The 221303-nt window shown below is 40.7% G+C and overlaps 2 protein-coding genes and 1 long non-coding RNA gene across 6 annotated transcripts; 2 read left to right on the top strand and 1 right to left on the bottom strand.

The window, feature by feature from the left end:
- The first annotated feature begins 14531 nt into the window (after positions 1–14531).
- Positions 14532–66685, top strand: TENT4B (terminal nucleotidyltransferase 4B). Of its 2 annotated transcripts, XM_030582269.1 has the most exons (13): positions 15090–15136; positions 23137–23235; positions 38660–38783; positions 43036–43082; positions 46923–47043; positions 49280–49387; positions 57139–57267; positions 59840–60053; positions 60768–60894; positions 60987–61090; positions 61836–62023; positions 62612–62776; positions 64041–66685. In XM_030582269.1, exons 2-13 carry the CDS (start codon positions 23204–23206, stop codon positions 64218–64220), a joined length of 1539 nt encoding a protein of 512 aa, XP_030438129.1. In that variant the 5' UTR covers positions 15090–15136; positions 23137–23203; the 3' UTR covers positions 64221–66685. The 2 variants fall into 2 exon arrangements, with proteins under 2 accessions (XP_030438128.1, XP_030438129.1); XM_030582268.1 differs by lacking the exon at positions 23137–23235 and having other exon boundaries at positions 14532–15136.
- On the bottom strand, positions 64303–97570 carry LOC115660649. 3 transcript variants are annotated; one of them, XR_004002870.1, is made up of 6 exons: positions 97342–97570; positions 85290–85374; positions 79484–79687; positions 68527–68624; positions 68046–68140; positions 64303–64385 (listed from the first exon to the last, which is right to left on the bottom strand). It is a non-coding gene; the product is annotated as an uncharacterized LOC115660649 (long non-coding RNA). The 3 variants fall into 3 exon arrangements; XR_004002869.1 differs by lacking the exon at positions 79484–79687; XR_004002871.1 differs by lacking the exons at positions 68046–68140; positions 79484–79687 and having other exon boundaries at positions 64307–64385.
- An 86-nt stretch (positions 97571–97656) lies between these two features.
- ADCY7 (adenylate cyclase 7) lies at positions 97657–217134 on the top strand. Its single transcript, XM_030582267.1, is given in 29 exon segments — positions 97657–97739; positions 155058–155608; positions 156793–157002; positions 159050–159214; positions 167712–167861; positions 172348–172496; positions 175888–175999; positions 180771–180898; positions 182631–182789; positions 189105–189237; positions 193732–193917; positions 195165–195208; positions 196451–196504; positions 197690–197770; positions 198854–198926; positions 200392–200489; positions 202119–202203; positions 204274–204411; positions 205399–205461; positions 206297–206359; positions 208915–209087; positions 210543–210624; positions 212460–212615; positions 213384–213530; positions 214059–214166; positions 215557–215671; positions 216372–216496; positions 216590–216693; positions 216695–217134. Coding segments are annotated over 28 exon segments (3309 nt in total). The 5' UTR covers positions 97657–97739; positions 155058–155437; the 3' UTR covers positions 216732–217134.
- Positions 217135–221303: the final 4169 nt, after the last annotated feature.

Here is a 221303-nt window from a genome sequence, read left to right as displayed (position 1 = left end):
CAAACAAAATCAACATAGCTTTTTTTTTTTTATACAAGTCGTTAATAAAAAGCCATACATGCCATCTTAAAATACAAATCTTCCAAGCTATAACTAAATCCACAAAGAGAACAAAACTGTGGCAATGAGCTACACTGGTGGACTGTGCATTGTGTGAAGAAGTACTTCCTTAAATTTGTTGTAAACCTGCTGCCTATTAATTACATTGGAAGACTCCCTAGTTTTTGTGTTGTGTGAAGAAGTAAGTAACATTTCCCTATTCACTTTCTCCATACCATCCATGGCTTTATAGATATGTCATGTCCTCCGTTAGTTGTCTCTTTTCTAAGCAGAACATTTCCTGTCTTTAATCTTTCCTCATATGGAAGCTGTTCTATGCCCCTAATCAGTTTTGTTGCCTTTCTCTACACGTTTTTCTAATTCTAATATATCTCTTTTGAGATGGGGTGACGAGAACTGCATACGATATTCAAGGTGTGGGCATACCATGGATTTCTATAGTGGCATGATATTTTCTGTTTTATTATTTATCCCTTTTCTAATGGTTCCTAACATTCTTTTAGGGGGTGTTGTTTTTTTTTTACTGCTGCTACATGTTGAGTAGATGTTTTCAGAGAACTATCCGTGATGGCTCCAAGATCTTTTTCTTGCATGGTAACAGCTAATTTAGACCTCATCATATTGTATGTATAGTGGGGATTATTTTTTCCATTGTTCATTACTTTGCATTTATCAACATTGAATTTCATCTGCCGTTTTGTTCCCCAGTAAGTCAGTTTAATTAGAACCCTTAGTAAATCAACTTCGGATTTAATTGTCTTAAGTAATTTTGTATCATCTGCAAATATTGCCACTTCACTGTTCACCCCTTTTTCCAGATCATTAATGATTATGTTGAACAGCACAGGTCCCAGTAAAGATCTTTCGGGGACCCTGCTATTTACCTCTTTCCTTTGTGAAAACTGACCATTTATTCCTGCTTTTTGTGTCCCGTCTTGTCACCAGTTATTGATCCATGAGAGGATCTTCCCTCTTATCCCATGACAGCTTAGTTTGCTTAAGAGCCTTTGGTGATGGACCTTGTCAAAAGCTTTCTGAAAATCTAAGTGCACTGTATCAGCTGGATCACCCTTGTCGACATGCTTGTTGACCCCCTCAGATAATTCAAATAGATCAGTGAGGCATGGTTTCTCTTTACAAAATCTGTGTTGAACCTTCTCTAACTTATTGTGTTTATCTAAGTGTCTGATAACTTTGTTCTTTACTATAATCTCAACCAACTTGGGTAGTACTGAAGTCAGGTTTACTAGCCTATAGTTGCCAGGATTGCCTCTGGAGCCTTTAAAAAAAATCGGTGTTGTATTAGCTACCCTCCAGTCATCTGGAACAGAGGCTGATTTAAGCTATAGGCTACATACTACAGATAGTAGTTCTGCAATTTCATGTCTGAGTTCCTTCAGAACTCTTGGGTGAATGCCATCTGGTCCTGATGACTTATTACTGTTGAATTTATCTAGCTTCTTCATTTTTGTATCGGTCCCATTTTAGAAATTAAATGATACTTTGGTGTATTTCTTTGATATTCTCCCCCCCCCACCCTGATGTTAAATTTAATTACATTGTGGTCGCTATAACCAAGCATTTCAGCTATATTCAGCTCTTGGATCAGATCCTGTGTTTTACTTAAGAGTAAATCAAGAATTGCCTCTCCCCTTGTGAATTCCAGGACTAGCTGATCCAAGAATCAGTGATTTATAATGTCTAAAAACTATCTCTGCGTTTGATCCTGAGGTGATTTGTACCCTATCAATATGAGAGTAGTTGAAATTTCCCATTATTACTGAGTTTTTCTATTTTTTTTTTCCAAAGCCTTCTGCGTTCTACAAATACAATCACAATTTTGTAACCAGGTCATGATACACTCATTTGACCTAGTTACAACAAAATTGTGTCCACACAGCAGCTTTTATCATAATACAACCAAGTGTCAACTGGACTGAGTTTTCCACATCTCCCATGTTACTGAGCACTATTTGTATTAGTGCACTGGGGACAGGGCCGGCTCCAGGCACCAGCGCAGCAAGCAGGTGCTTGGGGCGGCCAACGGAAAGGGGCGGTACGTCCGGCTCTTTGGCGACAATTTGTCAGTGCATCCCTCAACAGGAGTGGTAGAAGTGCCAATCTCCACCTTTTTTTTTTTTTTTTTTCCCCACTGCTTGGGGCAGCAAAAATGCTGGAGCCAGCCCTGACTGGGGAAAACTTGGAGAACTATCCCATTGTGCCTCAGCTGCTGCTGCCATCAGAGAAGATTATAGGTGTTCATTCCATGATGTTTTCTCTCGCCCCCACTTCCCCTATTCAGATTCTGGGACTGATTATATAATCCCCATAATCCTCCCTTCTCACGGATACTGGGTTTACACTTCAGGTTGCTGAGTCTTTCCACTTTGGGAGTTTCCTACTTAAAAACAAAGCAGGTCAGAAATGCTTATAGAGGACAGAGAAATCAGTTTCAGGGGAACTGCACTTCAAGAGGTTTTTGTCCAATTATACTACAGAAGCAAACCACAGAAAAGTCAGTTTCTGGGCTGAACAGACCCAGCTTTACCCAGTAGTAGCCAAGAAACCTGAGAATGACAAAGTTCACTGTTAACTCTGGCAACATTTAGAGCATCAAACCACTCCTGTGAAATACTATCCCTGCTACTATGAGTTGCATTAATAGCTGAGAAGCTGCACAGCAGCACTGACTAGGGCTTTCTGGCGGAGCTGTTAGGTGTGAGGAATGTGATGCTCTCTTCATAGAATCCAGAACTGTATGCCAGTGTGTTAGCCCTCTGCCTCAGCAAGACTGTAGTCTGCTCAATTCGCCAGCAAACTCAAGACTCTACCATGTAAAGTGTGTTCTTTGTCTTGCAAGTAACAGTACATGAACCCCAGTTCCTGAGTTCCCCCGGGCATGTCTACACTACGGAATTATTCTGATTTTACAGAAACCGGTTTTTTAAAACAGATTGTATAAAGTCGAGTGCACGCGGCCACATTAAGCACATTAATTCGGCAGTGTGTGTCCATGTACTGAGGCTAGCATCAATTTCCGGAGCATTGCACTGTGGGTAGCTATCCCACAGTTCCCCCAGTCTCCCACTCCCATTGGAATTCTGGGTTGAGATCCAAATGCATGATGGGGCCATAACAGTGTTGCGGGTGATTCTGGGTAAATGTCGTCACTCAATCCTTCCTCTGTGAAAGCAACGGCAGACAATCATTTCGCACCCTTTTTCCCTGGATTGCCCTGGCAGATGCCATAGCACGGCAACCATGGAGCCTGTTTAGCCTTTTGTCACTGTCACCGTATGTATACTAGATGCTGTTGACAGAGGCAGTACTGCAGTGCTACACAGCAGCATTCATTTGCCTTTGCAAGGTAGCAGAGACGGTTACCAGTCCTATATCACCGTCTGTAATTGGAAATTGGCGATGACGGTTATCAATCCTTTTGTACCGTCTGCTGCTGTCATGGGTGCTCCTGGCTGGCCTCGCTGAGGTTGGCCGGGGGCACATGGACAAAAATGGGAATGACTCCCCCCGGTCATTCTCTTCTTTATGTTTTGTCTAAAAATAGTCAGTCCTGCCTAGAATATGGGGCAAGTGTACCGGAGAACCAGAGAGCACAGCCGCTCCGGGTCAGAGCCCCAGATATCCCACAGAAATGATAAGCTGCATGCCATTCTAGGGAGTGCCCCTGCAACAACCCCACCCGTTGCTTCCCTCCTCCTACACCCCTCCTGGGCTACCGTGGCAGTGTACCCCCATTTGTGTGATGAAGTAATAAAGAATGCAGGAATAAGACTCACTAACTTTTTAGTGAGATAAAATGAGGGGAAGGCAGCCTCCCACTGTTGTTATAGTCCAGGTAGTACAGAATCTTCATTAGACATGAAAGCAGGGGTGGTGAGGAGCCCAGCCCCCAGTTGCTATGATGAGGACGATTTTCAATCCTTTTGCACCGTCTGCCGGGAATGACCAGGAGTCATTCCCATTTTTGCCCAGGTGCCCCGGCTGACCTCACCGAGGCCAACCAGGAGCACTCACCGGATGATGAGGACGGTTTTCAAGCCTTTTGTACCGTCTGCCATCAGGAAAGGAAGGGGAGGTGATGCTGCTGTTCAGCGCCACAGCGCCACGTCTACCAGCAGCATGCAGTAGACATATGGTGACACTAAAAAAAGGCAAGAAACGATTTGTTTCCCTTTTCTTTCACGGGGGGGGGGAGGGGAGTAAATTGATGACATATACCCTGAACCACCCGGGACAATGCTTTTTGACCCTTCAGACATTGGGAGCTCAGCCAAGAATGCAAATGCTTTTTGAAGACTGGGGGATAGCTGGAGTCCTCAGTCCCCCCTCCCTCCCTCCGTGAGTGTCCATTTGATTCTTTGGCTTTCCGTTACACTTGTCATGCAGCACTGTGTTGAGTCCGTGCTGTGGCCTCTGGAGATTTTTTCAAATGCTTTTCGACTTCTTGAATGGAGCTCTGATAGAACAGATTTGTCTCCCCATAAAGCGATCAGATCCAGTATCTCCCATACAGTCCATGCTTATCAGCGCTCTACGCTGGGCAAACAGGAAATGAAATTCAAAAGTTCGTGGGGCTTTTCCTATCTACTTGGCCAGTGCATCTGACTCCAGATTGCTGTCCAGAGCTGTCACAATGGTGCACTGTGGGATAACTCCTGGAGGCCAATACCATCCAATTGCGGTCACACTAACCCTAATCCGAAATAGCAATACTGATTTGAGCGCTACTCCCCTCATCGGGGAGGAGTACGGATATCGATATTAGGAGCCCTTTATATCGAAATAAAGGGCTTTGCTGTGTGGACAGGTGCAGGGTTAATTCGGTTTAACGCTGCTAAATTTGGTATAAACGCGTAGTGTAGACCAGGCCCCAGAGATGTCGATCTCTAGTGTCCAGTCCCTCTCACTGGCCACTCACAGAATTTAAGTTTGCAGCCTCTAAAGACGCAGAGCACACATACCTCCTATTAGTTTAGCGACGGATTCACACTTATTTATATATATAACAGTACTGAGATGGTTTACAGTAGAAACTAATCACAAATTTATTAATAAAAAAGAGATTTAAGTGATACTAAGCAAGAGAAAAACGGACAGGTATGATTACAAACAAAACGAGATGCACTTTTTAATGACTAAAACTTAATTTTAGCATGTTAAAATCTTTATTTAAGCAGATTTCAGAGTAGCCGCCATGTTAGTCTGTATCTGCAGAAAGAACAGGAGTACTTGTGGCACCTTAGAAACTAACAAATTTATTTCAGCGTAAAAATATGGAATGCTTCATGCAAATTTGTGAAGCATTCCATATTTTTATGCTGAAATAAATTTAATCTCTAAGGTGCCACAAGTACTCCTGTTCTTTTATTTCAGCAGTTTTCTTGCATCAAATTGCCAGCAGCTCTAGCCCTTCAAAATCCAACTTTCACAGTTCCCGTTCACTAAGTGAGGGACAATTAGAATGCCTTTTGGTTCCCCTTATGTTTCCCAAGTCCATTGTCTCTGCCTCAAAGGCCAGGAAGACTTTCTGGGGGTGCAGACTCTGTCCCCCAGTGTTTTCACTAAACTGTCCTCCATCGCTTGTTTGTTTGATTGCTTTGTTTATGTTATACATAATTGTACTTTCATTGTCATCTGCCTGCAATCAAGCTGGCCAGACAGGTAAATTCACATTCTTTTGTCTAGGGCAGAGTTAATTTATGCACTACTTCCAAAACACATTCTATAAATATATTTCCAGCATACATACAGAATTATTTACAAATAATCCATACATACATCACCCAAAGATATTCCTGACCAGCATGTCACCAGATGCATATGATACCTTAAAAGATATGTTTTGGATACATATTGTGACAACAGTGTGTTGCAGATAGTGGTTGTGTTAGGCCTGATATAAGTTCCAGTATAATGGGCCCTCTGCCAGTGGGCATTGAGGGGCTCTTAGGGTCTTATGGAAGCTCATAGTGAGTGCAATAGAGTTAAATGAAAAAAGCCATTTTTGATTCGCATGAGTTCATCATGAACTCAGGATGAAATTGGAGGGATACCTGCTGAAACCTACCCATTCCAAACAGTAGTACCCAGCACCTTCCTTTACCTGAGAGGGGGTGGGGTCCTGGACTGTAATCCATTCTGATTTATATAGGACTTAGCAAAATCTGCCTTCCTGAAATTCATTGTGTCTATTCTGCTGTACTCCCTTCTACCCTTCCTTAGAATTGCAAACTCTATGATTTCATGATCACTTTCACCCAAGCTTCCTTCTACTTTCAAATTCTCAACAAGTTCCTCCCTATTTGTTGAAATCAAGTCTAGAACAGCTTCCCCCTAGTAGCTTTTACAACTTTCTGAAATAAAAAGTTGTCTGCAATGCAGTCCAGGAACTTATTGGAGAGTCTGTTCCCCGCAGTGTTATTTTCCCAACATATATCTGGATAGTTGAAGTCCCCCATCACCACCAAATCTTGGGCTTTGGATGATTTTGTTAGTTGTTTGAAAAAAGCCTCATCCACCTCTTCCACCTGATTAGGTGGCCTGTAGTAGACTCCCAGCACGACATCACCCGTGTTTTTTACCCCTTTTAGCCTAACCCAGAGACTCTCAACACTTCCGTCCCCTATGTCCATCTCCACCTCAGTCCAAGTGTGTACATTTTTAATATATAAGGCAACACCTCCTCCCTTTTTCCCCTGTCTATCCTTCCTGAGCAAACTATACCCATCCACACCAACATTCCAGTCGTGTGTATTATCCCACCAAGTTTCAGTAATGCCAACAATGTCATAGTTATATTTATTTATTAGCACTTCCAGTTCTTCCTGCTTATTGCCCATACTTCTTGCATTTGTATATAGGCATCTAAGATACTGGTTTGATCTTGCCTCCCAGGTTTGCCCTGACCCTCCTTCCTCACTGCCATTATAGCCCGTGCTCCCTCCTGTTTCCAACCCATCTCCCAGGTCTTGTTCCCCACTTACCTGTGGGGTTTGCTCACCTGTCCCCGTCGAACCTAGATCTCATAGAAGAGAGAGGTCATGGGGGAGAATGTGGTAGTGGCTGTGTAATTTAATTTGGGGAGTGTATTCCATGCATACAGGTCAGGATGGAAGACAATGTACACTTTTACACATCAAGGAAGAGGCTGTTCATTGCTAATGGAGTGACCTAGTGAGATAAGAGACTGGAAAAGTAAGGAGGAGCTAATTTGTAAAGGATCTTCAAGGTAAGGATTAGGAATTGGTTTAAAAGAGGGAATGGCACAACTGAATTGATGAGTTAGGAAGATAATATTTGAAAGCAGCCTTTTAAATTGATTTAAAGTGGGGGTAAGGTTACAAAAGTCCAGGCGGGAGATGAAGAGGATGCAGCTAAGAATTTTGGTAATCTGGATACAGACAAAGCCAGATCTTAGAGATGTTTTGAAGGAAAAAGTGGAATGATTTGGATATGGCCTGCAGTGAGGATCCAGAGAGAGGGCAGAGAATATTGTGGTCTAACATCTTATATCAATTCATACAGTCACACAGATTAGATATATTTCAGATGCCTACTCTGATACCATATTCATTTGCTTGTCATTTTATGCCTGTCGCCAACCCCCGTCTGTCTTTTAGATTGTAAACCCTGCAGCCGGGGGATTGTCTTTTTATCTGTATTTGTACAACACTCAGCATAATGCAACTTTGATCCCACCTGAGACCTTTGGGTGCTCCCACAATATATGTTCTTGATGACTTTTTCACACAACACATGGTCCATCTGTGTAGCTCATTACCATGGAATAGTGTGAAGGCCAAGGTATAACTTGCTTCAAAAAATAATTAGATAAGTTTTTGAAAGATAGGTTCATCCATGGTTATTAGCCAAGATGGTCAGGGATGCAACCCCATGCTCTGAGTGTTCCTAAACTTCTGACTTCCAATAGCTGGGCCTGGATGACAGAGGAGGAGCGATCACCCAATACCTTTCCTTGTTCTGTTCATTCCCTCTGAAGCATCTGACATTGGCCACTGTCGGAAGACAGGATACTGGGCTAGATGGACCACTGGTCTGACCCAGTATGGCCATATGTGTTTAATAATCAGGGATCCTATAAATCTGTTTAGCATGGAAAAACATGGATTTTGGATTTTTACAGAGAATCTTTAGTTTTTGCAACTGGGGAAAAATAAACATATATACAGTGGAACCCCAATTATCTGATTTAATTGGGACCGGGGTCAGATCAGATAATCAAACATTTGGATAATCCAGGAGAAATGGTGGGGATCGGGCTGTCAGTTTAAAAATTGTAAATATATCAATAAAGTATTGTGTTTAACTAATACCTGTACATATTGTGGCTAGGGGAACTAAAGTTCGCTGTTTCATTTTAATCAAGGAAAATGTAGATTTTTGGTATTTTTTTTGTAGGAGAATTTTGTTTTTGTTTTTTATCATGGAAAATTAGGTCCCAGTTAATAATAAATAGGCCCACTGCCCAAAGGAAAGGAATTCATGGAAGTGAACCTCCTGCTTCACTCCCTGCTCAGTAGCAGTAGGGTAGGCAGTACTTGCTGCTTCTCTGCCTTTTCCTCGATATGCGAATTGATGCATTCCAGGTTGCACAAATAAGGAATAATTGTGCCTATTGGCTTGCTTTCACAAACAGTAAAAACAAACACCAATCAGAAACATTAAAAAAGTTTGTTAAAATACAGTTGACTTGTCATGCTTTTACAAATTCAGAAAATGACTCACTTATGTACGTTAAAGTTAAGGCTTTAACTGGTTTAACTGTCCATTGTTCCAAAAGATCTAACTTTTAAGCAGTATTGGTTTGTTTGTTCGTAGCATGTAATGTTCTCTCACTTAAGATACAAAAGTGACAGCAAATTAAAGATGGGATGTGAAATGAGAGAACACAGTATTGTTATAAAAACTATTACATTAAAACCAGAATTTGTTTTCAGCAGTTCACTGTTATAATTATAAATGAAGTGCACACCTTGTGGAACATTGGTATGTTGCATAACAAAAAAACGTGCTTGAAAATTCAGTTTCTCTCAATAACTGATTTTCAGGACAGATAGTCTCAGGGGATTTATAAGGAATATAGAGCCTTGTACCTGTTGCAAATTCAAATCCAGTTCAGGGTAGTACGGAGTTATCTGGTGGCTCTTTTCTGGCATATATGAAATGAGCAGGTGTTCTCAGTCCACATAATAAAAACCATGCCACTTGACTGGAAACCCTTGTGGCAGTCTCAACGGAGGCCAAGGATTGAGAACCGTTGTGCTCTCTCACTCTTAGAGGACTACTGCAGCAGAATCAGAGCTGAGGCACATTGACGAGGCTGTGTGGGAAAGCTTTTACTGTCTGTATTTGTTCTCTGAATGAAACCCTAGGGCTGTCAAGCCAGCTCCTTTCGGAAGTCTTAAAATTCATCCCAAACACCTGAATTCTGCACCAATCAAGAACTGATTTCTGAAAACTAATTACACTTGAATTTCATTTTGCTTCTATATCTTTCCTCTAATTAATTTTGTCCTGTAATAAATGAGACAAGCAACCAATTACTTTCTGGGAAGGTAGTATGAAACGTCATATGTTTAAGGCCCTACTTAGTTCATGATATTATGGAAATTGCAGTGTGACACTATACCCCATATTCTTTCCAGTGATGATGATATGATGTAATTAAGGCATAATTATGGTGTGTTTTGTACAAGACAGGTTGCGTGAGGTGTCATTGTAAAAGTTATGACTTGCTGAATATGATTATCCTGTTTGTATGCGTGTATCATTTTTGTATCTGAAGTTATGAATATAGACTAGGGATCTGTATTTCAAATGGGCTTACTCCGAAAAACACCTACAGCCTACCTTTCAGGTACAGCAATGAAGAAGCCAGATGGGGCTGATGGCCCATCAGCAAAGACAATGGACCCTGGAAGAACTTAACCTTCCTGTGAATTTTCCAGACAGCCTGTAAATAATGGCTGCTATAACTCAGCAAGTTATGCATGGTAATGTGATCAGATCACATGTCTCTGGATTCCATCTTGGGATGTCAATATTTTTCCATAAACTGGTCTGGGAACCATATTTTAAAACAAAGGGGTCCTACCATATCCTGAAGCTATGTAAGGCAGGGAGTGACATCATTGATTGTTCTTCACTCCCCGCACAAGAGAACTCCTGGAAATACCTGAGGGACAAACACTGAACTGGGGAAAATGTTGGATCCAGACTAAAGGGATTTCTAGCCTGTGTGTGAAGACATGAGAAACCCAGGCTGTAGAGCTAATGCACCTTGTGCTTTAAGAATCTACAAGTCTGCTTGTACCATCAGTTAGGGTGAGAATCTGTTAATTCATATCCAACCTATCTACCATATTAAGCTTAGTTAGCATTTTTGTTTAGTTGCTAGGTAATCTGCTTTGATCTGTCTGTCACTTAAAATCTATCTTTTGTAATCAATAAATTTATTTTATGTTTTAATCTAAACCAGTGAGTTTGGTGTGAAGTGTGTGGAAATGTTAGCTCAGTTGCATATTCCTCTCCACACTGAGGGGGGAGGAACTCTATGAGCTTGCATTATACAGTTCCATGTGAAGAACAAGACAGTACAATTTTGGATTTATGCTCTAGAGGGGGAGCATGCTTGGGGAGCTGAGAGTTACCTTGGCTTTAGCCTTTCTACTTTTGGTTCATGCAATGGCTAGGCAGAGAGCCTGCATGTAACTGCAGCTGGGTTTGTCCCTACCTGTGTATATGCTGGTTGAAGTGTAAAACCGGGAGCAGGTCTGCCGCTTGTCACAGCAGCACAGTGTGAGAGGAAGCCCAGGCTGGTGCGTCACAGGGCTCAGTGGTACGCCAGTGCCAGGTGGCACCTCAGGAGGAACCCATCCCATGCAGATCGCGCAATATTAGACTTCAACTGCAGTTTTGACAGCGGGAGCCCTGCCATGTGTGGGGCTGACAGTGGGAGCAAGGGGGATAAGCTAACAGCAGGAGCCCCTGCTCTCAGCCCTGGGTGGCCCACAGTGGAAAATTGCAGAAAACTAATAATGGACCTTCTTACTGCAAATAATAAGGTCCATTATTATTTTTCCATGATTTTCCATGGCTTTTCCGCAACTCAGATGCAATTTTTGGACAATCATCCCACGATTCAAGTAGGGCCTTGAATATGTTTAATTTGTATGCTGTTAAATAGTTTCCTAATAGACTGTTATTTTTACATCTTGTTGAAGTTATGTTGATAACTAAAATATATATGTAATCAAGAAAGAAAAATATTTATTATAGGAATTTTCACATACAGATCTCTTTGAAAGTTTGGCCTGCATTCCTTTGCCTGTAATATTAAAGAAAGTTTGACATTGTTAATAGTATTTCAGTGACTTGGGTTGTATATAATCTAAGAGCACTGAGTCAGAGATCCTTCTAATTTGTATGAGAAGCATCTTCTGTATAAGCTAAGCAAATCTGAGCTGTTCGTTATGATTTACATCAAGGAAAGGAGCTATCAGTAGCCTGGAGCAGGAGCGAATGTGGAGCTGTGGGAAGGAAGTTCACTACTTGAGAAACAGTAGGAGAGAAGAAGAGTGGCATCTTGCTTTAGAAAAGTAGCAGGAAAATGATACAACCCAGTAGCCCCATTCCAGCTACACTCTGTCACTGCTGTATTATTTATCACATACAGTGCACCACATTTTATTTAAACTGGACTTCAGGAGCTCCTTGCATTGTGGGATATAAGTACTGAGATGCCCCAGAATAAATCTCCATCACATTTAAACACCATTTTGAATATTCTATATATACTGTTATAACTTTTGTAATTGCTAAAAGGATTTTGCCACCTCAGAGGGGCATTTGTGAAGATAAATCCACTAATGTTTGTGAGGCACTCAATTACAGTGGTAATGGGGGGTGGGGTATGAGTGCTTAGATAGATTTAAATGGATTGACGGGAGTTTCATTGGTGGGTGGTTCCATTTTCGTGCCACTAACTTGCTGAAAATTCTCCTCTGGGACTAAAACTTTCCATTCTTTGTCTTATCCCTGAGATGATTTTTTTTCTTAACTTTTAAAGAAAATTATACTAGCAATTTTTCAGTTATTGGAGTGTGAAAGATACTTTCAGCATTTTTGTTTGTTTTGTTTTTTGCTCTTGTTGCCGACACAGCAGTGCCAGAGGCAAGCAACAGCGGTTCGTTGCCCAGAGTGCTTAACACCAATAAACACACCAGGGTGGAGAAGCAAACAACCAAATTTATTTGAGCTCAAATAAGGTGCAAGGGAGAAAAGCTCAAATCCTGCACCCCTAAAACAAGCAGTTTCTTCCTTTTATATCCCAGTTGTTTACTACCAAACTTTTTCGTGCTGACTAGCTAATCTCTTACTCCCCCCTCCTTTCCCATCCAGCTGCAGTATCTTTTCTTATTCAATCTTTTGTCTTCTCCCTTCCTCCCCCCTCTCCGCTGCTGAGACATGTATACAGTATCTTAAAACGGTCTTGAGCGTGCTTTAGCCTAGCTTTAATGTATTACAGCAGAGAATTGGCTGTTACAACCGAAAACTAACTGCTAACACTACATTTTTGCAGCTATTAGTACATTAGGTTACACAAAGTGTTTAACATGGAGGAACATTGGTTCATTGAGGCCTACAACAGGAGGGCTTCATTGACACTTGTGGTCTACCACCCTCCCCAGTTACCTAGATTTATGCCTAGTGACACCAACACTCTGATTAACTTTAAAATGGCTGATCCAAAAACAAATTGTGTGCCATTTTTGCAAGTAAATAATCTTTATTGACAGGTTGGCCCTTTACTAGGTGGGGGGGGGGAATAAAAATTGTGATTGAAAAGTCACTTCTGAGTATGCTCAGTTGTTTTTTGTATGGGATTTTTTTGGACAGCCTAACAACGTCTGCTCCCTTCGTGGCATCACATTTTTCAGACATCCTGGCCTCACTTTGCCAGGCATAAGGGGGCACAAAAACAGAGCCACCCAAAAGCACTAGTAATTTCTGAAAATATAGGCCCAACTCAATGAGCCCCTGGAAGACACCTGAGCTCAACAGCTGGCTGCTCAATGAAAGTGCACTTTGGCCTTTGAAGAGGTGTACATGGTTTGGACCATGAAGTAATACTTACAAGGCTTAAGTGAGGAGTAAACTTCAATAACAACATGCCTATGCAATCTGCTGGCCTGCAATTTAGCAGTGTAATATTCTGCATCGCTAATAAACTGGTTAATTTGTATGTGTTCTTCTGCAATGACTCAGAAGTTTATAGTTCACATGCCATGAAAGGGCCAGATAATTTAATTTCTACCCTCATTGCTGCTGTGTAGTCCCATTTGGCCCTGGGTTCAGATTTGTTACAGTATTTTAGGAAGTAGAAACATAGTGCTTTCAAAAACCCACCAATCTGCATGTTTTATGGAATTAATTATAACAAAGGAAAAACATACTGAAATAACTATCAAAGCACATCTTCCTGTATTACCAAGCATAACATGGTTATAACTCAGTAATGAGACTGGACACTAGGAAAGTAAAAAATATTTTAAAAACTATTTTAAACATTTAAAACCACAAAATACCTTTCTCCTGTTACTAATAAGGTAATCAATTTTTCTTTGTACTATTTATGCAGTTTGTTTACTTTTTATATTTAATTCCACTTTGTTTTTAGTCGGATTCACTCTCTCATTTTCAGACACTATTGCACATAGGGCGGGGCGATATTTAAATCCAAATAAAGATCTTGATTCTGAGACTGGGCCCACGTGGCCCCATCTGTTCAAGTTGTCTCATGGTGCAAAGAACCATTTGGGCGAATTCCGCTGCAAGATTAGACACAATAACTGTTTTCGCTGCAATGAAACGTTTCCTGGAGTGCTTTCTGTTCACGAAATCTGATTTGGCACCTGAACGCCCTAACAATTTCGCTGTCTCGCGTCAGGTTAGAGGATCGTGTAATTAATTTATGACTGAATATCGAGTGGCTCAAACACACGACAGTGAGGGAGAGCGGGGTCCCGGGGAGAGGCGCGAGGGGGTAGCGATTGCCCTGTGAGAAGAATGGAGTGGGGGAGGTGAGGGAATGGGGGGATAAATGGGGTGGAGGGGACGGGGGTAGGCGCATGAAGATGGGCAAAGCGAAGGGCACTAGAGGGGAGTTTGGGAGTGAGGGCTGGCCGGTCACAGGGGCGCCAGGCGGGGGACATAGTCCGGCTTGTCGGAAGCCAGGGGTGTTAATGTGCTAGAGGGGCCGCGAATAACGCGGCTCAGGAGCGCCCCTCCCCGAGCAGCCACCGCCGCCTCCTCCCCTTTATTACGCGCGGCCCGTCGGCCGGGGGCCCGGGCGGGCCCCGCCTCGCTCGCCCGCCCGCCGTGAGGGGCGGGGCTGTGTGGAGCGCAGGCAGGCAGGCGCAGAACTGCCTTTCCATAGGAGCCGCCATTAGCGCTGGGACCCGGTGACAGGGTCTTGGCGACGGCGGCCGGCGCGGAGCGGGAGCGAGGCAGCCGGGGTTGGTCCCCGTTTGATGGATCCCCGGATCGCCTGGTTCCAGCCAGAGCAGCTCGGCCCCTCGAACCGCCTGTGGATGCAGATCTGGGAGACCACGCAGGGGGTCCGCAACCTGTACTTCCCGCAGCAGCGGCAGCAGAGCCCTTCCGCCGGGGTGGGCCCGGCCTCCCCGCCCGGCATGTACCGCGTCCCCCGGATCGAGCCCCAGCCCGACTTCCTGCCGCTCGAGAACGCCAACAACCAGCACAACCACAGCCGCCACCAGGCCCCGCCGCCCCCGGGGCCCACCGCCTGGGCCCGGCCTGCACGGGGGGCGCCGCCCGCCGCCTCTGCCTCGGCCGCCGGCAACAAGAGGAAACGTGACAACAAGGCCAGCACCTTCGGGTTCAACTACACCATCCTCCTGGGGCCCCCCGAGCAGAGCGGGGCCCCCGCCCCCGGGGACGGGCCGGCCGCCAGTGACCAGGCCCAGCCGCTCACCCCTTGGAAGGGGAGGAACTACAGCCCGGGAGTCGTGGGGTAAGCGCCCCGGCATGGCCGGGAGCGGGGCGGGCGGGCGTTGGTGGAGCAGGGAGAGGCCTAGGGCATCGAGAGGAGGCGGGCGGGGGAAAACACAGCCCATGCGAGGAGAAGCGACCCGTATGGGGCGGGACTGGCCGGCTCTTGAGGGGAATCTGCCCCCCTGGTTCCGCCTCTTCTTGCCCTGACGGGACGCACATGGGGTGGGAGGGCGAGCAGAGCATGCTCCGACCCGCTGCCCCTGCACAGACACGCAGATGTGGGGATGGGGTGGGATGGGGTGGGGTGGGGCCTGATGCACCCTCTCCTGCTGTCATTGCACAGACACCCATGTTTATTGGAGGGGGGCACTGTTCGATAACCACCTTCTGCTGTCACACGTCAGGAGCATCTTTCACAGGCATCGCGCCCTGCTGCTGTGTTACAGATGTGCACTCACATGGGAGAGGGAGGGGAGGCATGTTACCTATTCTGGCATCTTCTCTTGCTGTCATTGCCCGGAGGCAGGCTCACATTTGGGGGAAGGGCGAGTTATTTCAAAGGCAACTCTTTTTCATCTGTTTTCTCTTACGTGCCAGGGCAATAGGCTTGTTAGAAATACCTGAGAGAATTATACAGGGAAAAGTGGAGGAGTATATTGCACAGCCAACATGTTATACACCAATGAGCAGGAGTCATCACTTTTTCTGCTTTTACCTTTTAGACATATATGCATCACCTTTTAGACATATATGGAGGATAGGACTGCTCGGAGGCATATTGTTCATGTGAGGTAAACAACCATAGTGGATGTAAACCTCCTAATTTGATTGTGGGCATTCGCAGGGGTTAGTATTTAATTTCAGAGTACGTAAAGAAAATCTGTTACAACAAAATGTGCGCAGTTTTGGAAATGCCCAGGGAGGTGTCTGTATGAATACTAATATTGCAGACACGCCTATATGCAGGAGGGAGGAATTGCCTTGCAGATGACTCCTGTTGTCACTGCATGCACTCATGTTGTGGGTTTCACGCTTGGTTTAATTAATGAATGTCTGCAAAGCACTTTATAGATGGTGAGGCAGGGAAAGCTTTAGTATATATATGTTTATTTGTAGAAGCCCTTCCTAATGTCAGTGTGAATGCACATACACATGGGAGGGGTGAGGCATTTTTCTCAGACATCACCTGTCATGTGTATCGTGCATGGTGGTGGGGAAACACTGTGAAAACAACCTGCTGTTGCATGTATGTACACTTGCAGACCTTTTCTTCTGACACTGAGTACATTTCCCTAGAGAGTATATTTTCTGAGGTCTGATGGTACAGATATGAGTGCTATTTCTGCAATGCTCTCCAGCTGACGCTGTTTCCCTGAGAGGCAGAAACACACAATCTAGGGGAATATCCGTGTGAGGTTAGTTGTGGTTTGCATAGACCTCTTCTAAATCTGTGTATATGTGCATGTGGATGTCTTGCATAAATTGCCTTCTGTGCTGTATATATATTTGGTACTATGTCTAACACAGCCCGCACCGTCTGGTGATTGGTGAACGTATGGAGGGGAAGGGTAGATGAACAAACATCACCTGCTGACATATTCCCATTTTCTATGTGAAGGTGACACTATTTTCATAGATCCACCTAATGTTATATGTGTGGGCTTACAGTGAGAGATCTGGGGAGAACCACTTGGATGCTTTTTACTTCATGCACACATTCACATACTCTCTGGATGGAGATTGTATGATGATGGATGGCTCTTTTTTTTTTAAGCTTGTGTGTTGCAAAATATAATATCTAACTTTGGATAGTTGTCTTTGTAGTTGCAAGACAAGAGCATGTCAGTTGGGGAGTGTCTTTGGCTAGTTCAGCGATATCCTTACTTCAGTTCTTTGCACAAAGTGAGGTTTGGTTGCATGGTTCATGTGCTAGATGTAATGTGAATGGCCTTTCTTAAGGCCAAGGTGCACTTTAATTGAGCAGCCAGCTGTTGAGCTCAAGGTCTTCCATTCCAGGGGCTCATTGAGTTGGGCCTATATTTTCAGAAATTGCTAGTGCTTTTGGATGGCTCTGTTTTTGTGTGCCCATCTTGAAATGTCTCAGAGGGTCCTGATTTTCAGAAAGTGGTGAGCGTTTGCTTTTTCAAAATAAGGCTATTTCAGGATGTCTCAAGTTAGGCACCTAATATTGCTGGTCACTTCAGAAAATATTAACTGTGTAACCACAGGCTTTCTACTGTGTCAATTCTTGTATTGCCCTCTGCTTTTAATCTTAGGCTACTTAGTTAAAATGTTACACTGTAAGTGATGGGATCCTGTTTAAAGTTCTGCAGTCCTTACAGAATGAAACCTTCCATAACCTTTGTGAAGAGTTTTAAGTGCTGAATAGTTTTAATTGGGGATGGACAGTTTTTTTTGTTTTGTTTTGTTTTTAATATTAAATTACTTGGTCAGAACATGTCCAACACAATTTTGGAAAAAAAACTCAAAGAAAGCTAATCTTCTGTTCTGTCATATATTTACTTTGAGATGGGAGGATTTTTTTTTTTAAAATATTTTTCTCCTTATAAATCCAATGTAATTTTTCCCGCTATTGATGATCCAGAAAACAATGGATGGGCTTCAGTGAGATATAAGGAAATTATTACTTTGGTCTCATGGGTGACATCAATCATGAGAGCTGAGTTCCGGTTGGATACTCAGTGTCACCAGAACCCCCAGATGGAAGTGATGTAACTTGAACTCAGTGCAAATTATATTTTTTGTTATATGAATTAGGAGAGTTAGTTGGTTTACAATTTAAATGCTAATTAGATCAAAGGTGTTTTAGTTGCTGTCAGGGATTTAAGAAGATGCTGTCAGAGGTATACAGGGTCCATGCTGAAGCTGTCCTAAAAATAACTTTGTACAAAAGGGTTCCAAGATAGAAAAAATCACAGCTTCTTATCTTAGCAAAGATAACTCTGATCAAAGCCAGGCCATTGGAATTGCTCGTGATTACGGTACACAGATTATTGACATGAGATTAGAAAAGCTCTGACATTGGTGTTATAAAAAAGTATGTCAGTTGAAGGTTTCTGTTTTTTCACTTTTGTGTTAGTTTCTTTGGTATGAAGTTATGGAATAGATAATCTTAATTTTCAGAAAGATTTGATCTGAGTGATTTCCAGAACTCCTTTACTTACACAGTTACCACAGTTGTAATGTGATATTTACATTCCTCATGGGGTGACACCAATTGCATGTATAACTGCATAAGCAAAATGGGTGTACAGGTGCGAATACAAACATGTATGCATCTAGGGTTTCAACATTCTGAAAATCAGGTTAGTAGTTCTTACCTTCAAGGACAATATGGGTAGACACATAACATTGATCACTGAAGTTTAGAAGGCTACATTAAATTAAATTAAACGTGCATGTTGAAATATTGGCAGTACTTTGGTATACATATTTATCTCTTAGACAGTCATCATGTTCCATCAGGTATATCTGAGTTTCTGTTTTGATGTTGGATTTGGGTTGGGAAACATATTTCTGTTAAAATGTTTTACATATGTAATGAGTTTAAATGAATATTAAAATGATACACTTGTGATTTGTAATAAGATTCAGAAATTATTATGGTGTCTTCAGTGTACTGTTCCTTCATACAATTTTTTGCATTATCAAGCTTAAATATTAAGCATTCAAAAGTCAGTCAATTCTAAAAGTTAATGCTGCTCCTGCCAAGTTAAATGAGCTGTCGTGTACATTCTGTGTTATATGGTATATGTTGCTAACAAACAATAATATATTATCAGAGATAAAGGGAATAGAAAATATCACATGGTCACATTCTTTATTCCCATTTTCCATGCTCTGGAATCCTTAGTTTGGCAATTTCTTAACTGATCTCGTACATTTCTTGACATTAAAGTGACCTGTGAAATTTATAAGTTGATTTGCACCAGAGATTTAGCTTGCATGTCTTACCTGCTTTTCAGACTTTGCCAATGGTGATGTTAAAAAGAATAAAACCAAAAACCTGATCTGAAAAGTTGTAATCCATATATGTGTGAGATTAGTGGCATATATTTGATACTGGCAAAAGCTACTTAAATGAATTTGCTTTGCCACAGTACCCTTAGCAGAATAGTATGTTGTTTTGAGCTATAGTGGCAAAATAGCAGTAAAGTAGTCTTAATGATGTATTTTTTTAAAAGATATGAAGAAAATCAGAGAGATTTTTGTAGATTTCAGTGAGTTCTAGTCAAGGCAAGCTAAATCTGGAGTTTCTGGTTTATACAGTTAAGTGCGTTTAAAAAAAAATTAAATTGAAACATATGAGAAGTGTATTTTCCTGTTAGTGTAACTGAAATGTCTGAGCCAGCATTTCAGATGCAAAAGAATGGGTGTAGGGAATTGGACTAATCATGGAATTCATTCTGAACTTCAGAGGCTGCTATCACAACTGGAGTTCAATGGAGCTGGTAAAATGTTTACAAAAATGAATCTTCTCATCCTTCTAATTCAGTATCTGATGTTATAATACAATGGCATCAGAACGAAGGCAGAGAAAGTAAATGTTGGAGTTGGTCAGAACTGTTGGAGCATATTTTTCCTGTGCTGTACTCTAGACTGACTGAAAATACACTTCTGGATGAAATACAAGTAGCTGGTCTCTGTGTATGGGCTAGACTTAAAAAGATAGATAGTGCTCTGTTACAAACACTACTCAGTAATGTTTCTCAAGACTGAAGGTTGTGAGCTGAAATTTGGACTTCCTCATTAGCTGTCCTGCTCCTTCAGAAATCACTTGTATTCAAAATACATAAAACCCCAACAGTGGCCGCATTTGAGAATGTCTTGCGAGACACATCTTTGTCCAGGTTTTCCACTATCAGTTCTGAAGTTTTGGACACTTAGCTGGCTTTTTCCTTTTATGCTGCAGAGATTTGTGGTGTATTGCAGTGTTGTTGGCCTAGCCCCACCTATGACTCTTCAGTTAGGTCTCAGCTGATGCTATGAGGGTAGGGACCAGGTATTATCATGAAAATCACCTAGTCCTCATGAAAACCAGCAAGTAACTAAATTGAGGTGGTGAATCGCAGGGTGTAGGAAGGCTCCTGCAGGTGTCCCAGGATCAAAGAATCCAGTTTATGATTCTCAGGTGGATGGCCTAAAGAGCGTAATCCTACAGAGAGCAGGCTAGGAAGGAGAATGGAGTAGAGAAGCTCATATTTACCCCCAAGCAGACAACATGCATTGTATAATCCTGTTGGGAGGAGATCCATGAGGAGATCCTGGATCAAGGGGAAAAACATGTTTGATATGCTGAATATATTGTTTGTTTTGAGCAAGTAAAATTGAAGCCGGGAAGAGAAGAGAAGTGACATTTTGTTGCTGGAGAATATTCTTAGGTGCACAGGCCAGTGAGTTAACTCACTTGCTTATATGGTGTATTTGTTCTTTGTTTGGAAATGTTATAGATTTCAATTTAAATGATAAATGCAGTCAGGTAAAATGGAGAGTGATGTGTAAATGTGAACCATAGTAACACTATCGAAAGGGAATAGCTCTAAACCATAGAAGAAGTCATGATTAGAATTCAGACCGTCCTGATTTCTTTCATAAGTAGATAATCCCATCACTGTTGTACTAAAAGATGTACCCCAAAATCCACATAGATGAAGGAATTTTGGACATCTGGTTACATAACTCGTGATCCATGATTTCAGAAGATTACTTTGGAAGTTCATTATTGTTTATTTTTGTAGGTGTGCATTGTTTCTTTAGGAAAGGTGACCGGAAGGCTTACAAATGGTCTAGTGGAGAGGTGGCTATCATGGCATCATTGATCGTAAACAGTTCCATATCTTGTGCAACTAACTTTTTTTAACCAGACGACTTAAAAAGTTGTTGGTGATTAAACATGGTTTGATGTTGGATTAGCTTTGCATATTAGGGGTTTGGAAGTCCTTCATTTTTAGTAATAAACAAAAATTGTAATAACTTAAAAACCTGCACATTTTTAGAGGCAACTAAATTTGAGAAAAACATTTATAGCAGTTGCATTGTTTTGCTGAATAGGTGGAGAAATTGATTTCAGAATATGAAAGTTGCAGTTGAATGTACTGTATATGTTTTAATGTATAAGAATAAATTGTTTGAAAATATCCACAAACAATAATTTATGAGCTTTGTAGGAAGGCCTCATCCAGTTTTTGGTAACCTGATGTGTACTAAAAAATGAAAGATAGTGAGGAAAAAGAGCAAGAATATGTCTGGGTCACAAATCCTTTTCCTTTATACATCTGACAAGATCCACCATCGCTTTTGATTTTGTCACTTCGCTGCTATTGGAATTAAAGTGAATTATAGCTTGTTTTGACAGTGTAGACTTCTCAGGGTTTGTCTACACAGACAGCAGCACAGCTTCACCAGTACAGCTGTGCTGCTGTAGCACTTCACTAAAGATACTACTGTGCTGACAGGAGAGCGTCTCCTGTTGGCCTGGTTAATCCACCTTAACGACCTAACACTGGGGGTTAGCTTGGTATAACTACGTCATTCGGGGATGTGGATTTTTCACACCCCAGTGATGTTATGCAGATGTAAGTTTTTTTTTATAGTGTAGACCTGGCCTCGATCTATTAACTGCATTTTGTGGACGTCAGAATCGGAGCTTTGCCCATAACCTCAAGAGGCATGTGGTGGTGGTTCCGCTGTTTCAAAAAGTGAGTTAAAGGAAATATGCTTTGGGGCATAATTCAAAATGTAATGCAAAAGGCAGTTTTGAGAGACCTTTTTGAAGTATACTGTAAATATTATGTAACCATTTTTTAGGACATGAAAAATCTTGGAGTGCGGCCAAAATGTTCAACATGTTTATGTAGATGATTAAAGGGGACTCTGAGAGGCCTGCAGGTTTCTACACATGCAAAGAAACCATGGGTTATTTTTGTTCTTGTGAAAAAGTACGTACTTTTTAATTCTGTTTTCGTGACTTTGGCATTTTGTCCCCTGGAGGTGTCTTAGTTTAAAAGAACAATGAAACAACTGGCATTACATTATTTATTCAAATCCAGCTGTTACATATTAAGCAGTGTTTTACGGTCACCGCTCTTGTGGACTTCGGTGATTTCTCAGACTTGTAAGTGTGCACTCTTTCCATAGCAATGTCTGGTTCAGAATGGGGTTGTAGGACTTTCATTCCTCAAATCCCTTCACCTTGAATCCTCTATTACTGTCATATTAGGGCTGTATCTTTGTCCTAGTTTTCATATAGTTTTTGTCACATTAAGACAAAGTCCAGCTCAAACTGTGGCATATAATTTCAAGCCCAGGAAGCTAAATTAAAATGTACAAATAGCCATGCTAATTGCTAAAAATTAAAATGACCTGCTCCTTTTTAAAGAAACCACTGAAAGAATTTAACCCATCATCATGTAATATTTAACTCCTATTTGGTTTAGAAATAATAAGGTAAAAGTCAAACCAGAGAGTCCTAACTCTGAAGCCTTTTTTTTAAAGGTGTCTAGCTTAATTTTAGGAAGATGTACATGTGATTTTTTTTTTTTTTTACTGCCAAAACATGCAGTTTTGTAATATTTTATACTTGTTTTAAAACACTTCTTATCCTCCTAATTAACAGAACCAGAATAAATCTTGACTTTTCAACATTGGATAGTTAAGTGTGTTCAAAATTAGTGTGCCAAAAAGCTGTAGAGTTGGCTTTAACGTTTTAGCTTTTTGTTTACATATGCGCGTGATGTAGAACTCTTAGCTGTAAGAAAACAAAATGAAGACCCTCTATTATATTTATAACAACACTGATTTCTTGTTCTTAATGTGAAAGTTGTCAGAGAGCATATTTTAAATGCATGATAGCTTCTTAAATTAGATAAAATCTTGTAATCTTAGATGACATGTCTCATGTAAAAGAGACAAGGTGGTGAGGTAATATCTTTTGGACTAACTTCTGTTGGTGAGAGAGACAAGTTTTCGAGCTTACACAGAGCTCTTCATCTGATCTAGGAAACATACTCAGAGTGTCACAGCTAAATACAAGATGGAACAGTCTCTCTAATATCCTGAGACCGACATGGCTGCAACAGCACTGCATACACGTCTAATGTAAGTTGGCTTCAGGGAAGGGGAATTTTGTCCTCCCTGAAAATGGCTTTCTTCTGATTTATCTGCATGTTGCTCGGATTTATTGATTTATCTGCATAGTTTAATGTCTCTCTCCTTGGGAGGGTGGGGGGATATCCTGATGACCAGGAGTGCTGCTTTGGCATCCTTTCTCAAGTTAAATAATTTTACAGGTGAGGCAACTTGACCTTTAAATCATCTTGAAACTTGAATCTACAGTAGGAATCTTTCCCAAGAATACCGTGACTTTTCTCACCTTAGAACAGGACAGATATCTAGACTGAGGCAGAGAAACTCCTACTTTTAAGGTAGCACTGAAAGCAATTTAGGAAGCATTCCTCTGGTTCAGTACAGGAATACTGGCATTTATTCCATCTGTAGTTACAGTAAAATGTTGTATATTACTTGGCTGTGTCATGCAGAAGCCTTTACCCCCAAAAGGTACTTTTTGATGACCTAGATGTTAATCCTGTTGTTAGTAAATATATAGCCTGAGGGTGGATCTTTAATCATAGTTTACTAATCATTCTAACCACCCAAGACATTGCCCTTGGAGCAGCCAAGTGAGCCCTAATGCCTTTGGTACAGGAAAGCTCTTATTTTGGCAAGGTCTCTTTTTTTTTTTTTTTTTAAAAACTGGTCACTAATTTTCTAATCCTTTGTGGAGGCTTTAGAAGCAGCCCGTGCTTTCTTGGCTGTTCCAAACAAAACAGACAGTCTATCTTTCTGAACTCTGTAGGTGTGTGTGCAACAAGTTATTGTATATGTGTATCAGGACAACAATTTTGTTTTCTTTCTAAGGTTTTGGTCTAAAATTGATACATAAATTGTCTCTGAAAACTCTTTAGTTTAGTTTTTACTTGAACTTGGACCATCATGGTAGAATGATTTTATCCTTGTTGAGTCAGATATTTTTGGTAAACTGAAAATGCATGAAGCTTACTAAAGTATTGAGCTCAACCTAATGCAGTGAGGAAAACTGTCTCTAAGATGAATAATGATGGTGACTGCAAAGGCTCAAATAGAGCATTGGGTCAATATTTGAGCCAGGCTTAAAATCACTGGATATACAGCTGGATTTTTCTCTAATTGTTTCCCAGGTTTTTGACTTGGACTGTTGAATTAATGTATTTCAAGATGTCCATGCAGAAAACCTCTTATTGACTTGGCTTGATGTTTACTTGGATTGTGGTTTGGACTTCAATATCTGTTCTTCAAGTGATTGCACACGCACGTTCCACTCTTGGTGTCAGTGCACACTGTACAGAACCATCGGAAACTTTCTCCCTTGGTATACCTGTTGTGCAGCTTGGAGACCTGCTGCTGCTGAATGCCACTGCATGCAGTTATCAAGGGCAGAGCCATCCTCAGCCTCACTCTGTTCCTTCTTTCTGCCTGTGATTTTTGTTGGAACTCTCGTCTATATGAGAACAGTTACTTCTCTCAATCTTTGTGAACTGTGTGTAGTTAGTTAGTTAGTGTGGTCTTTAGTGTTCAGATAGTAAGTTTTAGCTGTATAAAAATAATTTAAATTAATTTTATTTTTTTGATTTGATTTCCTCGTTTGGAGTTTTCTATTCAAGGTATACCCTGGTCACTGGGTTTCAAGCCTTCTTGCTTCAGGTCTGTGCCAGTGAGTGACCTGCATAATAACTGCCTGAAGTGCTTGGGGGAAGCACATATGAAGGGGCAGTACCAGATTTGCAGGGCTTTCAGGACTTGGACGAAGAAGGGTAGAGAGGATAGGTTGAAATTCCAGCTGGTGGAGGTGATGCTCCAGCCACTCTTGGAGCCATCCTGGTCTGACTCTATGCCAAGTACTGTGGCATTAGTGAGAAGTGATCTCCAACTTTAGTGGAATCGCAGTACTGTTTTTTCCCTTGCCTGAAGAGAGGAAGAAATACAAAGCTTCCAGAGAGGCACTGGCCAGGGGAAGGTCTCCATCCTCTAAGTCTGATAAGAGGGTTGAGGGAGTTGAGTAGAGTGCACCTGAAACCTAAGCACTCCTCCAAATTGGTGCCAAAGCCCAGTTGGCTCAAGTTATGCAAGGGGCACTGGCTCAAGTCCGGTGCTGGAGGCAGCACTGTCAACTTTTTTGGCGCCACAGCAAGAGACCAACTTGATGCCAGTTGTCCCGGATGTATTTATGGCAAAAAGAAACCTGCTCTCCCTCTTGGTGCAGGTATATCCTTCCTTACAGGAATCTGGTCCCTCAGGACTGCTGCCACTTGTGCCTGCAATTCAGCCTCCTGTACCACAGGACGAGGAAGCTCCTCAGTACTATCAAAGGGAAACCTGATCACTCCCACCACCCAAGACATTACCCTTGGTCCCTTTCTGGTGGCATTGCTCCACTGACTGGATCAGCCCTGCCATGGTCAGAGGAAGGGGAATCCTCGTTGTTGGACTCAGACATGGGATCTTACGTATCACAACTCCAAAGCGGGACCCACTGGTCTCTGCACAGATTCTCTCTTCCCACTGTGATCCTTCAAGAGACTTGCCATAGGAATGTGGCCAGAACAGTGGTGCCCTGCCCCATATCAGTGTTCATTTTGGAGCTCTTAAGGTTTTCCCCCAGCTTCCAGACCTTTCCCACAGCATGCATACTCAGTGTCCTTGTCTAGAAAGGCTTAGTCTATACACTGAGTAGCTCTGTCCCCACAGTTTACCACACACAATTGCTACTAGCAGCACATAGACATTATCACTGCTGTTGAAGTTGCACTTGCTCAGTCCAAGTGTAAATTGTTACATCTGCCACTACTGTGCCAACTTGTTGATGTAATTGCTGGTTAAACTGCTTCAACAGTACACTTGCCCCATCCATTGCAGTCTGTCAGTGCTCTTGCTCACCCTTCAGTTACAGATTTGGAGGCTTAGAATACAGGTTCTGTCCCATGTCAAGATGACTGCATGTAGGCCCATGAGCAACTGAGGTGGTATTTGGCTGATCTCTCTTCTGCTCAGCCATCTCCACTAGCTCCTGAACCCCAAGAGCAGCAGAGAAGGACATGGATGGAATAAAAATAACTTTTTAGTCTCATGGCATATCAGCTGGAGGGGAAAAAAGGTCAAAACCCAAAGGTTGGTTGGTTAGTTAGATATGTATGAGTTTCCCAAAGTGTGCATATTGCCACAGCTTTCCACTCACTACCTCAGTAGCATGTAAGACCTGAAAAAGAGAGTAGAAATAGATCACTAACTACAGTGAGTAACAAAGCTTGCACTCATCTACCGTCTTACTCATCCCCAAGAAGAAATACATCTCCCCATGTCCCACCTGCCTTAAGAGGAAAGGGAAGAGCAACCTTTAGTTCAACCATAAAACTAGAATGGAGAAAAAATAATTGTTGAATAAATGAGTGAAATTGAAAAGCTTATCTTCTCAAAGCACTGGTGCCTTTGTATTGGCAGTGGTCATCAGGCCTTCAGGTCCAGATGTGGTCCTGCAGTTTGAACAGAGGTGTGTGACTTGTTCCTTGTGCACCAGCAAGTGTGAGAGTGTAGGAGAGCATATCCTGTGCCTTTCAGTGCACGTTTCTTCCCTTCCAGGATAGAAGTCTTGAAGCACCTGTTGGAATAAATAAAAAATGTGAACAGGTGCAAATATGTTTTAGTTTATCGCATTGTCTGCTTTACTGAGGCTATTGTGGGAAAATACACAGATCTTGCCTACAGGTCCCAGGGTTGCTGAATGTAGATATGATGTGCATATCTATGATGTGGAAATACTGCACTGGTGCAAGGTGCAAAAATACAGTTCTCTATCTGTTGTTATATGTGTTTTCTAATGTGGCTATCATAGTAGCTCTGAAGTGTTGTCAGATAATTAAGAAGAGGAAAATAACCTTTGCTTTGAGATTGGATTTTAGAGAGGATAGGCTGACTTCACCTCTTGTTAACATTGTAAACTGTCTCTAGATAGAGCACTGGATGTAAATAATATATGTATGATTAAGGGTTCTAGTGTAAAAAAACCAGTTCCAGTGGGGCTTGTTGGTATCAGAACTTTTGCTTGTAACTTAAATTGCATATGGTACCTTGTTAGATTTGAAACTTGTAAAATCATCTGAGATAGCTTTACACCATTTTATAAAAATTGTTGACTGAACATTTTAATATAGCGAATCCAGTTAGTGATTTATAGGGACTCTTTTGTAGATCACTTCAATATTTCAAGATGTAATGCAGAAAACATTTCATAAAGCTTTGACCATTGCCTTGGTTTTCTAAGTAGCAAAACAGCACATCTGATTTTATCTGAAACATTTTCATTGGCTATCTGTACAAATAGTGGCTGTTAAAAAGACATCAACATACTGAAAATATTTTTTCCTGCAAATTAAACATGAATTACTTGTAATTTTGCCCTACATTTACTGAAGTTTAAAAGGATCAAAATTGCTGTGACAGTCTTAGTGCAAAGGCTGAGTCTAGTTTAACTTGCTCTGTGAAGTAAATGCCATCTGATGTTTTGTTTTTTTGTTGTGTAATCACTAATGAATACTGTTTTGAGTTATGAAGTTGAGACTTGCAGCCATCTTCAAACTTTTGGTCCTTATATAGCTGTAAAGCAGATCTACTACACAAGCATACATGATGCTGTTTGTTAGTATGAGACAGTACGTTCTGAGGTACGACACACTTTAGTTTGTGGTAGTAACTATCAAAGCGATAGCATTTTAATAGCTTTGGGAAACCAGCGTTGGCATTTTAATTATGAACAGCCTAACCCCAAGACTGTAATCACTTATTCATTTCCAATATCCCAGCAGACTAGCGCATTTTTGAACAATTTTACTACAGACTCCTGTCAGCAGAGATTTCACTGGTGCCACATTTGAGATCCCTTTCCTTGAGGATAAATGGACCTTTCCAGCTAAACCAGTCTTTTGTTCTTGTTTAGATGTGATGTAATATGTGCCAGACAGGCTTTGCAGACTCACTTGTGCCTTCATGTACACTCTTACTATCAGTAATGAAAACAGATCTATCCAGAATCTTTTTATCACTAAGTTTTGATAAATGGTTTTAACCCCCCCCCCTGTAAATGTGGAAATGGCCACTAGAATTTACTGGCAGAGCTAGGTCATGGGAAATGGTTTGAAAGGCATTTGTTTTCAGGCATAACTGTTGCAGCATACACTGAAGTAAATGACAAAATGATCAACACATTGGGTGCCTTCCTCTTGAGCCTCCAGAGCTGATGTCTGTAGCTTAGTAAGGGTTATTGTTGGTTTTTTTTCTTGAAATGTGATGGTGATTTAAAATAATGTCTTTAAAGGACGCTGTCAGAAGTAATCCCACCTCATCCTCAATCTTGATCTTTTAAAAAATGTGTATAACTCCTGATGTTCCATCCCACCATCTAAAATAGGAGCAACAAAAATAACTTCCTGAGTGATAGTTTTAATGTTACAATAGCAGTTCCTCACTTTGGTATCCCATCCTCAATAGTACAAGATATAATGGACCTGCTGTGGACAAAACCTCCATAGCCTCAAGGCGTGATAGTGAGTCCTCTCTGGGCTTGTATAAGCACAAGTGCTGCTTTATCTGTACTGGTATAGTTTGAAGTATAAAGATTTGTCTACTGATATATCTTTATACCAATATAGCTATTTTTATACTGGAAGGGAAATAAGCAATATGGGCATAAGGCACCTCCATACCAGTACAGCTGTGTCTGCACTCTGGATTCTAATGATATAACTATTTTGGTTAAAAAAAAAATCTCAATCCTAACTGACAGTTTTTATACTTGTACGGAAACTGGTGTGTAGACCAGTCTCTCGCATAGTACTGCAAAACCACCAGCTAGTCTTCAGCTAGGACTTTTAACTATTTCAGCTCTAGATTTGGAGAGTTGATGCTTTTCAGTATCAAGGTAGATTTTTTTTTTTAAAAGGATATTGTCAACTTAATTTTTTTTATCAGTTTCTGATAACAGCACCCTTTACGTAGTAAGTCTTGGTTTAAAAAAAAAGTTTCTGTTCCCTTGTTGTTTATGAATACCTATTTCAGCAAGGGAGAAATTGGCACACTTCAGCAGAAACAGTGAAAATTATACAAAATGTGGAGGAAAAGAAGTATCTTTTACTTCTTTCTGTTAGTAATCCTAACTGCTACCTATAGACTCATAGACTTTAAGGTCAGAAGGGACCATTATGATCATCTAGTGTGACTGCCTGCACAATGCAGGCCACAGAATCTCACCCACTCCTGTAACAAACCCCTAATCTATATCTGAGTTATTGAAGTCCTCCAATTGTGATTTGAAGTATGCACAAAATTTAGATAGAAATGTTTGGGTTTTTTAAATTGACTTTGTTCCTCTAAAGTGAAACTTAGATGCTTTTAAAATGTTTGGCTTGTCAACCTTGCTCTAGTTGCTTTTTGAAGCTAATTTGAACACCAATCCTTTCCACAAATTGATCTGAAAAATTTTGTAAGCTAGCAACTTTCACTTATCCTCCCTAAAGAAGATGGAACAGGTTATTCAGAGAAGATAAAAACAATTGCCCATAATTTAAACTAATATTACAGATGTTCTAGAGCAATTATGTAGTTGATGTATTTAAATACATTGTATTTAAACGTACTGTACCTTTCACTGTTTCAGAACAGAGCAAACACAAATTTTGGCCTTCTATGGTGTCTGTACTGAAGGCATGTAAGCTGGCTTGAAAGTTTCTATGCAGCATATAGAGCCTATTCTTGCTACCTCTGACGTTAGTTGCAAAATTCCCATTGCCTTCAAAGGGAGCAGGTTTAAATTTGTGACTGAGGCCCTGATTCAGCAAGGTACTAAAGCTGGTGCTTAACTAACTTTAAGCATGTGACTACAGTAGTCCCATTGGCTTTAGTTTTTAAGTTAGTTTGGCATATGCGGGCAGTTAAAGGCTCTCTTTTATCTAATGTTTAAATTGCAGCCCAACTCTTCAATGGGGAGTATAGTTTACACAACATCTCTGGCTGTAGTAGCTGTGGGAAGCCAGAAGTGTGTCTTTAAGACTTAACCAAAGGCTTTTTTCCTATGACCCTGTTCCCTTCTAAATTTTTTAGCAGTGAGAAATGTCAAAATCAAAACTGTGTAATGTTAGCCTTTTAAAAAAAAGCTGTCTTAATTGTGATTATGATTGTGTATCAGTAATGCAACGATTTCCAGTGATTAAAGCCCCCCTTTCCGTAGCCTATAACATTTGAGTCTCCCACAACACCATAGCCACATGATCTGCTTTCTCACATTCCTATAATTTGTTTTTCTCTTCTCTTGTCTCACTTTTCTAGTCACTGTCTTTTGTCAGGTTAACTTACATTTTATGCTTTTGTTTCCCTTCCTCTCTCTGACCAGATCCCCCCCTGCCCTTGCTCCTGTATCTGTTAGGAGTGTTTCCCATCGTATGTCTCCTTTTCTGTCTACAAATTATTCCCTGCTTTGTTGTTTCTCTGTTGGAGCTGTTCCTTTACCCCACTCCTGTTTATGGGCTGTTCCTTTTTATATTCCTATTCTCCTTGTTTTGGGAGAAAGCTGTTGTATATTCTCTCACTCTTTTTTTTATTTCCCCCTAACCACATCTGCTATACAGTGCTATTCCTTGCCTGGGAGAATGCAGGGCAAAAACCTGTGTAGCCCCACCTTAGTGGAGGAGGGAGAACAGAAACTGAAGACTGTAAGCACAGTTTCCAGGAGACTGTAGAGAAGCAGGTACACCTATATGTTTAGGTGTGTATCTCAGATTGGGAATCAAAATGCTGTGGAGTTTTCTTGTTGGCTTTGGAGAGTTAAATAGACTCATAGACTTTTAAGGTCAGAAGGGACCATTATGATCATCTAGTCTGACCTCTTGCACAGTGCAGGCCACAGAATCTCACCTACCCACTCCTGTAACAAAACCCTAACCTATGTCTGAGTTATTGAAGTCCTCAAATTGTGGTTTGAAGACCTCAAGCTGCAGAGAATCCTCCAGCAAGTGACCCGTGCCCCATGCTGCAGAGGAAGGCGAAAAACCTAAATGTGAAAGAAGGAAGAAAACAAAGGACCAAAAAACACCTAATTATGGACTCAGCAGTGGAATGTTTCCACTGCTGTATTGAAAGCTGTAAAGATGACTGAAGTTGCATGATATCTACTAAAGAATGTTAGCAGAAGTGATATTGTTTAGATTAAATTATTTTTAGATTTGCAGATCTGTTTTGTTTGAAACATCAGACTACAGAATAAGTTTTAAATTTGACTATTAACTGTTGTATAATTGTTTTGTGTGACCGGACTAGTTTTTATACCCATCAGATCTATGATTAAGGCTGTTTTAGTCACAGGTATTTTTAGTAAAAGTCATGGATAGGTCAGGGGCAATAAACAAAAATTCACAGCCCGTGACCTGTCCATGACTTCTACTATATACCCCTGACTAAATCTTGGGTGCTCTGGGGCTGGGGCTGCTACGGGTGCTGGGGAAGGTCTTGGTGGGGCTGGCAGGCTCCCTACCTGGCTCCACGCAGCTCTCCGGGAGTGACGACATGTCCCTCCATGGGCTGCCCCTGCCCCGAGTGACAGTTCTGTAGCCCCCATTGGCTGGGAACTGTGGCCAATGGGAGCTGTGGGGGCGGTGCCTGTGGGCGGAGGCAGTACATACAGCTGTCTGGCCATGCCTCTGCATAGGATGGAGCTGAGGGCATGTCACTCCTTACAGGGAGCCCCCCGAGGTAAGCACTGCCTGAGCCGTCACCCCCTCCTGTGCCCCTACCCCAGCCCTGAGCCCGCTCCCATACCCAAACTCCTGCTGCTGGAGGGAGGGAGGGAGGGGTGTGGTGGCCTGAGACTGCCTCAGCAGCAGCCAGTGTGGCTGGCCCAGAGGCTGTCCTAGTTGCTCAGGCAGCCCCTGGGCCAGTCACACCAGCAACTGCAGAAGTGACGGATGTCCCAGAAAGTCACGGAATCTGTGACCTCCGTGACAGTCTTGCAGCGTTATCTGTGATTATTCAATATTTAATAGAGATTTCCTCTTTTCAAAAAGAAAGCAAGAAAGTAAGTTGTGACTTAACAAGTTTTTAAACTAAACTCGGAAATTATTTCTGAACTCTTTCTAGAAGAGAAAGCAGACATCTTCGAGAATAATTTTATTCTTATCTCGTCAGTGAAAGACGAGGCTTCTTATTCACTGAAAAAGTTTGCCTGCGTTCTTGAATTAAAACAATCCTGAATCTACTAAATGAACACAACTTTCATCCTGATTGAGGCAAAGCTTATTCTAAAATAATCTGAACAGTATTTCATATCTTTTTTCAAAATAAAATAGGAATAAAAATTGTCCTACAGCTCATGTTTTCTCATGAATCTTCATTAAAACTCTGAGAATGAGACTTTAGATCAGAAATTAATCCTCTCTTTGACACTTGCCAAATGCATAGCAGTCAAGCAGAATTATTGCTTATTTTGTTTTTCTACCACTTAATTAGTTGATTTGAAAATTTCTAAAAAAATTGTGAATAATTGGTTCATTTTTATGGTGTTTTGAGGTCATACTACTTGTATACTGGCTGTCATATGAATATTAGTGAACATGAAAACGTACCTGGTACAAATTTGTGAATGTCATGTCCCCCACCCCCTTCTGTAGTTAAGATAGAAATGTTCAGTAGAAAGCAGAAAACATACTGAATAACCAATCACAGACCATGAATAGTAAATAGTTCATCAGCTGTTCACTGACTATCTGGAATAACTTTCAAAAGGCTCCTAAATCAGTTAGGTACTCCCAAAAATTCTACTTGGTTTGAAAACTTAATCATCTTAACTATTAATCAAATAACATTTTGAGCTGTAAGGATTGTGAATCTCTTCTCCCCCTCCCCCCCACCCCCCCCGCCATACCATATTGTAGCCTCTAGCTTTCCTATGAAAAATGGGGTTCCTTTTTTGGGGCATCTGGTTTTTCACCCATGTAAATCCATAGTAAAGCCTCCTTTGATTTCAGTGAATACAGAGTTGAGCCTTTTGTAAAAGCATTCTTAAAGGTAAAGCTAGTTTAAAAATTATTTTTAAAAAAATCCTCGCTTACAAATAAGTGTCCCCAGAAGGGATTTTAACAAAACTTAAAAACGTAAATGATGTCTTTAATTGAAGATAGGGTTGACATTCAGTAACAATGTACTTCTGCTCATGAGAATGTGACATCGCCCTCTGGTTGGTTGGTTGGTTTTATTTATTTATTTTCCTTCCTATTCTGCACCCAGAGACTTTCAACTGGTCTGCCTCTGATTGAAGTCCAGAATGAGATAAGTAAATCTGAATCCAGTTACCAGATTTGCATGACTACTTGAAGATGAAAACTGATAAGGATATGGCTACTTTCCAAAGTCAACTTAATCTCTGAACAGGCTGGGTTGAACTTTTGCTCAGCCCCAGGATTCTGGTGAATAAAACATACTCCATCTATAATCAGTATCTTCAGTTGTTTTTCATGAAAACAGTATAGCCCTTAATGTTTCTGCTAACTTTCACTGATCCCAGTGCTGGATTTACAGTACTGCAAGTGCATTATGTTACTTAAAATTGTCTTGATCAATTGGAGTAATAGGTTTATTTCTAATATATGTGAATGTAAATCCAATTAAAAATACAGTAAACTGTACTGTGAAGAGTGTTTTATTGTTGCTATATAGCAGTTTCTTTGAAGGTTACTAGGTGCACCACTCCTTCTCTACCCCCTGCTGGAAGCCCTGGCACCTGAAGAAAGAGGGGCAATGAGTTGAGACCACTGAACAGACTATTTTTTTGTTGTGCAGTTTAAAAAGACCAGGCATCTATTTTTGAGTTGAATTTGAGTTTTACAATTAATTGTTACTGCATTAGTAAGGGACTTGCTGCACAAGACTCCTTGCTTCGATGAGTTTTGACAGTGTAACAATTACTATTGCAGTGTAACAATTTCTTTAAAGAAAAAAAAAGGCTTTGTTTTATATCCAAAGTAACTTAATAAATGCAGTGCCATTAAAAAGTAAGAAAATACTGTCATATTGCTAGAGCTAATTTGTGGATACTTTTCGTCTTCATAGATTTAGAATTCCTAGAATTTATATTTGAGACACTTGCAAACACATTCAGTATTCTCTTTAATAGTCTACTTAGGGTACATCTACACTGCAAACCATTGGCAGTGGTGTGTGATGTATGCATAGCTACATGCATCTGTGAACAGCAAGCTGTGTCTATACCATAGAGTGTAGCTACACAAATCAGTGAAAGGCTTTGGTGCTGCCTTCCACCTGCTCAGAGCCTTTCAAAGCAGGAGTAGGCTCTGGTAGTGGAGAGGCAACAGGACACTACACAGCTAAAAATAGCAGTGTAGACAGGGAACGCACTGCTTGGACATGTAGAGAACTGTGTAGGGTACATACCCACAGGGTTCAGGCATGGCTTTACTTCCAAAAGCAGTGCTTCACCATCTGCTATTTATACTTTTGCTGGGGGACGGTGGTGTAGCATATGTACTCTACATACCACCTTAAGGAGCGTGCAGTGTAGATGTATTAAATGGTCTTTTATTTATGCATTTACAGTAGCTCAAATATTTTCTAATGTCATTCTTCTAGAAATATCAGTTAATTAGCATATCTGGTACAGTAACTCCTCACTTAAAGGCGCCCCGTTAATATTGTTTCGTTGTTACATTGCTGATCAGTTAGGGAACATGCTCATTTACAGTTGTGCAGTGCTCCCTTCTAAGGTCATTTGGTAGCTGCCTGCTTTGTGCACTGCTTGCAGGAAGAGCAGCCTGTTGCAGCCAGCTGGTTGGGGATTGGAACCAGGTTGGACTGGCAGTCCTGTCAGCTCCACGCTCTCCTAAGTTCCCTGTGCAGCAGCTACCAGCAGGCTATCAGTTGCAGCTATCCCTCCCCCCACTGCCATGTTGCCCTTTGCCTTGAAGCTGCTCCCCAGTCTCCTGCTTGCTGTGCAGGGAGGAGGGGGGGGGCTAATGTCAGGGTGTACCCCTCCCCCAACACCCCGCTTACCCCTTCTTCTCCATATAGAGCATGGTGTGGACACGGAGGGAGAGACAGAGAGAGCCTGGGGTAGCAGCTACTGGTCTCAACTTCCTGATCCACTTAAAAAGACAATGCACTTAAGAGTGGGTCAGCTTACTTAAAGAGGCAGTGTGTATTTCTCTCTCTCTCTTCTCCCCCCCCACCCCCCCCCAAGCTGTGTGTCTGTCTCTGTCTGCTATGCTCTCTCCCCTCCCTCCTATTTGTGCTGCCTTGTGTGAGAGGCTGCATAAGAAGATGTTAACCCTTGAGGGCTCAGCCAAGTGCTAGTTCATCACTTAGCACAGGGGTTCTCAATGGGGGTCGGGACCCCTCAGGGAGTCATGAGATTATTACATGGGGGGTCTTGAGCTGTCAGCCTCCACCCCAAACCCTGCTTTGCCTCCATCATTTATAATGGTGGTAAATATATAAAAAAGTATTGTAACTTATATTGGGGTGGGGGGTCACACTCAGAGGCTTGCTATGTGAAAGGGGTCATCACCAGTACAAAAGTTTGAGAACTACTGATTTAGCAGCAAGGCATTCCCTGGAAAATATTCCACCCTCTAACTTCACCACCTCAACCAAGCTTTACAATCATAGCTGTGAACAATATTAAATTGGTTGTTTAAAACATATAGTGTGTGTGGGGAAATTGGATTTGCTTAACATCATTTCACTTAAAAGTTGCTTTTTTCAGGAACATAACTACAACATTAAGTGAAGTGTTACTGTATCTATTTTGGAAAATGAAGCTTTAACTAACTTTCTCAGAAGTCTAGTGCACTTATGACTTAATGGCTGTATATCCTTGTGTGTTTCTTAATTGCCTGTCTCTTGGCGTTGTAGCTTGCTCCATTAGCAGTTAGCAAAATCAGACATGCTAAGTAAAGTATTGGGAACAGGAATGTTAACATTTTAAAGGAAAATGAGATTTTTTTTTCATAATTTTGTTGGATAAATGACAATGTCAAACAAATACAACGACTTATAGAGGGTCTCTGATCAAGGTCAGGTGATGCATCAAACAATTGTATATGGATCAGTTGGTATTCTGCATCTTATTCTGTTTAATATATAGGCGTTTTTACAGAACTGTTGCAACTTGAGTTAACAGGAATGTAATGTCCATTAAGAACCATAAGAGACAAATTTGTAACAGGGTAATCTTATTTTAAAGCAGAGAATTAACCTTCAGTAAACTGAGTGACAATCAAGTAACTGTGTTAATGGACAGCTCTCTGCTTTTTCCTATAACCTCTGGAAACATTCAATTTCTATTTTTTTCTTTTTTAAATTACAAACCGGAAGAACTAAGTTATCACTGTTTTTTTTTTTTTTTATGTTCGTTTTTGGTTTGAATTGTGGTAAACTGACTGTTTAACTAGCATCCTCTTCCTTTGTCACTGCAGGCTGTACTTAACCATAAATCTGTACATTAATCTCTGTACTCCTGGCCGTTAGCTTGGAATCTCAATAGTAAGTGGTAATGGGACCCAATGACTGAAAAATCAAGCCTCTCTGTTACATAAAAAGCTCTGTTGTTCCATGGAGTGTTCAGACTAGAGTTCCCCCAGCATGTGCTTCTCACATAAACTTAATTATCATGACAGGTTGTAGTGATAGAACTTGTAAAATATTACCAACAGACTGAATTGCATCAGGATTGTTAAGAGGAAATATTAAGTGATGGACTGGGAGACCTTTTGAGAAACCAAATGATTAGGTTAGCAAATACCTCTAAGTAGCAGATCACAAACAGTATATTGAGGGATATGTGTTTTGGTCTCATGTTGAAGATTTTTGAGTGACGAATACAAGTGGGGAGAGGAGGAAGGCAGTAGGAAGCCAAGTTTTATAGTAACAACCAAGTAAACACTGAAAGAACAGCCATTCAGTTTTGCAGATTTGCTGTTAGAAACACTCTCTGTAGCAATACCCGAGGAATAGAAAGTTATGCATAAGCCTGACCTAGTGATGCTAGTGTAAGAGACTAAGAAATTAAAGTAGTTATACAAAGAGTATAGATAAATACTAAGTAAAAAATAAAGAAAATATTTGATCCTCTAATCTCTTGTCAGTTTTAGTAATCTACAATATTACTTGTAACAGGAGAATATTAAAATGTTTCAGACGGATGAAATTTAAGTTGCGTATCTCTTTAGTCATAATACTTACTGTCATGTCCCTTTCAGATGTCATGACATCTGTGGTATAGCTTCCATTATGTGTGTGTTTGGGGGGAGACAGGGACAGTGAGGGGGAGGCTAGGAATACTTTTTTCATCTCCAATCTGAGGACCTCAACTTTGTAAATCATTCTTCTTGGCAGTCCATCAGAGCTTCCAGGCAAGATGCATTTGTTTTGACAATTAACTTTTTAAAAAAAAACAACTCTCTTTAAAACATCTAGCTGCTACTATAATGGCCACTGTAGGAAACAAGTGAAATAAACTCATCAATCCTATGTATTTATTTAATCTTGCAGGAATTCAATGACTGTTTTTAAATTTGGTGGTGGTGACGGAGAAAACCTGGTGGAAAAATGGGCTTTAGTCTTCTGGTTAGTCAGGAGGATGTTGCTATGTGCTAGTGCAAATGAATACACGGATTTCCTGAACTTGTGGATCGAGACTTGTGTTAAAACAGCTACACTAAGCATAATTTATTAAAACCCCACCCAAAATATGGGGGGACTTATTTTTAAAACAATGCAGCTGATCAGCTGACTGCAGACTTCATTCTACCCTGCGTTCCATTGATGTGTGCACACAACTCCTTTTTAAGACTAATAGGAGAATACAGTGCTTAGTGTGAATGTTTCTGCTTAGGAGTGGGCAAATAGGTACATATAACCTGAGATGACTCTAACTACGGACAACTGTTTATGTTAGTTCACATTTGTTTAAATGTCTCAGAATTGATTTTGTGTGGATTAACAAATCACTTGTGCTGACACAGGCGATGACTCAGTTGATGACAAGGGACTAACTGAAAAGGTTAGCTAAAAGGCTTTTGTTTAAATATTTGGATACTGTGCATACCCTGAACTCATCATTAGAGACTTCTTTGAAGATTTAAAGCTTTCTATATCATGCTGATGTTAACATATTTAGTGGTGCTATTTCTTTCACTTTTAGTGTGACCAAAACCAGCTTTGATTAACTTCCACATTCTTCATGAACATGATATAAGAATATCCTGTTTTGCAGATTGTGTTGAAATTAAACTTCCATAAATCTGAATTTACTTTTGTTGAAGGCAGATAATAGTTTTGTTGAAAGTTAATGTTCAGTGTCCTTGAAATATTTCTAAACCATTTGAGATAATAGCAGCCATTTTAATTTTTCTTTTACCTACTTTTCTCTCTTCAGTCTTCATGAAGAAATCATTGATTTCTACAAGTACATGTCTCCCAGACCGGAAGAAGAAAGAATGCGAATGGAAGTGGTGAACAGAATAGAAAACGTTATTAAGGAGCTCTGGCCGAATGCAGATGTGAGTAGGACTTGGCATGATCTAACGAAAAAGCTTTGTTTCTGCTTGTGTCTTTGTAAACAGATTTTTTTGTTACACTACCACTTTTCCCCATTATGTCATATAGAACTATATGCTCAAATTGTGATATAGAAGATAGTCACTACTTCTATGGCATCATAGTTGAGCTTGATACTTTAGACATGTACAGTAACTCCTCACTTAATGTTGTCCTGGTTAATGTTGTTTCGTCATGTTGCTGATCTATTGGGGAACAAGCTTGTTCAAAGTTGTGCAATGCTCCTTTATAACTTTGTTTAGCAGCTGCCTGTTTTGTCCACTGCTTGCAGCATTCTCTGGAAGAGCAGCCCCTTCTTGCGGGGATTAGAATCAGGGGTGGCCAGCAGCCCCCTCCCCCATCAGTTCCCCTGATGTGCTGCTCCTGACCTGCCCTCTGCCTTGGAGGTGCTCTCAGGAGCTTGCTGGGGGAGAGAGGGGTGCTAATATCAGGCTGTCCCCCTGCTTCTCCCTCCTTTCCTGCTCTGTACCCCCTCTCCACAAAGCTGAGGTGAGGGTCAGAGAGGAGGGAGCTGACTGGAAGCTGTTGCTTCCTGTCTGAACTGGCTGATCTGCTTAAAAGGGCAACGTACTTGAAGTAGTGTCAGTGTATTTAAAGGGGCAATGCACGTCTCTCTCTCTCTCTCACTCATGTATCCACCCCCAGCACTTTGGAAAGTTAGCACCTGCGCAGCCATGTGTTTGCTGTCTGGAGGAGGGAGTGGTGTGCTCCAGCTGGATAGTGTGGGCTCATCATCATGTTTGGTTTTTGCAGGGAAGTGTTTGCAGCTACTGCCCTGCATCGGTTGTGTTTTCTTCCTCCTGTCTCAGTCCATGCTGCCTTGCAGAGTGTGAGGCTACATTAGCAACAGCCTATTAATCCTTGAGGGCTCAGCTGAGTGCTGGTTCATCATTTAGCAGCAAGGCATTCCCTGGAAAATATTCCACCCTCTTACTCCACCACCTCAACCAAGCTTCACAATCATTCATTGCTGTATACAATATTAAACTGTTTGTTTAAAATTGTTTAAAACTTATACTGTATATAATGTCTTTTGTCTGGCAAAAAAAAATTCCCTGGGACCTAGCTCTCCCATTTACATTAATTCTTATGGGTAAATTGGATTCACTTAACATTGTTTTGCATAAAGTTGCATTTTTCAGGAACATAATTACAACGTCAAGTGAAGAGTTATTGTATATGAACACATGCCCTGGTCAGGGAAGCTAAATTAGATATACTACCAACAAAGGAAGGGTATGAGATCTAACCAGAATTATATTTGGGTGTTTGTTACCATGCATCTCATTAGTTATTAACTTTTTTTTAATGTTACCTAAGAGTGTGAGGTAAGGCACAAGTGTAGAAGAACATGACTGGTTGGGGAGGCCTACCTGATTGCATTGAGATGGCTTGTCCTGCTGGAAAAGAGAAGCTGATGTGCATACAGGTGTAAGGGAGGGTGTAGGAAGGAACCATGAGTTAGATCAGGGTTTCTCAAGACAATTTTTTTGGTGGCCTCAGAGTGCAGCCACCAACTCTTGCTGGTGGCTGCGCTCACGCTTTTCCCTAAAATACTTATTAGCTTTAGGAAAAACAAATAAATATGCACATATTCATGTCCAAAATCATTGTAATTTATTTATTGCTAGCTTGTAAGTCCTGTTGTTAAAAATATTAACAAACATACAAATATCACTTTTCACAGCATACTCACTCAGCCCCAGTAAACCTGGGGACAAATTAAGCCTTGGATGCAGAGGTCAGGGGAGACAGCAGGAGCCAGGGGTGATTTGGGTGGGGGGTTGGGAGAGACAGTTGGGGGCCAGAGCCTGATGCCCCGTAGCCAAAGCCCAAAGTCCCGTGGCTGGGGGATGGAGCCTGAAACTGCATGGCCACAGCCTCGGGCCTGTCATTGCACAGTCAGAGGTGTAGATAGAACAGGAGTACTTGTGGCACCTTAGAGACTAACAGATTTATTTCAGCATAAGCTTTCGTGGGCTACAGCTCACTTCTTCAGATGCACAGAATGGAACACACAGACAGGAGATATTAGCTCATGACTCAAATTATTGTTATAGTTATCTTGTAAAATCTTTGCATGTGCTTTCAAATTTAAACTGTTGACTCTGTTGTTTAATTTTAAATAAAGCATTACTACAATAAATTAACTCTATAGAATGTAATTTAGAAATACGATATCATTTCACTTGCCCCAAGGATATTAGTTGCTTGGTGTTTTACTGGGGGAAGCTTGAGTGGTGCCTGGTCTCTGTCTATGGCTCTAGCCAGTGCTATTCACATTAACTTCACATGCAAGTTTTTGTTTGTTTTTTTTAAAATCCTGTAAGTCTCAGATGTGACAAATCTAGATACAGTGTAACTTGAATTTGAAATTAACTAAGATTAAGTGTTCTTGTATACTTTACATCTTATTGGTTGTGTGTTTTGGTGTCAAACACTATGAACAAGCAGGTTGAAACCATTTATGAGCACAGACAATAAAATAACGTGTCACCATGAATGAAACTTTAAAACAAGATATGGCACATACATTGTATGCGTCCCCCACAGCATTTAAGAAAGGGATAAAAAGTTGATTGGGTAAAACTGTATATCTTAACCTGTAACTTGATTTATAGACTTCAGCAATTGCATTTGCTCTCTTAATTGAGGGGGATGTGCTTAGAAGGAAACATTCCTAATAAGTGAGAATTGTTCTTGGCATCAGCTGGGGTTCCACCATAAGAGAGGCTTTAATTACACTGAAACTGAACAATATTTAGTGATTTTTTTTTAAATGTGAAGGCATTTAAGATAAAATAAAAGAATTTGACGAAGTGAACATTAAATCTTGCTAGTATTGTATAAACAAAAGTTGTCATACAATGAAATTCAGAGGAAAGCTTGTCACATTATCGTTAACTGTACTTAGATATTACACAGTCCTCCACGTTGTCAGAGAACAGTTGATGTTGCATACCTTGTGCAGTTATGACAATACCATAGTTGGACACAAGATGGGCATTAGTGAGCTTAAGTCTATTTAAATTGGCAAACATAAAATTCACTGTTTTAAACATTGTGGTGGGAGGGGAGAGGAATATAAACTGGCTTGCAAAGAGTTCCTATTTTTCATTAATTGTGGATGTTGTCAGGATTTGTTAGAATGAATACCTCTGGGTACATTGCATGGTAAGGTTCTCTTAGAAACATTAGCATTGTGTTAATGTCTGCAAAATTCAAGAAAGAAGGAAGATGTCAGTAAGGCTTGGTCTATGCTAGCAACTTATGTAAAACTGTGCTGTTCAGGGAGGTGGAAAGTCTATACCCCCTGAACAGTGCAGTTAGACCAACCTAACTTCCAGTGTAGACAGTGCTATGTTGATGGAAGGGCTTTGCCCGTCAACATACCTATCACCTCTCAGGGAGGTGGAGTATCTATGCCGCTGACTGGAGAGGCCTTCTTAGCAGTGTAGGTAGTGTCTTCGCTGAAGTGTTACAATGGCGCAGCTGCATCAGTTCATCTGTGCCACTGTAGGATTTTAAGTGTAGACATGCACTAAGATTGTAAAGATGTTAGCAAAAATGTAAATAGTTTACATGCAAGCGAAAAAATGCACCTGCACCAACACAATAAGAATGCTGAAGTATAGTATTAATAGCACTCCTAGCACACTCCAAAAAGTTAGTGCTTGCAACACTTCTGTGAAGTAGATGGTAATATATATTTGTGGTAATACAAAGGTATAAATGGCTTGAGAGTTAGAACACAAACTCTTTTACCTGGATGTTGTATGAAACTCTTTGATGCTTTTCTCTAGTATTATTTTTAAAAATAGTTTCTTACACACTTAAGTACTTTTTTTAAATGAGGGATTTGTAATGGAAAAGCTGATGGAGGTAGAACTCTATTGTCACGAGTAGCACTTTAATTAGAAATAATATTTATTCTGATAGTCTTCTATCTGTACAGCTGCTTACTGTCATGAATATTTTTAGGCCTATTGCTCTATTTCTAATCTTCTTTTAAAGTTAAAGATGTAAATACTTGAGTTTGCCAGACTCCTCTGTTTTATGGTCATGTTAAATATTTCAGTAATACCTAAAACTACCAGTGGAGGGTAGCAATAGTCAAACTTTTCTAGTGACTTAATTAGATAATTGTTCAGAAATTTAAAAGGTGCATTCTAATGCCCTATTTTTCTGTTGCAGGTGCAGATATTTGGAAGTTTTAAAACTGGTTTATATCTACCAACTAGGTTAGTACCTTTTCAGTAACTTCTTATACATTGTTTAGGCATATTGTGAAGTCTCTTCCTCTGCTGTTTACCTTTATCCCCCATTGCTGTATATTGAATTTGTGTGCACTGAGATAGAATAATGTTCTTGGGGTGGAATATGCACTTATCTTACTGTTTTCCTAACTACTGACTTACCTCGTGTGTTTTGTATCAATATATGTATATTCAAAGGTGACTTTTATATACGGGCATTTTTATAGAGTACCTATTTCAGTGATGTTTAAGATATTGTCTTTTTTAAAAGATTGCCTCATGCTCTAAAATGTCTGACTATCCCTGAAAACTGCTCAAGCCTGAAAGTAAATATTATTATACTTTTATTCAGCCCTCCCAATAAATACATTGTAAAATATAAAGAATAATTGATGGGTTATATGAAATAGGACACATCCGCCTGTTTAGATCCTGCTTGCATTAATTTAAAATGTGACCCCTTTGATCATATTGTCAAGTATAAACTTAGTTTTGTAATTCAGCCTAATTACAAGATTAAATAAAGTAAAATTTTAGGTTTCTCTCACTTCACTGATTTTTCCAGCATGTGATATCCTTTAAACCTGACATTTGAGGTCAAGTATTAAGCTATTTATCATATTAAAAGAAGCTGAATCCAATTTCTAGAAGAAGAAATTCAAACATTAGCATATTGCATAGACAGTTTGGTTGACATAAATGATTGTAGATGTCTTTGTCCACAAAGATAGGAGAATAAAGCCTGTTTAAGAATCCACGTAAACCAAAAGAATTCTTAAAGCTATCAACATATACACTAATCAGATGCTGAAGATGACGTGTGTCTTATTTAGTCCCGCTCAAGCGTCTATCACTGAGAAATCTAAAATAGCTAACTGCGGACTTAGCTAAATCCATTACTAATTTCCATCAAAACAAAGTTCATCGCAAGATCGCATTAAGATCTTGTATGTAGGAATTTGAAATAATTTTGCCAATTACTTATATTTTCCTTTTTAATCTTCAAACCCTAATGGTTACAGGATAAAGTCCTATAAGCAATTCAAAGGCTATAGTTTATGCTTTAAAGACCTTTTAAAAACATTTTTTGCCAGGGAACATTTCAGAATGAGTAATTAGTTGATTCCCAAACCTGACTACAATATTAGTCTCTGTTCACATTTATTGTTTCTCATCTCTTCTTCGGAGGAAAATGCTTCTTAAAATTAGGAACTAAATTAAAGAAACTTCTTCATATAATTGGCTTTGACTTATGAAGCAACAAGAAAGAAATCAAACTGAATTGCTAAATTTCTGATAAGTAAGCCTCTCAGAAGCGCAGATTTCAACCCCGTCCCCTCCTCCCCAAGAAAACATTTTGCCTACTTAAATTTGGCCTTGTTCTTCTTCAGACTATTCGGATTAATCAAAAATAGATTAGTGCTGATAGTGCAAGAAATGTATGCATCATTATTCACATGTCCAATAGACTTTAATCCCCTTGCTGCTCCAGTCTTGATGCTTGGCATTTGTTCTGAGCCCTTCAGTGGTTCAGATTTTGATTACAATTTGTAAAATTAGTTTTTATTCACTACCAGAACTCAGTTGTGAGAATTTAATTGAAATCTTTCAGAACTCTTGGTGCAGTGGTCAGAGGCACTTCTGTCTTGCCTGCCTTTCTTTCCTGTTTGTTGTTGTTGCTCTGGAGCTTGCCTACTTTGCTATTCAGAAGAATTCCAATGCTTGGAGTATTTGATTTTAATAAAACAGAATTTAGGACAGCGTGGTATACTGTGCCTCTTCAGTCTACTTTGTTGTTAATCTCTAACATGAACACAATTTTCTAGTGTTTCTTTAACTAGTTACACAGTTAGTCTAGATCTGAGGTTTTCCCGTTAAAACACCGTTTGCTGGCCTTTTTTGATTCTGTTCTAAAATAGAATCCCTTGACTATCCAATTACTTCAGTGCTGAGGACTGATTAGATAATGATTGTTCATCTGATGGGGATCAAGTAGTGTTGTCCTTCAGGTAATATGTAGTCTCAGGGTGTTAATGTATATGCTCTCTCTGGCCTGGTGCACACTAGAAACATTCTTTGCTGCTTCCAAAACTGTGTGAGCAATGAGCTGAGCCTGATTTAGCTGCGTAGATCAGAACAAAATAGTGTTCAGCACCATTTCAGAAGAGAAGGTTTTAACCACAGTTGTCTGAAATGTGCTGAAGGGTGCTTGTTCCTGGTCAGCTAAACAGCATATAGTGGCACTGATGTTAAATCTGTCTGTTGCTAACACTGATTAGAATTTGCACACAGGCAGACAAAGTTCCTAATGTGGTTTTTGTAAAAGTACAAAATTCTAAAATCTGCATGAAAATAACTTCTGAAATAAGGTAGATTCCCTAGTATTTCTCTCTTCTCTCTCTTCCCCCACCTCCGCCCCCGTTTACTTTGGCAAGCCAATTTATTGGTGAAGAATAGTCTCTCTAGGCCTAAATCCCTCCCTCTTTACCCAAGTCAGGTTGGTCTAGTGCCTGACTGGAAAGCAGACCTTAAACTACAAACCAAAAAAGAAGTTTGGAAAAATATATAGCTCAGCTTCTTCAAAGCCTCCAAAAAAGTTTTCACTGTTTTTTAAATTTTAAAGACTTTACTGGACCCTAATAAAATTGTAGTGTCAACTAGGCATCTTTAAAATTACTATTAGAATGCTCATCAAGGCTGTAATTACCATTAGATGGATGCTATCCTTATTGATTTCTGAAATCTGTTCTGTCTGAAGACACTGCTAGTTCATGCACATAAAGAAATAATTGTTTTTTCTTGAAACTTGTAGTGTAATACTGGATAGTTAATTAGTTCTATCAGTTTGATCCACTCCTTTCATGCACACATCAGAGGAAAAAAATCCTCTGCAAATCTCCTCTACAGCCCAAACTGGGCTCCTATGGATCTCTCTCTCCTGCAGCTAAAGATACTCTGTTTAATTCTAATTAGGACTTGCTATTTTCATATTCAAAGGAAAACTACTGAGACTTAGTTAAAACAACTTAAATAACTAAATGCCTACTTAACCTTTTTCAAAACTCTGCTTCAGTATTTATTTAGTGAACAGGTGTGTAATCTCTCTTGGTGAAGGGTTCCATCTTTGATATTTCTCAGTTCATTGGTGGGGGAAGAAAGGGAGCCAGTTTGCACAGTAGGCTGGAAAGTAGTTAAAACCCAAGGGTTTCAAGGTTGTTCTATATACTTAGAAATTGCTCTGATTAATGTAGTCATTACATCAACTGTTTTCATACATAACAGCTCATAGTTCTTCTGAACACTATTTCCATTGTTTTTTTTTAATGGAAAGGTGGATTCATTTATCCCACTTCACATTATCAAATTGTCAGGATGGTAGCTTGCTGTCTGATTTAGTACATTTACAGTGTGGTAACTGTTGGTCCTAGGCTTTGGGAGCTGCAAGGGTGGCTGAGGTAATATCTTTTGTTGAACCAGCTTCTCTTGGTGAAAGAGAACTTTTGAGTTCCATCTGAAGGCTAAGATGACCTGAAGAAGAGCTCTGTGGAGCTCAAAAGCTTGTTTCTTTCACCAACAGAAATTGGTCTAGTAAAAGATGTTACCACCTTGTCTCCCTTAGTATATTTTAGACATTTAAAACATGATTAATCTGATGTTATTGTATTTTAATTTTTATCTTCCTCCTGCTTAAGAGAATTCAGTGAGCTGTTTTCCTTATTTTACTTTTTATTGAGGTTTTTCCAATCATATACTTTTAAACGCCCACCAAACCAAGTGTCAGTACATATTTTAACTTTCTGTTTTTATGTTCTCTTGCAATTACAGTGATATTGACTTAGTTGTGTTTGGAAAATGGGAGACTTTGCCTCTGTGGACCCTGGAAGAGGCTCTTAGAAAGCACAATGTAGCAGATGAAGGTTCAGTAAAGGTTCTAGACAAAGCAACTGTAAGTCTTTTTCCGGTTTAATATCTTCAAGTATACTTCTGCTTTGTAAAATAGTATAGTTTTACTCAGATTTTGCTTTGTGATGTTCAGAATCAAATCTGCTTATTTAGTGACAATTTTATTACTCATAATGTATCTTGTAATTTGTTTAATCTATGGACAGATTTGCTGTGATATTTGTGGATTTGTCTAAACTGCACTGCAAACCTGGGTTTGTGGACCCAACCTTGAGGAGTTGGTGTTTGAGCCTGGTCTTAAACTTCCATGCTGAATTGTAAACCTGGGCTTACAGTTACTAGACTTGGGTCTCGCATCCATACTTCACTATACAGACCTTCTGACTCTGTCTGTGACTTGAGCTGCATCCACACTGCAGAACGACAGAGCTTGGACCCCAAACCACAGCAAAACTTGGGCTCTGACCCATCCCTTTAGCAGGGTCCTAGAACCTGGCTTCTGAGTGCTTGCTGGCCCAACTCAGACTGATTTCTATGTGGATGTAAAGGGGGCTTGGGCTCAAACCTGAGTGGGAGCCCAGAATTAGTGTGCAGTGTAAACCTACACAGTGTGTCTCTTTCCTCTTCTCAGGGCTGGTCTACACTAGCGGAGGGGATTGATCTAAGATGCACAACTTCAGCTATGTGAATAACGTAGCTGAAGTTGAAGTATCTTAGATCGAATTACCTGCCTTCCTCACGGCGCGGGATCGACGTCCACAGCTCCCCCTGTCGACTCCGCTACCGCCACTCGCTCCGGTGGAGTTCCGGAGTCGACAGGAGCACGCTCGGGGATCGATATATCGCGTCTAGATGAAATTTGATATAGCGATCCCCGAGAAATCGATTGCTACCCGCCGATACGGCGGGTAGTGAAGACGTAGCCTCATGAAGAATGTTTGCTTGAAATTGGAGATCCTTAATTGTTGTGCATTTGTTGCCCTCTTCTCACAAAAAATTTATACTGTTTTGACTTCAAACTACTGTATATACTTGTTCATAAGTCGACATTTTTAGTGTAAAAGGGAAGCCCCAGAGAAGAGGGTCGGCTTTTGAACGGGTATAGAGAGGGAGAAGTGGGACCCAACCCTCCCCACAACAGAGCCAGCAAAGCCAGAAGGGAAGAGGCAGGGCCAGAGTCTCTCCGCTTCTGGCCATGCTGCTCTTCCCCCAGCCTCCAAAGCAGCTGCAGCTCCTGGGCTGGCAGGCTGCAGCCATGCCGCTCTGCCCTCTCTTTCCCCCCAGCCCCCCACCAGGCTGAGCAGAGAGAGCAAGGAGAGGCAGCAGAGCCAGAAGGGAAGAGGCGGGGCAAGTGTGTGTCTCTGCTTCTGGCCACGCTTCTCTTCCCCCCCAGCCTCCAAAGCAGCTGCAGCTTTGGGGCTGGCAGGCTGTAACCATGCTGCTCGTACTTCCCCCTCCCCCCAGAGCAGGCTGTGGCTGTGCCACCTGGCCCACCAGAGTACGCTGCCAGAGCAACTCCAGCTAGGCCACAGACATCCTCCCCTGGCCCTCTCCAGATAAGGTGGGAAGGGATGGAATGGGTAAGGTGTGGGGGTCCCAGGCTAGAGGTGGGGTCATGGGGGGTGCATCATAGGGGGTTACTCCCCTGACTACTGGCTTCTCCCCCCAAAAAGATTTCCCCACCAGTTGCTATCCCTGCCCGTCAGGGTAAGCAGCAGGCACACCAGGACACTTTGCTTACTTAGGTTTACCTCTGTGCCTGCAGATGCTCGAGGTAAACAAACCATCTTGGCCTGCCAGCAGCTTATCCTGATGGCCCAGGAGCCAAAGTTTGCCAACCTCTGAATTATAGGGTAGGCTTATGAACGGGTCATAATAAATTTTCCCTTTTTACTTATCCATCTTGGGAGGGTCGGCTTATAAACAAACCGGCTTATGATTTGAGTATATACGGTACTCACTTTTCAGCATTTTAAAATGTTTAAGAACAGTGTTATGCATAACAGATTTTACATTGAAAATAGTTTCAATATGAGTTAAAAATCATTCCCAATTCAATTAAATGTATAAAAAAGGGGTAGATCTATAAATTCACAGCGCTCCTGCAATCTTTCTCTCCTCTTTCTCTCTCCCTTCCTGCCTTCACAAATCTATAAAACAGTTCAAATTTGCTAGTGTAGGTATTTGCACATCATCTTTTAGTAATGAAGCTAAATATATCTTGGAAACTTTTCCCTTTCAAATAGTTAAATATTAACTTTTTCTTGCTCTTTTGTCAGGTACCTATTATTAAACTGACAGATTCCTTCACTGAAGTAAAAGTCGATATCAGCTTTAATGTACAGAATGGGGTTAAAGCAGCCCAACTCATCAGAGATTTTATCAAGGTTAGATAATGCTTTATGCTAGCATTATGGAGTTGTAATTGATAGTTCACTTTATAATAATGGGGTAAAGTAAAATTCAGAATCAAATATTCAAACACTCTGCTACTTTATCCTTTGTCAGTCTGAAACCAAACTATTGCCACTCTTAAGGCTCAAAAAAAGTGATGAACATGTTGCTATCTAAACAATCTGAAATTAAATATTCATGGAAAGTATACGGAGAAATTCTAATTATATGTTTGCAAGAGAAGGTGCATTAGCATCAGTATTAAATGTTGTCTTACTGAGTTCAGTTTCTTTATTGCTCGTACAGCAGATAACCAGACTTTATTAATCAAAGATAGATCAGCATAATATAGAGAAGTTTATACATTACCAATTGCAGCAGTTACATCTTCACTCTGTTCTAAATTATGAGCTTAACTGTGCTCATATTTTTTTCCCTTTGTTTACAACAGATTGGAGACACCTTTTTCTTTTTCTAGGTTTGTACGTATTTCAGATATTGGTAGACAGTGGAGTACAAGTAGCCTTAGACCACTGAGACATTGACAGTAACTCTACCCAGTACACTGTTCATGCTCAACAAAATTTATCAGAGCACATTTCTTGCTTCTGATGGATTCTGCATGTACAAAGAAAAAAGTTTACAACAATTTGACTGGTAGTGAATTTCCACAGTAAAGCTTAGCATGAGTACAAGGCATTCTGGTAATATAGTTCATAATTATATAGCTTCACCTACATAAAAAGTATTCTGGAAATTATGATATTGGCTAACTATCTTTACTACTTTAGTTATTCGTGCCTGCAATGATTAGTACCAGAGGTTGGTGCAGAAAGCCAAAATAATTGTCAGGCTTGTATAGTATTTAATTGAAAAATGACATATTAAGTCATGAAAATGATGAGAACAAATCTATTGCAGTTATTTTTGTTTTTTGACTTAGTCTACAGAGTCTAACTGTCTGGTAGGTTTAATAGCTTTGTGTATTAAAACCTTGTGCAGAATCTTTGAACTTACTTCCTTTCCCCTTTCTCTTGTTCAGACCTTTAGACATACATGGTAAGCCTCTTTTGGTAAAGCCAAAAATATATATACTATGTCTGTTCTATGTAGATACACAGAGAGATACATTTCAGTCTCATTTAGTGTTGGCTGTTCCTTCTGTAACGGTAACTGCTTTATTATATTTTCTTTATTTTATCAAAACTTGTTAACCATGGTCAACAGTTGAAATGGATACTTCTACAGAGACTGACTTGTATGCAGTGTTGTAGCCATGCTGGTCCCAAGGTATTAGGGAGACAAGGTGGGCGAGGTAATATCTTTTATTGAACCTACTACTGTTGGTGAGAAAGATAAGCTTTTGAACTTATTCCTGTGTAAGCTTCAAAGACTCTCTCTGTCACCAACAGAAGTTGGTCCAATAATAGATATTACCTCACCCACCTAGTCTCTTAACTATTTGAATAGTTATAACCTCAGAGCAAAATTCTTAGACCTTTTGACTCAGTAAAGCTTTTTACATGAGTAAGGCAAGCAGGATTTAACCCTTAATGTTAAAAATTGATAATATAGTTCTGCTGTAGTAACATCAGGTTGTGAGCCAAATTTTCAGACGTCAGGGGTTTCAATAGCAGATGAGAATGTTAGCATTATTTTTCGCTTGCGAAGGCTCCAATTTTGCGCTTAACTCTGAGGCATGTGAGTAGCCCCATTGGCTTCCACGAGACTATTCCACTTACTGAAGTTGTGCATATGTGTTACAAGATAGGGTCCTTGTCTTTAAATACATTTCTGTGCTCTTCCTCTAGTTTAAATACCTGTTCCAAAACTGTTCATGATCTTCCACCAGAAGAATTATTTTTTGAGTACAGTATTTGTCCACATGGATCACACTCTTAAGGATGCATGTGCCCCAGGAGAACAAGATTGGATTATTTTGGCCAGCTGTGTCAACTGGGGTTGTACCTGTCTCCTACACATCCTCATACTCCACTCCACTCAAGGGCCTAGCTGCCTCTCAGGTTCTTCTTAATTCCTGTGACAGAATGATGGATCTTAGCTGTGTCCATTTAGAACCCTGTAGCTCTCCTCCATTAGAGTTAGGATTATTTAGCCTGTTGGCAAAAAATATTAAATAATAATTAGAAAATATGAGCATCCTCTGTACTGAGGCATCGACTTCATGGATGAAGCAAAATCTGGGCTTTAAGTCCTGCCCTTCCTGTGAGTTGGCTATGTCCAAATGAGTGGGCATCCTAAATACCTCTTTTTGCCTTAGAGAAGACCACGATCCTGACAAGTGTTCCATCTATAGATCTTTCTTCAAATTAGAATCCTGAGATGCTCACCTGAAATTATTTCTACAGAGCAATCAATGAAGGCATTTCTGACGCAGAGAATCATGAGTCAGATTGTGGTTCTGCTGCTCATAAACAGCATTTGACCTGTTCTCCAGGAAGCCAGGGTGACATCTCAGGTAACTGGGTCTCCACAGCTACCAGAAGACCTCCTGCCTTGTCTCTAGGGACCAAACAATCAGTATAGGCCTCAAGGAGTCAGTCAGATTCTCCCGCTGATCATGGCAGAAAGGGGCATAGTTCTAAGGCCACAGCACAGAACACTTTCCCTGGTACTGTCAAAGAGGAAACGAGAGAGTTGGCATACTTGTCACTCTGCCACTGCTCTTCCTTCAAAGCCTGATCCACACTGCAGATCAGATTTACTGCCTGGTGTATGCTCTTTTGCATGCGACTCATCAGTGTGAATCTTCACAGTATCACTTTCCTCCATACGTGCAGTCTCGGTACAGTGTACATTTATAGTTTCTAGAGACTTAGCTGTTAGGGTGTAACTACAATTTTCTGTTCTCAACCTGACTCAGATAACATCTATAAGGCCTGTATCTGGGCTGTAAGTTGAAGGTTATGGAACATCAGCCTCTTTTGGTACAGATAACCATATCTCATGAAAGATCATCCCAGGCTCTTCAAAATCCTACTCTTCAGAGGTTAGCCCCTCTATTCATCTGCTTCCTCTTCATCAGGATATATCAGGAGCTCTTTTCCCGGGGTTAAGATTCTCTTTCCTGGGTTAGTTCATGAGTGGGAGCTAGAGGAGGAGATTTCAGGACACGCTTCTACCCACTGTAAGAAACATGAATGAAGAAGGGTTCAGTTCCCTAAATCTCTCCAACTTGGTCTCACATGCTATACTACTGTGGTGTGCAGATCTGGCCCTATTAGCCACCATAGAATTATCAGACTGTTATTGGGACCCTGATCATCAAGACCCCTTTCACCTAGAAATATACTGCCTCATTCTGCTGGGCCTCCTAGAATAACACCAGTACTTCAATGGGGTCAAGTTCACAAGCTGGAGCAAGACATTCGGAGTAGTGGTGATCATCAAGAGGAATAGGCAGACCCTTCTGTACCTGTGTTGATTTATTCATCCTTACTGGATGAAGCAGTTGATCCCTTTGTCCCATCCACTGTTGATGATTTTAAGGCCTAATGTAGTGTGTTGCAGACACCTTGTTGTCAGAAGTTGTCCAAGAAAGTTCACAAACTGTTTGGTATCTTGCACTCTGTGGCTCCAAGTAGACTAGTGATGCCCATGAATGAGGGCATCCTTGAAATGGCCAAGGAACTGTGGTAGGCCTCAGCCACTTCTAAAAGACAAATGGTCTTTATCAAGTCCCTTCAAAGGGATTCAAGTATTTTTACACCCATCCAATTCCAGGATCCTTTGGTAATGGCTGCAGAAAAACAAAACGTGGCTGTCCTAATTTATTTGAGTAATGAAGATCCAAGAAACTGGACCTGGTTGGAAGAAAGATGTACTTTTTTGCTAGCCTCCAAGTTAGAAAGCAATTGGGTCAGATCTTCCGGTTCCTGGACAGACTTCCACAGGATTCCGTATACATGGACTTCATTTTTTGAGGGTCAGCTGATTGCCAAGTTTGTGTTGCAAACAGCATTAGATGTTTTAGATGCAGCTGCAAGGACCGTGACTCTTTCTATCACCATGCACAGGTCGCTATGACTGCAATCATTGGGCATACCAAATGAAGTTGAGCCTTCACAATTGAGGACCTGCCATCGGAAGATCATGGCTTTTTTTAATGTCAAGACAGAGGAAGCACTCCACTCATTCAAAGACTTTAGAACAACACTTCAGTCCCTGCGTCTCTAGATTCCAGCTCAGAGAAGGAGACAAGGTAGACATCAAACCTTACCTATGCAAACACCAGCCTCCTTGTACTATTACCAGGAACAATCCTTAGACTCTCCTAAGAAAAGACCATGCTACTGACCTCCTCTACTATTACAGGTCACACAGTATCTAGCCAGAAGCTGCAAGTTTGACACTATAGTCAAGAGTTTTGGACTGATCTATGTGAGGTATACTTCTCTGTCCTCCATTTGGCAACCATCTTTCTTTATTTTTGGAGGCTTGGGATGAAATCACTACAGACTGCTGGATCCTGGAACTCATCAAAAGCTATTGGTTCCAGTCTCAGTCCTTAACATCTTTTCACCTTCTAGCCCTGTCCCTCCTCGGGGACCCCTCTCATGAGATACTGCTGAAAGAAAAGGTGGACTACTTTCTACAGATTGGTGCAATGGAGAAGGTACCTCCTTATGCTGACAAGGGAAGGAGAATGATGTCTCACTTAGACTTCAGGTGGATGACTGTATTCATCTGTTTGGTTGAAGATGATCATTCTAGCTTCTGTAATACATACCAGTCTGGAGGATCTAGACAGGGTGAGATTTGACCTGCAAGATGCCTACTTCCATGTGTCTATTCAGCCCACAGAAAGTACCTCTAATTCATGGTTGGAAATGGGCACTACAGGTACAGAATACTATCATTTGGACTTTCCACAGCACCGACAATCGTTACCAAATGCCTCTAGCTAGTGGCAGCCTATTTATGAAGACAGAGCCTCCACATTTATCCAGAACTTGATAATTGGCTGATTTGGGCCAGTAGATCACCAGAGAGTACAAATTCTCTACCTCTTCTCATTAGTCCTCAAGATCAATTAGTGTGTTCTCATGCCCACTCAAACAATGACATTCATAGGAGCAGTTTTTTACTCCACATCAGTGAGAGCTTATCTCCTGCTGGGGAGATTTTGCACCATAGTGTATTTCATTTCAAATTTGTACAGTCAGCTGAGAACTATAGAGAAGGACTCTTGGGTTGTTGAACCACATGGCGTCCTCACACTTGTGATACTGTATTCCAGATTTTGCCCTCTGTCTCTTCAATGGTAGTTATAATCAACCTGGCACTTACAGCATGAATGTTCAGGTTGTAGGTCCCTTAGAAGTCCTGTCTTCTCTGCACTGGTGGAAAGACCTGCAAAAATCCTAGGAAGACATGATATCCATGTTCCCACCTCCCACCAAAATTCTGTTAACAGATGGTTCTAAACAAGACTGGAGGAACTCCTTGACAGACTTCAGACACAAGGTTGGTGATCTCCAACAAACTCATCTATACATGGACTGGAATTCGATATCTTTAGCATGCAGATCTTTCCTGCTACCATTCAAGTCCTGATGGACTACAGTGACACAGTATGTCAACAGAAAGGGTAGAGTGACATCATCTGTTCTCTAAGAACAGGCAGTTTCATCTACAGGACTGGTGCATACAACACTACATCAGTCGCAAAGCTCTACACTGCAAGGTATTCAGAGCAATCTGGCGGACTGTTTTACAAGTCATGAGTAGACTTTCAAAGACCTGGTCTTCAATCAAGTTTTCCTCAAATGAGGTTTCCAACCACAGACCTGTTTGCCACCAACTTGAATAAGAAATGCTTCGCATTTTTTCTCCCAAGGACGCATGAACCCAGGATCCCTTTTGGATGCATTCCTGATCCAGTGGAACGGACACTTGATGTATGCCTTCCTGCTAATCCCATTAGTCTCCAGAAGAGTAAGATGGGACAATAGCTGGCTAATACTGATAGTACCAGCATAAGTACATCAGTTCTGGTACTCCGATCATACACATGGACCCCTGTGTATGATCTGACAGAACGGAGCCACTCCATAGAGGTACAAGATATTTTGATTCAAAGCATAAAGGCTTCTACAAGACAAATGTATAGTTCCAAATGGAAACTCTTTTCACTCTGGGATGTTCAGCATGATCTTCAATCCGCATCTATTCCTGTTATTGACTAGTTACCCTTGAAACATTTGGGACATTCAGTCAGTTTGGTTAGGATTCATATCTGCTTGTCACTCTCCAGTATATTCTGATATCCATCTATGTCTAAGTTCTTAAAAAGATGTGATCCACACATTTCCCCCAGTAATGGCTTTTCCCCTTCCTGGGACCTAAATATTGTATTCCTGGACCTAATTAATTGCCCCCTGACCCCTTTGAACCTTTAGCTTCATACTCTTTATGCCACCCTTCTATGAAGACAGCATTTTTAGTAGCTGTTGCCTCTGCTCAAAGGGTGAGTGAGATTCAGGTGTTAATGGTAGAACCTCCTTATACTATATTTCACAAAGACAAGGTAACTCTCAGACCTCACCAAATGTGGTCTCAGACTTACACTTGAATCAATATATGAACCTTCCAGTGTGTCTCCCCTCCCAGCTAAAAAACAAAAACTCATTAAACTCATGAAGGTGCAAAACTTGATGTGCTCTGTCTTGAGGGCCCTCTCCAACTACCTCTGTAGAACAAAGCCTTTCTGCAAGTCACCTAGACTATTTGTAGCACCGGGAGACAAGACTGGAGGGTGGACTGTTATGACACAGAGACTTTCATGAAATAGGTATTGGATGGCATTAACATCTCCTATGAACTAAATTAATTAGCTCCATCCTCTCATATTAAAGTAAACTCTACTAGGACCCATATTATCTCCTTGGCATGCTTGAGGAATGTCCTTATATAAAAAATTTTCAGGGCAGCAATTTGGAACTTTAGTACATACTTCTGTCCAGCACTACTCACTAGTTGCAGGTACTAGATTTGATGCCTGCTGTGCTGGGGGGAGCCCTGCAGTCTATTTAGATAAGACCCTTGAAACCCAGATCTGTAGAGAGAGAACTGGTAGCCAGAAACCAGAGTGGGATCCCTGCAGAAGAACACATTCTAAGAACCAATCACTGTAAGGTAAGTCACTGTACTTTCTGAAATAGTTTGTAGATTTAATGACTTTGTATTTAATAGGTACTTCAGTCGCTACTCCAAAGGTGTTAAGTTATAAGTGTCTGCAGGATCGAGGCTTCAGTTTGTTTTGGATATCACTGAGAAGTGGGGAGCTGTGTTACCTGTTAAGTGTCCTGCTACACGTCGGACAGACTTTCCCTTAGTTCTCAGTGCAAATTTGTCTAATCTTGTAAGAAAAGTAGTATGGCTGTTTGTTTGATTCAAACAAAACCAGCTCATTTCCTCTTTACTGCTGTATTTATTGAAATAGATATTAGTAATGGAAGACCACTGCCCCTCATTAATTTAAATGCAAAAACTGTTTTGTCCATAAACCAAACTACGTTAAGTCCACCTCTTCTCTGTTATATGTCCAAAAAATGCCAGTAGATGTCTTTTGGCCGTCACTTGACCATTTTATATAGTGAGTCACTGTTTATATGTTTATCTTGGTCTCAATGTTTATGAACAGCCAATTTCAGTGTAGTTTTCACAGCAAATGTGTACATATGTATAATATTAGCCTAACATCTGTGTTACTCTTTTCCAGAAATATCCTGTATTACCATATCTAGTTTTAGTATTAAAACAGTTCCTGTTACAGAGGGACCTTAATGAAGTATTCACAGGTGGAATTGGTTCTTATAGTCTTTTTTTAATGGCTGTCAGCTTCCTCCAGGTAAGTTAAATGGAAAACTATTGGTGCTATTAGGGCAAAAAGCTTTGTTTGTTGTTAAGTTACTTAAGCATTTTAACTTAAAATTAATTTTTGTTTTACATTTTCCCTCAAATTTATAGTATGGTTCTACTCTGAAAAATGACTATAAAAATGGCATCATGCATTGCAGATCTGCCACTCAGTGACTTGCAGATTAAATTTGCTCAGTTTAGAAGTAGGGAGCTGCCAGAGCCTCTCTCTGCTGCCGCCGGAGTCTTTAGCTGCAAGCAGGGGAAGACTCTGACAGATCCACCCTGCTGGAGTCTGTCCCTGCTGCAGGGAGCTGACAGATCCTTTCCCCGCTCCTGGAGTCTTTCCTTGTGATGGAGAAAGACTCTAGCAGTGGGGAGACAGTGGGACAATATGATGCTAAAAATAGCAGTGTGGCCATAGGAGTTGCTGTGTGGGCATATAGAGAATCATATGGGCTATAAACCCTACGGTTCTGGTGTGTGTATATGCTTCTGACTTAAGCAGTGCCTCACAGTCTCCCCTGCTGTTTATACCCATGCTAGGGGGGCATGCAGTGTATGTACTCTACACACCTCTGTAAGGAGTGTGCAGCATAGACATACCCTGAGACAGTAGCTTAAGTGTTGACCATTTCATTTCTCTCTTGAGACTCAAAAGGGAGACAGTTCAGATGGTGGGTTTTTTTGGCATGGAATTCAACCATAAATTTCATTAACATCCATCAAAGGCTAACCATATATCTCACTACAACCCAAAACAAATGACATGGAGAGGGGAAAAATTGTCTTCAGTGGTTTAACAGCCTTGATAACTATGAACCTGAATCAGTCTGTGGTTCATGCAGATTTATGCTTTAAATTAGATGAAAACTCCTAAGGAATAAAGACTACTGTGCCCACCAACAATGCACACTAAATCTGTATTCCATTAAGAGGTTTTGACCATATGACAGCCATGAGTAAAGCACAAGTGGTTTGTCCATGTTAAAACCCCCAAGATCCAATAAAAGTATTAATTGTAAATACTTTAAGTATTTGCAGGATTTATTCTCTTGTCCCCTTCTCTTCCTTTCCTCTATCTTGTCTTCTCTGTACAAGACTTGTGCATGTGTCAGCTGTACATAAAATATGCAGTTATCTAGGATAATCTTGTACTAATGCTTGCATAATGTTATCAAGAGGTTTCAGGTGGCATTTTAATGCTTTGAGTAGAGGAATATTATAATGTCCCAGAATCCCAAAATGGCAATATAGTATTGCTTTTCTAAGTTGCTTCTATATTCCTTTTATTAAAAATAATAATCTCCCCCTTCTGTTATGATTTAATTTCCTATTCATTCCTCCCATTTTTCAATCCTGGGAAGATGTGTTCTTATATTGCAGTGATGATGATGTATCTTCAATTTCCTATAGCCCAAATACTTTTAATCAGATTGAAACTAAAGAATAACATCTTCAAGACTTTAACATTTGATTTCACACCCACAGATAGAAGCACTTTGGTATAGCCATATCGGATATATCATTTATGGTAAACTAGGCTTACCTCCATAAGTGTTATCAATTTTTTTATTTAATTAGAACAGGGTACATAATCAGGTTAACATTTAGCTACAGATATCTTTATAATACCTGTTCATTTTGGGTTATACTTACTCATTATAGAAAATATACAGCATGACACACATGGTTTTGTTTCCGTTGTCTTTGGTTAGTTATCCCAAACACAATTACATGGGATCACCTGTGAGACTAATTTCTAGAGGATTCAGCTAATTGTAATAAAATATTTTTGCACTAATTATATAATGCATAAATATCTGTATAGCAATATTATGGTACTTCTGAGAAATAGTGCAGAAATTTGGAACAGTTAATACAGTATATCACAGTCTTGCTTTCTCATATATCTTTTAACTTTTAACAAATAATATGCTTTAATAGTAAATATATTTTCATATATTCATAGTAGTAGAATAGCTTGATGATCAAGCATTTTCCCAGCAGCTGTGAAATAGTGGTCAACTAAAAGAATATTCTGGATATTAAGCAAATGAGCCGAGCAAGCATATATCGTTTTAAGAACATTTAGTTACTCTCAACCCAGATCTCTCTCTTTTGGTGACTAATGGAATTTTTCTGATCAGTAAAATGCATTGATATCCACTTACGTTTTTACATATTCTAAAAGGCAGCTTCAGCCAGTTACTCGTACTTCAGAATCTGTATACAGTAGTGCATGGCCCATGTTTAGACAGCTGGCCAGGCTAAATTATGCCTGTGTTCCAAGCACAGGTCTGGGAATTGAACTCCAGAGTTGTAATCCATGCTCTGACACACACTTTTCTGGTTGCCTTGGAAATTCACATAGTTTCTGCATTTGTAAAGTTTGGGGAATGCTTGCTTGCCTCACAAGGATGCTGTAAAATGCTTTGATACTGTCAACTATTAAATACTTTAGTCAAGGGACATGATTGTATATAGATAGGAATATGAAAAACATTTGAAGTCTGGAATCATTAAGACAAGAGAAAACAAATTTATTTTTCCTTGTTTAATAGCTACATCCCAGGGAAGATGCCTGCATCCGCAGTGCCAACTATGGTGTTCTTTTAATAGAATTTTTTGAATTATATGGACGTCACTTCAATTACCTGAAGACTGGAATCCGAATAAAGGATGGTGGTTCATATGTGGCTAAAGATGAAGTGCAAAAGAGTATGCTGGATGGCTATAGACCATCGATGCTATATATTGAAGATCCACTACAGCCAGGTATCATAGCTTAATATGCAAAATGTCAAATATGGCATACTGACTAGTGTCAAAAATTTAACCCAAAGGAGTCAAACAGGAAAAGTAATTTCTTTAACTATTTTTTTAAAAAATCCTCATTCAGTTTTTGAAGACTGTGTTTATGAATTCCAAGAGAAAATGCTAATTTTATTTACAAAGTATTCCAGAAATAGGGGTTAGCCTGTCATCTCTATAGAACCAACAGAACGCTATGCATGAGTTAAAGTGACCCAAATACCTAGTGATTTCACTGGGTATTGTTACCACACTGATTTTCCATTAATAGAGTTCAGTTTCTGGTATAATTGACAGTGACTAAAGGGTGCTCATTGCTATTACAAAGGCTTATTTATCTGAAACCTCATGTGGAAGATGACATAAAAATAGGTGTATGTATGCTTTATATAGTATATGCTTTCTTTTTCACGTGTGTGGATTTTCCAATTTTGACATCTATTTGTATCATAGATTCCAGTTACTTCTGGGCTTTTAGATTCTTTTGTGTATTTTTCTCAGTTCATTAATGTTTGAATTTTATCCCCCACAAGATACGATTTAAGGTGGGTCAGTATTTCAAAGAAAGCAAATCCTTTTTTCTAAAAGCTCATTTTTCTGTGAGCTCTTTACTCCAGTATTTCAAAGTCAGTAAGCATTGCATAGAATTAATGGATTATCTATGTATTTATTTTTAAGGTAATGATGTTGGGAGGAGTTCATATGGTGCCATGCAAGTGAAACAGGCCTTTGATTATGCATATGTTGTTTTGAGCCATGCTGTATCACCAATAGCTAAATATTATCCCAACAATGAAACTGAAAGGTAAAAGTTTAAATGTCAAGTCAAACTATTAGTTTTAAATACACAGGAATATATGTAACTAATCTGTGCTTTGTTTTTGTTTTGTTTCATAGTATATTAGGTAGAATAATTAGAGTAACGCAAGAAGTGGCCTCATACAGAGAGTGGATATCTAAGCATTGGGGAATGCAGAGTAGGACTGAGTCTTCATGCAATGGTAAGATTTGGCTACCCAGTGTGATGCTTGCTTTGCAAGCTTTTTGCATGGTCGGCAATCTAAACATTTTTTTGCTGCCTTTGACCCAGATCAGTTAAAGGGCATAGGTCTGAATATGACTAAAGAAGTGGCTTCTGTCTATACGTAAGAAACAGGAACAGTTTAGTTTTATACCACAGTGACAATTGCCTTAACACAATCTACCCTGTTTTGACATGACTGATTCTCCCTCTACTCTTGCTCCTTATTTTACCACTTTTCACAAAAACACCCAGGGCAAGATTTTCAGAAGAGCTCTCCACCCAATAATTCCCATTAGGAACCCAAATAAAGAAGCCAGAATTTTTTGGACTGTTGAGTACTCAAGGGATCCCACTGGGGGAAAATGGGAGCTAATGGGTGATGAGCACTTTATAAAACAGGTCATTTTATTTAGACTCATAGATAGCTGAGCACTCTTGAAAATCTATCCCAAAACAATCCTATCCAAGACAAGGAGAGGTAATTGATAGACCACAGAAATGTGTTTTTCCCTTTTGAACTTTCATGTAGTTGGGCTATGCATAGTTGGTGTCAGTTTTTCATCACATCACATTTTGAGTATGGGTCCAGTCCTGAAGCTCTTACTCATATGTGCAGTTAATTGACTTCAGTGGGACTCCTGAGGAAATGCTGTGCTGTTTTTACAAAATGCAGCGCTTAATAGAAATTAATACTCTTTCTTCCATTTACTCTTTTATTCCAGGTAATGGAGTAACATTGATAGTAGATACTCAGCAGCTGGACAAGTGTAACAATAATCTCTCTGAAGTGAATGAAGCACTGGGAAAATCTAGAAGTAAAACTTCAGAAACACTCAGTAAACATTCTTCAAATTCTTCATCAGGTCCATTGTCTTCCTCATCTTCTACATTGTCCAGCTCTAGTGATGTAGTAAGTATTACAAGTTTTTGTTTGAAAGTTGATTCGATTTTTTTCTCGTTTTGTATATATACAGAGTGTAGCAATATAGGCATAACCAATCATTTATTACATATCTCAGGTTTGTGAACGGGGAAGCTCTTCATAGAATTCCTATTTATTCTAATGAATTGTTTTGCCAGAAAACACACAACTGGCATAATGTACCTCTATATTTGTATGAAAAGTGCTCTCCCTTATAGGAGTACAATCACATTCCTTTGCCTCCTTTTCATGTGTAAAATACCTGTGTTTCAAAAGAGATAGGTAGAAATAAATATGATGTAAGAAAAATTTCAAAAATGCCTGAAACTCTTGTTTGAATAGACACTCTTCATTTTTATTTTTTAAATCTGATTTGATTATACTAATGTAAAGATCTCATGGAATCAGCCATGCATCAATGTATTTGCAAGCCAGCGCCCATTTGTTGGTTGTTTTTAGAGTCCTGGATTAAGAGAATTAATATTTAGTAGGACCAGCATGTTTATCTCCTCAATTTTGTCCACTTTAGTTTTATTTTAAATATATAAATTTACTAACACCTATATTTGCATGAAGGATTCTGACGGAACACCATGCAAAACCTCTAAACAGTTGAGTTGCCATCAATCTACTACAAACAGAGTGGGGTCACAAGAAATAGCATTGGAATCCTCCCAGTCCAGTGGGAAAAGGCAAGGCAGCCAAACAGCTAATTCATCCAACAGCACAAACAAATCTCAGGTTTGTGAAATGTTTAAAAGAAATCTTGAACGTTTTAATTACTTTAATGGTATCTGTTCTCCTGCAAGTATAAAGGCCTTATGGAAAGGACAGCTTGTGGTGAAAATGTGGAGCCTTTCTTTTTTATTTTTTTTCCTGCTGATGTTCATTTCTACTTTTAAACCACAATAGGGTAAGGGGGCTGTTTTCCTTGTGAGGTATTGCACAAATACAGTTGTGTGATTACCCCCAGAGAAAATGAGCCTGACATGTTAGCTATCACCTGCTTTTAGCTGTACTATAAGGATTTATATTCAAATTTAAGACGTGGCTCCCAAATTAAGAGTTTCAGTTTTTATTGGAGAAATGCATATTTAATTAATTTAGCATAAAGATCAAACTCCTCTCACCCCTGCCTTCCCCAAAAAATTATGATAAAAAATAATTTGACTGACAGTCTCAAACACCAAAAGTCTAATAAGTCCCTCTTGTTAAACAGTAGTCCTGTGACAATACAGAAGTCTGGAAAGTCATGATTTCAAAGCAGTGTTCGATTTGCACAACTTCAGTTTATGGTGACATGTCATTTTTTACGGGAATATTGTTAGAACAGATTAAATATTAAAAATAGTCTGGAACTTCATTCCTGAATGGTGGAGTTTCAGAACTATTTTTCTACTTATTTAGATATAAATATTTTTACAGACATCTGTTAAAGATTTCCAGCGAATAGTAAATTAGACACTTTGCAAACTAGGCCCTGTGTATCTCAAAGGGTGCACCATAAAGCACTTTCTGTGCATTGTGATGTGGGTGAATGTTGCCCTCTCCTTGTGCAAGAAATACCATTGGGTGTTCCTCATCTCTCCCTTTTTCTTGACTCTGAATCTGTTTTAATAAGGTTTAGTGCAACTGGTACCATTCTGGCTTGCATGTAGCACACAAGTAAAACCAGTCTTATCCTTTTTAAAACACAGGACTAACACTTTACTTTGTACCTTGAATTAAGTTATGTAATCCTGCCTCTCCTTTAATTGTATTATTTAAGGGTGGAGCCCAGCATCTTGTTTGTGTCTCTTCTGAGGTTGCTGATGTGAAAGAGAACTACTTGTGCTGTGGGCTAAGCACAGACATGCTTCTTCCTTTCATGTTGAGTTATTTTCAAATGCACTGCCTCTTGAAGTTGTAGTGTTTTCGTTTTTTTTTTAACCAGTAATACAAGTGTTGTAACAGCCATATTCTATTTACTCTAATGTTGATTTACCATGTCCTTTTTCTTTTACAGCATGGATCAGCAAGGTTATTTCGCTCTTCTTCCAGCAAAGGCTTCTCGGGTCCAACAAACTCAAACCACGGTACCTCTGTGACAAACAAACAGCATCAAGGCAGCAAATCACATCAGTGTTTCACTGTCAAAAAGAGGAAACACAAGAGAGACGTGCCCCTTTCTGACCTTTGTAGATAGTTGCCTATTTTATGACTGTTCTTCTGTGTGCAATGATCTCATGCTACAGGATAGTTTGACAGTGACTCCTTGGATCTCTTGTGGAGCTTCAGACTGTTCAGACATTGATTAGCAAATGCATTTTTTTTCCCAGCTCACCACGGAATGGATCATGAAGATTGATCACTGCAAAAAGAGGAAAAAAAGCTGATCATTTGATGTCATATGCTACAACAGGGTCATTTAGCATATAAAATCTTGAATGTAAAATAAATTTATCTCCCATCAGCTCATGCTGAACTGTAGAGGTAGTATTCAGTGTGTTTGGCAGATTACAAACAAAACACAAAAAAAGGAAAAAAAAGGTGAAAAATTGTATTTTGAGGGAAATCCAGCCTTTAAAGATGAAAAAGTAATTTGTGCATGATTTTTTATTATTTTTGCATATACCATTTTATTGTGTGTGTATATATAGATGACCATATAGGAAAACTGACATTTGTAATAGTGGATTTGTTAATACTTTTTACATAACATTACTGTTTAAATTGTAAACAGAATTTTTCTCAGGATTAGTTTGGAAAATAATCTGAATTGTCATCTTAACATCTATATAAAGACACTACTAGTTATATTGCTCAGAATTGCTTTTCCTTCACACTGAAATGATTTAATAGAACATTTATGATCTTCAGAAGTTATTCCTCTAGAAAGAAAAAGGTTTATGGTGGCAAATGAAGTCTCATTTGTATAAAGTGTACATGTCCTTTTGTGTAAACACTGACCTACTGGTCAACTCTGACAAATAACCTTCACCTTATTTTCTAGAGTTCCATCGTCTTAGGCAGTGGGGGGTTTTCAGTTTGTCTGTCATCCTCTTCCCACCACCCCACCAGCAGTCTCCCATTTTTAAAGAAGAAAAGCCACTTCAGGATTTTTGTCCTTTTTGTTGCAGTAAAAGTCAACTCCATTTGTTACAAATGTTTGCATTCTTGGGCTGCTCCAATCCCACGCCTTTTTGTTTGTGCCTTTTTTCCCCTCAAAGTCACTTTTTCTTGTTGGTTTTTTTTAAATACATTTTTGCTAAACTCATGGGGGAGAGAATAACTGTTAAAGCTCTAAGTAAATTTTCCTATTAAAATATTTTTCTCATTCCCCTTTTATGCATTTTTATATTGACACTAATAAAAATTAGTCTTCAAATAATAGAAATATAGTTTGTATTGCCTTAAAGACCCAAACCTTTCATAGCCTCCTAGTGCTACTTCATTGAATTTGTTACCTTTAATCAAAAGTTTTAACACTGTCTAGTTCAGTTACACTTTAAATTTTGGTCGCAATAAATGTAATGCCATGAAAGCAAATTAAATGTATGATTACATTCACATGTATACTTTGGAAAATAAGTTGGGGGCACTTTAATGATAGAATGTTAAGTGGCATTTACTTTAACATTTTTTTTCTTTAAAGAGGAAAAAGTTTGTGTTCAGCATACCTGCATGCATTTAATGCAGCTGTCTTGGACATGATGTTTTTATAAAAAGTACTGTTGGCTTTTAGAACTACTTTTTTTATATACGTATACAAAACATTGCAGACCAACCTGACCTTTGATGGGCAGTGATCAGTGCAATGACTTTTTAAATAAAATAATGCGAAAACAAGACCCAAACTAATGTCATCACTGAAATAAACATTTTCAACAACCTATTGGTGTTTTACTTCAACAGGAAAATATATATTCCAAAAGATGGAAATTCATAACATTTACTCGTACAAACATTAAGAGCTTAAAAAGTGATGTTAATCTGACAGTTTTAAATTTTAGATTCACATTTTTATTCTGATCAGATAATTTTTTATTAAAAAGATGTTGCGCTTTTGTTCATAGAAACTAGTACACATTGTACCACATTATGCATAATCACAGTATTTATTTTGTTTTAGATTATTGTGAATGTGTAGATTTATGTTCACCGCTTAGGGAACAATTATTTATAAATTATATTAATCCAGTATTGTTAGCTGCTATTAGCAAAACTGTTCCAAACACTTAATACTTGCAAAGATCTGTATTGCATTTACCACACTGAAGTGTTTTTAAAAAGAATCACCCTCATTGTTGAAAGCAGATGAACTCTTAGGGTTCAGATATTAGTGTTCCAATAAGCATGTGATAATTTTAAGGTGGTGGTAGCGGGAAGATAATCTTGATTCCGTTGGGAATTTTAGGATTGCCTCAATTTATGGTTTTCATAAATTTAATGGAAAATAGCTTTTCCAGGACTGCAAGTTTCTTTTTGGTAAACAGTATCTTTCTAAAAGAGAAAAGAAGCATGAAGGAAAAATTGAGGTGTATTTTACATTGCCTCAAATGACCAGCATTGTATTCATAAAATACTGTATATCTTGCAAATCTTTATTTAAACAGAACAGTTGAACTGTTCATTTTTCAATCTGAAGTAAAATACTTTCAAGACCTTTTAGTTTGCCTGCTCATTTGTCTTGTATATTTCATCTCTGTATTTGATTCAAGTCTAGTTCCTTTTTGAGTTCCAGTACTTTTGTGAAGATTTTTGTGACTATATGAAAAAATAAATGTTTAATCTAAATACTCTAGTTTATCAGCATTCTTGACATTCACACATTTTTTTTCTTCTGCAATATTGTAGCTAGAACAGGATATTTAAAAGCTCCTGTTCATAGTATGATTTTTTTTCCTCCATTTTTCCTGATGTACTACTACTTTGTATGACTGCTTCTTCTTTGAGTGATTGTATATGTCCATTCCACTTCAGGAGTGTGTATGCCCAGTGCACTAGCATCGGAGACTTTTCTGTCTGCAGTACCTGACTGTGGCACACGCAACCTCTGCTGCCTCATGCTTGTGTGTGATTGTTTAAAGGGCAGAGCCAACCCCCTTTAGTTCATGTTTACTGCCCAGGACTACTGTTGGAGCATTCTACCTTACTGCTGCAATTTTTACCTTGTTCTTAGTGTTGTTAGTTGATAGTTGAGTATGAAGATATTTTTAATATTAGGTTTTCTTTTACTAGTACATGCATCTGACGAAGTGGGTATTTACCCACGAAAGCTCATGCTCCAATACGTCTGTTAGTCTGTAAGGTGCCACAGGACTCTCTGCTGCTTTTACTGGAGTACTTTGTATACTCTTCAGTTCCCGCTCTTTGGGTATTGGTGCCAGGGCATGCCTCAGACTCCAGACTTCAAGCCTCACAATGGAGGCAAGGAGCCAGTGCTGGTTAATGACAGACTCTGAGTGCATAGGAGAAACTCAGATCTGGGATTGGTGCTAAATCTACAGGAACTTTAAACCGAGAATTAAAAAGGACAAGGAGATCATGCTGAAACACTTTCTGATGGAGGCAACCCTATGCCATCCTCAGATTCTCCTTGTCTGGGGCATGCACTGAGCATGTTTGCTTTGAGTAGGAGCACTCCTCCGGTCTTGGCAGAGGCTCGACCTCAATCTTTTCCAGTACTGAAGAGGCGGCACCGGAAGACGGCATCAAAGAACACAGTATCCAGAACACTGGGATCCCCAGCACTGAAGTCCAGCAAACATGCTGGAAAGGAGGGTAGAGTGCATTTGACACTGACAGATAGCACCTCAGACAGGGTAGCTGACTCTGGCCCTTGTATCTGCCTTGTTGAAATCAACCTCTAAGGTGAAACCATTTGGCTCAGCCGTGCTGTTTTCATTAGCTCAGCAACAGCAAGAGACTGTCCCAATGCATTCAACACCTGAGGCCATATGCCATGGCACGCAATCTGCCAAGTTTCAATACCAGCATTGCTGGTGAATCAAGAATTGTTTTAACTTACTTTGGATGGTCATTCATGAGGATTTGCAGACTACTGACGTTCAGCACCTGGTACCATGGGCATCTCTGGGCACTCTAGTACCTTGTACAGTGTTGCTGAAAGACAAGCCAGCAGTGATTTCACCAATGACATCCTCTCTGGACCCCGGCACCAACAGGAGCTGCACTTCCTTGGTCAGATGAATCTGGTTCATCAGAGTTGGAAGTTGGCACTTGTGCCACACTCCATCACATTAGCCATGTATTTCATTAGCAGCAAGAGGCCCTATTCAGGATTGGAGCTCTCTGTGCTATGTGTTGTAGAAAGATACAGTACAAATCCAGAGATGGTCCTTGTATCGGAGTTTAATTTTGATTGGGACCAGGGCAACTGAACTTCAGACTTTTTTTTCCTGGAACAGATCAATGTACTGTACCAATGCATGATCCTACAATTTTAAATACAAAAAGAGGGGAAAACCAGCCACTAGGTAGATACATACTTTTTGAAGATACTTCAATGCCTTTTCTTTTATGAACCTTTCAAAATCCAGAATAACAAAGCTCTTTGTTTTCTTGCTGCTTCAGCTACCAAGAACATCTAAAGTATTTAGAAGAAAAAATAAAACATTTAAAAAATATTCTTTCATAGGATGTCAGACTATTGTTCCTTTAAGTTTTACCTTCCATACTGATCATTTTTAAAAAAGTTTGAGTATTTTTACAAGGCTAGAACTTATGTAAACTGTTTGTTCTCATACTCCATACCATTCTTGTAGTTTATAGAGAAAAGCCTGATTCTTTTTCCATGGAGAGTTTTTACCTTATAATGAAACAAGTTAACCAGCCAGTAAACAAACTAACTTTGAGTGATGGTCCCTGTTGTGTTCCACTGATGGTTTTACAATTGTGCACGATGCATCCTGACCTGGAGAATTTGAAAGTAGCACCCAATGATCTGCTGAGGTGATAAGGATGGGGTGGACTGCCTGCGTCTCCAGTTCCGTCTCACCACCGCATGGTTCGGATCAGAACTTTCAGTGTCCTAGTTTGTGACGCACCTTTTAAAAATTATTGTACCTAGTTTTAGAATTTTGCAATTTTTATAGTGTGTGAAGCTTTTTTTATAGTAGTTTTACTGAGTAAGGTAGATAGTGGTTTTTTGTTTTGTTTTTTTTTCCCCCCAGTACCCCGCACACACCCATGCAGACTATGTTGAAGACCCCAGGCTTTAAAATCTGTGCCTGCTGCCCATGTTCCTTCTCTGTTAGCGATGAACATCAATGCTGCATCTATTGCTTGGGAGAAGCCCACATTGCATCCAGGTGCTGTATCTGCCAGTCATTCCCCAGCTGTACCTGAGAAGGCCAGGCTCTCCACCTCTGGAACTGTGGTGCAAGATCTGTGTCTTCCTGAACTTCACATTCTATGCAGGCACCTGAGGATTTACAAGGCTTGCTTCTTATTTTAATGATTTTTTTTCTAACACCTCTTTTTGCTAAACCTTGTGGGAGGTAATTTGTAGGAAAAAAAAATGACTTTAGAAAATATCTCTGTTTCAAGTTCTTTGCTACATCTGATATTTTAAAAATGGACTCCCCCCATGTGTATGTGGGGCATTCCTTATGACCCTGAAACAGATCACACAACTATGTGATCAGAAGTTACTCAGCCACATTCCAGTGATAAACTGAAAATAAAAAACACCCAGTAATTTAAGATGATTGACGTTACATAAATACAGTGTTTTGACTCCAGCTGGAGTCTCAATAAATTGACTCTTCTGCATAAAAGTGAATAACTAACTCTAGAGCCAAAGGTCTAACTGATAATTCTGCATTACCCTTCCACTTTGCTCTGTGCTATCTGTACAGTACTATGTAAAATCTTTGGTTGACATTCTTTGCTGTACTTTGTTTTTCCATAGACTGTTGTATTTTCTGCTTTTCCATTTTAGTCACATCATCTCTTATTAGTGCATCACTTGCCACTCCTACAGCTTACTCATGTCTGCCAGCCCCACTGTGGTTACTATGTATCTAGTCAGATTGAGAGGCAGAAGCATGCCAACCCTTTTAGTCTTGGGTCATGTCAGATCCTTCTGCTTCCCTCAGCAGCGAGTAGGCAGTTCTAAATATCTTCTGTATTTCAAAGTCCAAGTATTGTAATTTATTCTTGAGAGAGGCGGATGGCATTAAGTTTCTAAATGATCTTTTGGTATGGGATCTGGAGGTTGCATTTCTGAGAAACCTCTGTGGATATGTTAGGCGGCTAAGAGACACAATTAGGTGAAGAGACCTAAGCAGCACCTCAGGAAGAGTTCAGCCTGCAGAATCCCCTCTGTGTAGCTACTGCTTTAAATCACAAAGTAGGAATGTCTGCCAGGCATACGCTAGAGAGAGATTTGCATTACTTAATGATTTTTTTCTAATGTGCAGCGTTGGCCCACGTGCATATTTTCTGTTCAACTTGCATTGCTGATGGAATAGCTGGATAGATCTTCAAATGCTCTGCTCTGTGAAATCATAAACACCAACATTTATTTATTTAGCATTACAGCTCTGGGTGAATTCAAGAAAAGATCTAAAGAAGCATGGCTGAGCCCCAAATTTGTCTCATTGTGCTCCCCAAACTACGTGGAGGGGAGATTGGATACATCTGTTGCATCTCGGGTGGAGCTGAAGACTTGGAGAAAATTATCAGGTAAGGCACAAGTTTTGTTTTTCAATCCTGCTGTCAAAGCTTTTAAACACTGCATATTGGACGGAAAGTCTTGTGTGTCACAACCTAAAGAAGCTACGTTACGTGGCATAGGCCTGCACTTTGGCAGCCAAAGGTTATGAATGCTATTCTCAGTGCTACATATGTGGTTTATGTTACAGGATGCCTGAGAAGGTGTACATTATGCAGCACTGGCTCATTAAAGATTACTCTGGGCAACTTCCAGCATAAGTTGAGAATACAGGCCAATGATGAGGTCTACACCCCACTCAGGCTCTGAATAGGTTAATGTGGACCTGTGAGGCCAGTTGTGTTACCTGGCTGCACCTGAAGGGAGAGCCATACTTACCTGGGGCATGAAACCCATCTGGGTAGGAGCAGGCCAGTTTTATTGTAAGGAGTAAGTTCGTAGCAGAAAGGAGCTGCAGGGAGAGTGTCTGCAGTCACTTTTTGGCAACAGAGATGTGGGGAGGATGAAGTCCAAGGGAAGGAGAGAACAAGTAAGTTCAGGGATTCTAACCCTGAAAGACGCGTCAACCTAGGGAAACTGCAGGGAAGAGAGCCTGAGAAAGTCTGGGTAGGAAGGAGCCCAGGGAGACTGGAGTGGGGAGTGGGACTGCACCAACGTTGGTTGCTGGTTACAAGGTCCCTGGGGTGGAACCCACGGCAGTTGGAGGGCCTGGGTTTTCCTACTTGCCACTGGCAAGGTGGCATAAGTCTGGAAAAAGGGACAAGGACACTAGAAAGCCCCGAGGCAAGGGTCTGAGGAACAGAGGCCTAGAGTGAGGATATTGGACTGTTTCTGTGTGGGCGTTCTGTTCCCATAGAAGAGGTTAGCTAAACTGTGACCTGGCTGGTGACCCAAATTACTGAAGAGACACCATCGCAGTGAAGGCATGACTGTCACCAGGGGGAACCTGAGTGGAAGACAGCTTCTATGTTACACCTGGCCATGAGGAGATGCTCCTGCAGTGAATGAATTCCTTTACAAGGCTATTTAGGATTATGGCAAGTGATCAGAGATCTTCCGACAATGGTGAATAGCACATGAAGAGCTCTTATAGAAGCCCCTCTCCTAAGCCCATGGCATGCTGTCTAAATTTTCCCTCTTCATCTTTGTGTCAATTTTTTTAAATACCGGTGTGTGTTATACTGCAGCTCCCTTTCCTCATCTGTTAGATCCAATTGCAGATTATCATATTTTCATGTATTTACCTTTATTTTATTAGTGTTGATTCTCAGTCTATCAAGTGCAGAATCCTTTGAAATAGACAGGTCTGAAATATCTTGAAAAACTCCTGTTTCATTGTAACTACAGAGACATTAAGCAATAAGGAAAGCAGACTTCTTAATTAAGAATGAGACACGATTTCTTGAAGCCACATCACTGGGCACTAATAGTGCACAGACCTTTTGTTTGGTCTGTAAGCCTCTTTTTGTAGCCAAATAGTGCTTCCACAGAATTGTAAATAGTGTATCTCAAGAATATTTTCCAGTTATCAATGACATAAACATTGGAGTTTTTTACTGTGTTTTTATGCAAGTCATTTTTCAATGGTTCCGATTCATAGTTTAGTCTATAAGTTTAAAGTTCTGGTGCTTTGATGGTTTTTAAATATAGACCTAGGCAAACACTGAGAGTGAATTGGCTAGGATTTAAAATCCAAATCGCCGCCTTTACTCTAAAAGCAGCAAAGAATCCTGTGGCAGCTTATAGACTAACAGACGTTTTGGAGCATCAGACTAACACGGCTACCCCTCTGATACTTCTTTACTCTGTATCCCATTTTACCTAAGCAGCTCAGCCCAATGTTTGTGGATCCAAGAGGCTCAAAATTGGAACATCAGCAAAAAGGGGCTTTGAGCTGATAACTGTGCTGGTTAGCATTTCAGCATTATATTTAAACCAAATCCATTTTAATTTGAACTGATGTCTGTGGTAGCGTACATTAACTAGTAGAGCACGATCAGCAGAAAGACCCTCAGCCTAGAAGCCAGTCTTCTTCACCATTGGCAACTTTTCTTTATCAACTGCCATCAAAGCTGTTCAAACTAGCAGGGGCACTCTATACCTAGGCAAATTGGCTTGCCAAAGAACCACATACTGAGGGACTCTGAGCAATTAATCTGCTCACTTCCCAAATTCTGCAACAGATTCAAGGAGCTGGATACTCCTGCCATAAATACCTTCTCTATAGGATTGGCAAAGAGCCTGAAATCATGAGTCCTTTTAAAAGATTTTTCTTTATAAACTCAGGCAGTCAAAGTACTCATTGCCTCAGCATGACTTCTGTGGTCTTTGGTGAAACAGCCTCCAGCACTGCATCAAGTCACTTCCCAAAGCCTGGGATGGGGTGAGGGAGAGTTTGATTGTGCTCTGATAGAAAATCTCCCTCCGCTAAACTCCAATCACCTCCATCTTAGAATTTTTCAGGCAGATTTTGAATTTTGGGTTGTAAATGGACATGCTCAAGGGACAAACGTCTGCTCTTGAGGTAATATCTCTCAGGACCATGGTTAGCTACTCCATCAGAACCTCAGATCCCTTCACCTGACAAGCTGGAAGCTCTATGGCTAAATCCTGGAGAGCTGGTTTGCTCAGAGCAGGTTCATCAGGTCCTGTTAGGGAGCAGGAAGCTCTCCATCAGGGCTACTTGCCTCTCAAAGTGGAAGCAGTTCTCTCTCTCTCTCAGCTTCCCAGTGCGAAGTCTTCTTGCTGCAGGACATCCTCGAGTACTTACTACATTGAAACAGCAAGGTATAGCTGTCTCCTCGATCAAGCTTCACCTTGCAGCAATATTGGCTTTCCACCCTTAGCTGGACAACCAGTCAGGTTTTTTCATGAAGTGTCTATCCGTTTCCTCAAGGGCCTAGAAAGATTATACTTCCAAGTGTAAGAGCCTGTCCTTCCCAGGCACCTAAACCTGGTCTTATTGAAACTTATGGGTCCCCCCATTTGAGCCACTGGCAATGTGCCCCTTTATACTTTCATGGAAGGTGGCTTTCTTAGTGTCCATTACTTCAGCTAGAAGGGTCTCGGAAATCCATGCCCTCATGTCAGAACCTTCATAGTCTTCCTTACGGATAAGGTGCAGATACGTCCTCACCGTAGCTTCCTTCAGAAGGTGGTTTCCCGCTTTCATAGCAATCAGGCAATCTTTTTCCACTTGTTTTCTACCTGAAACCACATGCAAATAGGGAAAAACAGCAGCTTTATTCATTGGACATGCTCTAACGTCCTATATAGAAAGGACCAAACCATTCCGTAAATCCATCCAATTGTTCATAGCGGTAGCTGACAGGATAAAAGGTCTCCCCATCTCGGCTCAGAGAATTTAGTCTTGGATCACATTGTGCATTCGCACATGTTACAAGTAGGTGGGTGTTCCACCACCAGCCATCCTGACTGCCCATCGAGAGAGAGAGGGAAATCACCCCCATCTCTCTATTACTTGGGACTTCTAAGATATAAAATGTAAAACCAGTTATAGGGGTGTTTAATTTCCTGTTGTTTCTGTGAAGGGACACCTTCCGTGTCAGAGTAAACCAACAGAGTATTTATTGTAGTGAATATACTAGAAAAAGATAGAGATGAATTCTCTATTTCATATTAAGAGTGTTTAAAAGTAAAGAAAGGGCAGGAGTAGAGTCTGTTGGAGTTGCCAGTAGTCTGGCTTTAGAAAACTTTGCCAGGAAATATATTCAGGAACATGGAGGAGGTTTAGAACAGCTGAGAAATAATGAAATGATTTCTGAGCAGAGAAACCTATGGGGTTTTGTGAGCAATGTATTTGAGGAAGAAACGGAGCAGAAAAAGACGAGCTAAAGTAGTGAAGGGAATAGCTGTTGAATACCTGCTTGTGGCTTGTAGTTCATTGGGAAGGAAATTGGATAAAAAGATGGAGTTACTCAGGGAAGTTCAGCAAATGCTGGTGGCCTATAGAGTAGACCGTGATCAGATGTTGGAAAAGATTAAAGAACTAGAAAGGGGAGAAAATATAGTAGAGGAGGATAAAGAATTGTTTCCCATCCCTATTGGTATGGTGGAACCGACTGAGGTAGAAAAATCTACTGGGCCAATAACTAGAAGTAAAACGAAAGAATTAGGTCAGGCTGACACAGCACCTTTAGAAGCAGAGTTGGAGATTAAATCTGAAGAGCCACGAGACGAGTAAGAAGAGGAACTTAACAGTACAGAAGTTACTAACAATCTGCAGAAAAAAAGAGGAAGTCCTGAGGTGGCACCCCTGGAGGTGGAGACAAGTGTCATAGAAAAGGCGGTTAGTGACACAAACGAGGAAATAAGTGAAGCAAAGGGGGAGGAAAAATCCTCTTCTTTGTTAATGCCAGCTTCTGATAGTGAAGAAGCAGTGCCTTTTAGAATTGGTCATTGTTCAGGGATTGGAAGATACATATCACAGGTAACACACGTTGCTAGTGCATGTGATGTAGTAATCTCTAAGTTACAACAGAGAGAGCTACAACAACCAGGGAATAGAATTCCTGCTCCTCCACCCAATACTACCTTAGCACCATATAGAGTAGAAGATCCAGTCCCTTTGGGTGGACATTCTAAACTTGACACACAATACCAAGAATTTCGTGGGTCCCCTACACCCCTGTGGTATATGCTGGTATCACCTGGTGTACCGGTAGAACGCCCTACTACACCAGACTTTTAGCGGACTAAGGGATGTCCTGCGTCAATGTGGAGATGCTCTGAATGTAAGACACATACATTTTATGGAAAATTATCCTACATATCCAGGATTATCTCCAGTGGAAAGTTTTGATGGTTCAGATCAGGAAAATGTGAATCTAGGTAGAAAGAGTCAAGAAATAGAAACTGTAGATTCAAGCTCAGATGAAAGCCTAGATCCTGATCCAGAAGAAGGAGCTTCAGGTTCTAATTCTGATTGTCCTGTAGCAGTTGTTCCAGATATTAAGACCTTAGACCTAGTAGCTAAGCAAGTAGGAATGATGGAGGATTCTTCAGTTGCAATGCATGCACAAGGTGTGCAAGAGAGAGCAAAACTGTTTGGCTTACCAAGGGAAGATTGGGTTAAAATCTTACAACTCACAGTGAATCGAGCATTGTGGAGTACTTTGCCACTTGAGTATAGGATAGGAGAGAGAACTTTTAATGAAACAGTAGCCCTATTGGAACATAACCAGCACCCAGGGCAAGCTGGAATAGCAAGTCTGTCTAACTTAAAGCAGAAAACTAATGAAACTCAACAGCAGATGAAACTGATGTGAAGTGCAGCCTGGCAGAGTCACATAAGAGGAAACAGATGAACTGCCATACATCAGTTTTTTGGTTAATAACTCTCTTCCCCAATTAAGGGAAATGGTTGATATGCATATAACTGATGAGATTTCTTTAAAGAGAGAATTAGCCTTATTGGCTAAGGCATATGCACAGGGAGGCTATAAATTAGGTTGGCGTGGAGCCCCTGTTGCAATACTTCGGGAACCACAAACTAATCCCACGGTGAGGATTGAGGGACCTCGACCTCAACCAGGGTTAGGACGAGGAGCTCCAAAATTCCCTAGGTATCAACATTGGCAAAATGACCCTAACCCACGTAATAACCCTGGACCTTCGAGTGGCCAGGCCCCTTGACAGGGTTATGCATTTGGATCCTATGTAGGGGCCCGGGACCATGTTTCTTTCTTTTCAGATGCTGCACAGAACAATTCACGTCTGCAGAGACCTAAATCACCACCTCTGCATAAAACTGAGGACTCAGTTGTAAGAATGTTTAGGACAGTGCATCAGATGCTTGAAGCTCAGCGACGGGATATCCGAGAACTCCATGCCTGTGTGAATGAGCTGATGATGGAAGGCCAAGGCCCAGCAACCTTGAACTGTCCAGTGGCCTCCGTTGATCCATCCCCTTTTCCCCAGTGGACAGCCACTCCTCCAGAATTGGCTGCCTCTGAGGAGATAGAGGAAGAACCCCTAGACTATTTTTCTGCATATGCTGCATGACTACAAACAACCCCAAGTGTAGTCATAACCCCTTTAGGCAGGGATACAAGTGGGAGACCCACAATATCTGCAGTGATAGAGGGCCTCAACAGGAATCTTCTTATAGATACTGGAGCAGCAATTCGTATTCTCCATGTTAAGGATCCTAGATCCTCTCCTCTGTCATCAGGGTGTACCAAAACACTTGCAACTTTTGCAAGTAATCAGGTTGTTACCACACTTTCTAGACCCTTTGAAGTACAAATAGGTCACCTAAGAAAGGATCATTCCTTTGCATTGATGAAATTAGCAGACCCGAAGAATTGTCTATTGGGAACTAATTTCTTATAGAAACCAGCGTGTGTTCTTGATTTGTGTAACCGATTATTGTGTCTTTCAGTAGAACAGGCAAAGGATGACTTTCCAGTAGTCATACCTGAGTGTGGCATGATATCTCCAGTGGAGGACTCCGAACCTGAGGGGTATGATTTGAACAAAATAGTGGCTAAGCATGCAGACCAAACTGAGTTACAGATGTTAATTCACAAGCATGCAGATGCCTTTGCTAAACACAAACATGAGTGTGGATGCATGGCAGTCACTATTGTTGTAGAAGGAGGAGAAATTTCAGCCCAAAGACAGTATCCTTAACCAGAACAAGCAAATCCATACATAGAAAAGACTATCAAGTCTTTGCTGACACAGGGAGTACTATGTAAATGTGCTTCCACTGCAAATTCACCTATTTGGCCTGTCAAGAAACCAGATAGTTCATGGCGCCTCACAATAGATTACAGATGCCTAAATCAGGTCACACCCACTTGTGCCCCCACAGTGGCTAAAATGCCAGATCTAATCAAATCCTTTGATCCAGAGGCTATATGGTTTACTGTATTAGACATCAGTAACAGCTTTTGGACATTGCCATTGGCACACATTTCACAGTACTGTTTTGCATTTAGTTTTCAGGGAGTGCAATATTCTTGGACACGTTTACCCCAGGGATATAAAAACTCTCCAGCTTTATTCCATGCACAAATGAGGCGGATATTGTCACAATTTTCTAAACCAAATGTTCTATTTCAATATGTAGATGACCTGTGTTTAGCAACACAGACAAAAAAGGAGCATTTAGAAAGACTTGATGAGCTCCTGCAAATTCTAAAGGAAGCAAGGTTAAAGTGCAACCCAGCCAAGGCCCAGCTAATGGCTAATTGTCTCTCTTTCTTTCTCTGACAAAGTGGGGTAGAACCCTAGTGCAACAGAAGGTGGATGCAATCCAAACATTGCCTTTACCACAGGAACCAATGGCTTTAAGAGCTTTTCTAGGTTTAACTGGGTACCACAGGGATTTCGTCCCTAATTTTGCTTCTATTGCAGGTCCTTTGTACCAACTACTAAAGAAAGATGTACAGGGGAAATGGTATGAGCAACACACGGAGGCAGTATCCCAACCAAAACAGGCCATTATCAAGGCTCCAGTGTTGATCATTCCAATCCTGAAATACCCTATCATCTGGAGGTAGCGGTGGGTGTTAATGCATTAGTGGCTGTGGCTTCACAAGAAAGGCATGGGAAAATCAGACCTGTGGCCTATGCCTCATGTTTAATGCCATCAATTGAGCTTAAATATGACAATTGTGAAAAGTATCTATTGGCAACCAGTTGGGCCATACAACACTTTTTCTTTTCTTTTCTTTTCTAAATGGCCTCAGCCTGATCATATTATACTCATCGCACACTTCCCTTCAGTTTTTACTGACCAAAAGGGTAAAGAAAATGGGCAAGTCTCAAATGCTCGCTTAGTCCACTGGGCATTGCTACTGCAAGGGAAAGATATTGCAGTCAAACCTATTAGGACACCATCCTTGTTACCAACTGCTCTATTGTATCAAGGAGAGCCACACAAGTGTCCCAGTTTTGATCAACTGGATCTAAGGAGGGAGGAAAAACAAAAGCTCTTTCGACCTTTAATCCAGGAGACAGATTCAATTAATAGGTATAATTTCTTTGTTGATGGTTCTAGTTATTACCATCAAGGCAAACCCTATACTGGGTTCGGAATCTATGCAGTTCCCCCTGAGGGGAAAGGAGAGCCCTAGGAGAAGGCATATTCATGCACTCCCCATTCGGCTCAGTATGTTGAATTAGCTGCAGTGGCTTGTGTTGGAGTACTGCGTGCAGTTCTCCATCACCACCACATACCAAAATATCTGTCTGTTTTCAGACTCTGCATGAGGATGCAATTCTCTCACGGAGTTTCTACCAAACTGGGAAACAAATGGATTTACATCTTCTGATGGCACACCTATTAGGTATGCATCACTGATGAAATATATCCATTGGTTAACAGTAATAGTTACTGTTTCAGAGCAGCCAATTAAGGTTAAAAAAAAGTGAAAGCTCACTGGAAATTGGATCCTTATGCTATGGAAGATGAGAGAGCTGATAAATTGGCCCGAGAAGGAGCCTGATCAGGAGAATTTTGGGAAGGAAAGGATCAGGAGTATTCTGTTTTTACCCCTAGTCCTAAATGTCCTAGACCTGCAACTTAATTGGTACAACCCAATATACCAGATCTAAAAGATATGCAAAAATTGGATAAGGATATAATGAGAGTAATCCTAGAGCTTTCCAAAATAGGTAAAGAAGGGTCATTAACAATAGACCCTTTGTACTAATGACATCAATGGCATTTACAAGTAGTAGATGGAGTTCTCATGTATACAGGAGGTCCTTTCCCTGTGTGGGTAGTTCCAGCTCACCTTCAGAGGGAAATGATGTACATGGTCCATGACACTCCTACAGGAGGACATCAGGGAGTGGACAAAACTGTCCAATGTCTTGCATCTGTAGGATGGTGGCCACTTCTTAGGATGGATGTGCAACAATATTGTGAAAACTGTCTGGCATGTGCCCAACCACTGCCAGGGTCTTAGTAGAACAAGTCTTCTTTTACTGGGGGATCCCTGCAAAGGTAGAATCAGACCAGGGATCACACATTTCACAGGACAGTTCTTTAGGGACTGTCTTAAATTAATTGGAGTCCCGCAGAGACTACACATCCCATACAGACCACAGTCATCTGGGATGGTGGAACGAACCTATCGGACTATAAAAGTGATGTTGAGGAAACTGGTTGCTGCCAATGGACGTAACTGGGACATCCTCATGCCTTTAATTTTAAAGGCATTGAGGGTGACACCAGCTGCATTTACTGATAAAACACCTTTTGAAGTGATGACAGGCCGAACAATGAGATTACCAGAACATTTAATTTGGCACACTAGTGGCACTCAATTCGAGGGAATAAAAACGGATACCTACCTGCAAAATCTGCAAAAACATTTGATTCACGTCCACTTGCTGGTAGCTGCCAAATTGGGAAAATCTAGACATAAGGCAAAGGCTTACTTTGACAAAAACCAAAGAGAAAATACTTGGGAGGTAGGAGACCCGGTAATGTTGTGGTCATATAAGTCACCAGAACATGGGTTGTGTAACCGATGGATCGGACCTTTCCGAATCATTGATAAACTCAGTTCAGCAGTATATAAGATCAAAATAACAGGAGGAAAGCATAATAAAGACCAAATTTATCATGCTAACCAATTAAAGCTGTATCGATCGTCCACGTCGCAGGAGCAACTTCCTCTCAGGACTTAAGTGAACAGCATCAGATGAAATCGTAACAACTGGAGCCCAGCAGATTGCAACCATGAAATGGACATTGATATTTCTGACTTACTACACCCTTATTGTTGCTCTAAGGGTAGGACCAAGCCAAAATCTTAAGTCTGAAACTGAACTATTGCAACCCCAGGAAACCAGACGACCCAGTCGTGCTCAGTTGCCTGAGCCCAAGCAACAGAACGTACCAATAAAGAAGGAATGGACTATTATACTTAATCCAGAACTTATCAACAACCCGATTCAACAGGTTAAGGGAATTAGGGGTGAGGATGTTACTTTTGAATATCAATTTGTGGAAGTAACTGCATTACCCTCTAGGGGTTGGAAAAAGATGTGGCCTTTAGATGAAAATTCTAAGGGAGGAGGATGCAAGACATTTACAAATTCAACTTCCCTGAAACATGGTATATCTTATGGAACTTGGAAAAACAAAGCTAGCTGTAATAATTTGATAACGGGGAAGTTTAACCTTGTATAAGCTTGAATATGAGGATCAAGAGCGATATGAGGTGCTCATTATAGCTACCTTTCAAACCAAAACAGGAAACAAAAGATATGTCCAAAATATTACATTTGAACTTAAGGTTCAGGACCCAGTTATTGATTATGATTATGATCAGTCAATAACAAATGATGTAAATTGTCCAGTTTTAAACCCAGGAACTGCTAGCGGTCTTATCACAATGCCCATAGTGGGGAAAATAATTAAGTTCAATTTATGCATATTCCTGTAGTGCAAATTTATCCAATTGGTACTTAGGAGAATTTAGCTATTGTCAGCATACTAAAGTAGCTTCCTTTTTCTCAGTACGACGTGTGGATAGAATTGTGGCCTATCAGCAACGAGTGCGAGATATTGTTCTGTTGAAGGATGATAAAATCTCTAAGTCAGAGACTCCTAGGAGAAAGCGTAGCTTGAATCTCCTTGGAGGTTTAGGATCCCTAACAGGACTATTTGGTGCAGGAATGTCAATTTGGAACCAAGCGGATATTGGGAAAATCCGCAAGCATATAGATTATGTTAAAAGAGGAAGCTAACCGAGTAGTCAATCCAGTGTTACAGGGAATAAAGGGATTGGCACAGGAAGAACGATTTACTGTCTATAATATGCGTGATATAAACCAATTGTTTAATGAAACTCAACAGAAAATTAATCAGTTAATTGCTTTAAACAATGATCAGAAAAGGGATCAGCATTTGGGGAAAGAAATTATATGCTCTGCATATGGAGAATATGTCGTAAATACAATCACTAATGCATTACAATCCTTAAAATTAGGAGAAGTTCCTGACTTAATTAAAGATGAGCAACTGTTAAGTTGGTACTGTCCTAACTGTTTTCAAAAGCTGGAAAAGGAAAGATCCACTTGTTTGGATGCAAGCCAGCATTTGTCAGTGGGTTCTATGAGAGAAATAGGATCTGTGACACCTCACCCCAACCGAGACAGTTGTTCTCTTGCAAAAGATAGTATAATGACACGATCTTTCTATGTTTCATTCACGGTCTCATTACCAGTGTTTGACCCAGACAAGGATGTGTATAATGGTGTGTAGAGAGTGAATACAGGGGTACATTCTGTCACACTCGCCCAATATTAACCATGAGGAACTGTGATTTTCATGGGAAATGTAGGGTGCATTGCGGGGCTGACAGCCCAAGTCCCAACTGCCCAAACTGACAGCTCAAGACTTGTCATGCCAGGGGCTGACAGCTCACAAACCCCACGTAATAACCTCACAACCCTCTGTTTGAGAACCCCTGTGTATTAGAACCTGCTCCTGTATTCCTTGCATGTTCAAACATCCCTGTGATGTGTTCACCCCACATTTGTCCTGAAGGGGTTAATTAAGCTAAGAAAGGGGACAGGCAACAGCTGAGGGGAATCAGGTGGTTTAAGTAATCCCCTGACTGAACAATGAAGGGAGCCTAGGTAAGGAGGAATGAGCTGGGCTGTGTTTATGAAGACAGGAAATTGGAAGCTGGGAGAAGGGAGATGGGTTTGGGGGGTGGCAGAGACAGTCACCTACAGTTACTCCCTAGGAGGAGGGAGTTTTGGGGCTGGCAAACCTAGGAGGGTTGGGGAGAGCTAGAAGGTTAGGAAAGGCTCAGGGAAAAGGCAGTAAGGTCCAGAATGGAACAGACCATGTCTGCTGATAAGAGGGTCCTCGAACTGGAACTAGGAGAAGAGGGTAGGCCTGGATTCCCCTACTAGCCACTGGGGAAGTGGCACCATCTGGGCAGCAAATGGGAAGACTGCCTGAGCCTGTTTGTAAGAAGGGACTTTGATACCTCAGAAGGGGAGCAAATATGTGACTTGGCTGGAGGGCTAAACTGTGAACCCAGAGCATCTTGCCTTGCTGAGAGCCAGGAAGAAAAATAAACAGTGTGCAACAAGAGGTGGAAAGGAGGTGTCAGACCTGGATCAGCTAATCCACAGAGCAACCAAGAAGAGGTGCACTAGAGGTGAGTAGACCCCATGATAATCCCACAGATGTTTGGAACTACAGTGTATGTTAATTGTAGACACACATGCTTCATGGATGATGAAAAGCCCATAGTGAAAGTACAATAATAATGTGGAAAGCAAAAGATGTAGAACCACCCCAGACAATAAAAATCCTGAAATACTTCTAAACTTGACACACAATACCAAGACAAACACCCCTCACTGTTACGGTAGACTGTACCTGAAAAAATGCAACTTCTGAACTAAAAGATGGCCTAAGTGATGACAAAGAAATTGTAGCTGGGTTGTATAGCTGTTACTGGTTCTGACTGGTCTCTAAATTTGCAGGAAAATCTTTTGAGGTTTATCTGTAGGTGGAAGATAAATACCCCTGTTTAAAAATAATAAATCTCTGAAACTCTTGAGTTCTGAGCCATGCTGATGAATCATCCATCAACCACAGTGCAAACTTCTTGGACAGTATATTGAAATATAGAGGTTGAGAACATGGAAGCTGAAGAGTTAGGAAAAAAGGGAAGGAACTCAGTTTTTTCCAGTTACTAATGAAAAAGTGATCTGCTTATCTTATGCACTGATAGTTTGTTTAAAAAAAACAACTTAGTGCAATGATAGCATTTAAAAATTATTTCTGTTGAGTAAAAAGTAACGTTTTACATTACAATAGCGATTTGAGGGTTATTTTTGAAGTACAGAACAACAGAAAATAATTGATTCTTGGGATAACACTAGTTTCATAGCTTTTCCTGCATCATTCATTTCTCTTGTTATCAGCACCCAGAAGTAAAATTTCTCTGCCGGGGGGGGGGGGGAAGTTACCCATGTTCTCCACACTAATTAGAATATTTGTATCTTTAAAGACTCTGTGCAATGTTACTTATTGAAGCAAAATTACCACCATCTATTTGGGAGAGCAGTCACTAGAAGGATTATTTATTAGGATATGGTGTTCCAGTTTAATTTTATGGTCCCATTATTCATTATTAGAAAGCGAGTCACCTTTCATTTTTTGTCCATTGTGAAATCCTGATTGCTTCCCCTCTCCCCCCACTTCAAGACTTCATGGAAAATCACACTGTTCACACCCATGTTCTAGCTGGCCATTGGGCTGTGCTTCAACTCCCAGACAATATGCAGTTTAGACCTCATCACTGGGGCTGGTTGGAAAACAAGAATTCAGTTTTGCAAAAAATCTTGGGGCTTTGACAGTTGTTTCCAATCCAAAGTGGAACAAACCTAAGACCTTTTCAATTTTGGGAGGGTGAGATGGAGGAGAGAAACCCCCACTGCACAATAACCAGTAGCACATTGGTGAGGGCACTTATTTGGGCTGTGGGGAGACAGGTTCAAATCCCTGCTCCGAATCAGGCAGGATACCCCTTTTAAAACTTCTCCATCAGTTTAGACTAAACTTTCAACGGGAAGTTCTCACTGGTTTTGACCAGAAATTCCATCCTAGACCTGAGAAAGAGACTACTAGCCCCAAATAAACAATAGCTCAGTAGTTAGGGCACTCACCTGGGCTGTTCCAGTATCTGTTCCAAATCAGGCAGAATGCAGGGACTTGAAAACACCCCACACATACACACCTGCCCACACACATTTCCATTCTGCTCCTCAGAAAGTTTAGTTCAAATCAATGCTTCTGTGAAAAGTTTTGGTTTCGATGAATAGGTATTTACCAACAAAAACATTTTGCCAAAGTGCATGACTAGCTCTACATCTTTAAACAGCTGTTAATGAACTGGAAGTATCTATGCCTTGGTCTTAATTCCAGCAAGACAGTTCCACCCCCAGTTTCTCCTCCTTCTTATGCCTTGTCTAGATAGGAAAGTTCTATCAGTTACACCAACGTAGTCACATTAGCATAACCCCTCACAGATACTCTTATACCAATATAAGAATCACTTTTTTTCAGTTTTGCTCAGCCCCTTTCTTGCACAACATAAGATAAGACTAAATAAAGACACTTTTATATTGGAAGAATGTCTATGAGTGAGGGTGGTGATCATATTGGTAAAACTGTATTACTTTAAATTCACTCCTTAGCAAAGGTGTTTATATATAACCTATATAGACGGGGGCTGTGAATTACCTCCTCTGGAATTGCTTTGCACACACGAGATACACGAAGAGCCAACAACACTTTTCTTATCAGCTCAATGCCTGTCACTGTAATTTCAGAGACACCTAGCCCCTTTTATTTCTCTAAGAACTATGGGTGAAATTCTGGCTCTGTTGAAGTCAATAGGAGTTTTGCCATTAACGTCTATGGAGCCATGATTTCATCTCTTTTTTTTTTTTTCTGGCATTATAATTTTTCAATCTCTGTTTTTCAGTGCTTTGAACACTTGTAATTTGTTGATAAATACAACTTAATGGACAGTAGGAGGAATAATTTGAAGTACTCACACTCTACATGAACCATAACCACTCAGGAAAGAAGACTGAGGCGTCATATGGGCCATTCAGTGAATACTCAGTAAGCAGCAGCAATCTAAAAGCAAATAAAAATGTCAGAAGCAATACCAGAGCCAGGAAATGAAATAATCAGAAGCACAGAAAGATGTCCATATGAAGAGAGGATGTAAAGATTGTGCTTCAGTAATATCTAGTGATACTAAGTTCTACAGGTTAATTATGTATTGTATACATTATTTTTTTATCAGTATTCAATTCTATGCTCTTCATTTTATGCGCCCTTGCTCTTGTACTATAGAGGAGGATAAATAGAAGAGGCTGATCTACCTCATTCATAGTATTAATCTTTGTATCTCTCTATCCTATTCCCTCTTACTCTTGATTGTTGAGATTTTTAAAAGAGTGCAGGAGATTTTACCACACTTCTTCCATGCACAACTGAATCTCTTCCCTGGCTTTGAAATTTAAATATACTTGGGCCTCCAGCATCTCTTTTTGCCCAAGGACTGAATGGAGACTTGGGCAAAGACAATCCTCTTATCTTTGGAAGTGGTCTTTTCATGTCAGGTTTGGGGCACTTCCGTGTGTTTGATGATGGACATGGCATAGAGGCTATAGAGTCCCTGCTCAACAGAGGCTGGAGGATAGGTGCAAGCCTACACCTTGTTGTATCTATTATCTTTTGGGATTTTTTTAAAACAAAAAAGGCTAAATTAATCTCCAAGAAGCCAGAACCTTTCATAAAAAGAACAAGAGTACTTGTGGCACCTTAGAGACTAACAAATATATTTCAGCATGAGCTTTCGTGAGCAGCAGCTCACTTCTTCAGATGCACAGAATGGAACACACAGACAGGAGATATTTATACATACAGAGGACATGAAAAGATGGAAGTATGCATACTAACAGGAAGAGTCTAATCTTTCATGAGCACTATAAATTCACACACAGGGCCAGACTGCCAGCTGATATAAAATCAGTGTCATTCTGTTCATCTGATTTTTGTAATGGAACTATGTTGAGGGATACCAGCTGAAGATCTGGTCCACTTTTTTAAAATAATTTAAAATAAACTAATCAAAGCTTGGTAAGTTCATATTATCTAGTAAGGAGAGATTTCACCAAGAGCTTTCTGCAATATGCTAATTAGATCTAGGTTTCTGCAGCTCATCTGACTCATGATTAAATAAAAGTATTTTCCACTGGAAAAAATGTAGACAACCACTTTGTTTCTTTCTGATTATTCTACATAGCTGCGAAAAAGCCAGTGTTTTGTTTTAGTTTCTATGATGTTTCTGGCTGGTACCTCAAAGAAGATTTTAGAAGTGTAAATCAAACACAGTTTGCAGTATAATTTTGTCATTCTGTGTGAAAATAAAGAAATCTATTTGGTTCTCTCTCTTGCTTAAATCCCTAACTTCTTTCATTTTATAATAAATTTAGCCTCAGTGTTAGGGAGCCAAACAGAAGGTTAATTTTTCTCTTCTCATTTCTTTCTCCTGACTCTGGGTCAATTATTCTCTTGTTCAACAGGGGCTTGCTTTAAGGTAACTAAAAAATATCCTTTCATAGGACCTCATAAGAGTTTTTTTAGACAGGGAAGGGCTAATTCTTCAGCATTTAGAATTGCTGACAAGTGTTCAGATTTCAGAAGAAAATGTTACATTTTAATACAGTCAAAATAGCTTTAGAGTAGTCAATTACTGTAAGAAAGGGATAACATACTATTTGCAACTCTCTCTATAGAATGAATACTAATTTGTGATCACTTTGGATCAAATTATGTAATCCTTACCCAGGCAAAAATTACATATATGTTTAAAAATAGAAGGGATTATGCAATTAGCCAGGCAGCCTCTCTCAAGATACAGCCCATGAAAGAGCAAGGAACCAGTTCTTGTTTTACCTTTTAGCCTGCCCATGACAAAGAATCTTAAGCATGAGTGGGAGGGAAGATAGGGAGAGATTCTGGTTCTTAAGTCCAAGAAAGTCAACAAAACATCCCAGTGAAGGCCACGGTTAGAGAACAAAATTTTAAGATCCAAATATGACCCACATGCTTAACACTGTCTCATCCACTTTATGGTGTGAAAACTGATTCTTTCTAATCAGCACTATAAATGTGTTGTTTTGTCTTACTGTAATAATCATTAGTGCACCTTTGCAGCCTCGAACAGATCCATCATGCCCATGGCACGTGTCCCATCTGCCACTCTTCATGATATTAGGCACACTACAAACAAAGAGGGGGGTAGGACATGTCTTTCCTAGCATGCTCTGCTGTGAGGCTGCATGACTTCAGATGAACACTATAACGGGATGTTTTGAAAATGCATTGTGCATTTAAGAGCACATTATTGTACTTATTAAATAATAACCACCCCACAGCAAAATATTTCAATGCACAATCAGTTTTCAAAATCACCTCTTTGGCTTTGAAAAAATACTCTCAGAAGTTGCAGCCCCGTTCCTGCTGTGCCAACAAACTGCTGCAGCAGAGCAGTTTGCAATCTAAGAACATTGCCTATGTTTGTTTGCACAGCAGCACTTTTCAAAATCCTGGTATAGATCTGTTTGTAGAGCAATCAGAATAATCTAGGGGAAGCGCTTTAAATAAAATCTGCATATAAAAAAGTCTGCAAATAAAATAATGTGGAAGTGGACTTGTTGGGACCAAGTTCTCCTCTCAGATAAGCATTGATTACTTTTACTGAAGTCAGTACCTCAGCTGTGCCTGTTCTGAAGGCAAATTGAACCCACAGTGATTTAGCAGTAGGGCCTGGTCTACACTATGCATTTATACCGAATTTAGCAGCGTTAAACCGATTTAACCCCACACCTGTCCAGACGAGGCCCTTTCTATCGATATAAAGGGCTCTTTAAACCGGTTTCTGTACTCCTCCCAGACGAGAGGAGTAGCGCTGAAATCAATATTGCCATGTCGGATTAGGGTTAGTGTGGCTGCAAATCGATGGTATTGGCCTCCGGGCGGTATCCCACAGTGCACCATTGTGACCGCTCTGGAAAGCAATCTGAACTTGGATGCACTGGCCAGGTAGACAGGAAAAGCCTCGCGAACTTTTGAATTTCATTTCCTGTTTGCCCAGCGTGGAGCTCTGATCAGCACAGGTGGCCATACAGTCCCAAATCCAAAAAGAGCTCCAGCATGGACCGTACGGGAGATACTGGATCTGACCGTTGTATGGGGAGACAAATCTGTTCTATCAGAGCTCCGTTACAGAAGACAAAATGACAAAGCATTTGAAAATCTCTCCAGGCTATGATAGACAGAGGCCACAGCAGGGACTCAACACAGTGCTGTGTGACAAGCGTAACGGAAAACCAAAGAATCAAATGGATGCTCATGGAGGGAGGGAGGGGAGACTGAGGACTCCAGCTTTCCCCCATCCCCACAGTCTCCGAAAAGCATTTGCATTCTTGGCTGAGCTCCCAATGCCTGTAGGGTCAAAAACATTGTCCAGGGTGGTTCAGGGTATATCTCGTCAATTTACCACCCCTCCCCCCATGAAAGACACGGGAAAAAAATTATTTCTTGCCATTTTTCAATGTCACCGTATGTCTACTGCATGCTGCTGGTAGAGGAGGTGCTGCGGCACTGAACAGCAGCATCCCCTCCCCTTCCTTTCCTGATGGCAGACGGTACAAAATGGTGGAAAACTGTTGTCATCCCGTGAGTGCTCCTGGCTGGCCTCAGTGATGTTGGCCGCGGGCGCCAGGGTAAAAATGGGAATGACTCTCAGTCATTCCTGGCAGACGGTGCAAAATGCTGGGTAACCGTCCTCATCCTAACAGTTGGAGCCTGAGCTCCATCAGCACCCCCCACCCTCCTTTGTGTCTAAAGAAAAGATTCTGTACTCCTTGGACTACCATAGCAGCTGGAGGCTACCTCCCCCTCATTTTATCTTGCTAAAAAGTCTGTTTCTTATTCCTGCATTCTTTATTACTTCATCACACAAATAGAGGGAGACTGCCACGGTAGCTCAGGAGGCGTGTGGGAGGAGGGAAGCAACGGGTGGGGTTGTTGCAGGGGCACCCCTTACAATAGTATGCAGCTCATCATTTCTGCAGGATTTCTGGGGCTCTGACCCAGAGTCGCTGTGCTCTCTGGCTCTCTAGTAGACTTGCCCCATATTCTAGGCAGGACTGACTCTATTTTTAGACAAAACATAAAGAAGGGAATGACCTGGGGAGTCACTCTCATTTTTGTCCATGCGCCCCCGGCCGACCTCAGCGAGGCCATCCAGGAGCTCTCATGACAGCAGCAGACGGTACAAAATGATTGATAACCATCATCTCATCGCCAATTTACAATGGCAGATGGTGTAATAGGGATGGTAATCATCTCCGCTACCTTGCAAAGGCAAATGAATGCTGCTGTGTAGCACTGCAGTACCGCCTCTGTCAGCAGCATCCAGTACACATACAGTGACAGTGACAAAAGGCAAAACAGGCTCCATGGTTGCCATGCTATGGCATCTGCCAGGGCAATCCAGGGAAAAAGGGCGAGAAAAGATTGTCTGCCGTTGCTTTCACGGAGGAAGGATTGAGTGATGACATTTCCCCAGAATCACCCGTGACACTGTTTTTGCACCATCATGCATTGGGATCTCAACCCAGAATTCCAATGGGTGGGGGAGACTGCGGGAACTATGGGATAGCTACCCACACTGCAACGCTCCAGAAATCGATGCTAGTCTCGGTACATGGCCGCACACCACTGAATTAATGTGCTTAGTGTGGCCGCGTGCACTCGACTTTATACAATCTGTTTTACAAAACCGGTTTCTATAAAATCGGAATAATCCCGTAGTGTAGACATACCCTAGGAGAGGTTTCCTTTCATCTGTCACACGCAGTTTTGATGATTAATATATTTTGCCATTTCAGCTTTTTAAATTATGGACCTTTGTCTCTTCCATATTTTAATCTTTGGTGTTTGGCATTCCAACAGTTTAAATTTGAACAGAAATGTCTGTAAAACCGAGAGACTTTTTGTATTTTTTCCATTCTGATTTTTTGAATGACAATTTGCATTTGGAATAAAACAGCATCCAAGAAACCTAGTCTGAATTTTAAACAGTAAAACTTGCTGCTGTTTACTGTATTTATTATAGTACACTAATAAAATAAATTTATCAATTTCAAAGCATTTTTAAAGGAATTATAATTTTAAAAATCATTTAGTTACAGTTGCTTTTAATGAACTCTGGAAACATGAATATTAAATTTGTTTCTCTTCTATTTGCATACTGATTTAATTATTGTAAAGTGGGACTGTCTTAATTTTTAAGATACTTGGTTAGAGAAACAAATCTTGCCAATAATAACTTTGTTCACAGATGCAAATTAAAAACACACACACCACTATATCCAAAATATGGTCCATGTAATTTCAGATGAGTTCTGGTGACTAAGGGCCTGCTATTTAAAATAAACACCTACGGCCAACAACTGCACTTTGCACACTCAAATGCACAGTTACATATCTATATGACTGTTTGGGAGTGGAATGCTTTTCCTATGCAAACTAAAGACTAGATTCTGCCACCCTGCTTCATTTGGGGTAGCCCCTTATTCTGAGTTCAATGGAACTACTGTTACTTGTCAGTGTTCTTGGGGAACCAGGGGACAGTATCCAGCATTTCTGACTCACATACCGGCAGGGCTGCCAATGTGGGGGTAGGGGGAGGGGAAGGAAGGGGCAGCAACGTTAATGTGCTGTCCCTTCCCCATCAGCGGCCCTGTTGGTATGGACCCTACCAGTAGGGCTGCCGCGGGGGGGGGGGCACAAAAGGGGCAGAGAAATTTAATTATAATAAAATTAAGCAGGGTCGTTTAACATTGTTGCTGCTTTTCCCCCCCGCCGTCAGTGGCCGGGAGGGGAAGGGGGCAAAAGGAGCAGATGCCCCAGGCGCCAGTGATTTTAAAGGGCCCAGGGCTCTGGCTGTCACTGCCGAGGCAGTGGCTTGAGCCCCAGGCCCTTTAAATTGCCACTGGAGCCCTGGGCAGAACAGGCCAGGGAGTGTGGAAGGGCTGGCTGGGGGTTGCTCACCCCTAGCCCCGCCCCTTCTGCCCGAGGCCACACACCCCCCCTCAGGGGCCAGAGCCAGCTCCTGTACCGCTAAGTCTTCGAGTTACTTTCATACCTGGTGTGTGTGTTTATCTGGTTCTGGGGCTGGAGGAACCCAGCCCTGCAGAACCTAAATCCTGCAGGACAGCTCCATTGGGAAAGAACTTGCACAAGGGAGAAGTAGAGCTCCGTATGAGAACACAAGTGACACAAGCAGTACACTGATAGAAATACAAACTGCCCCCCCCCAGAAGAGTAACCCTAATAAATGAGCCTACCCCAAAGTACCGGGCAAATCTGGTAACACTACTCATCGCATGATGAGATAACTGGCTCTCTGGATGTGAGGAAAGCAGTGGATGTGATGTATCTTGATCTTTAGCAAAGCTTTTGATACGGTCTCCCACAGTACTCTTGCCAGCAAGTTAAAGATGTATGGACTGGATGAGTTAACTAAAAGATGGATAGAAAGCTGGCTAGATTATTGGGCTCAACGGGTAGCGATCAATAGCTCAATGTCTAGTTGGCAGCCGGTATCAAATGGAGTGCCCCAGGGGTCAGTCCTGGGGCCAGTTTTGTTCAACATCTTTATTAATGATCTGGATAATAGGATTAATTGCACCCTCAGCAAATTCGCAGATGACACTAAACTGGGGGGAAAGGTAGATACACTGAAAAGTAGGGATAGGAGTCAGAGTGACCTAGACAAATTGGAGGATTGGGCCAAAAGAAATCTGATAAGGTTCAATAAGGACAAGTGCAGGGTCCTGCACTTAGAAAGGAAGAATCCCATTCACTGCTACAGGCTGGGGACTAACTGGCTAAGCAGCAGTTCTGTAGAAAAGGACCTGGGGATTACAGTGGAAGAGAAGCTGGATGAGAGTCAGCAGTGTGCCCTTGTTGCCAAGAAGGCCAACAGCATATTGGGCTGTATTAGTAAGAGCATTGCCAGCAGATTGAGGGAAGTGATTATTCCCCTCTATTCAGCACTGGTGAGGCCACAGCTGGAGTATTGTGTCCAGTTTTGGTCCCCACACTACAGAAGGGATATGAACAAGTTGGAGAGAGTCCAGCAGAGGCTGATTAGCAGGCTGGGGCACATGACTTACAAGGAGAGGCTGAGAGAACTGAGGTTATTTATTCTGAAGAAGAGAAGAGTGAGGGGGGATTTGATAGCAGCCTTCAACTACCTGAAGGGGGGTTCCAAAGAGGATGGAGTTAGGCTGTGCTCAGTTGTGGCAGATGACAGAACAAGAAGCAATGGTCTCAAGTTGCAGTGAGGGAGGTCTAGGTTGGATATTTGGAAACACTATTTCAGTAGGAGGGTGATGAAGCACTGGAATGGGTTATTTAGGGAGGTGGTGGAATCTCCATCCTTCAAGCCTTTTAAGGCCCGGCTTGACAAAGCCCTGGCTGGGATGATTTAGTTGGTGTTGGTCCTGCTCTGAGCAGGGGATTGGACTAGATGACCTCCTGAGGTCTCTTCTAACCCTAATCTATGATTCAATGAGGTGCCAACCACTAAAACTGGCAGAATGTTGCCGTTTGAAAATCAAGCCCTAAATGTACATCAAGTATAGTGACCTTTGCCTGGAAGATAAGCTGGCAACAATAAACAAGCAGAAAAAAAAAGCATGAGGGGACAATCTCAGAGTAACATCTACAATGAAATGGCTTTTGCATATTAACTAACATGACTCTATATCTAGCATTTCCCCTTTTATATTGGTCAGATCTGTCTGGCTAGCACACTTTGTTATAGAAACTAGTAGCAGACACACTCAACATTTATGTATATATAGTTTTTGTTTATAGAATGGGTTAATACCAATGATAGAACTACCCAAGGACAACACTATATTGATTGCATTGGCAAGTACAGGGCATTTAGATCTTAGTTTATGATGGTGTATAACAACAGTATATATATATATGGCACTGAATAGTCTGTCCATTCTCAAGTGCCTCAGAATTTTGTTGAAGTGGTAAATGAAGTCCATCTGTTCTGAAACAAGGCCACTTATGATCTCAGCACAGCAGTATACTTTCCATTTCCTGCATTTCTTTAATCTTGTAATCTAATCCAAGTTTCAGTAAAAGAAAGGAGTCCTTTTTAACAACTTCTTCACTGATTTTATTTTTCCCTTGCAGTGATCAAGAGACTATAAAATGGATATTTTTCATTGTTATTGAATAATGTGCACTTATATAGCGCCTTCTGTCTGATAGTTTTAATCTTTTTCTAATGCTTTTTAGATGTGATGTATGGAAGTATAATTAATCTCATTTTAACAATGGGGAAGCAAGATACAGCAAATTTAAGTGGCTTACTCCAGCTTGCACATGTAAACTGTAGCAGAGCTGTGAATATAACCAAGCTTATTGATGCCCACTCCTAGGCTTACGCCACAAGATCACTCTTTCTCCTCTATATCCTTTTTAATATTCCCCTAAATAGGTAAAAGTGGATTGTAATTTCTTTCCAAGACTAATTTAATTCCAGAAATTTTTTAATCACTGGGCAGCCTCAGAAAATCCATGACTTTATTTGCCCACCAATCTTCAATGAGACTCAGAATTCAGCCAAAATGTTGTGTGTGTGGTATGTGAGTTCTGTATTAACAGATTCATTCTTTTGATGATAAGCTCAGATACATGATACTGGCCTACAGTACTTTTATCTGCTGGCTAACATCAAGCATACTCTTCAAGAATGCACTATTGAGTGACCCAATTTCTGCAACGTGGGAGGCATAAACAGAAAAGATACTTATTATGCACTAAAAGTACAATTTTACCTTACTAACATGGTTTAACAAGTCCCACTGTCTTTTGTGGTTTTCTTATCTCTGGCGGGAGGGTTGTCTATAGCATTTCTGCTGCCTTAGGTAAACTTGCAAATATCATCTTTTCACAGTCTGAGTGCAATCACTCCTGACTGGTAAATATTCTGCTACTCTGTATACCCCCCAAGGATCTGATCCAATGCCCAGTGAAATCAGTGCAAAGACTCCCATTATGGCAAAGCCAGCCTTGGTCTGAGTCAGTTACCAGATGTACAAAGAGCTAATTAGAGCTGCAAAATCCACTGGAGCACCAAAATAGTGCCCACTGAGTGGACACTTGCAAACGAGCCTTGTGAGTGCACAAGCACTCCTTTGGCTACTAGAATAGGAAAGCAGGCTCTGATTACATCACAATCCACCCTGATGATCTCGTTCTTATCTCTCGGAGAGATCCCAGAGGATGTTCCACATGGATGGCTCTCATCATGAGAGTCTCATGAAGGGTTCCACCTTTCACCCCTCCTCTTCCAAGTTTATATATGGAGCTACTAGAATGGTGAGGGAGGAGGCCTGGTTTAAAGTGTTTTCAATATATTGATGATACTCTGCTCTATTTCTTCATTTTGTCTGATTCAGAGGGTGCATTTGAACACCTTTCTCAAGTGTCTGGAGGAAACTGGGGACTGGCAAGTGCATATTGGCTGAGGCTTAGTCCAAAGATTGAGCTGATGGAAGATTATGAGAAGCAAATAGGGGACAGGGCATTATCACTCCCTTTTAGCAAGAATGTCTGCCCACAATTATTCAGTTGAATTTGCATTTTATGCACTTAGTTTGTCTAACAGAAGAGTGGAGCCTATAGCACAGAACTAGTTACTAAAGCTGCTTTTTTTCCTTCTGCATCTAGTCAGGGTGTGTTGCAACCCTTTCTCCCAAATGCTGACCTCACTTACAGCCATTCATGCTCTGTCACTTCAAGTTTAGGTTGCTACAATGTGCTCCAGCCAGGGCTACTCCTGAAATCAATTGCAGAATATGGCAGTCACTTGATAGGAGGTATATATTACAGAGCACATGATGTCAGCGCATCAGTTGTCTGCACTGGCTGCCTGTCGGTTTCCAGGGAGGTGGCCCATTGATTTCAATGGGCTTTGGATCAGGCCCTATACTGGAGATTAACAACTCAGTGTAACTATTATTTTATTAGTAGTAAAGCACAGGCAACATGATTGGCCCTATGCAAGACAAAATGAAAAGAGTCCCTTAAATCAATATTGTTTCAAAAAAATGAAGAAAAGAATTAATGATAAGAAATAAAAAGCCCAATTTAGAAAAGTTTATTTCTATGATCCTTGAAAAGTCAGGAAGCATTGCATTGCACAAGGGTAGGGTGACCAGATAGCAAGTATGGAAAATCTGGACACTTCTTTTTTTGGTGGGTTATAGACCTAAACTCATAGTGTAGACCCTGCACAAGGGCCCCAGAGGCTGTCACTTTTGCAAGCCCAATACCCCCAGACTATACAGAGGAAGGTGGTCATAAAGATTCACATTTGTTATTTTGTGACCACATGGCACTTCATGGTGCCAGTCCCCTTTTTTATTTTCACTATAAAATACTTACCTTTGCTTTGAGGAATCTTCCCTGGACTGCTATGATGTCCAGGTGCAGGGAGTTTGTTAATTTAAAAGAAATCCAGAAATTTTTAGTTTGTGGAGCAACACTAAATTGGTAAGGGATCAAATTAACATGTCCCTTTTCAGGAGTCTGCTCCCTGCTCCCACACAGACTCACTGTGTGCACTTGAGCAAATCTCTAAGGGCAGCATTTTCACTCCTTTCTAAAGTTAATTATTCTGCTTGAGCCTATTTCAGAGACACTGTGCATCGTCCTCCAGCTGAAACCAATGGGAGCTGTGGGTGCTTAACACTGCTGAAAAAGTAAGAGCCACAGAGTCTGGGTACACGCAGTCAGTGTCCAGTTTTGAAAACATTGGCTCTAAAGTCTCTGTGCTTTCAGGGTGTGCTCCTGTATTCAGTGGGAGTGAACGTCCCCAGCCCTGGACAGGATTAGTCCTTTGTCTTCCCAGCTGTAAAAGGGGTGAACAAAATATTCAATGTTTTCACAAGGGTGTCACCTAATTTATTGGTAAAATGCCGTGACACCCTCAGCTGGACATCACTAGAAAGGGGCCCTGCTTTACTGTTTCCATCTCTAATTTCTGTGACTCTGGGCATGTTTCCTGAGCCATCTGACTTCTGTAATAACAAAGCAGTTTTTGAGAAGCCCAAGTTGATGAAATTATATATCTGATCATCCCCAGCAGAAGAGTCTGCAGAAACAGGAGAGGGAGAGCAGGTTGCAAAGGTCAGTAGATAAAGGAGCCTGTGTTTAATACACTCCAGCCCTGGCGGGCAGCAGGGGAACAGAGTGGAGTGGAGAGCAGGCAGCACAAAACAGCATTCAGGCACTTCTATTTTTATGTGTTTTTAGAAGTGATGCAAATCAAAACAGAAAACAAAGCATTTGGATGCATAAGGAATGGGATAGTAAATAATGTTGAACTATAATACCCCCATATAAATCTAGGGAACACAGTGCTCAGTTCTGGTAACTCTCTGTCAAAAAGGATCTGGCAGAATCAAAGGGGATTCAAAGACGAGTGAGGAAAGCAGTTAGAAGCCTGGAAAAACTACCTATGAAAAGGCATGGGATTGTTTAGTTCAGAAGGCAGCTAATAAAAGGAAGATATGATCAAGAGATACAGAAAAGGGAATGGCATGGAGGTGATGAATTGGGTGTCCTGTTCGTGCCACACCACATGAACAAGGTCATTTGGTATAACTGCAAAGCAGCAAATTTAAAAGGGAGCCGAAGAAGAACTTGTTCTTCTACACAATGCACAGCTAGCCTGTGGGATGCCTAGCAACAGGGCATCGCTGAGACCAAGAATGCAGCAGGCTTCACCACTAGGCCACTGCCATGGATAACAAGGCGATCCGGGGGGCGGGGGAGAGACCGGCAGGGCACAGCCAGAGCGGGTGCCTGTTTGGGAAGAGAGAGAAATCTCTACCCATAAACCAACTTCTACCCCGGACTGCTGGGCTGGCACGTCCCTTGCGGGCAGGCCCTTTGTGAATAGCAGGCTGCTGGCGTTCGCCTTACCTGCACTGGCTGAAGCATGCGGTGCTGGCCGGGGATCTGAGCCAGGGTGCTGAGTCCTGGCCTGCCACGAGCAACGCCTCGAAAGAGGCCGCTCCAGTGTCTTCAGTCTCTCCCAGCAACAGGCTCTCCCCTTGCTGGCGCCACCTGCTCCTCTGTCCCCTCCAGCCCCGCGGGCAGGTCCCCGGGGCCCTGCGCCACCCAGGGCCTCCTGCTGCTCTTCGCACGGTACCCGGCGTCCGCCCCCGGGAGCGAGCCCCTCCGCCCGCCCCGTGCTGCGCTCACCTGGGGGAGGCGGCGCCGCTAGGGGGCAGGGAGCTCGCGGCGCCTTTCCGCCCCGGGGAGCCGCGGCTCACCCAGGAGACTTCCCGGAGCCAGGCGGGAGGCGCGATCCGCCGCAGGTGAGTGGCTGGCGGGAAGGGGCTCCCGGGTCCCCAGCCGCGCCTCTGCCCGGCCCCGGGGCTCCGCGCGGGCTCGCCGGGCGGCAGCGCCCCGCCGCTTTCGTGGGTGCGGGCAGGCGGCTCCGGAGCAGCCCGCGAAACTCGCTTCCTCGAGCGCCTGGCTCCGCTCCGCTCCGCGCGGGGCAGCCGGCCCCTGCCCAGCTCCCCTGGCGCGTGAGCTGCCCCCCGGGGGGGGACGGGACTGGACTCTGCCCTTCCACAGCGCCCCGCAAGCCGGCCCGTGCCCCTCTCCCCTGGCGCGTGAGCTGTCCCCCGGGGGGGACGGGACGGGACTGGACTCTGCCCTTCCACAGCGCCCCGCAAGCCGGCCCGTGCCCCGCTGGCGCGTGAGCTGCCCCCCGGGGGGGGGGGGGACGGGACTGGACTCTGCCCTTCCACAGCGCCCCGCAAGCCGGCCCGTGCCCCGCTCCCCTGGCGCGTGAGCTGCCCCCCGGGGGGGGACGGGACTGGACTGGACTCTGCCCTTCCACAACGCCCCGCAAGCCGGCCCGTGCCCCGCTCCCCTGGCGCGTGAGCTGCCCCCCGGGGGGGGACGGGACTGGACTGGACTCTGCCCTTCCACAACGCCCCCCAAGCCGGCCCGTGCCCCCCTGGCGCGTGAGCTGCCCCCCCGGGGGGGGGGACGGGACTGGACTCTGCCCTTCCACAGCGCCCCCCAAGCCGGCCCGTGCCCCGCTCCCCTGGCGCGCCTGCGGCGTGAACTGCCCTGGGGCGGGACCGGACCCTGCCCTTGCACAGCGCCCCGCTGCTGTCCCGCAAGCCGGCCCGTGCCCCGCTCCCCTGGCGCGCCTGCGGCGTGAACTGCCCTGGGGCGGGACCGGACCCTGCCCTTTCACAGCGCCCCGCTGCTGTCCCGCAAGCCGGCCCCTGGCCACTGATCCCTGGGTTGGGCCAGCCCGTGGAAAGGGGGCTGTAGCAGCGTCGGGCTAGAGCCGCTGAAAGGGAAGGCGAAAGGGTCTTTTTTAACATCTGCTAGAGCTGACCGGTGCTCTGATCTGTTCGGTGTGCAGCTGTGTGTTTCCTCTGCTTTACCAGCCCCTCTCCCCCTGTCATGTTTTCTATTCAACTCATCCTGGGGAGTAGAAGTTAATTTTGGGTAATAGGGCCAGTTGTTAGTTGGACTGAAAGTCAGCCTCTCCCTAAAGCAAGTTCAGTTTGAGACACCTGTGTGTATATTTGTCTAGTTTCTTCCATTCTCCTGTTCCCCAAATGTTAAAGACAAGTCTTCCAGTTCTAGGCCTGGGTTCTCCAAACACACCCAAGCCTAATTTTACTATGCTGAGTAGTCCCTTCATGGGAGTAAAGTTAAGGAAGTGTGTAAGTGTTTGTAGGATCAAGGCCCTAGAAATAAGACTTTTAGCTGACCTATGTCAGAATCCTTTTGAATTTCATACAGTTTAAAGATAAAAAAAGTGGTAATGACCAACATGTAAAATATTTTAAAACAATTTATTGCTTTACAGTAACCCAGGCATACATGGAACTTAGTGAGTCAAGATGTCTCACTGTATGACAAATAGCAGACAAACTGCACCCAAGGAAGCTGAATAGAGATGATGTAAGACTTGCCAGAACCTGTTTCTGAAGTTGATGCACTTGATGTTAGCAAATTATAGTAAAACCAATTGTGACAAAAATATATGGCGAAGTATGATTGAGAACAGAAAAATTGAGTGAGCCAGATCATACGTTCCAATGTGCGTGCAAAACTTCCATTGAAGTCGGTGGGAGTTTTATGTGTGTACTGGAGAGCAGAAGTTGTCCTGTGTGTTTAAATATTTTCTTAACAATAGAAATTCTCAATCCATAATCAGTGATTGATGGGCCTTTCTCTGTGGAAGAGAACAGCAGACAAACAGTATTATCAGCATCTGAGAGTGGAAGTTATGGTTCAGCTGGTAAATCTTACTTGGGTCAGGAAGTTCTAATAAAACATTGAAGATATAGAACCTTTTGGTCCTGATCAATGTGTATTTGTAGGAGGTTGGTGTTAACTGAATGGAGATATTGAAATCTGTGGCAGGTAGTTCTACCAACTACTTTCTGCAAAGACTTACACGTGTTTAACTTGATTGTATTGTGAGTAGTCCTGTTGAAACTGCTTGCAGTGTGTGAAGCTAAGCAGCTGTGTAAATCTTTGCAAGATCAGGGCTTTCAGTTAATGTTGGCTCATTTAAGGTGTAAATGACTTTTCATTAAAAGTAGTCTTCTTGAAGGGAGTTACCACTAATTGCATTTTACAAGCTATAGCAATAAAAAAGCCTACATGCTTCTGATAATAAAAATGCCTTTTGTAGATGTGAGGAGATCTGGTAAACTCAGTGGTTGATGATTGTTCCTTGTTTACACAGGCCAGATGATTGAAAACATAACTTACTGGCCTTGTCTTTTGCACCACAGAACAACATAAAGTCAGGAAGTTGTCTTAATAGTAGAGGAGTCTTCTGGATGCCTTTTTCTAATATTTCTACATAATGTGGCCTGACACATCACTGAAAGGGGTATTAGGAAATCACAGAGAAAACTTTTAAACATTTCTAAAGAGATTGGTCAATGCTTGGTAGGCCAAAATAATCATATATCTGTGATTCACTACCAATTTCAATGGGAAAGTTTTACACTATGGAGACTTATGTGACAACTTCAGCTTAATAACAGGATAAAAACATTCTAAAATGTTTACCACGGCAATCAAATGCTATTATTGGTACTTTCTATTTGTTTGAAATAAATCAAGTACAACATTTTGTAATGTCATATCGTTAACACTGAAGACAAGGATCTCTCCAAAATCTATCAAGCCTAATGCTTATTTCATAAGTAAGTCTCTCTACAACTCTGTGGTCTTTGGAAGTAATTTAGAATCTACTGAAGAAACCAGGACTTGGTCAGCAGGAGTTCTGACCATTGGAAAATACATTTGAAAGCAATTTTGAACTGTTTTAAAGTAAATACTAACTACAATATTTGAATTTGTCTCAGTAAGGAAGAATCTGCTGTTTTCTAGTCAGATGTAAATACTAAAAACATTTAGACAGTGTTTTGTGATTATGATTTGTTACAGGAAAAAAGTGTCCTGTCTTGTAACAGGGACACTGGAAGACATGCAAACATTTTGAAGATCATTGATTAGAAAGAGAAATAACCAAAGTCTTATTGTGTATACACACACACACTAGCAGTCTTAATACCCTGTTCTGTATTTCAAAATACTGAAATCAACTCTAAAGAGCGGATATGCACTTTAAGGCCAGCACCAAAATACAAATTTAGAAGACCTACAGCTATTACAATAAAATATCTTTTGAAGAAAGGTAGAAACTGACAATATTGTAATATTCTTATTTATGTTTTAATAACGTAAGCACTGAGAAAGAGAAAAGAAACTTTCTAAGAGACTTAAATTATGTCCAAAATCAAAATGCCTTTTATTTAAGGCATGCTGGTTTAAGAGTATTGGCTCATGAACTTTTTATTTGCTCTTTCCATCTCCTTTAATCAGAAGATTAGATTGGTGTTATGTCTGCTGTAAAAACCCATGATGGATTACACTTTGTGTGTGTGGTGACAAAGTGCTTAGGTTTTGAAGATATTTACTTTGCAATGGTTGCCATTAAAGTCAGCAAGGGCCAACAATCACCATGTGTAATACTGCAATTTTCCATTGTACTCAGAATAGAAAATAACAGTGGTGTCCAGAATACGACTGTCTGGTCATAGTAAGTTAAAGTTGACTTTTAGTGGTTACCAATGTATGTCATGTAGGATGCCAGAGGTTACGGATAACAGAAATCAGGATCCATGGGCATTCTTGTGAAACAGCCATTGCATTTTTTTAAATTGTTCCTAGTAGGGCTGTTGATTAATCACAGTTAACTCACATTAACCAAAAAAAATTAATCATGATTATTCACAGTTTAAATCGCACTGTAAAACAGTAGAATACCAATTGACATTTATTAAATATTTTGAATGTTTTTCTACATTTTCAAATATATTGATTTCAATTACAATAAAAATACAAAGTACACAGTGCTCACCTTATATTATTCTTATTACAAATATTTGCACTGTAAAAATGAAAAACAAAAGAAATAGTATTTTTCAGTTAATCTCTTACAAGTACTGTAGTGCAAGCTCTTTGTCATGAAAGTGCAATTTACAAATATAGGATTTTTTTGTTACATAACTGCACTCAAAAACAAAACAATGTAAAACTTTAGAGCCTACAAGTCCACTCAGTCCTACTTCCTGTGCAGCTTTTTTTTTTTCTTTTTCCTCTGCCTGCTTGGGCGGTAGAGGTACACCCCTCCACTTTGCGTGCCCAAGGTAAGTGCCTCGCTCGGCTCACCCTTGTTACGGCACTGTCCCTAGGTAACCCATTCCAGTGCTTCACCACCTTCCTAGTGAAATAGCGTTTCCTAATATCCAACTTGGACCCCCCCCCCCACTGAAACTTGAGACCATTGCTTCTTGTTCTGTCATCTGCCACCACTGAGAAAAGCTGAGCTCCATCCTCTTTGGAACCCCCTCTTCAGGTAGTTGAAGGTTGCTATCAAATCCCCCTTCACTCTTTTCTTCTTCAGAATAAATAACTCCAGTTCCCTCAGCCTCTCCTTGTAAGTCATGTGCCCCAACCCCCTAATAATTTTTGTTGCCCTCTGCTGGACTCTCTCGCATTTGTCCATTCCTTTCTGTAATGAGGGGGACCAAAACAATGCAATACTCCAGGTGTGGCTTCACCAATGCCAAATAGAGGGGAATAATCACTTTCCTCGATCTGCTGGCAATGCTTCTACTAATACAGCCCAATATGCTGTTGGCCTTCTTGGCAACAAGGGCACACTGCTGACTCTCATCCAGCTTCTCTTCCACTGTAATCCCCAGGTCCTTTTCTATAGAACTGCTGCTTAGCCAGTTAGTCCCCAGCCTGTAGCGGTGCATGGGATTCCTCCTTCCTAAGTGCAGGACTCTGCGCTTGTCCTTTTTGAACGTTGTCAGATTTCTTTTGGCCTAATCCTCCAATTTGTCTAGGTCACTCTGAATCCTACTTTTCAGCATATCTACCTCTCCCCGCAGTTTAGTGTCATCTGCGAACTTGCTGAGGGTGAAATGAATCCCATTATCCAGATTATTAATAAAGATGTTGAACAAAACTGACCCCTGGGGCACTCCACTTGATACCGGCTGCAAATTAGACATTGAGCCATTGATCACTACCTGTTAAGCCTGACAATTTAGCCAGCTTTCTGTCCACCTTACAGTCCATTCGTCCAATCCATACTTTTTTAACTTGCTGGCAAGAATACTTTGGGAGACCATATCACAAGCTTTGCTAAAATCAAGATATATCACATCCACTGCTTTCCCCATATCCACAGAGCCCGTTATCTCATCATAGAAGGCAGTCAGGTTGGTCAGGCACGACTTGCCCTTGGTGAATCCATGTTGACTGTTCCTGATCACCTTCCTCTCTTCCAAGTGCTTCAAAATGGATTCCTTGAGCACCTGCTCCATGATTTTACCAGGAACTGAAGTGAGGCTGACCGGTCTGTAGTTCCGTGGGTTCTCTTTCTTCCCTTTTTAAAATATGGGGACTATATTTGCCTTTTTCTAATTGTCCTGGACCTTGCCCCCTCTCCCCCATCACCACGAATTTTCAGAGATAATAGCTAATGGCACTGCAATCACATCAGCCAACTCCCTCAGCACCCTTGGATGCATTAGATCTGGACCCATGGATTTGTGCATGTCCAGCTTTTCATAACAGTCCTTAACCTGTTCTTTTACCAGTGAGAGCTGCTCACCTCCTCCCCATACTGTGTTGCCCAGTGCAGCAGTCTCGGAGCTGACCTTGTCTGTGAAAACTGAGACAAAAAAAGCATTGAGTACTTCAGCTTTTTCCACATCATCTGTCACTATGTTGCCTCCTGCTTTCAGTAAGGGGCCCACACTTTCCCTGACCACCTCCTTATTGCTAACATACCTGTAGAAACTCTTCTTGTTACCCTTTACATCCCTTGCTAGCTCCAATTGTGCTTTGGCCTTCCTGATTACACCCCGTCTGCTCTAGCAATATTTTTATACTCCTCCCTAGTCATCTGTCCAAATTTCCACTTCTTGTAAGCTTCCTTATTGAGTTAAAACTCACCGAAGATTTCATTGTTAAGCCAAGCTGGTCCCTGCCATATTTGCTATTCTTTCTGCACATTGGGATGGTTTGTTCCTGCGCCCTCAATAAGGATTCTTTAAAATACAGCCAGCTCTCCTGGACTCCTTGCCCCCTTATATTAGCCTCCCAGGGGATCCTGCCCATCAGTTCCCTAAGGGAGTCTGTCTGCTTTTCTGAAGTCCAGGGTCCGTATGTTGCTACTCTCCCTGTCGAGCATCCTTTCAGAAGTCTTAAAAGAGCAACACTCCGATGTCAAAACTATGAAAACCAAACCACCAAAAAAGAAAATCAACCTTTTGCTGGTGGCATCTGGCTCTGATGATGAACATGAGTTGGTCTGCACTGCTTTGGATTGTCAATGAGAAGAAGCTATCATCAGCATGGACCCGTGTCCTCTGGAATGGCGGTTGAAGCATGATGGGACATATGAATCTTTAGCGCATCTGACACACAAATATCTTGCAAAGCCAGTTAAAACAGTGCCATGTAAACGCCTGTTCTCACTTTCAGGTGACATTGTAAACAAGAAGCAGGTAGCATTATCTACTGCAAATGTAAACAAACTTGTTTGTCTGAGCGATTGGCTGAACATGAAGTAGGACTGTGAGTGGACTTGCAGGCTCTAAAGTTTTACATTGTTTTATTTTTTAATGCAGTTATTTGTACCTAATTCTACATTTGTAAGTTCAACTTTCATAATAAAGAGGTTGCACTACAGTACTTGTATTAAGTGAATTGAAATACTCTATCTTTTTTACAATGCAAATATTTGTAATAAAATAGTGAGCATTGTGCACTTTGTATTCTGTGTTGTAATTGAAATCAATATATTTGAAAATGTGGAAAACATCCAAAATATTTAAATAAATGGTATTCTATTATTGTTTAATAGCATGATTAATCACACGATTAATTTGTTTAATCGCTTGAGAGCCCTAGTTTCTAGTGAAGCTAACGACAATGGGATTAAAAGAAAACAAGAAAAATATTTAAGGACCGAGTTATGGGCATATTGACACCCACATGGCTTATGCTAAGTGAAAGAGCAGGTGATAATTTGGAGATAATTAGTTTAGATGCTAACCTAAATAGAAAACAGACAGCAATATCTCCACTTAATAACTATGTTTGTGTGACTGGGAGTTGTACATTCATCAAAAAAGACACTATATCTTTGGGAATTATAGAAAATCGTGGGGCCTCCCACTCTACCTGGCTACAGATTTATTTCTTGAGTTACATCTTTGATTTAGGAATAATATAATAGATAGTACTATTATGATCATCTAGTCTGACCTGTATAACACAGGCCAGGAATTTCACTTAGGTATTCCTTTGTCAGTTGCGTACTCCTGGCTGAGCTGCAATTTTTCTTTTAGAAAGCCAGGCAATCCCTTTTGTAGTTGGGAATGGGTTTTTTTTTGTTTGCTCGCTTTGGTGTTTTGGATTTATATAATATAACGTATATGTATATCTATATAATGCATATCAGACTTCACTAAGCACCTAGGGAACTTTTAAGTTGAAAGTCTGTTGTGGAGCTTTTGATGTAAATGCTTGTATTTTTTACTCTGATTTTATTTTTAAAAAGATTGTTTTATTGATTATAGATGCCCAGGTACCTGCCACTGGGCAGGGATATAAAATTATTAATAAACCAATACTGGAGAGACAGGTTTCTTTTCTTGTCATTTGCTCTTCAGAATATCAAGGGCTGTCTGTGCTGCACAAGCACGTAGACTGATTAAGGAGTGATAGCGGTATATAAATAAGCCCCTGCGTTTGCAGACTAAACCATTTAAAAAAAAATTCCTGGGTTTTACAAAAAATATTAATTTTTCACTTTACTTTTGTACCATTCAAATATATACAAAAACCTTGTTTTATTAGGAAATTACAATACATTGCATGAGATAATGTAGGGCCCTACCAAATTCACGGCCATGAAAAACACATCACGGACCGTGAAATCTGTTCCACCGGACCCTCCATGAAATCTGGTCTTTTGTGTGCTTTTACCCTATGCTATATAGATTTCATGGGGGAGACCAACATTTCTCGAATTGGGGGTTCTGACCCAAAAGGGAGTTGCAGAAGGGCACAAGGTTATTTTAGAGGGATTGCAGTATTGCCACTCTTGTGCACTGCCTTCAGAGCTGGGTGGTCAGAGAGTGATGGCCGCTGATTGAGGGCCCAGTTCTGCAGGCAGCAGCGCAGAAGTAAAGGTGACAATACCATACCACCCTTATTTACTTCTGCACTGCTGCTGGCAGCAGCTCTGCCTTCAGAGCTGGGATCCTGGCCAGCAGCTGCCGCTCTTCAGCTGCCCAGCTCTGAAGGCAGCGCTGCCACCAGCAGCAGCTCAGAAGTAAGGGTAGCAGTACCACAACCTCTCCCATAATAACCTTGTGACCCCCTTCAACTCCTTTATGGGTCAGGACCCCTACAAGTACAACACCGTGAAACTTCAGATTTAAAGAGCTAAAATCATGAAATTTATGATTTTTAAAATTCTAGGACTGTGAAATTGACCCAAATGGACTTTGCATTTGGTAAGGACCTAGATATATGTATTACAATAATATATTAGTCTGTGTGTATATGCAAAGCTGCCTGTTGAAGTAAGGCTATGTATTAGTCTAAAAGATGCACACAATGAACAAACAGGCACACACGCAAACTCTGAAGTGCGTGTGCATCTGAACGTACTGATGAATCTCACACCCACCATGTGCATATTTCAGCAGATAAAGATTTAAAGATTTAGCATACTAAAATGGGAAGAAAATGAAAATCGATATCAGAATATGTTTCAGAACTCAAGGAAGTACACCTTTACCTCGATATAACACTGTCCTCGGGAGCCAAAAAATCTTGCTGTGTTGTAGGTGAAACCGCGTTCTATCAAACTTGCGTTGATCCACTGGAGTGCGCAGCCCTCCCTCCCCGCCCCCTTGAGCACTGCTTTACTGCGTTATATCCGAATTCATGTTATATCGGGTTGCATTATATCAAGGTAGAGGTGTATTCAAAAGTTTTCAAACAACAAAAAAGGAGAAAAGGGTGAATTTGAGTATATGCGCTACAAATGATGTGACCCAATTATTAGATGTAAATATTTATAGGCTAATAGTTCTGTGTCTACAACATTAAACTGTTTGTTCAAATAAAAAGTTTTATTTGGGGATTAGAGAGATATCATTTTCTTAAACTCAGAGGTGGCATTGTGTTTTGAGTTCTGTTTTAGTTCTACCACAAACCACACTGATGAACAGAATTTAGAGCATTAATCTACTGAATAGTACCCCTCCCATCCATCCACCAAAATAAATCCTGATATTGATCCAGAAAAATTAATAATAGTTTTCTGCACTGATTTTTACCTGTTTGTTGTGGTGGTAATAAACACTGATAAGTCCTTGGGGGGGAAAAAATAAATACAATTAAAACTGAAAATGAAGGGCCCCATATATAAGAAGCACTGCGTACCAGCTGTGGGTATTTTCTGGCTCTTCTTAACTAGTATTGAAAATGGTTTGGTTATTGTGGAGATGTAACACCTGATATAATGCTGATGCTTCATTCTGGGTTGACATGGAGGAAGGTTTTCCAAAGGTGGGTTATTTTTCTATCCACATGGGGATGTGGATCCAAAGGAGAGAGAACATGAGTAGAGATGCAGTGGTTAGGGATTTTCAGAGGAGATTGTAGGTGTTAGGTGCAATTCCTTGAGGCTTCTTCTGAAAATCCCAGTTTATGGTTCTGATTCAGCACACCTTTACTTCCACGCATAATGCTTAATACTGCTACTATTATTTAGAACAAGATTTTGATACCTGTACTATTACTCATTTGCACCTTACTTCATGAATTCTTCCATTGACTTCAGTGTGGTACACTTTTTAACATGGGTTAAGATATTAGAATCTGCCCTTTAGTGAGTAGTCTCAGTTGAAGTCACATGAGGACTGGACTCTCATTGATCTAAACCAGCTTTACTATCCTCCTCTCCTTCCTGGAGAAGGTGCCCGATCATTACTGAAGTTCTTCAGGAAAGTCTCTTTAAACGTCTGGTCTACAATATATTTCATTTAAAAAACTGAGTATTTCTTCTAGGGATTATAAGTGGTGGACAGTAAATATTAATAAAAGAAACAGAGGTTCTGTTTTTTAAAGGAGATAAAAGCTGCAAAGATTCAAGATAATTATTTGGTAGGTAGACAGGATATTACAGCTGACAAACTTGTATTTTTGCCTGTTAGTCAAATCAGATCATAATATATTAAAATCAGGAAGTGCACTTTCATCCTCAGCCTAATACATTTTCAGAAACAGAGTAATTTGTAAGTAATACCTCCATGAAACCCCGAAATCTAGTATTCACTGATACATACATTTTACTGTTTGAAATGGGAAAAAAGAGGAAACATTCTGAGTATTTCAAAACTATTCAATAGGGTTCTTAATGGAAGATATGTAGCAACATACTTTTAAAAAATGTACCATTGTAGCTTTTCCTGTGTATACAAGTGATACTGAAGATATTAAATCTCTATCATACTTGAATTTACTGATCTTATTGCTTAGTAACCATATTGGAGGAGTCTTTTTTTTCTTCTTCAGGAAAGCATTAAAATCTGTAAGTTTGGATATTTTTGTAGATTTTAGATCCAATCCTGTGAAGACTTATGTACTGCTTCTCTTTGCGCTCTCTGAATAGCCTCATTGACTTGATGTGTCCAAACTAAGCGTGCATGCAAGTCTCTGTGTGATTGGGGACTTTATAAGGAATATATCTGTATTTTGACCTTCATCTTCAGATATATTGCTTATCTTCTTTCCAACTGTCAGCTTGCAAAGAATGGAGCTTTAAGTAACCAGGTGAACAATTTGAGTATGCTAACTTTGAAGTATGTGGTGAATTGATGTAAAGACATTACAAGCGTTCATCTATTGAATGTCAGAATCCTTTATGGAATAGTTTGCAGATCCAGGCAGCTGCCAGTGCAAATTATGACTTATGCTGATGGCCTGTATTCAGATGGAATTTAACTTCAAAGTTAAATTGTTTAAAAAAACAAATTTTCAGTCATAATCCAGTGAAAGTTCATGGTGAATTTCACAATTTATTAGTATTATCCTAAGTATCCAATTTAAAAAAAAAAGTGGCACAACTTAAACTTGACTGTGCAGTGTACACTAAAACTGATATTTTAAAATTGTGCATATGTTCTCTTATGTAACATAAAAGGTTGAGCTTTTGAACCTTATAATTTAGGTGAGTGGCTTTTTGATTGATATTTTATTAGGGTTGACTATAGTGTTATCAGTTGTTTTGTTGAATTTGAGGAGTAAATTTCCTTTATTGAAATTTTAGTATGTAAGTGGTTTAACACACCTGAGGTATAAATGAAACTATGAAACTGTAGTCCTGATTCTGCAGTGAACTGTGCATAGGCAAAAACCCAGGGCCGGCGCTACCATTTAGGCAGCCTAGGCAATCACCTAGGGTGCCAGAATAATTGGTGGGTACCGTTTTGCCAGAGGGGGCGGCAGGCAACTCCAGTGGAGATGCCGCAGTGGTGCCTGCGGAGGGTCTGGTGCTCTGCAGCTCCGGTGGAGCTGCTGCAGTCATGCCTGCGGACTGTCGGCTGCTCGCATGGCTCCGGTGGACCGCCCGCAGGCATCACTGCGGCAGCTCCAGCGGAGCTGCGGGACCAGTGTGTGGGGCGGCGAAATTGCCGTCCGCCTAGGGCGCTCAAACCCCTAGCGCCGGTCCTGCAAAAACCTCTGTCTATGCAGAGCCCCATTGAAATCACTGGGGAATATATTGGAGGATCAGGGCCTTTATCGGTAAGTAAAGTACAAAAATAGACTCTCTTCTGATTTGATAAAATAATGTGAAGATCTTTGTGATCTGGTTTGGTGCTTGTGGCAGTTCTTAGCTGATTTTCAGTCTCTTGGTGCTTTAGCTAAAAGAAAAGAGCTTCCCCCATGCTTACTGGATCATTGTGGTTAATTTCTTGATCAGTTTGGAAGTTCATTGTTAAAGATCCATGTGGGAACTTGTACTTTTCTGTCATTGAAGAATTCCAAAAGAGGTACTTCGCAAAACATTTGGAGAGGGGGATGTTTCTGGAACATATGAAACGTAAATGGAAAATAATAGCAGTGTTACCATATATATCGCAGTAGAATTATAGAAAATAACCAACTGATATTGGTTAGATGCATGTGGCAAATAGACATTACTATTATGATTAATATTTTTGTTTGTTTACACCTTTAAAAAAATTGACTCAAAACTACAAACCGTGCAGATAACTTAGGAATCTGTGGCTATGTGCGCATTGCTGTGGTCTTTCTTCTAGCTCCAGTCTTTTTGGGCAGGTCTGCACATAAAAAGCTGCAGCTGCACCTCTGTAATACGTTAGTGAAGATTCTGCTATGCCAATGGGAGAGCTTGTGTCCGCACCAGGGATTAGGTTGGTATAACTGCATCGCTCCGAGGCATGGATTTTTCACATGCCTGAACGACGTAGTTATACTGATATAAGTTCATAGTGTATACCTGGCCTTACTAAGCCCACTTGTTGCATTGCCTTAAATTGGACAGAAGGCTCTTCAGAATATAAACTTTTATGTGTAGGGTCCTACCAAATTCTTGGCCATGAAAAACAGGTCACAGACTGTGAAATCTGGTCTTCCCCCATGAAATCTGGTCTTTTATGTGATTTTTACTTTATGCTATACAGATTTCACAGGAGAGACCAATGTTTCTCAAATTGGGGGTCCTGACCGAAAAGGGAGTTGCAGGGGGGGTCACAAGGTTGATTTTTGGGGGTCACAGTATTGCCACCCTTACTTCTGCACTACCTTCAGATCTGGGTGGCTAGAGAGCAGCAACTGTTAGCCAGGCACCCAACTCTGAAGGCAGCGCCCTGCCCGCAGCAGCGCAAAAGTAAGGGTGGTAATACCATACCATGCCACCCTTACTTCTGCACTGCTGCCTTCAGAGCTGGCCAGCCAGAGAGTGGCGGCTACTGACTGAGCAGTGCAGAAGTAAGGATGGCATGATATGGTATTACCACCCTTACTTCTGCGCTGCTACTGACCGCGGTTCTGCCTTCAGAGCAGGGCTGGCTCCAGGCACCAGCATCCCAAGCAGGTGCTTGGGGTGGCAATCTGCAAGAGATGGCAGTCCCTGTGTTTTTGCCCCCAAGCAGCGTGTGAATTGCCGCCCCTGCAGAGGGCGGGGGCAATCCATGTGCCTTTAGGGCGGCTCATGCATTTCCACGGTGGCTGCAATTTGGCGGCAGCTTCTATGTTCAGCTGTCCCCTGCGGCGCAGCTTCTGTCTTCCTGCTGAAGAGAGAAGCTGCCTCTGAATTGCCACTGCTGCAGAAACGTGCGTGCCGCCCTAAGGGCACAGGGACTGCTCCTACTATCCACGGCAATTCGGCGCGCTGCTTGAGGCAGCAAAAACAGTAGAGCCGGCCCTGCTTCAGGCTTCTGGCCAGCAGTCGCCACTCTCCAGCTGCCCAGCTCTGAAGGCTGCATCACCACCAGTAGCAGCGCAGAAGTAAGGGTAGCAGTATCGCAACCCCCACCAACAATAACCTTGCAAAACGCCCCTCCCCCAATTCCTCTATGGGTCAGGATCACTAAAATTAAAACACTGTGAATTTTCAGATTTAAATACAACTCTTCCTTGATATAACGCTGCCTTTGGGAGCCAAAAAATCTTACTGCGTTATAGGTGAAACCGTGTTATATTGAACTTGCTTTAATCCACCGCAGTGCGCAGCCCCACTTCCCCGGAGCACTGCTTTACCGCGTTATATCCAAATTCATGTTATATCGGGTGGTGTTATATCGAGGTAGCGTTGTAGCTGAAATAATGAAATTTATGATTTTCAAAATCCGCTGACCATGAAATTGAACAATACGGACGATGAATTTGGTAGGGCTCTAAGTATGTAGTTGTAAGAGCATTGATTGGGGCCTCTGGGTGATGTTATAGGCACATTGAATATATACTAATGTGCCTGATGAACATAAATATGTGTGATTGGTAGAATTGTTTTGTTCAGTAATACTTCTAACACTTTTCATGTGTAGGTGATTACCAAGGCAAGTATCATCTCCAGTTCAGGCATAACATGTTAAGTAACTTTCCCACACTCATGTGATGATGAAAGGCAAAGTCAGGATTAGAACATGGGTCTCCCAACCCTCAGTTCATGCCCTATCCACAGGATTGCTCTATCTCATAGCTTGGTAATGGAGTTAAGATATGTGTGGTTATGTTGTAGAGTATCCTTCAAACAGAAACCTCCTTTGTTTTCAATAGTTTTAATATAAACCAAACATTCTCTTCCATAATATTAGCCTGTGACAATTGGATTGCAGTATCACTGGGTTATGTTGAAATCCGAATAGTTTACTGTGCCTGGATTTTTCAGTGCTTTCAAACAAACAAAAAGCAACCTGATTCAAGGTACTGTTTCCTTCAGAATCAGTGGCAAAAACTCTTCCCTCCTCATGCCACTGTGCACTGGCTGCTGTCCCCCGAGTCAAGAGATGGCTGTGTTTCATTTCTACTATGTGTTCATATGAGTAGCTGTAAGGCATTTCAGGATAAATGTAATTATTATTCTGTAACTAGAAATGAGGATCAAACACAATATGTTGCATTTAGCACATTCTTTTCTTATGTGAATAAATGGCAGATTTTGGGTAAAAATAAAAATAACAAATTCCACCAAAATTATAATGAAACAGTTAAATAACAGATAAGAACTAGTTATTCCTGTGAACCTGACTGAACATACTCCTGGCAATGAAGAATCAATACTGCACTGAACTTTCCATATGCTGGAGGTTTATAGAGTGTATTTGCTGGTCATAGTTAAGCAGCTTTCTGTATCCTTCTACTAACAAGTTGCTGAAGCTGCGTCTGAAGTTGACCTTGCTATGTATTCATTCTCACTAATCTGTGTATTGCTTTTTGCTAAAAAGTAATACAGGGCCTTGTATCATTTTCTGTTACAAGAGTAATGTAGATAACTGCCAGTTAGCATGTGAATTGTACAAGCCAGAGTTTTCTAATTCGCAAGATTATAACACTTTCTACTAGGGAATCAGATCATGGCTTTGTCAGTAATTGAATAGGACAACATTGAATCTTTTCCTATGCATCTAGATATATTGAACATGTCAAGGCACCAAGTCTTGTTACCCTGCTGTATAACCCAGCCAAACCTGTGTGGTTCTACTGCAGGAAGAGTGGGCAGGAGCTGGCAGAGGTGTGCCTGGAAATTAAGGGCATCTGGTGGTGGTGTGTAGGGACAGATACCCTGATGGATCTATTCTGTCATGAATCCACTGGAGATTCACTCCCATGGAGTGGGAGCATACCAACAGCAGGGGGCTGTTGCATGCCTAGGACTGAAGAAGTGGCTTTAAAGTACCTCCACTGCTGCTTCTCAGCCAAAGTGGTGGGTGAAGGGAGGATTTTTTCATGCTACTGTGCAGAAGGCCAGTGGAAAGCCTGGTCCCTCTGGGGTGTGGCTTGAAATATCTACCATACAGTATACTTGTTACAAATTTACTGAAAAAATATCCCCTAAAATGGCTTGTCTAATTTCCTGAGACTTTACGGAAAAAGTCTCCTGGACAAATGACAGGCCAAAAGAAGTGTGTGTGTGTGTTGGGGTCAGAAACAGGGCTTAAGTGTGTGAAAGAGTACAAAGGGTCAAACCACATAGCAAGCTGAATCAGCAGCCACATAAGAACAAGAACACTTCTGTGCACACCTAAACATCAGACTTTTTTCCACTCATTGGAAGTGCAAATAAACTGAAAGGCGGTTGACTAAACAAGGCACGTTGTTAGCGTTTCCTCAGCGACATTGTATTGTCAGGAAACCTGCCAGATGTCTCTTGGCAATACATTGTGGCATCATTGGAATAGCAGAAAGTGCTAATGAGACAGACATGTATCAACAGCCTTTTGTAGGTGTGTGAGTCACCACGGGACAGTCAAGAATTTACAAGAGTGAAGGAATCATCCAATGCACCATAAAACACTCTGTATTTCTCTGAGACACTTAGTTAATAAAGTAATACATTCCTGTTTATAATAGTCTCTTTGTAAAAGGCTGGTGTTCAGAGCCAAGGGCTTTGCATCTAATCGCAATAGAAGTAATGTAAAGAGGGTTTTGTAAAAGCAACTTTGAGTAAGTTGGGAGGTCTTAGAGTACGTGTCTTGTATCAGGAGTAGCCTTATCATAAATGCTCAAGATAGGCAGATAAACTTGGAAGGGGAATACATATGACTGATGACTATATTGGTAGTGATTTTAATCTGTTTTTTTTAACCAGTTAAGGGTTTATTTTAATGGTATTTAGCAACTCATGGTCTTCATTTGCACTGTATTTGATGGATGCTGGGAGTTTATTGTGGTCCAAATTATTGTTAGTTTTGATTTGATATGGAATTCATTTTAGTGATTCTGGAGGCTTATTTTCAAAAAATTTTGGTGAATGGTCAGACTCCACCTAGTGATGACTCACTTTAACTCAGATATATAGTTTTCCATCCATATAACCTACATGAGGAAGAAAAAAATAATTCCAATACAATGGCAAAGTAAACCACAAAAGATTAGATAGTGGATACAGGTAGGCAGAAGTCAGAGGGTTGGATCCAAGCCCACTGAAGACAACGAGAGCCTGTCCATTGACTTCAGTTGGCTTTGGTCAGGCCTCATCGTCCTGATTCTTCAAGGTGTTGAATACTTCATGCAAGGCCCCAAACATAGTTAACTGCTTTTGCAGTTAATTGGAGTGGAGGCCACTCAGCACCTTGTACAGAGTGAGCCTAACAGCTCACAGGATCAGGCCCTAAAGGAGGACTTTCATGCTGAAGCAAACTCGAGTTGGAGGCAGTGAGAGGAGAAAAACATTTATACAGAGAATAGTTGGCAGGTTGTGTGTGTGTCTCTCTCTCCCACCATCCAGTTGAAGCTAGATGGGGTTTAATAAGAAATGTGTCCTAACAGCGAAACACAGATCCAGCCTGAATTTCCTCAGGTTGAGGGAGAGTTTGGATCTGGGATTTGGATTACATGCTTGTTTCTAGCCTAATAAAATACCTGCCTGGTTTTGCACTTTTTTCAGTCTTATTTTATAATAGCTTCAGCTGTTGCCATGAAAGTGAGTGAAATTTCACTGCATGGTCAGATAGGAGCAATGATCTCTTGGCAGTAAAGGTTTGTTTATACCAACAGCTTTAGTATTTAGCAAATATGCAAAGAGAAAGGTTGGAAAACATGTGGCAGGTGCATATATTTGTTTAATTTTGATAGATTTGAAAATTTTGTTCCAGGGTGAAAGCCTTGCTTTAAAACAGCTTTAAAAGAGGAAAATCACATGGATTGAGTCAGATACTTTTTACTTTAATCTATGTAAATTCTTAGGTCTACATCTCGGGTTCAACACTGGTACAGCTACCCCCACTGATGGCTGAATTGAGGCTATTTCTGAGCACAGTGTCTCTTCCTCTCTGAAAGTGGAACCTAGATGTGAAGAAATTCCGTTTTTCCCCAGAAATCAGCAAGATCTAAAAGTAATTTCAGATGTTCACGAACTTGTTTAAGTTTGGCCTCTTGGGGCCCAAGTCTGCCCTTTTATACATCTGATGTCAGGCCATGTCTACATTACCACTTTTGTCAGTATAATTTATGTCTCTCAGGGGTGTGAAAAAAATACCCCCCTGAGGGACATAAGTTACACAGACAGAAGCGTCTGTGTGAAATAGCTACCACCACTCATGGCAGTGGCTTTATTATGTCTACGAGAGAGCTCTCTTCTTCCCACATTGCTTGCGTAGTCCCTCTATTGCACAGCTGTGCTGCTGTAAGCTCGCTAGTTGTAGACATGGCCTCAGTCTCACGGAAGTCAACAGGAGTCGTGCATGTATATGAATGGGCAGAACTGGTTCTCTTTGGAATAGCCTAGAAGCATAAATGTGGCTTTGCTATGAGAAGTGACTGTGTAAAATGACACCTTTTTTACTCAGGTTTTGTATTCAGAGCTACACCTGCATGTTTTAGTGACCAAAGTAAGGTTTTATGTCTGCTGGCACTGCAGAAATACTACTCTGAGCAAGTGAAAGTGAACTGGATTGTATTCTGGCTCAAGTATCATCAACAGAATTGTCAGCAAAATTCCAGTTCTTTTGACAGATAAAAGGATTTGTGTATTTAACTCTGTCTGTACAGTAGGAAACTAAATGTAAAACATATTTCAATGTAGCCTTTCAAAAATGATCTGTACTTTTTTTATAAGTTCCTGATGAGTATCCTGTTTCAGATTTAGTCATTTTTATTTTTTTACTTTTAGACTGCGCTCTGCTTAGCATTTGCACAGTAACAGCTGCAAAAAAAAAAAAACAAAAACCAAAACCAACCCCTAAGGATAATACAAACAACCCTCCCCCCCCAATCTTTGTCCCACTGCAGTGACAAATGTGTTGGTTCATATTGTGATGCAGGTTAATGAAATGCATTTTGTGTTTGGATGTAACATTCACTTTTTCAATGTTCTTTGCCTGCATGCATTTGAGATTTCTACATTTTGGAAAGTTAATTAAATTTAGGAGTTACTCTGAGATTGTGATTTGGTGCAGACACCACTTCAACTTCTAAGGGAAGTGGAAAACAATGCAATTATCTGAAAAATCAAAATGAGATTCAATGGAATATTTTTATTTATAGTCCCACAAACTTGCATAGTGCTGGACAGACAAAAGGTCCATTCCCCAGAGAGCTTACACACCATTCAATTATTTATGTATTCAGAACTCACTTAGGTTTTTAGAACACCCCGTGGCCGTATGAGTAGATTCCTCCAACAAAACTGGTTGAGGGGATTAGCTGGATGATTCTGGTATGATGATGACAAGCGAGACAGTTTCCATGCTGGTATGTAAATTGACTTACACTGGAATTCACAAATAATGTACAGTAGAACCTTAGAGTTACAAACAGCTTGGGAATGAAAGTTGTTTGTAACTCTGAACAAAATATTATGGTTGTTCTTTCAAAAGTTTACAACTGAACATTGACTTAATACAGCTTTGAAACTTTATTATGTAAAAGTAAAATGCTGTTTTCACTTTATTTTTTTTAGTAGTTTACATTTAACACAGTACTGTACTGTATTTGCCATTTTTTCCCCCCATCCCTCCTGCTGCTTGATTGTATACTTCCATTTCCAAATGAGGTGTGTGGTTGACTGGCCAGTTCGTAACTCTGGTAATAGTAACTCTGAGGTTCTACTGTACTGAAAAGGATGGTTGGGGAAATCCTGTGTTTCTTCATGCTAGTGTTGCAAAGCTCTTGGTAGATTTAAAACACATTTGTGGATTGATTTACACTGGCCTTGTCTTCATTTGCCATGAGCGTTTACAAACCATATTCAAACAGAGTTCAAACGTGGTTGCAGCCAAACTGGTTTCTCAGACTAGCCCTAAATACTGGTTTTGAGCATGAGATTAACCTAGTTTGGTCTCCATCCACACAGGCTGGCCAAACCATTTTATAAACTGGTTATTAACTAATGTCTAACCCCAACCTTATGTGCTTAGAACAGTTAGAACAGCAGAACAATTAGACCAGGGGTCAGCAACCTTTCAGAAGTGGTGTGTCCTGTCTTCATTTATTCACTCTAATTTAAGGTTTTGCATGCCAGTAATACATTTTAATGTTTTTAAAAGGTCTCTTTCTGTAAGTCTATAATATATAACTAAACTATTGTTGTATATAAAGTAAATAAGGTTTTTTAAATGTTTAAGAAGCTTTATTTAAAATTAAATTAAAATGCAGAGCCCCCTGGACAAGTGGCCAGGACCCAGGCAGTGTGAGTGCCACTGAAAATCGGCTTGTGTGCCACAGGTTGCCTATCCCTGAATTAGACAATTAAAGAAATAGTAATATTGACACAATAATTGGATAGATAACTCATTCAGGTGTTAACCTATGTTCTCTTTCCAGTTACATTCTTAAAAAATAACTCTTAACATCTGGATATCTTGGACCGATTCCTTTGTGCATCTAACATATTGCTTTTGTATGTCCTTCTGCTTGAAATCATGCCAGTCCCCCTGTATGTAAAACTAAATTTTTGGAACCAGAATACATTTTTGGAGTCATGTTTTTCCAAGGTATTTCATTGTGCTCCCATAGTTCTGTGTAGATGAGTAAAGTCCCTACAGTGTGAAAATATAGCCTTGCAGATTTCAGGGCAGAAAATTAGGCAACAGTAATTTAGTATTGGTTATTTATATGTTTTTCTATAATGGAGGAAATGTTTTACAAAGCAGTGACCTGGGAGGAGAGTGAGTTGAATTACTTTGTTGAAAAAATCATGAGTCAGGACCCCAAAATCATGAGATTATTTTTTTCTAAAATCTCATGGATTTTAAGACAATGTTGGTACTTATTTACCTTCTGTTTTTTCTGCCCTTTAGGGAATACTTGGCCCTCATTCAAGGTTTTCTCCACTGTTCTGAGAACTAGAAATTTACCTTTTTTTAAAGTAAAAATTTATCTTTAAATAATTATCTGTAAATAATCACTCCAGGAGCTTGTCCTGTAAGAAAACTGCCACATATTGCAGGATGCACTATAAAATCATTTGATTCTCCAGCACTGAGCTTGTGAACAATGTTAATGTATTTGTGTATTTTGTGTTAATGTATTTTCGTCACAGAGGAGTCAACTGATTTACAAGACACGTTGGTGTGACACAACACTGCTAAATCTTTTAGCATATGAAAATATCTATGCAAATGTATACAACTTGAGTGGTGCATGAAATAGAAATATCTGGCAAGGGACATATACTCTGTTTTCTGTAGCATGTGAGATGTCATGGTATTGATACTGCTACTCTTTTATACTTGTAACGTAGCTCATAGTGGGAGTCGTTTATGAGAGTATCTGAGCTCTGAACAGGAACTGGGGCTGTGGCTTGTCATTGGTTGTAGTGCAGAAACTAACATCCGTTTGTATCAGCGAATTTCATGTCTAGCATTTTGCAGTAGTTCCTCCCAGCTTAGTGCTGTTCTTTTATCCTGGATTTACCAGCCTGAAACAGTGAAGTTATTCTGGGCTCAAAAAGATTTCCATGCACTCCGTTTTCTTTAATGTGGCTTCTACTGAATCTTCTCCAGCCTCATTGTACTTGTATCAAAGATAATTGCAGAAGTTCTTTCAGTTTGTACTATGGTAGATCAGGCCTACTTCAAAACCCAGAAGCCCACAGAGAGTGATAATGAAAAGGTAAAATGGGAAATAGTTCCATTGTTTGCGGTGGGGCTGGTCACGGAGCAAGGTTCTGCATAAAGCTAGGAGGATCAGAACCTAAGACCTGGAACTTGCATTGGATAGTGTGAGGTTGGATGTTGCCCATACTACGAGGAGCCCTGTTGAAGTCAGTGGGACTCTGGAGGGATTCAGTAGTAACAGTTGCAAGATCAGGGCCTAATCTCCATTCCTCATGGCACAAACCACATGCAGAGACTGGAGTTATAAAGTTATCTACAGGTGTTTATAGTTGTGAGCAAAAATGCCCTTTTAAAAAAAGTCTATTTATATATTATATTTAATAATAAATGATATATCATTTGTATTATTGTTTTCTGCTCATCTCACTGAAAGAGAACAGATTTCTCATATTTTCAAAAATATTTCCCTCTGGGCTGAGATTAAGCATGGAAATGCCAACACAAAAGGAGAGGGGGTTTTCTTAACCCCCTGGACCCCCACAAACCTATGAGCAAACAAAAATTAAGATGAAAGTTGATTTGCTCCCTTAACTATAACATTTACTACTGTAAAGGTTATATCTGTAAATCTTTAATAATTCTGTATTTGGTCTGGATCATTAAACATGTTGATTTGTATTCATCGTGATACATCATGATTAACTTTTAACCATGACAACTGTAGTGTGTCGTCATTATCTAGTTTCCACAATACATGCAAATATATTGTGGAAATATATCTTTATCTTTTGTGCTTGGAGATTAGGACATTGCAACACAGCTTTTACTATCATGCTATCTAGTAAGTAGGGTTGCATAAATCTATTTTTAGAGTGGAGATCCCAGTTTGATTCTAGTTTATGTATGTATATATATGGTAACATTATTGGTTGTATAAAAATTAAGCTTTTACTTCATATAGCTTCCTTTGCATTTACTGTCCTGTGCTGATGTAGTACGGGGGTTTTTTTCTTCTCTTTTCAACATACCAATTTTACTGTATTGGTTTCTGTAATATTGCCATTGTTTTTAATAGAGTAATTCTTTCAGATCTCCTGCCACTTGTTTTTGGCTTTCATCTCCATCTGACAGTCTTGTGTGAAAGAAAATATCAATCTTTGGTTGTCATTGAGCACATTCAGACATTTTAGTGTGTTGCTTTAAAATTAACAGCTAGTTTTAAAATCATTAAGTTCTTTGTAATTTTTATATATAATAAAACAGGTTTTGAAAGTCCAGTTGGATTTAATTTCCATTTACTTTTTCAAATGTGTCTTGTGCTTTAATATGCTTAAATGGATTCTTAAACAAACTTTCATGAGGTAATAGCACCATTTGTGTCTATGTATGTATAGCAAATGGTAACCCACTTTCAGTCACTTGACGAGCAGGTCAGAAATTGTTGACAAAATAAACAAACAATGGAAATGAAAATGTCCCTAGTTGTTTATGGGTTTTCCCCGCCATTTTCTGCTTTATGCTATGCTAATATAGGCCGGTTTTAAAATAGTGTTCGAGAAATAAAAGGCTGAGTGTCCCATTACCAAACTCCTGAGACATTCATTTCTTTTAAGTGTTTACAGTTTTCTTTAATATGTATAGTTAAGAAGGTCGTTTTTACTGGTTTGATGTAATGAGTTAGGTAACTGAGGATTGCTTACGGATTACTTTTGTCAGGGGCGGCTGTAGGGATTTTGTCGCCCCAAGCACAGCAGGCAGGCCGAAGCCTGGAGCCGCCCCTGACTTTTGTCTCTTCCTCTAGAGCACTGAGTATTTGGCTTCTGGCAGAAGCAGGATGGTCTTATGCACCTATGAGCATAGGATTTGTCATGCTGAATACAGTGGTTTCTGCTTGAATTGTAAATGTTTGCCTTTGAGTCATCACTTTTCTTTTGGGTACCACTGAATTTCCTAATATTGCTTTGTCATAGATTATGGTTAAATTGTCTAACTTAAGACGAGGAAAACATTCAAGGGACACCATCAATTTGAATATTACATTTTCCTCTGAAATCTTTTATGTGTGTGTGTATGTGAGAGAGAGACACTTAGAAACAAATGAAATTTCAATTTGATGGAACTATACCTGACATCTCATGGTAGGCTGTGAAGTAAATGTAAAATTCTTGTAACTAGATGCTTGCCTAGGGATGCTATATGCAAAATAAATGCTATAAGATTTGAAATCATATTAAAAACTGTTGATAACTTCTACTTTGTTTGTGGGCAAAACTTCCATTAACTTAAATGAGAGCATGATGTAGATCAGCTTTTCTCAAATGCGGCCACCGTGGCTGCATGCGACCACCAGGGACTTTTCTTGTGGCCACAACCTCATGGTGCTGTGATGGAGCTGAGGGGCAAAGTAGTGCACCCCCCCACCTTCCCTGTTGGTTCTGGATGCACCGCCTTGGTGTTGGTTGCTGGGGCCACCAGCAGGGTGGGCCCTGCTCCCCTCTAGAGACACCTGAGGCACAATGCTGGAGGAGCAGGCAGTTGGTGAAATCCCCACCTTCCCAGGAATGTTGAGACCCAGGCTTTGGGCTCCAGCCCCGGGTAGGGTGACCAGACAGCAAGTGTGAGAAATTGGGATGGGATGGAGGGTAATAGGAGCCTATATAAGAAAAAGACTCAAAAATTGGGACTGTCTCTATAAAATCGGGACATCTGGTCACCCTAGCTCCGGGACGTTGTGGTTTGGGCTCCAGTGGTGCGGTGGTAGGCTCCTGGCTCTGGCCAGGCAGCTTCATGGCCCATCCCCAGGCCCCATCCCTCAGCTGCAGGGCTTCGGGCTCCAGTCCCCCGCTGCCTCCCTTTGCCTCCCGCCTGGTCCCCGCTGCCTTCTCCAGCCCCTCCACCCCCCAGGCAATCCAGGGCTTAATTTGTCTCCAGGCTTGCCAGGGCTGAGTAAATCTGCTGTGAAAAGTGATACTTGTATGTTTGGTAATATCACTTTTAATAACCAACTTATTAGCTAGAAATAAATACATTAGAATGATTTGGATGTGTTTGTTTTTCCTAAAGGTTATTAAGTATTGTAAGAGCGTCCACCCGCAAGAGTCGATGGTCACACTCTGAGGCCACCAAAAGAGTTGTCCTGAAAATCCCTGAATTGAATAGCACTGTTTATCTCAAAGGATCCCAATGAAATTTTACAAACTAAACAGGGATCTCTGTCTCCTGCGTACTGAAATGCAGATACTTCTGGAATGCAACACATGGACAATTTGACAAGTCATACCATCATACTGCAGTTTAGGACTGGAAGTGAAGAACACTCTCCACTTGGAATTGCAAATATAATTTCAGGTGGGCAGAAGAGAGGAAGCATTATGTAGAGATGAAAGCGTAAACTTGGCAATCAGGAGACTTAAGTTCTGTTCGGGGTGTGACTTAAGACTCTTTGTGTTCATCTTTCCTTATCTAAAAAACAGGGACAATAATTCGCCTTGTGTCAAAGGAGTCTTATGGGTCTTTATTCACTGATCTTTGGGATCCCTGGATAAGAGACAGGTGTTATAGAATGAAAATATTATAATTTGCTAGAGGTGGAATTTATCCAGGATACTGGCTTTGTGTCCTTATTCTTTGTGAAAAATAATGTGGGATTTTTAACAAGCACAAGTGGTCAGGTGAAGTCTCAGCTTTATGTGCCATGTGAAAGTCACCACCTACGGCAGCATAGTGCCTCTGCTCTAAGGCACTGATTTAGTTCCTATTCAGAGGGAAGAGAGCTACTCCCAGAATCATGGAGACCACTCAGGGCTGGTCTACACTTGTGGGGGGGATTGATCTAAGATACGCAACTTCAGCTACGTGAATAGCGTAGCTGAAGTCGAAGTATCTTAGATCGAGTTACCTACCGTCCTTATGGTGCGGGATTGATGTCCGCGGCTCCCCCTGTCAACTCCGCTACCGCCGTTCACATTGGTGGAGTTCCGGAGTCGACAGGAGCACGTTTGGGGATTGATATGTCGCGTCTAGATGAGACACGATATATCGATCCTCGAGAAATCGATTGCTACCCGCCAATACGTCCGGTAGTGAAGACATACCCTTAATGTAGAAAGGTGACCTAATTCTGATTCTGCCTCCCAGACTGTGGATTATCCTCATTCACAGCTTTCACAACTGAGGACAAGTTATTCTCCATTCAGGAGCTCCCTCTGTTCACTCCGCTTTTTGCACTGCGTACAGTATATCCATCAGACTCTAGCTTGTTTTCAAGGCTGTATGCAGGGACTTTTCATTTGACTCTGCTGATCTCTGACTTTTTTTCCCCCATCCCTTTCCCATCATCTCTCCTCATTTAAGTTACTATTTCTTTTCCTTTCTTTGGCAGACCGGTCTCCTTTGTCTGAGCCATTGAGTAACTATTTTTGTGTTCTGAGTTAAAATAGGGAATTGCAGAACTACCCTGACAGCATGCTTGGCAAATCCATACTAGAGTTTTCTCGAGGAGGTGGGAGGCGGGGCTGGTCCTTGTTGCTGGTCTTTGTCCAGCAGCTTTTTGAACAGTATCTGGTCTCACAGGGCAAACAAGGCCTGTGGAACTGGTAGACAGATTCTCCTGGAGAAAAGCGACTGATGGGGAGGTGACAAAGGTTTCCTCTTTAGATTTCTGTTAAATTAAAAAGATCAAATCACACAGGCTTCATTTCCCACCTTATCACTGAATCAACATGCATTCACCACAGTTTGAATACTTCTTTAACTGAAGGTCCATACAAATGAAACTGTCTCTCACTTCATTAGCAGGCTGCTTTTAGTGTAAATTTGAGCAATATAAAGGGATGAATTATTGATGATGATTCATGTGGTGGCCAGAATTGTACCTAGCAGAACCGCTGACAGCAATTCCGGGCCCCAGGGCAGAACAGTCAATGGCCCCCCGCATGCACAAGCCATGCCCGAATGGATGCTGTCTGCCTGACATTTGGGCAGTGCTGAGCGCACTCTTCCGGCACAGCCCGGGCTTCCACATGCCTGCCCAGTGAGGTTGCCAACTGTCTAATTGCGAAAACCCAAAGCCCTTGCTCCACCTGCTGCCCCATCCTTGCCCTGAGACCATGCCCTGTCCCGCCCCTTCTCTGAGGCCCCGCCCCTGCTCACTCCATCCGCTCTTCCTCCGTCACTCACTCTCCCGCATCCTCACTCACTTTCACCAGGCTGGGGCAGGAGTTTGGGGTGCGGGAGGGATGTGGGGTGCAGGCTCTGGGAGGGGGTGAGGGGTCCAGGAGGGAGTGATGGGGTGCGGGCACTGGGAGGGGGTGCCGGGTGCGGGAGGGGGTGCGGGAATTGGGAGCCGGGGAGAGGATGCAGGATGCAGGTGCTTGGAGGGGGTGAGGGGTGTGAGAGGGGGTGTGGGCACTGGGAGGGAGTTAAGGTGGGGGCTCTAGGCTGGGGCAGGGGGTTGGGACGCAGGAGGGGGCCAAGGGGTTAGCGCTGACCTCTGGCGGCTCCCGAAAGTGACCAATGGGAGCAGCAAATTTGGTGCTCGGGTTGGGGGCAGCATGCAGAGACCCTGGGGCTGCAGGGATGTGCCAGCTGCTTCCAGGAGCGGTGTGGAGTGAGGGTGGGCAGGAAGCCTGCCTTAGCCCTGCTGCGCTGCCGGCAGCGGCCAGGTGCCCCAGGCCCTTTTAAATCACCTGGGCCCCTGGGCAATTGCCCCCTTTGCACTTCCGCCTGCCTACCCCTGTTGGCGGGCCTGGTATCTAGAGAAGTTGTGGCTCCCATGTCATAAGGTTGGAAGGAAAGTTCTAATTGTATCCCTCACCCCAGGCTACCTACATGTCCTATTAAGTTGTACTGATTTGCTTTGCTGTTGCAAAACCAAACTTTATTTTCCAAAGTACTATGTAACAAACCCCAAATGAAAGAACTTGGATGTCCTGGAATAGCATTTTTGATGTAGGCTCTGACATACTGCTATTCCATACGTAAACTCCTCAGCTCTTGTTGTCATGATGTCAACAGGAGAGCTGCATGCACAGTAGAGACAGCAGAATATCAGTCAAAAGCCTAGTGTAGAATGTTTTAATTGTTATTTCACATATTTTAAAGGCCAGAATTATTTTTTCATGAATTTTCCTCAAGGGATAATTTGCATGAGCCAAAGTAAGAGAAATTGAAATGCAGTTCAATGCAATTATGAAAGTGCCAAAAATGATGTTTACTATTGTGTTAAGAACAATCTAAATTATCTGTGCATAATAGATAATTATTTGAACTTCTATGCCCCTCGGAAGTGTCTTATGAATATTAAGCTCGCCTATCAACACCAGTATGGAAAAAGTGGTGTTACCCCATTTTACTGCTGAGGGAAAAGAGACACTGAAGCTGGGACATGTCCAAGGCCTGTGGCACTGGCAGGAATTAGAATTTAGCTCTCTTCAGTCCTTTGATTTAACCACATGGGTCATTCCTGCTCCATGTGGTCTGGTGGCTTCTGAGGTTGTCAGACCTCATGTGTGTGTCCAGAATGGAAAGACTGGATTACCAAGAAGTTCATTTGGGAATCAGTTACACTCTAACCACAGGATGTAATTCTTTAATAATTTCTTGAGGCATCTGTGTGTGCTTGTTTTGGGAAGGGTGGTGGTTTGGGGTTTGATCATGCATGGTGCTGAGCAGTTTCATGTGGGACATTAAATTGTGTACTTAAACAGTGTCCCCTTCCATGAGAGGCTGTATGGTGTAGTGGATAAGGCAATGGACTAGGAGTTATGCAAGTGGGTTCTGTTCCTAGTTCTGCAACTGATCTTATGTATGACCTTTGTCAAGTCACTTCACCTCTCTGTGCCTCTGTTACCCCACTCTTTGTGTTGTCTGTTTTAGATTGTAAAATCTTTGGGTCATAGCTTGTCTTTTAGGAACACAGGAATTACCACACTGGTTCAGATCTGAGGTCCATGTAGTCCAGTATCCTGCTTCTGACAGATACTTCAGAAAAAACAATAAGAATCTTGCAGTAGTCAGATGTGGAATAATCTTCCATAATCATTAGGCCACATCCTAATCTTTTCATAATAACAGAATGATTTAAGCCTGAAGTTTGAGTTTTAATATCCCTTCCAGAATGTTTGTCAAGCAATAACAACTATAACTCTGAGTATTCTTGTTATCCACAAAAAGAGCCAATCTGTGTTTTAAGCTTGCTAAGAATGCACTATGATGTCTTAACTACTTCCCATGGCAATGAGTCCCAGAGTCTAATTACATACCATGTGATAAGGTGTTTCCTTTTATCAATTTTGAATTTGCCATCTTTTAATTTAATTGAATGTTCCCTTGTTCTTGTGTAGTGAGACAGGAGGCCAAAACTCCTTATCTGCCTTCTGTTATATCCATCTTATTTTAAATTCTTGAATCAGGACCACTGTTGTTTGGTAAACAATTCTGATCTTTTTAATTTTCAGATGATAGATTTTTTTCCTTAGTTCTAATAATTCTTGTTGCCCTTCTTCATCTGATTCTGCGGTATCCTTTTTGAGATGGTTGGGGTGGGGAGTACATAACATACTTTCAAAAAGAGGACAGAGCATTGGTTTATATTATGGTATTATGAGACAGTTAATCTAGAGTTTTGTAAGGAGTATGACTACTTTAATTTTTCCTTCCATATCATATATATGTGTTCATATATCAACATTTAACTTCATTTGTCACCATATTACTCAGTGACCTAGCTTGGTTAGGTCTCTCTGAAGTTCTTCACAGTCCTTTCTGGTTTTGGACAACATAAATAAATCTGTATCATCTCCAAATTTTGCTAGCTCATTACTCACTCCCATTTCTAAATTACTAACAAATGTATTAAACAACATTGGACTTGGTATGGAACTTTGAGGTACCCTACTGGTAACCTTTTGGCATGGTGAAAATTGACCAGTTAATCCTATTCTTTATTTTATATCCGAGCTGGTTTTTGATCCATGACAGTACTTTGCCTCTCACCCCATGACTGCTTAGTTTCTTTATTAGCGTCATGGGAGAGACCTTATCAAAGCCCGTTTGAAAGTCTAAATAAATTATGTCAACAATTTATTTTATCCACTACTGTATTGATGTATTCAAATCAACTGTAATAGATTAGTGAGGTTTTTTTTTTTTATTTGCAGAAGCCATGCTGGTTAGATCTTATCATAATCTTCCAGGTGCTTCATTATTCTATTTTTAAATATTATTTCAAACAGTGTATCAGGTACAGATGTAAGGCTGGCTAGTCTGTAATTCCCTGGGTCACCCCTTGTGTCCTCTTTTAAATACAGGGACAACATTTGCAACCTTCCAATCCTGTAGAACAGCAGCTGATTTTAATGAGAGGCTATATTGTTAGCATCTCAAATACTTCATATCTGAAGTCTTTCAAAATTGTTGGATATATACCCCTACCCCCACTGCCTGAAAGACTGAGGCACCTTGACCAGGAAACAAGGGGCCCGAAGTCAGGTGAACCAACCACTAGGCCCTCGAAGCACCCTGTTACAATCTGTACGGATTCAATTGCGTGGTCCTCTCCACTCAAGGTTTTTTGGTATTCATCTATACAGCGTCTCACACAATGTGTCCCTGATCTCACTTGCATCCTCTGTGCCCTACGGTAATACAAATAATTAACAAGAACAGTATGTTAGGTGAGGAAGGGTTGGGCTTCAGTAATTCTCACACTAAGTTTATACAAAATGCTGCCATGAAATCTGTGAGGGTGAATAATGTGTTTATTTCTTAAAATAGCCTAGACTGACAGTGTTGCTTAATTGTTGGTCTTTCTTAAATAAAAGCATAGCAGTTCATAACTTTTGGAATGTGAGCTAAGTTTTGCTCACTAAAGGTTTAAAAATGAACTCTCCAGTATCTAACCTTAGACATAAAATTGCAAACAGTAGGTTGAGTGTAAACAAAGCTCTGATTTCAGTTCTTGTGCCATGTGGAAAAGCAATAATCATTGAGATTTAAAAGCATGTCCGCAGTGCTGGATAAACTGAAACCTACCAGTGCACTGGAGATAATATGAGAAAATCACAGACTGTTCCTGATGGCACTCTGAGGTTGACTATAAAGGAAAAAACACATTCAAATTTAAACTTCCTGTGTTTAAGAGAATGGATCAACAAAATATTGCTCCCAAGTGACCTGTACTCTGTTCAGGGAGTCAAGTGATGCAGATGTATCTAGGAGATGAGCATATAATATATTACATTTGTGGGCAAGAAAATAAATAGCTCAAGGAGTTCAAATGGAACAAAAAATGGAAATGAAGAAAGGAAGATATTGAAGGCTTAATGAGTTACAAGAAGTGGGAGTAGGGTTGCTCCGTAATACTGTGCCAGTCCTTTTAAAAATAGCTTAAATTGTAGAATGTGATGGTCCTTTGACTTGTCTTGTTCTGTCTTGTGCACGTGTAGTGTGTACAGAGCAACATTCTATAGATGCAGTTGTAGGTGCAAAAGCCATTTCAAGGCCACCTCTGTGACGTTGTGGATATCCTCCATTTCAGCTCTGAATCCATATATGGGGCCCCCACTAAGTTCCCTCTATGCTGCACAGCCACACAGGGCCACACAGATGCGCAGCCACGAGCCTGGAGAGGAGAGAGGTAGTGGGGTGGACAGGGAGCAAGTTGGGGCATGCAGGGCTGCGGTGGGGAGAGGAACCCTGGAGCTGCCTGCCCCCAAACCTCTCATCCCTGGCCCCACTCTAGAGCCCGCTTCCCTAGAGTGAGAAAGTTGCAGTGATGTAAAATCCGGTGTAGACAAGCCCTGAGTTTTTCTTTTCAGTTTCAAGTTGTTTCAGTGTTTTTCTCATTACCTTTAATGGTCAGCCATTGTCTCTACCTGGCTGGACAGTGCTAAGTTCTTGGAGCTGGTTTTGTGTAAACACCTGGGCTGGGAGGTGCCTTCCCTGCCAACTGACTCACCATGCTGCTGTGAGGTGGTGCAGCAGTTGCACTACATTTACAATTTTCTATGCCTATATACATGCATACATTCATAACCAGAACATATATACATCTCTCTTAATGACCATCAAATTCAGGGCATTACAGGCTTTCACAAAAGATCTTATTTGGCATATTTTTATAACATTGTCTACAGTTGCTTGATTCAATTGTTTGTTTTTGGGATTCAGACCACCCTGTTCTCCCATTGAGGTGACTGGACCTTGACTGTCATACCTCCTCTTGTTAGTTTGTTGCTGGAGTTCTGTTCATTGGCCATGATGTAAGCTTCACCTCCGTCCCCTCTTTTCTGGACAGTGTGTCAGGTACCTTGTTCTCCAACCCTCAGTAAGATTAATTTCCATATCATATTCCTGCAAAGCTAGGCTTCAGCGTGGCAATCTGAAATTGGTTCATTTTGTTTCATGGAGAATTCTTTTGTAAAATATTTACAATTACTGTTGCTGAGAATAATTTTGTATAGATAGTTGAATGGGAAAGTGTATAACTTTATCAGGATATGGAAAAAGTATGTTTTTGAGAGCCTGCTTTGGATGCTGACCAATGTGTGTCATTACTGTGCATATTTAGTATTTTTTTGTTTTCCAAAACGTTTTGTGGTGTATATAATTTGAAAATACTGCTGAAAGAATAGCATTTATTTTTTTCAGTGTTAAGCTTGTTATGGTAAAAATATACTACATACACCCACGTGCAGGCACACAAATTTACACTTGATAAGAACAATATGCCCTGTGCTGTTCCTGATAAACCAAATGAAAAACAATGTTTTATCATGATAGAGACAGACATAAGGTAAATATCAACATTTTTATTCAGAGTAATTTTTTAATGAGCGCTAGTTCAAAAGCTACTGTTTCTGCAAAGACTAAAGAAAAGCATTCTTCTTTGAACTCAGTGTAAACCTTACAAGTCTCAAGCCTGAATGATGGGGTGCTAAAATTTGGGATTTATCACAGAAGTTGGCTGATACCACAACTATACAGGGGTAGCTGCTTCTCCATAATACTGAAGATAGCGTTAGGTATGGGAGTCCTGTTATTGTACTATGCCAGTGTTATGTAAACTGCCCATACATACTTTCTTTGTGACTCCATCCCAACTTTTATATATACTGGTTTAAAAAAAAACAACAACCTTGTAGAACTGAGATCAGTTCTGAAGTAGGCTTGAGGGGAGCATGCTTTGAACTAATAGGAAGATTCCACAGCTGGTAGCCATGCAGTGCTTGAGTAATCCTATTTGTATTTTTTTTATATTTTTAAACAGTTATTACAGCAAGTATCTTTCAAGGATCATTCATGTTTTGAATAAAAAATGAACTTGCAGGTCAGGATAGCAAATACATCTCATAACTGGTTTTGTTTGACTTTACTCTTTCCTTTTCTGCCATTTCCTATTCCCTTTTTCTTCCCCTCCAATGTATTATTAACACTATTGACATAAATACCATATAATGAAATTTGTGTTTCCAAAATTTAGTTAATACCATGCCAGTGAAAGTTCAGTCAATGACCTGATGTCTTGATTAGGTCTGGTAAGGATCAAATACGTTTGGAAATGTGTATTGTGAATCAGACAGATGTTATAATGGTCCAGTATAAGACTAGGGTTTCTTAATACAGACAGTATCTATCCTGTATTCAGTATTGTAGCTGTATTGGTCCCAGGATATCAGAGAGACAAGATAGGTGAGGTAATATCTTTTTTTGGACCAACTTCTGTTGATGAAAGAGACAAGCTTTTGAGTTTAACAGAGCTCCTCTTCAGATCATCTGCACAGTTTGTGATTTCTACAGATTTTGGATATTAATGGTTATGTCAGATATGTTCATTTCTTTGGCTAGTAAAATATCCCTAAAGTTAACATATAATTGCTGTGTTGTCTTGTCTTGTTCTTTTGCTATCTAGTCCGATTCTCAAAGTCTCAAATCTCGATGGACAAAGGAAAGGTTTGCTCTAATAAGTAACAGAATAAATGTGCTGTTGAAGATTAAAGAGAAATCTGCTTTATATTAAAACTTGGCTAAATGAAGTTTGTGTCTTTTAGCTTTATTGTTTAATATGGATTAGTCACTTTTATTTGTAATTTTTTGGCTTAGATTCTGTAATTGCAGCAAAGTATTGGCCCATTCAATACTATGTAAATAACATTTGGGTAAGTGTGAAAAGCAGCTGCTGTTACAGCACAACATGCAGTGCTTCTTATGTAACTTGTTAAATGTTCTTCAGTCAAAATGAAATTGGCCTGCAAACTGTTGCTAAGGAAATAGGTGCCTGTGGTTAGTGCTGAATGCAGAGGGGTTTGTGTGACTTGCAGATCAGAAAGTGGTTTAAAGTACACAGGCTGCATGTCACTTTATTTCCTGAAATTCACCTCTCTTGTTGAGCAGCAAGAGACAAAATGCTAACGTTTCTTTGACTCTTGAAAGCTGTTCTTCACAAACATACATAAAAGCTTTTTTTCTGTTCTGTCCTGTAAACCAAAATATTTTGTGTATACTGCTCACACTTGCTACCTTTTTCTTTTCAGTGTCTTTATATGCTGTTAAATACTTGTTGGGTCTGATCCTGCAAACACTTTTAAGCACATGAGCAACTTCCCCATTTGAACATAAAGTTGTTCACATGCGTAAGTGTTTGCTAGATCAGAGGAGCCAGTGAATATTGTATTTTCAGTTCATTATAAAAATTCAGTGTACTGTAATGAAACTGGGTGCAATCTTGGCCCTACTAGTATCGTTGAGAGTTTTGCCATTTATTTTAATGGGGCCAGGATTTCACCCAATAATATCCTTTTCCTAGAGGTAATTTAATGTTACAAGTAGAGGTTGCTGCATTAGCTCCCTTAGGAAACTTTGAATTTTTCAACCTTGGGCTTGGTCTACACTACCAATGTACCTTACGTAGCTCAGAGGTTTGGAAAATCCCCATCCCGAGTGACGTAGTTGTACTGATCTAACCCTTGGTGTAGACAGTGTCAATGGGAGTGCTAATGGGAGCTCTCTCGTTGGTGCAGATAGCGTCTTCATGAAGTGCTACAGCAGCACCAAGCGGGGATGCTGTAATCATAGACAAATCCTTAGATACCCAGCTCTTTTGATGTTTTGGAGAGCCCATACTAAAGTGTTACACTGATTTGGAAAGATTTCTTGTTCATGGAGTGACAGAGAAATTTATCACTGAAGCTTTAGCAAAATGCCTGAAATGTGGTTAGCCAAATAATGGGCCACTTCACCTTGAATGGTCAATTGAAATATGTGTTAACTACTTATGCTAAACAATCTGTTCTATCTTGTATTTCACTGTGACACTCTGTGTAAAAGTTCCCCAGACCTGAAGAAGAGCTCTGTGTAAGCTCAAATGCTTGTAACTCTTTCACCAGCAGAAGTTGGGCCAATAAAAGACATTACCTCACCCAGGGCTGGTACAAGGATATTTCATGCCATAGATGAAAATTCCACCTTACATCCCTCCTCTGGCCCGGGAGCCGGAGCCATCCCTAGCCATTTTGGTGCCCAACGCAGCCCCACAGGTCTCCACAAGGGGAAGGGGGGGCCCAGACCTCCATGTTGGTGCTGTGTGTGGCCCTGTCCCAGGCCTCCATAGGAGTGGGGGGACTGGTCCCAGGCCTCTGTGGGGGACGGGGGGCTGGCCACTTCCTGCGGGAAGTGGAGTGATCTGGCTCTAGCCTGGTCTGCTCCCCTGGCTCCCAGCTGCTCCCCCCCACGGAGGCCTGGGGCCCCAATCTGCTCTGCTCCCCTGGCTCCCAGGCTTGGAGGGAAGGGGGACCGCCCCTCAGCATTCACCAGCAGCGCGGCTGGGAGCCATGGGAGCGGACCAGGCTGGGTCTGGGTCGCTCCACTTACCATGCGGTGAGTGCAGGGTTGGGCCTGGCTGCAGTCTTCAGGGGGGTGGGGTTGGGGCAGAGTGGGGGTGAGGCTGGAGCAGAGCAGGGGCAGGAAGAGGCAGGGATAGGGCAGAGCAGAGGGGGGCCATAGAGAAGAGCCGGGGAGTCTCCCCTGCAGCATCTCCCCGCCCCATGGCTCTGCCCCCGCAGCAGCTCCCCCCCCCTTCGCCCGGGCAACCCCTCTCTGCGGCAGCTCCCTGCCCCAGCTCACATCCACTCCACCTTCTTCCATGAGCATGCCGGAGCTGCTCCACTTCTCCTACCTCCTAGGCTTGCAGTGCCAATCAGCTGTTTGGGGTGGCAAGCTTGGGAGGGGAGGAAAATTAGAGCGGTGCCAGCCTGTTCAGGGGAGAAGACAGAGCGGAGGTGAGCTGGGGCGGGGAGTGGTTCCCTTGCACATCTGCCCCCCTGTTACTTGCTGCAGGTGGCCCTCCCCACACCTCCTTGCCCCAGCTCACCTCCACCCCACCACCTCCCCTGAGCGTGCTTTTTGGTGCCCCCAACCACTTGGCGCCCTAGGCAGCTGCCTAGTTTGCCTAGTGGTTGCACTGGCCCTGACCTCACTGACCTTGTCTCTCTAATATCCTGGGACTGACTCAGCTACAACAATACTGCAAGCAGTTAGCCAAATAAACATTCTTAGCACGGCTCAGTGAGTCCTTTTGCAGTAACAAAACTCAGAAATAATTTTCCTCTAGGGAAAAAGGTTAGTCCCATGAAGTCTAATTTCAGAAGTCCCATTTAAAAATAAAAAATCAGGTTCCTTATAGATACCTGACTGCTACAGAGGTTAATTCCTAATCTGTTCATCCGGATTCTTATACCTTTAATGTCAGTACATCTTATATACTCTGCTTAGGATGCCACAGTGTCTATTATACCTTGACAGATTTTAGCAGTGGAGAATCTACAGCCTTTTCACCAAATCTTAGTTCCATTGATGTTAGTGGGAGTTTTCCTGTTGAATTTAGTGAGATCAAGATTTAGTCTGTTGTGTATACTGCTGACGTTCTGCCTGGTTTTACATTTAGAGTCCACAGGACAATGCACTTAGGTAGGCTTTAGATTTCTTCATCCATTACCATGCTCATCTCACTACTGTTTTGTGTTTTCCCTACTCCTCCTGTTCATTTGATATTCACCCTCTTTTGCAACCTGTAAGCCATGCTATGTGTGCTGGCAGGGAATTTACCTTTACTGAAATCATCCGGCCTGAAGAGGCGGAACCTAGGAATGTAGAACATGGGCTTTTAATAAATATAAATTCGCTATCAACACACGAAGCAGAGTGGCTCTGCTGTGGAGAGCAACCTGAGAAGGTAAATCTGAATAAAATATCTCAAGCAGACCTTGGGTATCATGGGACTGGATATTACGAGTTACTGGAAACACCGGGGAATGCCACAATAGTTAAGTAGAGAGACAAGGGGAGGTTTGAAGTAATATCTTTTATTGGACCAACTTATGTGGGTGGGAGAGACAAGCTTTCGAGCTTACACAGGTATAAATTTGAAAGCTTCTCTCCCACCCACAGAAGTTAGTCCAGTAAAAGATTTACCTCATCTCTTGTCTCTCTAATACCTTGGAAACCAAACAACTACAGCAGCACTGCATACAACAATAGTTACCATTCAGATGCCTATTCACAGTGTCTGACTAGCTAACCGAAGTCTGAGATCCAAGGATTTAGTCTGTGGGTATAATTAGCATGTGAGTTCTTTGGCTGCATAGATGGAATTGTCTTTTACACACTATCAAGTAGCTCAGCAACACAGTATTTTGAGATTTAGAATAAATCTCAATGGGAAAAAGCCAAACGTGGGGAATGGTGGGAGTTAGTTTTTGGTAGAAGAGTCTGTCTAACTTGTTCAGTGTTAAGTGTAAAATTGCAGGGAGGATAATATTTGGCAGCATTGCCATGACTGATCCTACTGAACTGTAGCTGGAGTGACCACAGGGACCACAACCCCAAAGGGGAAATGGAAATGTTGGTGTGCTACGTACTGCATGTGTTACAGTGCTCCATGGAGTTTAGCGTGAGACGCTGCTCTGGAACTGGGGACTGACAACTTCTGTGTGAGGTTCTCTCCACCTTCATCTTGGCCTTGCCTGAGCATGTTGCTGGTTCTGTCCTATTAAAGAAGAAACCGGGGCTCTATCTTCTGTTTCACTAGCTCTCTTTGTAAATATACCTGCCAGTTGCCTCTTGTGGGCTTCAGTCATGCTTCCCCAGCTAGCATAGGAGTTTGTAGCTGGCAGTGCGGCAAAGCAAATTGTACATTATAGTTGGGTCTTGCAGTGGCTGGCCCAAGCAAATGGATTCAGTGAGGGCTCCAGAGATTCTTGAACTGCCTGGGCGTTTAAATAAATCTAAAAGATGTAAGGTTACCTCATCATCTTGCATACAGCAGGAGAGGTGGCCATATACTGGGTTTACTACACAATTATAGGAAGAAGGAGGATCGAGGAGAGGCAGAAGGTAGTTTTGTTATGGCCACTGAGCCTAAAATAACAGTGCCATTAAAAGAATGGTGCCAAAGAGAGAGTGTATTCATTTTTTGTGGAATCGGGATGGGCGCAAGGCAATTTTTAACATTCGATGTCAAGTTAAAACAATGTAATTTAAAATGAAAAAAAGCTAGAATTAGAGAGGAAGAGAGCAGGCGCATGGGTTACATTGTGGTGGATGTGTGAATACCCACCCTTAGCAATTATATATACTTCTAACGTTTCTTTGGTGCTAATTCTAGCATTTCTCACTTTAACTGGCACTTATGTACACCTCTGTGTTAAACTGACACTAGTGATATGCTGCCATGTAAGAATTGTGATATGACCAGTGAATAAGTCATATACAAAGCCAATCTTTGGCTACAGTGAGATACCACTGTTCTTTCTTTCCTTGAAGTATAGGAAATTTAATGTCTCAGATACCTCTCCTGGTAACTGTTGGTAAATACTTTTGAATATTTACTTACATGCTATATTTATGCTACCTTCAGAGTAACTAAGCTTGGGAATCTAATCTTTCAGCGAGAATATTCTTGTTGCCAGAAAGAGTTGTCAATACCAAGTTCTTACAGTTCTCAAATTAACATTAGTATGTGAAGTTAGGAAGTATTTTGAAATAACACTAAATTTAATGTTTTACTGTAAATCTTCACAGCTATTAAGTTTGACTGAGAAAGTGGGAAGTGCACAGAGCTTTGCATCCTGTGGCCTCTGGGTTTGTTTGCAGCTACTGGGGGGAAAGTAGCTTTCCAAAAACACGTTATGTAAAATTTTAAAATCGATCATGCTGCTTTGGCTGTTATGCTACGCTGTGAAATCTTGTCGAACTGCAAAACTTCTGCTCCTTAGCAGAATAACTCACTCAGGAAAGCAAGCTCTTGTGCCACTTGATTTTTTTTTCTTCACCTAAGAAAAGAGAAATACTTGCTTAAGCGGAGGTTGTAGTTTTAGTTTCACTTTTTAGTTTTGACTGTAGAGTACAGATGTTGTGGTGTAACGTATTGCATGGTTGTGCTTTGATAAAGGAGCTTGTGGGGGGGGGATTAAAATGTCGTTCTAAATAAACGCTACTCGTTTACAAAGCATATTAAAACCACACTTCAAAAACATTTACTTCTTTTTTTTTGGTGTTTGTAACAGTTTACCTCAGAGGTGATTGTGTTCCATGGTGATTGAGGGATTCTTCTCGTATATTGGAGTATCTTTTTCTTTCCTGTTTCAGGAGTGTATAAATAGCAATCAGGCTTTTTTCTATCGGGAATTGGAAGGTATTTAATACCTTGATGATACAAAATATGTATCTGAGGGCCTCCTTATGCTAGGAAGCTTTTTGGGCCCTGCCCCAAAAAGCTTACAACCTGATTTGAGATAAGATGCAACAAGTGAGTGTGACTGGCACTAGGAGTGAACAAGCAATGGAAGGCACCGATAACGATGATGTGCTTACGGGATTTCATAGATTATTCACTATGCAGTGTGATGGCTTCAGATAATTCAAAACTACTTTTAAGGGCGAAAAGTTATCCCCATCAAGATCCTTTCTCAGCAAAGTGGCATTTCCTTGCAGACACAATAAAATCATGTTATACTGATTTACCATGATGTCTCTTTTGGGGATGTCTTCACTGCAGCAGGGAGCAAGTCTCCCACCCAGGTAGACAGACTAGCACTGGCAGGGCTGGAGCTAGCATGTTAAAAATAGCAAAGTTCCAGTTTGGGCTGGAACTTGGGCTCTCACGCTATGGGGTTGGATGGACTTGACAGTCTGATCTTCTGCTCAAGCCTCAATGTCCACATTTTGTTATTTTTAGCACACTAACTTGAGTCCTGCTAGTGCAAATCTGTCTACACGTGCAGGGAGACTTGCTCTCTGTGTCAGTGCAGGACATACCCTTTATGGTTTATGGGACTTGTTGATTCATCTTGCAACTGACTCATGTTTTGTGCTGCATAAACCACATTATTGCCAACACCAATCATTCAAAAATCAAATTGTGGGGTCAGGCCTCCATAAATTATGAGATTGACTAAAAAATCATGGAATTTAAAAAATAAACACATTTTGGATTCTTTTTATTTACCTACCGGTTTTTTAAACTTTAGGGTGTGCATAGTCATGATTTTCTTTGCAACCATGAAATTCACCTTACTTTTACATTTGAAAAAAGATTTTCATACATTCACATGAGTCCGGGAGCTGAGGCTTTATGAAAAACACCAAATATTCTGATACTTGTGATTAAAAAGTAAGAATTGGCAACATTTTTTCAGTATAAGAGACCAAGATCTGGACAACCCAGAAACTGGCTCTGTTGGGTAAAGAATAGCTAATGTAGACATTGCAGCAGCTGTGGGACTGTCCCCTTTCTGTTGTCTATCATATTGACCCTTGGTTATGGCTGATTTCCCTTCGTGACTCATTCCCAGCATAACTTGTCTCCCCAGGTTCCTCTGGCTAAGCCACTGGTGAAATAGGATGCTTTGCTGTAGTACAGATACTGTGATAGTATAGCCTAAACAGAAATTTAAATTGAAAGAATTTTTTTTGCGTTTGGCAATAGACTTGGCTTATTGTTCAGCTTTGTTCCTTTTTGTTTTGCAAGTTAAATTAATGTATTGTGCCTGAAAAATGACTTGTAAAAATGCTTGGTTCTGTGGTAGCAGTTGGTGCAGTTGCAGAAATGAGATACGGTGCTGTTTTACACTCTGGAGTAGTGGCCAGATTAGGCCACTTTACTCCTGAATGAGAGGGTCCATGTGGGCAGGGAAGTTGTGCATTGATTTAACATCTTTAGTTAATTCACCTTAACTTTCCTGAGCGTCCCCATGTAAACATTCCCTTTGTACTGCAGCTTCAGTGGTCAAAATGCCTGCTTTTCAATGTCCATATCACCTTCCCTTCTTCTGAGTCCCCTTCCTTTCAGTGTGCCTTCTCCCTTCATTTTTCTTTCAAATTATCTTATCCCCTTCTAACTAAAGCCACCTTTTAAAAAAGAATCTTGGCACTAACATAACATTTGCTTCATCACATTGTTCGCTGGGCTTGTGTGTTCTACCCCTGCTCTTTGTCTGTCTTGTCTGTTTTCGCTTGTAAGCTATTCAGGGCAGGGACTATCAACTACTCTGTGTTTTTATCGTGTCTAGCACAATGGGGCCCCATTTTTGGTTGGTCCTTAGACCAATACTACAGTATTACTCCTCTAATAAACTTGGTTGTTAATAATAATAAAAGTCCACTTGTGGAAATTTGGGGACAGATCTTGAGAGGTGCCAAGCAACTGCCCTCTGAAGTCATTGAGTTGTGGGTGCTCAGTTGTGGAATATATTGCTATTTATTTATTTTGATAGTCTGGAGGTATTGTAGATAGTGAGAGAAGGTTTTGTATTTGAGCACTTCCCTGTTCTCTTGCTCTTCTCAGCCAGACCAACAACAAACACCAAATGATCTCTACTTTGAAAGACTAAGAAAGGATAAGATTTATCTTCTCAATCCCTCATATGTACCCCATTCCTCTCCCACATTACAACCACACTTCACTAAATAAATACGTATTCAGTCCCACCTGAAGCTGCAATGGTTCTCAAAAAATAGCTGAAATGTAATGAGAGATTGGTGTGTGGTATGTGCTGCACTCTTGCTCATGGAGACTTTTTTAACTTCTCAGCCATGCTCTCACCTTTGGCCACAGGAGGAAGAATCAGGTTACTTCTGCTTTGTCTGGGTCTCTTATGGTAGAACAGTGGTCCCCAAACTTTTTATCTCACGCCCCTCCCTGACCCCAGGGGTCAGGAATAGGGTTGCCAAGCCTCCAGGATTGTCCTGGAGCCTGCAGGAATTAAAGAGGAATCTTCAGTTAAAGATTAGGTAATGTGATGAAACCTCCAGGAATACATCCAAGCCAAACTGGCAACCCTAGCCAGGAGCAGGGGCTACGACTCCAGGAGGGGAGAAGCGGACAGGAGTAAGGGGGTTGAGGTGGGGGCAGGAGTGGGAGTGGGGCTGGGGCCCCAGGTGTGGACCCGGCAGCCAGGAATGGAACTGGGTGGCGTTCCCTCCCTGCCCTTCCCAAACCTTCCTCTGCGACCTCCTAAGGGGGGTGTGCCCCACAGCTTGGGGACCTCTGTGGTAGAAGGTTGTGCTTCCAGTTTCCATTGCTGAGAGAGGGAATCCTAAAGCCTGCTTAGAAATCAGAATGGGGTTGGGATTTACTGAAGCAGTATCACACGAGGAGAGAGAGAGAGATTTATTCCAGATGCATTTTGGAGCATTGTATTATGTTAGTCTTAATTTTCTGGTTTGCTGTATCCTTAAGACTCAGGCTATATGTACACAGCTGTGCTGCTAAAGCCTTGCCACTGTAAGGCATGCAGTGTAGCTGCTCTTTGTCGGCAGGAGAGAGCTCTCCCGCTGACGAAATAAAACCACCCCCGATGAGGGGTAGTATCTTCGTTGGCGGGACGAGGCACTGTCCATACCAGTGCTTTTCATCAGCAAAACTTTTGTTGGTCAGAGGGATGTTTTTTCACACCCTTGAGTGACAAAAGTTTTACTGACAAAAGTGCAGTGTAGACATAGCCTAAGGCTTGGTCTGTGCTAGCAACTTATGTCACTATAACATGTCACCCTGAGCAATGCAGTTATTTGGACCTAACTCCTGGTGTAGACAGTGCTACGCTGACGAGGGCTTTTCCCCCAGCCTAGCTACCGCCTTTCGGGGAGGTGGAGTGCCTATGCGGATGGCAGGAGCCCTTCTGTCGGCATAGGTAGCATCTTCACTGAAGCATTACAGTATCAGTGCTGCACCAATGCAGCAGTGCTGCTGCGGCCTTTTAAATATAGACAAACCCTAAGTGTACAATGTGCAAAACCACCATTTTTTTGTTTGAATATTCCTGTCCCAAAGTAATTTTTACAATTAATGTTTCTAATTTAGGAGAAAATGTTGGCTTTTTTTTCCTAATGAATCTAGTTTTTCCTAGGGAAAATGAAACACTTCTCTGTCAACCTCCTGGAAAAAGTCAGGGATTATCAGGTGTGGTTTTTTTTTAAAACTAAGAACTTTCTAATTGAATCTTGGTGCCACAGAACACATTTCTGTCCTCCTCCCCCGCCCCTGCGGAAGTAAGAGTTTTTTTTTCGTATCATTCCACTTCAGTGGATTCTGTATTTCAGAGTTCAAGGAAGGGAGTAATTATGTTTTTTTATTAGATTGGTTGATCACCAATATAAGGCTGATTGACTATAACTGGCCAAAGTGGCATTAAAACCACTAAGCAAACTTGTGAAGAGCATCTTTTTGACAGCAGTAGCTATTGACTAATATAGGCAATGATTGAGGGCACAATGTTCAGCCAGTGGAAAACTTGCATCTTTGGGCCCAAGTGTTCTGAAATATTGGACCAATGGGGGAGTAATCAGGAAGAGGCAACAGTATATTTCAACTTTGTGAGTTGATCTCCGTTTCTGACAGCATCTCATCTTCATTACCTGAAAAGAATGGAACCGAGGTGGATATTTCCCCAACATCCTCTGTTGTATGAACTGATGCAACAACTCATTTGTCTTCTCTGCAATATCCTTATCTTCCTTAGTTGCTCTCTTTACTCCCAGCTAGTCAAACAAATCCAGCAATTCTCTCTCAGGCATTCTGCTTTGGATAAATTAAACTATGATTAGATTTGGAAAAACCTATACAATGAAAAGTTGGCTAACTATTCAGGACACTGTGTTTGAAGAAGAGAATTTTAAATAGGTCACTGAAAGTTTGAAAGAATAAATTGGATATTGATTTGTACAGTGGTAAGATCCGTTTCAAACTAGCTGTGGACAGAAAAATCTATCCATAAGGCGTGATGGGAAGTCTGATAATCGTGAATTAATCGCACTCATGGGCTTTGAAAGACAAAAAAGCATAGCTAAATTTTCCCTTTGATGTGAAGTTTCATGGCAGCCTAGAGTTTGCTTCTTATCAAAATCATTATTATGAAAGGGGTATTTTTCTGCTGGGATAAAAACTAAAGTTAATTATAAGGCTGAACAGACTTATGTGAATTGTGAAGTTTATGCCCAAGAGATGCTTTGGATTGCATGGGTTGTTTCAATAATCCATTCCAGTTCAGTTTATGAACTAGTTGTAGATTACAGGTTTTCTCGCAGTTTCCTGACCTACCGTCTAACTCCTATTCTATCCTGCTTGTACTTTAGAAATTTTGTCATGACTGTTTGGTTCACCTCGCACCCCAAGCACATCACTAGCTTTGTCTGTAACGCAGCCATGCCATGGTTCCCCTCTATATTTCTTAAGAAGCTTTCCAATGTGGTAGTAATGAGGGAATTGCCACTGAGGCCCTTAGTGTCAGATTCCTGTTGAAATGGAGACTGAATTCTGCCTTCCGTAACTAAAATGTCCCTAAAGGAAGCTGCAAATCCCCCAGTTTTTCTTCCCTCATTGGAAAATATTTGCCACATAAGGGCACTGTTTTTGACCCCCCCCCCCACTGCTTACCCTAAGAAGATGATCAAGTTTAGGGCCAGTACAGGCACATAGTCCCTTCTCCTCCCCTTCCCCTTTGTGGGTGTGGGGAGGGGAAGACTAGAATACACAAACTTAGATTTGTGATGTCCTGGAAAATACTTGTGAGGCATTGGATGTAATGTTTCCCAGGATCACTGTATAAAAATTGAGTCAGACCAGTGGGTCTTATTAGCTTGGTCTACATTAGCAATTTACGTTGGTATAACTACATTGCTCAGGGGTGAAAAGCCCATTGACTTCAATATTGTGGTTGCTTTTTTAGAAATCTCTTTCCTTTAACCTGTCTGAAAATAATTTATATCTACTTCCATCGAGGAACCCCCATATTATATTTAGTCCCTTATTCATAATTATCAGTTTATTTAAAGCCTATGATGTTAAATACAAAAAATAGGAAGTGGTTTTTAAGTAAAGATCATATGCAATAGAGAAACGGACCATTTTTGGGTTAATGACCATAATATATTGTGGTGTTTAGATGTTGCTTGTGATTATTAGAACTGGGAGCACTGGCTGTTGGGTGTCTGAAAGGACAGGAAACAGGAAGGAGAGGGGAGGAGTTGAGGAGGCAGAGTGAGAGTTATAGAGGGTGCAGCAGCAGCTTGGTAAAGAGGTTTCCACTTTAAAAATAAAGCCCTGTTGAAGTTTGTTAGTACCTTGCCTGGTTGATACAACGTTTTGGTGACGAAGATGGATCTTCCGGCTCTGAACCCACCTGCACCTTTTCTGAAAAGCCCAAGTGAGCCTCCAGTTGCTTTTACTGCCTGGATCCATATGTTTGAGACTTATTTGCTTGCAATCAGTGCTACAGAGATTTCTGAAGTAAGAAAGCAAGCTCTGCTAATCCACTGCCTTGGAGCAGAAGGGCAGCATATAGTTTATACTTTTCCCTTTGCAGATGATAAATATGAGGCTGCATTCACTGCATTAAAGAACTTTTTTGTGCCAAAAGTGAATGTAGTAGCTAATACCTACAGATTTTGCCCACGTGAGCAGAAACTGGGGGAGACTAGAATGCGCTATATTGCTTCCCTGAGGAGTCTGATTGTAACTTGTGACTTTTGGAATATGACAGATGAGATGATTAGAGACCAGCTCATTGAGAAAACAACCATGGTTTGTGTAAGAGAACACTTACTTTTAGAACCACAACTTACAGTAGAAAAAGCAATAACCATTGCTACTCAGATTGAGTCAGCTACAGCTGAAGCCAAAATAATGAGCAGGGATAGAGGAGGCACAGTCCAGGCTGTGACTGCTTTGCAGAAAATTTCACTATCTCTGCAGACAAACAATTGCAAGAGGAAGACTAATGAAAAGCCACTGAATCAGCAAATTCAAAATATAGTAAAAGCATGCTTTCACTGTGGATCCCCACAACACCTTGCAAGCTACACAGGATGTCCAGCAAAAGTAGCTCAGTGCAATCATTGCAAAAAAATTAGGCATGTTGCTAAAGTATGTTGCAGTAGCCAGTTCAATCAACAGGTGTATGCAGTTACAATACCAGATGTTACTGTGCTGAGTGTGGACAAAACCACTACTGCACATATTCCAGAACAGATAAAGTGCACTCTAAACATTTCCGCCATACCCTCAGGCAAATCACACTCTATTCAACTAATGTTGGACACTGGCTCAGCAGTATCTGTACTATCTGATTCCGTTTATTTGCATTACTTTAAAGATGTGCCTCTTACTGAACCCAAACTTCAGTTGGTGTACTATTTGAAAAACCCTATTCCGGTACATGGCTGCCTGCCAGCAATAGTTACTTTTGGTGATTGCTGTGTAACTGCAGAGTTCTACATTGTTCACAAAGGCACTCCTATCCTTGGCAGAGATTTATTGGCTGCTTTAAATCTCAGGGTAGTTAATAGACGAACTGATCTTCCTCAGCAAAGCACTCTTGCGGTACACACATCAGTTTCAGCTGGGACCCAACACCAGGTTGAGGAGAAACTCGGCTGTGCTTATGTGTTTCTGCATAAAGTTAACATGCGGAATAATGTGATGCCTATACGACACAAATTGTGGCGCTTACCATTTTCAACCAGGGAAGCTGTTTCAGAGGAACATAGAAAATTTGTTCAAAATGACATTATTGAAGAGATGAACTCCTCGGAATGGGTTTCACCTATAGTAGTGACACAGAAGAAGGGTGAAGGCATTCGCCTTTGTGTGGATTTAATGGAGCCAAATAAAGCTATTGTGATTGACAGCCATCCTCTTTCTCACACAGAAGAAGTATTTGCAGAGCTCTGTGGAGCAAAGATGTTTTCTACTCTTGATTTGCAGAGTGCATACCACCAGGTTATGTTGCATGAAGATAGCGGAGACCTCACAGCAATTGTTACACATGATGGACTATTTCGTTTTAATCGTGGTCCATACGGTCTTGCATCAGCCCCAAGTGACTTCCAAAAATGATGTAATTGATTATGAAGAATCAACATGGAGTTCAGTGCTATTTGGATGATATCGTATTTGGAAATACTACTGAGGAGCATGACGATAACCTGCAGTCTGTACTAAACTGTATCAGCAAAGCAGGCCTCAAGCTCAATAGGTCCAAATGCAAATGTAGACAAACTGAACTCTCCCAATTAAAATAGGTTTCCACTTTAAAAATAAAGTCCTGTTGAAGTTTGTTAGTACCTTGCCTGGTTGATACAACATATATATTTATATAGCTGCTGTCATCTGGAATGATCACAACATTTTGTATAAACTACTATGTATATGTATACAAAAAATCATTTCACTCATCATTGAACCTCTGGTATGTAAAGGGTAGATGTTAATAGCACCTAGTAGGGTAAGGACGTAATAAAAACCGATATCTTTTATCTATTTGAGTACTACAAACTCATGAATGTTTTAGATTTGCTGTATAAATGCTTACAAAATATTCATAGGACAGAGTACAGTATTTTTTTTCTTAGCTATTTTTAATTTTATTTCTACAGCTTGTAGTTCTCTGTTTCTGCTAGTTGCTAAAGGAGCAATTTTCAATTAACACTATATATAAATTTGAATACTTCCAGTTTTAAGAGGTATATGGTGAAAAGGGTCTTGAGCTAAACAATTTGTTAGAATTACAACTGTGAATATCTACAAAACCAAGTTATATTAAGTTTGAATGTTTACTTGTAAAGCATTTAGTAGTCTCACAGTTGTGGTTCTTAAAATTTAAACACATTTCTTAAGAATGTGGAAAGTGTCACATGTTGTTTCATCCTGTCCTTTTACTCACAGGCAATGGTGGTCTCAACTACACATGTTTTGTCTACACTTCTGCTTACTTGTGAAATATTAAGTTTAATTATAAGACACACAAATATTTTGTAGTACTTGGTATTTATTTTAAAAGGTGGTACGAGGAGATGAATATGCTCTTAATGTGTAGGAAAATGGAAGGTAAATAGAAATACTGAGTTTCCTAGGAATGCCTTCTCTAATGAGTAATTAGGTTTGCTTCATACGTGATCGTGAAGTGTCACATAGGTAACCATTCTGAAGCAGTGCATGAAGCAGGTTAACTTAGAAAGCTGCTTGTCTGCACTCCTGATAGCAGGTAAGCCACGAAATACAAAATAGGTATTCCTCACTATGCAATTTTGGATATGATTACTAAGGGTTGAGGTAACTGCAGGATGAGGTGCAAATGCTAGCCCTAAAAGAAGGAGCACATCCTGATGTGAAGTCTTTTTAACACAATTGTTGCCTTCTGTGATGAGCTGCTACTAAAACAAATTCTGTATTGCAAAAATAAATTTTCATAAACTGATTCAGCTGTGGGTTTTAATAGCTTCTAGATGGTTACTTTTTCCTGAGGTTCACAGTTCATGTATTGATGTTCCTTTTCAAGTAATTTTATTACTGCCTGTATGGATTCCTGGGTTTCTTTTGCTTTAACATCTGCTTGTGAGTAATTATAGTAGATGATAACCTTTATTATGGAAATAAATAGAAATTACTAAAGATGTTTCAGAAACATTGTAGTAATTACATTTGGGCAAAACAAAAGAAAGGAGGAATGGAAATTTAAAACCATACTGTTTCCCTTTTGAAACTATGGGAGCTATAAATGGACAAACTGGTTCTGCTTTCTTTTGTCTTGCAGCTATTGAAAAAAATAGGGCAATGAATCCTGCTTTACTTTGGTTCTTGTTATCTGGATTTATTTTCATCTTTCAAAGATGAGATTTCACAGATTAGCTTTTAGAACACAAACAGAATGGCTTTGGGTGAGTGAGAACAAATTCTTAGCAGGTAAAGGCCCAGGCCAAGATGAAACAATGTGTGCACAGAAGTACATGTGTGATTACCCAGGCAGTTACCACGAGCATGCACACAAACCATTCAGTGACTTCAAAACGAAGATCAAAACAGAAGCCTTTTCAGTCTCCCACTCTGAAGGGAGTTAGTTTGGCCAATACCTGTCCTGTGCGTACAGCTCAGGTAGGGAGCTCGTAACCCTTCCCTTGTCTGTGGAGAGAACTGCCTTATGGAGGGAAGGAATACCCCCTCATACCCAGCTCCTCTGCGAAGGAGGAGCCTGCACACTCCTTGGAGGAGTCTTGACCCACCTGCACACTCTGCTTCATTGCCAGGGGAAGAGAGGTAATATGGTGGTGCCCCTGACCACCAGGTCTCTTCACGATCATTTATTATAGAATTGGAGGTAGCACCTGGAAAATGCCACATGCTCTACAGACACAAGGAAAGAAGTCAGGGTCCCTGTCCCTAAGAGCATTCTGCTCCTGCCTGTTCTTACTCGATTTTCCACCCACCAAACCTCGCTCTCTGTCTTGGCCTGCCCTGCATGTTTTGTTTTGGGAGGAGCTTATGAGGATCCTTACTGCTGCCACAATCCAAGGGTAGGCTCTTCTGGGGTAGGGAGCCACCCAACTCCTGATATGACAGCACCTTAAATACTCCTTCCATTCCTGCTGTCCCTTTTTGGGCACTATGTGAAGGCAGAGATTCTGGAGTTTTCCCTTAGCTCAGTGCCCCATGAAGTATGCATGTATATAGTGCTTAAAGTGACAGTGCAGGGAGACTGGGAAAAGGGTTTTCAATAAGCCTTCTGCTGCTGGATTTGGGGGGTGTGTGTGGGGAAATGGTGGGCCTCCCACTCACTCCCAAACAAGATGTGAATGAGAAGTGGGTAGTTTGCCTGCCCCCAGAAGATAATGGAGACTGGGGAGAGTAGACCACCAGCCACTGCTCCTGACCTCAGATATGTCTGATAAGTGGGGAGCCCAAGCCCTTTTGGGGTCTCTCAGGCATCTAGAGAAAAGGACAAAGGGGAAATTGGTGGATGGCCATCCTCTCCTGTCCCCTTGTGAAAATAGCCAGGGGACTTGGATTGAGCCCATTCAATTATTGTTTTAGAATATTGGCTTGCACAGAATGTGAACTCATCTTTGTTAGTCTCAAAACAATAGATCGAGAGGCTCCTTGAGAAACCTCAAATCCCAGGGAGTTCACCCTTGATGTTGTGTGAGGGAAGTAATAATTCTAGGGTCAGAGAAAACTAGAGAGAGCTCAGGATGGCTGACCAGATACATAAATTGATATTTTAAGGTACTGAATATAATCCTAATCTCATTGATTTCAGCAAGGCCAGGGTTTCATCCACTTTGTATAGTCTGCTTCATTGATGCCGACCATATTATATACACGCAAGGCAGGGCAATTCACTGTTGGAGGTGGCTGAAACCCACCCTAAATGTTTTCTTGCTAGAGTGAGTAAGGGGTCAGAGAGGGTCAAGAACCACATGAGTCCTTTCAGGGTTAGTCATGCTAGCTAGGAAGAATGTTTGGTGTGTGAAATTTGGTGCAACAAATTGATGATCAGCTCAGCACACATCTGAATCTATCTGAAACACTGTACTGATCCACTTAATGAAATATTAGACTGTCTTGGAAAATAAGGCTTCGGGGAGGGGGGGAAGCACTCTGTTCAGTAGCTCAGCAATATTATGAGAGGTGGCTGCTACGTGCAGTACAAGTGTCGTTCAGTAATAAATTGTTAGCTGTTAATACGTTCTATACTGAGCATTTTGTTCACCTCTGATTTTCGCCAGGCTGAAGAGAGACAAGGAGTAAGAGTTCTTGCTGCTTTGGAGGCACATCAGTCAAACTCCTAAATCATGTTATCACACCATAAATTGACTCTCCTCTTGTCTCAGCCAAACTTTCTGCTTTTGCATTGATAAATAAATTGATCTGCGTGGTATGTGTCCCATGCCAATTTTCCCTGTGAAATGACTCACATTTTCATATATTTCTTGCAGCTCATTTAAGATGAGTAAAGAGGCCTCTTTTCATTTCAGAAAATGACTTGCTGAGTATTGTCCTCAATTTCACGTTTCTGTTGGTCTGTCCATAACTTTTTCTACTCATGCTCTACAAGGCATTCTGCAGGGTAGTCAGTCCATTCTGTGACTGGCGAGTCCAGGCCCAGTCTTAAGAAAAATTGTGTGATGACATGAAGCACTATAGATGGTTTTAATAAATCTGAGAACAAATGCGATTCAGTCCGTACCCAGCAGCTTAGTTATAGTTTTACCTTTTCATTTGTTGCAACACACCGCTCTGTCTTTGTAACATGGAGACACTACAAAGTTTGTGTTGGTTATTCTGACTTTATGGGCAGGTCTACGCTAGAAGCGTTACAGTGGCACAGCTATAGTGCTTCTGGTGAAGACACTCTATGCTGATGGGAGAGTGACATAATTACTCCACCTCTGCAAGAGGCGGAAGTGATGTTGGCGGGAAAGCATCTCCCACCGACATAGCGCTGGTGTCCACAGCGCTTAGGTTGCTGCAACTTGCCTTGCTCGGGGGGTAGAGTGGAGGGTGGCTTTTCACACCCTGAGCAGCATAAGTTAGATCAACGTAGGTGGTATTGTAGACCTCCCCGGTGAGTGACAATGTATGTCAGTCAGGAATAATCAAACCTCCATACCGAGTGAGATACAAAGATTACAGATTACAAAGACTGATGTTTTAAAATATGAAAAGAGAGGAAAAGAGTTTCCTTTTAAGAACTTAGGTGAACATCCTACAAATGGAACCTTAAAAAAATCAGGGGAACTACACGCACAAGATTCCTCCTTTATGTGTTCACTGTGGCTCTATTCAGTGTACTTGTTGCTGTGTCAATCTAAGGATATTAGAGAGATGAGGTGGGTTATATCTTTTATTGGACAAACTTCTGTTGGTGAGAGAGAGAAGCTTTTGAGCCGCACAGAGCCCATAGACTATGTGCTGCCTACTTATGCTAAACAATCTGTGCTATTTTGCATGTTAGCTGTGACGCCCAGAATATCTTTCCCAGACTTGAAAAAGAGCTCTATATGGCTCGAAAACTTGTCTCTCTCACCATCAGAAGTTGGTTCAATAAAAGATATAACCTCATCTACATTGTCTCTCTAGTATGGTGCTAGTTGAAGCAAACTGGTTTCCATTAAAAATTTAGCCTCGTATTGGTTCCCATTGTAGACTCTGGGCCCAATCCTGCCCCCACTAACTTAAATGGGAGCAGGTTCTATGGGTGTAGCAAGCTTTGCTCTTCTGTTCTGGACTGGAAAGAATCTTGTCATCTTGTAAAGGGAGTCTTTCTTTTCCTTTCACTGTCTGGGCAACCGTTATGTGCTATAATCTCAGTGGTCTAGTTTCTTTACTTGGCCTAACTAGTCACTACACTAACTGGTGTATCCAGTTGACTACAGAGCACACACAGGTCTTGGCCAAGTTGCTGTCACTGGTCTGTAAAGATTCTCTTGCACTGTTTTGTGGTGCGACTCCTAACCCTCCCTACTCTGCTTTTTATAGATATGTATTAACCTAGAGGTTAGTAACCAATTATTCCTGCTCCTGTCTAACCAATTTAAATACAGCTTTTCTATCAGCTGCTGCTCTTGTAATGGAGTTATGGGACACCCATAGCAACATGACTTCTCCTCGATCGTCTGGTGGTCAGGATTTGGCACTTCAACTGCAGTGGTGCTTGGGTTTGATTACAAGTCAAACAGCCAGGGGTGCTGTGGAGAGGTTGGTTATATGTGAATATTTTACTGTGACACAGGTCCCAGGTTCATGTCCTGCAGCAACCATGGCTGGAAAAATGAAAGTTTGTAACATGAGCTCTCAAATTGATGCTGTGGCAGAGGGGCTAATACACGAACATCTTAGGATGTATAAACAAAAAGGGTGTAGTGAGTGGGAGTAGAGAGGTGATTTTACCTTTTTGTGTGCCACTGGTGAGACCAATAAAGGAATACTGCGTGCACAGTTCTTAAAAAGAGGATTGAAAAATTGGAGAGGATAAAGAAAAGAGCCACAACAATAATTTAAGGACTGGAGGAAAATGCCTTACAGTGAGGGGCTTAAAGAGTTCAAGCAGTTTAGTTTATCAAACAGCAGATTGAGAGGTGTCTTGATGACAGTATATAAGTACTTTCACAGGGAGAAAATTCCCACTACTAAATGGCTCTTTAATCTAGTGGAGAAAGACAGAACAAGAATGACTAGCTGGAAGCTGAAGCCAGGGAAATTCACAAGGCAGATTTTTAACAGTGAGGGTGATGAACCATTGGAACAAACTACCCAGGGAAATGTTGGATAGTTGACCTGGATGCCTTCAAATAAAGACTGGATGCCTTTCTAGAAGTTATACTTTAGCCAAACGCTAGTCATTGGGCTCAATCGAGTGGTAACGCAGTGAGATTTAAAGCTCTGTAATATACATGAGGTCAAATTATATGATCTGATGGTCCCTTCTGGCCTTTAAAGTCTTTGAATCTGTAAGTATAATTTACTAGATAATTGTGTGTGTGTATGAACGTATGTGACAGGAGGATGCGCAAAGGTGGCAATTAGGCCTTTGATCAGCAAAGCATTTAAGCATGTGCTTAACTTCAAGCTTATGCTGAAGTCCCATTGAGTGGGAAAAGCTGTTGTCCATGTTGTTTCCTGGCTCAGTAAGTTCGAGAAAAGAATCATAAGCTGAAAATATAGGAAGACTGATGAATTGCCCAGCAAAGAAACATAATCAGAACTTTGAAAATGTGGAGTATCCAGGTGGATTTTTTTTATGGGCTTTAAGAAGGATTATTGTAAGTAGCCATGACATGATATGTAGGTAATTTCCTAGTGTCAGGGCTGAAAATGGGATGAATAATGCTAGATCAACAACTCATTACTTTTATTTTTGTTGAGTAGAATCTAAGTGTTCACTGTAATTAACTGCACAAATTCAACATCTGTGAATGGGAGAAACCTCTCTCAAAATTTAGTGTGAAATACAAGCCACTCTGACTAGAGTGGTACCTATAAAGGATTATGTATGGGTCATTACAGCAGTGTTTGTGTACTGTTTCCTCAGACACTGCAGTAATTACTGTAATTATTGTACAATAAAACTGCTTATTCTGATAGTACTTTACAGCCCCAATTCCACAATCTGTCTGTTCAGTAAAACTAATTTATTGCATGTACCTGTAGTGAGTATGTGTTAATAATACTGTTCATTCCACGCCAGCTGTAGTGTTCTGAATCATCAGACTTATACTGGAAATTTTAACAGATCTCTGTTTGTAGAAAAGTTGACATTAGCTGCTTAATATTAGAAGAGAGAGAAGAAAATGTAAAAATGATAGAACTTTTTCACAGTGTGTACAATCTCTCAGTCATGTTCACTGTTCAGAGCCCATTTTATCAAAGCATGTAACCAAGCAGATTTTTTTTTTAAAGGGGGTGGGGTGGGGTTTAGAGGCACATGAATACAAATAGTATCTGCAGTATGCTAGCAGGCGTTAAAAACAACCAGGGCTATCTGTACTCAAGCTTCAGATCATAAACTGATCATTAGCAGTTCAGAACACGTTGTATGGGAAATTTCTGTCAGCTCCATTATAGGAATTGTCATCTTCCACTGAGAAATGCAGTATAAACTATTGTTGGAGAAGGCATATTGGAGTAAATGTATATTGCATTTCTAACAATTGTGTGACTCACAAATGTACTTGTATCTACTCTTGCGTTGAGAAAAATCTGTTACCATATTTCAAAATATTTGACCTGATAAATTGTCATTTTTTTGACAATTCCAAAGGAGGGCAGGGGCAAGGCACAAGACTCAGTGTTGAATTACCCATATCAGTTTAGTCTCAAAACTAGTTGTGTTATCAGTATGTATTTGGTAGCTCAACGAAAAGTAGACGTGCATTTACAAATTTATATTACTACTGTGAGAAAGTGATATGTGGCATCATGTGCATATATACAAAATCTCTTCCTGCCCCCTTTCAGTTTGATTTTGAAAGATGCCTTCTAAACTACAGCTACAGAACTTGCAAATGGACCAATGTGTATATGCAAATGGGTATCTGTGAGGTTACTAATTTCACAGGTAAAGTGCAGGAGGCTTTTTAAAACTTGTCCCTTATGGTAAACCAGGTTTTGACAATTACAGTTAATAAATTACATTTATTTTTTCTTAAAAATGACTTCCTTTCGTTTGCAAAGTGTGTGTATAAACGTTGTTGTTGTTTTATGATGTTTGATAGGAATCACTTCTTTTTCTTTTATTCAGCAACAATTCACAATCCAATATATTCTGTTCTACCTTGTCTCTTGTTTTGTAAGTAATGCAGATTTACAGAATGTTGTGGGCAAGCACTCAAGGTGTTTGTAAATGGGAGTTTCATACTTGCTACAATTGCAGGATTGGGCCTTCTGCTTTCACCTGAGGCTAATGTCTGGAAAATTCACTTGTTAATTTTCCAGTGGGTAACGTTCTAGAATTTGGTTATACTGGTGTTGTCTAAATCATTTGGTATGATTTTAAAAAAAGAAAAAAGCCCCAGCACCATCTCCAGTTGCCATGTGTCCACTGTGTTGCTTGAGAGTAACTGATCTAAGTTGGCTTTTCGGCAAGTTTTCTTGTTATCAGGCCATACCTTTTGGGAGAAAAGCCAAGATTAGAACTCCATGGTGATGGTAATCTAGTAAGGAAGTAAGGAAGCTGTAATTATTTTATCAAGTCCTAATAAAACATTTTTTGAAATCCAGTTTTTCACACTTCACTGGCTCTTTTTAAAAACGTCTCCCCTGTCATTAAATGAACTATATTCAAGCTGCTATTTGATAATCATCAGTCATTACTAGTTAACAGTGTAACTTATCCCTTAATATTCATTGTTACCTTAACATGGCTGTTGCCATAGAAATAGTATAAGTTAGATTTGAAAGAACTAGGAGCTATAGTTTTTTGGTTTCTGTTTTTAAACAAATCTGTGCTTTAAATATTAATGTAATAGGTTTTGGTTTTGAGAGCCTGAACTTTATTTTCCTATTTTATTTTTTGTTTCATATTTTTAAGGAGGTAAATTTAATTTAAAGAAAATTTAAATTAGGGTTTTTTATTATGTTGCAAAATAAATGGAATGCCAACAAGATATTGTGAGTAAAAACAGAATTGTCTGTATGCATTGGGCCATATCATACTGTCAGTTTTAGGCAGAAATTTCCATTGATTCAGGGGAGTTATCCTTAAAAACTGATGATCTAGTATGGCCTGTTGCTTTTAACAAGAAGAAACAAAGCTGCTTCAGTCTGAATAAACTATTACATATTTAAGGTTCCAGAGAATTTTGCCTGAGTCAGAATGCAGGATTGGATCCTTCAATTAACAAGAACTGAAATCAGTTCTTAGCACTGATTAGGAATATTTTAAAGTACTGTTTTCAAAGGACCATCACACTTATATTGAGTAGTTGCTTGCTCCACAAGCTGCTAAATCTATTTCACTGGGACTGTTAGAGGAGTAAGGTATCACTTATTGTAAGGATAGCAAAATCCAGCCCAAAGGGATTGTGTGCTTTACTTATTTGTGCTCTTTCTGCTATCTAAGTGATGTACTGTGATTTATGCCCACATCTTTAAATACATGTCATGCAGACTTGTAAAATGGGGCAACTCTCTGCAAAGAAATCATGAGAGAGTTTTTGGAAAATTATTAATCTGATCCTTGGAAGGACCTGTTTTGTTAGTTTTGGGTGGGGAACAATAATTTGGGGTACAGAGGAGAATTCAGACATTGTTTGGCTTTAAACAGCCAGTTTTTGAACATGAATATATTATGTTCCTCATTTTTAGTATGACCATGAACATGATTCTGTTATATAGTTAAAATCCTTTTGCAACTGAACATCAAAGTCAAATCTGTTAGCCTATCAAAATATTAAATATGCATAAGTAGTATTCCATTGCACTGCTCAATTTATTCTGCCTGTTTCAATCTCAGAAGGATTCTGCATGTTTATATTTACAGTCAGTTTCAAGATTAGACTGGAATTAAGCTTTTATCAGAGGTGGGGGAGGGGTAGCAAACTTTTACATATGTTCGTCACCTCTCTTGCCATTTTTGATTGCTTGGACCATCTCCCCCGGCCATTCACAACTGCATAATGTGCCTGTGGCAACTGCCCCAATTGCTCATGTGAAAATGTAACATTAGAAAAGTATTTAATATATTTTTAGCTCTTTTAAGTGTTTCAACAGCTAGGAAAAGGTGAGCCAGTGCAATATGTCCAGCTTTAGCAAGTGCTCCATGGGTCACCATTTGAAAACCACTGCTTTAGAGTTTGTATGTTATGTTAAACAGAAAGTACTGTTATGCCTCATTCTCATGGCCAAGGAATATTTTTTGTCCCATTGTTAAAGCTTATTTACAGTGAGGTTGAAGAATATACTTTTCTCAGACAAAAATGCATCCACTTAACTGAAGCCCAATTTTTAATCATGCTTTCTCTCCACAGAGTTTATTCCATGAAACAGCACTGGGAGGGAATTCCTGACAGCTTGTGGAATGGAGTTAAAATGATTGTAGCAAAATAAAACCTCGACAGCAGCAGCACAAGTATCAATCAATTTAGAAAAAACTTGCATGGAGCTGTTGAAGGATAGGATGTGGCTCTGCAGAGGAGGGCTCTTCCCTTTCATTTATATTGAGATCTGAACTTTAAGCTCATGAGGAGAAGTGCAAGTGCAGAATGTGAGTCACTCAGTGTGGTCAGGCAAGTCAGAACCAAGGGCTACCTTAGAAGACAGAAGTGCTCTTCAAAGAAGGACAGATTTATTTTTGCTTTGTTGTCATCACTGGGAACTGAGAGAGAAGTCAAAGTCAAACTGGAATAAAATGCCAGCTAAGGGCAAATACTTCTTTAATGAAAATGAAGACTGCAAGATAACAGATCCACTTTATGAGAAGTACCGCTACACAAGCCAGCAGCACCCGCTTCTTCTCCTGCTGCTCTTCATTGCAATTACTTTCTGTATTACACTAATTATAATATTCTTTCTCTACCAAGTGAGTATAACCTTGTTTCTTGGTTTGTACTGTACATTGTGTAAGGTAAGAAGGAACTTGTATCAAAGCTCACAGAAACTCACTGGGTAAAAGTTTCATTGGGTTAGAATAGTGTAACCCTTACTTCAGGTTAGTGATAGTTGTGTCCATGGAGTTACCAGCATTTTGTGTGTGTGTGTGTGTGTGTGAATTCTAACTTCAGATTCAAAAATATGAATGTTTTTTAAAGTACAGCAAGCTAAAAGATGAAATAACATATGGGTTCCTTGGTTATGAAATCTTGTGATGGATTTTGTAGGCGGCAGTTTTTAGAGTTTAATTATTTGGAAAAAACTATTATGGAAACTCCTTTGGGACGGAAACAGTAAAATTGTGAAGTTAGCCGGGTGTGGGATCACTTTGCTATGTGACAGATCCAGGTTTAGGAAATTACTACTTGTGGGGGTTAGGAAAAATATATTGTGCCAAAATCTATATGTGAACAGGCTACCAGAATCATTTGCTGGCTAATGAAGGAAATAGACGTAGGGTTTGGAAGGAGTGTCTGCTTTTCTTAAGTAGAACCAAAGACTCAAATTCACAGGTGGTAAAAAGGAAAAGGGGCTGATTGTAAAGATGGTTATAAAAGGGCTGGTAAATCCTCCCTGTCACTTTTTTACACTCCTCTTCAAGTGCAGATTGAATCAGGTGTTCAGAACTGAGGACCTAGACTGTGTACACGTGATTTGTGGTACTTCTAGAGGGAAGTTCATCCTGAATTTTGCTAATCACGCTCTCCCTCCCTTGTTGTTCTTACAAAGAACAGTAGTAATGACTTAACAATTTTCTTTACTTTTAACATAATTTAATAGAAAACTGTGCTCTGTATTAGATATTAATAAAAAATATTAATGTAATGGATGGCATTCCCCAATATTAGCAGGTGAAATTGCAGAAAGAAGTTGGGGTGTTTTTTCTTTTAATTTGAATAGGGATTTTCCTGTTCTTGGGATTCTGAAAACATGCATGGTCCCACATATAATATGACAGAAAGTACATCTGAATAGACATTGCTGTAGGAATAGCTTTTTATCTCTAATATAGTGACATCATAGCTGCATGGGTGACATTAGACACACAATTAGGTTTTGTGCTTATTAAAAGGAAAGTTCAGTACTAATATAACACTTTTGTTTTGCTTTTAGCCGGTACCACATCATCATCTTGCTTTCATTATTACAGTATGTACTGCTCTTGTAATATTTGCAGTCATGTACTTGCTTGTATGCATTGAATCCTTATTTCGGAGATGGCTGAAATTATTTGGGATTTTGATTTGGATCTGCTTCCTGACCATAGGATGTGTGTCAGTTTTTGGAAGGGGAGCTACCCCATCATTCTATGCATGGGAACAGGTATGTATTTCCTGTTTGATGCACTTACATTTAGAAGTAGTAATCAGTATATATTTGTTCTTAAAATTTTAATTATGTACTGTTTATTCCATTTGTTTTAAGTTTACTTCTTCCCCAAACTAGTTATATTGGATTATAGGATAACACTTTTTGTTAACTCCGTCTGTCCCTGATCCTGCAAAGACTTACGTGCGTACACTGCTTGAAGTTCAGCATCATCACATTGACTTCACTGGGACTACTCCACACAGTGTGCAAAATTAAGCATATGCCGAAGTCTTTATAAGATCTTGGCCTTAGGCTTTTAATTTAAATTACCCAAATAAAAATATTACTTGTCATGAATGTACCTTATAAGTAAATTATTTCTTTAATAATTTTCAGTGTTTTGATAGGGTGCTGATTAGGATCCTGATTACAAAGTGGCGTTCAAGTATTTTTTTAAGACCTCTATAGCTGGGTGTGCCTAGTGAAAGTGTTTTCAAATCAAGTAGAGAGGGTGAAGTGAACAATGAAGACTAATGACGCATCCTGGCATTGCTGGGTGCGGCTGGAGTTGATTACTTGGTATCTCTGACCAGAAAACTGACAATTTTATGAAGCCAAAAAGTCATAACCTGTAGGAAACTCCTCCTAAGCTCTGATAGCATAAGTGGAACAGTTTTTAAAAAAAGAAAAATTACTTTTTTTCTAATTATACTGACCCTTCCCATTCTGTCCATCCTTTTCTGAATAATGAAAATTAGAAATTATCTACTAGACAATCAGAATGGATTTCCACTCTGACTGCTGGCCAGCACAGTGATATGTTGACTGCAGACTTCAGCTATTGCAGCTATACAACAGTTAAAGGTAGCAGCATGTATAGTATAAAGCCATAGATCCCCAGGTTTATTGCTTAAATTCCGTCTGGTGAAATTTGGCCTTCAAAATCATTCTACTTAGTAGTGAAATTTTAATACAAAATTTATGGGGGGAAAAAAGTCTCACCTTAGACATAGGGAAAATGATGTTGCTTGTTCAGGGTTGTTTTTTTTTCACTCCTATAACTAAACAAAGATCTGGCTTTGTTTCTTTAAATGTTGCAAGACATAATGTGAGCTGATGCTTTGACTTTTTTTTTTTTTTTTTTTTTTAATGTGAAGAGCATATTATAGGAGTCAGCTGGAACAGGATTTTTTTGCGTTTAACCTTCCGATGTGACTTTGGTCACAAGTGAAGCTTGTGTGTTTTCTTATCTGGTCTCCATTTGTCCATATTACAAAACCATCATATGGTATTTAGCATTTGCCATGGGTGAGAATCTCCCCAAAGGAGGCTGATGTCTGGAAACAGCAGGAAGCTGGGATTGAAATGAAGCAGCAGAGCTGAGTGGGCAGTCTTGCAGTGTGTCTGTCACAGTATTTGACTCAAGTATTATGAGGCCTTATATATAGGTACCATAGGCTACAATAAAAGTCCATAAATATGGATTTAATGGTAGACTTTAATAGCACTTTCTGAACCATTAGGCTTTAGTGGGCCAATGGACATTTGTTAACTCTTTAACTGTACCTTCAAATGTATGTTTATATGCAGTAGTGATTACTCTGTTGTATCAACTCCATGAAGGATTATTTGATTTTAGGGTCAATAAAATATCAAGCAAATAAACACACGCAAGCTCTTGATATTAACATTATAATGAGAACTTAAAGCACTTGTGAAATTTAAAATTAAAGGAGATAGCTCCATCCTTGCTTTGGACTGTTCTTGGTACATAATTCAGATGTAAGTTGTGTCATGTCATGTCTGTGGTTATAATGTCTGCAGTATATCTGCTACTTTACCAAAGGAGAATGAGACAAATTAAGGGTCAAGTGTCCTCTTTAAGCAACTGGTTTGGCTACATTCATATTATAACTTTATCCAGTTTCCTCAAAGCTTTTATGAACGCTACACTCCTTGTGATTTTAATTGTTCCATTGAAATGTCAAAGTCAGAATGCTTGTTTCCCCTCTTGCTCTGCTGGCACCTAATAACAGGTTTCCCCTTTTTCTTTTTGAAGGTGCCATTCTTCCTGTTCATAATCTTCACAGTTTATACCATGTTACCCTTTGGGATGAGAGATGCTGTCATCATCAGCATCCTTTCTGCAGTGTCCCATGTTGTAGCCCTAAGCATTGCAGTGACACTATATCCTGAACCAAGTCAACAACTCGCTACATTTCAGGTAAGGAAATGCTATTTGTTAGAATATTCAAATGTCTTAGGCAGCATTTCCATTAGAGCTGGGAACAAACTGCAAAGTTCAGATATGGATGCAAGCTTCCACATCATTCAAGGATTTGAGTCCACCTCGTACACAAGGAATTAACTTCGGTATAGCTATGTGAAAAAATCCACACCCCTCAGAGACAAAGCTATACTGATGTAACCCCCAGTGTAGACAGCGCTAGGTTGACAGAATTCTTCCATTACCTAGCCTCTCAGGGCGGTGGATTACCTACAGCACTGGGAGAAGCCCAGCCGTTGGTGTAGGTAGTGCCTATACTGTAGTGCTACAGCAGCTGCGCTGTATCATTTAGAATCTAACATGCCTTCCTTTGCACGCAAATGACACCCATTGATAAATACTTACTTTTTATATATGATACATATCTATTTTCAACACAAATGAGGAGACAGAAAATGAAAGGGATAACAAATTTAAAAAAAATAATCTTGAGACAACATTAAGAATAGAATTTTTAAAAATAATGAAAGGTATTTCTGTTAGCGTTATGATTTCCAGACTATTAAGAAAAAGCTTAATGTTTAAGGTGTCTTTGATCATAGACTCTTGGGAGATAGGAAAAGTGCAACTTTATGTGCAGTTTAGTTGCATTCATTCCATGGTTTTAGAAACTATGCTGCAGCCTTCATGGAAGATTTTACATGAAAAAAATCCTAGTTACTGGAGTGTATTTAGTAGCAGAATAAGTCTATCAAATGAAATTCCCTTTTTGAATAAATGAAATGTTTTTATTAGTGACTGGAAGAAATCCCCTAAAACTGAATGCTGTACCTTTTTGTGATAAAATTATATCTAGATCAATGGTTCTCAAACTGTGGGTCAAGACCCCAAAGTGGGTCATGACCCTGTTTTAGTGGGGTTGCCAGGCGTGGCTTTAGACTTGCTGGAGCAGAAGCTGAAGCCTGAGCCCCACTGCTTAGGGCTGAAGCCCAAGGACTTCAGCCCTGGGTGATGGGGCTCAGGTTACAGGCCCTCCTGCCTGGGGCTGAAGCTCTTGGGTATTGGGTTTGTCCCCCTACCCGAGGTGGCAGGGCATGGGCAGGCTCTGGCTTCAGTCCCCTGTGCTGAGGTTGTGTAGTAATTTTTGTTGTCAGAAAGGGGTTGTGGAGCAATGAAGTTTGAGAAGCCCTAATCTAAAACACTCGGCAAAAATGTGGAGTTCATGAATCACTGTATTCATGTCCTCATGTTGCATGCTTCTCCAAAAAGAAATTGCAATTTGTTGAATAAACGTGTGCCATATATTAGTCACATTACTTAATAAACTACTGGAAGTCACTCTGATACAATGGTGATGAATGCAGTATAAGAACAGTAGAATAGAATATTAGCACTCAATACTATATTTGATTGGCTGTATAGTATAGAATACTATAGTATAGTAAGTGGCCCCATTTGACTATAAGACAAAAAATAGACGTGTAGCCAAAAGGTAGAACCATGATTTAAAAAACTGATAATATTATGATAAGTTTCGTCCTGCAAATAACTTTTTTTTGTGTTTTTTCATAAAGATAACTTGTGAAATTCTAGAATTTCCTGAGATATTTTCCATGAGAGAGCTAACCCATATAACACATTAAAATGAGAAGCAGTAAATTACCAGATGAAATAAGTATGTTTTAATAAATATATACAAGATATCAAATTATCCTCAGGTAATCTAATGTAGTTACACCATGGGCATCTGTGATTTGCAGCTGTCCTTCTGGGAATCTTCTTTTAAGGAAACAATCTTTTTGTTTGCAATCTGCTTCAGCTGTGCTTATCATTTTTTCCCTGTAATCTTGTGTCTTACAGCTGCAATATGTTTTCATGTATCATGATTGCTTTAATTTTCACAAACAAACATTGTTAGATTATAGTCTCTCTCCCCCTAACCTCCACTGCTACTTTATGCAAATTTTCTTTTTGCCCCTTTTAATTTAATTTAATTTAATTTAAACTTGATTAGCACAGTCCAATACTAGCAGTTTTGTTAGGATTCTAAGCACATCATCCTAGTTTCATTATTGCATTTAAAAATAATTAGATTTTCTATTGCCTCTCACAGCAGGGGGAAACATTAATTACTGGTGGAATGACCTAATGCTGTGACCTTTTGACTATTTTATTGTCAAAGGGACACCACTATTTAAGTTTAGCACAGTCATCCTCTATTGAAAGATAAATTAAGTCTTTATCGGGCTGCCATTTAGGATATTTTCAGTTACTAAGGGAAGGGATGGTCTGTTACTTCTAAAGGAAAAGTTTTTTGATCGGCATTTGCTGTATTTCCCCCCACTCATGAAACACATGAGCCTGGTGGGGATTTTGCATGAGTGGTGGAAGGGGAGCGTAGGTCAGGCAAAGGCATTTTGGAAATTGACGAGCTCTTTTCTCTTAGTTCTAACAGTCATTTTACATGTCTTAGGGAACAATGTGGGAAAACACTTACTACAGATTCCTTCAATTTATTTGCCTTGTGGATGACGTGTACTTTAAATATCAGGCTTGTTTACAAGAACATGCATCACACATTATGAAACTGAATTGATGATAAAATTATATTTCTTCCCATTTGTACTTTGTATGGTTAAATCACTATGTCAGTAATACTAGTGGTCTTCGTTCAAGGACTTGAAGTGAATATAACTAATTTGGGGGCATCCTTATCAAACAGTGAAAACACCTATTAGTGCACTCTTTCCCAGCCACTTTCTTTCCATTCCAAAGCCATGAATCTACTGTCCTGTCACAGTTTTGGAACAAAGGTACTGAAATGTAGCCCTGCAACTGCACATGATCCCTCTACTGTAATTAAAGAGAATACAAAACGCAAACCTGAATTTGTTTCAACTTACTCAGGAGAAAGCTAGTGCTTAGCACCACTTCTTTCCCTCACCAGGAGGAGCAGAAATATTTTATAGTGTATGTTTGATTAAGTGCCAGAATAAAAGAGAGAGGGTGTGCATGTGTCTGTCTTGGAAGGTGAGGGAAAAGATATGTGTTCCCTAAACTGCTGGGTTGTTGGTGGTGGGGGAGTTGGGTCGGTGGGAGGGGATGGAGGGGAGAGGTAGCAATCTGAAAGTTCCTAACAGCATATGGCATGTACCAGCCCCACCTTGTCAGTGAGTTTCCACAATCATTTGGCAGGCGCCACCACCAGTCTTTCCTTCCACTTCGAAAAAAAGATAAATAGCTAGAATAAGGAGGGCAAGCACTGTGGTTGAGGCTCTCTGCATATTTTATGCATGCATGTCATGTCTCAGTAAATGAGGTAACTTGTGACAACCTTATTTCCTTCCCAGACAAATGCTTGTGGTAGAGTGAGGTCACTGCTCTTTCTTTGATACTCATTCCATTGTTAGCAGTAGATCTGTTTTCAATACACTAATCACAGCCCAGGGCAGCTCCTGTGTATTAAAAGCTCCCATAGTAATGGAATCAGAGTCTAATCTAAATGACTTCACTAACTGTACTTGGCATACATTTTCAGAAGTGGCTAGTGATTTCAGATGTCTCAGGCCTTGTCTACACTTGACATGCTACAGCGGCACTACAGTGCTGCCTGGCACTCAGTAAATCCAGATTGTTTCAGAGCAGGGATCGAAGGGCATTGGAGAGGCCCAGAACTCTTATGGAGAACAGCCTTCCAGTAGACTCTTCTCTGTTATTTCAAGGGGAGTTTAGTGGCCCTGCAGACTGCAACTGTGGCAATATTCATAGGGAGACAGAGGATCTCTCAGGCAGCTCAGGATGTTTTCACTGAAGTGGAACAGTAATTGCATATTCATGATTTGTTTTTTCTTTAAGTAGGAAGCATATCTTTGGTGGGGGCTGGCATATATGGAGGGTGGGCTCAGTGTTGGCCTAATGGGAGCAATGTTAAGTCATGCTGCGTGCTTTTGAAAATCCCACTTATAATGGGCTGGGGAGTGAAATAATGTAGCTTAATTGGTGTTTTACTTTGGGCTAGATTTCAGATTTTGAGACTGATGTAATAAAACCCGAGCACTTGTTTAAAACATTTCTAACACTATGCCCTACCTATACTCGAGATATCAAACATTTTTAACTCAACATTTCTAATTGTTTTAGGATAAAAGCAAACCAACACCAAATACAATATTTTCATTTCCAGTGCACGTAGCCATAAAGTGACTTCACTGCAACTGGAGCTTTAATTCTCTTAACATTGCCCCTTTTGCAACATTTGGGGTATGGGCAAAGAGGGAGAATTTTATTTTTTTTTGGTCCTGATACAACTGCCGTAGTCAAAACAAAAAAACATCTAATTCAGGGTTTGGCTTTCTAGATGGATGTTCAGATTTTAAAATTAGCTTCAAGGAAAAAAATCTTGCTGCCATAACTCTTGAGTACTGCTCTACTCTGTATCAATATTAAAAACAGACCTGCTAGAAGGAAGCAGAAGTTGGAAGGTACTCTTCCAGAAATATTAGCTGGTGTGGATGACACTGGATAGATCTGAGAAGTCTCATGTTTGGGATCTTTGCTACTTTACCCCAGCGCCCTGTCTTCTGTGAAGTGGGGGCCTCTGCTGCTCTACCTCTCCCCTACAAGGAGACATGAGGAAAAAAAGTTACTGTTGCTTCACTGCCCTTACAAGGCCTCTTTGGGTTTTTTGGGTGATTCCATCCTTTGAATAATTCCATGGCCATCATCGGCTACAGCCTGGAGCTTCCCTATGTTGTTGCAAAATAAAATAGACATGTTTGATAGTGTGGCTGCTGCCCATACTTTTCTGAATAGCAGCAGTGAAGATTGACCAAACTTTAGTTAATTTCACAACCTTAAAGGCTAGACAATTTAAAAAAAAAACAAAGATGCTTGCAGTCTGCAAAAATGATTGCTTTAGCCCTAGCTTTCTATTGCAAGCATGGAGTTTGGAGGGAACATTTCCCACTTATCTTTGGTTAATGGATTTTTTTCAAGCCCAATCAGTTGGATTGCACCTGTCCAAGAGGCAAATGTTTCAACCTTATAGCTCGCCATCAAATGGATTTGTCTATTAGCTCCTGTTAGTTCAATATTCTCCTAGTTAGGCCAGTTCCTCTTTGATCTTTAGTAGTTACAACTGAAAGGTATAATTGCCTTTTTCATGAGTCGTGGTGCCTATTAATTCTTCATCAAAATGCATCCACTTAACATGGTTAATTTTCTTTTATCAGTTATTAAATCATGCCCCTTTCAAACAGGGTCTCTTGATCTTCAGATGTTTTGCCAAAATAAACTTACCTGTGATTTCCTTTGTTTTTTCCTGGTACCTTCCATTCAGGTAAACACATAATTTTAAATTACTACCACTCTGGTGTTGCTTAATGAGTTCAGGTAACACCTGTCCTAGAAAGGACTCGTTGACATGCAAATAAAGTTCATGCTGGGAGACTGTGAAGAGCTCTTAGTTTATAGTTTGGACTAGGATACAAAATTAGATGAGTAATATACTGAAAGGATTAAACCTGCTATAACCTGTCACATGAGCTTTGGTTACTTAGGGCACAGCTACACTAAAGAGTTTAACGATGCAGCTGTGCTGCTGTAAGCTCTTGGATGTAGCTGCTCTAAACTGACAGGAGAGAGCTTTCCCGTCAGCTTAACTGCTACAGCCCCTGCAAGCGCCAATAGCTACGTCGGTGGGAGACGCTCTCCCGCTGGCACAGCGCTATGCACACTGGCGGTGATTTCGGTGTAATTTATGTTGCTCAGGGATGTAATTTATTCTTCCCCTTGAGTGACATAAGTTATGCCGACATAAGTTGTAGTGTAGACCTAGGTGAAAGGCATATCCTGGTGGTGTGAGACTGATTCATTTGAGATGAAGAAATCAAGGCACGTATTTTCAGACATGTACACCTAAGTGTATGACTGACAGAGAGCCAGTAGCACTTTCTTGCCCTTCCCCCCACATATCTCTCCGTCCTAAACACTGTGAACAAACGTGCTGATTTGGATCAAAACTTGCCTGCTTCCTGAGGTTTGGCTTTATTAACCAGGTAACTGTGGGTGGGGGTGAGGCGGAGGAAGCTGCAAGGGCTATATCCATATCAAAATGTGCTTAGATCCCCTGTAGCCACTCTGTAGCAGCTCCCGCTCTCCCACTGCCCAGCTCTGAAGGCAGAGCAGAGAGAGGAGGCTGCTGACCTGGCGCCCAGCTCCAGTAGCAGAGGAGAAGAAAGCCTGGGTGGGGGGCTGGGATACCTGAAAGCACCCCCGGCCCGTGTCTCTGCCCTGGGCAGATGGAGGGTCTAGGGTTCCCCACAGTGGCCTAGACTGACCTGCTCCAGCCTGGACTCCTGGGCCCTGCCCCCAGAGGTTGCTGCTTGCCGTAGGCTTTGGTCCCCCAGCCTGAGTGGCTCTTGCTGGCTGCGAGCAGCCAGTGCCCCACACTGCCCAGCTCTGGCTTCCAACCAGCCAGGCCAGGGGACAGGGCCGTGGAGAAGGAAGGGGCCTCGTGGCAAGGAGGGGAGCAGCCCACTCCATTTTCTATCTGGTCCACCTGAGGTCCCACACCGGGAAGTGGTTGGTGCACCTCTGGGTAACTCAAAATATAAAAACAAACTCCAGCCCAGAAGTTTGAGGTGCAGGAGGGTGCTTCGGGCTGAGATTGAGGGGTTCGGGGAGCAGGAGGGGGATCAAGGCTAGGGCTGGGGCAGGCAGTTGGGGTGTGGGGAGAGGCTCAAGGGTGCAGCCTCCGAATATTGCTTACCTCAAGCAGCTCCCAGAAGCAGTGGCTTGTCCCCTCTCCAGCTCCTACATGTCCAGGCAGCTCTGCACGCTGCCCCATCTGCAGGTAGCACCCCTGCAGCTCTCATTGGAGTGGGTAGGAGCCGGAGCCGGGCCATGCTGCGGCTTCTGCGAGCCATGTGGTGCAGCCTCAACTCTGTGCCCCAGCTGGAGCACCAGAGTGGGGCCAAGCCGTGTGGTGCAGCCCCTAACCTAGCACCCAGCGGGAGCTTGCGGGCCAGCTTAAAACAGCTTGCAGGCCGCAGTTTGCCCACCCTGATCTAGTCTGACCTCTTGTATATCATAGGTCACAAGCACTACCCAGCACTTGCACACTAAACCCAGCAACTGAAATGAGGCCCAAGTATTACAGCCTGCAGGAGACTAGACTAGTATGTGCCACAGGGAGAGAATAGGAGTGACTGAGGCTCCTGCAATGCCAGGGAAATGATTGAGATACACCCAGATCATGCTTGCAAGTGACCTGCACCCCCACCCTACTGGGGAAGACCAAGATGCTGCAAGATTACCATTGCTCATCTGACCTCAGGGAAATTCCTTCCCAACCCCATATGTGGCTAACAGTGAGCATGTGAGCAAGAACCAGCCAGCCATGCAGCTGAGAGAGCGAATGCCCGGTGCCACCTGGGAGTCCAGGCTCGCTCTGCCTAATATCCCATCCCCAGTAATGGCCATTGTTGATGCTTTAGAGGAAAGAGACCAACCCTTCCCCCTCCAGAGTGCATTGTGGATATAGGGAAATCTGTGCCTGATCCTCGCAGTGGTTAGCTGAAAACTTGAAGCATAATCTTTTAGGAATATAAGATATAAACTGGAAGTCATCCCTAGGGCTGCCTGCCCCCTACTATTCCGAGCAATCCTGTCCTACAGTTGCACTCAACAATTGTCCAGCTCTCTCACAGCTAATGAAGTTAGCCCCCAAGCTGTTCCATAACCTCTCTCCACTGATGATTAGAAATGTTCTTCTAATTCCCAGCCTGAATTTGTTCCTGGTCAGTTTATACTTGTTTGCTTCTCTGATAACTTTGCCCTTTGACTTAAATAGCTCTTCGCCCTCCCTGGTGTTTACCCCTGTGCTGTACTTAGAGAGAGTAATCATATCCCTCTGTTAGCCATCTTTTTTGTGAGGTTGAAGAAGCTATAGTCTTCCAGTCTCCTCTCATAAAATAGGCCCTCCATTCCTCTGACGATCCTAGGAGTTCTTCTCTGCATTTGTCCAGCCTCTAACTTGGGTGATCAGAATTGTACATATTTTAGTATTGTAAATGAAGTCTTATCAGTGCCTTGTACAATGTCATTAATACCTCCCTCTACTGGAAATGCCTCGCCTGACACATCCTAGGATCAGATATGCCTTTTTCACAACTTCATCATGTTGGAAACACGTGCCCCAATGTCAGGCACATGTCTGCAAGCATGGGCCTTAACTAATGTGACTGAATCCCTCTTGTGTTTTAATGTTTTAACATGAGTGCGTTAAATAGAAGCACTCATGTTATTGAGTTAGCGTCTGTTTAACACACACAAGTTGGCTAACACAAAGTTTGGTGGTGGTTTGCTTGTATGAAAGGATGGAGAAAACTTGAGCTTTTTGTTATGTTCTGGACAAAAAACATTTTAAGTTACTTCAGTATAGAATACGAATCAAACTCTTTTGCAGCGCTTGAATATTTTTCTTCTCTTGCAGTTACTTGCCAATGCTGTAATTTTTCTTTGTGGTAACCTGATGGGTGCATTTCACAAGCATCGGATGCAAGATGCTTCATGGGATTTGTACAGATACACTTTAAAGTGCATTCAAGTCCGAATGAAACTGAAGATTGAAAAGAGGCAACAAGTGAGTAAAAGCCTCTATTACATGAGTTATGTGTTTTCTTTTGGGTGATGTGTGTCTTTTTTTCTAAGTTTGTGACTAATGCACACTGAAAGGCTTGATTCAATTCCTATGAAAACCACCTAATGTCAAAAACAACTGTGCCATTGACAATAGAGAGGGGAAATTAAAGAGAGAGAGCTTCTTTATGTCTTAGTAAAAAATGACAAATATGTACAGTACTAGACATAGTATTTGAAATCAGAAATTGATTATTAATCATTTACCTGTTTTCCTAAAATAGTAAAATGTAAAATAATCTCAGGAATTTCAGAAGAAAAGTAAGTCTTAGTCTTCAGATTTGTATTGATGAGAAATCTTTTTAATTAAATTCAGCGACGATTCTGCCTTCTTTATGCAGATGTTGGATGTTTGAAATTCTGTAATCTTACTCTTTCCTGAAAGAGCGCTTGTAAGATGTTCATCTTCTGCTAATGCAGAGACACATAGAAATATATTTTTAAAATAGCCAGCCAAGTAAACAAAAATTTTGCAATGTTATGTAAAATAAATACACTGACAACATTTTGTAAGTGCCAAATAATTACTTGCTTTGGCACTGATAGTTAGAAGTGAATAATGTTAAACACTATGAAACCTTGACATTCATACTGATGTAAGATGTAATTTTGTATAATTCAGTCATAAGCTAGCATTGATGGCTAGTTACTGTAAAGATCTAATAGTAGGAGCAACCCCTCATGGTAGGGAGAGAAAAAAATTTCTGCCTGGGTTTGGCGTTTTTCTACCTCGATCAGCTGCTATAAAGGTTCTTTTGTTCCTGCCTCGGCATGCCCATTTTACTTACCCAGACTCAGCTGTTGCAGTCTCCTCTGGCTGCTTCACCATGCAAAGACCATTATTGCCAGACTGTTAGTCTTATACATAGTGCACTTTCTTTTTCCCTCTTGTAGGCTGCTTAATAACGTTTTTGTGTTTGTTGCATATACAGTGAGGCCATTCCTGCAAGAGGGCTCACTGCTGACTCATTTTTAACAAAACTCACCCGAGTGGTATTTTTGCAAACAGTGTTTCATGATAAAATGAGGGTTTGGAAATTGCAGATGGGAGAAGAAGAAGAAAACCTGTTGAAATGTTATTGCAAGGGTTAGATTGTAGGGGTGTTTCTTTAAATGCTTGTGGAGACAAATGATCTAGAAACATGGGTTTTCCTCCTGAGGGTTGCAGACAGTTATCTTGAGGTCACAACTATCCTGACTTTGCCATATTGCTAAGTGGAAGGGGAGGTCCCAGTATGGAAAATATTGAGAACTGCTGATCTAGAATGCGGCATGTGTATGGTGATCTCAACTCATAAATTGTGAGCTAAAAGGAGAAGTCTGAAAAGACTGAATTGGAAAGAAGATGACACCACATTACTAGTGTCCAGTCTGCCTTTTATTGCCTGTCTTACCAGATGAGATGACAAAGCCCTTAAAAAAAATCTTGATATGAATGCTAATTTTTTTCACAAATAGCAGCTAGGGAAGCATCTAATCAGCTTGCACTAATATCAAGCTTTCTGTAACCCCCTAGACTGATCCTGCTATGGTAACTTGCATTTTTCTTTTTCTTTTTTCTTTCTTTTTTTTGTCCTGGCGCCCTACTTGAAAGCCAGCTGTCTTGCAGGCTATATATAGTTTTCCTTGCCACCTACATTGTTTGTCAGACTCCCAGCTTTCCATTTTCCCTGCCCCACCAACCAGGAAGATGTGAGAAGGTCAATTTTATTTCTGAAAAAATAACACCGACCTGTAAAGTCACATTATCTCACACTAAAGAACTATTCTGTCATGTTCAGCAGGGAAAGGAGAAAAAGTGAGGTGGCAAAGTTTGCAGATGATACTAAACTGCTCAAGATAGTTAAGACCAAAGCAGACTGTGAAGAACTTCAAAAAGATCTCACAAAACTAAGTGATTGGGCAACAAAATGGCAAATGAAATTTAATGTGGATAAATGTAAAGTAATGCACATTGGAAAAAATAACCCCAACTATACATGCAATATGATGGGGGCAATTTAGCTACAACGAGTCAGGAGAAAGATCTTGGAGTCATTGTGGACAGTTCTCTGAAGATGTCCACGCAGTGTGCAGAGGCAGTCAAAAAAGCAAACAGGATGTTAGGAATCATTAAAAAGGGGATAGAGAATAAGACTGAGAATATATTATTGCCCTTATATAACCCATGGTATGCCCACATCTCAAATACTGTGTACAGATGTGGTCTCCTTACCTCAAAAAAGATATACTAGCACTAGAAAAGGTTCAGAAAAGGGCAACTAAAATGATTAGGGGTTTGGTGAGGGTCCTATGTGAGGAAAGATTAAAGACGCTAGGACTCTTCAGCTTGGAAAAGAGGGATTAAGGGGGGATATGATAGAGGTATATAAAATCATGAGTGGTGTGGAGAAAGTGGATAAGGAAAAGTTATTTACTTATTCTCATAATACAAGAACTAGGAGTCTTCAAATGAAATTAATAGGCAGCAGGTTTAAAACAAATAAAAGGAAGTTCCATGCAGCGCACAGTCAACTTGTGGAACTCCTTACCTGAGGAGGTTGTGAAGGCTAGGACTATAACAGCGTTTAAAAGAGAACTGGATAAATTCATGGTGGTTAAGTCCATAAATGGCTATTAGCCAGGATGGGTAAGGAATGGTGTCCCTAGCCTCTGTTTGTCAGGAGACGGAGATGGATGGCAGGAGAGAGATCACTTGATCATTGCCTGTTAGGTTCACTCCCTCTGGGGCACCTGGCATTGGCCACTGTCGGTAGACAGATACTGGGCTAGATGGACCTTTGGTTTGACCCGGTACAGCCGTTCTTATGTTCTTATTATGTTCTTAGGGCTCTGTTGTCACCCTAATTGTTCACTAACCTCAAGTCTCTTAAAATACCAGGGAAGGGGAGGGAGACTTTGACTTCTTTTTCCTTGGGGAGGCAGTGGAATGTAGGTTTCTCCATAACAAGATCAAACCATATTTCTCTCTAATCCTCCTGCACAGCAGGAGGAAGAGGAGTTCTTGATGCTTCAGAAATAAGATGACCTTTCCCAACACCCATACTGATGACATACACATAACTAATTATGCAGTGTTGTACGTGAGAGAGAGAATATCCTGCTCCCTGCACAGGCTACAGATTGGTACACAGAACCATTTGTCAATCTCCTAAACTCACGCTGCTGTGGCTTTCCATCATCTGCTTTATTTTTTCATTTTTAAAAGGAAATCAATATTTTATTGAAATTCGACTATATTTTCAATGTGATGGGGTGTGGTAAGAATTCCTGGCTATCGACCTTGGTCTACCAGGCCAAGGAGGCTAACTTAAATCCATCCTTTAATTGCTTCAGCAAAGGATTTCTGCAGTCTGTGGAAAAGAATGTTGGATCAGTTCTGAGTGTGCTCATTCTTTGAAGGATCTTATGATCCTTTTTATTCCAGGTAAGCTCTTCAAAGTATTCCTCTGCGGGGAGCAGCAGATGACTTGAAAGCAATGATACTCCTGCTTTTCTTTTATTCTTGTTCATGGACTCTTCTTCCCTGGTCAGAGGTGTAATTTCATTGCCATGTGTTTGTTTGGGCACATGGGACAAAGCTTTATTGATCTCCGGTTAGCCGAGCAACATTAGTAATTTCTGAGGAAAGGATTCCATTCTTGCCAAAATTAAAAGGCTCTACCTCAATAGCCTTGAATAACTCAGTTCTCTTAACTCTTGGCATTTTGACAGTAGAGTTTTCTATTTAGTCTCTTATCCAGTATTTGAATTAATCAAATGCTTCCTCTAGCAAGGAAGGCAATTAAATTTTTCATGTCATGTGCTGAGAATTAAGGTGGTTTGAATATTTTATAGTCTATGCCTTCTACAGAGTGAGCTTTTGAGTCTGAACTTCTATCAAAAGATGCTGGAAAACTGCTGAGAAGAGGAAGACTGCAGAAAATTGAGAGAAGAATGTTTGTTTCACACTGACTGGGCAAGCTGTGCTTTAGACCCAGTTTAGTCTGTCTCAAGTACATGCCTCAGGTGATAGGCCTGGCTTCCTGCATCTCACCCTGGGTGGAGCCATGTGGTTCAACCACTCTGGACTGCCTCTCTGGGCTGCAGCCTCTATGCCCCACTTCCCAACTGTATTAACCCAACAGTGTAAGGATTTGCGGATCTAGACTCCAGGGTTGTGGGGTCCTCGGCAACTAATGACTCCACTGTAGAGCCAGGCAGAGCAGCATCCAAAAATTACTGCAAAGTTAGGCACAGCAAGAAGTACTGCCTGAAGAGAGAAGCAGAAAAAAGAATCCTTTATTGAAAGCTGGAGCTGTATCAGAAACTGCTGAATAAGGAGACTTCTTTTTTTTTTTAATCTTCCCCGAATAATTTTCAAAAACACTGAGATTCCTAACATGGCATTTCAAATAACTTTATTTTATTCAAACTTTTTTTCTTCCTAGGAAAGCTTGCTTTTATCTATACTGCCGGCTCATATCTCAATGGGAATGAAACTAGCCATCATAGAGCGACTGAAGGAAACCAATGATGATAGGCAAATGCATGATAACAACTTCCATAGTCTGTATGTGAAAAGACATCAGAATGTTAGGTAAGTAAAGAAACTTGACAAATAGTTACATTAAGATATGCTTCTGTCTTTTAATACTTGGTTTATTTACTGATGGTAAGAAGTGTCATGGTTGGGATCAGACAAGCTGAATGAAGAATGTATGTTCAGATGCTCTGAGCACATCTGCCAAGGTGAGAGGAGAGAAGAGAACTGGTTTGAAGTTATTTTGCCAGATGTGGGATTTCTTTTTTTCATTGCAATGGTAAAAACCCCCAATTAATTACCTTATTTACTAGTCCAAATACACATACTGGGCTGTTTAAAGTCAGGGTTTTTTAATGTGTTTTCATGCAAAAGTGAGCTTGTTTGAAGACTCTGTGCCCTAGACTAGCGTGTTGTATTTTAAACTTAAATAAAAACAAACCCAAACACATTGCCCATTAGGTCACTTCTGTAGTTGATTTCCAAAGAGAGAGAGAGAAGTGCTCTGTTAGAGATCTTTAGTATTGAACACAGTGCAATTAAATGTCCATGTTTGTATTAGAAAACAAAGATTTGCCTATATGCAAATGCGAGAAGTATGGGTAATAAGCAGGAAGAACTGGAAGTGCTAATAAATAAGTACAACTATGACATTGTTGGCATCACTGAAACTTGGTGGGATAATACACATGATTGGAATGTTGGTGTGGATGGTATAGTTTGCTCAGGAAGGATAGACAGGGGAAAAGGGAGGAAGTGTTGCTTTATATATTAAAAATGTACACACTTGGACTGAGGTGGAGATGGACATAGGAGATGGAAGTGTTGAGAATCTCTGGGTTAGGATAAAATGGGTAAAAAACAAGGGTGATGTCATGCTAGGAGTCTACTACAGGCCACCTAACCAGGTGGAAGAGGTGGATGAGGCTTTTTTAAACAACTAACAAAATCATCTAAAGCCCAAGATTTGGTGGTGATGGGGGACTTCAATTATCCAGATATATGTTGGAAAAATAACACTGCGGGGAACAGACTCTCCAATAAGTTCCTGGACTGCATTGCAGACAACTTTTTATTTCAGAAGGTTGAGAAAGCTACTAGGGGGGAAGCTGTTCTAGACTTGATTTTAACAAATAGGGAGGAACTCATTGAGAATTTGAAAGTAGAAGGAAGCTTGGGTGAAAGTGATCATGAAATCATAGAATTTGCAATTCTAAGGAAAGGTAGAAGGGAGTACAGCAAAATAGAGACAATGGATTTCAGGAAGGCAGATTTTAGTAAGCTCAGAGAGCTGATAGGTAAGGTCCCATGGGAATCAAGACTGATGGGAAAAACAACTGAGGAGAGTTGGCAGTTTTTCAAAGGGACGCTATTAAGTGCCCAAAAGCAAGCTATTCCGATGGGTAGGAAAGATAGAAAATGTGGCAAAAGACCACCTTGGCTTAACCACGAGATCTTGCATGACCTACAAAATAAAAAGAAGTGATATAAAAAATGGAAACTAGGTCAGATTACAAAGGATGAATATAGGCAAACAACACAGGAATGCAGGGGCAAGATTAGAAAGGTAGAGGCACAAATGAGCTCAAACTAGCTATGGGAATAAAGGGAAACAAGAAGACTTTTTATCAATACATTAGAAGCAAGAGGAACACCAAGGACAGGGTAGGCCCACTGCACAGTGAGGAGGGAGAAACAGTAACAGGAAACTTGGAAATGGCAGAGATGCTTAATGACTTCTTTGTTTCGGTCTTCACTGAGAAGTCTGAAGGAATGTCTAACATAGTGAATGCTTATGGGAAGGGGGTAGGTTTAAAAGATAAAATAAAAAAAGAGCAAGTTAAAAATCACTTAGAAAAGTTAGATGCCTGCAAGTCACCAGGGCCTGATGAAATGCATCCTAGAATACTCAAGGAGTTAATAGAGGAGGTATCTGAGCCTCCAGCTATTATCTCTGGAAAGTCATGGGAGATGGGAGAGATTCCAAAAGACTGGAAAAGGGCAAATATAGTGCCCATCTATAAAAAGAGAAATAAAAACAACCCAGGAAACTACAGACCAGTTAGTTTAACTTCTGTGCCAGGGAAGATAATGGAGCAAGTAATTAAAGAAATCATCTGCAAACACTTGGAAGGTGGTAAAGTGATAGGGAATAGCCAGCATGGATTTGTAAAGAACAAATCATGTCAAACCAATCTGATAGCTTTCTTTGATAGGATAACAAGTCATGTGGATAAGTGAGAAACGGTGGATGTAGTATACCTAGACTTTAGTAAGGCATTTGATATGGTCTCGCATGATATCCTTATCGATAAGCTAGGCAAATACAATTTAGATGGGGCTACTATAAGGTGGGTGCATAACTGGCTGGATAACCATACTCAGAGAGTAGTTATTAATGGCTCCCAATCCTGCTGGAAAGATATAACAAGTAAGGTTCTGCAGGGGTCTGTTTTGGGACCGGCTCTGTTCAATATCTTCATCAACGACTTATATGTTGGCATACAAAGTGCGCTTATTAAGTTTGCAGACGATACCAAACTGGGAGGGATTGCAACTGCTTTGGAGGACAGGGTCAAAATTCAAAATGATCTGGACAAATTGGAGAAATGGTCTGAAGTAAACTGGAGTTCAATAAAGACAAATGCAAAGTGCTCCACTTAGGAAGGAACAATCTGTTTCACACATACAGAATGGGAAGAGACTGTCTAGGAAGGAGTATGGCAGAAAGAGATCTAGGAGTCATAGTGGACCACAAGCTAAATATGAGTCAAAAGTGTGATACTGTTGCAAAAAAAGCAAACGTGATTCTGGGATGCATTAACAGGTGTGTTGTAAACAAGACACGAGAAGTCATTCTTTCACTCTACTCTGTGCTGGTTAGGCCTCAACTGGAGTATTGTGTCCAGTTCTGGGCACCGCATTTCAAGAAAGATGTGGAGAAATTGGAGAGGGTCCAGAGAAGAGCAACAAGAATGATTAAAGGTCTTGAGAACATGACTATGAAGGAAGGCTGAAAGAATTGGGTTTGTTTCGTTTGGGAAAGAGAAGACTGAGAGGGAACATGATAGCAGTTTTCAGGTATCTAAAAGGGTGTCATCAGGAGGAGGGAGAAAACTTGTTCACGTTAGCCTCTAATGATAGAACAAGAGGCAATGGGCTTAAACTGCAGCAAGGGATATTTAGGTTGGACATTACGGAAAAGTTCCTAACTGTCAGGGTGGTTGAACACTGGAATAAATTGCCTAGGGAAGTTGTGGAATGTCCATCTCTGGAGATATTTAAGAGTAGGTTAGATAAATGTCTATCAGGGATGGTCTAGACGGTATTTGGTCCTGCCATGAGGGCAGGGGACTGGACTCGATGACCTCTCTAGGTCTCTTCCAGTCCTAGAGTCTATGAATCTATGAATAATTAAAATGTGACTAAATAGTATGTCCTTGTCCAGCATCCTGTATGCAGACATTGTAGGATTCACTCGTCTGGCTAGCGACTGCTCTCCGAAGGAGCTGGTAGTAATGCTGAATGAACTCTTTGGGAAGTTTGATCAAATTGCAAAGGTAAGCGTTGCTCTTCATTATGTGAATGGGGCTAAATGCCACTGTTAGAAAACAACTAGCTCCAAGCTCCTGGGAGTCAGTTCTCCTGCATTTGGGAAGTCTGGCTGATGCAAAACACAGGGTAGGAAGTATCCATGGGATAGTCTGCTTGACCTGCTAGTAAAAACCCCAGCAAAAGGCAAAATTGATTTAAAAATCTCTAAAAGAACCAGGAAAGCTGTTTGAGTGGCAGGAGGAGGGTTATAAAACCAGGCTGGCTCGCTGAGATTTTACTTTCAGCTCTTCTACTGAATCACTTTGGGACTCTAGGTGAGTTCCCTAACTCTTTGTGTTTCAGTTTACCTACCAGGAAAATGGGAGCAGTAACACTTATCTGCAATACCTCACAGGGTGTTGTGATGCTGAATTCCTTAACATTTCTAAAATGCTTTGAAGTCCTTTAAAGAACACTGTATGAAGTGCAAACTATTGGGATATTTTAGTTATGTAATACAGCAATAATATTTAAACATTGGGAACTGTACAATATAAAAAAAACCATGCCAGAGACCATGTAGCATGAAAAAGGAGTTTGTGCTATTTGATTAATTTTTTTTAGAATGGAATCATATTTGCAATATAATGTAGCGATTGAGTTACATTATAGAATATTTTGTCCTGTTTTCTCTGTAATAAATCGTTTGCATATATACAGTTTGACCTTAGGCTGGCAGAGTGAATCATTGTAACATCTGCTTTTGATACACTTTTATGAAGCAAATGGGTAAAGAATTTCAGAACAATCTATCTTTGAATATTGTGCCAAAAACATCAAATTAATATAGCTAAAGGGAAACTATGTTGGTAAAAATACTGCTTGTGATGGTATGGGCTGTCTGCCAGTGTTCTCATTACTTTCTATCTGTACCTATGATAGATATGGAACAAATTATAAAATGTGGATTGCAGTGTCCAGCAAGAACATCCCTATTAAAACTGAAGGCTCAGAAGTCTGGAGAATGTATGCAAATGACTTCTTGCCCTAACTTGCATAGTTGATAATCATGTCTGTAAATAAAGAGGTGTTTATCAAACATCCTGATGACCAGAACTTAAAACTGTAGCATAGAATGTGCTTAACGTGCCTAGGAACTGCTATGTTCCTGGCTAGCTCTGACATCTCCCTGGTCTGCTATTCAGCTAACTGTGGCAACTCCTTTAAAGCTGTGCCACTTACATCTTCTTGTCATGGACTGGATGGAAAGCTGTTGAGTCTGTCTAATGATCGGGGCGGCTCCAGGCACCAGTGCTCCAAGCGCTTGCCTGGGGCTGCAAGCTGCGGGGGGCGCTCTGCTGGTCGCCGCTAGGGCGGCAGGCAGGGTGCCTTTGGTGGCTTGCCTGCGTAGGGTCCGCTAGTCCTGCTTCTTCAGTGGACCCTCCGTGCTTGGGGCGGCAAAATGTCTAGAGCCTATTGTCAGTGTTATGGAGCTAACATAGCTTCAAAAGAGTAAAGTTGTATTTTATTTTGTCCTGTAATGTACAAGAAGTAAATGCCAGCCAAGTTCTGGTTCTAGAAATTTATTGTTGATGAAGAATAAGGAAAGAACAAAGCCTGGCTTTCAGAACTCCCAATCCTTGATTTTTTTTGGAGATTGTAGTTTGATTTATAAACTGAGCATATTTGGGTATAGGTAACTAACTGAAGCATAGAAGAATTTAATGGGGTTGGAAAAATCTCATTTAGTTTGTAAAGTTCTAGAGCTTTCTGGAAAGTAAGCAGGAGAAGTTGTAAATTCTAGAATAGGGGATTATGCTGCTGTTAAAGTATTGTGTAATTATGCTATAAATAATTGAAAGAGAAGACTCCTTAACAAAATATTAAATTAAATCTTGATGGATGTGGGCAAATTAGATTGTTGAATGTACTATATCCCTTGTGCTAAAACAGCATACATTAAAGCCTTGTAAACAATAAATTATCTTTTCCCACACTTCTAATTTGTCATATAGTATTTCCAGGAGTTGAGTTGTAATTACAGCTTTGCAAGCTCTGGAGAATAAGAGGGTCATACTAACCTTCTTATTAGAGCTACATTTTTGTATGACACATGGCTTATGACCACATGGTTTGATACAACTGTTATTTCAGTTGCATGGGTTTTTTATGCCACAGGATAAAAATATATAAAATAAGTAAAATAAAAATGGATTTTTTTAATGAAAGTGAATTGAAAGGATAACTATGGGCATTGTTTGTAACGGTTCTTTAGGTTCAGAAAAAGTAACAACTGAATTGTCTTTATAAAACAGTATAATTTATTTTTGTACAGTATTTCATAAAAATAATCTCAAAATACTCTACAGCGGATTTATTAATATAATTTACAGGTTACCTTATGTCCTGTGATTAGCACCTGTCAATATGAAAGCTCAGCTGAATACATACGTATTTTGGACTTCACAAAATTGTGGAAATGTTTTAATTAAACTTTCCTCAATGTTGTTTTGGCTGTTTTCATTTAACACAGTAAATCACCCTGATGTTTTTATGATATTTTGTGAGACCAGTAATATGGCTGCACAAACATTTCCAAACTAATTTTTGAAGCAAAACCAATTTTCTTACAAAATGGTGCAGAAATGTCAGGAAAATTGGAGTGATTTTAATTTCACAAAGAAATGCAAAAATGCACAAAATTTGAGCTGCCTCCCTGGCTAGATGAGGATGCAGATGTTCGGAGCAGGTAAGGTGAATCCTCCTGGAAACTAGGAAATTATCCGCATGCCAGATGTACGTGGCGAAGTGGTCCAGGTTCTCCAAGTGGGTGAGTGAGTGGGGAGTCTCCCCTTCCTCCGCACCTCTCCAGCTTGTCCTGAACTACCTCTGTCCCTTAGGACTCAGGGACTGGCACCCACCTCCGTCAGGGTACATTTGGCGGCCATATCGGCCTTCCACCCGCTGGTGCAAGGGTACTCGGTCTTTTCCCACTCTATGACTTCCCATTTCCTGAGGCGCCTTGACTGTTCATTCCCATACGCTAGACCCCCTGTGCCGCAGTGGGACCTGAACCTAGTTTTGTCCCGACTCACGGGTCCTCCCTTTGAGCCCCTGACCATGTGTTCATGGTCTTACCTCTCATGGAAGGTAGCCTTCCTTGTAGTGATCACGTTGGCCTGACGTGTCTCGGAGCTCAGGGCCTTGACCTTGGAACCTCCCTACATGGTCTTCCACAGGGACAAAGTCCAGCTTTGCCCACAACCGGCGTTCCTTCCGGAGGTGGTCTCTGCCTTCCGTATAGAACAGAGCATCTTTCTTCTCTGCCCTAAGCCCCATTCTTCCAATGAGGAATGCTGCCTCCATACGCTAGATGTATGTAGAGCGCTGGCCTTTTATCTGGATTGGACCAAGCCATTCCAGAAATCTTCGCAACTTTTTGTTGCCTCGGCCAAGCAGGTGAAAGGGCAATCTATCTTCACCCAGCATTTTTCCTGATGGATCACCTCGTGCATATGCACGTGCTATGACCTGGCAGGGGTTCCCCCGCCATCGATCGTCAGGGCACACTCTACGAGGGCTCAGGCCTCATCAGCTGCCAATGTAGCACATGACCCTATTCTAGACATTTGTAGAGCAGCCTCTTGGGCCTCTGTTCACACATTTACTTCGTGTTATGCGATCGTCTCCCAGTCTAGGGATGATGCCGGGTTTGGCAGGGCGGTACTCTGTCCCAGCCTATCGTGAACTCCTACCTCCAACAGGTATGGCTTGGAATCACCTACTGTGGAATACACATGAGCAATCACTCGAAGAAGAAAGGGCAGTTACCTGTTCCGTAACTGGCCTTCTTTGAGATGTGTTGCTTATGTCTATTTCACACCCCACCATCCTTCCCCTCTGTCGGAGTTGTCCGTCAAGAAAGAACCAAGGGTGTGGGGAGCGCACGGTCCCCCTTATAGCACGATATACAGGCGCCATTCCAGGAGTCGCTGCGGTGCTCCCCCAGTACAGGTACTGCTAAGAGAAAAACTTCCGGCACCGGTGCACATGTCGAGCACGGCAGCATGCACACCTACTGTTGAATAGACACGAGCAACACATCTCAAATAACGCCAGTTACGGAACAGGTAACTGTCCCTTTCCATCCTGCAGTTGGCAGGCGGGCATTCTCTTGTGAAATTGCATTGCTGTTCTATTGCTAGAAGTATCAAAATTGTGGTTCTTGCTGGCTTCTCTCTTCAGGCAACTGCAAACATCCTCAGTAAACTGTTGGGCTGAATATCCAGACCCCTGGTTCCTTCCCCAAGCTTTGGCAGGTCTGGTGACAACACACAGTGCTTTATCCACTAGAGCAGCCTTGCAAAATGCTTCAGTCAGGGCAAGTAATTTATTATTGGCTTCCAATTTACGAAAAACTATGGTAAAATGGCAGACTAGCAGATTTTGTCCATCTGGTGGTAAATTCCATGACAATTATGCAGGACTACATAACTGGAGTAGCCCCATAAGTAATAAAGCCATCTCACTGACTTCTTTCTGGTTTAATTTTATTTTTGGTTTCGGTAACACTCAGGAGTGAAGCAGGTGACAAGAAACATCACTCACAAACCCCTTTGGGTTTTGAATGTAGAAGGAGGGAAATTGTTTTGTTGCTTCAACCAGGATTAAATGGGGCCTAACTTTTCTCAGAATGACATTGATAAGTGATGTCTCCTATGTTATGTACTCTGGGTATGTACTGATGCATATAAGCAGTGCTTTTTCCTGTTATGTTTCTTTCTCTTTATTTTGCAGGAAAATGAATGCATGAGAATAAAAATTTTGGGGGACTGTTATTATTGTGTCTCAGGCCTACCTGTGTCCTTACCGGTTCATGCCCGGAACTGTGTGAAAATGGGACTTGACATGTGTGAAGCTATAAAGTATGTATTGTTTAAAAAGGACTTTTTAACTTATAGACACTCAGAAAATAAACAGGCACCTTAGAAATGTAGGGCTGGGATTTTTTTTTCTTTTTGGGTAAGATCATTCTTAGTCTTTTGTGTGGACAGTCTAGAATGCATTCACTAACTATTGTATCACCTATGCTATTTCATTTTGCATGTGTCATGTGAGAATGGCTCCAACCTCTTTTCTATGAACAAAATATCTATTATGAGAGCAGAACATCATGGGTCTCCATGGCTTATGTAGAAAGGAGATGAAATCAGAAGAGAATAAAATGCTGAATGAAATACTTTGAGGCCAATTTATTATTTTTAGTTATACATGATTTATCATAAATCCATAAAATCAAAAAGTGTGAAGTCTGCTTGATGGTGTTAGTATTCCTTTGGGCTCGTCTGCCTAGTGCAGTAAAGTGCATCGGAGAGGTGTAATTTATAAAGCACTCTGACCTGTTGTAAACTGCCCCATGTAGACCCTGCTGGAGGGTCTACGTTAACTAGACACCTTTTAGAGCATGCAAGCAGGATCTACACAGGGCAGTTAAAGCACTCTGATGTGTTGTGCACTACAAATCACACCCGTCTAATGCACTTTGACAATGCTGTGTAGACAAGCCTTTTTTTGTTTTGTTTTTTTGTTTACAAAAAGTTGTTTCCACACATCTAGGAGCAGTCACCACCCTTTTATTATTTCTATTGCTTAGCACACAAAATGTATTGAGGAGGAGAAGAGTAGTGTACCAGGCCTGATTTTGCATTCCTTGTGTGCAGAAGGAATGCAGATTTGGGTGCACAAAGAGTGCAAGGTCAGGTGTCAAGGTGGTAATGCAAAGGTATGGTTCCATCCCCACAATAATGTGGGATTCTGTAATGTTTCATTCTAAGGTTACACAGTACGAATGGATTGACTGCTTATTACATTCCAGCATCATCTCATGTTTAGGCTTAAATTTCAGTGGTGAAGGTAATTAAGCTATGCTGTTGCTTATATTAAAGAGAACAAAGTTGGCTAGGACAACTGAAATTACTGCCAACTCTTTCAAATACTGTCGTGAGACCACCTACAGCCTCTATTAACTCTAGCATAAATAGAAAGGACATATATTTAAGAATATTTCACAAGGTTTAAACTCTAGCCGCAGCCTAACATCCAAATAACACAAAAATGGTTTGTTTGTGTGTAAATTATATTTAAATTCCAAAGATTTAATTCTCCTTTCTTGTACATTTTAGCTGTGTCAGTGCCAAGGGATAGCCAAAAGTTGGTCTAACTTTGTACCCATTGACTTTAGTAGGAGGAGAGTTAGACCACTTCCTATGGCTTTGACGGTCCCATCCTAAGTTCATGTTTCTTTTCATTATGAAACTAAGCCTTGTGTGTATTCTAATCTTAATTGCTACGCTGAATCACTGTGCCATGAGCTGAGAATCAGTCCATTTGTCTACCCTTTATTTGGGAGACCATAGTAATGGTATTATTTTATGCAATAAAATTAGAAAAGCTTCAGATGCACAAATCAGAGGAAGTCTCCATAAAATCTTTGGATACTTTTAATAAATCACCACATTTTTCCCTCCTGTGTTCAGCAATTCTAAGTTTCACATCTGCTTTTTGTTGAGTGGAGTAAATCGAACCTCAGTAAGTAATGTATATATGTGGGGCAGTTAGCTTTTCTGATTTTTCTCCCCTCTTCCCTTCCCCCCTAAGACAAGTGAAAGAAGCCACTGGAGTGGACATCAGTATGAGAGTTGGTATCCATTCTGGGAATGTACTTTGTGGCGTGATTGGACTCCGGAAATGGCAGTATGATGTGTGGTCTCATGATGTTTCCTTAGCTAATCGTATGGAATCCTCAGGAATACCTGGGTAAGAATGTTTGTTTTGGCTGCTTCTTCAGTTCCACAATGATAATTTTTATATTATTTCAATATTTCATTATATTATGTTGGGCCTGGAATCCATAACTGTGCTGCTGCCTTTATTTTAATCAATGAAGGTTTGAAATGGGCAAAAATGTCTGTTCACTTCTACTTTGAAAAATGTTTGTCTCTTGATAATTTCTCACCTGATCCATAGAACTCTTATCTTCAGTGAGTAAATGCTTCTTATATAGCTCTTGACCTTCCTTGCATCTATGAAACTGTTCTGTTGTATGCTGACTGACTTGATTCAAGTTGTACATAAAGATATATATGTGTTTGTAAATTTAGATGAAAACACATACACAGCTTCTGTAGGCAATAGAAGGCTGTATACTTACTTAGTGTTTCTACTGATGATTTAAATCAAATGTTAGTGATACATTTATTTAGAGAGAGCTCCAGAAAACCAAGATAAAAATGCAGCCTTATGATGTATAAACAGTAGGTTTGTGTGTAGTTTGTCTATAATAATGATAATTAATAATAATAATAATAATAACACTTTCTATCTATAGATCACAAAGCACTTTACAAAGGAAGGTAGTAAGCATGTTTATGTATTTTTATAGTGGGGAAACTGAAGCAGAGGTGTAAAGTGACCTGCCTGATGTCACACAGCAGGGCAGTATGGAATTTGGGAATAGAACATGGGTCTCCTGACTCCCAGTGCAGTGCTCTATCCATGGTTCAAGATGCCTATCTTAGATATTTACTAAAAATAACATGAAATGTAAATATTCTTTAAAACACAACCATTTAGTATTTCCCTTATTCAGAAATGTTACCGAAATATCGGGTCTGCCTAGCTGAGAGCCAAGTAACAGCCTGACAGGGATAAGGAAAAAATGCTTTATTCTGCAGAAAAAGAAGAGCCTGTACCTTGGTACAAAAGACTCTGTCTTCCACAAGTTTCACAGACCTTTTATACACATTCAGACAAAGACCCTTGCGTGTTAATTCTTGATTGGTAAGTGTAAAATCTCATGCTCCCTTTATCTAAGTAGATCTAACTGGTTTGGAGCAGGATCTTCCTGCTTTGAGGCAGAGGAAGAGAGAGTGCAAAAATTCAGGCTACTGTGTCCATGAGCAGTACTCACTCCCCGCCCACCTACTGGCCGCTTGTAGTCTATTAAGGGGGGTCAGCCAGCTTTCACAATCCCCCCTTCGGGCCTGGCAAGCCCAGATTGCCAGGTCCGTTACATAATTTACGATCAACCTGAAGAGACAGGTACTGAGTTGTCTTACGGACAGCAGAGCCTTTGGTTACAGCATTATACAGACATTTTGCGCATTGTATTACTATCCAAACAATACATAGGAAGAACAGACAGAAAATAATCCATTTAACAATCGTACGGAAAAGACCAGTAAACCAGGACCCAAGGTCTGGGAGAAGGTCCTCAAAATTAAAGGTGTGATCAAGAGATACAGGCTGAAAAACAACAGCAGCGTTCTTAATAGCCTGTAAATCCTGTTCAATTAAGCCAGAGTGATTAACCTAAAAGCAACATTTTTCGCCTATGCAAGCACAAGCCCCCCCTAATTCAGCATTCATGGCATCTAGCACACGTCTATTTTACATAGCTACTTCTGCTATTTCATCAATCTCTCGTTGCAACTTTTGAAAAGCGTCTATTGATGCATTAGCTGCTTTTTCAAGCTCTGTAGAAATATTTACAACTGCTCTCTCTAGTTCAGCTACCCCCAACCCAGGAATGAACGCACGGACAAAGGAATGAAATCCTGTCTGCCTAGCAACTAAGGGATTCTCGGCGCGCTTGGTTCTAGTCCTTATGGAGGGGGTAAAAAGCTTGTGAGAATAGCTTCCCAGGTTGAGGATCTGACTAGAATCTAACGTGGTGTTAATTTGAACATCAGGCAATACCCAGGCCACATCACACTGACCCCGCCAGCCGGGAGGGAGAGCTTTGTAGGCGCTATGGCCACAGATAAAATACAAGCCAGGGGTCTCTAAATAGAGGGTAAGGGTATTACCCACGACTGTGTGGCGTTGGGTCACTAATACATCCCACTGCTGGGGGGTACCTACCATGCGGTCTTGGCACCTCCAATGGGAGATATTTAAGCTTACTAGGGCATGGGTAGCATTTAGGATGCCCCCACAATACATAACAGCAAACAAATTAGCTGTAAAACTTGCAAGCAATCCCATGGGCTGTGGGCATCCAGACATTTTTTGAAGGGATGAGTGAGGCAACACAATGCCAGAATAAACATCCATATAAAAGGTATGAGTACTATTCACGGGGCCCAGCGGGAGAAACGAGGGGATCCATTTCCCTTGATAAAGAATGCCTGTTGCCCTTACAGTAAAGGCCCTGTCTAGGAGTCAAGGGAGTTTCTGGGTATTCTCAGAAATATTCACAGGGGGAAATGTCCCAGTCTCAATATCAAACCGAAGGGTTTGGTCACAGGCCTCAAGGGGAAGGTAGCCTACCTCTTTCCCAATCCCTTTAGTATTTTCCAAACAAAGGAGCAGGTTATACCCAATCCCAAGGATATCAAAAAGAGGGACCCCCTTAGCTTCCCAGCAATAATACCAAACTTCAGATACCTTCCCGTATTTATCATACTGGTATTCCCCTGCCCAGGCCCATTCAGTTTTTTGTACTACCTGCAAGGAGAGTACTTCAGAGAGATTTGCAGGAACAGCCCACAACCCTATTCCTTCTTCAGAACGAGTCTGGTGGCACATCCAGCAATCAGACAGGTGTCCCAATATAGCCAGTCGCTGTAAGGACTTAATCGCTGGGTGGGAGTTGGCATGTATAAAGGGCAAACTGAAAACAAGTAACAATTGTATCACTCCCCAGAAATTCATAGTCAGTAAAGTCTCAGGACTTATTCCGTCGGAACAGGAGCTTCAGTCCCTCGAGAGGCTCAGCCTTCCAGGTATCGTCTGCTTCTGGCTCCTCCGGGTTGCGGTGGGAATAGAACATAGGTCTCCTGACTCCCAGTGCAGTGCTCTATCCATTGGTTCAAGATGCCTATCTTAGATACTTACTAAAAATAACATGAAATGTAAATATTCTTTAAAACACAAACGTTTAGTATTTCCCTTATTCAGAAAGAATAGCAACTTAATGTTTTTCTGTGTTGCAGTATATGTAATATTTGAAATTGTGATTATAAAATACCCCAAATGCTGTTTTAAAAAATAAAACAAAACAAATAAAGATGTCCTGGGCTTGCACACACTCATTTTATTAACTATTTGAATTACAGTAGTACCTAAATGCCCCAGCTGAGGGCAGGACCCCTTTGTGCTGGGCTCTGTGACATGCCAGCCACAATAGAATCGAGCACACTGCTCGTGTGCTGTCTTGACTCTGCAGTGCTAACAGAGGTACAGAATTGTAAAGTGTTTTTTTTTTCCCCCTGTGAAGCGAGCTAGAATGACTCTTAATACAATGAGGGAATCAGAAGGTGCATTTTTACAGTCAATTTTAGGACCATAACCACTTTATAAAGCTTTGATGACTCTGTTCCCTTCTACATGCTTATGTTTAACTCTCTGTTAAATATTATGACTGATTTAGGTTGGCCTGCCTGTGCCGAAATGGCACCGTGCAATACTGCACTTTCTACACTGCCTAGCACTGGGTCGTCATTGAGTTCATAATTTACATTGTTTGACTGAAGGGGACATTTTGTGTCACAGGAGTTATGGTGTGGCCTCACAGAGAGGCTGCTTGCTACACAGCTCCTGTGAAAAAAATACAGCGTGGGTGAGATTCCCATAAGCACACAGTGTTGGCTAAGCTTGCTGTCACTGCAGTCAATGGAAGTTTTATTTCATTGGGAGCAGTTAGGCAGACATTGAGCACTGGAAAACCCCACACTATAACAAAATGATATGCAAAACTGACCATGTTTGTTCATTTTACTGTAAGGTGTGATGTTTCTTTTTTGTTTTGCCATCTGATTTTTTTTCTCTCTACAATGTAATAGACATTGTAAATGATCTGCAGGTGTATTCAGTTTTTAGTTTACTGGTGAAATTTTATTGATGTGCACCCAAATACCTTTCCATAGAAAAATGGCTGAGCTTCTGACCTAGAGCAGAGTTATTTGTACCATAGTAATGTGACCTCACTTCTTTTCTGTGCTTCTGAATAATATTTTAAAAGCATTTGGTGTTGCTGAGCTGGTTACTGATGGTCATTTCTGCATGTATCTGAAAGATCAGAAAGTGTTTTACTGTAACCTTTGAAATGTCACTCTTGTTGTAATTTAACTTAATAGCTTTTTTTGTTCATCTGAAGAACAGGCTGACTTAAGCAACATTTACTAGTTTAGGCCCAGCCCTGCAATCCTTACTGCGAGTAACCTGTTTGCCTTCAAGGCTGGGTGAGGAGGGGACAGTATATTTACCCTCGTCTGGAAATGACCAAAAATGGCATTGAGGCAGCAGTTGGCATTATATACCTGTCCATTTTTCAGTGAGGCCCAAGTAACGTCCATGAGCAAATAAAGCTCCTTTAATCATTTCAGAAATTGTCGAAACATTTCCTTTTTTGTTTCTAAATATTTAGAAAAACTTTTTTTATGACCAGCTCTTGTTGTGACCTGATGATTGTAATCTTATAAACAATATATCCTTTATGGTACTGACCTTTACTCTACAATGGGATTTAAGTGAAGGAGAGAAGACGTGCTTGCATCAAGGTCTGAAGTGTGCTGCATTTATTGTGTAGGCTTAAAAAAAGCATCTTTTGCTGTTAATCATAATATGCAGCCGAGCAAACTCTTGAATCAAGATACTGTCTAACAGAGGTTGTATTTGAATGGTTCTAATATATTGGAAATCCCTAAAGAATTTGCTGAATGGGAGACTGTCTCTAAATAAGCCCTGGTTAATTTTGGGTGTCACCTAGCATTTTACAGTTGTTACTGGACATAAATAATAATGATTAGGGCATCTTATAAAATTTCATTTTAGAAAGTCCTCTTAGGCTGGTTACAGCTGAGGTAAGGATTGCAACAAAATAATCTCGTAAACCAGTTGCCAGGAAACAAAACAGAAACATCTCCAGTCACTATGGGGCTAAGTGCAGCCACGACGGGGTTCAGCCCTCCCTGCTCCAAGGCATTCTCGCCTATTGAGTCCCAAAGAGCTACCTTTCCTCCTGGGAAATCTGATTGGTCAGCAGTCTCCGACCCTTCCGTTGAGCACATGTGCAGGGAAAGCAAGTGGGGAGCTGCCATTAACCTATTTCTTGCTGCAATCAGCTGAGCCATCTGAACTCTCTCACAAATTCCATTTTAAAGTCAGTGACTGGATTCTCTTCCCAGCTCTGTAGTTGATTAATTGTGTGACCTTGGGCAGATTATTTAAGCTCTCTCTGCCTGAATTACTCTATCTATAAAATAGGGTAATCTATAGGTACAGAGAAGCATATAAGTGAAAGGATCATTATTGTTGTTGTTATATTAACACATTTAATTATTCGGAATGTCTTTTATTGAGCAATTCTATAGAAAGGGGTTGCACAAACACCTGATTCCTTGTGATTATCTAGTGCAACGAAATATTCAAGACAAGGCTTGTGATCAGAATGAATGCGTGGGAGTATTAGCAGATCCTGTTCAGAGACCTGCACTGTTGCTGCTGTGCTTCTGATTGCTCTCTCCAGAAAAAAATACATGCTCAGAATTGCCTTCCTTGTTGTTAAACCTTCCATGGATTTGCTCTAACCCACTTTGCTGATATTCCCTCTGCCTGTCTAGCACAGGACTCATCCCTCCACACAGTTTAACTATTGGGGTGTGTGTGTGTGTGTGTGTGTGTGTGTGTGTGTGTGTGTGTGTGTGTGTGTGTGTGTGTGAGAGAGAGAGAGAGAGCAAGCATTCTCTTGACGCTCCTGTCATCTAGAACAACCTTCCTCTGTCTCTTTGCCTTGTCAGTCATCAAATCTTCATTGACGATATTTCTTCTGCTTGCCTGCACCTCTTAATTTCTCTATCCCTCTGCTATTTACTTTCATGTATTACTTAGTACTAAGAAGCGTTTTGGGATACACATGCTATGAAAGATGCAACACAAATAAAGTTGTATTGTATAATGTACCATGAAGGATCACAATGCTGTTTGAACTGCTGGCAGTATCCTGGAGTCGTCTGCCAAAGCTGTTGAAAAGCACAGACATGTCAACGGGGGCCATTGAAATGTAAATGAGTTGCTTAAACTGACCTTTCCCTAGATGTTTAGGCCTTTTGTTCCTTTTCCCCGCTCTAGTCGTGTACACATCACTGAAGCAACACTAAATCACCTAGGCAAAGCTTACGAAGTGGAAGAAGGGAATGGACACCTGAGAGACCCATACCTTAAAGCAATGAACATCAAAACCTACTTGGTGATTGACCCGAGGGTATGTGTCTACATTTAAAATATATATATATATGCGCGTGTTTTAGTTCAGGAATATTGTGTGTGTGTGTGAAAGAGAGAGAGAGTATGTGGTTTGAATGCAGGACTGCTGGATCTAAAAGCATGTGCCTGTACAGTTTGAGTTAAAAGTCCATTAGCTTGAAGGCAGTAGCAAACTTACAAATGTCTTACATGGTCCAGCCACTAGAGAGGGCCAAAAATGCATGCTTATCTATTATTTGGGGGGGAGGTGTGTGTCATGCAAAGCAGTTTATGGAGAAAGGCTTTGCGTAAAGCTAAACTATATAATAATCCTGAATTTCAAAGGAAAAACTTTGCAGTAAAGTCCATTTAAAAAAATGCCTGAAGCTCCTGAAGCAAATACTTATTAAATTGATCTGCCCGCTCTCTCAGAAGGAAAGCTTGTTTTATCTAGTGTTCAGTGTAGCATATACAAGTGGCTTCACCATAGATACCTCAGTAGCCAAATATTAAACATTCATTTATTACTGCTGTCCCTAGAAAGGGATGTTCGAGGGTGGTGGTCACACATGAATATTTGTTAACTACTGAGACTGTCTGCCCAACAGAGATCCTCTTTGTTCCTTAAAGCCTTCCTCAATCCTCCTCTTGTGTGCCAGAAGTGGAAAATACATCCACATCTACAAGGGTTCTCTAGTGTGATTAATCTCCGAATTAGCACCAAACTGTGGCTTCATCACCATCAGCCATTCCTCAATAGTTCACTCTATTCACTCTCTTTCAATATTACCCCGATACACTCCATTTCAGGATGAAGTGCTAGTGTTACAAGTGAGACAAAGGGATGCATCTAATTCTCCTCCCTATAGTTCATGCTCTTCTCTGGCTACCTATAAACAAACAAAACAAACCACTTGGGTGTTTAACAGTTTTGAGAGTTTTCTAATGAAAAGCAAATAAAGAATCAAAAGAAGAGACTCAGGGGCACTTCTGAAATACTGTCTGAGATTAGGCTCTGCTAGTCACATCCAGAGTTTGGCTCGTGAAGTGTATTGCAATGAAGTCCAGTTCCTGTATTTCATTGGATTCCCTGAGTGTGGATTATGTGCCTTTGCAGCCAATCCTGAGCTTCCTGGGTTTGCTAGTGCAGTCAGGGCTGGCTCAGCCCTGCAGACAGAACAGGCATCCATCTAGGGTAGCAAAACATTAACTAACTGTTAATTAATAGCAAAACTGCTAATTAACTGGATGACTGTGAGTGAACATTTGCCATTTTGCTTATGGAAGTAATATGCCTAAAGCTCGGCTTCTGTAGTGTTTTCTTATGCACAGACCTTGTTGACTGATACCACTGATCCTTCTTTGTTATGCCCTCAGAAATATGAAAGTTTTGTTCCTGTTGAAACCCAGCTCTTGCTGTTCTTATGTTCCCCGATAGGAGTTCTGTGGCTCAGGTAGTAGAGACTCTGAAGAAGCTTGTGTTATCTGCTTTGTTGTTTTGATTAGGTTTCCTGTCTAGGATGCTTTATATAACCTCCATGTATAACTCACTTATTTCTGTATTCTGGATCAATAGCCCTGAAAGCCATTCTTCAAACACTGATCATACTGTGGTGCTGAAGTTTGCTATTAAATTCCCATTTAACAGATAGAAATAAGAAAAATGAATAGCAAGACCAGTACAGGCAGACACTTAGAGCATTCATCAGAAACTTTTTAAACCTGCTAGGAGCCACCTTCTCTCTTGACCCCTCCTCCCACCGCAATTGTTTCTTTGTAGGTCCCTCTGCTCTGGTTACTTCCTCTCTTTTTTTCCCCCCTCATTCCTCCAGCTCAGCTGAAATCTATATGCACCTTGGGGTGGAGTTATCAGTTGGTGTATCTCATGGTTGAGCTGAGTACCTTGAGAGCAAGAAATTTATGCTGGGAGTGAAACAGCTGTCTGAGTCCCCAGCTGGGGCCCATTAGTTTCTACTGTGGCTAGCTACATTAGGCATTACTACTAGAGCAGGGAGGGAATGTGGGCAGCTTCAAGGAGCTACGTGTCACTGCAGAATGTATTTGAAGAGTGTGGGAAGGGTGGATCGGATGGACTCTGTCACTATATGTTCCAGCAGTCTTACTGGCTGAATCTTTCAGCCAAGATCTCTCCCCAGTCTGATGATGCTTCCTTTATCTTTCAAGTGTTGTCGATGCTGTGAGTAGAGATGAAGGGAGAGATCTGGGGAGTTTTCTCCTCTTTCTTATAGCAATTCTCTTCTTTGAAAATCCTCTCCAGCTGCGGTTCAGGTGATGGAAAGTCTGATTGCATGGGAACTTCCAGCTGTTCCTTTGCCAAGCTGTACATTTCTTGCTCTCACCCTTTTTCCTGCCAAAGAATGGCCACTTAGCCGGATGATAGTCCATTTAATTTTGTTGACACCTGGCTGAGGCATCAGTTTGCCTTTTGTCTCTGAGGAACTGGTTTGTGCCTGCTTTTATGAAATTGGAACACGTCTCAGGAATGTCAGCAGTAGACATGCAACTTTACATACAATATTGCCATACATATTTTACCAGGACAATAATGACCAACAGATTATGAGTTTTCAAATGATACCTCATAAGGCATGCTTTGTACAGAATCGTTTTACAAAATAGTTTTGCAAAAAGGGTGAACATGGGGATATGGACTATCACAGGCAGTTTTTCAAATTTCTCTCTTTAGCGATACCGCCAGAAAAGGCCATTCAAACTGTTTGTAATTTAAAGAATGTGATGTTTGCCACCCATGGTACAATTAAACTTGTATTCTGAAAAGTGTTTTGAAAAAAAATGGCACCACAGAATGTTAGAGGTATGCATCATCAGTAATAAAGATTCTGCAGTTAAAATTTAGTTTACAGTTAATACCTCAGCCAGAATAGAGTAGAATTGAATTCCCTCTTCCATAGCTCTAAATTATGTCCTTAGTTCTGCTTGTGTAAGTGCCGTTGCTTTCTATGAAGGTGGTACACATATAACAGAGCAGAATTTTATCTTGATCAATAAGGCAAGCAGATAGGATTGAGAATACACAGAGCTGGATGACTGCTCTATTGAGTAAGAAAGATGCCCTTTTCACAGATCACATTTCTGACCATAATCATGCTTTTTTTTTTTTTTTTTTTACTGAGAACAAAATATCAATGTATGTTCAGCGAACAACTGAGAGTTAGAAATTCTATGAAATGTTGAATAAGTAACAACCTGCTTTTTGTCTTGCGTGCTTGGTGTCCAGTACTTATTATCATAATATGTATACAAAGACAACACAGTTGTCAGATGTGCTATTTTTTTAAAAGGTACATAACATATCTAAGGGAATTTAATATTCCCCTCCCCCCTGCACCCACACCAGTTTTATGGGAGGTGAAGTTGTTTGTGTGCTACTTATTTTCACAACTTCCAAATAATCATAAGAACCCCTAAGAACATAAGAATGGCCACACTGGGTCAGACCAAAGGTCAATCTAGTTTCGTTCCCTGTCTTCCGACAGTGGCCAATACCAGATGCTTCAAAGTGAATGAACAGAACAGGGCAATCATCAAGTGATCCCTGTACAATCTCATTGATTAATAATAGCTTGAAGCAGTATGCAAATTTTTATTTCCCTGTAATTAGGAATCATGAGGCCACATAATTCCCTTTAAATCCAAGTATCCAAAGATTGGAAAGAAAAAGAATTAGCAGAAAACAAATCAAATGATCTTCTTTAGCTGTTTTAAATTACAGACTCGATACTGTGCAGACATGCAGGTGATTGGGTGCTTTACACTATTCTGTGATTAGATTTTTACTGGCATGCTATGCTGTGTGTGTACTCATCAGCGTGATTTGATATACCTCCGTTAAAATGGCTCTTGTGCTCCTGGAGATGCCTAAAATGTGAGGATATGATTATTCATCAGTGCACAGTCTTAAGATCTGATACTTTATTACCCCATTTATTCCTAATGTCAGCTGCTTTTGGTCACATGAAGGGGCGTTATGAGGCTGATATGTTCCTTTGCTACACATCCATGGCAGAAGGACATAATCTCTGTTGCAATCCAGGGCTTTGTTGAACTCTGTTAAGCTTCCTCCCAACCATTGTGTGGATCCCTCTGTGTCATGTATCCAAGACCTCATGCTTATGGTCTTGTCCAGCCTTGACTTTCCTCTGACAGTGAGGAAACCCCTTCATCTGTCTGCAAGGGTCTGTGATCTCTGATGATGCTACACATGGTCCACAAAGCTAGAAGGTTGAATCAGAGCAGTTTTCCAAGCAGGGAACCTCAAGCAATTCAGTGTGTTATGATTTTCTTAAACTAAACTCTAACAAGACAGGAGATGGGGAATCAAGGATGGCACTCTGTCTGATATATGTAGTGCCATATCCCTGGAGACCAAAGTCCTCCATAGTTGTGTGTGTGGCTCTCAGGTACAAATCCAACAGAGCTTCAGAGCACAGTGAACTTTTTTTATATGTAAATGTGTGTCTCTTACTTTTAGTCTAAACAGCATACGTTGAATAATCATCTCCCTAAAACACGAGTGAATGACGGGCTGAAGATGCGAGCCTCTGTCCGTATGACACGTTATTTGGAGTCCTGGGGAGCAGCCAGGCCCTTTGCCCACCTGAACCACAGAGGAAGTGTCAGCAGTGAATCTTCAGCTCCAAGTGGAAGACAAAGAAAGGTGATGGATGGATTGGCACTTTTTTTTTATTCCTGCATGGGGTGTGGGTGTGACACCCACTGTTATGCGCGCACACAGCCTTAAGCAGGAACAGAAACACTGAGTTCAAGGAGATAGCACCAGAAAGCAAAACAGGAATAGGGAGTAGGAAGCAGGAAGGCAACACACACACACACACACACACACACACACACACACACACACACACACACACACACACACACACACACACACACACACACACACACACACACACACACACACACACACACACACACACACACACACACACACACACACACCAGTGATCATATAATCACACCATAGAATCAACCCAGAAATGAACAGGCCACTGCAGATAACAGAGCACAGGATGAATGGAAAGGTTAATCACGTAACAAGAGGATTGCTGCATCCTGCACCAGCTTCAGTTTCTGGATCAATTTAAAACGTAGCCCCAGTCTGGAGGGGGCCTCAACTGCTTTTCTAAGTGTGAACCTTAATTAGCTTGACTGTGCTAACGTGAAGAATGAAACAGGAATTTTTCTTCTCCTTTTCGTACTCCTGGAATTTCAGAGAGGATTTTAAAGGTAGAAGTTTAGGTTTTGACTCTGCAAAGTAATTAAGTCCATGCCTAACTTTAGTGCACATGTAAATTCTATTGATGTCCAGCCTTTTTTAATTAAGTGCTTTGCTGACTCCAGGCCATGGTAGCGTAGTGACTGTAAATAAATAAATCAGCCATTAAGCTCATCTTACTGAAAGAGGTGATATTGTTTCCAGTGCATCACAGTTATCCTCTGTCCTTTTTGGATCTTAACTTTCATCTAAGGACCCACTAGACCCAAAAGAGATCTCACTTTAGTGTCTCCTCTGAAGGATAGCATCTCTCATTCTGAAGCATCCTTCTTTTCCCCTCACTGCTTACATAACACCACATTATGGTATGGTGTTTGAATCTTAGATCTTCTGGCCCTGAAAAGTAAATGAAAGAGGTGCATCTTGCTCTCAGCTAGCCCATACTTATATGCTAATCAAATACCATGTAATGCTCAACACAACACCTCTGCAGCTCCTCTGTGTCTCCTTCCCTACTGGGGAACAAAGAGCTGCAGTATGAGTTGTCAGCTGAGATCCTCCCACTTGTGCTGTATCACTGTGTCTAAGTAGCTTTCTCTTACCAGCCATGTAAAATATTTTTTCTAGTTTATGAAATGTATAACTCACTCACAAATCCTTTTGTTTAGGAGATACCATTGAATTCTACAGGTCGTCAAAAGACTTCAGATAGGTAAGTCCAGCACCGTTGTTATGTTCCGTGCGGTCCCATTACAATTTGACATACTGTAATTGTGTGACTTTATTAAAACAAAAAACCAAAAACCCCTTGGTTGGCAGGAAGACCTATTGTGGTAGGCACTGTACAAAGAAGTAGTAAAACAGTACCTGCCCCAGAGAGCTTTCACTCTGGATCAATTTCAGATACACTGTACCTGTTTCTGTTTAGCAAGAAGAATATTGGATCTTGGTTGAAGAATAACTTCGGTAGTAAATTAGACCTGTTTAATGAAGTCAAATACAGTGGTTCTATGAGCTTGCAAATCTTAAAACTAGTTTTGAGCTCTGCATGGTTTACTTGTTCCCTACTGGTTGCCCTACTTGTGTTCTGCTGTGACATACTCATCCCACAAATTGTCAGTGACAGAATTTTTCCTGGTAGTCATTCTACACCTCCTTTTTATTCTCATTCACAATAGCAAGCTTTGGCCATTTCTTTATACATACTCTGTTAGATGAAGTTATTGTCAGGGTTGGCTCCAGTTTTTCTGCCACCCTAAGTGGCAAAAAAAAAAAAAAAGACAAGCGGCAGGACTTCGGCAGCTCAATTGCACTGCTTCTTTGGCAGCAATTCGGCGGCAGGTCCTTCACTCCCTCTCCTACTCTTCGGCAGCAGCTTAAGGAGGAAGAGAGGGAATGAGGGACCTGTTTCTGAATTTCCACTGAAGACCCGGACATGCTGCCCCGATACCGGACGGAATGCTGCCCCTATGCGTTGGCCACCCCAAGCGCCTGCTTCCTTAGCTGGTGCCTGGAGCCGGCCCTGGTTGTTATATTGTTCTCCAGCCAGCAGGGTACGTCATTCCAAGATGAACTGGTGTCTGAGACATTTAAAATATCTCATGGTTGCATATACAGGCCTCATATTCATCTTCAGTGGAACAATTTGTAAAGTCCAGTTTTTAAATGTTGCATTTAATCACAAGATGCTTCTTAGCAGCGCTTATGCTTTATTAAGTTAGAGCTGACTCTTTCTGAATGATGGATATTGCAGCTAATGTCTCTCATGAATATCCAGCCACACCAAATTTGGTATTTCAGACTTCTCATGAAAACTTCTCTAGAAAGAGATTTTTCATCTTGACAAAAGACTGCCTTCAAAATAATTTGTGTCTTGAATGATTAATTTGATTGTTGCTAATTAATCTGCTAGAGCTGTTGTATTACATTAAATGTGTATTTCTCTCTGTGTTAGTCTGCATGGATCTAGACAAGAACAGTTATGTCCCTCTTCACTTGTAAACTACAAGTGAGTTCCTCCTTTCTCCTTTTACTTCTGTACTTGTGTCACTCTGGATGCCCCATATTTCCTCACTGACTCCATATCCTTCTTTTTATAGAAAAGTAAGTGAGATACTGTTTGTGTAAGGAGGGAGGGTAACTTTAGAGAAATGTATACTTTTGTGTGCCATTCCTTTTTTATTTTTGTATTAGCAGTACTTGAGAATGGATATAAACCGGACACTAGGAAGTTTAGACTTGAAATTAGACAAAGGTTTCTAACCATTAGGGAAGTGAAATTCTGGAACAGCCTTCCAAGGGGAGGATTGGGGGCAAAAGACATATCTGGCTTTAAGACTAAGCTTGATAAGTTTATGGAGGGGATGGTATGATGAGATAGCCTAATTTTGGCAATTAATTTAGCAATTGATCTTTGATTATCAGCAGGTAAGTATGCCAAGTGGTCTGTGATGGGATGTTAGATGGATTGGGATCTGAGTTACGATAGAGAATTCTTTCCTGGGCGCTGGCTGGTGAGTCTTGCCCACATGCTCAGGGTTTAACTGATCGCCATATTTCGGGTCGGGAAGGAATTTTCCTCCAGGGCAGATTGGCAGAGGCCCTGGAGGTTTTTCGCCTTCTTCTGCAGCATGGGGCACGGATCGCTTGCTGGAGGATTCTTTGCAGCTTGAGGTCTTCAAACCACAATTTGAGGACTTCAATAACTCAGACATAGGTTAGGGGTTTGTTATAGAAGTGGATGGGTGAGATTCTGTGACCTGCATTGTGCAGGACGTCAGACTAGATGATCATAATGGTCCCTTCTGACCTTAAAGTCTATGAGTCTATGAGAATGTTCCCAATAGTTTTAAAAAAGTTTTGTTTGAAATTTTCCAGAAAATTGACGAGGTAATTGTATTTTTGCTTTAATAAGACCTGAGTTAGGCTTCATTGTGTAATGAAGTATTGGAATTATTTATATTTGTTTAAATAGTTTCTTGGGTTTATTTTGGAGATCTTGTTGTTGTTTTGATATATTTTGAGGAGATTTGTAATTAAGTGACAATGATGAATAATCATATCAGTATGTGACATCTACACTGTGCATATATTCTACAGCACATTTTGGAAGTCTGAATAGAGATGCATCACATTTATAAGCCAGAAATTGATTTGATGTTAATAGCGTCTGTGTCTTTCTCTCTATATTTAGAAATACGTCCCAGAAGGGAAGGATGGAAGAAGATACTTATGATGAAATGATGTCGACCATTGAGGGTCTCAGTTCGACTAAGTGCGTCATGTTTTTATTGTTTTTGTAGATTTTAAAAGCAGCTCTGCTTTTCTCCAGAGAGAACCTGCATTCTCAATTTTAAAGCTAGATGCAAATGTCATCTCTGAAAAATTTGTTTGCTTGTGTGCCATTTTGCTTGTTTTTAACATAAGTACAATGGGAATTATTTTGCATTAAAGTGCAGCTTAATAATATAGTTCCATTGTGAAATTCTCAGGTTACAGAAAAATGTTCATTTGTGAGAAAACAAGAAATTATAACTGAAAACAGATAATGTCCAATGTTCAATGCTACATTTCAACTGTCCCAGCACATTCACTATTCTAGGCATCTCCCAGCACATTACACAGTAGTGGGCCGAATACAGGTCACAGGAAATGTGGGAAGGTCAGAGGGTGAGGCAGCTGGGGCACACATGTAGGCAGAGGTCAGGAGCACATGGGTAACTGCTGGGAGCACTGCAGATATGACTCCCATGTCTGGTTCATGGAAGGTACATGGAGTATCAGTGCTAATAGCAGGCACAGAAGTTGGCACAGTATATCTGTAAAAAGTGGATGAGGGCTGAATTTTATATCTTCTAAAATGAATTCTAACATAGAAATTCCTATGATCTATACAAACATAGAATCATTTCAATTGGGAGGGAGCCATCCATCCCTTCTACTGGGTTATGGCAAGGCTGACATAATTGTACTCAAACCATCCCCAGTAGATGGCAGGTATTTGCAGGGTGAAGGCTAACCCATCTCTATCATCCATCTCTATCATCTCTAACCCATCTCTATCATCCATCTCTATCATCTCTAACCCAGCCAAGAAGGTTTCAGACTGGATTCCTTTTGCACTGATAACTATACTAGCAAAGGGATGACTAAACTGGTGCAAAACCATGAGAGCCAATAGCTGAAATGTAAAGGCTCTTAGAGTGCTTTGCCAGTTGTTCAGAAAAACATTATGCTGTGATAAACAAGCCATTGGCTATGTGAACCATGGAATCCAACCTGAAACATACGATTTTTGCATTCTGTTGTGTTAGTTTATTGCATACATTTTGTAAAACCTATTTCTATTTTAATGCAGACCATCGTGTAGTAACTCAGATGACTTCTGTGGATGCTCACTGTTTTTTGTAGAATCAGGATTGGAAAAAGAGGTTAGTAAGAGATGAATCTTTCTTTTTTGTTATCCGAAGTTGCAGTTAAAGGACTATGGCTACATGGGAGCTGGGAGCATGCTTTCCAGTCTGGGTAGACAGACATGCATTAGCTCTGCTTGAGCGTGCTAAAAATAGCAGTGTGAGCATTGTGGCACAGGTGATGGCTTGGGCTAGCTGCCCATGTCCAAGCCTAAGCTCTGGGTCTGAACTATTTTTATCACACTCGTCTCTGTCTGCTGGGACTGGGAGGCTCACCCCCAGCTGCAGTGTAGACGTACCTTCATAGAAACATGAAAGGACAATTGAAACTGAAAGTATGTTCGTTCCTATATTGGGATTCCTGAGGTGACTGCAGCCCCAAATGAATCTTAGGTGATGTGATGTAGTGCAGATCTCTTGGTTCACTTGGCTTATTCGCTCCTTCTTTGTAATGTGAATAATATGGACCAGTTAATAATCTAGAGTTAAACCTTGGCCCTTTAAAGTCAGTGGACGTTTTGGCAGTGGGTCCAGCATTAGTCTGAACATCTTTATTATTAAAAATCAGTAAGAGGTATTTAAAATGTGTCTTTACATGCATTGTAGCAAATAGGACTCTGCTTTCAAAGCTCATTATATAGCCGTATGATATTTGGTAGGTACAGTATGTGCCGTCTATGAATGGTTACATTATCCTTTATACTAAAACATCCTGAGTCATGGCTTAAATGGAGGCAGGATTGAATTTCAAATCTCCTTATGTATACAGTATTTTACCATTCTATTGCTCGCCCTTTCCCAAAGTCAGTAGGACCCACAACCCATCCCTGTACCCCCAAAAAAGAAGAGCCTTCACTGAACCACTCCAGTCTGAGGAGATCCCTCATTAAACCCAGAGTGATTTATGCATATGGACACATTCATGATGAATATGTATATTTTATGTGTGTGTGTGTATATATAGTAAAACTTTCATAGTCTTCTCAGTTTGAGGCTGCATCAGTGTCGTCAAGGTTTCAGTTGAGTTTTGGGTAGCATTCAGTTAAATGAACTTCTGCTAAAACTTTTTCTTCTAGTGTCTCGTGTGGTAGTTTAAAACAGATTTCACTGTGTGTGTATTAATCTACTCACACAGGACGGGGCCCCCAATTACTATGATAATATAAATAGTCATGTAATCAACTCTTATAGTAAGAGTTTGGAAGCTGTGCTGACTTTCAGGTTGTGTAATAATCTGTTGTGCAGTTACTGCACCTCGTTAGGTGTCCCCAGCTGGTTAGAAACTGATTCTTTTGGACTGGAGTCTTTTTCTTCAACGGTGCCTAAATGTACATATTCTCTGGTTGGTTGGTTTCTCTTCACATTCTTGGCTTAACAGTGTAGTGCAAAGATATTTTGTGGTAGAATTAAAAAACACAAGTAGTAGATTACAAAAACTAACTCTAGAATTATCCTTATTAAATGATTACAATCTTTGTTTCAGTATCGCACCATCCCCATCCCCAGACTGAGGAGTTACTTTGCCTGTGCCAGTATTGTGTTGCTCTGTATATTTGTGATACAGATGTTTGTCATGCCAAAGTAAGTCTGTGGTGTTTTGCACTTCTTTACATTTTAAATGGATTCTCTGGATAAAATATTGCTTGCATGTGAGCAACACCTTTAGCTCTTCCAGATCATCTTTAAGGGCTGTAGTTAAGGCTGTCTACATGTAAACTGCTATAGCAGTGCTTCAATGTAGAGATGCACTACTGTGATGGGAGGGGTTCTACCTTAAACCTAGAACTGTCTACACAACGGGTTTGATAAGTTTACCTACGTCGTGGATTTCTCATCTCCCTGCATGACATGGCTGGGTTGACCTAACAAGTTACATACACACAGACATATTCATTCTTCATTGTGACATACTCTTTGTTAGTAGGGTGCATTCATAGGTAGTTTTGCACTTGAGCCAGGACAGCTGCATTAATCTAAGTGGAGAGTATTTCCGTAGTAGTGTGTTTTAGTTGTGGTCACTACACACAGGGAGAAGATCTGTTAAGTAAGGAAGTGTATTTTAGATTGTTTTTCTGACCATCACCTTAATAACCGAAGATGAACAAAGGAGAGTAGGGTTAGGCAGTTCAGGAGGGTTTGAAGCCTGATTTTGATGTGGAAAGAAAGAGAAAATCAGTGAAGGGGTTTGAATATGTGAGTGACTAGCTCAACGATACAGTGTAATCTTAGGGGACTACTGTAAATTCATATTGGGAAACTACTAGAAGTTCTTAGTGTTGCATTCATTAGAGGAAGTTAGTTGCAGCAATGGCATCTTGTATAGACTGGTGATAAGATTTGCGGAGGCGAGTGAAGACACAGTAGATCAGCAGAGATGGCCCCCATTTTGACAAAGATTTAAGCAGTCAGGATGGAGACACCTTCAGAGATGCTTGGAGGAGGAAGACCAAATATGGTAAGAGTCTGGATAATGGGGGAGAAGGACAAGACACCTGTAATTGGCTGTGAAGCACTAAGGAAACTCTCACCACAAACATCTCTTGTAATGATGTCAGGATTATGAATTGGGTTAGTAATATTAGCTCTAGTATTGCTATCCGATCATGGATACCATTATTAATATAGTTGCTTAATATGATTCTAAGGCCAGAGACTAGGCTGTTACTCAAATACAAAAAAGCATCACTGAAGAATATTTGAGCCTAAAATACAAAGATGAGAAACTGTTAAGAGGACAATTACTAATAAAAGAACGATATCTTCACTGAGAGCACATGGCGAATATGCCTCATGCTCCCTTTTCTTTGAGAGGAAAAGGAGACATGATAGAGGAACTTGAAAAAAGGTTTGTTAAATGGCTCTTTGTCACAGCTGGGAGACAGCTGACTTTCCCTGATCTTTTACATTTTCTGCCCTATCTGGTTTTCTCTGCTATGACACTAATGATGGCTGTGTGGTTTATACACGGGGTAATAGCACATGATTTGAATGAGAGAGTGGAATACCTGAAAGTGAATCTTTGCCAAGAGAGGGCAATAAACATCCATGGAAGGCCCTTTCTCATGATCATTTAATGCCAAAAGAACAGCAATGATACTTATTTTAGTCATGGGAAACTGCATTAGTGAGTGTTGCTTGGTCAGTTGCAATTTGACTAAGACAATATGCATAACACTTCGGTTTAACTTTGTTCTCCTCTCTCTTTTTTAGAACTGCAAAACTAGGACTTTCATTTGGAATTGTAGGAGTCATAATTGGGCTTATTTTGTGTGTATGTTTTGCTGATAAATGCCTGGTAAGTAAAAACATAGGCCAACATTTTCAAAAGTGGATGGCTAAAGTTTGGGATTTACATGTAAATGACCTGCTTTTTCAGAGGTGCTGAGCTTTCATAAGAGTTGCTGAGGCTCAGCACTTCCCGCAGTCAGGACATTTGTATTTAGGTACCTAAAATATAAATTTATGGGACTCAACATCCGGCACCCGCATTTGAAAATTCTGATCATAATTCTTACATGCTGTTATACAGCTGTAAACACACTTCTAACTGTATTTTTAAAAAGCCCTTTCTGTTCTTGCATTTGTATTTTCTGGGGGTTTTACCCTATGTAGTGGTAATCCTGGTTATGGATCCTGTAGTTTTCTATGTTGAAACTGGCATTAAAGTGAAAGGGAATTTTGAGTGCATATTGATTTTAGGACTAGATTGACTGTAAGAATTCATAAGCAATAAGAAAAATGCAAATCCATGAAAGTTGTAATGGTGGCTATTCCATAGCTGGCAGAAGAGTAACGCTTTTAAAATTGGACTTAAGTAAACCTAGAATTCTAGAAAGTAAAATGTCTGGTTTTTTAATCGACTCTGCTGTGGTGCACAGGTACATTATCAAAGATATGCAAACAGTGTTTTAAATAAAATTTAAAACAGGCTGCACAAAAAGAGAGTGCAATCCTACAATGTACAAAAAGAGACAACAGTCCAGCCTCCCCATTACCCACCCCCAAATCAGCCCTCTGTTTTGAAAATGTCTGGGAGAATGGGGGAGCATTACTGTGTGTTCTTAAGGTCACTGAACTTGGCTCTGGTGGACCAAGGAGGGAAGTGATTTTAAAGCTTTCTTGAGAATTTCCTGCCATCAGCCACTCCCTGCGTGGTGGTGGTGTCCTCAGCATTGCAGAGCTCTGCTACTATGAAAAAATATGTGGAAAGAGATGGTTCTCTTAGGCAGCCAGGGCCTAAGCCATTTAGAGTATGTCTACACTGCAATTAAAAACCTGTGGCTGGCCAGTGCCAGCTGACTCAGGTTTGCAGATCTCGGGCTATAGGGCTGTTTAATTATGGGGTATAGACGTTTGTGCTTGGGCTGGAGTCTGGGATCTAGGACCCTGCAAGATGGGAGAGTCCCAGAGCTTGGGCTGCTACCCGAGCCTGATCATCTACACAACAATTAATCAGCCCCTTAGCTGAGCCCGGGGAGCCCCAGTCAGCTAGCACAGGCCAGCCACAAGTGTCTAATTGCAGTGTAGGCAGACCCTTAGGCCAAAATACTGTATTCACTGCACCCTGATAAAAGAATGGTAATTTTGTTACAGGATTAAGTAGCAGACCCTTCTTGAATTGCACATGTTGTATTATGTAGTCTGCTGAGCCACAGGAGGGGAAAAAAAAGGAAGAAATCCATAATCAATATTGCATTAGGCTTGATTTTGCCAACCGGGTACTACGAAAGGACAGTTTGGATTCAGTATCCCAGAATAAGAAGCTTTTGTTCCATTGGCATAATGTTTGCATTCTGCATAGATGTATGTGTTAGCAAAGAGATTTTTTTTTTGCATAATAGGAAGTGCCAGTTTGGGGGTTTTGATGTTTGATTGGTTTATTTTATTTGGTCTCCTTTAAGTTGTTTGTTTTAAGTATAAAAGGAAAATTAGCAAATTTTACTGTAAAGAATTTAATACTGTTCTCTAGCATGTTTCATTAGGTGACATGAGGCTATTTTGAAAACATAAATTAACTGAGTCTCAGAAAACACCCCCCTGTGGAATAAGGAAGTATTTATCTCTGTTTTATTAATGGGGAAACTGAGGCACAGTTGTGATTTGTCCAGTATCTTTCAGTGAGTCAGTTCTGGAGCTGGGAATACAACCCAAGTGTCTTGGCTCTGTCTCTTGCTCTGACCATTAGAGAACAATACTTCTCTGTTTTTAACAGAGATAACATTTTCTTATGCCCTGGTGATTGTTTAATACTGTATTGAGTGTGCAATGGACAAAATGTTTTTTCTTGTACCTAGAATTATGACTCTTGGCACACTAAAGCCTCCATGTAATGCATCTTGTTAAGACAAACTTGTTTCCTTTACAGAAATGCATCTCAGAAAAATGGCCTTTATTGCGCCATGTTTGTGCTATTTCGGATAAGGTAGAAACAATGCCTCTAGTGAGACTCCCTTTAGCAGTCGTCACTATAGGTGTCTTGCTGGTTATCGCCATTTTTAATTTGGTAAGTACTTGCATTTATTTTTATTCTGCGCATTTTTTTCATTTTGTAACCTTTGCAGACTTGACACCCCACTCCTCTCCTAGCTCAAGTACCATGTTCTTGGCCCTATTTTCTGATGTTTAACTCTTCACTACTTGCTTTTAACATTGAGCTGATGTTCAGAAAGATAATGATGTATGTTGGGCAAAGTAGAATGCTGAGAAAAGACACCCAATTTGTAGAACCAGAAACCCATATATAATATCACATTCTCTTTGTTTCAGGCTGTTCATTTATAGTATCTGCTGGTTATAATTACTATTGCTATAAGAGAACTGCAGCTTTTTTATAACACAAAATTATTTGAGGTGTGAATGGGTAGTGGTTTTATGAAGTATAGGCAATACAGCACTTCATCATTGCACTAGCTAAGGTCACTGCTGGGGAAAACCAAGGAAAGTATGAATTGGACCGCTGTTTTAAAACAAAGCCATTATGGTATATTTATGGTCCTATTCAGGAGTGTTTACTCAATTGTTAGTCCCATTGTGGGAGTTCAGCTTGAATAAGGACTGCAGGATTTAGGATCTGATTCAATTCTCATTGAAATCCAAAGCGAGTCTTTTTATTGACTTCAATGTACATGTTGTTTTGGCCTTTTGGCCCATAAAACTGAAAAGCAAAAATCTGTTTAGAAGTCACCAAAATATTCATTAACAATTCTTCTCGCTTGGTCACCCAGCTCTGGAAACAGGTTCACTTTTGAAAAACATGTGTCAAGTTTTGACATGACCTTTTCTTGCAACCCCAGATCACTTTGCCAATGTGCCGCATGTGTACAGGGCATCATCATTGATATTTAACATTTATGGTTCAGTAGGGCCCAGAGAGCAATCAGAGCAGGGCCCAAGGGTGCTGGTGCTATTAGTTATGTAACCAATGACTGTCTCCTCACTCGCCCCCCCACCTGCTAATCAGCTTTTATATTCTTTCTTGGCAATGAATCAGCCCGCTGAAAAAAGTAGATCCATAAACGCTACTGGATCAAGTGATGAGGTTGTCACCTTCGTGGTGAGTAGAGCACCACTTCCATTTCCTAGATAAAAACAGAGACCTGGAATGCTCTGTGTAATATTGACAGCTGGCAGGTTCTCTGTAACTTCCCTTCTCTTTATGAAAATAGAGCATTTAAATGATTGATAATACAAAGGTTAACTCCTGTCAGTAAGCATTTCCAGCTGCTCTCTCTGACAGGAGGTGTAATTCCCTGCATTATGTGGGTTCTACATGAGGTGGTTTTGTATCTCATCTTTCTGGATTTTCCAGAAGTGTTGAGCACTCCTGACGCCAGTTGAAGTCGTTAGTTGTGGACATTCACCACCTTTTGAAATTCAGGTGTTCTTAAGGAACCAGTCTGGTACAGTACAATAGAGTGTATATTATTATCTATCTTTTAAACTTTATATAGAATCCTATTGGGCAATTTAATCTTTTGTTCAGTCTTGTAGATTTTTCAATTTATAGCCCAAACAGACAAGAATGTGTTTTAAAGGTGGGAAATATTTTAAAATTAAAGAATAATTAGCACTTACTTAAGGACTGACCCAATTCCCATTGACATCCAAAGGGAGTCTGTTCATTGATTTCAGGGGCATTGCGTTCAGCTTTTGGCACTTAATGTTCAGAAATGAAATTCTATTGAAGAGTCACCAGAATGGTCATGAACAAGTTTTCTCACTTGATTGCCCAGCTCTGAGCTAGGTCCGTTTTTGAAACATATGCTGCAAGTTCTGACATAACCTTTCTGTGCAAGCCCTCATCGCTTGAATGATGTGCTGTTTGCGTATGGGGCACATCCCATTCTGCTGCTAATCAACTTTTCCATTCTTTCTTGCCTGTGAATCAGGCTACTGAAAAAAGTACAGCTGTGGACTTTACTGGATCCTGTATTAAGGATGTCATCTTGCCTGTGAGTAGAACACCAGTTTTCTTCCAAGATTAAAACACACATATCTCAAACGCTGGGTTTAATATTGACAGCTGGCAGGTGCTTGGTATCTTCCTCTTGCTCTTCAAAAATATAGCTTTTTAATTATTGAGTGCACAAAGCTTCACCTCTGCAATTCCAGCTGTCCTGTCTATGATCAATCATACTAATTTTCTGCATTAGGTAGAATCTAAAGAAGATGCTTTTATAGCTTCTTTTTTTGGAAATTTCAGATTTTAAAAGAGCAAAGCTGGAATTTGAGAAAAGTAGTAAGAACACAAATGGTGGATATGACTGAAATATTGATGATTTATTGTACTGTAAAGTGTATTTGGGTATATTTATAGCAGGGGGGGAAAGGGTTTAAATGGTACATGGATATGCACTGACCTTTTGCATATATGATGTGTCTACCTGCAGCTGGAAAGGCGCTGCCTGAGTATAAACCCATCAAGACCCCCAGTTTGTACTGGGCAGTTAGCGCAAGCTGCCACCCATGTTACGCCGCTACTCTTAGCATGCTGGCTCAAGCAGAGCTAGAATCATAGAATATCAGGGTTGGAATGGACCTCAGGAGGTCATCTAGTCCACCCCCCCTGCTCAAAGCAGGACCAATCCCCAGACAGATTTTTGCCCCAGATCCCTAAATGGCCCCCTCAAGAATTGAACTCACAACCCTGGGTTTAGCAGGCCAATGCTCAAACCACTGAGCGATCCCTCCCTCCAGCTAGCATGTGTCTGTCTTCCTGCAGCGAGAAGTACCTTGCCTGCTGCATTGTTCACAAACCTATAGTGAATTTCACTCTTAAAGACCTGATGGAAACCTTGAGTGCTCAGCACCTTTGAAAATGTGACCCTGGGGTGCGTAAACAGGGGAATCTTAAGTAGGAGTAGAATGGTTATTTTACCTCTGTATTTGACACTGGTGCGACCACTGCTGGAATCCTGTGTTCTCAAAGAGCTCTATCTATTTTTAACAAAAAGAAAGGTGACTTGATTACAGTCTGTAAGTATCTACCCGGGGAACAAATAATTTAATAATGGTCTTCAATCTAGGAGAGAAAGGGTGTAACATGCTCCAATGGCTGGAAATTGAAGCTGGACAAATCCAGACTGGAAATAAGGTGTACATTTTTGTCAGTGTCCATTGTAACAATTTACCAAGCGTTGTGGTGGATTCTCTATCATTGACAGTTTTTAAATCAGGATTTGATGTTGATCTAAATGATCAGCTTTAGGAATTATTTTGAGTTTGTTCTGTGGTCTGTGTTATACAGAAGGTCAGACAAGATGATCACAGTGGTCCCTTCTGGCCTTTGAATCTATGAAAATCAGGCCCAAGATCTTTTAAGAGGACAAGTTTGGCCCCATACAATATATCACATGCTACTGAGCAGATCCTCAGCTGGTGTAAATTGTGATAGCCCTATTGATCTGCCTCTATATCTTTGTTATACCTGTTATCACTGTTATGGTACAAAGAGCTTAGTAATTTGTTCAGTGCCTTGTATATATTTTTCTCTTTTATACTCAAAAGAAACAAAGAACGTGATTATAAAACTGGTGAATATTTTGAAACAATACTTAGGACTTGCCTAAAATCTGATATAAAGCTCATTGAAGTGAATGGGAGTTTTTCCATTGACTTCACTGGGTTTTGGATCAAGTCATTAAAATTCTTTACCACATTAATGAAACCACCCAGCAGGTAGGTAAATAAGTAGTGGTGTATCTTTGTTTCACAGATGAGGAAACTGAGACACAGAGAGGCTGTGACTTGCTCGAGGTTGCAAAGGGAGTCACTGTCAGAAATCAGATTAGAACTCTGAGAGTACATCTACACTGCAAAAAACTCCCACCGCTGTGAGTCCCAGAACCTGGGTCAGCTGACTCGGGTTTGTTATTTCTAGCCACTCCTGCTAGGGGGCTAGAAATAGCAGTGGAGAGGTACCTGCTCAGGCTGGAGCCTGTGCTCTGAGGCTCAATGCCTTGCTCAGTTTCAGACCCAGGCTCCTGCCTGAATGGCAAAGTCTACAGTGGTACTTTTAGCTCCAAAGCACAAGACAGTCAGTTGACCCAGGCTCTGAGAGTCACTGCTGTGTGGTGTTTTTTTTATAGTGTAGTTGTATCCTGAAGTTCCCGGTTCCCAGCCTTGTGCTTAAGTCACTAGACTATGTTGTTTCTCTAAATTAGTCTTGATCTTCAAAACATTAATAGAAATCCATTTTTAAAACTAATAAGTTATGGGAAAAAAGCCTCTTGTCAAAAGCTCTTCGCTTTCATTTGTACAAGGTGTTGCTTAGCAGTTTTTTATATAATGATGTTTTATGCTGGATAAATCAAAGGATAAATTGGTGAAAGCTTAAGTTCTGTCTTTTAGTAGATTTTCCAAAAAACAGATTGTCTGACAACTGTTTTAATTCTTTACTGGATCTAAATTATGATAGCCATAAAATTCCTAGCCTTATAAGCAGTAAAATATACTTTGTCCCAAGAGTGTGAATTATTCAGCATCTCATTAATTTCTTCTGTTACAGTATTATACTTACTGCTGCATATTAGGGTTTATTGCTTGCTCTGTATTCCTTCGGATGAGCTTCGAACTCAAAGTTCTCCTTCTGTCCATCGCTGTTTCTGTGTACATCTTCCTCTTTAATACCTCAAACAACTTCATCGCAGGCTGCAGCAACGACAACAGTACCACTCAAAGGTATGCTATGAAGTCCCCAGTAATAGATAATAATTTTCCGTGAAAAGGGTTGGTAGATTCCTTCACTTTCATTGGAATTTTGAAGTACTGCAACACTTTGAGTCAGAAGCCATTAGGACATGTTTTTATATATCATCTTAGAGGAAAAAAAATCTTTTTCCAGACTTCCCATAAGAATTGTACCATGCATGGGTTGAGATGTGGGATGTGAAATTTCAGGGAGGCTGGTTTCTTTTTGGGGATTCTAGTGAGGGGAATTTAAAACCGAGCCTATAATGTGAAGCTGGCCTCAACTTATAAATTATGAAGGAGGCCGTTCTCCTCCATAAAATTCCAGTATTCTCCATAATATTGAGTTATTCAGTCAATAGATCTGCTTTAGCTGGTTCTTAAGTGAGCTTACTATAGCTGCTCATTTCACACATTTTAAAATAGTCTTTTAAAATAAACTTTACAGTGTAATAACCCTAAGATGTTTGGTACTTTGTACGCCACTTTCCATAGGGAAGTGTGGCAAAGTGTGGCACAGTCTAGGGCACTTTGTCTACATTGTACATTAAATCTTTAGAAAATGGTAGGACATTTAGATTCATGGTATATCCAGTATTTGTCCGGAGCTGATGGGGAGTGAGTATTTGTGGAGAACATGTGTTTGCCAAAGCAACACTAATCATACCACTTTTTATCAGCACAACAGTTAACTGTTGTGAAATTACTTTCCTGATTCCAAATACTTTTAAAAAACAAACATTTAGCTTCTCCAGTCTAATTGAACAGGGCAAAGAAGCCATAAAATAAATGGTGTGTACCATATGGGAAGCTTGGTGTGCTCATTTGCAAATCTTCTGGGTACAATCGTACAGTTGTTTCATAGCATGGCAGTTGTCTGAGCTGTGAGATCAAGCCAAAAGATAACGTGAGCATGCTGAGACTTCAGGCTGGTCTAACACAAACTGAACCAAAATAACTAAACCTGTTGTAATTCCCACTTTTAGTTATTTCAGTGAGTGGATTGGAAGTGTGACATGGAATTCTCGTATTCCAGAAAAAGTGCGTCCACTCAGACTTGCACCGAAATATCTAAAGGTGTGAACTACAGCAGATTTATTTATTTCAGCTCCAGATGTCTTGTAGACAAGCTCTTAGTCTCTGTCCATCACAAGCAAGTAAGCTGTTTCCTACTTTAAGCCTCTGTGGTTACGTCTTGCTGGGCAAAAAGGGGTGTGATTTTCAAATGTGTTAGCTCAGTATGATTGAAAAGCCCCATTAAGATGCAGACAAACAGCTAGGAAGACAGGACCCATAAGCAGAGGGACTACATTAAAATTGGGGGACTGTCACTTGTGTTGTTTCTGTTAAACAGTACTTTGGAACGCCAGGGGGTTCTGTTTCTAAACTTCCAGAGATTCCAAAATATTCAAAACAACAATTGTATGTTGCTTTTCTGTATTCCAGGCTTTTCATGAAAAATCCAATACTGATGTCTAACTTATACCTGGCTCTGTTTTACGTAACTCTGATCCTATTTTCAAGACAGGTATGGATAAAAAACAAAACAAAAATCCCACAGTCCTTTTCAATCAGTGGTAGTTGAGTTAAATAAAAGACGCCTGTTTTCTATCTCTGTAGTTTGTCCCAGACACCAAAAAAATCATTTTTATAATGTTTGGGAAAGAAGGGAAAGATTTTTACACATTTTTCAATAGTATTTTGGATTCTAACTCTGAAGACACAAACTTTTAAAAGTGGCTTCTGATATTCAACTCACAAAATGGGCACCCAAAATCTACATTGTTTAATCACTTTCAGTTGTATTTATAAATCATCTTCCACCCTTCTGGCAGGGTGGTTTGGGACAGTGCAATATTCAAAATAAATATACTTATTAAACTAATCAAAGTGTAATTATTAAATTGAATTATAATGATTAAATAAAAATACAGATTGCTTTACAATGATTTAGATAATGGCATAGAGAGTACGCTTATAAAGTTTGCAGACGATAGCTGGGAAGGGTTGCAAGTGCTTTGGAGGATAGGATTAAAATTCAAAGTTATCTGGACAAACTGGAGAAATGCTCTGAAGTAAATAGGATGAAATTCAATAAGGACAAATGCAAAGTACTCCATTAAGGAAGGAACGATCAGTTGCAGAGATAAAAAATGGGAAAAGTTACAAGAAGTCCAAAATAATGTTTAGTATCAGGTGACAAGACCTCCTGACCTAGTAATGTCAGAGTTACATCCCAGAATGCCTCCTATGAGGGAGAGAGATTAATATCTTCAGTCTTCTTGTTCCTTTCTCAATGGCCCATCAAATCTGGTGGCCTGTCATCTGGTGGGTGTCTTCCCAATACACAGCCAGTTGTAATTGTTACCTAGTCCATATTCCTAACTTTAGATATAGAAATGATACATGCATACAAATTGGATAATCACATTCAGTAAATCATAACCTTTCCAATGATATCTTACATGAGCCATCTTACATAAATTACATCTCAGTTATGTCATATCCATTTCATAAGGCTATTTCCATAAAAGCTATGGAGTGTAATGTCACAAGGACAAGAAGCAATGGGCTTAAATTGCAGCAAGGGAGGGTTAGGTTGGACATTAGGAAAAACTTCTTAACTGTCAGGGTGGTTAAGCACTGGAATAAATTGCCTAGGGAGATAGTGGAATCTCCATCACGGGGCATTTTTAAGAGCAGGTTGGACAAACACCTGTCAGGGATGGTCTAGACTAGATTCTCAAGCTTGGGCTGCCGCTTGTTCAGGGAAAGCCCCTGGCAGGGCAGGCCGGTTTGTTTACCTGCTGCGTCTCCAGGTTTGGTGCTCCAGGCCAGTGGTGGCTGCAGGAAGGGCGGCCAGCACGTCCCTCAGCCTATGCCGCTTTCTGTAGCCCCCATTGGCCTGGAGCGGTGAACCATGGCCAGTGGGAGCCACAGTTGGCCAAACCTGCGGACGCGGCAGATAAACAAACTGGACTGCCCTGCCAAGGGCTTTCCCTGAACAAGCGGTGGCCTAAGTTTGAGAACTACTGGTCTAGATAATACCTAGTGCTGCCATGAGTGCAGGGGACTGGACTAGATGAACTCTCAAGGTCCCTTCCAGTCTTATGATTCTATGTGCAAATTGAAATAGAGTACATGTGATGCCAGTTGAGTTGCATGCACAAGTGGCTGTTGGCTTGTATAGATGTGACTTCTGTTTTGTGCAGGTTTTCGGTCACAATTTCAGTGGCCATTGGGTCCGAAGTATCCTGACAAAACTTGGCTGTCACTGCCCCCCTTTTCACTTGGTTTGAAACTTGTAAACTCTTCTCTCAGAGCGGTGGGGGGATATTTTACTGTATGAATTCTTGTTTTCAGATTGAGTATTACTGTCGACTAGATTGCTTGTGGAAGAATAAATTTAAAAAAGAACATGAACAATTTGAAACCATGGAGAACGTAAACAGGCTCTTGCTGGAAAATGTCCTTCCGGCACATGTTGCTGCTCATTTCATTGGTGACAAATTAAATGAGGTATATTTAATCTACTCAACTGGTAAGAAGAATGGTAGATCAGACTCCTGTGAGAATGCCACCTCACCGCCCACAAATAGGTTACAAGCTACTGCTTGCTTCCTTTGTTCCTCCCTCTTCTTGGTCCATGATATGAAAATCCCATGGCCTTCCCAAGCCCAACGAGCTGCTACCCCTATGGCATTAAGAGGACTTCAGTTTAAATGAATGCTTGCTTTTAGCACTGGCAGGAGTGGGGCATGGAAATCCACATCAAAGATGATCATTAGCTTTGGCACTGATAATTGGTTTAGAAGTGACGTTAGGATTCACCTCTCCACCTTTTGACAGAGCTGATTCATTTAATTCCTATAAGGAGCTAGCTGAGGGGCAGACAGCATCCACTTGACAGCACCCTGATGGCAGATGAGAAAAGGGTACTGATAGCGGCGCTTCTTAGACCCTGCAGCTCACTCTGCCATCACCTCCATACTGAGTCACTGGATTGACTGAGCTGGGAGGATGGGGGCTATTGGAGCAGAGCGAGCAGTCACTGTGCAGAATGCACGTGGAGGTATCTGGTTGGATTTCATTCTCAGCCCTTAGAATTCTGATTCAATACAAATAGGAAAATGTGGTGGCCCTGTTAATTTTGCTGAATTCCAGTAGCTTAGCTTGGTTCATTTCTAGTCATAGTTATTTTTTAAAGGTACTAAAAGCTGAATGCAATTTTGGTTACACATTGTGGAGTTACAGGGTAACTGTGAAATTACTATTGCTTTCCAACAGGATTGGTACCATCAGTCTTATGACTGTGTCTGTGTCATGTTTGCATCAGTACCTGATTTTAAGGTGTTTTATACGGAATGTGATGTCAATAAAGAGGGACTGGAGTGCTTGCGGCTGCTGAATGAAATCATTGCTGATTTTGATGAGGTATTTCAAGTTTCAGGCAAACCTAGCTTGCATTTACATGATTACAATATAAAATGTCTCTCTAGAGCGGTGTTTCAATGTAGGAGCCATGAAAAGTGAAAAAAAATTTAGTAAGATGAACCAGGATTCTTAGTTCAGCCTAGGAAAGTGAAATTCTAATCATTTCCATCTGATGTACTCATGCGGTTAGACCATCTCACCCTTTAATAGTACGGTATAAACAAGGCCTAGTGTTTTTCCTCATGATGCAAATACTGATCTGTCTCAGATTTCATTACTGGGTTGCAGGATTTACTACATTTCTATAATGTGTGTCCAAAAAAGGGGGTGCGTGGAGGGAAACAGCAGCAAAAGAAATCTTCCACACTCTGTTATTTAAAATGTATGTTTTCTGCGACAAAGTGATGTAGTGTATCTAAAGATAAATCTTATGTATATGGTAGGGAATACAAGAACATTGGTGAGAACACATGCGGATATAAGGCATTAAGGTCTCAAATTATAATTCAGTTTCTTTCTTCCAATCAGCTGTTGTTAAAACCTAAATTTAGTGGTGTTGAAAAAATCAAAACCATTGGAAGCACTTACATGGCAGCAGCAGGCCTTAGTGTCGCACCAGGACAAGAGAACAACCAGGTATGATACCTTTTGGAAGTATAAACACATTTAGAATTCTACTTGTCCATATCGATGTAGGTGACAAAGTGTAGAGAGATGGGAAGGAAGATGAACGTTATCAGCAGTCATAGTCTCAGGTATGGAAGAAGAGGATAGGAAATATATTCTGAGGCTGTATTTTGTATTTTCACATTATTTATAATATATTTCTGAAATGTTCCAAAATTAAGGCTATAATTCCAATATTTGGGTTCTGGTGTAAAGAGCAAATACTGTGGTTTAAAATGTCACCAAGATGACATATGTAATGGAATTACAGCCCTACATACAGCAGAGAATTCACCACTCCTTAATACCAGGCCAGTGAAGCTGGTGTCAGCTATTTCCTTTAAGATCAGTTTGCTGTTTGCTTGTTTACAGCTGTTCCTACATTATTCTGCGAGTCAAAACACTGTGATTTTGACTAACTTTCATTTATCTGTAGTTCTATTCCTCAAGAGCAGATATTAAATTCAGATATTCTCTGATTTTGTTTAGCTGGGGATTGGTCCTGCTTTGAACAGGAGGTTGGACTAGATGACCTCCTGAGGTCTCTTCCAGCCCTGATATTCTATTATTCTAAATCCAAAACCAACGTTGTTTTTCTTTAAATTCTCAAGAATCTTTGGCTCCAGGAGCTTGAACGTTCCTGGATACATAACAAAATAGCTTGAATGGTGGGAAAACCAAGCGGCTGTTGATACCAAAGAATGAACAACCTTAGCCATGTCTGATTTGGATTCAGGATTTGATGGCAAATTGATTAATATAATTGTTATCTATACAGATAACATGGTATAACAATAAACTCAGATAGCAAAAATCAGATCTATATTTCAAACACCCTGTAGCTAAGAGGTGTTTAAAACCAGGCTTTTGGTTCAGGCCTATCATAAGGAAGAGGTTTTGGTGTGAGGAGTGAGAATACATGTGCTGTACATACAGGACACTTAATTTTAAATCTGCACTAAAGTATGAAAAGAGATGTAGAGCCAGGTTGTGAATACTAAGCAGAGCAGGCTCTCTGTTTGCCAGCCAGACCCAATTTACTTTAATATTCATTTTAATTATTGTGCATGTTCATGTGAACTGAGCTGATTGTGTAATGGTATCTTATTTCACCTGGGACTTGACATTGATTTGGACTCCAGTCTTTATAAATTGATATGTAATTAATTGATAGTACTGGACTTCATCAGAAACCAGCATTACAGTGACCACTGGCAATGCAGCAGCATGACACACAAAAACTGAACTGCTTTGGTGCTTACATCATTGTTCTTTGAGATGGACAGTTGCCATTCATTATACTGAGAGCTTGACATGATCTTCCATATTAAGGCATTAATATCCATTATAAATTACCTAGGACCAGGAGAGACAGCATGCTCAAATTGGGATCATGGTAGAGTATGGAATTGCCTTGATGAGTAAACTGGATGGCATCAACAGACATTCCTTTAACAATTTCCGCCTACGTGTTGGTAAGTTGAGTTTCATACAGGATGCGAATGCTACACGCTTTGCAAAAACTAGAGCTGGAAAAGGATTATTAGATGGTCAAGCCACTGGTCAGTGCTGAATTATTCTTGACACTGAACACTGATATTATGGTAATAAGCATAATATAAATACTGAGAAAGAACATTGTCTAGTCTAGCTTTTAAATGCGCCAAGCTGTGAGGTTCCACCTCTAACCTTGGAGTGTGGCTGTAGTCTCATCATCCTGATATTCCTGCAGTATTCAGGGATGTTTCTGGTGCTGGGTGTGGGAAAAGGGTAAATAATGCTGCAGCTGCAAATGGGGCAGAGAGGGAGAGCATGGTGTGTTTGCTGGTTGGATATGGGGGTGAAGAGTGCGCTGGGTAGTGTGCTGCTGTTGGCTCATTACATGGCAATTCTAGGATTGTTGTTAGACTGTTAACATTCTACATGAAGGAAGGGTGGACTTCTGCTTAAAGCACAGGTCGGTGAGATAGGAGATCTGGATGACACGCTCAGCTCTGCCACAAACTTCCCGTTACCCTGGGCAAGTCCCTTCCTCTGTGCTTCTTTATCCCCAAAGGGTGGAGTGAGGCTTTATTCGTTGCTGGTTATAAATCACTAAAGTGATCCTCTACTGGAAGGAGTTACTGAAGTGCAAAATTACATTAACTTTAATGGCACATACTTTTATTTCTGTAGGGATAAACCATGGGCCTGTAATAGCAGGTGTGATTGGTGCTCGTAAACCCCAGTATGATATCTGGGGCAACACTGTCAATGTCGCTAGCAGGATGGAGAGTACTGGTGAACTTGGAAAAATCCAGGTACAAAGTTGGGTATTCAGATGTTTCTGCTTAATGCTCAGAGTTAATTTCCATGGTGTTTTACAAGAATTTCACTATTTCTGTTTCACTCAGGTTACAGAAGAGACAAGCAAAATATTACAGGAACTGGGATATTCATGTGAATGTAGGGGACTCATTAATGTCAAAGGAAAGGGAGAACTAAGGACTTATTTTGTGTGCACAGATACAGCCAAATCCCAAGGTATTGGACTGAATTGAGTCTGTAACGAAGTTTGTCAAAATGTATTTTGAGCCACCACTTCCCTTCTGTGAAGTCTTAGAAATTCCCTCCTTATGTGAAGGAGATTATTCCAAATGTATGTGTCCTAATGGTTCCTCTGCATCTCAAGGTAGGAGAGTGACTTTAAATGATGTCTTAAAGTGCCTAGAAGCAATTGTTGGACTGCCTGTTTCTGGGATAATTTGACGATTTTTCTGGAATTGTCTTGCAGCATTTCCTAATATTTCCTTTCCTACATTCAATCTGGGAGACTAAAGGCCTTAATAGCACATGCAGATGCACTATTGAACTAATTTCCCAGTTAAAACAGACATTAGGAAAAACTTCTGACTGTTGGGTGGCTAAGCACTGGAATAAATTGCCTAGGGAGGTTGTGGAATCTCTGTCATTGGAGGTTTTTAAGAACAGGTTAGACAAACACCTGTCAGGAATGGTCTAGTTATTCAGTAGTCCTGCCTTGAATGCAGGGGATTAGACTTGATGACCTCTTGAGGTCCCTTCCAATCCTATATTTGCGATTCCATTGTCTCATTCTTTGTCAGATCTGCTAGCAGTGTGGCACTTCAGAGACCTTAAGAAAAAGTGACAGTATATTTGGACCCTGCATATATGCATGGTCTTTAGTGCAAAGCTGTTTTCAGGACAAAAGGAGAGACATAAGCGAACTACAGTTTATTATATGGTGATTATACGCTGTCTCCTTTTGGAAAGAGTAATTGCGCAATAATTCAATGTCCCCTGTCCCTTTACCACAAACTCATGCCTCCCTCATACCTATAGCTTACATTATGTAAAGCTTTTCTTGATCAGCAGTTGTACAGGAAATTATTTTTGTCTGAAATTGGTTGAAAATACCTCTATTATGGATACAACCCATGTTGCTCTCTTTACCCTGCTTTTCACTATACCAAGGGACAAACCATATTTTATTTCTTAGATGAGATGAAAACTGTTTTAGTACATATTGGAAGTAAGCCACTTTGACCTTCAGAATTAGTCTTTTGACTTTGAAGAAATCCAGACTATTTCCAGAGAGTGAAAGCCCATTTAGGGATGTGCATGTTGCAGTGAGACAGTAAATGTTAGCAGCACAGAAATGTGAATATTGCATTTGCTGCAATCATGCCCTTTAACTGGGTGTATTTATACTGTGTTTTGTGAGGTTCTCATTTGGTTTCCATTGCCTGTATGAGGCCAGTCCCTCAAACTGCTGACTTGTTTCTGAGGTATACAGAATTGCTATCCCAACTTTTTCTTGTCATTAACAAAATTTGCATTTAACATGTTAGTGAGGATTGGTGCTTACGAAGGTGAAGTATAAACTGCATTGGCCAGTCAAGCAGGATACCAGCAGCTGATGTGAAAACTTCCCTTAACAGAGCTTTCAATGCACCTTAATTCTGACCTGCCAGCTATTCTCCTGCTCGGACTTTCTGTTGACAAGAAACAGCCACTCAAATTGTGTAGGTTTCAGAGTGGTAGCCATGTTAATCTGTATCAGCAAAAAGAACGAGTGGCACCTTACAGACTAACTTTTATTTGGGCATAAGCTTTCATGGGCTAAAACCCACTTCATTAGATGCATGTAGTGGAAGATATAGTAGGAAGATATAGATACACAGAGAACATGAAAAAAGGGGTGTTGCCATACAAACTCTAACGAGACTGATCAATTAAGGTGGGCTGTTAGCAGCAGGAAAAAAAAAAACTTTTGAAATGATTATCAGGATGCCCCAAATGTGTAGTGTTTTTTGTAATAAAGGCAAATACAAGATCAAATTTATTTTTCCAATTTGTGACCTGAGCCAAACTTGAATGTAGGTGGCAACCCTGACAACCCTTCCAAACTAATCACCTATGCCTCTGTTCTCAGAGCTGTGCATGTTTCTAAACATTTGCCATGTCTGATATCTTCAGAAGTTTGTCAAAGTTCTCAATACAAATTTTTTTCTTGTTATGTTCCCTGTGGAATAAATGCCCTCAACGTGGTGTTCTTTTCACCATTTTGCACTAGCATTCATTAAAGGCTTGGGACAGCTCTGGAAATAATAGCTAATCAAACTGAGCTCCATATTGCATAGGTTCCCAACAAACCTGAGGCAAATGTGACTTGGGACCACTGTTTCTCTACAGAGTAAGGATACAGCTGATCTTCAGCATTTTACCACTCGTGAGGTGTGTATCTCACAAGGAAAGTACAGATATAGATGTATATAAATGTACATTAATTTTTAAGAAATATACAAGTTTTTAGCTTTAGGCTAATTAGCTATTTGTCAGAAATGGCACCCCTCTTTAATTAGCTCTTCAGAACCAGAGCACAAAACATTTTAGTAGTAGGACTGACATGAAGAAGGGGTACATCTTTATTGAAATTCTTGGCAAAATTTTTTTTTTGAACTAGGTAGAATCTGATGTACTTTATTATAGCTATTTTACAATAGGTCAAATAAAAAAATGTTTTTTTCTTTAATCTGAGTTAGTGCAATGAGCCAAGGGACAAACTTTCAAAACAAGATAGCCAATATGATGATCACTCAATTTGTATTTTCTGCCTACGTTTTGTATGCTCAATTTAGGTAACTGTTTTATAATATAGCACAACCCTGAATTTTGTCTGATTTTTCTATGTGATTCACATGTCGCTGGCTGGGTTTGTTTAAAGCCTTGCTCCTTTTCAAAGACAACATAGGTTATAAAACTAAAGGATTCTATTATTTAATATTACAGAAGGATGTGTGAAAAAAATCACTTTTATAGTGGAAATATTTCATCAGAGCCTGTATAATAGAACCATACTCCTGAGAGCTACTCCACTTAGTTTATTCCATAGTGGGTGCTAGTTATTTATAGTCAGTCCAAATTCTATTCGTTTAATGTTCAAATTTTTCCTTTAAAGTTTATTCAGGTGAATGTAATTAGCTTTAGCTATGGCTTTAAATTTTCAACAAACAACTTTCTGCTATAATCATGTCAAGATATACTACTACAAAATTTTGGTTGTGAGGAAGATAGTGTCTCAAAAAGAAAGCTAACACCCGGTGTTCAATTATAAACATTTATCAGGAAAGGATTTTTTCCCTCCATTCCCTATATATATTGTGACTAGAAAGTAAAGTGGTTAAAATAAATTCAAGCATTGTTTTGTTCAGTAGAAAGTGCTATGTTCCGATAATGATTTATTACACCAGCCAAAGCAGCGTTTGCTAATATTTTAATTTTAGTATGAGGGCATATGACTCCAAAGTGTCTCGCTAACAATGGTTGTTGCCTGCACCACTGCTGTTTTCTAATTACTATGTAATTTCTTGGGAAGTGCCTATGTTTCATGACAGGAACACATCTGAGTTATGTCCTACTGTGGATTAAAAACTTAGTTTTTAAAGCCTTAGTGAGGGTTGTGGGTCAAAAATACTTTTGCTGCAGTCTCCTACAGAAAGTGGTATATTACACACCTATATTTGAGGTAGGCTGTTTCCTTTCTGTCAGCAGATTCATAATGTATTAATATTTAAACTTTGTGCTAATAAAAAAGGTCAGTGTAATTTAGTATCCTTTTGTATATTTCTGTAAAATAGCTTTCAGTTCCCTATTGCTTTTATACTGTGTATGTGTGATGGTAGACATTTAACAAGCATGTGTTTTGAGATGTTAATTTATTTTGTTTTTATAAGATGCTTGAATGCTTCTGAATAGAAGGCTTCATTCAGCGGCCTTTGATACAGTACTTCAGTTTGACAGACCATACTGCCTCAATATTTTGAATCATGAAGTTTGCTTATGGACAGAGTCGGTTCTGAAATGATGGCATTGTCCACAATAGTGCTAGAGATTTAGATGTAATTAGGATTGTGGAACTAAACCATATCTAACAACATTCTGAACTGCTTTGTATTGCCATTCAAGCTAATAACATGCTGCTTGGGTGTAGCTGGGTCTCAATTATGGAAGTGGTGTAAAGTATTTTTCAGTAGCTTGTAGCTCTTAGACAATCCTACTTCATCTAGTCCTTCTGTTGCCGGTTGTATTGCTATATTATCTTAAAGGGACATCAACTTAAGTCATACTGCTCTTTGAAATTTTGTACAGTATTTTACAGCACTTTGTATCCTCAATTCACCTTGTTATAGGAAAGACTCACCCACAGAAAGATTGGAAAGTGAGTGTAAAGCCATGAATATGGCCGGGGGAGGCAACACCTGGAGTGACTTAATATTTTTTTTAAATGATTAGATTGTGTGTTTGAACGGTCATTTCTTTGGCTAAAGTCTTAAATGGAGCCTTAACAATACAGAATGCTTTTACCAGAACTGTGAAACTTACCTATTAGGACTTAAAAAAAAAAAGTATAGAAAATTAAAGAATTGTTTTTAAAAACTGAAAAGTCTTTAAATTAGATAAAATGGCATTTTGTGTTTAAAGCTGATTAAAAGTTACAGTATACAATGATGGAGTAAGCTACTGCACAGAAAGACCAATTTTTTTTTACTTTAAAATAAAGACCTTTCTGAAACTTGCTTGCTTTGTAATTATTTGTTGCAACGT

Source organism: Gopherus evgoodei, chromosome 12, assembly GCF_007399415.2.
Source record: "Gopherus evgoodei ecotype Sinaloan lineage chromosome 12, rGopEvg1_v1.p, whole genome shotgun sequence".
In the NCBI taxonomy this organism is placed as follows: Eukaryota; Metazoa; Chordata; order Testudines; family Testudinidae; genus Gopherus; species Gopherus evgoodei.
Note: the sequence above shows the minus strand (reverse complement) of the source record. Positions and strands in the feature narration are given on the sequence as shown.

Excerpts from the sequence above, each read along its gene's own strand:
- TENT4B (XM_030582268.1), top strand. The coding sequence starts at position 14,634 with ATGGATCCCCGGATCGCCTGGTTCCAGCCAGAGCAGCTCGGCCCCTCG. Across the intron at positions 47,044-49,279 it reads AGGTTCTAGACAAAGCAACT|GTACCTATTATTAAACTGAC; the intron begins GTAAGTCTTTTT and ends CTCTTTTGTCAG. Across the intron at positions 60,054-60,767 it reads TGAAGATCCACTACAGCCAG|GTAATGATGTTGGGAGGAGT; the intron begins GTATCATAGCTT and ends TTTATTTTTAAG.